General features: G+C 36.5%; 3 protein-coding genes and 1 long non-coding RNA gene across 13 annotated transcripts; 2 read left to right on the top strand and 2 right to left on the bottom strand.

Annotated features, from left to right (window-relative positions):
- Positions 1-19003: 19003 nt before the first annotated feature.
- LOC131438599 (negative elongation factor E) lies at positions 19004-20313 on the top strand. Of its 2 annotated transcripts, none has more exons than XM_058608719.1 (5): positions 19004-19190; positions 19243-19423; positions 19475-19926; positions 19980-20064; positions 20156-20313. In XM_058608719.1, the coding sequence occupies exons 1-5, from the start codon at positions 19110-19112 to the stop codon at positions 20230-20232; spliced, it is 876 nt and encodes a 291-aa protein (XP_058464702.1). In that variant the 5' UTR covers positions 19004-19109; the 3' UTR covers positions 20233-20313. The 2 variants fall into 2 exon arrangements, with proteins under 2 accessions (XP_058464702.1, XP_058464701.1); XM_058608718.1 differs by having other exon boundaries at positions 19005-19190; positions 19980-20091.
- A 29280-nt stretch (positions 20314-49593) lies between these two features.
- Positions 49594-54951, bottom strand: LOC131439472 (uncharacterized). The gene is made up of 3 exons (XR_009231131.1): positions 54775-54951; positions 54640-54716; positions 49594-49728 (listed from the first exon to the last, which is right to left on the bottom strand). It is a non-coding gene; the product is annotated as an uncharacterized LOC131439472 (long non-coding RNA).
- Positions 54952-61298: 6347 nt separating this feature from the next.
- LOC131439583 (semaphorin-1A) lies at positions 61299-186815 on the bottom strand. 8 transcript variants are annotated; one of them, XR_009231147.1, is made up of 11 exons: positions 185978-186815; positions 130030-130355; positions 120083-120197; positions 95785-95849; positions 75748-76321; positions 66709-67116; positions 66313-66648; positions 65012-66061; positions 63629-63803; positions 63098-63567; positions 61299-62869 (listed from the first exon to the last, which is right to left on the bottom strand). XR_009231147.1 is itself a non-coding variant. In XM_058610770.1 (11 exons), exons 5-11 carry the CDS (start codon positions 75890-75892, stop codon positions 62840-62842), a joined length of 2388 nt encoding a protein of 795 aa, XP_058466753.1. In that variant the 5' UTR covers positions 75893-76321; positions 95785-95849; positions 120083-120197; positions 130030-130355; positions 185978-186815; the 3' UTR covers positions 61299-62839. The 8 variants fall into 8 exon arrangements, 7 of the variants coding, with proteins under 7 accessions (XP_058466753.1, XP_058466755.1, XP_058466756.1 ...); XM_058610770.1 differs by having other exon boundaries at positions 63324-63567; XM_058610772.1 differs by having other exon boundaries at positions 63324-63567; positions 95798-95849.
- Positions 186816-194657: 7842 nt separating this feature from the next.
- Positions 194658-197257, top strand: LOC131437645 (pseudouridylate synthase 7 homolog). Of its 2 annotated transcripts, none has more exons than XM_058607123.1 (3): positions 194658-195028; positions 195078-196693; positions 196785-197257. In XM_058607123.1, exons 1-3 carry the CDS (start codon positions 194775-194777, stop codon positions 197099-197101), a joined length of 2187 nt encoding a protein of 728 aa, XP_058463106.1. In that variant the 5' UTR covers positions 194658-194774; the 3' UTR covers positions 197102-197257. The 2 variants fall into 2 exon arrangements, with proteins under 2 accessions (XP_058463106.1, XP_058463105.1); XM_058607122.1 differs by having other exon boundaries at positions 194661-195028; positions 196782-197257.
- Positions 197258-210182: the final 12925 nt, after the last annotated feature.

The following is a 210182-nucleotide window of genomic DNA, read 5'->3' as shown; positions in this document are numbered from 1 at the left end:
AGAATTTGTACGCTGCGTAGGATCAAAAGAGACGGCATATATCGCGAGGTGCTACACTGCAAGCATCGCATTTGATCGCCACCAAGAGCAAAAGCACTGTACCTGGGGTCAGGTACAGGCAGCACAGCAAGTGCAGTGGTGTTCACAACGACGGCAGAGCAACTGAGATAGCAGTAAACGACAGAAGACTGCCAATTGGAAACAGCAGAAGACTGCCAATTGGAAATCGTTGGAAGAGCTTCACGTCGTTCTTCACGATAAAGGAACAGAGACATCAGCTACAAGGTAGATTTAATTTAATTTATTTTTTATTTCTTATATCTGAAATTTTACTAAACATAAGTTTTTATTTTGGTATTATTAATTTACAAAAAAATTTAATGTAATGGATGATCTTATGGAAGATCATCCGAATCATATTCCGGATACTAGTAAGAGTTTAAATACTCCGAGGGCTAAACATTATCCACAGGGTACCACTGGGCCATGGATAGTCTATCTTCGAAAAAAAGAAAAGATTTTAAATTTGATGCAAATTACCAAGGATTTGACATCACATTTCTCTGAAGTTAAAGAAATATGTAAAGTTAATAGAGATAAAATTCGAGTTGTTGTCAATGACTTGAAACAGGCGAACGAAATTGTAACCTGTAAATTATTTTCTGTTGAATATCGAGTTTACATTCCATCGAAGGAGGTGGAAATTGACGGTGTCGTGACTGAAGCAAGTCTGACGGCCGATGATTTACTTAAAAATGGAGTTGGTCGTTTTAAAAACTCCATGCTTGAGGGAGTTAAGATACTCGAGTGCAAGCAATTGTACTCAGCATCTATTGTCGATGGAAAAAAGTCGTATCGTCCCTCAGATTCGTTTCGTGTAACATTTGCCGGATCTGCGTTGCCTAGCCATGTCTATATCGATAAAATTCGTCTTCCTGTTCGGCTTTTCGTACCGCATGTTATGAATTGCACGAACTGTAAAAAATTCGGGCATACAGCTACTTACTGTAGTAATAAGTCCAAATGTATCAAATGTCAAGGGCCTCATAAGGATAATCTTTGCGATAAAAATGTTGAAAAATGTGTTTATTGTGGGGAGAGACCTCATGATGATCTTTCAGTATGCGCTGCATTTAAGTTGCGTAAAGACAAAATGAAGCTTTCTTTAAAAGCACGGTCTAAGCGCACATATGCAGAAATGCTTAAAACGGTCATACATGTCTCCCCCTTGGAAACCGAAAACGGTTTTTCAAATCTTATGGAGCCAGAGGAATCTGACTCCGACGGAAATAGTGAAGATACCTCGTTTGTCACTCCTCAAGGGTCTGTTAAGAGGAGATTAACAAACCACAAAATACCTAAAAAGACACCTAAAATTACATCTTCAAAAAAAGATCCCCGTGTTAAAGCTAAAAAGCCAAATTTAAAACCAAAAACTGTGCCTCCTGGTTTGTCAAATTCACAAACCAATCCAGAAACTAGCTCAAGGAAAGACAATAATCCAGTGGGCTCCGTTTCACATTCACCAACAGGATTACTTAAGTTTTCGGAAATTGTAGAATGGATTTTCGCAGCATTCAATATTTCTGAACCTCTAAAGACTATCATAACGGCATTCCTTCCAATAGCTAGAACTTTTTTGAAACAGTTATCAGCTCAATGGCCAGTTCTTTCAGGTTTTGTATCATTTGATGGATAATTTATCATCCGCCGCAAATGATTCAATCACTGTCCTGTAGTGGAATTGTCGAAGCATCATGCCAAAACTTGATTCATTTAAAGTTTTGTTGCATAGTCAAAAATGTGATGTATTTACTTTGTGCGAAACATGGCTTACATCAAACATAGCCTTAAGTTTTAATGACTTTAACATTATACGTCTCGATAGAGACTCTCCGTATGGTGGAGTGCTTTTAGGAATTAAGAAATGTTATTCCTTTTATAGATTAAATATTCCTTCGACTTCTAGTATAGAAGTTGTTGCTTGTCAAATAAACATTAAAGGAAAGGACATTTGCATTGCTTCAGTATATATTCCTCCAAGAGCTCAAGTTGGACAACGACAGCTTAATGAAATTGTCGAAGCCCTTCCTGCTCCACGTTTGATTTTAGGAGATTTCAATTCGCACGGAATGATGTGGGGTTCCGTTTACAATGATAGCAGATCATCCTTAATATATAATATTTGCGACAATTTTAGCATGACGGTACTAAATATGGGTAGCATGACACGGATCCCAAGACCTCCTGCACGTCCAAGTGCATTAGATTTATCTCTTTGCTCGACTTCAATTCGACTAGATTGCACCTGGAAAGTATTTCCTGATTTACACGGTAGCGATCATTTACCAATCATCATCTCAATTAGCAGTAACAAAGGCATTGCTAATTCAGTTAATATTCCATATGATTTGACAAAAAATATTGACTGGATTAAATACCAAAGTAATATTTCAAGTGCCTTAACTTCAATGGAAGAGCTCCCCCCACTTGAAGAATATGACTTCCTCGTTTGTTCGATTCTGGAGGCCGCAGAACAAGCCCAAACCAAACGATTTCTTGGTCCATCGTCTAACAGAAGGCCTCCAAACCCTTGGTGGGACAAAGAGTGCTCAGATGCTAAGCACGCGAAACAAAATGCCTTCAAGATGTTTTTAAAACGAGGAGGAGGAACTCCTCAGAATTTTGAAAAATTCTTGACTTTAGAAACCAAGTACAAGAGCATACTTCGGGCCAAGAAATGTAGCTATTGGAGACATTTTGTCGAAGGTTTGTCAAGAGAAACCTCAATGAGCACTCTTTGGAATACGGCCAGACGAATGAGGAATCGTAACGTAGGAAATGAGAGTGAGGAATACTCGAACCGATGGATATTTGATTTTGCGAGGAAAGTTTGTCCAGATTCTGTTCCTACGCATAGCATTATTAGGGAATCTTTTTCAAATAATGGTTCCATTGATAGCCCCTTTTCTATGATGGAATTTTCCATAGCACTCATGTCTTGTAACAATAACGCTCCTGGGTTGGACAGAATTAAATTCAACTTGGTGAAGAATCTGCCCGACCTCGCAAAAAGACGTTTGTTGGAATTGTTCAACAAGCTTCTTGAGCAAAATATTGTTCCACCTGACTGGAGGCAAGTGAAAGTTATCGCCATTCAAAAGCCGGGGAAACCAGCTTCCAATCACAACTCATATAGACCCATCGCGATGTTGTCCTGCATCAGAAAATTGTTCGAAAAAATTATTCTACGACGTCTCGACACTTGGGTCGAGACGAACGGTTTGTTGTCAGATACTCAGTTTGGCTTCCGTAGAAATAAAGGGACGAATGATTGCCTTGCATTACTTTCGTCTGACATCCAAATTGCCTTCGCTCAAAAGCAACAAATGGCATCTGTATTTTTAGACATTAAAGGAGCATTTGATTCAGTTTCCATTGATGTTCTTTCAGACAAGCTTCACCAACATGGACTCCCAGCGGTTATAAATAATTATTTGCACAACCTTTTGTCAGAGAAACGCATGCATTTTTCACATGGCGATTTGGTAACATTCAGAATTAGCTACATGGGTCTACCGCAAGGCTCTTGCCTCAGTCCGCTCCTCTATAATTTTTACGTAAATGACATTGACAGCTGTCTAGTATCCCCATGTACACTAAGACAATTGGCAGATGATGGCGTAGTTTCAGTTACTGGACCCAAAGCTATTGATCTGCATAAACCATTGCAAGATACCTTAGATAACTTGTCCGATTGGGCTGTTCATCTTGGTATCGAATTCTCTGCGGAGAAAACAGAGTTAGTCGTCTTTTCAAGAAAGCATGATCCCGCGCAGCTTCAGCTCCATATGATGGGAAGAATGATCCAACAGGTTTTGACTTTCAAATACCTCGGGGAGTGGTTTGATTCCAAATGCACGTGGGGAGGACACATTAGGTTTCTGATAACAAAATGCCAACAAAGAGTAAATTTTCTTCGAACAATAACCGGATCTTGGTGGGGTGCTCATCCGGAAGATCTAATAAAATTGTATCAGACAACGATACTTTCAGTGATGGAATATGGATGCGTTTGCTTTCGTTCCGCTGCAAACTCTCATATTATCAAATTAGAGCGAATTCAATATCGTTGTTTGCGAATTGCTTTAGGCTGCATGCATTCGACACATACAATGAGTCTTGAAGTTCTGGCGGGAGTTCTTCCATTGAAGGATCGTTTTTGGGAGCTTTCGTCGCGACTGCTAATAAGATGCGAGGTACTGAATCCCCTAGTTATTAATAACTTCGAAAGGCTAGTTGAGCTTCAATCTCAAACAAGATTCATGACTGTATATTTTAACCATATGTCACAGGAAATCAACCCTTCAAGATATATTCCTATCCGTGTCAGCCTCCTAAATGTCCCTGACTCAACTTTATTTTTCGACACATCCATGCAGCGCGAAGTGCGTGGAATTCCGGAACACCTACGCTCGTTGGAAATCCCAAAAATATTTACAAGTAAGTTCAGGCATATCGACTCTGAGAAAATGTTTTACACGGACGGATCGCGAATTGAAGAAGCGACAGGGTTTGGTATGTTCAACAATAATGTTTCGGTCTCCTTTAGGCTTCAAGAACCTGCATCTGTTTATATAGCAGAGTTAGCAGCAGTTCATTATAGTTTGAGTATAATCGTCACATTATCTCCAAACCATTATTTTCTTTTCACAGATAGTCTGAGTGCAATTGAAGCCATTCGCTCAAAGGCTGCTGGCAAAAATGAACCTTTTTTCTTGGGCAAAATAAAACAGTGCCTGAACGTCATATTGAATAATAATTATCAAATCACAATAGTTTGGGTTCCGGCTCATTGCTCCATTCCAGGCAATGAAAGAGCCGATATTTTAGCCAAACGTGGTGCTATTGAGGGTGAAATTTATGAGAGACCAATTGCTTTCAATGAATTCTATAGCGCGTCTCGCCAAAGAACACTTGCCAGCTGGCAAGCTTCTTGGGATAAAGATGATCTGGGTCGGTGGATGCACTCAATTATTCCTAAAATATCGACAAAGGCATGGTTCAGGGGACTGGATGTGAGTAGAGATTTCATTCGTGTGATGTCCAGACTCATGTCCAATCACTACACGTTAGATGCACATCTCCTTCGAATTGGACTTTCCGAGACTAATCATTGTGCTTGTGGCGAAGGTTACCGCGATATTGACCATGTTGTTTGGACATGCGTGGAGTATCGTGATGTCAGATCTCAACTAATAAATTCCTTGCGTACCCAAGGTAGACTATCCAATGTCCCAGTTCGCGACATTCTTGCTTGTCGTGACGTTCCTTACATGAAACTTCTTTATTATTTCATTAAGTCCATTGGAGTTCCAATTTAAATTTTATTTTATGTTAGATTGTTTTCTCTTCCATGAGCTCAACCAATAGCCAGCTATCTTATATTAAATAAAAGTGATGAACTGATACAAACAAACCTGAAATAGTTATAAGATCATGTACAAAATAAATGTATTTCATTTAATGTAATTTATAATAGCAACTCGCTTGATAAAAACAGTGTTTAGATTAACTAATGAATACCAACATACTAATAGGATATTCGAAATGTATTAGGTTTAAAGTACTATGTATTGTAGATGCCACGGCGAAGAAAAACTTATGTATATTGCCTATGAAATAAACGTATTTATGAAAAAAAAAAAAAAAGTCTGAGCTGCCTTGTGTTAAATCTAAAGAGAAAAACGAAAGAAATAGAATTGTAGGTGAGTAGATTCAGCAAGTCAACACCCTCCGGATGAATCACCTTGTAGTAAAAATAAAACGTTTCTTTTTCATTCAGTGTAACTGAGTCTGCAAAATTAAATACACATATTACGTTGTTTTTTTTTCTCTAATCAAAATTAAATCGTGTTGTTTAGTTGAATATTCGAACGATTCCCAAAACCAACAGGTTATGGACCCGCACAAAAATGTCTGAAGAAAACAGTGAAAAAACTGGTATTAGACAGTTCTGTGGAACTGGATACGCCGAGTGGAGTTACCGGATGGAGGTTATGCTCGACGAGAAAGATTTACTTGAGCACGTGAACGGTGGGGAGCAGCCGGAGGACCAGGAAGATGAGTGGAAACGGGATGATAAGAAAGCAAAAGGCTTGATCATACGGTGTATTCATGACAATCTTCTGGATATGACTCGCGACTGTACCACGGCCTTTGATGTGTGGAGTGTTTTGAAAAACACTTTCAATCGATTGAGTGTAGCTAAAAGGTTATTATTAGAAACAGAGCTACATAACCTGAAACTCTACGAAGGCGAGACACTGCAGACATTCTTCATGCGCTTCGATAAAATTATCCGAGAACTTCGTGACGTTGGCAAGCAGTTTGACGAGATCGATAGAGTAGTACGACTGATGATGCTAATGCCAGAACAATATCGACCTGTGATTGCTGCGTTGCAAACCATGGATGAAGCGGATTTAACATTGACAAAAGTAAAATCGATTCTACTGGAAGAGGAACTACGCATGAACGGCAAGGCTTCAGAGGAGGTGTCACTTGAAGTGCTTTCATCGGCAATGAGTTTACAAGGAGGAAAACAAAAACAGGTGAAACAAAAGCTGAAGTGCTTCGTATGCGGATCTGATCAGCATCTCCAGGCAGCTTGTCCCAAAAATCTTAAAAATAACACGGACGGCAAAGCTTCAGTCGTAAAAAGTGAAACAATAGCATATGCTATGTCAGCTCAGAATAATGCTTCATCACAGGTGAGTGAGATATGGTTTATTCTCGATTCGGGATGCTCAGAGCACTTGGTTAACGACATTTCGGTGCTCTCTAGTGTGACAAAATTGACGTCACCATTTCAAATTGCCATTGCTATGGATGGTGTTAAAATGTGCGGCACAATGGGTGGACACATATCAGGACACATCATAGCGAACGGAGAGGAGGAAATAAAGGTGATAGTAAACGACGTTATTTACGTTCCGGAATGCAGAGATAATCTTTTATCGGTGCGAAAATTAGTAGAATGCGGAAACGAAGTCCTCTTTAATAAGCGAGGTGCTAGCATTTCGAGAGACGGAAAAGTATTTGCACGAGCTTCTGTGAAAAACGGTATCTACTGGCTTAAAATCAACGGGCGATGGTCATCGTTGGCTAAAGCGACTGTTGCCAAAACTAATGGTAATTCGTTATGGCATCGCCGTTTAGGTCATTTAAACATGAAAAGCGTTTGTTCGTTAGTATCGAATAATATGGTCACAGGTATTGAAGCCTTGTTGACGGATGAGTTGGATTTTTGTGAGAATTGCGCACGTGCCAAACAAACGAGGGCACATTTTGGCGGTACACGAAAAAGAGCTACAAAACCGCTTGAGCTAGTTCACAGTGACGTTTGCGGTCCAATCACGCCCACGACGGATATAAGTATTTCATCACCTTTCTGGACGATTGGACGCATATGATAGTCATATATCTTATGAAAACGAAAGATGAAGTAATTTCGAAATTCAAGCAATTTCATGCGATGGCGACGACGCATTTTGAGATTAGAATGAAACGACTTAGGTGTGACAACGGCGGAGAGTACCGCAGTGAAGAAATGAAGACTTTTTGTGACAGTGAGGGAATCAGGTTGGAGTTTGTGCCACCTTATACACCAGAATTGAATGGTGTGGCCGAACGAGTTAATCGCACACTGTGCGATAAGACTCGTGCTATGTTAATTGATGCTGACCTTGAAAAAAAATTGTGGGGTGAGGCCATTAACACTGCTGTGTATCTCACCAACCGTAGTCCGACTCGTGCTGTAGAGAAGAAAACACCCTACGAAGCGTGGTTCTCGAGAAAGCCGGATATTTCTAATCTTCGAATCTTTGGCTGTCAAGCATTTGTGACAGTACCGATGAATCAAAGAAAAAAACTTGACGATCGGTCAACAGAATGTAGATTGATCGGTTATGGAATTAACTGTTATAGAATGTGGGATCCTGTTAAGCGGAAGGTTGTGTGTTCGCGGAATGTTAGATTCAACGAGTTTAAGGATAGTGCCCCTACGGAAGAAGTTACCAAAAGCTTGCCCCTTGTGATAGATGGTACGAGCGACAATGAAACTCTCAAGATTAATAATGAGTATCAAGATTCGGAAGAATTTCTATCTGTCGAGAATCAGTCGGATGATAATGAAGATAATGTATCTGAAGGCGATTCAGCAGACGATCCACTAGAATGTCATCCGATTTCAGAACGACATCGTCGACAACCAACTTGGATGAGAACAGGCGAGTATGATCTTTCTTCGAACGTTGCAATGGCTCTTGAATGTTTTATGTCAGATGCTCCAGAATCGTACAAGGATATACATGGCAGAGAGGATGAACATCAGTGGATGCAAGCAGTTGAAACTGAAATGGAAGCATTGAAACTGAATAGAACATGGACGATAGTAAAAAATCCAGGATGTGTGAAAGTTATAAGCTCCAAGTGGATTTTTAAACGCAAAGATACAGACGATGGAAAGTTGACACAGTTTAAAGCGAGACTGGTGGCGCGCGGTTTTCTGCAAAAGCGTGGAATAGATTTCGTGGAATCATATGCACCAGTGGCACGTCTACCTACGATTCGTTTTGTTTTGGCTCTTGGCATACAAAACGGTTATCATTTTCGACATCTTGATGTTAAAACCGCTTTTTTAAATGGAGTACTCAAAGAAGATGTTTATATGATGCCTCCGGAAGGGATGACGTTGAAAACTGGATACATTCTAAAATTAAACCGATCTCTGTATGGTCTAAAACAAAGTCCAAAATGTTGGAATGATCGTTTTCACAATTTTATTACCAGATGTTTGTCTCTACTACAGGTTCATTGGAAACACTGTACTATACTTAGTAATATACGTAGATGATATATTGCTATGCGGCAGTACTACAGAAGTGGTTGATGAAGTACGCGACTATCTAGCAAAGGAATTTCGCATGACGGATCTTGGAATACTACGAACATTCATGGGATGGCCGATGATGGCGTGTTGCAAATTGACCAGGCAGCGTATATTGAGCGGTTGTTGGATAAATTCGGAATGGCTAGATGTAATCCCGCTGTTACCCCGATGGAACAGAATCTAAAGCTAAAACCTGGAGTAAAGGCAGAGAAAGTCAATGAACCATATCTTGAACTCATAGGCAGTCTGATGTATCTCATGGCAGGCACTAGACCGGACATATGTTTTGCTTTGACGTATCTTGCACGTTTTCAAGAAAACCCCACACAAGAACACTGACAGTGTTTGAAAAGAGTTTTGCGTTATCTGAGTGGTACAAAAAATGTTGGGTTGCTCTATGCTAAACACAAAGATGATCCTGGACTTAGTTGTTACGTTGATTCAGATTGGGCGAATGATCAAGCGGATCGGAAAACCACTACTGGATTTCTCATCAAAGTCTATGGAAATGTTGTGCAGTGGTGTAGCCGTAAACAAGCTATTGTTGCTCTATCAAGTTGTGAAGCTGAATATGTAGCAGCATGTGATGCCGCTAAGGAAATGCTGTGGTTATTGAAGGTCATGAATGATTTGAATCTGAAAGTGCAGTTACCGTTAACAATTTTTGAGGACAATTCTGGTTGTATTAGCGTCTCGGAGAACCCTGAGACACGTCGATCGAAGCATTACGATGTTCGATACCATTTTCTTCGAGAAAAAGTAAGAGATAAATTGTTTAAGCTAGAGCGAATTCCCTCAGAGAATCAAGTTGCTGATACTCTAACTAAACCATTGGGTAAAATTTTGTTTGTTCGTCATTGAGAAAATTTGGGATTAGCTGACTTGAGAGGAGGTGTAGGTGAGTAGATTCAGCAAGTCAACACCCTCCGGATGAATCACCTTGTAGTAAAAATAAAACGTTTCGTTTTCATTCAGTGTAACTGAGTCTGCAAAATTAAATACACACATTACGTTGTTTTTTTTCTCTAATCAAAATTAAATCGTGTTGTTTAGTTGAATATTCGAACGATTCCCAAAACCAACAAGAATCGATATATAAATCTCAAACATTTTTTTGTTGAGTAATTTGTTGCTATAAACACATTATCACAAACATTAATTTGATTTACCTATAGATTCTCCAGAATCATTGGGAACGGAACACAATATTATCTCCTCAGATTTAGATGACACCAAATTGTTCAAATCAGCCATCAATTTTTCATCTGCTGAAAATTATACGCAATTTATTACGGAAACCAATATTGAAACAAATATGCACCTTTAGAAAAAAAAGCATCAATAGTCCTATTTGCCATTCAATTAATTATACATTAATAACTTACGGTGACACAGGAATCACAACAAATGACTGAAAAATTCGGCAAAACCTTGGATTTGATTTAGATGATAAAACATGAGTAAATAGACTAGTCATAAACTTTTTGATCATAATTTATCAATTAATCTCAAAATCCAACCCAAAAAACAAAGAATATCCCAGATATGAAAACAGTACCCAACCTCACTTCTTCGAATTTGGTATTTCATGTTACGATTTCTCAATAAATATCAATCAAACATACCACGGAAAGTTACTGAATCATTAATGATCGATTTTTTTTACCAAATTTTCACACGTTTTTGTATGTTAGTATTCGATTCATAAGAAAAAATAATAAAAACCCTGCATTTTGTTCGAATCTTCAAGCAAAATCTTAAAATTATCACCATCGTTTTGTTCAAAGCTCGCCACTCGGGCAGCGCAACGATCGCAAAAGAGTTGGTTGGATTCTTCAATACAGCAAAGCGGCGACTTTTCGAGAAAGTGTTAAAGTACAATTTGTTTATCAAAGACTTTTAACCATTTGTAAACTTAGATATCTTTCCGTGTTCATATCCCTCTCAAAGAGTGTTTGCATAGCTTGAACTAATACATAGAACCAAGTGGTAGACCATAGAGAGATTAGAACAATATGCATCGCTATTGAAACAGAGCAGTAATAATAGTCTTGTGAGTGATAATTTGATTGATGTATTATGAAAACCTTACATGATTGTTATTCTTAATAAATACGATTAAGATAATACGATCTATTTTTGATTGTTGGGTGGTGGACTTCACCTCCAACGTAAGTAAAGAAAAGGGTTTTGGAAAGTATTTCTTGGAGAAGGTTTTCTCAAGAAATACTTCTCTTCGCTTGTTTGGTCGGTGGTGAGAATTCTTGGAGAGAGTTTTCTCTCACGAATTCATCCCATTCCTTTTATATTGTGCGCTTACTTCAACAGGTTATGGGCCCAGGCACGATTGAAATCTAAAATTATTCAGACAGAGTTTTCTATTGAATAATTTTACGTTTTAGTCTATGCAAAATGAAAGTTGCAAATATTCCGAATAGAGCCTTCTATTGAAAATTTGTATAATTTCATTTTGACAGCAATTTTAACAAATATTTCTTTGTTCAGACGGAGTTTTCTGTGGAACAGAGATTGTGATAAGTAGAAATTGATTTCCTACAGGCAAAATGGAAAATCGAATGAGACGTATTGCAGTTCCCATGTTCAAGGGAGACGAAAAATCATTCCCGTTTTGGAAAAGGCGAATTGAGCAGCACCTTAAACAAGAAGGCCTTCTGCACACTCTTGAGAAAACACCTGAAGAGGAAGATTTTGCCAATCCGGTTGCTGGTGCAACACCTGAAGTAGAAGAAGAAAGGCAGACAAAATTTGCTAATCGTCTAAAGGAAGATGATAGGGCGATAAATGAGCTTTGGATGGCTCTCGAAGATGAGGCAATGGCACATGTTTTGTCGTGTGAGTATGCGAAACAAATAATGTGTAAACTGCAAAACATATACCAACCCAGAGGCACGGTGGCAATGCTCGGATTTAGAAAACAACTCTATAATCTAGGTAGCAAGCCAAACAAATATAAATCGCTAAAGGAACTTTTTGATGCACATGATCCGACAGCTTGAAGGTATGGGTGAACATATTTCAAAGATGGAGAAAGTTAACACCTTACTTGTGGCCATTCCAGCGGAGTTCAAACACATCATCGGAGCACTATCAGTCGTAAGGAAGGAAGAGCTGGAGGCAATGACGATCGAGCAGGTGAAGCGGTTATTCCTGGACGAGGAAGCATCCACAGCGAAGACATCAGTTCCCTCTTCGGTTGCACTGATAGGAGTTAAAAAGAACATTCAGTGTTTCGATTGTGGGAAGATGGGCCATAAACGGCGAAACTGCTTCAAGCTAAAACGGCAAAAAAGGATGGAACAACAGAAGGAGGAAAACGATTCGGCCTTGAGTGTTGCAATGCTTGCACGACAAGAGGGAGCGTTTATGGTTCGTGTACCATTAGGTAGGCTCGACTTGTCACGTATAGCAGGAATCAGCAAAACTCAAACGAAGCCGATGAGGACTGCAAGTTCAGTTAATTTAATGAAAGCCATTGATGATCAGCAAGACCAGAAAATTCGACAGCTGGACCTATCGAAAATGCCAGTGCGATTTCCATGCTGTCTTGATTCCGGAGCTACCCAACATATGATAAAGGACCTTAGAGCATTTTCGGATCGATGGGAGATAGAGAGATTAAAAATTTCTACCGCGAAAAATGGAACCGAAATTTCTTGTGGACAGGCCGGTAACGTTTTCTTAAGAAACAATACAAACAAAAGAGTGCGTTTAGAGCTCTACAATGTTCTTTTCATTCCTGATTTGCATACTAATCTTATTTCGGTTTCAAAAATTGAGTCTGCTGGATTTTCCATTTTGTTCGAAAATGGTGGCGTTTCAATTAAAGACAAACACGGTAGGTTAATTGTGCAAGGAAAGAAAATAGATGGATTATATCAATTAGATGTAGTTCTGGAAAGAGATGATCGAGTTTTTATTGGCAAAGTGAATAGTTCGCTGCTGCTGTGGCACAGACGGTTAAGTCATTTGGGTAACATAAATTTGAGAAGGTTAGTATCCGAACGAATGGTTGAGGGGTTGGATTTACAACCATCATCTTTCGTTGGAGAACCAACTGTATGCGATTCTTGCATAGCTGGTAAACAAACAAGAAACCCTTTCAATACAGTATGTGAAAAACGTTCAAGAAAACCACTTGAAATCATTCATTCAGATGTATGTGGTCAATTGCCAGTGGAAACGTATGATGGATTCAAATACTTTGTAAGTTTTATTGATGACTTTACTCATTTTGTCGTCATTTATCTTATAACAAGCAAAAGCGACGTATTCCAAAAGTTCTAAGAATTTGAAGCATTGGCAACAAATCATTTTTCTATGTCAATCTGTAATTTGCGAACAGATAATGGGACTGAATATTACAATCATAATTTAATCACTTTTTGCAAGGAAAAAGGCATATGTATGCAACCTACAGTGCCTTACACCCCCCAACAAAATGGGGTTAGTGAGCGTATGAATCGTACGCTACTAGAAAAAGTTAGGTCTATGCTACACGAGAGTCATGCTCCCTATTACTTGTGGGGGGAGGCATTATACGTAGCTACGTATACAACCAATCGAAGCCCAACAAATAGTTTGGATTGTTCAAAGACACCTTATGAGATGTGGTTCAATTCCAAACCGAACTTAAATAAATTAAAGGTTTTCGGATGTATTGCTTATTCACATATATTCAAAACTAGACAAAAGGAGCCAAACACTTGCTTTCATTGGATATGCTCCTAATGGTTTTCGATTATGGGATTCTGATCGAAAGATAACAATTATTAGCAGGGATGTAATCTTTAATGAATCACAGTTTTTTTTTTTGATCATGAGAAAAATGTGGCACCTGAAAAGAATTCGGAAAATTATTTTGAAGTAGACTTACCTACAACTGAGTCTAACAAGACGTGTGGTGAGCTGGAACTTGATGTAGTTCTTAATGAATCTTCGGAGAGTAGTCATGATGAATACGCTGAAGCCGTTTCTGGAGACGATTCTGACCTTGAAACTGGCGGAAGACCACAAAGGATGATCAGGCGTCCAGAATGGTTAAATGATTTTGAAACAAGTTTCATGATGTTTGGATTAGCAATGTTTGGGGATATTTCACAAAATATAAAATACCTGAAAACGCGAGCAGATTGGCAATTATGGAAACATGCTATTGATGATGAACTAAAATCTTTGATTGAAAACAACACATGGACATTGGTTAGCGATCTTCCTCCTGGAAGGAAAGCTATCAATTCAATGTGGGTGTTTAATATCAAAGACGAAGAAGGCATTCCTGGATACAAAGCTAGACTAGTGGCAAAAGGTTGCTCCCAACGACCAGGTGTAGATTATAGTGAAACTTTTGCTCCAGTTGCTAAAATGACGACAATAAGAATCATGCTGTCTATAGCAGTCAAACAAAATTTGATAATACATCAGATGGATGTAAAAACGGCCTTTTTAAATGGGAAATTGGATGAAGAAATTTTTATGAAATTACCTCTAGATGAAATAACTGAATTAGGATTTAAAAGACTTAACAGTGGCACATGCTTGTACATTTCTACTGGAAAAGAATTGTACGTAATTCTTTACGTTGATGATATTTTAATATTGAGTAAAACGTTAGATAACATAAATTGGATAAAAGAAAAACTCTCGGAACATTTTAAGATGAAGGATTTAGGAGAAGTGAAGCATTTTCTCGGCCTAGATATCCTTCATGATCTAAAAAGAGGAGTCATAGAGATATCTCAAGAATCATATATTTTGAAAGTATTAAAAAAATTTGGCATGAAGGATTGTAAACCCATATCAACTCCAATGGATGCCGGTTCAAAATGGAAAAAGGCATCGAAAATATCTGAAGAAAAATTCAAACAGTTACTCGGATGTTTGCAATATATGGCCCTTATTTCAAGACCAGATATAGCCGTATCAGTTAATGTATTAAGTCAATTTCAAAGTTTTTCAGGGGACGAACATTGGACAGGATTAAAAAGAATTCTAAGGTATCTACAAGGAACTAAGAAAGCACGGCTGGTGTACTACAGGGACAAACTTGACGTACCATTGGAAGGATATGCAGACGCAGACTTTGCAAATGATAGTGAGGAGCGCAAGTCTATTTCTGGTAACATATTTACAGTTTTTGGCAACGCAGTATCTTGGAGCAGTAAGCGGCAGCAGATTGTTAGTCTGTCAACAACGGAAGCTGAATTGGTATCTCTTTGTCATGCAACTAAAGAAGGGATCTGGTTATCTCAGATATTGAGTGAGATTGGAATTGATTCGATTCCATTCACAATATATGAGGATAATATTCCCTGTATTAGGATTGCTGAGGAGCCTAGAGAACACCAAAGGACTAAATACATCGACGTTAAATATATGTTCATAAGAGATTTATTGAAGACAAACAAATTAAACTTAAAATATTTAGAAAGTGAAAATCAACTTGCTGATTTACTTACAAAAGCTCTTCCAAAAATAAAATTTCAAAAATTTTTCAGTTTGATAGGAATGACAAATTGAGGGGAGGTGTTAAAGTACAATTTGTTTATCAAAGACTTTTAACCATTTGTAAACTTAGATATCTTTCCGTGTTTATATCCCTCTCAAAGTGTGTTTGCATAGCTTGAACTAATACATAGAACCCAGTGGTAGACCATAGAGAGATTAGAACAATATGCATCGCTATTGAAACAGAGCAGCAATAATAGTCTTGTGAGTGATAATTTGATTGATGTATTATGAAAACCTTACATGATTGTTATTCTTAATAAATACGATTAAGATAATACGATCTATTTTTGATTGTTGGGTGGTGGACTTCACCTCCAACGTAAGTAAAGAAAGGGGTTTTGGAAAGTATTTCTTGGAGAAGGTTTTCTCAAGAAATACTTCTCTTCGCTTGTTTGGTCGGTGGTGAGAATTCTTGGAGAGAGTTTTCTCTCACGAATTCATCCCATTCCTTCTATTAGGTTTTGCACGATGACGACACAAATGAACTGCCGATGAATCAAGTTCATCTTTGACAGTTGCCGTGTACTTGTTTTGTTTTGCGACTGCAAGTTAAAAATTGAAAAATGACGAAAAAGTTCCTGTTAAAAACGTATTCCACAGTGAAAATAACTAAAAAGATTGCCCTGTATGTGTTTCCAGCAGCAAGAAGCGATATATGTATGAATTTGTTGAGTGTGAGGCGACTTGCAATTTTTACATTCGAACGATGAACTTCTGATGAACTTTTAAACTGTAAACAAGTACACGTCGACTGTCAAAATAAGTTCGTTCTGTTCATTTTGTGAGGTTATCGCATGTTCGTGCAAAACCTAATATTAGGTTTTTTACCGTCACTGCTAACCTCAATCGGATGAACACATTTTGACAGTTCAGCAGTACTGTTTGTAAACAGAAATTTCTTTTGTTTGTTTATTGACAAATTGGATCAGACCATTTACGGTCCGTATCGCCTAAATAAAGTTTTAAAACATTTGTTCACGATTGAATACGGTTCGTTTTTGATATTTATTTGATAAAAGTGACTAGTTGCAAAGTGTAAAAATGATAGTTTTAGATGTGCTCTTCGATTTTTGTTTAAGCTTGTTTGTAAACAGTACCGCTGAACTGTCAAGGATGAATACTTGTTCATTTGTGTCGTCACGATAAAAAACCTAATTGTGCGCTTACTTCAACAGAAAGACTATGCAATAGGGCGTGAACAACTAGTAAGGTAAAAAACGCTACTGAACTGATACGCTAGCGGTGTGCAATTCTGCATATCTTCAACGAAGATTTAGGTTTGTAAATTCTAAACTGTTTTTTATTTGAATGAGGTCAAAAACCTGTAAAATCTGTATTTTTGGCCAAAATCTGTAAATCTGCACACTAAGATTTAATTCCTTTGTTCGGCAATATTTTTGACGAGAAATTTCGGTAATCTATAGGAATGACCGATATTTCGGTACATGAGTTTTCTTTTACAATAATTATGCAAATTTTTACCGGACGATCAGTCTTACGTAAATTTTCATTACAGGATTTTGTAAATAGATATACAATTCATACGGTAAATCTGAATAGTTGCCGAGTACGGTAAAAACCATACTGTCCGTATGATAAAATTATCTTCCAATAACCGAACTTCTGTGAAAACTGATTGTCATGAAACTAACTGTCAAACAGTTTTTAGTAAGTGTCTTTTTATTAACCAAACAAAACAATCTTGAAGAGTTAATCGAATGGATTGAGGTACATGTGCAAAAGTTTTTAAAACATTTGAACCACTAAAAGCTTTTTGTTTACTTATAGGCAGAAAATAAATTTGTATCACATGTCCACTTGCTGCCTACACAAATTCGAGGGTAATTTCTGGTGGAGTCGACGGATTGTGCAGTGTTTTGGAAGGCGCTCATAGTTACGGTCAGCCGGAACATTTAACCTTTTTTGTGGAATAAAACCATAGCCACAACAGGTTGGGATTTCCTTCATTCGTTTTTTGTGAATTTGTGTTGTTTTTTGAAATCCGAAAATCCAAAATTTTAACCAAAGGAAAACAAACAAATAATAAATTACCGAACAATCAGTTAGATCCAATTGGTTTACAGTGTACGGTAGTTGTTTGACAGTTCAGCAATTACCGAACGATCGGTAATCAATTTAACTACCGAACTGATTACCGAAGGTTCAGCTGTTGAAAATTCGGTAAAAAATTACCGAATTCTGCGAGATTTTCTATGTGTGTGTATATACAGATTCTTGGTCGAAAACAGCGCTGCCAACTATACCGATTTCTCGGTATTTATACCGATTTTTGGACTCGATACAGGAATACAGAAATGCTCTCTCAAAATACCGATATTTCAATTTTCATACAGATAAATACCGATTTTCAGTTTTTGTGTTGGATTCCATAGGGTTAAACCAGGTCGAGCCACCTTTTTTTTGGTCGCAAAATCAGTTTCCGTACTAAATCGATGTTTGATTTTTCGAGAAAGATATTGTACAGATAGATTTTTTCGCCAAATACAGATTTTTGGAAAAAACAGTTGACAGCACTGGTCGAAAATCAAGTACAAAAATCTGTATAATACAGATTAATCTGCATATGTGGCAACCCTGGGCATAAGATCTGGTTAGTTAGAGCATAAATCAAATAAACATAGATTTCTGACTATACGGTGACACTAACAGCACCCCTAGTGAGAAACGGGTGTACTTTTTTCCATTGGCTATTGTGATTTTGTTAAATGCGCAGGCAACTTTATGCATACATTTTAGGAGCATTTACGCACCCATTCTCCACCAGACGGTGCTTTTGCTGTCACGGGTTGCTCAACTACATTAGTATTGCACTGGGAAATCTATGTTTATTTGATTTATGGTTAGAGTCTGTTAGAGTGTCTGGCGCAGAGATGCCATTTATACGGATTTATCTGTATTATACTGATTTTTACATACGCATACAGAATACAGATTTCCTAAATTTAATACGAATCTCCCAAGAAGCAAAATAAAAACTTTTTCGTATGAGCAATCTATTAGTATTTGATTGCAGTGACGAAGAGCAAAGTCTTGGTCTCATTGAATCTACCATTCTACAGCCATAATGTGTTGGAATAACATCATTTAACATCATTTAATTGATGAAATTTAATTTTGTTAGTGATTACAGATATATACAGATTTTTTATAGAGTAATACAGATTTCTTATGAAAATACCTGGCATCTCTGGTCTGGCGAAGCGAGAAAATCTGGCATTTCGGTACTAACATGTGATTAGGGCATATCGTGCGATATGCCCTTATGAAAGTTACGAAAAATAATGCTCATTACTCAAGTTTTAAACATGAAATTCAAGCATATGGCGCACAATTTCGTAGATTGGGCTTCTATCTACGAGATTATATCGATTATTGTGTCAATGAAGGTTGTGGAGCCGAGCAATGAGCATTATATTTTGTAACATTCGCAAGGGCCTATCGTGCGATATGCCCTAATCACATGTTACTACCGATTTGTCAGATAAATCTGGCAACCTGGCAACGCTGAACGGAATAACATTTTTTTTCCTGGGATAAAAAACCTAGTTGTCAGGTTTTGTTTTGTCCTAATAATACAACAGTAATAATTCAATAACTTGTGTCTAAAATGGTCTACATACATTTTCCTTCAAATTTAACCGAGGAAGAACTCATGCTACAAGCAAAATATGCCAAATTGAAGAAAAAGGTAAAATGCTATTGTTTTGCTAAGAAATTGTTAAATTTTGAATACTACACAGAAAAAAGCGTTACAAGCATTAAAGGCACCAAAACAAGAACCCGAAAAAAGTCTTATACCCAAACGTCCTGCAGATGCTCGCGACGCTCGTGAAGTGGCACGTAAATTATTGAAGAGCGGTGCTATTCAAGCTATCCAGAAACCACAATTGAAACAGGAAAGCTCTTTCAAACGTCCCAAAGGTTGTTATATTTTTATTTTTTGGTATCTCCATAGTAAACTTTCATATACAGGTCAAGAACGCAAACGATCGCAGCAGGAATCGAGTCCTGGTGCTCAGTATCAATCATATTCTTCAGTTGAAACACCAATTTCCAACCCATCGGCCAGTCCAGATCCACCAGTTATTGCAAACCCAACGATCACGGCGGCCGTAACCACGACGACGACAGCTGTGACTCCTGCACAAGAAAAGGAACCGAACAGGGTTCCAAATCTGTACCAACAATTTGCGAACGAACGTGATAAAGAAGAACAAGCAACTGTCAAAGCAGGCGACTCCCCAAGAGACAGACCGCGATCTGGTAACACAGTTTATGTTTCAGGCAATAAAGTAACTGAAGATTTTCTTAAAAAACATTTCCACGACTTCGGAGAGATTTTAAACATTTCAATGGAAATCGAAAAAGGTCGAGGATTTATTACATTTTCAAAAACAGAATCAGCAGATCGTGCTATTATTGAGGTATGATTTAACTGATTTTTGTAATAAGAAATGCTAATCTCTGTATATCGCAGCTACACAGTAAAACTGTTGGGGGAATCCAACTTCAAGTTCAATTAGCTAGACGACAACCGCAGATCAATCCTATAAATGACGCAGGTTCGTCAGCAGCTTGGTCAGCTCTTGGTAGGTTTGAAACCCTACTTCAAGAGTAATTTCGCAAGAACTCATTTTACGATTTTCATTACAGCAACCAATCGTTCCCAAAAAGGAAAACATAAGGACAATCGGGAGCTTGTGTGCTACGATCATGATGATATTTTCTAATTAGTTTTATAGTATCCTGCTGAATGTCGTTGACCCAAACATTACGTTTTACTCTGGTAGAATATAAGAGATAAAAACAGAGTCGCTTGGAACTTTTTGAAATATATCACCAAACATTTTTTAACTTATCTGTCAAGCCTAACTTTGAAAGGGGATTTCACAAATCTCACACAGGGGAACGTCACTAATAGTACTGTTCGTTGTACCGTTTAATTCTACTATGTCACGTCATTACACTCTCACAAAGTCACTGCTTTCACAAAAGTGTATCAAACGTCTAATACAGATATGTATTTCGGAATGTTATTTACATCCTTTTTCGGTGTATCGGTTTTATAAGTTTATTGCCAAATTCGTTTTGATTCTGATTCCTACGTCCTTCCATAAGTAGGTCAAGCACCATCAGTTCATATCGGAGATAGTGATAGCATGCAATTGTGTATATCGTGCTGTTAACATGATTAAACTGAAATTGAATGTTATGTTCAAAATACCATTTCCTAAGCAACTCTTAATGATCCAGCAAAATGTTTCAACGAATCGGAGGGGCTGAGGTTCACTAGGAGATTGATAGTACCTATCAGCTCTCTCCGGACAGTACCAGCCTAGATACCGTGTGGAATCCGGCGGAAAAAAATGAACCAAGTATAGATTCACTGGGTTCCTGCTTCCATGTCGTAAAAAACGACAATCGCAGGAGTTTCCTTTTCCTTTCAGTTATCAGATATTTTCAATGTTTCACTTCTGATTACTCTATTTTACTAAATTATCTCTTCATTCAACCTATAAATTTATGTCTAGGTTGGGAGAAAAGTTTTATTTGGAATGTTTTCTTCTTCCGTGTTATTGATTGTCTTTCAGGATTATAAATTGAATGATAAAAATCAACTATTGCGCAAATCCGTTGATATTACAAAGTTAATAACAGAGATAACATATATCGGTATATTGAATACATAGTAAAAAACACTTGATATTAATATTTAAAACAATAAATTAATATTTTTCTCGGTAGCCGGCTGACCAGATCAACCATTATAACCAATTAATAATTTTAATAATCAAAATAATAAAACGGAAATAATACAAAATCAAGACGCGCGTAAAATCTGTTGACCTTTATTTGGTGATTTATAATAATTTTATAACATCTGTTTAGAATATGTCAATGCAATAAATCAACTATATTGTGTAAATCCTATTCACTCGTTTATTATTATTTATTTTATTTTATTTAAAATAGAGCAGTTTTTATTATTTACGCGATAGTATTGCAAATTTTTCTTCAGTTTACTCGAATAAGAGCTGTGAATCAAAACTTCCCGGGACTTCAATATAGAACATTGTTGAAACGTTCACTCGGGAAGTCAGTGAGTTTAGTAGTGCATCCGAGCATCTTGAAACCGGAACATACTGAATCGCGCGCGAATAATACCAACACTGAAATTTTCACTAACAAATATCCTTCTCCCGTGACAATTGTGGAGTGCGCAGTAGCATAAACGGCTTCTAGTAACAAGTGTTGGACTAACATCCCTTCCCATTCCTTAGACGATCTACGTTCGGGCCTGGCCGGCGCCGGTACTGATCAATGAATTCTGGGATTACCAGAAGATGTACATTGAAGGATGATTTACCAGTCCCAGATTGGATCCTCTAGAAATTCCCTGTACAATTTCAGCTTTTCCCGATCAGTAACGGAGTAGCAACCAGGGGTGGTCGCTCAAGCTCAGCGAAATGTTTCAACGAGTCGGTTTTAGAATGAAAATTTAGAAACATGACTTCAATGTATCTGGAATGTTAAGGATGGAAGTTCCGAAATAGATTACACATCCTCCCAAAAATATTTGTTTCTAAATAAAGAGAATAGCTGCCCTTAAGCGGCCCTTACACGAGACAATATTATTGTCAATACAAGGAGTATTGACAATACTTTTGATCGTGTAGTGGAAACTTCATTGGATTGACGAAAATATTGTCAAGAAATCAAAACTGCTCATCAATCCGACAATACTTTCTCTCCAGAGAGGAAACTGCCAAATATGTGCAATGAACTCATCTCTCAATATTCCAATGTTCATTTGCAATCAGGCCTTATGCACGCGCGCTCTTTATTTTGCGCTGAGACAAATAAATTCTCATTCTCATAAGACAACCACGCGCATGCGACGTACTTTTGCCGCTCTCAAGAGAACTCTTTGGCACATTTACGTACCGCACCAGAAACTGATGCACGCTTCGTTGTAAAGTCTCATCGCATTCTGCCAAGAGCGAGGCTCAAGCGCTTTCGTCGCATGAGATAGCGCGGCGCGCTCGCTTCATGCGATCTACGAGTGGTTTGTACGTTATTTTCATCCTCTTCATCTCTTCCTTTAGGATAGGACACAAGTCGCACGAACCGCTCTAGACACGAACAAATAATAATAACAGCAGCTTTTACTGTGGCTCACATAGCACACAAGCTGCGCTCATAAAAAATCTCGTGCGCTGTCTCTTGAGACCAAAGCGCACGAGTCGCGCGCAGAAGAAAATGCGATGCTCTGAAATTTCAAGCAGCACATCCCGTTTCTATGTGCCCGCTACGCGTCTCTTACTTGCTTTTGGTTTGCTCTTTGAGTCGGTGCTCACGCTCACAGGATAAATATGCGACACACACATTTTCGGTGCGCTCTCGCTGTCGCATTTTTGCACGCATGAGCATTCGGAAGGCCTGTTTGCAATATTTGATTTTCTCGAAAAATGCGGACTCAAGTTACCAAGTCAATTGGATTGACGGTATTGACAATACTTTGGATTGACAATAATATTGTCACGTGTAAGGGTTGCTTTACACGAGACAATATTATTGTCAATACAAGGAGTATTGACAATAGTTTTGATCGTGTAATGGAAACTTCATTGGATTGACGAAAATATTGTCAAAAAATCAAAACTGCTCATCAATCCGACAATACTTTCTCTCTAGAGAGGAAACTGGCAAATATGTGCAATGAACTCATCTCTCAATATTTCAATGTTCATTTGCAATATTTGAAGCTCCAAACGCTTGATTTTCTCGAAAAAATGCGGACCCAAGTTACCAAGTCAATTGCACACTCGTTCAATGTTACTCTAAAGTGAGTACAATTTCACTCACTTTCGTTAAAAGTGGAACTACTCTATAGCCCACATTATCAGATCCGAATGGATTCCGAATCAATTCCGAATAGGCGAGAAATTTTCATTCGGAATTTCATGTGGAAATCATAATGGATTCCGAATCAATTCCAACTCCAGTGCAACAACCGATTCCGAATGAACCGGTTCGCCGACAACCGGTTGATTCGGAAATCATTCGGAATTGAGTGAGAAGATGCGGACTGAATTGTCAATTCGTCTTCTTCTTCTTCTTTCCTGATTTTGCACGTTGATGCAAATTATTGAAATTCGCTGGAAATTAACGAAATGGCCTACCTTAGTCAGCATCATCCATTCCTCTAGCTGGAGTGTAGTGAAATGGCTTAAGTCGCTTAAATTTCACACTAACACATTCATAAAATGAGCGAATATTCAATGACATTTTTAATGTCACTGTCAATCAGGTTGATCGAGCAGCCAACTCAGGCGAAAATTCTAGCACTGAACCGATCGAGCACTAAAAAATCATACAGTCGAGTAAGAATTCATTGCTCATTCCGTCATTTCGATAATGTGGGAGTGAGCAGAGCTTGTTTACTCACTTTTGAGTAAATATGGTATTTGTCAAATTCTGAGTAACATTTATTCAGTGCTACAAATGGTAAAATTAGCTCGAGTGAGTAAACATTACTCAATCATTCGAATTGAATAAGGGATTGGAATAAGGAATTCTTTGCTTTAAACAAATAAGTATGTCAGTAATTGTTTAAAGCAAAGAATGAAGGAAGCCGCTACCTGTTCATCGGTCATTGGAAATGATCCTTCTGCCTTCCTCCGTTCCGTCTCCGACAAAGGGAAAAGTTTAGTGAACGTAAATTCACAGACTAACAGACATGACAGTATGAGTAAATTCTTATAAAAATAATTTTTCGTAATGCACTAGTTCCACCTATATTGTACTGCCCGAACTATTTACTATCGGTACACCCCTTGTGTTACGTAAAAATTTTTTTACTAGTTGGTTTCCCCTCGTTTGTCAACACCGATCAGCTGCTTGCAGGGATGCCTGATTTCATCAAAATTTTTGAAAATGAATCGTCACAATAAATTATTGGATTACGTTGATAATATATTTATTTTTCGCGATGTTGGAAGGTAACCATTTATTTGACTCAACGTTGTTCATCTAGACTATTTTTTAATGTGTTGGTAGTTTTCGCCCGAAATTAAGTGGCGGCAGACCAGAAGCAAGTAAATATTGTAACAAAACGGGTTCGATTTTGTATTGCGTTGGAGGATGAGAAGTAGGCACAATTATGTATATAGTTTTGGCAATATGTATTAAATCTGTATCCTGCATGAAATTCGCATGGACGTATACAAATCAATACATTACAGGTAATTCTGCATGAATGGCAACTCTGTTGGTAAATGAAAAAAATAAACACAGTATAGATGACAGACAGGATGTTTTTGATAGGGTAACGTGGCGCCATCATGACACATGTGAGTACTGTCCCAAATAAAGGAATATTCGAAATGACCGTTAAAATGATTGAAGAATCTAATTTGAGTGTCCTGTCTGTTAGTCTGTGGTAAATTTTCACATAACGTTTTCAAAGCTCTGTGAGTAAAACTTGTTGTCAATTTAGAAACTGAGTCGAAGTTACTCATTCTTCTAAATCAATATTACTCACTTTTTGACATTTGAACTAAATGAGCAAAAGTGAGTACAAATTACTCACTTTAGAGTAACATTGAATGAGCGTGTGGACTGACGGTATTGACAATACTTTGGATTGACAATAATCAGAGATGCCAGGCAGTGCTGTAGTTGCGGTTAGTCACAGTTAGTCAGTGACTAACCAGCTCTTGAAACTGCAACCGAAAAAATTTTGTTTGAAAATTTTGTAATGACTGATTCAAGTTACCTGAATGGTGCAAAAGAAATAATAATACAATAGAAAAAGGTGATTGCTCCCAGGGCGCAGGGTGAAAGTAATCTTGATTGTAGTGAAATATCCTTCTGAGGGCGCAAAACATTATTTATTTTCAATCTAAATAAATAACATCTTGTATGGATAGTTTGGAAGGGCGCCTTGGAAATGATTCCAGGGCGCAGACTCACGGTAGGAGAATTGATAAAAGGCTCCCACATAATTTCTTCCAGGGCGCAGGATGAAAGTAATCTTGATTATAGTAAAATATCCTTCTGAGGGCGCAAATCAATATTTATTTTCAATCTAAATAAATAACATCTTGTATGGATAATTTGGAAGGGCGTTTTGGGAATGATTCCAGGGCGCAGACTCACGGTAGGAGAATTGGAAAAGGCGCCCACATAATTGCTTCCAGGGCGCAGGATAAAAGTAATCTTGATTATAGTAAAATATCCTTCTGAGGGCGCAAATCAATATTTATTTTCAATCTAAATAAATAACATCTTGTATGGATAATTTGGAAGGGCGTTTTGGGAATAATTCCAGGGCGCAGACTCACGGTAGGAGAATTGGAAAAGGCGCCCACATAATTGCTTCCAGGACGCAGGATGAAAGTAATCTTGATTATAGTGAAATATCCTTCTGAGGGCGCAAATCAATATTTATTTTCAATCTAAATAAATAACACCTTGTATGGATAATTTGGAAGAATGCCTTGGAAATTATTCCAGGGCGCAGACTCATGGTAGGAGAATTGAAAAAGGCGCCCACATTATTGCTTCCAGGGCGCAAGATGAAAGTAATCTTGATTATAGTGAAATATCCTTCTGAGGGCGCAAAACATTATTTATTTTCAATCTAAATAAATAACATCTTGTATGGATAATTTGGAAGGGCGCCTTGGAAATGATTCCAGGGCGCAGACTCACGGTAGGAGATTTGATAAAAGGCTCCCACATAATTTCTTCCAGGGCGCAGGATGAAAGTAATCTTGATTATAGTAAAATATCCTTCTGAGGGCGCAAATCAATATTTATTTTCAATCTAAATAAATAACATCTTGTATGGATAATTTGGAAGGGCGTTTTGGGAATGATTCTAGGGCGCAGACTCACGGTAGGAGAATTGGAAAAGGCGCCCACATAATTGCTTCCAGGGCGCAGGATAAAGGTAATCTTGATTATAGTAAAATATCCTTCTGAGGGCGCAAATCAATATTTATTTTCAATCTAAATAAATAACATCTTGTATGGATAATTTGGAAGGGCGTTTTGGGAATAATTCCAGGGCGCAGACTCACGGTAGGAGAATTGGAAAAGGCGCCCACATAATTGCTTCCAGGACGCAGGATGAAAGTAATCTTGATTATAGTGAAATATCCTTCTGAGGGCGCAAATCAATATTTATTTTCAATCTAAATAAATAACACCTTGTATGGATAATTTGGAAGAATGCCTTGGAAATTATTCCAGGGCGCAGACTCACGGTAGGAGAATTGGAAAAGGCGCCCACATAATTGCTTCCAGGGCGCAGGATAAAAGTAATCTTGATTATAGTAAAATATCCTTCTGAGGGCGCAAATCAATATTAATTTTCAATCTAAATAAATAACACCTTGTATGGATAATTTGGAAGAATGCCTTGGAAATTATTCCAGGACGCAGACTCATGGTAGGAGAATTGAAAAAGGCGCCCACATTATTGCTTCCAGGGCGCAAGATGAAAGTAATCTTGATTATAGTAAAATATCCTTCTGAGGGCGCAAATCAATATTTATTTTCAATCTAAATAGATATCATCTTGTAAGGATAATTTGGAAGGGCGCCTTGGAAAAGATTCCAGGGCGCAGGATGAAAGTAATCTTGATTATAGTAAAATATCCTACTGAGGGCGCAAATCATTATTTTTTTTCAATCTAAATAAATAACATCTTGTATGGATAATTTGGAAGGGCGTTTTGGAAATGATTCCAAAGCGCAGATTCACGGTATGAGAAATGGAAAAGGCGCCCACATAATTGCTTCCAGGGCGCAGGATGAAAGTAATCTTGATTATAGTAAAATATCCTTCTGAGGGCGCAAATCAGTATTTATTTTCAATCTAAATAAGTAACATCTTGTATGGATAATTTGGAAGGGCGTTTTGGGAATGATTCCAGGGCGCAGACTCACGGTAGGAGAATTGGAAAAGGCGCCCACATAATTGCTTCCAGGGCGCAGGATGAAAGTAATCTTGATTATAGTAAAATATCTATCTGAGGGCGCAAATCATTATTTATTTTCAATCTAAATAAATAACATCTTGTATGGATAATTTGGAAGGGCGTTTTGGGAATGATTCCAGGGCGCAGATTCACAGTAGGAGAATTGGAAAAGGCGCCCATATAATTGCTTCCAGGGCGCAGGATGAAAGTAATCTTGATTATAGTAAAATATCCTTCTGAGGGCGCAAATCAATATTTATTTTCAATCTAAATAAATAACATCTTGTATGGATAATTTGGAAGAATGCCTTGGAAATTATTCCAGGGCGCAGACTCATGGTAGGAGAATTGAACAAGGCGCCCACATTATTGCTTCCAGGGCGCAAGATGAAAGTAATCTTGATTATAGTAAAATATCCTTCTGAGGGCGCAAATCATTATTTATTTTCAATCTAAATAAATAACATCTTGTATGGATAATTTGGAAGGGCGTTTTGGGAATGATTCCAGGGCGCAGACTCACAGTAGGAGAATTGGAAAAGGCGCCCATATAATTGCTTCCAGGGCGCAGGATGAAAGTAATCTTGATTATAGTAAAATATCCTTCTGAGGGCGCAAATCAATATTTATTTTCAATCTAAATAAATAACATCTTGTATGGATAATTTGGAAGAATGCCTTGGAAATTATTCCTGGGCGCAGACTCATGGTAGGAGAATTGAAAAAGGCGCCCACATTATTGCTTCCAGGGCGCAAGATGAAAGTAATCTTGATTATAGTAAAATATCCTTCTGAGGGCGCAAATCATTATTTATTTTCAATCTAAATAAATAACATCTTGTATGGATAATTTGGAAGGGCGTTTTGGGAATGATTCCAGGGCGCAGACTCACAGTAGGAAAATTGGAAAAGGCGCCCACATAATTGCTTCCAGGGCGCAGGATGAAAGTAATCTTGATTATAGTAAAATATCCTTCTGAGGGCGCAAATCATTATTTATTTTCAATCTAAATAAATAACATCTTGTAAGGATAATTTGGAAGGGCGTTTTGGAAATGATTCCAGGGCGCAGACTCACAGTAGGAGAATTGGAAAAGGCGCCCATATAATTGCTTCCAGGGCGCAGGATGAAAGTAATCTTGATTATAGTAAAATATCCTTCTGAGGGCGCAAATCAATATTTATTTTCAATCTAAATAAATAACATCTTGTATGGATAATTTGGAAGGGCGTTTTGGGAATGATTCCAGGGCGCAGACTCACGGTAGGAGAATTGGAAAAGGCGCCCACATAATTGCTTCCAGGGCGCAGGATGAAAGTAATCTTGATTATAGTAAAATATCCTTCTTAGGGCGCAAATCAATATTTATTTTCAATCTAAATAAATAACATCTTGTATGGATAATTTGGAAGGGCGTTTTGGGAATGATTCCAGGGCGCAGACTCACGGTAGGAGAATTGAAAAAGGCGCCAACATAATTGCTTCCAGGGCGCAGGACGAAAGTAATCTTCAATCCAAATAAATAACATCTTGTAATGATAATTTGGAAGAGCGCAATAGGAATTATTCTAGGGCGCAGAATCACGGTAAGAGAATTGAAAAGGGATCCCATATTATTAATTCCAGGGCGCAGGATTAAAGTATTTTAAATACATTAAATAATTGTAGTGAGGGGGCAAATTATAACTTATTTTCCAGCTAAAAAAATCTTGTAAGGGTAATTTGGATGGGCGCCTTAGGAATAGTTCCAGGGCACAGAATCACGGGAGGAAAATGGAAATAGATTTCAGGGCGCATAATGAGAGTATTTTTGTATACATAAAATGATCCCAGTGAGAGCGAAAGATTTTATTTCTTTTCAAGGTTAATAAATAACATCTTGTAAGGACAATTTGGAAGGGCGCACTAGGAATGATTCTAGGGCGCAAAATCACGGTAAGAGAATTGAAAAAGGCGCCCACATAATTAATTCCAGGGCGCAGGATGAAAGTAGTTTAAATACATTAAATAATCGTAAGAAGGGGGCACAAATTATTACTTATTTTCAAGCTAAAAAATAACATATCGAAGGATAATTTGGAAGATTGCCTTAGTAATAGTTCCAGGGCGCAGGAAATGGGAAAAGGGCGACCTATACAATAGATTACAGGGCGCAGAATGAAAGTATTTTTGAAAACATTAATTGATCCAACTGAGGGCGCAACTTATTACTTTTTTTCAAGCTTAATACATAACATCTTGTAAAGATAATTTGGAAGGGCACCTCAGGAATTATTCCAAGGCGCAGAATCACGATAGGGAAATGAAGGAGTGAAGGATGAAAGTATTTTTAAATACATTAAATAATCCTAGTGAGGGCGCAAGTTTTTATTTGTTTTCACGCTAAATAAATAACATCTTGTAAAGATAATTTGGAAAGACGCTTTAGGAATGATTCCAGGGTGCAGGGTGGAAGTATTTTAAAATACATCAAATGATCCAACTGAGGGCACAAATCACTATCTATTTTCAAGCAAAAAAAATCTTGTACGCCTAATTTGGAAGGATGCCTTAGGAATGTTTTAAGGGCGCAGAATCACGGTAGGAGAATTAAAAAGGGTGCTCTTAAAACTTATTCCGGGCGTATGGTGGAAATCTACTTTATATAATTCTACTGAGGGCGCAAATCATTATTTATTTTCAAACTAAATATATAGCATAAGTAAGGAGTGCCTCAGGATTGACATCAGGGTGCAGAACGAATTTTTTTACCTAATACTACAAAGCTTTCGAAAGCATAAATGGAGCGCAAATTTTTTCTTTGTTTGTGAGTTCTATAAATAGAATCTCGGGAGGAAGCAATGCACAAGTCAGCTTTTGAGAAGTGCTGCCTTAACAACAATTTTTCTAACAGTTATTGTATTCAAACATAAAATATACTAGCATTTATAACTGTTTGTAATCTTCATTAACAGCTTTTAATAGTTTTAAGTTGACTTTATAGAAAAATTTGACAATAATGAAGTTTTGATTAAGAAATGATGAATTTCAATAATTTTGAACGAGATGAATTAATATAAATACTGGCATCTTTTCTTAAAACTCAGCCTTGTATAGTGGAAGGTCGGTATAGTAGAATTAATTACCACATGAATTCAACTGATGGGGGTTTCATTAGTATTTTCCAATTTCTTATATGCTTCTGAGATAAGACTTTATGAAATTTTATCATTTTGATTAAAGACCTACTCAATACATAGTGAGGTAGTTCACCATTCGATAACATGAACAAAAGCATTAAATTCACTTGTGAAGAAGCAAATAACAGCAGACTTCTTTGCCATTTTCATCACGAGGAAGACGGAAAACTTATCCTTTTTTATATATAGAAAGCTAACTAATACGGAAAGTATTATACGTTATACTTCTAATCTTTCTCATCAGCATAAAATGGCAGCTTTTCACCATGATTCATTGAATGCATAGCTTAGCTCATGGAGAAAATGCGGTAAGAAACGAGAAAAAATACATTCTCGATATTGGAAAGCTCAATTAATATTCGAAGCAATTAATTCAAAAAAATTTTGATAAAAAGAAATACTGTTGAAAAACAATCACTTCCTACTTCAACCCAACCATCAGAAAAATTAAAAATAGTTTTAATAGATTTCAGCCATGATATCAAACATCTGCCCAAAACAAAACTAAAAAGTTTTGGTCTGGATTTGGTATTCCGTAAGAATAATACTAGGATCTACATAAGACCATAGAGATACTTTGAAAAAATCCGGATCATATAAACAAAGTGCACTTCGGAGAAATTAGATAAAGTTATCATTCCATTAAAATTATATGTTAAACATCTAACCGATGGAAACTAAACGTAGCTGAAAGTTTAAGAATATATGTAAATATAAACATTCCAATCTTCCATTTATTTAAATGTAACTTATCAAAATGAGTTATCTGTAAGATGTAAAATGATTCACCTGTACTAGTACAACAGAGATAGCACCGCATTTTCCTCCCACTATTAGTATCTGTGTCTATTACTATTTCGTGACATTAGTGGGAAATAGTTAGGAAATTTTTAATATAGTAGAAAAAAATGGAATTTATTTTCTTAAAAAGCTATCCACTAAGCGCTAAAATAAACATTTTCTTCTGAATTTGATGTGATATTCGTATTTATCGGTTACTCAATTTGCTTAGTATTGGTCGCCTTAAAAGTTAAAAATCAAAATCGAAAGCAGATAAATATTCCTATAATATCGAAAAACATACTGAAATCGAAAAGAGATATGGAATTTCTCTAGTTGATAACAAAACTTATTCTCAGTTTAAATTTACTGCCAAATAACAAAAACAAAATTGAAAAACATAATCAGTTATTGATCTGCTCTGACATTACTGAAAACACCGCGAACAAAGGCTTAAAAATAGAATGAGCAAAAAAAATACAATCTCCATCCGGGGGGAATTTACATTTTAGTGATTTTATTCGCAACAACGAAAAAGAATTCTGTGATGGGGATTGATTCATAAACTGGTTTCGAACTTCGGATCTCCCGATTTCAGAATATCTAACTCATTTAACGCTATAGACTATGATAGCCACTTGAAGACATCTTGATTTTTTTCAATGATATGACAAGCTGTATTAATTCGAAAAGCTGTTTGCTGGTATTTTCTGTCAATGTATACTCGTTTGTGTGCAAGACGCGTAGTACGAAATTGCATACATTTAGGCAATTTGACTAAAATGGAAAATAATCAATCGCCAAAATATTGATAATGAACTAGAGTAGACTGGATTATAATATTGTGCCGCGTATACGTTAGCTGTACCCAGCATGTATTATATGACATTTTTATGAATAAAGTTGTCAGTAGATAGATTCTACCGGCATGAGCTCCATTCGTCGTTGCCATTAGGGTATGAATATATACTGTATTTCATGGATAGTGAGACGTGCTTTTTGTTTTTCTCATTTTAAGAACTATGCAATAATTGCATCAACCATCTTTTAAAACGAGGTTGAGTTTCCTAGGGTATCTGTACCCTAGATCATCTCAGGTTTACCACTAATTTAACATTTTAGGATCATTACTAATAATGATATCTGCTGTCTTTGATTAATACATTGCACTGTGGGGAAAAAGGATGAAAAACTCGACTTTACTCAATAATTTCATAGAAATCTTTGAAAATATTTTCAAAGTAGGTTTATCTTATGTAGAATTGACCGTAGAATCGATTGATGACAATTAGAATAGCCACAAAATTCACTACCATGGCCGTTTAGCCCCAAATTTTTCTTTTTTCCTACCTCACTAACTGTAAAACCCTGAAAAATGTATTCGACTAATGACTCCTGACATTTTTATTAGTTTTATAAATAGATTGCTGTTTGTCAGAACGATTGCAAAAAACTGTTTTCTGTCTTACTCCAAATCATTTTCTTCAATCAATTATGTTAAACCAAGATAGTTCGATGTTACGCACAAAGCCCTACAAATTAATTAACAGGTAGTTTCCATGATCCCATGAATCGTGCAACATCGTTCTACCCCAATTTTCCTTCAAACTTAATTTTAAGTTCAATTCTGATTTACGATCCTGAAGCAGAATCAATGCGACCTAGCCATAGTGGTCCATATTACTTGGAAAACTTCAGTGATCCAAGTACATACAATGGGAATAACAATACTAGTTCGTTTAACCCGTTTTACTCCAATTAATTCCATAAATCGTACCATTAATTAAACTTTCTTTCACATTTCAAAAGAAGGCTTACTGCGGTTGATCAAAACCTACTATTGAAAACAAAATATCAATAGCAACTGCGCGAGACTTGAACAAAGAAACATCAGATCTCAAAGCGCTCCAGTTAATCGACTGAGCCACAGAAGCACATATCTGCATAATGAATAATTGATACCTCTAAACGCATACAGCGTCACTTGGTAGCCAAGTGCAAATTACAATAGGAGCCAGTAAAATTCTGCACGAGTGGAATATTGCGTCAATTGACATATTAAGTTGTTATGAATCGTATCGTTTGTAGAATTGTGTCACCTGTAAAATCTACAATTTTTTTCTGTGTTAATAAAATGGAATCTTAATGCTTACAAAAACAGTGAAAACGGAAATCTGCATTAGACACAATTTTCCATTAAATGTAACATAAATTTCAAAAAATCTACACAGAAACAAATAATGAAATTTACACGAGATGTAAATCAATAGTAACATGGAATAGACATGGGTTGAAACGAAATTTTGATTGAAAACCTTCATCGATGCAAAACTAAATTGAATTGCATTGGATTTTCAATGAATATAACTGTATCTTTCAATTAACGCTTATTTTGCGATTAAATTGTATGGAAACGTACAGAATTGTAAAGTAATTTTATGTTTAATTACCTGCTCCAAATATGTGCATGAAAATAGATGTAAATTCACAAAATATTTTTATCTGTGTATTCACATATTAATATTAAATTTGTTGCCGTTAAAGTTTTTATGCAGAGTAAACTTTGAAATAGATAATTCTCCATTTTCTTTCTATCAGTTGTATTTTCCATCATGATTGATTGAAATTAACATGTTTAGCGCGTAAACTTCACTTACTTACACTTACTTACTTTTTGCCTTTCTCATATAGAAAGGTTATGCAATCACTGTGAAAACCGACTTTTGAACCGAGGCCCGGAGGGCCGAGTGTCATATACCATTCGATTCAGTTCGTCAAGTACGCAAAATGTCTGTGTGTGTGTATGTGTGTATGTGTGTATGTGCGTATGTGTGTATGTAACGTTTTTTTGCACTAACTTTTCTCGGAGATGGCTGAACCGATTTTCACAAACTTAGATTCAAATGAAAGGTCTTATGGTCCCATACGTAATTCCTGAATTTCATCAGGATCTGACATAGACATAGGGTAAAGTGTGTTAAAAATTTTATACCATCACTGAAAAGAGCGAAAAACCGTAAAAAGTTTTCTAAATCGACCTCAAATCTTTTCCAATTGATAGTTTTTATCAGTAGACAGTCAATCAAATCTGTTTCGGTTATTCTTTTAAGAATCGAAGAAAAATAATTTTGAAGAATACCGCATTATTATATATGATAGTATGATTGATATGAGAAAGGCATCATTACACCACTAGGTGGATTAAAACAGGTTTTGTTACATCTGATTCAATTCAATTTTACAGGTTTCTTCCAAACTGCGAAGTGGTATCGGTGCAAAAAGTGTAGCACAGGTTTAGTGCAATTGGCAATTGGTTTCAGTACATCCTCCACTACACACGGGGTCTTTGACGTTATCGATGAGTTCTACATCAGTTTAGGTTGCACGTTAGGCATGATCTAATATTCTCAAGTATTATGCATTTGGTGCAATATGCAATTTCAAATGGTTTTTGATGATAGACGGAAACATTAGATCACAAAGCACACCAGATAGTCGACTGAGCCACAGAAGCACATATCTGCTTGGCTGTAAATTAGTAAGAATTATGTCACCAGTAAAATTCATAATTTCTTTCTGTGCAGTTTTGAAGAAGTAGATTTTGAACTCTATCTCAAAATCACACAATCGGAACTATTATTTGAAAGAATAATAAATACAGAAAGTGGAAATCTCAACACCTGGGTACTTAGAAACATTAACATTCAGATTATGATAACACTTATGTCTGTTGCAAATGAGTCTTCATGGTTGATTTGTGTGGCAATTGTAGAGCTTCAGGAAACTTACAAAAGAGTTAAAAATGAGTTGTTGAGGAAAATACGGCGCCTCGCTCGCAACAAATAAGTCTGATAATAGAACTATATAACTGTTGTATACAAAAATACGAAGATGAAGAAACAGCAAACCCCGTTAAAAAATCTAACTTCAGTCAATTGCAATGCGCCCCTGTACCACGGAAATCCAGGCGCCCCATCAACAAAGTCAACGACTAACCTATTAAATTTGAACAACTACAGCACTGATGCCAGGTAAAAATTTCAAATATCTGCAGACAGGGTCTGTAAATCTGAAAAAAAAATCTGCAGTCAGCAAGTATGTCTTGCTGGCAGCAATTTCTCTATAAAGTATGACACGCAAAACTAATTTGGCGAGCAAAAAAAAAAAAGATCGCGGAAATTTCAAAAGTCTGTAAAGATAGACGAAAGTCTGCGAGAATTTCAAAAGTCTGCACAACAAAAAATGTCTGCAGCACTATACCCCAAATCTGCAAATTTACAGACAAATCTGCAGACCTGGCATCTCTGACAATAATATTGTCACGTGCAGAGATGCCAGACATTTTCATAGAAAATCTGTATCTCCTTCTATTCAAAATCTGTATTTATCTGCATTCACAACTAAAACGAAATTTTCGCAATAATAACAACATTTCACGATTGAAGATGAATATTAGTAGATATCTGCAATCTTTTTGGATATTTTCTCCTTCAATTATTACTATCAGCAATCCCTTCCTTTAAGGCTTTGAACAGTATAATGAGCTTTGCGCATAATTCTTTGAGTTATTAACATAAGTCGACATGGCATTTCAGTGCTTAATTTGCGAATTCAAGTCAGGTCATAGTTTCTCAGTTTGGTAATGAGGTTTCATTCAATCATTGCATCGATTTGCAGTTCAAATCTAAGTTCCAAGTCTTGATATACCAGATGTGTAAGTTCAAAGTGTCGTTTTGTTGTCAACATATAGCGGATAAAATCTGTTCGTTTTTTTTGCTTGGACCAAATGCGTGTTTTTTTTTGTTGACGTTTACGAAAAAAATTGCTTTTATTTTGTGTTAACCATGTCGAATTTCGAGTAAAACAAAAGCATTTGTGTGGCAAGATATGATTTAATGTTCAATGATGTGAAAAAGGTACCGAGTTCTTGTTGAGACTTATGGGGATCTTGTTGAAACTGTCAAAACTTATGAGCTCTGGTTTCAACGATTCAAAACAGGTTATTTTTTTATTGATATATAACTTTAAAATCGACCACAAATATATGTAGATGACGAGCTACAATTATTATTGGACTAAAATGTTACAAAAATAAAAAAAAAACTATGGTCGAGCATTTAAATTTCATCCGACAAGCTATTTCTGATAGTCTAAGAGCCTTGGGAAAACTTTAAAATGGTTTGTAAATGGGTTCCACACAAACAGAATGAACATGCAAAAAAACCAGAGCGAAATGCTCCTTTCACGCTTTGAAAGAAAACTGCATCGGATTGTAACTGTCGACGAAAAATAAGTATATTTGGGAAACCGAAACGCAGAAATCATGGATAACGCCAGGACAAACATTAACTTCGAGTTAATGATCGAAAAGTTTTGAGAAAAAGACAATATGAAGTGTCTGAACAATTAATACCGTCCGCTACAGGTAAAATGAAAATTCCGGTTCTTTTTTGATCATAAGGTACTTCAAATAAAAAACAATTCGCCATCGTTTTTGAAAAACTCGATTATTTCTTAAAGAAAAAGACGTTTCAATTTCCGCAACTTAGTAATTAAATCAAATTTATTTCTTTGGTCACGAAACTTTTATCTTATCTAAAGAAAAAAATCGTACTCTTTATGAAATCTGTATAAATCTGTATTGAACATACGAAATGTGTACAAAATCTGTATTCTGTATAAAATCTGTATGTGTAAGTAAAAATCTGTATAATACAGATAAATCTGTATAAATGGCATCTCTGGTCACGTGTAAGGGCCGCTAATAATTCAGTTGAATTCACTACACGACGTAAAATACACTGGTGGCGTGATAAGACAGTTTTTGTTGTGTTGGTAATTTTCTCACGAAATTAAGTATGGCGCGCCGGGATTCAAGCATGTAAACATAAACAAACGACCATTTCAGATCGGGATTTCACTTCTAAGTTACTCCAGTTGTCGCGCAGCCTGGCGAATCTTTGGCACTAATTGAAAATCTGGACATTTTTTCTTCAAGGGCTTGCAAGGTAACGTCGAAATATAGAAAATTTTACACACATCCGATTCTGTTCATTTCGTTGGGGGAAGGATTTGGTGGATCGCACTGTGGTATCTGTCGCGATTTTCACGCGATGTCGCTCCAAGAGACTCCATGGCACTGATTTGATCGCAACGTCTGAATATCGAAATGGAATAACAGCCTGAGCGTTTGAGACTTTATAGTCACGCAGAAGGCTTGCTGCTGTTGCTGTTGCTGGGAGAGAACTGCTCACCACCACGTCCGAATATCGAATGAACTAATAGCCTGAGCGTTTGAGACTTTATAGTCACGCAGAAGGCTTGCTACTATTGCTGTTGCTGGGAGAGAACTGCTCACCACCACGTCCGAATATCGAATGAACTAATAGCCTGAGCGTTTGAGACTTTATAGTCACGCAGAAGGCTTGCTGCTGTTGCAGTTGCTGGGAGAGAACTGCTCGCCACCACGTCCGAATATCGAATGAACTAATAGCCTGAGCGTTTGAGACTTTATAGTCACGCAGAAGGCTTGCTACTATTGCTGTTGCTGGGAGAGAACTGCTCACCACCACGTCCGAATATAGAATGAACTAATAGCCTGAGCGTTTGAGACTTTATAGTCACGCAGAAGGCTTGCTGCTGTTGCAGTTGCTGGGAGAGAACTGCTCGCCACCACGTCCGAATATCGAATGAACTAATAGTCTGAGCGTTTAAGATTTTTATAGCGACGTTGGGTAATACTACTTTGTTTACTATATAGGGGGAGCAGTGCTGCTGGAGAAGAAAAAGAAAGGTTTCTTTTCTATTTGAGTAAGGAACGCGTGTGCCTATATTTTTGTTCAATGGTATTTTATTTTATATTATTTTTTTGCTTTTGTTACATAACTTGATATTATTATTTGACTCTGAACTCTACAATACTGATTACCTCTACTCTTCATTCATAAATTGAAAATAATACCATATCTTTGAGTCGATCGGGTTTCCTGATTGATCGTTTTGGCCGAGGTGCGAAGTTTTCTCGATCTTGGTCTTCCATCTGCGTATCCAATGAAGCGTTGGCAACTTCATTATCGTCTTCGTCGTTGGAAAACTCTTCTTTTTCTAGCTGGGTTGGTATTTTCTTGACGTCCTGAATATTGCGTGAGTACTGCACACCGCGACTACTTTGGATAACCACCTTAGCACCGTCTCTGGCAATAACAGTGAATCTATTTGCTGCAAACGTCGGATCCGATTTACATCGCTTAGGCTGAGCCATCAAAACTTTATCGCCCACCGTTATGTCCGAGTGCTTCGCTCCTCGCCGTGCATCTCCGTACAATTTGCTCTCGAGCTTTGAAAGCGTATCTTTCTCTCTTATATCTATTCTATCCATTGGTTCCGGTGATTTATTGCTCCAGAGGCACGGGAACGTGCCTCTAAATCTCCAACCCACAAGCAACTCAAATGGTGTAACGCCTAATCTCGAAAGCGGACGAACTTTATTGTGCATGTGTAGATAATTATCGAGCGCCTTTCTCCAATTTGTATTGTCCAGTCTTGCTGCTGCTAAAGCATCCTTTATACCTTTATTTTGCCTTTCTACAGACCCATTAGATTGGGCACTTAAGGGGATAGATTTATAAATTTTCACTCCTCTTTCTTCCCATGATCTGATGAACTTGTCACTTTGGTGGTCCATTGTCGCTCTGTATAGCCAATGGGAAACCCCAAACTTGAAAAATTTTCAGAAGCGCTTGATTAGTAGCTTCGGCATCTGTATTCTGCATCTCGATCACATGTAGAAAGCGAGAGTAAGTATCTACAACCACTAAAAATTCACCATAGCCAAAATCTCTATCTGTGAAAAAATCGATTTGTAAAATTTCCCACGGGCCATCTGGGAGTTTTCTGCTTGTCAACGGTAATGGTGCATTTTTCTTTGATAATCTTAAGCATGTTTCACACCGATTGACAAAGTTTTCTGTATCCTTGCTTAATTTGGGCCACCAAAAATAAATTCGCAAAATTCTTTTCATGGATGCTGCTCCCATGTGGCCTTGGTGTGCAGATTGTAGGGCTTTTTCTCTTAGTTGGAGCGGTAATACTACTTGATTCTGTTTAAATATTAAATCACCTAGAGTGTGCATATGCTTAGCTTCCGATTCATAGCAACGGAGATTCTTACCCCAAATTCCTGTTACCAACGATTCTCTCACTTCTGTTAGCTCTTCATCAACCTCGGCAAATTTTTCGATTTCCTGCCACGATAAATCCATCGCTCCAGCGTCTAATAGGTATAGGAGATGGTGATCAGCTGAATCGTCGAATGGTTCTGTTGGCTGTATGCTCCTCACCAGTCTTGATAAGGGATCGGCGATATTTTCAGTTCCTGGTATACGTTTTACTATAAAACTATACGGCTGCAATCTAAGAGCCCAAGCTTCTGCACGCGAAACCGCTCTCTTGCCAATACGATGCATACCACCAAAAATGAATTCATTTGATTCCGCGTCTGACCAAATAGTGAAATGAATGCTCATCAAATAAGTTTTGAATCTTTCTACACCCCAAACTATTGCTAATGCTTCTTTTTGTGTATGAGGGTATTTCATTTCAGTGGTTGACAGGGTTTTAGAAGCGCATGCAATAATTCTTGGCTTTAAATTAGAGTCGGTCTGCACGAGTATAGCTCCAAGTCCGTATGGTGACGCATCTACAAACAGTTCCGTTACGTCTTCTCTATTGTAGTATCCTAATGTTTGAATCGTTTTCCAAGCACTCTGTGTGAGGTTTTTGAATTCTAGGTCCTGTTCAGAATTCCAATAGAAGTGGTCAGCTTTAGCGACCTCTCTGAGATGTCGTGTTTTATCTGCCCTTGAAGGTATGAACTTCTCTATAAAATTTATGAGCCCCAAAAAACTTTTTACTTCGTTTTGATTTTCCGGTTTTCGAAACTGTTTTATGGCCTGTATCTTTTCATTTTCTACACTCCATCCTTCATCTGATAATTTAAAACCCAGAAATTTAACTTCTTGTTGATTAATCGAGCATTTGTCCTTATTTATTTCAACGTTATGATCCTGCAGTCGCGCCAATACATTTTTTAAATTGTTGTCATGTTCTTCTTGCGTTTTTCCAGTAACCAAAATATCATCTAGATAGTTCACAACACCTGTACACCCCACAAGGATGACTGATTGCATTATTTCCTGAAATATATCAGGGGCGTTGCAAAGCCCGAACGGGAGTCGACAACATCTAAACATAGTTTCGCCCGAAAAAAAATTTGTGAGGTGACGACAACTCTCGTCTAGAACTATATGAAAAAACGCGCTTTTGAGGTCGATGGTTGAAAATCGCTTAGCTCCATGAAGCTTCATTAATATTTCTTCGAATGTTGGCATTTTGAATGGCGTTCTGTGTATGCTTTTATTCGGGCCACGCAGGTCGATAACTAACCTTATATCGTCGCGTCCTTTTGGTACGACCAAAAGTGAGGAGCAAAAAGAGCGGTCCATATCATCGGTCACAATTTCTATGATTCCGGATGCAAGCAAATCCTCTAACTTTCGCTTTGTAAGGTCTTTATATGCGGCTGGTATGTGCGTATATACATTCCTCGCCGGTGGCATACTTTTATCGTAGTACAGTTTTACTGGAGGTACATTAAACTTTGGAAATTGTTGTCGTGATATATCAGAAACTGTATTAACGGACGCAAGTTCGCATGACCAATAGCTGTTGTCTTGGAAATGACCGACTGGTATTTGCATACCTACTGCGAGCACACTGTAACGTATCGCTGTATTGAACCCTAACAGGGCTCTTTTCTCTTCCACTACGTAAAATTTCTCGACATAGATCGGTCGGTCTTTGGATATATATAGCTCTGCTGAAAATGTTGCAATAATTTTAATGTTGGTTGAGGCTGCATAAGCCCTTAATGGTTTGTCGGAGATGTAGCTCAATTCAATCAATTTGTCACTGTACATTTTGTTTTTGAGTATTTTGTCAAAACTTGCTTTAGTTATTGTGTTGACTTGCGCCCCTGAATCAACAAAAAATATTACTCGTATACCAGCCACACGACCAACAACGAAAGCGTCTTCTTCCGTTTGGAAATTTTGAAAAGGAGATTCGACTTTATCAATGTTTACAGGAACAGTGGAGGATACCTGGAATGGTGATATATTTTTTTTTTTTTAGTAGGTGCACTTAATTATGATTTCTTTTTGTTTTTAAATGACTACATTTATTTATTTCTTATCTCTTAATACAGTAGAAATTTTATAAGAATTATTTGTACTCTGTCTTTTCTTTTTTTTTTTTTTTTTTTCTTTCTTTTTTTTTTTTAATCAATTTCACTTACTTCAACTGCTGAGCTATCTTCTTTTTCTTCTTCCGCTTTAATAGCTGCAATTTTTCGATGAGGGGCTCCGTCTTCATTATCGGCTCTTCGTTTTATTGGTGCTCCAATCTGCTTACGATCAAGGCAGCATCGAGCGAGATGTCCACGTTTATTGCAGTTGTGACAAACTTTTGTTATGCAGGGACATTGAACTGGATCATGATAAGCACTGGCACAACGCCAGCAGGCTCTTCGCGGTTGCTCTCTCTTGTACGTTGGGTGACGGAACGAACCTCTGCCCCGATTTCCATAGTGGAATTTATTTAAATCACTTCTGTGGTATCCCCGTTCCGCACCATCTTCGCTTATCGCTGCTATCGTGGCTGTTTTACGCGTTTTCTGGAATTCCTCTTCATTAGCCAATTCCGTCTCATAGTCCCGGATAACATCAATTAGGTCATTCAAGGAACCGTGTTTGACCCAATTTCGATGCGCAAGAGTTCGTACACGCTTGTCGGTTGAATTTTTTATCATCGTTCTAGCTATCGCCTCCATTTCGTCGTCCTCCTTGTCGTACCCGCAGAGTTTCGCTGAAGCAGCCACGCGACGGACAAATTGAACATTTGATTCTCCGACTTGTTGCATCATGTTTAACAGTTTGCTTCGTTGGGAGAGTATGTAAGCTCTTGATCCAAAATACCCATCCAATCGAGCGAGTGCATTGGAAAATGGATATGTCTTCTCATCAGGCATCTCTTCTGCCGATTTGATTCCTTCCAGAAGTTCTAAAAGCTTTGGGCCTGCTTTAATTTTGAAAACGTCCATCCTGGTACTTTCATCTGTAGTCTGAATCAAGTTTAATGAGGCAACAAGTATGTTTTTCCAGTATTCGTAACCTTTTTTGTCAATGTCAGTTTCTCCGTCGGAAGGTTTGCATTCCGATATGTTCATAGTACTAAGCGACATATTATTCATGCTCGTAAGAAGCGTACCTTCCGCTGGACCGGCTGATTCTTCATTCATAGTACTAAACCGAATAGGATCAAACGAATTAGTACCGTTCGAGTTGGATAATGTGCGCAATAAGTTCTCTTTTTCTTTCCGGGCTCGAGCGAGCTCTAGTCTAACGGATGTCAGTTCCTCCAATAACATCTTTTTTGTGCCTCCTTTCTTGGACTTCCTGTACAACGAAATGTAATTAACTGTTAATTTGTGGCATACACAGTTTTGACCATACTCATAATTATTCTGATGGGGCTGGGATCAATGCTCACATCTCCAGCTACCCCTTGGAGATGTTTTCAATAGTCATTCATTTTTTTTTGACTTTATACTCCGTCTACCCACCGGAGATATGTGACTTCTACCTTCTCATCAGAAGCCTTATTAGTGTACACTTGTATGCATTCTGCCTTCCCATCAGAAGCATTATGAGTATATATTAATAGCTGTTCAAATAATGAGAAATGTACCTTTTCGGTTCTTTGTTTACAGTACCGACTGCGCCATTGTCGCGATTTTCACGCGATGTCGCTCCAAGAGACTCCATGGCACTGATTTGATCGCAACGTCTGAATATCGAAATGGAATAACAGCCTGAGCGTTTGAGACTTTATAGTCACGCAGAAGGCTTGCTGCTGTTGCTGTTGCTGGGAGAGAACTGCTCACCACCACGTCCGAATATCGAATGAACTAATAGCCTGAGCGTTTGAGACTTTATAGTCACGCAGAAGGCTTGCTACTATTGCTGTTGCTGGGAGAGAACTGCTCACCACCACGTCCGAATATCGAATGAACTAATAGCCTGAGCGTTTGAGACTTTATAGTCACGCAGAAGGCTTGCTGCTGTTGCAGTTGCTGGGAGAGAACTGCTCGCCACCACGTCCGAATATCGAATGAACTAATAGTCTGAGCGTTTAAGATTTTTATAGCGACGTTGGGTAATACTACTTTGTTTACTATATAGGGGGAGCAGTGCTGCTGGAGAAGAAAAAGAAAGGTTTCTTTTCTATTTGAGTAAGGAACGCGTGTGCCTATATTTTTGTTCAATGGTATTTTATTTTATATTATTTTTTTGCTTTTGTTACATAACTTGATATTATTATTTGACTCTGAACTCTACAGTATCTATTACAGTTATTATGGATAATGGAGTGATTGTGCTGTGGGTGGCATTTCAAATGCAGGTGATGAAAACGATTAAAACATCCCGGAACAAAACACCGCATTTAACTGTCAATATTTTCGCAAACAGAACCAACTCTAAATATTTTCATAAAAGCAACTCCCGGAACGTCATTTGTTTAGTACGCTCAACAAAGTGATGTCAATCCTACGGATTTCTAACTTTTCTACGGATAAAACATATGAAATCTACGGATTTAGCATTATTTTACCAGAAATCTCCTGATCTAGCATTACATCTCTTGATATATAAGGAAAATAATTGAATATTGTTACATCGTCTGCATTTTTTTTTTTGATTGTGCAATTAAAATTGTAATCATGCATCTATTTGCCATCGATCTGTCATTATTGGAAGCCTACCTTTGTGGATTAGAGCTTAAGGAGCGTTCTAGTTCTGGATGCATAATTTATGTCAGTTTTAAAATTTAAATCTAGAAATTATAACAAAATAAACTGGCAGCCCCAGCAGCGTTTTATCTGTGTTTCAAATATAGAAAAAATAGAACGGCAGTATATACCAGTTTTAAATTTGACAGTAGAACTGGTCGAATAAATAAAACTAAAACGGGTTGCTGGGGATACGTTTGTTTCAGTTTCATTTACATAATAGACCACTCATATGAATCTTGCAGCTGTTAAGTTTATGTAAATGACTAGTATAAACAGCGTTGCCAGGTTGCCAGATTTGTCTGGCAAATGCCAGATTTTCCTCGTTTCGCCAGACACTCAAACTAACCAGATCTTTTGCCAGATTTTCCAATTTTTTCCAGACTTTTCATTTTTTCCTAGATTTTGTCTGATCTTACTAGATCTTTACGGTTTTGGCCTCTATACGATAGGTGGGGAGACCTTTTTTTTTTGCTCACTGAAAATGAAGCTCGGCAAAAATTTCCTTGTATATAGTAGACCCAGACAAATCCAGATAAATTTTTGAGTTTTGGCAGATATTTGAAAAAATAACCTGGCAACTCTGAGTATAAGTACACTTGAAACCTAGGACAGGACCAGACAACTGGCTTCTTTTTCCAGAAAAATATTTCTCTTCTTATTCCGGTTGCTCCCTGCTGTAAATAATAAATGCCTCGCGATCACTGTTGCCAGTAGAGATAATTGTTCATTCTAAAAACTTTCTCCCCTTATAACATGTATTTATTTATCATTTGAAAACACTTAGACAAATGTTATATCGGTCAAAAATATAGCTCTGGATTCATTTTGATCAGATGTTTTTTTAGAAGAAAACGTTTTGTTGAAACAGCTTAATAAAATTTTTCTAAAACACTCAATTTTGAGTAATTAATTCTTGCAGCTTTATTAACTAAAGTATTCAACATATTCTATTTGAGAAAAATAATAACATACAGAAGTATCCAAAGATTGGGTGCTATTCTCAACCAACATAATCAATATTCTCGTCCATATAACACTTCGTGATTTCAGGCTTTCTCTTTGTATCATCCAGTGATTGTTAAATGTACTCGTATACTTTCCGCATTGACAGAATTTAAAAACAAATTGAACTTAAATCCTTTTGAAATCAATAATTTTGAAAAGATGACCCGAAAAGTAAAATATCCAATATCAAGCTACATTGTTACCGACGATACTGACAACACTTTTTCTACCACCCTGCAGTAATCTTGATTTCAACAACTTGTACTTGCTTATGTCAGTTTCAACCAATCACGAGCTGGTCCGAAATTGGTCCTAAAAGTGGATTAACAATTGTCAGGTCCTGTCCTAGCTTGAAACCTAAGACAAGACCTGACAACTGGCTTCTTATTTTTCCTTCCGAATCATCCTTCTCGTCATTTTCGCCCTGTGGAATAAATACCAACGTATCGGCTACAGTGTAGCCATATCTACAGATTTTTTAATAACTATGCTAGGAAAAAATCGAATCCATTGTTGACGTATTACCGGATCTTTTGGAAACCGGAAAAAGTCAGGTTTGGATAGAAATGCTTAATGCGACCACAGTGTGGAACACAACAGTTCATTTTTCTCGTAAAACTAAACACACTTTCGTGTTTACACTAATTTAACAAATCTTTTTTGGTTACACTTTAATTCACTGAAAAGAAAAACGGCTTGATGCCAATTTTAATTACACAGTCCTGCCACTATAAACATTTATTACCAATGAGATTGAAAAAAAGTGAAACATTCTCCGAAAATTTTCATTTTCATTGGTGAGCTAAAATTATACATTTTAATAAATTTGTTTTCTGATTTTCTATATACTTGGCATCATTGCTCGCGTACCCTGCAAAAGTTTTTTTCTTTTCACAACAACATCAAAATCAGCCAATCAGAAACTGGTCCATTTTGGAAGAAAAGCAGCCCCCCCAGATGTCAGGTCTTGTCTTAGCTTGAAACCAAATCTACGGATTTGACTTCAACGAAAAGTGGCATCACTGGCTCTACAGCAATCAAGAAAATTACATACAGTTAGGCTATTGTTCGCCCGATTATATACAGTGTCTAAGGTTCGAGTATATGTTAGTTTTTGCACGTTACACGTTTGTGCCCTGTAAGAACAAAATTAAAGGGTTGTATGCAAGACACGACCGAGCACAATTCTCGGTTAATTTTTCAAAAGGGCGTATAAGCAAGTGACAGTTTCTCTTTGTTTACTTTCTCTTCTATCAATTACCAAGCGGTTTTTAAGTTTATCACTCAACTCTTTGCATGAAATGAAACCCGAAACTTTCGACTTTCAAACAGAATAACGATATCAAAGAAAATCTTTTAAATCACATCACAATAATCGAAAGAGAGAGTGATTAAAGAGAAGCTGTCACTTGCTTATACGCCCTTTTGAAAAATTAACCGAGAATTAGGTTTTTTACCGTCACTGCTAACCTCAATCGGATGAACACATTTTGATAGTCTAGCAGAACTGCTAGTAAACAGAGATTTTTTTGTTTGTCTGTTAACAATTTGGATGAGTACATTTACGGTCCTTATCGCCTAAATAGAGTTTTAAAACATTTGTTCACGATTGGATACGTTTTTTTTGTTTAAGCTTGTTTGTGAACAGTACCGCTGAACTGTCAAGGATGAATGCTTGTTCATTCGTGACGTCACGATAAAAAATCTAATTAGATCGAATCGAATCGAAGAACACATCTTAAACAATATTCATTACACTTTGCAACTAGTCGTAATAATCGTTTATAAATCTCAAAAACAAACCGTATCCAATCGTGAACAAATGTTTTAAAACTCTATTTAGGCGATATGGACCGTAAATGGTCTCATCTAATTTGTCAACAGACAAACAAAAAATTCTGCACTGTCAAAATGTGTTCATCCGATTGAGGTTAGCAGTGACGGTAAAAACACTAATTAAAAATGAGATTCCCATAATAAATACAAAACTAAAGATGATAATGGATACACTGAACTGAAAACTTATTCAAGTGACTAATTGCAAACTTTCTTTAGTTTAAGAGCTTAGATCAGGGGTTCCCAAACTATTTTGGGTCATGGACCCCTTTAATAAAATTAACTTAGGCCAAAGACCCCCATCAACAAATTGCCTTGCTAATTCAATTTCTTGCTTTTTTAATATTGATGTAAAATACTTACCAATTTCTGCGTATGGTCAAATAAACACAACTTTTTAGCGAAAATATTTCAAATAACAACGTATATCAAACAATAGGGGATCGATTTCTAGACCTCGTCGACCCCCATAGTCTCTTTTCGTTTACGCCCGCCAATGGGATATCGACCCCAAGGGGTCTATATCGACCACTTTGGGAACCCCTGGCTTAGATTGTATGCGAATGATAAAATTGCCAATTAGATTCTTTCATAATTGACTCGATTTTATCACAGATAATAGATATACAGGCTCGAACTAAATTCTTCAAATTCCTGTGTAAATTTCAAATTTGCTATAAGTTGGAAACACTACTGCCACCACTCGACTATTCGTCGCGATCTTTCAAAACGTTCCACTACGTTCCGGAACGATAATAATATTCTCCTGCCTATTATATAAATATTACAACTACAACAATTTTAACACTTTTCGCACGATTTCACAAGTGTTAAAGACAATTTTATTTCCATGTCGCATAAATCCCACAAGAATTCAATCGGAATAAAACAAAAATAAACTTGCCATTTTAACTAACAGCAAAACAAAAATCTAGCGTGATGTGAATGTCGCTCCCAAAATGGTGGCTCATGTGAAAGCAGTACCCAAATCGTGGTGACATCTGTAAGTGTTCGCACCGCTGATTGAGCAAATTTTACACACAGTTCATATGTGAGCCTGTATATCTGTTATTTGTGAGTCTTTTCTGATTCCTTCCCACAAATTTTCACACTGTTTAGTTTTTGAAAAACGTCCTTTAACTGGAAGTCAATTATGATGACCTCAAAGTTATTTGAAAGCTTAATTTTAGATACGAACAAACACAAGATTCAAACATGTACCTATGAATTATTAATTTTATAATCAGTGAATCGATTCAAAAAAAAATTTATGTAATTTAACGAAAAATGTTCTACCAGTGAACTCAGTAATAGTGTAATAAAATGTAATAAATCCTTCTTTCAAAGCGTCGATAATCTTCGTAAAGTGTCGGTAAATAATATGGAGGCCGTTTTAAGATACTTTTCAGATTTTTTTTAATTCTTTGAAGCGTGAACAACTACTTATTCAAATTGATACTGCATAACGATTCGCATTGCATTGCTTTGTTTTTTTACTCTTTGTATGGATTGTGTCTATGTGGTTCTTAGAGCAATATTAGACCACAATATTATGCTTCATAAGACTATATCATTGTCTAACCATTGCACGATTATTGTTTGGTTCAATAATAGGTTCTGAGGGCTTATACTGCGAGATAGTTCATTGTGTTTATACACATTTAATGAAAAAGAATGATTATCATCATAACACAACTTTGAACTGAGTTTTCTTTGCGAGCCACCGTTTTTCTCGTATGTAAATGGAGATTCCAGTATGCACACTACCCTGTTTTGAAGCGTACAATATTGAAGTGATGCTTTCGAATCAAGTTGAATTAATCAACAAACATCGAGATACAAGCGCTTCAATTTAGGTCCGAAAATCTATAGCCTGCTAGCTACCGGAGAATCAATATCAACAGCTAATTGGTATTCAATATACTCAAGTGAATACACAGCATATATACAAAAACGACTATCCATCGAGCGAATGGATGTAACTTTCAGTTTTGTCATCAACTCACCAGCCGAACTACTTGCTTCGCTCACAGCCATATATTTAAAGATTCCTTTTGTGCGATAGCTCGTACTGCAAATCGGACGAGTGGATGACATAATTATGACAAGCTATGATTAGCTCGGGAAAGCATAGGTCAACTCGAACCGTTTTTTCAACGGTGTGCTATTGAAATACTTAAACGGCGTTATCTCATAAGTTTAAGTTAAATGTTTCCGCATCGATTGGTAGTTAAATTATACAAATCCCTCAACTGAGTTATAAGTATACAAAATGATGATAAAAACCCTTCTTAATCCACCTAGTGGTGTGATAATGCCTTTCTCTTCTTTCATAACAGTCTCATGAAAATATGTTTCATACTTTTATTAGATAATTTTGGACACTAATTTTGACAACAATTGATTCAGATTGATTCGAGTAGTTCACAAAAGCATGCTTCAGGGTTTATGTCACACAGTCAGCATCATTTTTCCAAACTAGTGCTTGACATTTGCGTTGCCTATTTGTAATCAGTGATGCTAATCTAAAATAAAAAATAGAGGTGATCCTAAAATTTTGGCACCCATATATATATATATATATATATATATATATATATATATATATATATATATATATATATATATATATATATATATATATATATATATATATATATATATATATATATATATATATATATATATATATATATATATATATATATATATATATATATATATAAGAGCGGTAAAAATCATCGTGTTTTGTCGGTTACGTCACTTATGCTATCATATATCTGGAACCAAAAGTCACAACCATTTGATCTTCGAACTTGATCAATGGCCCGATATTAGCTTTCAAACGAGCCCAAGTTTGTTAAAATCGGAACAGTCATCTCTGAGAAAATTGAGCGCGTTCAAATACAACGCTTTTTGTCGGTTACGTCACTTATACAATCATATCTCCGGAACCAAAAGTCACAGCCATTTGATCTTCGAACTTGATCAATGGCCCGACAGTAGCTTTCAAATGAGCCCGAGTTTATTCAAATCGGTTCAGCCATCTCTGAGAAAATTGAGCGCGTTCAAATATCTTCGAAAAGTGCACACACACACACATACACACACACATACACACAGACATTTTCCGATCTCGTCGAACTGAGTCGAATGGTATATAACACTATGGGTCTCCGAGGCTCCGTTCGAAAGTCGGTTTTTCCAGCAATTCTAATACCTTTCTATAGAGAAAGGCAAAAACCCTTCTTAGTCCACTTAGTGGAATTTTCATATATCTTGAAAAATCACCATAGGGGGGAGTACATGAAATTTTCGAAATCGAAAAAAAATTTTTGATGCCAAAAGGCTTAGAATTGCATGAAACGTCGAGATTTAGTGTCATCTCGAAAAAAATTTTTTTTGAAAAAGTCGACTTTTTGGGACTTAGAAAAAATATGAAAATTTCCAGAAAGTAGATTTTTTCAAAAAAAATTTTTTTCGAGATAACACTAAATTTCGATGTTTCATGCAGTTTTAAGAGTTTCGGCATCAAAAAAAATTTCGATTTTGGAAATTTCATGTACTCCTCCCTATGGTGCTTTTTCAAGGTCGAAAATTGTCAAACCTTTACCACCGGGCAGCACCCCTTACGCATGTCCGATTTAGGTCAAATTTTGCATGAAGGCTTTTTTCGAGGTGCTTAAACTTTTGAGCACTAGAACTTAACGAAAATAGAGGTGATCCTAAAATTTTGGCACCCATATATATATAAGAGCGGTAAAAATCAATGTGTTTTGTCGGTTACGTCACTTATACCATCATATATCTGGAACCAAAAGTCACAACCATTTGATCTTCGAACTTGATCAATGGCCCGACAGTAGCTTTCAAACGAGCCCAAGTTTGTTAAAATCGGTTCAGTTATCTCTGAGAAAATTGAGCGCGTTCAAATACAACGCTTTTTGTCGGTTACGTCACTTATATAATCATATCTCCGGAACCAAAAGTCACAGCCATTTGATCTTCGAACTTGATCAATGGCCCGATAGTACCTTTCAAACGAGCCCAAGTTTGTTAAAATCGGTTCAGTTATCTCTGAGAAAATTGAGCGCGTTCAAATACAACGCTTTTTGTCGGTTACGTCACTTATATAATCATATCTCCGAAACCAAAAGTCACAGCCATTTGATCTTCGAACTTGATCAATGGCCCGACAGTAGCTTTCAAACGAGCCCAAGTTTGTTAAAATCGGTTCAGCCATCTCTGAGAAAATTGAGCGCGTTCAAATATCTTCTAAAAGTGCACACACACACATACACACACACACACACACACATACACACAGACATTTTCCGATCTCGTCGAACTGAGTCGAATGGTATATAACACTATGGGTCTCCGAGGCTCCGTTCGAAAGTGGGTTTTTCCAGCAATTCTAATACCTTTCTATAGAGAAAGGCAAAAACCCTTCTTAGTCCACTTAGTGGAATTTTCATATATCTTTAAAAATCACCATAGGGGGAAGTACATGAAATTTTCGAAATCGGAAAAAAAATTTTGATGCCAAAAGGCTTAGAATTGCATGAAACGTCGAGATTTGGTGTCATCTCTAAAAAAATTTTTTTTGAAAAAATCGACTTTTTGGGACTTAGGAAAAATATGAAAATTTTTCTAAGTCCCAGAAAGTTGATTTTTTCAAAAAAAATATTTTTTGAGATGACACTAAATTTCGATGTTTTTTGCAGTTTTAAGAGTTTTGGCATCAAAAAAAATTTTCGATTTTGGAAATTTCATGTACTCCCCCCTATGGTGCTTTTTCAAGATCGAAAATTGTCAAACCTTTACCACCGGGCAGCACCCCTTAAGCATGTCCGATTTAGGTCAAATTTTGCATGAAGGCTTTTTTCGAGGTGCTTAAGCTTTTGAGCACTAGAACTTTACGAAAAAAGAGTTGATCCCAAAATTTTGGCACCATAATATATATATAAGAGCGGTAAAAATCAACGTGTTTTGTCGGTTACGTCACTTATACCATCATATATCTGGAACCAAAAGTCACAACCATTTGATCTTCGAACCTGATCAACGGCTCGACAGTAGCTTTCAAACGAGCCCAAGTTTGTTAAAATCGGTTCAGCCATCTCTGAGAAAATCGAGCGCGTTCAAATAGCACGATTTTTGTCGGTTACGTCACTTATACCATCATATATCTGGAACCAAAAGTCACAACCATTTGATCTTCGAACCTGATCAACGGCTCGACAGTAGCTTTCAAACGAGCCCAAGTTTGTTAAAATCGGTTCAGCCATCTCTGAGAAAATTGAGCGCGTTCAAATAGCACGATTTTTGTCGGTTACGTCACTTATACAATCATATCTCCGGAACCAAAAGTCACAGCCATTTGATCTTTGAACTTGATCAATGGCCCGACAGTAGCTTTCAAACGAGCCCAAGTTTGTTAAAATCGGTTCAGCCATCTCTGAGAAAATTGAGCGCGTTCAAATAGCACGATTTTTGTCGGTTACGTCACTTATACAATCATATCTCCGGAACCAAAAGTCACAGCCATTTGATCTTCGAACTTGATCAATGGCCCGACAGTAGCTTTCAAACGAGCCCAAGTTTGTTAAAATCGGTTGAGCCATCTCTGAGAAAATTGAGCGCGTTCAAATATCTTCGAAAAGAGCACATACATACACACACATACACACACACACACATACATTTTCCGATCTCGTCGAGCTGAGTCGAATGGTATATAACACTATGGGTCTCCGAGGCTCCGTTCGAAAGTCGGTTTTTCCAGCAATTCTAATACCTTTCTATAGAGAAAGGCAAAACCCTTCTTAGTCCACTTAGTGGAATTTTCATATATCTTTAAAAATCACCATAGGGGGGAGTACATGAAATTTTCGAAATCGAAAAAAAAATTTTGATGCCAAAAGGCTTAGAATTGCATGAAACGTCGAGATTTAGTGTCATCTCTAAAAAAATTTTTTTTGAAAAAATCGACTTTTTGGGACTTAGGAAAAATATGAAAATTTTTCTAAGTCCCAGAAAGTTGATTTTTTCAAAAAAAATATTTTTTGAGATGACACTAAATTTCGATGTTTTATGCAGTTTTAAGAGTTTTGGCATCAAAAAAAATTTTCGATTTTGGAAATTTCATGTACTCCCCCCTATGGTGCTTTTTCAAGATTGAAAATTGTCAAACCTTTACCACCGGGCAGCACCCCTTAAGCATGTCCGATTTTGGTCAAATTTTGCATGAAGGCTTTTTTCGAGGTGCTTAAACTTTTGAGCACTAGAACTTTACGAAAATAGAGTTGATCCCAAAATTTTGGCACCCTTATATATATAAGAGCGGTAAAAATCAACGTGTTTTGTCGGTTACGTCACTTATACCATCATATATCTGGAACCAAAAGTCACAACCATTTGATCTTCGAACCTGATCAACGGCTCGACAGTAGCTTTCAAACGAGCCCAAGTTTGTTAAAATCGGTTCAGCCATCTCTGAGAAAATTGAGCGCGTTCAAATAGCATGATTTTTGTCGGTTACGTCACTTATACAATCATATCTCCGGAACCAAAAGTCACAGCCATTTGATCTTTGAACTTGATCAATGGCCCGACAGTAGCTTTCAAACGAGCCCAAGTTTGTTAAAATCGGTTCAGCCATCTCTGAGAAAATTGAGCGCGTTCAAATAGCACGATTTTTGTCGGTTACGTCACTTATACAATCATATCTCCGGAACCAAAAGTCACAGCCATTTGATCTTCGAACTTGATCAATGGCCCGACAGTAGCTTTCAAACGAGCCCAAGTTTGTTAAAATCGGTTGAGCCATCTCTGAGAAAATTGAGCGCGTTCAAATATCTTCGAAAAGTGCACATACATACACACACACATACACACACACATACACACACACACAGACATTTTCCGATCTCGTCGAGCTGAGTCGAATGGTATATAACACTATGGGTCTCCGAGGCTCCGTTCGAAAGTCGGTTTTTCCAGCAATTCTAATACCTTTCTATAGAGAAAGGCAAAAAGGTTACGCGTTTTGCATTTTTTTAATTGACCCCTAGCCCCGTATATTAAAGAGAATACACTTAGATTTTTTTCCCTAATCTTGGCAAAAATTTGCCGTGATTTGAACAGCCGAGGGTTCGTCAAACATTAAAACAACTGAAATTCTCGGTATTTTTCATTTGACAGATAATTAGTTTTACCGAGATTTTCGGTTTCGAGAAAACTATAAGTTACCGAGATCTTTGTCGCTTTTGACAACAAATTGCCGAAGCAATTAATTAAAATAAAATTTTAAATATAAAATAAACATTCCAGTTCAAATCATTATCATTGATTTTTTTATATTTACATTATGTTGGCTGTTGAACTAGTAGGCTGGGAAATGTAAAATTTAAAAAATATTGCCAAACACATACGGTGTAGAATGGATGCACTTCGATGTTATTTACAGCAGAGAACACAATTCGATTTTCCACAGAAAGTAAGATTCCGACTACAACGAAAGTAATGGCTCAAACAAAACATTGAATATTTAAAGAAATATGTCATACCGGAGTCCAATAAATTTCATGTAGTAGATTAGCGTTGCGAGGATTTTTATCCCGTAAGAATGCTCTGGGGGTTTTCTTGTCACGAATAATCGTCGAACATTTAACAAATTTGTTCTTAATATCACGAAACATATCGCTATATTCGGATACAATTTTTATTTGCTACTAATTCCACGTATGAACACATGCACTTACAACTCAGTTTTACACTGAAGAAAAATGTCTACTTTGATGAATCACCGAATTTCGGTTGTCTAAAAGTTGTTTACCGAAATGAAATTCATAAATGTTTTCTCGTCAGTGTAAGATGGAATACGAATGTGTACGACGTTTCGTGTTAGTGCGGTAAAAATTCGAGTATTTAGCGGCCCTTACACGAGTCATTAAAAATGTCATTACTAAAAAATAATATCATTTTAATTAACGTGTAATGTAATGCAGTAATGACGAGATTTCTATCAAATTTGAAATACATCATTACTTAGTCATCATTAAAAATGACAAAAATAATGCTCGTGTAAAGGCCGCTTTTAACGAAAAAGAAATAATTTTTATCCGAACTATTGACAAAAAATAAACTGAGTAACTTCTACTCTGCTTCTGAATTGCCAATGAATTTTTTTCACAGTGCTTTGAAAATTTTGTTCTATAAAATCGACAGTCCCACGACAAAAAGGCCTAACTGCAAATGAGAACCTCCCTTTGTATATTATTACGGAGCCATTACTGCAATTTCTTGAAAGTTTCCAATATAAATCGAAAGCTTGTAGTTTTAACTTGAAAGTTTTGCGAAGAGTAAGGCGTCAAATATAAAATCAATCCGGTAAATCGTGAAAGAAAAAGAGACAAAGAGAAACTGTCATTTGCAGTTAGGCGTTTTTGTTACAGACTAACAGACATGACAGTATGAGTAAATTCTTATAGAAATTTTTTTTTGTGATGCCCTAGTTCCACCTATATTGTACTGCGCGAACTATTTACTATTGGCACACCCCTTGTGTTACGTAAAAGTTTTTTTACTAGTTGGTTCCCCCTCGTTTGTCAACACCGATCAGCTGCTCGCAGGGATGCCTGATTTCATCAGAATATTTGAAAATGAATCGTCACAATAAATTATTGGATTACGTTGATAATATATTTAACATTTTTAGCGATGTTGGAAGGTAACCATTTATTTTTCTCAACTTTGTTCATCTAGACTATTTTTGATTGTGTTGGTAATTTTCACCCGAAATTAAGTGGCGGCAGACCAGAAGTAAGTAAATATTGTAACAAAACGGGTTCGATTTTGTATTGCGTTGAAGAATGAGAAGTAGGCACAATTCTGTACACGCTTAAAACTAGTTACTCAAAAATGAGTAAGATCTCACTCATGTACAGAAAAAGTGGAACAACTCTAATTTAGAGTAACTCCGAAGTTACTCAAATTTGAGTTCTTCCACTGGAAACGATATTTGGGTAAAATCTACTCATTTACTGAGTAATACTTTATTCGTACATGTACAAAAATAGAGTAACTATCACTCAAATTTTGTGTGAAATTTTATTTCACATATACCAAATTTGCAAAAATTTGTATTGTATTAAAATGTTAAATAATTGAACTCAATACTATATCAAGTGGTGGTCGCTTGGAGTAGTGTGTTATGCTCAGGCACCAATCATACACTTATTCCTCATAAATGACATTTGAGCATATTCGTTTCCATTCTAAAGCACAACACGAAGCTGATCATTCCGGTTTTTGCAGACACAACACCGTTTGTGTTGATCGACTCACCCTCGAAATACGCGTCTCACTAACAAAAAATACATCCTGTTGCTACAAATGGTTATTACAACTTTTAGACTTATCGCGAATGCGAATAGTAACTATAAAACGAGATTTTGCGTTAAACTCAAATTTAGAGTAGGAGTTACTCAATATCATTGATGATAACTACTCAATTTTTGACGTTTCCATGTAACATTTGAAAATGAGTAACTAGTACTCAAACTTTGAGTAACTTTTTCTAAGCGTGTATATAGTTTTGGCAATATGTATTAAATCTGTATCCTGCATGAAATTCGCATGGACGTATACAAATCAATACTCTACAGGTAATTCTGTATGAATGGCAACTCTGTTGGTAAATGAAAATGAAATGAACACAGTCTAGATGACAGACAGGATGTTTTTCACGCTTAAAAATAGTTACTCAAAAATGAGTAAGATCTCACTCATCTACAGAAAAAGTGGAACAACTCTAATTTAGAGTAACTCCAAAGTTACTCAAATTTGAGTTCTTCCACTGGAAACGATATTTGGGTAAAATCAACTCATTTACTGAGTAATACTTAATTTGTACGTGTACCAAAAATAGAGTAACTATCACTCAAATTTTGAGTGAAATTTTATTTCACATATACCAAATTTGCAAAAAAAATTGCTCCTTTTCTGAGTGTATTGTATTAAAATATTAAGTAATTGAACTCAATACTATATCAAGTGGTGGTCGCTTGGAGTTGTGTGTCAATCGCCAATTAACATACATGTCAGTTATGCTCAGGCACCAATCATACACTTATTCCTCATAAATGACATTTGAGCATATTCGTTTCCATTCTAAAGCAAAACACGGAGTTTATCATTCCGGTTTTTGCAGACACAACACCGTTTGTGTTAAGCGACTCACCCTCGAAACACGCTATCTCACTAACAAAAAATACAACCTGTTGCTACAAATGGTTATTACAACTTTTAGACTGATCTTGCGAATAGTGACAAAAAAACGAGTTCTTGCGTTAAACTCAAATTTAGAGTAGAAGTTACTCAATATCATTGATGATAACTACTCAATTTTTGACGTTTCCATGTATCATTTGAAAATGAGTAACTAGTACTCAAACTCTGAGTAACTTTTTCTAAGCGTGTTGATAGGGTAACTGACGCCATCATGCCATATGCGTGTACTGTTCCAACTAAAGGAATATTCGATATGACCGTTAAAATGATTGAAGAATCTAATTTGAGTGTCCTGTCTGTTAGTCTGTGTTTTTGTCGTGGGACTGTCGAAATGTTGGAGAACGATCGTACCCAGTGAATTTTGTCGTGCTTTGTCGGACCGATTGAGCCCAATACGGCGTTTTTCTGACCCGGAGAGACAAATTACCTTAAGGTTGAAACTTCTATAATCTAAACACGGCCTATCGTATGATAGGCCCTTGCGAAATAATGTTCATTATTCGTGTTTTGTACGCAAGCATATTGTACATAATTTCGTAGATTGGGCTACCGTCTACAAAACTATGTCGATTAATGTGTAAATGAAAGTTTTAGAACCGAGAAATGCATTATATTTAGTAACATTCGCAATGGTCTATCGTACGATATGCCCAAATCACATGTCCATCCAGTCGTAGCGCTGCGATCGGACTGACTTCGAGTAATTCTGCAACATGTGCATCAACCGCGTCAACCTAAAAGCTTTTAAGTTTACATAGTATATTGCTAGCGCGAAAGAGTGCAGAGATACTAAAACTATACACTGGGGTCTTTTTTTACGCAGATTTCCGAAGTTCCGCGGTTTTTTTAACGCAATGTTCCGAAGTTACGCGGTTTTATTACGCGGATTTCCAAAATTACGCGGATTTTCCAAGTTACGCGGTTTTCTTGTTTTGTCTTAGAAATGCATGAAGCTTCGAGATCCGTTGTTATCCCAAATTTTTTTTTGAAGTCAACTCTTTGACATTTAGAAAATTTTCGATTAAAAAAAAAATTCAGATTACACTAGATCTGGACTTTCTTGCATTTCTGAGACATTTGGCATAATTATTTTTTGCATTTTGCGGTTTCTTTCTACGCGGATTTCCAAAGTTACGCCGTCTTAAAAGTCGATTTAAAAAAATGTTTAAACCCCCGCCCACTGCTCACAAAGTCTTTGTAGACGTTTCATTTCCACAAACATTATGGAAATTTTGTTAAATCTATTTTAGATGACAAATAGTGTTATCATGTCAACAACTTAGCCGATTGTCAACAACTTTCCTTTCGAATGGGAAGGTGATTTGCAATGAAATGATAAATTTGTTTTTTGACCATTCGAATATATGCGCAGTTCTTTGTTTTCACGCATCCAATTTTACCATATCGATTAGGTACTTTATGAAAAATAGTCGATGGGTAAACATGCTTTATTTTGTCTTAAATGTATGAATTTATCAATGTAATAAATAGGTTTACTATCGAAACATGACAAGATTGTAAGAAAAATGCAACTTATTTTTCGCAGATACTACTAACCGGACAGCTATTTTCAATGCGTTTTGCCTTTCTCTATAGAAAGGCAGTAGAATTGCTGGAAAAATCCACCAATCGACTCAGCTCGACGAGATCGGAACATGTCTGTTTGTATGTGTGTGTATGTGCGTGCACGTTTTATCGATTTTTTTTTACCGCGCTATTTTTTTCAGAGATGACAGAACCGATTTGAACAAGCTTAGGCTTGTTTGAAAGCTACACTTGAGCCATTGATCTAGTTCAATGATCAAAAGCCCGTGACTTCTGGTTCTGGAAATATAACGGTATAAGTGACTTAACCGACAAAACGAATGTTTTCTATCGAGCAGTTTTCTCGGAGATGACTAAACCGAATTTAACAAGGATTTGGATCGTTTGAAAGCTACTGTTGGGCCATTGTTCAAGTTTGAAGATCAAATGGCTTTGACTTCTATTTCCGGAGATATGATGTTATAAATGACGTAACCGACGAACGCATTGTCTATTTTATTCCTCAGAGATGGTTGAACCGATTTCAACAAGCTTAAGCTACTATTTAGCCATTGATCAATTTCAATTATCAAATAGCTGTGACTTCTAGTTCCGGAGATTTATTTATTTATTTATTCCGTTTATTCATTTAACAATATAATAAGTCCTCATGGATATATCAGTCAAGTTATAAAAAATTCGATCGTAACACTTTTTGAATAAACTTATATGACGGTTCATTAAGATCGAAAAGATTTTCAAAAGTGGAAAATGTTTTTATACATGTAGTTATCATTTCATGGAATCCGAAAGTCGTTCGATAATATCTCGGTTGAAGTAGACTAGTAGAAGGCAGCGATCGTTGCGTGAAACAAGTGATTGTCTATCCCGTTTTCAAGAGGGACGAAAGGACTTGGAAGACGACGAACGTTGGGGCCGAGTGCGTGAATTCATTAAAAACGAGGCGCAATCATCGCTTAGATATATGGAATCGGAATCATCAATATCCGCAGCGTCGATTTATCCTATTTTGACAGAAAATTTGGGTCTCAAAAAGGTTTGTGCTCGAATTGTTCCGCACACTTTGAAACAACACGAAAAAGACCTCAGAATTTATCATTCAAGAGGCCAAAAGGACCCAATCTTTTTGTATTCGATTGTGACTGTTGACGAAACATGGTGCTTTGAATATGAGCCCGAAACCAAGTGTCAAAGTGCGAAGTGGCAGTCTTTAGAGGAGCCGAGGTCGAAAAAAACGCATCAAGAGAAATTAAAAATCAAGTCAATGTCGATTTTTTTTTATGATTCCAAGGGCATTATTCATAAAGAATTTGGACCAACTGTGTTTTATGTTGCTGTTTTGAAGCGTTTGGTAGCACGTATTAGTCTTATTCGGTCGGAATATCGTGAAGAAGGAAGCTGGCGATTATTGCAAAAAGAAGTTTCGCCATCGCAGGATGGCTTGTTCGTAAACAAGAATGATGATACAAAATCAGCGAAAAAAACAAGCCAAATAACAAATTAGATCGAACATTTTTCATTACAACTTAGGTCTGTACCAGAACTGATGTTTTAGTTAGATTGACGTTGTTCCTATAAATGTGCGATATTTAAAAGTGTGATTGATTCGAACGTAAACAGTAATACGAATTTGACGTACTTTCGAACGTATCGCATACGGCCGTGAATTTAGTTATATCGTTTTTTTTTGCCCATCGTCAATCGGGTGGTTCCATGAATTCTCAGTTATTACAGATACACATGCAGCAATGATATACAATGATTTCCAAGCGTTTTTACCGGATAAACTATGGGAAAGAAAATAATTTGCATGCTCGAGCTCTGCCTCTAAGGTTTTTTGCCAACTTTTACTTCCGCAATCGTGGACATTGATTGGGTTGATGAAATTTGGCAGTTATTTTTATTTTTTTTAAATGCGTATACTTTGAACTATTTACTATTTACCCACCCTTCTTCCCCCTCGTAGAACGTAGACTTTTATGAAAACCCTCCCACCTCCCTCCGAGAGTCTACGTGGTTTGTGAATGGCACCTTAGAAAAGTTTATGAAGTGAGTTTGGACTTACTCCATCCGCTTCAAATGTAAAACAGTCCAATTCTAGCTCATTAGAAACGGTTCAATCGCACGACCGAGTTTAAGATTGCTACAGTATTTTACACGTAATAATCATTTCTTTTGTTCTAGTTAGTCGTATAAAATTCTCTTTGTTTTTGTTATATTTATTATTCTGTAAATGTGTTTAATTCAAATATATACAAAATAAAACATACTTTTGTCATCCTGAAAACTACGTCATTTTATTCTAAAATTATTCTAGAACATGAAATTAACTTCTACACGTAAATTAATTACAATTTTCGTCCACGATTTAACGAGTTACAATGTCTCGAAGTATTTATTACAAACTCTCAACGAATTATTCATTCATTCTTCTATTTAAATAAAAATATTCTACAAGTAAGGTTGTCCATTTGTGGGTTTATACTTAATCCCCTTACAGATAAAAACCTAGTGCGATCTACAATACAAAATAAAAAATACTCAAGTTTATCACATTTTTTGTTCGTATTTAACTAAGCATAAATATATAAAAAAATCTATTCTCATGGTTTTGTTTTGTTCACAATTACATAGCCTAACTTTTCAAAAGATGATCTCATCAACGAACCACTCGATCTAACCCAAAAAATGCGTTATATTCGGTCTTAATGGATGGATGTCGACGTTCACAACATGTATTGCTTTTCAAACAAGGTTGGAGATGCTTACACTAAACAAACGAAACTTATTAAAAAAATGTTTATAGAAAATACTTGCGTTGTTGCTTAGCGTTTCGCGTTTAGTTTACATTCCGGAGTATTTTCGATTGAGATTCTTGAGCAATTAACATAAAATGTTCATAATAATTACATATAAAAATTCATAATAGTTCTCTATGATGGAAAATGAGTGCCCTTTTCTAAATTCTCTGTCATGAATATCGATTCCCGGTGGCAATTTTTTGTGTGATACTTGCGCGCTAACAGAATAATTATTGTGAATTAAAGACTTGCTAAAACTAAGGGCTATTAGCTAAATCATTAATGTAATGAAAAAACAAAGAGTGCATTTACAGTAAGAACCAGGGTCAAATTTGGTGTCACACATGGCAAATAATCGCATCATATACCTAGACATGGTATGAACATCACTTTTAGCAACTTGGCGTAGTAGCTTTAAATGATAGATATTCTTGTTTTAGCAAGAACTTGATAGTATGCCGAATATTAGAATACGTATACAATTTGACGCCCGTTCTACTGCACCACTCGTAATTATGAATTGAATTGCTTCCCTATCCAAAACGGAAATTTGGTCACTTGTTCATCCGTTTATGGTAAGCCCGTTTCCTTAAGCAAGGGTATACCTAGGTATTATAGTTCATTCATCGGGGGATGGACGCATATCAAAGATTGTGAGTAATGTTCGCGAATGGTTGTCGGCCTAATAGTAGGGTTTACCATTGATCACAAGCATCACAAGGATCACAAAAGGCATTTCCTGTTTTTTTGCGCACATTTCAGTGCATAATGGGCACGTGGTTTTATTCTACTGTAAGGCCTCCATTTCTGAATAGACCAACTACGGTTGGCTAGACAGGGAATGGGTTGTGCTAGGCACGCAGTCTCTCACTATAATATTGGTCCTGTACACATATTTTCCGTCCTGTTGCTTCTATCAGTATCAGCTCAAGGCAATGAATGGTGAGAAAGTTACAAATTACATTTGTAACTTTTTGAATCACTTACAATTCTTCTAAGGTTTGAATGTCTTCAACTGTCGAGTCTGTTGGAAAAAGAAATTCTTATTGTATGTTACGTTTCCACTTCGGGAGGGTTATTTTCTGCTATCGTTATCGAATCAGTGTAATTTCTTCTTTCGGTTTTGATGTTGTTGGAAACATGTATGGTATTTAAGTTACACAGATGAAATTTGCCCAACATAGTGCGTTACGGTTGATTATTTTAGTTAAAGAATTATTACAAATCAAAAGAAGAACTGTTCTACCAGTACCTTAATATGCTTTAGATGAAAAAGAAGAAACAATCCACAGGCAGAAGAAGGAGAGATAATTTTGACGACTCCAACTGGTGAAGAACTTGAGTGGCGGTCGAAATATCTAAAAAGTGTGTGTGTATGTATGGGTTGCGGGAGGGTTTGCGCAGTAGCACAGCGAGCGGTTATTTGTCCCAATCACCGAAAGCAGTCAGTCTTACTATCAAATATACGTCTTCTTCACCTTCTGCAGGGTGCCCATTCCTTTGCTGATGTCCTTTTCCAAGTTTTCCGTGGAATTTTTGCATTCAACACTTCGATCCTTGAAGTCGAAGTCAATATTGTCTTTCATGTTATTTTGCTGTTGCTGTAGTTGTTGAACAATTGCTTGATGTTGCGTGTGATACTGATTGGTGTTCATCAGTAGATTGACATCTTTCCCACTTGTTCGGTTCTGTGATAACATGCTCAAATTCTTGGCGTGGTGCCTGTCGGATGAAGAGTAAGATATTATTTGTTTTCTAAGTTCGGAAGTACTGAAACTCTTACCAATTTAACTGATTTCGATGCTCACTGCTGCCGGGAAAGGACGGCTTTCTGATAAGAAAACGACGTGTAATCAGACCACCGAGTAAAATTCCAATTACAAACGAGAACGCCACCAAAATACCGTAGAATTTCCATCCTAATGACGCAACGGAAATGTCTTCTTTTGCGATGGAATCTGAAATTTACATTTGAATGTAAGTTTGGAAAAAAAACTTCTTGGTACATCCTAAATCATTATAACAAAAGTCTCCCGCATGTATTACTCGAAACGAAAAATTAATAATTTTGCTCTTTGCATTCAATACTGAATATAAAATATAATTATCTGCTGGGATGTAGCTCACCAAAAATTTATTCACGAATTCAAATTATAGACTTCTACGGCATACTCACGTACCCAGAGTGGGGGCTCAAGGGGCCCTGGCCCCCCCCGAAATCAGAATAGTAATGAATGATGCGAAGCGAACAGTGTCAAAACTGAAGGAAATTGAGGTTAAATCCAGGGCACAATAAAGGACAATAATAAAAAAGACACTAAATTATACTGGATGGATGATCGGAAAAAGAAAGTGCGCGAGCTTATCATAGTTGGGCAAGATTCTGCAGATAAGGTAATTATCATGCTGCTGGATCCCGCATATACTTATTTAGGACTAAAAAGACGAACGCAAGTGCACTTCGAGTACATGTTTGGAGGGATTCATTATTATACGCTAGAGAACAAAATGATTACTCGACAAAAGACTGAAGTCGTGCTTCGAAGCGGCACGAGTGCATGGAAGGCTGGGTTTCTGGGATTGTCATGGTATACTTTTCGAGGATTACCTCAATGCAAGTATTAGCGTGCATTGATGGAGCGATTAAAGACCGGCTCCAGTTACTTGCCCATCCACCTTGTTCACCTGATTTGGCCACTTATCTAACTATTATCTGTTTCCAAACATCTCTGAGAAATCGATGTGCCTTTCGTGTTGAAATTTAGAACCGCTACTTCCGGGACCTGAATTAAGAACATGGGACCTGAAATTTAGAGCATGTTTTCCGTTCTACACGAATCGGAGTTAGGGAGCTATCTCGGAGCACTTGAATGATTGAATTTTGTGCACAAACCCTATGAGCGAAAGCAGATCATACAATGTGAAATTTAAACAATAACAAATTCGACCTCAAGCCAAACACGCTGTAAGGTTGTGAGTCTCATATTTTTGGTTTATTTATATTGTCATTCACTATGGTTACAAATGTTTATTTGATTGAGTTTAATTCGATACAATAGCGAAACTTTGTACTACAGAAACAATCATAATTGCGCAACCAGTGCCACTGCGGGAGTCTTGACACGTGTTATGCATACCTAAGTAGGCTGTCCTTGCTAAAACTTACCTGTCTTATGATGATACTGGTGGGAGCTGATTTTGTTCGTCAACTCACTTCCTTCGATTGAGGTCATTGATATTTCATTATCTATATCAATCGGACCAACGGCGGACACGGTTCCCCGAGTGGACTGAATGATGACGACGTTTTTCGTATCGCTGGGCTTCTCCTTTTCAGCACTACCTGAGCCATCGACCCGTGTGTACACATCGTTGTCCTCAGTTTTGTGCTGGCGTTGATCACGTTGATCATACTTTTTGCAGATTTCGTTTACTTTTAAACCATCCAACCGTTGGTACAAATTCTCAATCGAATAACTGTTGGTGGGTATATCTTCCACGGCACGACATTCTCGGTTCACGTCATCCCAAGCACAATAAGGGTCTTGCAGTTCCAAACATTTACGACAAGATTTGAACTCGTGTTCGTTGCAATTGCTCAACGGAAGCGATATGATTTTTCCATTGCTTATCACAATAAGCTTTTTATTCTTTTTGGAAATAGTCAACTCGTTGACTTTGTTTCCTAGTGGGAAGGCCTGCGTTTCACTAATAACGACTGTTCTGATATCACCGGTTGTGTTGGATGATAAAATGTTAACAAATTTGATAACCTTTCCATCGTTAGTGCCTACAAATATAATGTCATACGTTTTCCCATCGAGAGCTTTCACCTGTGGATCAACTGTGATTGCCGATAGACGGTAGAGTAAACTAACTCGCGTAAAAACTGGTCGCGAATGAAGGGAATTCACTGCAGAATCCATTAAAGTGTTCATTTTAACAAAATTCACCGAAGCTTTCGGCAACGTTCGACTGTCATCAACACACTTTCCTGGGCGAGGCTCGGGAACTTGGCTCTGAGGAACCTGCAACCAATTAGAGTGGCTATCACGTTGCGATTTGAAAGGACCTTCGAACGTGTCAAGAATATCCTGAATCGAGAAAGCACAAACGGCCGATCCTCCGATCGCATTCTTGGGAGTAGTCATGATTGCGTAGATAATCTGATTCGAACTACCTCCATAAATGCCGTTTATTGTTTTTGTAGTGGATTCTGAGGGAGTGAAATTAAACAACATTAGTTTGATGAATCTTTGTAGCGTGAATGTGCCTTTTACAGACGACTTTATTACGTGCTAGTTAATGCAAACAAGAATCTACGTTCAGGAAATATACTATTCTTCTTATTATTATACATTTTAATGTTTGCCTAAATGCACATATATTTATCTATTTGTCGTCCAGTAAAAAACATCCCCAATTTTCAATAAAAAAAGTCAGCCAATGTTAAAAAAGTGTACTCACGAATTTCATCAAAGTAGAAAGGATACTCTCCAGGAATGGAACAATTCAGTCGCGCTTTCAGAAACGACGTCCACTTGTCGTTCAGCGGATGTGGCCCTCCTTTGTCGTTTTTGCACACGCGGCTAACGCGGGAATAGATCGCTTTGCCACAGTTCATGTACTCGACGGCCACCTCGCGGAAAAAGAATAACACGTATCCGTTGTGTTCAATCGCACTTACGAATGCCGGCTGATTAAGCTGCTTGCTGTCATACTGTTCCGTTCTTTGAGGTTCTCGGTAAATCAACGGGTCTGCACCGGAAAAATCGGCCACCGTCGCTGAGTATAAATGACCATCTAGATAAAAATGTATGTAATTTAAAATTTGCTATATATAACTGATATAACTACATCTACCTGTATAAACATAAGTGCTGTTATGAAGCGGATTATACGGACATCGTCCGAGTGCTTCCATTTCGTTGCTATCATAGGCTATGGTCCCATCGCTGGGAAGTACGTTATAGTAACGACACAGCGGTTTGTACGAGTTCGTCCCGCACAGCATAATCCTATTGGCCCCGACCCGTGCATATACGCGGATATAATTTTGGCAATCCTGATCCAGCTTGCCCTTAAGCGTACACAGTTCTCGGTGTGCATCCGACGAGCTCCATGTCACTCGTTGGTTCGCATTCTCAATCAGACGGTCGAGACTGATGTTGTAAAGTGCATTCCGTGCTCCGATCAGTATCGAAGCGTCGTCCTGATCGAGCAGCTTAAAATAGTCAGTGCTGTTGCCGAAAAAGGCTGGTATCGTGTTATCTGCGAAAGAAAGAAGAGAATGAAGATGACCGTGGATTGGAAAACACAACACGATGAATATTAAAAAAGTTCTCGCCGAAAAGAGACAAATAGCAACAGGAGTCAAACGTGAAAGAATTCATGTAACGTGTGTAAAACTGGTATCCGATTTGTTCATATCGATAAAATATAATTCAATAAACTCGTTCATATAATAGATGGGTTCGATTAGATATGTTGGTGTTAGCTGAAACGCAACGGCGTATAAGATTCCTCCGAAAATGGAATATCATGCTTCAAACAAAGACACAGAATTACAATTTCTTATTGTAATATCTTTGTTCATGCTCTTTGATCAATAATTACTTTAAACGAAAATGCATCGTATTAAGCAACACTTACACGAGACAAGAATTACAATCAAGCATATTATTGTTAGCACAAGAAGTATTGATAATACATTTGATCGTGTATGCTCATCAATCCGATAATACTTTCTCTCCAGAGAGGAAATTGTTAAGTATGTGCAATGAACTCTTCTCTCGATTTTTCCGTATTCAGTTGCAATATTTTACAATTTTACAATGGGAGGTTAAAGATTCGCAACTAAATAAATGCAAAAATTTTAATTTTCTTTGACTGAGTTACTGTTTAAAGTACGATTTAGACGATCCGGCTCCTTCCGTCACAGTCAACCTCCATCACCGTCACCGTCAACATTAATTACATGCATTCTTATGGAGCCATTCACACGTAACGTCACCGTCACGGAACGTCTTGACAAACGGAGCGTGTGAACGTTTCGGTAAAGAAAGTATTAACCTAATTTTGACGGAAGCTGACGTTCCGGTGACGGTTACGGAAGAAAGCGAACCGTCTGAATCATACACAACTCGGACTCGCTAATTAGGCTACGGACCAGATTAAAACGCAGTTACAAATTAGAAATTAACGTCAAACACGCGAAAATGTGACAAAAGAAAATCTGGTATGATATAGCAAACATTGTTGCTTGAAACTACAAAACAAGATAACTAATTTTTCTTAGTGAGTTAGTCTGTTCCAATCAATATTTTAATAAAAAATAACAAACAATGTGCGTTTCTTTCAATTTCACAGTAAATTTAAATTGAAAAATCAGTTTCAAATAAATGAAGTTTTGATTAAATTAAAATTTGTAGTGCTTTAGGTTTACAAATTTTTTATTTGAAATAAATGGACTTAAAAGAATTGATTATTTCAACGAACGTTTCTGTTTGTTAAAATCATACATTTATGTTGGTTTTACGGAATAAATTTTCTTTCAAACTAATATTTAACGATTTTATTTCTGATACTACTTTTATTTCGAAATATATTTATTTTCAAATTTTTAAAAACCAAACTTGATATTGGAAATTTTAAAGAAATCTCTTTTGTGGCTCCGGTTTTAATAATATTATAAATTATCAATACATATGTATAAATTCTTGAACAGCTCCTAGAAATTCCTACATTGGAATTCGATCAACATCATTCATAATTTGATACTATTTAACGTGCAATGCACCATTTTACAGACGAAAAAAATTGTGCAGCTTTACGCGGGTGCCGGACGAGTAGGAGAAAGGTGCTTAGCAATGGTACAAAAATAACACGCTGCTGTATGATCAAATCTTGTGGAAGAAGTCTCTTGAATTATTCTGCTGGTATCAGAATATCGATTCCATTAATTCATCTGACTCTAAAACGAAGTAAATTAGGTATTTATATCAGCAGTTATCTATTTAGTCCAGTCTCATTCGCGAACATGAATAGAAATCATTGCAAAAGTTTACCATTTTTCGAAGCAAGATTTGTTTTCCACGTTTTACTCAAATGTGAATAGAAATGATGATGACATCGCAGCAAACATGGATTGTTTCTTGTTTGATGTTTGCAGCAGTAAATAAAAGGCTGCACACCTTGAATGAATGAATCGATTGATAGTAGTTCATACCATAGATAAACAATTCAGTTCCTGTGTGGTATTTGTTCGAATCTACAATCAAGTGCGCCTTGAAGGTTGTTCGCTTTTTATTCTGTTTCGACGCAATTGGCCTCTCAAGTGGTAGTCTTTCCGTTCGGAGAATAAACTGCAATGTTGGGTTATCGGTTTGCGAAAGTCAGGTGTGAAAGATAAACACTTGATTGTACGAAGACCCTTGGTTGATAGCTGTATGAGTTACGAGGGTGGAAATACGTAACGCTTCTTGTTCCATCATGCATTTTGAAGAGCATGAAGGACTGTACGAATTATTTGGCATTGTACCAATGACATAAGCACACATATTTAATTTCCTTCAGTGGCACGGGATAAAACCTTGAGTCACAGTTGAAGTATGAATCGAAAAGTATTGAATATTTAAGCAACCATTCTTATAGATAGCTTCTAGGAATATCAAGTCGTTAGGTTAGGCTATCGATACTATCGATCGACAATAGATTACTACATTACCTCACTGTTTGCTATTAGCTCCGGAATTCATCAGAGTAGTCATCTCTGAGTAATTTATAATTTTGCTATCCCTAGCCGAATTTGTTTAAAAACGGGAATTATTTTTATTTATTATTATTACTATTCTTATTGAACACCTTAATGAATTGATGCAAAGCTAAGACAAGATAAGATAATGCGTGATGCAATTTGGAGATACAAAGATCCGGTGTTCAAGGTAACTTTTTAATGTTGATCAGTTCCGATCCGAAATCAATTTCGATATTCGCAGTCATTGTTTGGAAGCCAAATGCCTTCCGCTATAATCAATTTTGGCTACAATGAGCGATTCTTCAACAAGTGCCGACTATTTAATCATTGTTCGAATGAACTGAACTTTCATTCAACCCGTAATACTATCAGGAAATCTTTACTTTAAACTTTAAACACTTTGTTATTAACATTAGTTTTATCTATCAGTTCAATCCTGTTAGAAATGATTAATCCAATCGATGAAATAACATATTTCTCTTGGATATTCATGATCTGTTGGTACAACAGATGAAAGTGTTTTATGTCAGTTTAAGATGTGTTAAAAGTTGTACAAATTTCCAAAGGGTCTAAAACCTTCCAAACGGTCTAGAAGCTCATGACAGACTCTCTTCGTTTACTTTCTGTTTCACTTATTTCTGCGTCGAAATGAGACTAATACACAAATGTTCGTTACCTAACATATCATACTTATAGAAAAATAAAAAAATGCGGTGTCACTTTACACGAATATTTAATGAATAGACTTGAAAATAAATGAGTTATTACTAGAAGCAAAAGTGAAAAAAGAGAAAGTCTCATTTCGACGTGAACATTTCAAAAGGGCCTTAAAACAATTGACAGATTCTCTTTTTTTACTTTCTCTTTCGATTATACCTGCGTTATTACGTAATTGTTCGTTACATATATGATACTATTACAAAGCTGGAGATATTTTCTTTCATTCTATATGCAAATTTCGTAATTGAACGTGAAAATTTAGGTGTTATTAACAGAAGAGAAAGTAAACAAAGAGAATCTCTCATTGGTGTATGTGCCCTTATGAAATGTTCATGTCGATTTGTTTGTGTGACCTTATCTTACCCCAATGCACAGTGGTTCAAAAGCGCAGTTTCACGCTCATAATTGATAACTCATAGAAACGTGATTTTTGAGGTACAATATCTTCAGCAAAATTGCTCAGAATGATAGACGCCATCTTTTGGCAAATTTTATTGTTGTGATTAATCCCCCTAAACTTGAGAAAAACGTATTATTTTAGCTCAGGGCCAACATAGGGACTAAATTACTTCGACAAAATTGTGCAGAAAGTTATTTAAAAAAAATTGCTGAATGTACTATTCCCGTAACTTGAGTGTAATTCATGATATCATGTATTTTCTGAAAAGGGTTTTTATAAGAAAATACATATATTTTCAATTTATATGAGTTTTTCAAGTTTAACAAAGTTTTTTATCATTAAAAACTACACCACTTTCTCAAGCATTTTTCATATTTTTTTACAAAATTCCAACTTGTCTATCATCGAAAAGCGCAGAAAGGTGCAGATGAGACTACTTATATATCAAACTACTTCAAAAGAGCTTTCATACCGTGGTTGAATTACTCGTCTTCAGGCGAGATATGTTCTTTTCAAATATTCTTGCCTTTGTCATTTGCAATGATAAGGTTCATTGTATATTAGATTTCAGTATATATTCGTTACCATTATAAACGTTCTTCTAAAGTAACTGGCAGACGTTTTTTTAAGTGAGATAAGAAGCCACGACTTTGAAAAACGGCAACTATCATGTCGAATTACGTTGTCATTTTTTGGTAAGTTTTTCTATAGAAAAGCTGTGCGGATAAATGTCCTCTATTCATCAATTAAAGTGGAGATCGATGAACGCTTGCTATATTGTACTGTTCATAATAAATAAGAACTTTCTTTTATACAGATGTCGGGAGTGTTGTGAATGTCAAGGACAAGGATACTTGAAAAGAACATATCTCGCCTGCAGACTTTTGATGATAAACAAGTTGGAATTTTGTAAAAAAAACATGAAAAATGGCTCTACTTTATTAAACTGAAATGATAGCAGCATAGTATGCTTGAGAAACGATTTATTAATTTCAGTTGTTTGACGTAAAGCCGCCATGACTAAGTTCAGTTTTTGCAATGACTGAGCGGAAACATAAATTGGAGAAGCCAAATGAATGAAAAACTAACAGAAAAGATAAATTTTTGTAAAAATATACGCTCAGAGACAGGACTCGAATCTGCGTTCTTATGCATTCCGTGCATACGCGCTACCATTTCGCCACTCTGAATCTTGTTTTAGTCACTCTAAAACGCCAGACAGACATAGTAGAACGTACATAGAACATGGTCTACATCCTGGTCGTCACCCGACCCGATATCTTTATGAAATTAATAAATCGTTAAAAACAATTGCGGTTTGATTTTCCGTAGCAATCTGCTTCTGGTAGGAAAGGGTAAGGTATCGGTCGGGTGACGGCCAGGATGTAGACCATGTTCGAAGTACGTTCTACTTTGTCTGTCTGGCGTTTTAGAGTGACTAAAACAAGATTCAAAGTGGCGAAATGGTAGCGCGTATGCACGGAATGCATAAGAATGCAGGTTCGAGTCCTGTCTCTGAGCGTATCTTTTTCCAAAAAATCATCTTTTCTGTTAGTTTTTCATTCATTTGGCTTCTCCAATATATGTTTCCGCTCAGTCATTGCAAAAACTGATGCTTGAGAAAGTTGTGTAGTTTTTAATTATGAAAAACTTTGTTGAAAATATTTGTGTTTTCTTACAAAAACTGGTTTAAGGACACCCTTTTAAAAAAAAATACATTTTATCATGAATTACACTCAAGTTACGGAAATAGTACCTTTAGCAAAATTGTTTGAAATAACTTTCTGAACAACTTTGCTGAAGTTACTTAGCCCCTAAGTTGACCCTGAGCTAAAACAATATTATTATCTCACTTTTAGAGGGATTAATCACAAGAATAAAATTTGCCCAGAGATGGCGTCTATCATTCTGAGCAACTTTGCTGAAGATACTGTACCTCGAAAACCACGTTTTCAATGAGCTATCAATTAAGAGCGTGAAATTGCGCTTTTGAACAACTGTGCAATGCAATGAAAAGTGATAGTCGATCTCACCTTACCTGAGGGGAGCTGAGATGAGTAAGCTTTTATTTTATGGTATCTAGAAAACATGAATTAAACTTATCTTTTTGCTCCGGCATTACAATGACACTTTGAAAACGATTCAAATACTAGGTTCCCAACAGCGCATATGGGGTCAAAACATTTTTCAGAGCGTTTAAAACTCTCTTTTTTTACGTTTTGAACTGTTAATTTTTGCACATTTCTCGTGTCAAAAAAAATCATATATCTGAGGTACACCATGTTTTCAAGTAAATCGTAGTAACCAACTATTTTTAGTTAGATTGCGAAGTCCAACATTAAAAATTTGCGACCACCATTATAAATTAATTTCAAATCGAGTATTGATGGCTTGCTTGTGCAATTTAGTACTAGATAAGATTGCACTAGAGCTCGCAGTGCCAACTACGATTCAAATAGGGTGGAGCCTCCACGTGTGACACATAATACGGAACCAGCAGATTAGCACCGTTCCTGGAAGACGTTCGTGACAATTCGAAGCTTGAGCGGTAGGTATGTATGTATAATGTGGTCGATCACGTCGATACTTTAATGCTTCGTCGGCCAATGGCGTTGTGCAATATTTATCTTTCTGGGCGATAAATTCTGACAAACTGCCTTCTGCCAGTGATCGAACCGACGGAGGTGCTAAATGAATCCCGGTATAGAGGTGTATCGTCGATAACACGCGCGATAATGATAGCCATTTGAATATTCAAACGTGGTTTTGTGATGGTCGGTGAGAGCTTGTATTTTCTTCTCTTTGGTTCAGAACGTCTTCTGCAGGTGCGCTGGAAAAAAATATACGAAAATTTGCATGTTTTCACACTTGGCAGGTAAACTGAGATTTTTATTTGCCTGCCAAGCGAGTTTCTCGCACGTTTTATGTTGCTTGGAGTTCAATGAGTTTGTGGAGGTTGTGCTCAATAAGTAAATAAAATAAATTGCAGAAATTGGCAACAATTAGGATATTACATGAAAATTAGTCACAGTAGGCGGCTTTGATCAAATTCAGTGTTGGTATAATAACCCAGTGGGATAGTTACTCCAATGCTCATCACATTAGCCGGAGCCCCACAGCAATCAACGAATTGCGATGTAATCAGTGTCAATATCTTTTTTTCGACCCTACGATAGTCCAAAGTTTGGGCTTTTACCCTAGGAGAGGAGCTTGAATAAACCAAATTTGCAAAATATTTACATTATAAATAGCAATATTCGATGGTATGCTGCACAAAGAGCCAATGTTTTGTATTAGAAACAGACGAATACATAAGGAATGTGATGTCCTATAGTATTCTAAGAAATTCAAAACTTTTCGAAAAGTCTGCATTACTGATTATTTTGTATCACTCTGGATACATTGATGATTTTTTGCAGATTTTAATATGAAAGCAGTTTTTGTGAAATTTGACTAGCGATCGTTTGCTTTTGAATTTTACTGAATCAAAACAGTTTTATTGCTTGTCATCAAGCATGTCGGGAGGTAAATAACGACCACTTTAATCGATTATACCGAGCATAAAATATGTTAATGATGATAAACTTCAACCAATCGTACAGAAAGTTTTCGTTCCATAGGCAAACATTCACTCAGTACGTAGAAGGGGTCAGCCATACGCTGGCCGAAGCACCTCTCTGATGGCTGACGGGAGATGTAAAGTGATTTTTTTCACAAATCATAACTCTTACTACTTTCGATGCATGCTGAGTTTACAATAGACCGACCAAACTCAAACGACGGCCAGACTTGTTTCAACAACAACCAGAAAACAGATGAACTGTCAAAACACATAAATCCTTCACTCGTTGCGCCTGAATGATGCGATGGATGTCAGGAAAGGTGCTAAAAACAAACTGCGATGCTCAATTCAGAGGTCGTGTGGTTTGGCCGTTGTAATCATTTGACCGGATTTTTTTTCTCAGCCGCCAAACGAACTGTTTGCTACGAAGCGATCGATCGGCAGACAGGGCCACCGAAAGCTGAATGCCGGTATTATCATCCGTTGTAAGCGGGCGATTGTGAAATTGACGACCACATTTGATGCAATCAAGTGGAAAACATTAGCTTCGAGAACCGACAGGATCAAGTGGTTTTCTCTAAGGGTGCTTCATGTATACAACACACATCGTAGAATCCACTAGCTGGCGGCCTTTGTTTACATGAGTGTTGATCTTTACTTTTGTAGTCGATTCAACCATCGCAAGGGTTGATGATGAGTATGCTTGAGAGGTCACCGAATCTTAGCGATGACTGCAGCGCGATGTTTGATGCGCCTTTAAGTGATAATTGAGTAATCGATCGCATGCTGGATACAAACATCGAAAAAAAATTCTTGTGAAATTTTCTCAAGACATTTCAAACGGATAATTAGTATGTTTAAACTGAAAATTATCCTCTTGGGTAGTGACAGGCGCGTACCCAGAAAAAAATTTCGGGGGGTGTTTCAGAACATGTTGATCAATTTCCATACAAATGGAACTTTTTATATAATTATTTGAAATTTTTTTATTGTGGAATCGTTTGTTGAAAATTATTCATTTTATTTTTTACTTATTTGAAAAAAAGAGTTTACATAATATCATACTTTTTTGAGTTTCGGAGGGGGTTTGAACCCCTAAAACACCCCCCTGTATACGCGCCTGGGTAGTGATGATCAATTTTCTAAAACTAAATACATTTTTTGTTGGAAATTGACTCATCCGCCGGAAGCCAGACGTTACCAGCTAAAATAATACCATTCAAAACAACCAGTGCGGAAAATTATTGGCTTCCTGATTAGGTTCCAAAAAAAAACAGTAGATAAATAAGCGGAAGTCAGTTGAGTCACATAGCTGCAAGTAATAAAAATTAAAGAAGAATATCAAATGTCATCAAGCACTATCGGCCACGAGCCCATTTTTTAAGGTAAATTTTAAGGATACCATCCTGGTAGATATAAGAATGAGGGAGAAACATCCCAAAAAGAAACAGCAAAACTACTCACCATACGTAATGTACGACTTGGTTAGGACATCTGGCGTCCAACTTTCAATCCTATCTAAAGAGCAGCTAACTATTACTATCAACATGATCACGAATCGATGCAGGTGCCTTCTTAGCGTTGCTACTGTTGTGTTACACGATTGCATCTTGCTGATTGCTTATTTTGTGACAAGAAATTCGTATTCAATTTTCCGATGATTTTATGTTCGCTTGGCGACCGACTTCACCTTAGGTGAATGCACTTAATATCACACTCGGTACATTCTCATTAGTTTGTCAACCGTGATGGTGTTTGGTTAACTACCTTATTATATATGATTGCACTTGTTGTTAGAAAGTGTGCTATTTCAACACCCAACGAGCCAACAGTTGTCGACGAGGACATCTCGTGTACGGCGCCGGGTGATCCAGTTTTGCTCGTGTTTCGGATGCTCGATTGATACGAAATAATTACTATTTATTACTATCGATTTGATCGCGTGGCTACTGGTTTATTGCTTTTGAGAACACTGTTTTCTAGAGACTGTGAGTTTTGATTATCGCTTCTGTCTCTTCCATAACATGCTGAGTGTGATCTGCAAATAAAAAAAAATGTTTTGAATTATTAAACTGTTCTATTTAACAGTTGTTTTAGTTACAGGTTGGTTTAATTAAATACTGTGTAAGATAAAATACGTATAATTGTGCCATGAGTCTTGTGTTTAATGAATTCTTCTTAAACATTGTAAACCATTGAAACAACAACAATCTTATTAGACCCAAAGTTACGAAGTTTTTTTTGTAGTAATTATTATGATGCCGTATGTAAATCCAGATTCAAGCTAAATGTTCTAAAAACATCGGTAGATTATGTTGATTCTGAGCTTTGAAAATCATGATTAGCATTATTTTCACCAAAATCGCTTTTCCCATCTCTTAACACTAATCGCTTTTATATACTTTACACATTTTCGCGAATACCGACTTTTTAACCAAGACCAGGTGTGTACGTAACAAAAATATGCACTCAGTTTATCGGAAATGGCTGAATCGATTTTCACGAATTAAAGCCTTGCAATCCCATAGAACCGCTTTGAATGTTATCCGGATAAGTATATAAATTTTTAGCAGTTAATCGTTTGGTTCAAATAATATGATATTTAAAAAATAAGAGGAATATGTTTTATTCAATTCAAATCGTTGTGAGTATATAAGAATTATATTGGGATGAGAATTCTTTGTAAAAAGTGATGCTACGGCCAAGAAAAACTTATGTAAATTGCTTTAAGAAATAAACGTATTTATGGAAAAAAGTATATAAAATTAAATTTCAAGACTGTATTTTTATATATGACACTGAAAAATCAAAACAAATGGTAGTGAGAATACCAGATCTCGTTTTCCGATTCCGGAAGCACCAAAAACAGCCATTGCATACTCCCAAACTTAAATTTCTAAGATTTCTTAGACACAGTTGGACAGATTTTCACGAACTTAGATTAAAATGGAAGGTATTGAGATTCCTTAAGTTGATGTATTCAGCTTTCGGTTCCAGAATTACAGGCTGAAGTGAATTTTAAATTTCAAATTGTTATTAAGAGCAACGATGAGAAAAAATAACGTAATATATCATTTAAATGTGATTCAAAAAAATCTTTCTGAAGTTTATTCTGGTTGATTTTAAAACGATCAAACTGAAGCTCAAATGAAAAATCGCAAGGTCTCAGAGGTTACGTTAATTTTTATACAAATCTGACCTCCGGAACCTACAGATTGTGGCTGTTGGGCCACTAAAACATAAAACTTACCCAATTTAGCAACATTCAAAGCAAATATTCTACAGTTTTAGAAGTGCACATAACAGACAGTTAACAAAAGAGGGCGTTTTTTACTCGCTAGATCTACAATTCTACATACATTTGAAAATTTGACTTGGTACATCTGCAAGCAGTCGTTGCGTTTGCGTGTCGTGTTCAACCAATAATGCTTGTGAGTAGACATCATCAAATAATTTACGCTTGCTGGTGCGTTCGGCGTCGTTAAGGTTCTATTTACAATCTCAGGAAAACAGTAATTTTTGAAAAACGATGAAGCAGTTTCCTCCGCTACTGCTTGATGAATCTTCAAGAAAAAAAAAACAAACTGATACTTCCCTTTTGCGTTTTGCAACAATGGTTCTTTTTAGGATTCTACCTTAGCACTCCATTAGGTACGAAATTTCTAGAGCAAATTATCAAATGTTGTTTTTTTGTATCCTATTAAAATTGAAACCCTGTCAACACGTTTGAGTTCAGACAGGTGAAAACAATCTTCTGCTTGACAGAATATAATAGTGTAATGTTTCAATGCTAGTTTCATTGTGAAACACTCTAACCCCAACATTATTTGTTCGGCCATCAGAAAAGGGTTAAATCCTCATCAAATTTACATACAATGTTTCGAACCATTGCATTTTTTCTTCTCTGTACACCAGTGCTGACCTCAACCTGTCCCATTTCTAGTGCAGCCGTTGCAAAGGCCTAGTTCCCAAACGCATCACATCGCAAGTGCAGGCAAAGCTAATTCCCCTTTTTCTGAACCTACGGTTTATTATTGAATTTTACATTCTAATTAACAACCGGTGAACCCCGATCACACTGGCAATTTTAGCTACTTACCATCATATGCATTAAGAACACTGTAGGATCAGGTTCCATTCAATTGTAGCACATCAGGAAGACCCCTTCACTGAGAAGGCAAGTATAGCGCCTTCAATTACATATTCACCCTTTCTTCCTTGCTTCTTACATGTTATTTATGTCTATACGATCGACAATGCAGTACTTTACATATTCGTTGTTTTTTCACGTTCCCCTCATAATGAATTAGAACGGGGAATAAATCGGTTCTGTAGTTAAATGCGGGTTGATGCCGTTCCCGTTCGTTTTGGCCTCTGACATATTCAAAAACTGTCGTCCAAAACTTTTGGGGGGAATTGTAAATAGCTTAAAGTTGAACAAATACAGCATGCATAATTTTTCCATCTTGAAAAATGGCCTGGTTTTTCTTTCCATACTTTTTTTTGTTTCGTTCTAATGTTGCTTTGAAAACAATCAATTGAACTATAATCGAGAATGAGTTTATTACAATCAAATCGTTTCCATGCACATGCTAAGGTTACAGCCATTTATAGTTTTTAGAACAAAAGCACAAAAGTTGGCCATTCTGTTAACTAAACTACGCGCAAACGTGAAACAATCCTCAAAGTCCTACCATTGATGAGATGTGCCCATGTGGCTCGATTGCATAACTAGCATGACTTATACCGCATTTATTTAGTGTGGTAATCTAATCATGATTACACGTTGTGAAATTATACCTACATATACGGTTTCATGGTCAAAGTTGCACGTAAGTCTGACACGAATGGCATTCTTAACACACCAGCCACAAATCTAGTCCGTCCCTGTGACAACAGTTTGTTGGAAACGACCGAAGTTGAAGCCATGAACGACCCAAAATCGACCGAACAACAGGTTGATTCCAATTTGCCAAAGGTCGAATAAGCTTATGACATCGATATAACTACAGGAAGGAAGCAAATATGAGCTTAAATTGTAGTCTTTTACCATACTGCAGTGATTTTCCATCGCTAGTCGAGGCAAACGAGTTCACCTATTGGCACGTAGCAGCAATTCCTCTGACCCATTTCCACGTGTTTGCAAATGCTCCCTACCGTCTACGAGGAAAGTCGCCAGTGAACCGTTAATACCACAAACTCGTTCCGCAGACGACACATGCAGAGTGCATGTGGAACTCTCACGGTGAATATACTTTATCCTGTTTTGTGTACATCCGTGCCTATTTCTACAAAACATCCCGTTCACTTTGCTATGGTAGCAAATTTCTAGCCGTAAATATATACAGACACTAGCAGTGCGTAACGGATTTTTAGAATAAGAAATTCCATATGAGCTCAACAATTTCAAAATTCGGGTAAGGTCATCAGCAACGGCTTTAAATGTCGACGCCCTTGGGTGGGTTTCATACACACACACGAGTAAACGCTGTACTCAGAACATTTCATTCCGCTATAGCGGTCCCAAAGAAATTTCGAACGCAATCAGATAAGACGCTGAACTTCTTTGTGACCCATGACCAATAATAATGTTGAATGAATAAGATACTTATGAAAAAAAATTACAATAATTCTACCATACATCGTGAAGCACACCTAAAGTTGGTTGGAAGAACAGTGAATTTCAAATATCTTGTCCCAATTAACTTTCTTGTGACTGCACCTATTTGAGCTTCAATATCACATTAGTATGGTGCGGTTGCGAGTGGGTTGAATTGATTTTACTTTTATTATTATTTGGTTTGAGAGCAAGCCATACTAAATTAATTATATTGGTTTAATGTTTATACTTGGAAATTCGAAGCGCGAAAATGCTTCTATTAAATGGAACAAATTTGTTCCGGACCGTTTCGCGCACCGGTAGACGTCCGAATAGAATCCATTCGAATTGCTGGAATTGATTTTAACGCACCTACACGGGCGTCAGCTACGGACATCATCCGGTTGTGTTCAATAACGGATGTAAACATCATAATCTACGGCAAGACGATTTAATACATCAGGTAGCTTTATTGCTGTTAAATTCAGTTACACACGGCTGAACCAGAACCATTTCATACATTCAATTTAAAGAACTAAAATTGCTTTTGATTAGGACTTCTGAGATTAAGTTTGGAATGGTAGTTTTTTTCGGTTGAGTGATTGAGTAGAATGTTTTGGAAAGAACTATAATTCACTCTTTCAATTGGAACATAAACGTTTTTCATCCAATACAAATTGATTTCTTCGGTTATTGATTCTCTCTGGTTTAAACATTGCCTACAAGTGATGAACAAAACAGATACATATCAGAATAAGAGTGAACAATGAAGCAGAATTGAGAGGTGTGGATGCGAAACCTAAACACAGAACATCACTGCGAAACGTGAAACCCTAGTGGTGTAATGATGCCTTTCTCATATCTCACATATTCTCATATATAAATGTGTGGTATTTCTCAAAATATTTTTTTTATTCTTAAAAAAACAAAAAGGTTTGTTCATAAACTAGTATAACCTACAGAGTGGAACAGTACTCAGGTCAGTTAGGCCATCTCTGAGAAACGAAAAGAGGTATTTCCGAAACCGCAATCTAGGAACCGGTATAATCGAAGTTGGTTCGAGAAAGGTGACTGGAATCCATTTTTGAGTCTATGGCTACAATCATCGGTCATTCATCAAAAACCCAAGAACAGGGAAAGCCAAATCAATAGTTCCGAGGCAAAGTTTTGAAATTATTTTACTTTTTAATTCCGGTGCTTCCGGAATCTGAAACCAAGAACCAGTATAACCCGAATCGGGTTGTTTTGTTGTCTATTGACAATGGCTACCGACTGGAATAGTTTCGAGGCAAGTGAAGCAATTTTTTACGTGTTCTGTTTCGCCGCTTCAAGTGACGGTATCCAATTTTTAACACACTTCACCCTATAATTCCGGAACCGGAAGTCGGATCCGGATGAAATTCGGAAGTTTTGTATAAGACCTTTCATTTGGATCTAAATTTGTTGAAATTGGTCACGCCATCTCTGAGAAAAGTGAGGAAGTAACTTGAAATACGAATTTTTTCAATCGTATCAAAATAAAATTCAAAAACTTTGTATAGGATAATTGTACCTTTCGTTTGAATCTAAGTTTGTAAGAATCTGTTCAGCCGTCTCTGAGAAAAGTAAGTGCACTTATATTCTTTTTTTTTGTTCACATCACCCTGTAATTCTGGAATCGGAAGTCGGTTTCTTTATTCGAATCCGACTTCCGGTTCTAGAATTCAGGAACTTTGTGTGCGGTTACAAGATCTTCCATTTAAATCTGAATTCATGAAAGTTCAGCCATCTCTGAGCAAAGTGAGTGCAAAAAAATGTTACTTCGACGAACTGAGTCGAATGGTATATGACACTCGGTCCTCCGGACCTCGGTTAATAAGTCGGTTTTCACAGTGATTGCAAAACCTTTCTATATGAGAAAAGCGAAAACGATCTTCAAATTGAGTCTTTTTCCAAAAATCGTATATTTTATCTATTGCTTACATCTAAAAAAATTGTGTAAAACTAGCAACATTTTATTTGACTTTTACAAATATTATATTTTCAAATTTAGACAGTGACTGCAACTAAGTAAGTAAAAAGAAACACTGAGCTAATATAAATTATCCATTCAATGTAACATATCAGGTGTACAACTTTACTCCCGCCGTTTTTGTTCTTGATTTCGTACTATTTACGCTCGAAAATGTCTGTTTATGTGCCCAATTCTCGCCAATTCTAAATGCATTGCTTGATGAAGATTCGTGCCAAACCATCACAGGAGATCGCTACCGAACGCAACTGATGCACCTTAGTCGTGCGCTAAAAGAAAAGCGGCCACAATATCAAGAGCGACATGACAAAGTCAGCCTCCAACACGACAATGCTCGGCCTCACGTCGCAAAAGTGGTCCAAAAGTACCTCGAAACGCTGAAATGAGAAGTCTTGCCCCACACGCCGTATTCCCCAGATGGTGCCCCTTCTGACTTCCACCTATTCCGTTCGATGGCACACGACCTGGCACTCCAAAAGTACACTCCAGTGGTCCAAAAGTACCTCGAAACGCTGAAATGAGAAGTCTTGCCCCACACGCCGTATTCCCCAGATGGTGCCCCTTCTGACTTCCACCTATTCCGTTCGATGGCACACGACCTGGCACTCCTTTTTTCGAGCCGGGATCCGAAAGTTTCCGGAAAGATGGGAGAAAGTTGTCGCTAGCGACGGACAATACTTTGAATAATACATCTGTAAGCACTTTTTCGTAATAAAGCTTTTAATTTTGGAAAAAAACGGCGGGAGCAAAGTTGTACACCTGATAAATATCCGAATATTTATTTACATAATTATTAAAATAAATAAAACGCAAAACAATCGAACAGTTTGTAGATAAATGGGCGTTTCAAAGAGCTTGAGCTTGAGCTTGATAGACTACCCCTGTTTGCCACTCCGTTACTAATCGGGATCAGCGGGAATAGTACAGAGGATTATTAGGTAATCAGTTCAGGGATTGGTGAATCATCCTTCAATTTACATCTTCTGGTAACCTCAGAATAGAATGATCACTACCGGCGCCGGCCAGGTCCGAAAGGTGGACCGAAATTTTATTAACGAGGAATCTAGAGCGAGTTTTTTTCAATTTAAATAAACAAAATATAAACTCGCTTAGGGTTCAATTTGCATGGGTTATCAAAATTTAACGTGATTTCTGAACTCCCGACATATGTTAAGCGTCAGTATTGGTTGTAAACGTGATGCAATGCAAAAATGCATGTTTATGAGAGCAAATGTCACGACCATTGAACGCATTATTATAATCACACCGCGCCATGACATACTATGCCACTGCTTCATCAGCTATATTTTACTGAATATCGATATGAATGAGTTGCTGCGTGTGAAACATCGGCGGACATCGATCGCCGCTGCTGGATGTTCAGCGTTTGCGTCAAGTTAGCAGAAGCCCTCAATTTATGGCAAACTGTGTTTTATCCCTGGGCCGAGTATATCATTATTAAATTATTAAGCAAATGACATCGCATCAGCGTTGTTTGTATGCAAATGCGATGAGTTTTGTAAATCGCCAAGATAGTGAAAAAAAAGCATTATTTGTTGCCTTTTGTTTTATTTTCATTGGCTTGTGTTCCTTTTTTTTGCTTTATTCAGTAGGCTGTGTTTTGTATTTTGACGAGCGATTGCATTAGCATAAAGACAGGGTGAGGCTTAAGGTGCGAGGTGAATATCTAACAAAGTGCGGTGGTATTTTATTTTAAATGTAAATCCTCTGTCGCTAAATCTATGCTACGATAGCAGCCTATACGCAGTGTCTCGTCAAGATGGGTCTTTGGTGAACCATTTATCATGCTATCTACAATGTGCACATGTAAATAGAGACTCAAAATCAAGGTGAACTTGCTAGTTTGTTGTAAACTGACAGGTTTGAGTTGTAAAACCGCTAATGAGCCGGTGAATCAGCTCAAACAACATGGCTTCCATGTTAGAGTAGACTATTATTGAATTATGATATTCCTTTTTCTTTCTTTCGAAAACTAATTTCAATTGTATTGGATAAATAATTAATATAGTGAATTAAATAGTAAAAAGATTCCTCATATGCTTACATTGCTCCCAATATAAAACTATTTGTGTCTGCATTAGAAGAAACATTGAATAAAAATGATGCGCTCTCACAACTGTATATTGGAATATGCTGATGTATATGACTATAAACAGAAGCCTCACCGACATTTTCAAGCACATTATTCTTCTTACGATCAACAAGAAGTATCTAGGAAAAAGACAACGAAACGTATAATGTCTCTACGATTGTCTTCAATATCACCAAAGGGAGGAGAAAGACTACTATATTTTCTTTTACGCCTTTCGAACAGCTTCTAATAACAATGAAGATAATCATGCGGTAAATACCGAAACAATCTTTCGCCACTGATTGAGTTTTCATGTTGTTCACTCAATTCGTAAGAGTTCGACAACTTGAATGAAGTGAGCATTGAACGAACAAACACATTCTTGAATATCATGTTCTAAGCGCTGCTAGTTGATTTACTGCATACAAAAAATATTACAGTACAATTAAATCGAATTATCGTATTGACTACGGTGGTAAGCAAAAAATGCTTTCGGCAAATGCAAGTAATAAAGCGAATTTTGTTACCATCGATAATTAGCACGAAGAAATTAACCCATCGCTTTATTAGCACACCCCCTAATTATATAATTAAATTCGAAAAAGGCGGCATAAGCTAAGACCCTCACCGTGGTAGTTGAAAATACGCAATTCGTCTCCGTTGATGTAATGAATCCGTGGTTCAATCAAACATTCACCAATCTGGGTCGAACACACTTCTCGACTAAATCTAACAGTGAATCGATATCTTAATTGACCTCCACAAGATGTTTGCTTGCGTATCTCCATCTTACTGATCTTAGAATAGCTCCAATCTTGCACTTGAAATACGAAGAATTGTGGAGTAGTGCAATGAAAGATTAAATATGACCCATATATAAAGCGCGATTTTGCTATCGTATATGTTGAAGTCACTTGAAATAAATGTATGAGAAGTCGAAACCGGAAAGAGATGCTGGAGAGAAATATATATTGCTGGATTCTAGTGGGTTGGAACGATCCAAGCTTCACCTCAAATATTTGTACAAGGTGGATTAAAAGGAAATCGTGTCAAAGCCAAATGTGAGCAATTTAAAACCGAGACCGTGAATGCTATTATATGTGGAGGGGACAAACCATGCTGCTAATGATTAGTTCTCTCGAAAAATCCATTCTTCCTGTAGAATTTTCATACGTTTCTTTTCCTTGATTCTACATTTGACACGTTTCTTGTCCGTGTTTCTACGCAGCGTGTAAGGATAAACGACGAAGAACTACATGGTACATCCCTCCGTATAATGGTCCACCTAACGACGTAGGCTGTATTTTTTTTGTCAGAGACACCTGGATCGTAACAAGCAGGTGATTCCACATTGATCCAGACAGACTACTGTTTCCTGTTGATTCTGGAAGAATTTACAGTCAAGCACATATCAGCGAAAATAATATCAATTTTCTGGAAGTCAACTAGACATGTTTTCCTACGATTAGATGTGATATTCAACAAATTCTGTCCCAAAATGGCAGTCATCGAGTGAACCTACTACACTTGCACGATATCAGAAAAAATTCTTACTCTTATTAAGAGTTCTTGCACTTTGTAAAAATTACAGTAATTCCACATGCTCAACGTCTGTCGAGACCTGGAGGTCATAATGCAGCCTATAAAGTCAAGCAAAAATAATACCCAACTTGACACACGGCACACGCCATGCTTCGCCGAATTTTGCACATTTTAAGTAACAGTCTGACATCTGCTTCATTCCTTGCCGGAGTTGTTTCGATCATTCCCGAAAAGCTGCACCCATCGCTGATGAGTGTGTTTCGTTGCAGCACCCAATCGGAGGGGAATGAATGATGGGATGTTTATCTGAACATAAGCACATTCGAGATCACCAAGGTGTGGCCGAATAACATGCGCGCTGCTCTGCGTCAACGTGCGTATGTAATTCAATATTTTGGTCGCGTGCTTGCACTTATCTGATCATTGATTTTTGCCCTTACCATAACAATGGCAGGAGGGAACATTCTCCATCACCATCGATGGAATAGTTCGACACTCATTCTCCGACAAATTCACATCACTCGGAAGTTAAGTAGGATTGTGGTGTGATCACATCTGTCTCATATCTTGCACCCATCAGGCCTCTTGAGGAGACACTCGTCTCACAGCATGCAATCGGTCGGGATTGTTTAGATACCACTCGAATGTAGTGTGCAATGCATGCCAGCAAATGAGAACTAGTTTAATTACAAATTTAACAGTAGTAACGATCACATTCCAACGCATCAATTATTTCTTTTAAATTGATAGAATTAGCCAATGTTTGGAAAATTCAATGAAGGAGTTGAAATGTTTGCTTCTGCAGGCTTTCTGATTAGTTCACGATTCTTCCCAGAATTTTGAAAACACCATTTAGATACGTATCGCCAGCGCATCTCTTATCTATACTTATCCAGCAAAAGATTCAAAAAGTTAAATAAGTGATGCTGTATTTCACTTAGGCAGGACTGAAACCTGCAACCTTACAATATTGAGCCACAAAAGTAAACATTGAAAATACTAATTGATATATTGAGTATCATTTCATTGGCTTTAAAATGTACTAGATATGCCACCAATACAAGTATTAGAAATATAATGAAAAATTATCGATCATACATACATAATACTATTCTCATATCAAGTTTTTTTTAATATGTAATTCTACGCAAAGCTACATTCAAAACATGTAGAATTGTGCGATTTGAAAACTACATGGTTTCATGAAAATATATAAAAAATATAGAAATATAAAAATATTGATAGCTTGAACCGAGAATCATCCATAATTCAACTGAGTCACCGAAGCACATATTTGCTTGACATGTAAATTAATACCTTAGTTACCCTTACTAGCCCAGTTCAAATTACAGTCGCAGTTTATAAATTTCATGCAAATGCTACATGAAATGTTGACGAATGTAATTTCTAGTCATTCGACAAGTTCGATTATTATGAATTGCAAAGTTAATTCAACAGTAAGTCTTAATTTATTTCAGTGAACGATATAAAGATATTCTACATATGTGCCGCCTATTCGCTAAATCATTACCCTGAAATCATTATTTCATTTTCACTTCAGTTTCAAAGCAAATGTAGCTGTTGAATAATTAAAAATCGAAAATCATGAATCGTTGTTTTAGCAAACATCAGAAAAACATTCAGTGTTTTTAATTTTTTTTTTTCGTTTTCGACTCTTCAGGGCATAGTAGTTCATATCGAACTGCCACGCCACTCATCAGTTCAACAAAAACCGCTAAGCAGACGTATAGTTATCTCTGCTTTTCACAACTGATTTTTTGCCATGTGAAATCAGTTTTAGTACTGAATTTTCTTTAATCAGAAAATCACTGAGAATTTCAGTGGCAGAAATATTAATTTTTTTCAAACTGGTTGGCATTCAACATCTTTAAAACAGGATTCATTACACTTTTACTGATAATATCTTCTAAGTCGAAGTACGAGGTTAGGGAACGCGTCGATGATCTTACACATCATGATGTGCCCGCCCTATTTCGAAATAAAGTTTGCTTAGACAGCATGACAACAAATGAAGCGATGATAGTACGAAGGTCGCAAATATTCTTCAACAGGTCTAGAACTGATTTTATTGTCACATTTATTATTTATACAGTAATGGAAACAAGACTTTACTTTACTTACCCGGTCCTCGTCCTAGATCTGGTCAAGCACCGGGTCAACGATTCAAAACGAAATTCAATCGACAAATATGGCCGATCCTGCTCATGTGGGATTTTTATGTCTAAGATAAACATGTAAGTTTCTATGTTTGGTTAATGTAAATTTTCTTTCATTTGATAGAACAATAACTTGCCAAATACGTTTTGTAACTAGATTACGATTTCACGAAAAATAAATGGCATACTATTTAACCAAGAAAATGAACACTGTTTTATGAATCATATTCATTCCTCGTTTAAATTCTTCTGTGCTAAGACGAGAATTTTATAGAAAAATTGGGTGTCTTTGCTTAGGATAGGAGCTGGCGATATGAAAAATCACTTTATCTTACAGAATGATCATGAGATATATTGTTTCACAGAAATACATATTAATCAAAATTATGGAGAATTATCTCCATTGACAACAAAAGCTACGGTTTCCGCATTCCAAAAAAGTGATCTTAATTAATTTGAAGAAAGTAAATTTTATGTTTTATTAAATTCCGTTATCAAATTTGGATAGTAATGGCCTGATAAAAAATACTTTCAGCTTCATTTAAAAAAAAACAAAATTGGTGATATTTCGGTATCTTTTTAGTATCATTTCACCAATTGAGCATATGTTCGAATAAATATATCAAAACAACAAGCTGCATTAAGGAAGGGGTTCGAGTTCAAAAAAATGTTTATACTCAAAAATTAAAGCGATTGTTAAAAACAGTAAATCAAATTCAAGTGCTTGTCAAATCTCACGAATTCATATTGAGTACAGAATACTTAAATAAACAGTTCGTTCAATCTTACAACATAAAGAATTACATTAGATTACACCAATACTTCAATTTGAATATATCAACTGGGTTTATGTATGTAGTGGATAGGTATTTTCATAATAATTTCAACTAAGTTTTGGTTGAGAAAAAACTCTCCCTACCTGTTATTTTAAGCTTCTCAATGGTGCCAAATTTTGAATGTATTCCTTTATCCAGTACATTTTATAAAAACACAATACAAAGTCATTCGTTTGAGTTCAGCGCAACACGTTCATCGCCAATGTAAACGAACAGATTTATTATCACAAATTGGATTAAGACCCCATTATCACTTACGCACCGACAGTCACTTATGAACGTACGTACAGATTGAATTATCCCCTGAAAATTCACTTTTGCACTCACTACTGTTACACGAACGATAATTTGATGATCAGTGCTTGCCACATGACCATTCCCAGTCGAAACCGCCCGTCATCGCCATCTTCGTTCTGGTTTGCTACTCAAACCAACATCATCAGTCAGCCAGTCTGGCGGCAGCAGGCGGTTCAAGCTAAGGTCACTTGAATGAATTGATGATGCTTACCACTAGGGTTAAAGCACCGTCGTTTGATCAATCAGGTGCTTATGGCAGGTGAATTTTCGGTGGTCACCTTGAAAATGATTCGCTTGATTCAAAACAGATTAAATCAATCAACACTTCACCATAAACTCCATACAAACAGATATCGTGAGATCGCGGGAAAAAACAACGCCGCCGTGTCTATTGTCACCTCGCCAAGTAAGCACTGATTCGTTGGAGCGACCCGTTTTCTGCTGATTGCTATGTTACGACAGGGCGAAGTGGTTGTTCGAAAACCTGCTTTTGCTGCGGACTGATATCGAAGTAATAAAAATGGCGAATTTGCCGCATGAGGTTGCAGGTGGCGGAGGCGGAGTTTCTTGTTTATATGCGCACGATCTTGAACATTGTCAAGAACTTAGAACGTTCAAGATCACACATACGAGCACTGTCACGATTCGTATGGAAATATTCGCCCGAGTAAATCAGAATAAAACTTCAACCTTACGCCTTCCATCACTTGACTTATCTCATCGAACAACTATTTCATGCGAACGGTATTGCTGCGCTAAGTCGGATTGATTATTTTTGCCGCGTATCCAATGAACAGTAGAGCATATAATTTTTATAACCTGTAAAATAGACCACTTCAAGTTACAGTCATTACCACCACAGAAACGAACAATCATTCATCCAGTCCCGGTTTCGAATCGCCTGTTATAAGTCGCAGAATTGGTACTGCGCAGAGTTTGCAACTTGAAACGCTCGACACGAACTGAAAAGTGTTGGGACGGAATATTAAACACCATTTATGCCAGTTAGGACAAAACGTAATGCTACATCATGTATGTTATCATGTGACTATTATTACATATAATTGATGCCGTTAATTAAGGGGTGCATATGCATTCACTCCAATGATCGGTTATGAAAAATTAAAGATATACACAGAATTAACATAAAATATATGTTGAAGAAAAACACTTGAGTTCATTTGGTTCAAAAATAAAACTATCATTTTTCGTAAAGTAATAATACCACGAAATTCAAAAATACATTTTATTGTCGGAAATAACTGAGGTCCTAGCTAGACACATTGTCACCATCACTTGACTACCTTTCAGTTAGAATCAAAATATCTTGCCAAACCAGTCCATTCTATTGATAAATAACAAAGCGAAACTTGCGCGAGATCGAACGATACCTCATAGGTGATTGTGGTGTGATTTTGCATAAATGCACCTTCTGAAGTAATTAGCTGAAATCTGTTACAAGCCCTCGAGCGTGAGCCATAGTTCCAATCACATGACACGCGTAAAAGTCAAGCACGAATAAATTCGAACACTATTCAAATTTTGTTGTTTTTCTTAATATATTCTAAACACTACACTGCTCACAATCTCGGCACATATTTTTTTCACACACGGTAAAGCCCGCGATCGCAAAACAATTAAAATGCATTTGCTTACAGGTTCCACATATTTGTGCATGATATTGGCCCAAACGCATGCCGGTCATAAATGGCGAAAACGCCAGTTATTTCGTGAAACCACTCACGATATTTGATATGAAAAATTAAATTAAATTCTCGAATATTGAGTTGCCTGGATGGTATTGTATGTGTGAAGCCACTAGGGATGGTGCTCGGAAGGTAAAGTATCGATACCAGCGAAATCGGGATACCGAAATTTCGGGTATCGATACAAGGTATCAAAAGGCAATAAAGTATCGATACTTGTAAGTATCAATTGATACTTGAGCAGCAATCGTTTCAACAAACAAAAAGAAATTATGAATTTTACAGGCGATAAACTTTTACAATCGATGCAATTTATAGCTACTTAACGTATCAAATGACGTAATATTCCATTAAGACAGAATTTTACAGGTTCCAAGTGTAATTTGTACTCGGCTACCAAGTGCCGCTGTCTGAATTTAAATGTATCAATTATACATTCGGCAGATATGTGCTTCTGTGGCTGAGTTGATTAAATGACAAGCTTTGTGATCTAATGTTTCTCGGTTCAAGTCGCGCTATTGCCAATCATTTTGTTTTTGTTTTTATCACATTATAATACTTTGCATTACATTACATTTGACTTCAAGTCATGTAATTTTCAAACCACAAAATTATACATGTTCTTGAATATAAATTTGTGTGGAATATGACGCTCCAATTATGTGCATCTCATAAGATGTAAAATCACAAGAATTTTTTGAACTGTGAAATAAAATATGATTGTCGACTGTGGCGTTTTTTTATGATGTACAAAAAGGTGTTGCCACACAGCAAAAAAAGTATTGTAACGATCTCACTGGGATTATCAATCGAGGTGAAAAAAAATTAAATGTACTTAACATCGAATGTAATAATTTTCTGAATTAAGTAGATTACATCGTATTAACTGAATACTTGGACGATTCTGATAGGAAAATACGCATCTTTTGGTGTAATATTACAACCTTTAGAACGACACCAACTTATTTGTGATATTACATTAAAATTGGAGCACATCACTGCTCACTACTGATGTGCAGCGATTACGATATAATATCACAACAATCTTGATGTCGTTCTAAAGGTTGTAATATTACACGAAAAGATGCATAATTCCATATCAGAATAATACACAGTATTCAGTTAAGGTGATGTAATAAACTCAATACGGTATTGCGATTTTTATTGAAAACAGAAATTTTTTGCATTTGATGTTCAGTACGTCTAGAGTTTTCCACATCAATTGATAATCCCATCCAGATTGTTACAATTCTTTTTTTGCTCTGCATAAATTGGTTGTGCCACCCGTATATGCATATTTATCGTCACATAGATTGCACTTCGCCTTTTGCGACTTTTGGTCCACGTCAAAGAATTTCCATTCCGTCAAAGAATTTCCATTTGTGTTGATTACACATTTCACTTAATTTCTCAACAATTTTCATGTCATAACCTTTATGTTGATAGACGAATACTACACTAAAAGCCAATTCATATTGCTATTATTCCATCGCTATTAGGCACACTGAAGGAGGGTTCCTTCAGCGTGAACAATTTAAATGATTGAATCCTCTGAGAGTATGACCTTTATGTGCATGTTTCAGCGCACCTATGGGATGAAGCGAGAACGAATTTCAACGACGGCTAGTTCACGTCATACCAACATATGCGCGAGCTTAGCGCTTCGTCGAAGCCGAAGAAATAAATATGTTCCATTGGAGGCGGGTATAGCGTAAAGTCTTGGTTCGACTCCCAACCCCACACATACGGTTGGAAAGTTTTTCTGACCTGAAGAGGCAAATGACCTTAAAGTTAAAGCCTCTATACATGAAAAACAAAAAAAAGTTCCTTCGTGATGGGATTTGACTTCAATCTGTTGCGATACTGTAAGTATCGAAACCAAAAGTATCGATACTAACAGTATCGCTTTGATGCGATATCGATACCAAAAATACCCGATTCTTAAAAGAAAGTATCGATACCTCAAAGTATCGACTCGGTATCGGACATCCCTAGAAGCCACCATCAGTTCAAGACATTACCAGTGTATGCGGGTAGACTTACAGTAGATCCGAATTTGATTATCAGATAGCTTTCATATAACTGCTGTTAAGAAGGCCGAAATGGGTTCTGAGGACCCGGTGCCTTCCAGCCAAAACAAAAAGTAAAAAAAACTTACTTCTAAAAAGTAAGTAAATAAATGAATTTCATTTTGTAGTTCTTGAATATTGGGATGAATTTCAATGCAATTTTTTTGAGTACACGAAAGTCTTTTTATGCGGTTTTATGCGATTCTTATGCGAATTTTCAAAGTTATACTTTCACATAAAAGACCTAAATGTGATTGAAATTTTTAATACAGTACCTTATAGTATGGAACAATTTAATTTAATTGTAATTGAAATTTTGATTACAGTACTTTTTCACCTTAAACAACTTTTGGCAACATTATTTACGTGATAATTATACACAGGTTAGGTACAACATGTGCCTCGAAACTGCGCAAATCCATGTTCCTGTCATTTTCATTGCAGATGTTCTAAAAATTCAAAACAAAAAAAGGCCTACTTTAGTTCTAAACAGTCGTATAAAACTATTTGATTGCGTTCTGTTTTAAAGAAGGTCATATCATTAGTGACAGCATTCTGTTAGTGTCTGGATTTTTACGTGTACAACCATCATGCGGTATTAGCTAAACTTAGCTTTGTTATCGGAAACGACCAGGCGATTGTCGGTAAGGGGTCCTTTAATAATACCTATTAAGATTCATGCGAACCTGCTGTAAAGTAAAAGAATGAACCCAGTTTTGGTCAGATGACAAAAGTGTTAGCAACGAAATTGTACAAGTCCCTCGCAAAGATTTTGTTTGTACGTGTGGGAAGCTCCACCTCGGTTCTGCCATATCGTAAACCAATCATATCTTTAAATGAAGTTTTGTCACTGTTCTGGTTGCCGTGGGAATGGGAGACCAGAAACGGTTAATTACTAATCTTCGTCGAACTGGCTTCTCTGATCAGAAAGCCCTACAAACAAGTTTTACACAATCACTCTGTTTTCCGCCCATAGTTTTTTCGCACTGCTGGAGACACCGTGTCTCGTACCACTCAACGAATGTGTGGGACCGGATGACGTTATTTATTCGTTTCTAGGATTAGTTGTTTAATCTAACTGCGCAAAAAGTGTCAATTGATAAATGAAAGCTTTTTGCGACTTGCAAATGACGTGAGCTGATTCTGTATCTCGTATCGTGCGAGCCCCAGGCTGAAGCCAAATCTAGCGTGGACATGAGTGGACCGGTTTCTGACGAACCCAGGAGAGATCTCGATAAACAAGTACTAATAAGTGGAGATGCTGAAAATCCATCACTGACCAGAGTGTCGGCAGTAATTTCTACTAGAAGTTTAATTTTTCGTTTCCCGCAAACTTGGATTCCCCCTAATCGATGATGAATAATTCATGAAACTCCCCCCACATCACCTATGTGGTGCTAACCAAGACATCGGAGGTGTTCCATCTCAACAACAGGTTGATGGATTGTTGATCTACGACTCATAGCAGCCCGCGCGTGAGAGACATAGTGAGATTCAAGTTTTCAATTGCGAGATTACATGGAGTGTGTATATTAAGTTTTAAATACTTCCTCATTCGTTCGGAGGTCCAGCAATCAAATTTAGTGGAATCAGCGCGCTTGATTGATTACTGGCAGTTTTGTTAATACACTGTTAGTTTACGATGCTACGGCATATATCTCGAGTGATTTTTATTCTCCATTCTGACATCCTGATGAATGTCAACACGAAATACTTTGAATAGATTCATTGCACTAGAATGGTAGATGATACGTCACGAATTATTTCATGTAGCGTTTTTCTGGATTTATTTCCGAGTTTTTAAGATTGTTCTATTTTGTTTGTTTTTATTACATTGGATGGAACCATAACAAACAAAGTTTTCATACAATATCAATGTTGCATACAATTTTAATATATGCATACACAAATTTTATTTTCATGCCTACGATTCTACTTACACAAAGAATCCGTTTTATTCGAAACTTGAGCATACGACAATTGACTTGCATTGACCTTCCATTCCGGAATACCGACGTATTACAAACAATATGAAATATGAAAACTCGGTTAAGAGAGCGGTCCTGTACCAGAACGTGGAATTTATGAAATGACATGAAATTCGCCGTTTTAATGATTAATTAAATGATTAAATCAAAGTCATTTTAAAATTCGATCGGAAAAGATTTGCTTGAGGGGGTCGATTGAAATACGAATCACCAAGCATGTTCGAGAAACAAGTATAGCAGATAAATAAGTACATTTCAAAAAACCGCTCAGAACTCCATAGTTCTGCCGAAGGAGTCAGTTCTTCCGAAGTGATTCTTTTCTTTTTGTGTATTTTTCCAAGAAGAATTAACGAAAGCAAAGCAAAGTCTTGGAATTTCATTCCAACTTTTTGTATATTGGTGTAAAAAAATTCCAGTGATGGTAATTATAGTACCTTTTTATTATGGTTTTTAATAATTTATTTTGTGAACTTTTCAAAGGTTAGAACGCGTAGAACTCATACTAAAAACTCTGATCGATACGAAATAAAGTTTATTGGTATAATTGAATACAAAAAAAAACATTCAATTCACAACCTTTGAAAAGTGTAGACAATAATCCTTCTCTAAAACAAAAGTCCAATTCACTACAGGTCCGAACTAGGTCAACCCTACCGATCCGACCGACCCGACTCCGACTTTAGTTAGGGTAGTCCTTATTTTTTTAGAGAAATTTGGGCAAAACCGTTTGCAAATGGATTGCCCATCTCTGCATTCTTCACTACCCCATGCCACCGATGTCGGCAGTATAATTTTCAATGCTAAGAACTGTAATTTCGACAATATGTTTCTCGTTTTGTATAGTTACTTCAAACATGTAGTTGATTCTGTCCAGTAAGCATTCCAGTTGACTTGCTACCTTTTTTATTGTAATATGAATTAAATTTAAATTGTTAAGATTGATGTTGGGTGGTTCTGTCACAAGTGGCGTTCAGCGTTCAGTTTCAGTTCAGCACTATTACACATGATTTAGTTATTACCATTAAACATCTTTTGCTTCAGAAATTCTGTGATTTTTGTATAAAAGACTGTGAACCAACTTGTAATTTGTAACGGGGGAATGGAACTTATAAACTAACTAACTAATACAAAGAACGAATCGATTCAATTGAAGATTGCATCGATTTTTGTGAGAATTATAATACCTTGTGACATTACATCAAATGATTCTCAGTTGATTTGCCTTTGGAATATTTGTTCCATAGTTTACCTGAAAAAATAATGCAAATAAATATGATTAGTTTTAATGACACTACAAGTTATACGTATGGTGCATTGATTCGTAAATATACTAGAAATAATTTTCAAGCCTTTTGTATTTTATGTTTGAGTAAATACAGATAATAGGATTTATTCAAGAGGTGTCTCTGCAAACAGAGAATAGTTCACCGTCGAAGCTATAGTGTAATTTTCTATTGTAATATCATGTTTCAAAAAGTGATGTTTTTTTGTCAATGGCAAGTTAGTGTTAATGCATTTAGTGAAGTGAACATGTCGAAATTCTTGCCAAGTAAAGTGCATTTGCATGTAATGCTAATTCATTACTTTGTATTCAAAAAAGTGCTGCTTAATCGCATCGAATTTTTGTCGAAGCTTACGGAGAACATGTTCTATCGATTGCGGCTCAAGAACGTTTGTTCAAACGAGTTAAAAGTAAGAACTGCAGTGTAAAGGATAAATTTATGATGGCGAATTAAAAAAATTTTTGAATGAAAACAATATCCAAACTCAAAATCAAGTAACGGAGAGGTTAAACGTTACTCGCCACGTCTTGAGCAATTTTTAAAAGGTAGAAAATGGGTTCCCAAGGAGCTAAACGATACACAACAGCTTTCTCGGCATGAAACAAACGATTGTCTGCAACGGATCCGAACAGGAAATGCGAATTAGATTTATATTGGAAATTTCAAGCTAAGACGATCATGGGTCAACCCTGCCAAAGCATCAACATCAATTGTAAAACTTAATCGCTTCGGAAAGAAAACGATACTGTGTTTTTGGTGGGATCAATAAGATGTGTTCTACTACGAGCTTCCAAAACTAGAGGAAATTGTAAATACTGATCGCTACCGACAGCAGAAGATGAAATTGAATCAAGCTCGAAAAACGACTAGAATGCTTCACAAGACACGAGAAAGTCGTTTTGTATCACTAAAACGTAAAAAACGTAATTTTTAATTTCGGATGGAAACTTTTGCCTATCCGCCATATTTTTCATCCAAATCATAATTTTGAAAGATGAGTAATAACAAAAAAAAGAATTTCCTTATAAAATCATAATAGAAAACTTGAAGAAATAGATAAAAAAATCTCTTGAACAATTGAGAATTTGAATCTTCAAGAAAACTGTTTAATCAATGTAAACTGCTTTATGTAGAATAGTCTAGTAACTGATAGTAAGAGAAAAATTCCTGCAATTATGACCTTTTACTACATTGAACGCATTGAATCTATTCTCGCATATTTTTATTTTCAGCGGATGCCACACAGCTGACCTAGTCGGGAGAAAAATTTGCGGTACCATCTATTTACAAACATAAAACCACGATGAGATAAACGATTATTTGTCGTAGTCTGTTAGATAATGTTATTAAGAAGTTTGCGCACTGTTAATAAATTACAATCATCGAATAAGATTGATGTCATCACTGACAAAACCTTCTGCTACCAAAAAGCAGATTTACGATAGCTAATCACATAACATCCTGCCAAATTTCAAAAGCAATTTATGCGGAAATATAACGCGGTTGTGTAAGAAATCTGCAGAAATAATCCTGTTATTGAAGCCCATTGAAAAAACCGCACAGAATACAGTTCCAATTTCTGGCCAGTAAACTCATAATAGGGGAGATATAATAATTTCTTTCAATTAACTTCCGCTATATCGATATACAACCTCCCAACCACAATCCATTGCCTACCGGAGTCCGTGCACAAAGAAAGAAAAACTGGAAGATCGCATCCCAAACGAGAGCTGGTTGCGCCAATTGCGCGCAAATATTATCGATTTAATAATAGGAAAATTGCCTGAAACCTAGATTTGTAGTCTACAAAACTGGCGTGGTAATAGAGTGTGATGTGGCGGGTCGTTCTATGCAATTCGTTGTTACCGGCCACTGGTGGGTAGCTTATGGTTTCGTGACCCTAATCCCCCGCTGTTCTTCAACCGACGTATAAGAAATTTGGCGAACACGTGATCACCGTTGTGTACACAACGAGGAGCACAGTGGGAACGATGTGACCAAAAATGTCATCACTGTCAACGAAATAATTTGTAAATTCTGAACTTCTAGCATTTCTATTAAATCAACTTTTTTCTAGTCTCTTTATGAGTCGGTGAAATTGTCCGAACCTATCGGTTATGTATCTCGTTGTCACTTTTGTACAACTTGAATAAACAATAATTTAGCAACGAGAACCGGGTGCAGAAATGAATTCGCCGGATTTTGAAATTTCCTCGGTTGTTTTCCTTGAAATGTGTTTACCTGAGTTGGAGTGCTTCAGGAACAGTTTGCCTATGCAGTTGTCTCGTACAACAGCACTCGGTAAAAGCATTAAAAAAAACTACTGCACAAATATCATACACAGAGGAGCAACCACAACGCTGCTCGTTATGAAGGTTCAATTATTTAGCTCAATTAAGACCGTAGTCATACACAATAAATGGAAATTCGATCGAGTGGAGAAGCATGTGAAAGAACAGGGTAAATATCGCTTTCGTGCAATCAAAAGAATATCAGATTGCGCTGAATGGGACTGTACCTTTTTCAGTGTTTCGTCAGCTAGGGTAAGCATATGGTTTTGAAAAGGACAGCGTTTTATTCATCCATCACCTGTGTGCAGCGTTTTGTTATGCCACTGAAAATTATTGAAAACATTTCAATGTCTTATACCTCATAATGTGCATTAGACGTTATAATTACTGTTGTTTTCTTGTCAAATAAGTAATGAAATAGAACAATAAAATTGGACATTTCTTCTAATTATGTTATATAATAAATAAATAATACCTTGTCAAGATCGACTTCCTAAATCATGTTCCCAACTTTTTGCGAAGGTCACGTCATGTATTTTATCCGCTGACATTTCTAAGCACATTTAGCCAAATTAACAAAATCGGGTTATTTTAGTCGGCACTAGGTTTTGATTACAATGCAACAGTTCAACATGTAACTGCAGAATATATTGGTATAAGGTAAACGAGAGTCACCACTTGAAAGTGTGGGAAATTATCAGGGCCATGGTAGGTGGCACCATCAGTCGAACTAGTTTTTAGTTTCCCATCAGCATCACTGCTGTTCAGCCTCAGGCAGACGTACACGATCCATTGACCGCTGGAGAAGCGCCAATGAATGAACAAAAAAACCCGTTATGCGAAGACCAAACTGTCCCCAATCGGTAACGTTATAATTACGCGTCTTTCCCTCCATCCCCTGAATGGAGGAGAGCAGCAATGCTGCACATCGATGCATTTTCCGCAGAAGCTACCCTCTCGTTGCATGCATGAGATGCGAATCAACTTCAGCAGAAAGACGCATCTTGGACTGTTTAATTTTCGTGGTACCGCACGAAGGAACCGTTTGATGTCCTACTACCGACCAAGCAGTAACTGCCGGAGCACCATCTCAGAAGCGGGGCTATGTAAGCGTGTCATGTGAAAGATTGCAAGTTTTGTTCCCACTCGCTATTTGTGATAACGTAGGGGAGAAAGACTACAACTGGTTCCGAATTCTACTATAGCTTACATTTGTATACGGAGTTGTGTTTCTTTTACCGGCCGGTAAAATAAAGCAGTACAGCAAAAAATTAAAAGAATACGAAAAACATCGGTAATAACGATTTTTAATTATCCAACAATATTCCATATTTGGTATTATATCGCGATCGATAAACGTTGAAATAAAAAAAAATAAAAAAAGGATCTGAAAAGAAGGATCTTGAATGTTCAAATCATTAGAAAATATTTGTTTGTTTGTTTTGATTAAATGCATCTAGTATTACAGTAATGTACAATTCACCTTAACTATGCCATGAGACTTATTTTTATCAATTATAATAAAATGGGAAGGAAATCTAATAATATTACAATCTCCTACACACCAAATTAACCAGTGAGCTCGGAAATATTTTCTACAGAAAATATGATACTTTACTGCTTAACTGGACGAATAATATTTTTTCATGTACTTTCTTGAAATCATCGTAACTGAACAAAAATGTTACCCAAGAAGTGGTCTTAGGGAATCGATTGAATAATTTAATAAAATATATACCGAAAAACAAGTTGAATGCTTTTACAAGAATTCACCGAATTAACCGAAAACTTATCCTATAATATGATAATTTGGGTGTTAAAAATATCAGTTCGTTTGCAGTTTATGTTGAACTATTAACGCCACCTAACGGAACAACGGAAATCGCTAAGCAGACGTGCTATTTTCAATACACTTTGCACATTTGAACCGGGGAGCAATGCCTATGCAGACGTCTCGGACAAAACAAGTTTCGGCTTACCGGCCGTATAGATTGTGGTAATTTGAGGGTTGAAAATAATCCCCAAAGTTTGTGTTAGGTGCACATACCAAACTTTACTTGTTTTTACCTACTGAGTTTAATGGCGGACTTTTACTAAAGTGGAAGAAAGTCTTAAAACCAAACTTTGATACCAGTCAAGCTAAAATCTACCTTAAGGCAGCAATATGAGCCCACATTTGTTCGCCCTGTTTTTTAATGCTACTTTGAAGCTCGGAGTTGGCTTATGATTTGAGACTGTACCTTTGGATTCTATCTAACTACGACTGCGTTCGGTTTCAAACGCTTCTTTATCAATTCATTATCTGGATTCGTAAAAAACTGGCTTATTGTCAGTATTGCAAAAAGGGAGGTTATAACACTCCACTGAATACTGTTTTCAATACGTTTTGATAGAAAGCTCACGGAAAAACTTTTCAAAAAGTTGATCATGTTAATAACTGGTGTTTTGTTGGATACCAAATTGGCTTGAAATCTACATCAATCATCTTTTATTTCAAAGGTGATACGACAGCATGATTTAAAAAAATCCACATACTTTAATTGAGAATGTTTAGCTTGAAGCCCGTGTCAGCTTGTGTGGAGTTTACGAGTTGAACGCATGTAGAAAGGATTTATTCGACGTACTCTTAGATACTCTCACTGTCGAAACCAGCTAGATTTTCCACCGTATCCCATTCACTGTCGTCTATTCGGTCTGGATTTAATTATAACGGCTTTACGTCAAACTAACTAAAATTTGATAAATCGTCAAAAATAAACAGCAAATAAGGAGTATATCGAAAATAAGCTATCCACATACATTCGTGTTGTACGCATGTGTTTGTGATGTATTTTTATGTTCAGATCACAGCATGCTGTGTGTTTGGCTATTAGCTTTCGTATGTTTACTTGTTTGTGCGGTTGAAATTCCGCGTTTACAAAATGTCGCGTATTGAAAAGGAAGTGAAAATTAAGGTTCTGGACACATGACTAAGTGAGAAGGGTATTACTATGCGAAAATTGGCAAAGCGGTTTGGAATTCATCATGCCAGTGGTAAAACCATCATTAATAAGTTTGGAGAACACTATTCGTCGGTTGAGCTACCAGGAAGAGGCAGAAAACCCGGTTTTTCCAACCCGAAACTAGTAGAGAACGTGGTATCTCTAGTCTTGAAGAAAAAATCAATGTCAATACGTGATTTGGCCAAAAAAGCAGGAACGAGTGTCGGAATGATCCAGTATATCAAGAGGCGAAATCACCTGAAGACCTACAAGAAGCAGAAAACCTCGAAACAAAGTGTAGAACAGAAGAAGCGAGCAGCAATAAGGGCCCGGAAATTGTATTCACGTCTTTTGCAGTGTCCGGATGCATGCGTTTTGATAGACGATGGGACTTATGTAAAGGAGGACTCAAAAATCCTTTCAGGTCCACAATGCTTAACTGTCGTTGTTGGGGAGGATGTGAGCGATGCGGACAGGTCGATTTAAGTAGAGAAACTCGGTCGAAAGATACTGGTATGGCAAGCAATAACATATGTTCCTGTGGTTTGAAGTCAACCATTTTTTACACTACCGGAGCTATAAAAGCAGAAATCTATCGATCTGAGTGTCTCCAGGAGAGATTGCTGACTTTATATAAGAAGCATAGTACACCTCCACTGTTTTGGCAGGATTTAGCGTCGGTTCACTATGCCAAAACCACTCTCAATTGGCTTGCGGAAAAGGGTATAAATTTCGTTGAAAAAAATATCAATCCACCAAATTGCCCTCAGCTTCTACCCATCGAACGTTACTGGGCAATCGTGAAGCCTCTTCTCTTCAAGAAGACTGGTAAGGCAGCTGGGAACATGCAGGAGTTCAAAAAAATTTGGTCTCAAGCGTCCAAAAAATGCGATGCAACACTTGTCCGGAACTTGATGAAGAGCGTTTGATCAACAGTTCGAAAATTCGTGAAGGAATAACTTAAATTTCATTCGGTTTTCATTATACTCAAGTTTAACCTCGTACAACAACGGATCAATTTTTAGTTTGAATAAAATATCGTTTTTTATCATAATTTAAAAGAAAAATTTGTGGATAGTTTATTTTCGATACACTCCTTATTTATTGAGAGGACAATCGATCCTGTAAGTTGTTTTTGCTAACAATCTGACTCGAGCCAGAGAAATAATGAATGGTCCTTTGCATGGAATGAAGGATTTCGCATAAGTCAGTGAAAAATCCGGTTCTGAAATTTACAACTTAGGTACCATTTAAAGAATATACGGACATGGATACAAAAATCTGACTCTGTGGTACTCAGTTTGGAAACCGTTACTAACAAAATCCTACCACACGCAAACAGAACCGTAACAAAACCATTACCGAACATGCATTCCGCATTAAATTAATAAAAAAGTAGAACTATGAGTTTAATGAGTTTATTTAGCTCGGTTGAAGTAATCGAAACTATGTGAATGTGCTGGACACACATGCATAGGAAAGTAGAACATTCTATGCAATGTGCCAAAGGCGAACTCGCTACGAGAAAACTACGGCGGATTAACCTGTTGTAAAACTGAAGACTGTGGTGGATCGCGGAACATGTTATGCTGCGATTCGGCACACACTTGAAGCATAAATCAACTAGTTTATATCCCACTATATCGAGAAAATACCGTTGCTGTATCAAATGAACATTCCCAGTAGGATTTTACTCCTTAATTCCACAAAATTACCATTAGAATCGGTAGAGTCTTAAAATATTCATCAATTAGTTTTGGTGGCTTGAAATCCAAGCCATTTTATTTTCAATAGAGCAAGTATCAATCTTACTCATTTTTAATAAACCCATCATCCAACCAAATGCATTATAATCTTGCTTAAGATAAACCAGACAGACATCAACGTATGATTTAAAATCAATTACTAAAACTTTATTTCTTAAACCCTCCCATCATTTGACCAATTTGATGCCTAATTTCGTAAGACAAGCATCTATCGGAATCTGATGGACCAACGACGATGCCAACGACGGTGGCTAGTTTTTGTAACCGGAGGCACCATCGTCGATTTCAGCTATTTCTTTCGATTCACGAACCTGTTTTGTAGGTTGGACAGGAGTAAAACAACCCAAACTACAACAAGCCATTAGGACGCAAATATCTGTGCTGGGCAGCTATTTTATGGCCACCTGTCTTGCTGTAGTGAAACTCGATATTTGACTGGACTTGTGCATGTTCGTACTGAATGACGATGTTTTCCCTATAATTAAGATAAATGTTATCTGTGTGCTGCGAAGTTGCTCGCCAACCAGAACAGAGTTGCATCTTACCGGTTATGGTTGCGCTAATAAAGCTAATCCTAAGTACGTCTCTTGCATCCAAATTATCGCGATGCGGTGGTGCATTCAAATGTAGAGCACATCTCGAGTGATCTGGCCACGGTAAGTCTGGCACGATCGTATCGCAACAAGCGGTCATGTAGCAAACAGGAAAGATATCCTCGATTAAAATGTTGTCGGACCGGCTTTGTATTTGGCACGCTCGCTGGTACACTTGTGGCAAGCCAATCGAAGACCAATTACGTTGTTCAGCGCGATTCAGCGGTTCCTCAATGGTGGACTAATAAATATTTATACAATTTATTAGTTATCTCGGTGGATTCTCGGTGTGGGCACGATTACGAATTCATGAGAATCTATCATCTCTGTAGGCACGAGCTCAGAAGATTTAGAGGCTCGATTTACGGGTCGAAACGCAAACCAACGAGGAAAACAATTAAGGTCTGTACATTCTAAACCAGCTATGTCTAACAATTATGAATAATTCTGTTCATTAGCACTAGGTAAACTGCCGCCGCCTTGGCTGCCACGTCGATCTCGAGTTTTTCACATATTGCAGCAATCGGAGTCAAGTGAACATACAGCGACTATTCACGAAAGCAGAAAAACATTTACACGTTATCCAAGTGCTGTCTGAAACATACGAACACATATCAAGAATCTCAAATTGCCGTGCTGACATATATTTCCTTTTGTCGAAGATTGCACCGACGCGACACTAACCTTTTGAGATTTCCGAGACAGAGGGGCGACTGTAGACTAGCGCTCTGAGTGTATACAATGCACCAACAATTTCCACAATCAATGAACGCTCTGTTTTCCCACTCGACTGTGGGACTAACGTAAATTGCAGCATTAGGTATGGCCGACCGATGACAATGCGTGGTTGACCTCCTACCGATGATGTGTTGGCGAACCCGAGGCTACCGCTACCCATGTGTGTAATTACAACCGCTCAAAGTTCCATGCTTTGTTTACAATCGATATTTATATACTCATTCACAGATGATTATGATCCAGCTGTACAAAATGAATTATGATTCATAATTGAAGTCAGTGCTTGACTAACTAATCGTCTATTTGCCGTTAGCTAGAACGTCACTAAATCGAATTTATCATATTCTTTTTATCGTGATATTGAAATTGTGATCGGAACAAATTGGGATTCTTCAGTTGCCTATGTGGTAAAATAATGCCCAAAGTATTCGCTAGGTGCATACACCCAGTTTTACTTGTTTTTACGTTTCGACTCATCAGCGCGTTAGTAGTTTATGTTGAACTGCTAACATATTTTTGTGATTTTATTTAGGAGCAGAATAGAAACACCTCATCCTTTGCGTCAATATTACATAGCCTTTTACATACATGTACTAAGGACTTTAGGGGAGTGGGATAGGGTCTAAACGATGAAAAAAATCATCATTTTTGCGATTTTTTTAGAATTATCGTTCAACAAAATAAATTCAAATGTTTTGCATGATAAAAAGCATAAGGGGCTGTCCATAAAAGACGTCACGCTTTTTTGGCGATTTTTGACTCCCCATCCCCCCTTTGTCACAAATTGTCACAGAAGCAAAGACCCCCCATCCCCCCTATGTCACGTGACACGAATTCAAAATAAATAAAATTCATCTCAATAAATTCTCAATATGTATGACAAACCATACAAATATGAGGGAAAAATCGATTTATTACATGCTGTCATTAGATTAAAAAATATCCATAAATCTACAAAATCATCGGAATTATTTTATTAATATCAATTATATAAATTAACAAAAGTATTTGGTTGGAATTGATGAAACATTTAAATCATCTGTTTTAGTCCTCCTAGGGCTACATAGATATATTATTGTTTTAGGTAAAGAATAATATTTCCGTAGTGTAGCTTACACGGCTGAGAAAAGAAAGACCAAAACCTCATCAAAACGAGATCACTGCCGGAGAATGTTTTCATTATTAGTTGATCAGTAAAGTTCAATCATTGGATGATTCGATAAGCTTTTATGTTGGTGGAGTAAAATCACATATGATCAGGATAAGACATGACATGATCTACGTCTGAAATCTTTGATCTCCCGCCCTTTTTCAAATGGAGTACAATTGAATAAACTGCATCAGAATCAGATAAGAGAAATTCTTATGATATACTATTATCATTGCTAGAAAATCAAATTACTGAAAAAATTGTCAGTGCACATCTTAAGTTAAACTGTTTGAAGGCATCTTTTTCTTTTTCACTCATATTAGGCAAAATTTATTAATTTCGCTAATTTACTCGCTCCTCCGTGCACTTTTGCTGATCACAACAGAAATGATTTCCTGCATCACTCATTTCCGAATTTACAAGAAAAAGCTTTTATATCTACAAATACACGTTTTCCTATAGAATGTAAACGTTTATTGTGGAGATTTTTTTCAGGAAATAGGGCAAAGCAGTAATATAATTAGGTATTTCAAAAATGCGCTCATTGAAAATATTGGACGTCACATTCCAAAAACCTCCCCCCCCCCCCCTTCCCACTGTCACAAAAGGTCACGTTTTATGAAACACCCCCCTCCCTCTTGCGGCGTGACGTCTTTTATGGACAGCCCCTAATTCGAACAACATTTTGTAATTTTTTCGTGGAAAAATATTGAGAAATAAGTCGGCGAACAGGTATTTTTAGGACGCTTCCTAAAAATCATGATTTGCGGTGTCCACTTTATCTCAGCGCAGGCTAAACAGAAGTGAACAAAAAAACGCTGCGTAGTTAGAGTAGAACTTTTTCTAGACCCCAACGTTTCTGTTTGATTTTTTTAAATTTTTTTAATTTTTGGTGGTTGTTCAAAGTACGATTTTTCACGAAAAAATCCGCCATTTTGTAGCTGTTAAACCTTCCCAAAGTAACAAACAACGAAAAGGAAAACGTTGGGGTCTGGTATTTTATATGTAGAAAGTGTGTGCAAAATATGAAAAAAGTGGTGAAGTAGTTTTTGAATTACGATGGACACGGATTTTCCAAACCTGCTTTGGAGGAAAACGCGTTTAAAGATTTTTGTCTATAAAATCAATGAAAATAATTTATTACTCCAGGGAGCCCGTAGGGTCTAACATTTTCAAAAAATCATACTTTTTCTTTTATAATTTATTATAACGAAACATTTCAAGAATGTTTTGTCAAGTTTTGAAGTCAACCGAAGTAGAAATCTTGGGCCTGTGCGCCGAGCTCTTGCTTCTTAGTAGAATTAGATAGCCATAGATAAAGGTCCATAACTTCCAGAGTTTCGTTCCAATAGGCTTGAAAATTTCACAGAAAATTCTCAAATGTTTTACTATAAGAAAATATAAAGAAAATAATAAACGATTTTTCAAAAGTGTTAGACCCTATCCGCCCCTTAATACCAACAATCAATTCAGTTGTGCGGATTGAATTCACAGAAATGTATGGGATCGGAAATTTCTATAATAAACAACACACAAACATACCTTAGAGCGTCGATTCTCAAAATGATCTCTCTAGCTCACGAGCGGACGCAAGCTTGTTTTTAGTAAACAGTAAACTCAAAATGCCCAGTTTCTCAGCGAGGATCCTTGGCTTGCAATCTATTCGAATCCGGGGAAATAGTATTATCAATTGAACTACTTTGTCTGTCAGAAAAAGAACTTATGCCGTTTTTTGTTATTTTTTTCGTTTGCTGCACTGGTGTAGCATCATCTATACTCGCTTCATTTTGGGATGTAGTACCACCGTTAAAAACGAAAACGCTGCACGGCCTGTGTGGTTCAAATTTTAGACTAACCTCTCCAAACCATAATAAGCCTTCTCTTGCTGGGCAATGATATGCGAGATTTTGTCATATTTCTATCGCTGTCTATTTGTCCAAACAAATATTATGATAGTAGACGGTTGCTCGATGGGATTTAACATTTCATTTTAATTTTTAAACACGCCTATCAATATGTTCCTGGTATGACAGACAGATGGCGTCGCTATTCAAAAACCGTCTAGCGTTTTATAGAGACAGCCATTAAAAGTCAACGGTCGAAGTTTCAAATTCAAAATTTTTCTCTTCGATTTTTGAAAGAAACAAAGGGATTGTTTGTGCATTACCTAGTATAACATAGAGAATGAAACAGTTCTCTGATCGGTTAGGCCATCCATTAGAAAAAGAAGTGGGTTCACTATTATATGTACTTCCAGCACCGGAACCCGGGAACCGGTATAATCGAACCGACTTTGCCACTAACTAACATGACGTACAAAGTCTACTAGTTTGTATTCAAATTTTTAAGATTTTATACGATTTTGTGAAATTTTGCTATTTAAATTTTTGTTGTAACCGAAAATATACAGTAATTTTTGGTAGGACCTTAAGAGCTTTCATTTGACCCTAAGATTGGGAATAATGATTTTGAGTCCAGTTTAGAAATTTTTTACGGTTTTTGTTTCGCCGGTGTGACGGTAAACAATAATGAACACACTTTACCCTATAACTCGGATCCGGATGAAATTCAGGAATTCCGTATGGGACCGGTGGAAATCGGTCTAACCATCGCTGAGAAAAGCGAGTGAGATCCATTTTGGAATATACGACCACTATTTCCGGTGCTTCCGGAACCGGATACCGGGAACCAGGATAGCCGGAATCGGTTTGTTTGATTGCCTACTTATAATGGCTATCAATTTGTGTAGTTTTGAGAACAGTTTAGAAAATTTTTACGTGTTTTGTTTCGCCGGTTTAAGTGACGGTGTACAATATTGAACAGACTTTACCCTTTAACTCCGAAACCGGAAGTCGGATCCGGATGAAATTTCACAGTAGCTTCAAAGATAATATGAGCTTTAATTCAAATCAAGATTTGTGAAAATCGGTTCAAGCATCGCAGAGAAATCGAAGTAAATTCTATTTTTGGAGTTTATCATCACCACTTTCGGTGCTTCCAGAACTGGAAAAGGGATGACCAGTTGTGCCGAATTAACTTTCTATGCCCACAAACAAACAAGCTCTGCAAACTAGAAGAATTAATCAGACAGTTTTATGGGATTTTTTACCTGTTTTAATCATCGTTCGTGAAAAAATACTAATGAAATTGGTAATTTTCCACTTATCACTCTTTAGTTCCGGTACCGAAAGTCGTATACAGATAAAATGTTTTCAATTTTTAAGAAAACTATAAAACCTTTCATTTGAATCTTAGTTTGCGAAAATCGGTTGAGTTGTGTTAGAGATAATTGAGTGCAAACTTTTTTTCAAATTTTCATATATTGCCATATAACTCCGGAACCGAAAGTCGGATCCAAATGAAATTCGATAGCAGGCTATGGAACCATAATACCTTCTATTTGAATCTTGATTTGTGAAAAACGGTTCTGCCATCTCTGAAAAAAGTGAGTGCATATTTTTTCCAATTTTTGGTACATATGATCCTATATCTCCGGAACCAGAAGTCGGATCTTTCATTTGAATCTTAGTTTGTGAAAATCGGTACAGTCATCTCCGAGAAACGTGAGTGCATGTTTTTGTTACATACATACACACATACACACACGGACGGACGGACACACACAAACATTTGCTCAGTTCGTCGAGCTGAGTCGACATATATGACATTCGGCCCTCCGGGCCTCGGTTAAAAAAGTCGGTTTTCACAGTGATTGCATAGCCTTTCTATATGAGTTCTATATGAGAAAAACAAAAATAGACAATCTAAGTAAGGAATTGGCTTGTCCGGACCCTACTTCCAGCAAATCAATCATAATTATTATTATTATATGCTGAATTTAAACGTGATCATGCTAACAGCACCACACTTTGGTCGTCCAAATAAAGCTGTTGTTCCGGAAATCGTCTCAAAAGTTCATTTCATCGTTATGAAAAATCGAAAAGTGAAGTGGCAGGAGAGAGCTGGCATCGTAAAGATATCAAAAGATTTTTTTGGGGATTTTTTGACCGACGGGACTTAACATTTCAAAACAGGATAACTACAAAACAGTTACAGAAGTTGACAATTGAAATTAAAGTTTTTCTTTAAACATAATAATATATCCAAAATGAACATTCGACTAAAACAATTAACATAATAACATAACGTAACTGTTTAAAAGGAAATGATATGCATACATTTACTATGTGCCCAAACTACACTTTTCAGTTATGAGAAACGAATTCTGATGTGTAAAATACGAATAGAGATAAATAGAATTTAACAACTCGAGAGATATACATGCATGTGACAGAACTAAATTGATTGCCTCAGCTTTTTTCAACAAAAAGCCTGTATAACTTTGAAAAATTTCAATAAACAAACATTCTATGAATTTTTTTATTTATAAACAAAACAAAATTAATTGTCAAATTCTCAAACACCACTTCTTTCATTATCAACCATTATAATCGTTGTTGTAACAAAAAAGTAATATTAATACAAGTCTCATTAAAAACATGTCCAATTTCCATATGTTATTTCCAAGAAGCAATCAGCTTGTATAATATACCAATCAATTAAATGATTGATTATGAGTAAACATTAAACAAAATGAAATAAGAAAGCCACCCAATACAGAACAGATGCCTGTTCAGGTGATTCTAGTATGGATCACCACACCATCAGTTAGATGATCTCTCATCAAACGCAAATGTACCCAACCCATCTTTTTCGCAAAGTGTGCTGTTCCCGGTTGCGCGAGACTTTCTTCGCTTTCTCCCTCCGAAGCCTATCAGTGTATAAAATTAAACATATTCAAATGTCATACCATCCAAGAAATGCTGTGATTTAGTGCCTCATTTACACCCCTTGTCACAGTTTCCATCCTCTCTGCGAGGCAGGTCCAGCAAACTCAAGCGAACGTTAAGTTTACTTATTTCTTTGGTTGTCCTCCTGCTCTGGTGTTTACTCTAGCATACCTGTTTTTGCTGTTGACCTGTTTGGCATTTCCTTCGCGCAGTGAAATCGTGGGTTTTTTTCGTTGATGTCGCCATTCCCTCGAGCTGCTGTTATCATGCAGTGGTCAAGTGGCATTGGATCCGACCACCGACTGTACTCGATGTGGTCAACCAGAAGGAGAGATTGGCCGATTTTTTATGAAACCAACTTTAAAAAAAAATAAAGAGCTACCCAAATTAGGTGAAATGAAGTAACATTGAATAAAACGAAACATGGTCACCAATACAAGTGACGACGACTTCTTCTTTTTGACATTTACTAAGTGGAATCCGTTTCGGGGGAGAAATCGCTTATGCTTTTTTTTGAGGCGTCAAAACAAGAATTCAAACAACTTTTCGTTTCGGCACATCTTGCTTATATGGATAGTGGTAGCCTAATTTATGGAGGAAAAAACATGATGGAGAGTGACAGTAACTCCGAAATTAGTGCTCCACGGTATAGCTTCGAGCCAATCAGTCAATAATTGCATCATCGCTATCGAACCAGATTTATGCAGCTCTCAGCGTCAGTTACAGCGGATCGAAAGTTTTAATGAACATTGCTGACCGCCTGTTTTATGTGTGCACGGAGGAACTATGTAAAAAGAAGGCAGACAACGTCTACCGCGTAGTGGAACACCCTTACTACGTGCATCATTTGGTACATAGGTTTGTCCGGGATGAAGAAACACCGCTGTACCGATCAGTTGATCGACTTAAGTTGGCCAAACCTAGATTTTTCAATCAATCAACTTTCTAAATCCTGCTCGTAAGCCATTTTCCAAGTACAAGCGAAAACCGGTGGACTTTGGTGCGATGCAGAAAGCGGGAACTGATGGTATGTCGTATCAGGGGTTGAAACTGAAATACTCATCGTGATTCATTCATGATTGATCGATTTTATCTCTATGCGGCACAACTAATGACACCGCTTCATCATGGTGAGCTTCAATTGTATAGAATGACGATTTTGTCATTCAGGTTAGAGATTACACATAGCAAAACATCTCTATGTCATCAATGTACTGTCTGCTATCAATGTATTGTAAGTGAAATCTACTCAATTGAATTGCAAACGTTGATTCATGACTTCAATCGATCTAGACAGTTGGCGGGTAAAGGGTTTTATGGGTTGATCTTAGAAACCTGGAGATTTCTTCTCAAAACTTTCAAATAATGCATTTTCAAGCCAATTTTTCACGCAATCTCTATTATGTTTAATTCTTAGCATTGTAAAAAAACTATGCACGCTATTGCGCTATTTCCTCCCCTTTCAAAATATTATCAGGATACATTTCCACATAGTTTACCGGGATACTACTACGGCTCGAGAAACGAAGCTTACATCTTTCGATTAATTTAGGTAATGTAAATAATTTGGGCAATGTAAAACATCGTTTTCTTCTAGTCTGATTACGAGCAATCTCACAAATGCTTAGAAAGGCTTTCAGTCCTCATGTTCTATCGGAAGCAAATTGCAATATATGGTTTCAACACTTCAAAAGTGATTATTCTGATGTAAAAAAACGTTGAAAAATATTGTCGAAAAAAAAATTGAAGACACCGAATTATTGAACGAAGAACGAACGAAGCCCGGGTTGGCGGTTCAAGCCATACGACGCTAGTCTTACAAGAAAGTTATCATATGTTCGAGCCCCAACTTGGAAGGATTCATAGTGTCAGTAGGATCGTAGTACTAGCCATGCAATGATTCTTTGCGCAAAGAATCGGCTGCGAAAGGCCAAATTCCACAAAAGGAATGTAATGCCAAGACTTTGCTTGAACGAAGATTACACACAAGCTGCAAAACAATTGGCTGGGGCATTTAATGTATCACAAATAATCAATTACGAACAAATGAGATTGTGACAAAAGTTGGTAAGATGGAAAATTGGGTACCACATTAATTACATAAAAGATGGCGATATCTTTGGATTTCTTTGAGAATACAAAGTGGGACATTTTGGTTTAATGATTGTCTTCACTATTGAAATGATATATTTATCGTGTATAAAAATTTGCACTGTCTTTAATGACTAATAGCCCGATTAAAAGCTATTTTTATCTTAATTATCCGTTACGTTAGGTAATTGTTTAGAACGATTCAAACAAAATTTTTTTGCTCCGCTTTGACCCATGTAGGAGGCAAATTGGGATAATTTATAAAAATTCGTAATAATGCCGTTTACCTCAACTAATATTTATTAAGTCAATATACCGTCAACAATCGATGATTAGAAGATCGTTTATTTTATTTTTACAGAAAAACGGTTCAATTACATGGTAGAAAAAATAAATAGATAAAAAAAGATTACTTCGAATACAATGGAAATTAAGTACTTTTTTTGCGCGTCAGTAAATTGTTTACAGAGTTTGTTGTCACTCGGGTAAAACGTTGCTGAGCGCTATTCAATAGCACCCTTTGCCCTATCCCCCGCTTTGCTACGAGAATACATTTTTTTTCTTTCTGACTCCTGGGAAACACAATTAAGGTTGGACACGAAAAATTTCGATTCCCAACCCCGCACATAGGGTCAGAAAGGTTTTCTGGTCGCCTGACCTAAAGATTAAAACCTCTTGAAATAAAGCTCTATGAAATGCTACGAAACTACTTTTTACCTTTCTCATATAGAAAGGTTATGCAATCACTGTGAAAACCGACTTTTGAACTGAGGCCCGGAGGGTCGAGTTTCATATATCATTCGACTCAGTTCGTCGAATACGCAAAATGTCTCTGCATTTGTATGTGTGTGTATGTGCGTATGTCTGTATGTCACGCACTACCTTTTCTCGGAGATGGCTGAACCGATTTTCACAAACTTAGATTCAAGTGAAAGGTCTTGTGGTCCCGTACAAAATTTATGAATATTATTTGGATCCGACTTCCGGTTCCGGAATTATGGGGTAAAATGTGCAAAAAAATGTGAAAATAAATGCACTAACTTTTCTCAGAGATGGCTGATCCGATTTTCACAAACTTAGATTCAAATGAAAGGTCTTGTGGTCCCATAAAAAATTCCTGAATATTATATTAATATATATCCGACTTCCGGTTCCGGAGTTATGAAGTAAAATGTGCAAAAAATTAAAATGTGTGTTCTACTTATTCTCATAGATGGCGCGACCGATTTTCACAAACGTAGCTTCAAATGAAAGGTCATGTGGTCCCATACGTAATCCCTGAATTTCATCCGGATCCGGAAATTACCCTATATTTGGTATAAAAATTGTATACCATCACTGAAAAGGGCGAAAACCGTAAAAAGTAAATTGACCTCAAATTTTCCGTAATTGATAGTTTTTATCAGTAGACGGTCAAACAAACCGATTTCGGTTATTCTATCAAGAATCGAAGAAAAATATTTTTTCAAATATGGATTGAGATAACTCATGTGCGATTGGAAATTTCGTACGATTATTATAACGCATCGAAACAAAAGACTCGAGTCATAAATATAATATTTCTACCAGAGGGCGTTTCAAAACGAAATTACAATCTTTTTCGGTAGCATTTTGAGAAAATAAGAACATCCCAATGTCTACTGAGCAATTTCAGAAATTAACAAGACAGATCGATCAAAGACGTTGAAACTCATTCACGACTATGCATTTTCGTTGTTGAGTGTTACAATAAGAATACGAATGGGGTGCGACCGAGTAGAGTAGCGTTTTTTTTTTTCTAAATACCGAAGCTTTACTGATAAACACTATTCTTTCGTTCCAATTTTCGAATGAAGATGCCCTTTGTATTTATACGATCTTCAAAATTGTAAAATCTCAAATATCTTAAAGAATTATTCATATATGTAATAGTTGGTTATAGGGTATAACGAGCAAATAAAAAAAATAAAAAACTTACAAAATATACATAAAAATGTCATGTCATAGTACTACATTTCGATGCTGTAATTGACTTTCTATTACAATAGATTTCGCAACCAATTCAAAGCGTACATGATCATTGCATGGCTAGGTGCTACGGTCCTACTACCACTAATAATACATATCCATTCTTTCAATAACTAACAGTATGCCTTATTAAATTATATACTTCATTTAGAATCACTGTTTTCATATGTTTAGAATAACGTTTGACTTGTTTAAACGACGCAAATCAACAGAAAATCCAGTTCATTGATTTTCATGTTTAAATTTCTGGAATTATATGCATATAGGCGATGTAAGTATGCATATAAGTGATATAAGATTGCATTTCAAATCTCATTCAAATCAATGAAGAAGATCTCGATTTTTGATAGGCTAAATTGCATAAAATAGAAAATTTTTGATAAGCAGTAAAAATTGATGTAACAGTTTGATTTACATAAATTCATATATCATTTCCATTGTTACATTTTATCTCATGTTAATTAACAATATTGATGCATCACTTTTAGTCTTAAATAGCAGTCAACTTATTTAAAAAATCTCATAAAATACGTTTTAGATTTCCGAGATATGATATGGTCGATAAATCATGGCTACCTACGCACCTTCTGGATCACCTTTACTAAGTCAATCGAACATCCTAGAGCCGTGATATTTGTTCTCGCCATATCACGTATTCAGTTCGACTGAATAATGAATGAAAAAGAACATTCCGCAGCATTGGTTTCGCATATGTAAATTGTTAGAATTCCATCGACTACTGCCGTTCGAATAGTATAAAGATTGGACCCGTGCTAATGATGATCTTCTCAGCTAATAGAATTTAACCTTGTTAACGTTGCTGCCGTTAACAACCTCCATCATCAGGAATGAACCGCCCTGCAAGAGGAGATAGGTGCAGCGCTAAGCACGCATTTTTTACATACCAAACATTTCGGCAACGTCACACAAATTTCGCCCTAACCATCCATTTGCATCGTTCGCAGGCCAAACGGTGAGGAAGGCCCTGAGAAAACTTGTTTCGGAACGGGTCAAGTGAGGGCAGGAGTTTTGTTTCGTGTTAGACCAGTAGAGTAAAAAAATTGCCGTGTTGGAAAATGACACAAATACAAGTGAGACTATAATATTTTTCGACATCCTGGCAATGCTTGCGTTTGAAGCTAAACGTTCACAGTCATTAAAATATACTATTGCTCTGACAGAGATTGATTATGAACACTTAGCTGTTTCTTTGTTAATATTGAATTCTTTCCTCGTTGTGGGGGAAGAAATTGAGTAACTTGATGTAATACTAATCATTGAAGATTATCCATTGATGAAAGAATGTGTTGAGAAGACAATACCTATAAAATTCACGAAGATTTTCAATCTGACGCACAATTATTTGACGAGGTTGGTGTGGCAAATGGTTAACTTTTTGATAACTTCCGCTTTGTCCGTAGACAAGGCAAGGTACGTGCTTGGATGCTGTTGAATAGCATCTATGGTTGGCTTGATTTTACACCTATTATAAAGCAATTACTAACACATACAAAACACGTAGATAGGTACCTAATCTCGCGATTAATGACTAATGTCGGCCGATTACGAGCTGCCAACAACGGGTTGAGGAGCAAAGAGACTAAATCATTACACACGAAAAAAGTGTGAAAGAGGTGTTTCTGTAAAGATGTTGACGTGCTTCTAGGTGATGCCGACAGTTTATGAGCTGTTGATGAAATATCGGAACACTTTAGTACGTTGATGAGATTTTTTGGGTGTTCCGTCATTACACTTTTTTTCAAATAGGTATATGGACCGATTTCGACACGCTATGAATAAGAAAAAATATACAGGTAGAAATGAATGTTTGACTAGATACTCATACTTGGTGGGTTGGAACCATTTAATAAACCACGAAGACCGAAATTCGGTGTTTTATAACCATCGTCACTTATTGTAGACACATGGAAACTAGGCTACGTAGATTTCACTGAAATGGGGGTAAAAATCTGTAGTGTCCAAGTCGGTTCGAGAAAAATATAACTCCGTGGTCAAGTTGCGTAAATTTAAAATAAAACTTATGCTCAGAAATTAAACTTATTTTCTAACATCTTCATTTTCTTAACATCTGAGAATTCCAATATCGTGTCCAATTATAAGTGTCCAACTAACATTCCTAAAGTTCTGATTTTTTTTCAAATTCTATATGATAAAATAATCTACATAAGTTATATTATGTAGAAAAAACGGAATAATAGCAAAACAAAATATAATATCAAATTGAAGAAGTATTTTGAAATTTCAATAATAAAATAAAAATAATGCCTGGGGGATCGGGTATAGCGTGATGTATCCCAACTGGGTTCGATTCCCAACCCCGCACATAGGGTCAAAAAACTTTTCTGGTCCGAAGAGGTGAATGACCACAATGTTAAACCTCTATAATGGAAACAAAAAAAAATGCCTTAACAAGCAATTATAGTAAAAAGAGCTATTACTTTGATATTAGTTTTCTATCGTTTTATATTCGGGCTACTTTCCTATATTTTTATTTGATCGAGTTACATCAAACTGTTAAAAAATTACTTTTTTGTTTGCTACGGTTTGGCGCTTAAGAGTTAATTGATTTTTCGTAAGGCTTTTTTCAATGAGTTACAAAAATAATCCCATCTCAGATTTTTCATATAACTTTCCTTACTTTATGATTTTTCCTTCGATTTGGCCTCTATTGAACATTAATATGAGAAAGTTAACTAGTTTTTGATTAAAAAAACAATCATAACTTTTTTTTTGGTCTTCAAATGGTGAGATAACTAAGTCCTCACAAGTTCCTATCTCATGCCTCCCCGAGCGTCTGATAATCAAATTCGGATCTACTGTAAGTCTACCCGCATACACTGGTAATGCCTTGAACTGATGGTGGCTTCAGTATGTCTGAAGCCACCATCAGTTCAAGGCATTACCAGTGTATGCGGGTAGACTTACAGTAGATCCGAATTTGATTATCAGACGCTCGGGGAGGCATGAGATAGGAACTTGTGAGGACTTAGTTATCTCACCATTTGAAGACCAAAAAAAAAGTTATGATTGTTTTTTTAATCAAAAACTAGTTAACTTTCTCATATTAATGTTCAATAGAGGCCAAATCGAAGGAAAAATCATAAAGTAAGGGAAGTTATATGAAAAATCTGAGATGGGATTATTTTTGTAACTCATTGAAAAAAGCCTTACGAAAAATCAATTAACTCTTAAGCGCCAAACCGTAGCAAACAAAAAACATACATACATACATACATACATACATACATACATACATACATACAAAAAAACAATCATAACTTTTTAATAGCAGATAATATTTAAAAAAATAAGCAGCAAAATTGTGGGCAATAATTAGCTTGAAACTCTTCGGAAGACAATTTTCTCGTAGAACTGCTCACAAAAAAGCAAAGTCGTTCCGTGGAATTCGATCTTCTGTTTCAACACTTCGAAGCCGATGCATAGCTTACAGAACCATTGCATGGCTGGTAATACGATCCTAGTGACACTAAGAATCCTTTCCTTACAATTTTCTCGTAGAACTGCTCACAAAAGTTAGAACGAAAAACGTGCTTAATCCACCTAGCAGTGAGATGATACCTTTTTTATCAATCCGCATGTGCTTTTTGCATGAATATTCTTCGGTGTTTCAGTTTTCATGACATTATTCTAATGTCCGTCGTTTTAAGTGGCAATTTGAGATTTTAATCACTCATTACTTTGTAATGTCGAAACTGCAAATCGAATCGAATTTGAATCTAAAAGTGTAACAATCGATTAAACATTCCATGATATGTCGAAGCAATTTTCACTTTAGAGTTTAGGGTAATTTAAGGTACATCCAGAGCCGGTATTCAGGAACCAGTATAACCCAAACCGATTCGTATGGCTATATGACGAATAAATTGCAATATTTTTGAGTCCAACTTTAAAGCTTTTCCAGATTGTCATCTTCCCACAATTCCAGAATCAGAAGTCAGAATTGGATAAAATTGGATTTATTTTAATTTGAACTTTTGTTTCTGAAATTCGATTTGGCTTTTTTGAGAAAACGATTGAGCTTTGAGAAACGATTGGATACTGGAAATTCGGTGTAGCCGAAGCCACACAAATTCACCTGAGTAGCTGTATAGTTTACATTTGTTTCAAAATGTTCGAAAATCAATGTAGACATTTTTGAGGAACCGTAGTGCGAATTAAATTTTTGAGTGCCTTCCGAAACGAATACTGAATACAACCAAAAATGAAATAAGTTTATTTGGTTATCGACTATCCAAATCTGCTAACCCGATAAACCTGATTAATTTATGTGAAATAGACATTTATATACTAATCACCCTGTATCTCCGAAACCGGAAGTTGAATCTGACTACGGTATTCTCAGCAATCCTTCTCTCCAATTATTGAACGATAATAATAACCAAAGCTATTATCTTTCAATCTGCACTGAAGAAATTATTGAAAACTGCAGGAATATTTCGCAATAATCGAAAGAGAAAGTAAACAAAGAGAATCTCTAATTGTTACATTCGTCGTTTTGCACATTTTATACAGAATTGGTCGCATCCGCATCAAAGTAATTTTTTAACAGCCATCCTACTTTTACTCCGAAAAATAGATATAACTCAATCAAATGAAGAGATAAAACCTGTTTCAATCCACCTAGTGGTGTAATGATGGCTTTGTCATATCAATCATACTATCATATATAATACTGTGGTATTCTTCAAAATAATTTTCTTCGATTCTTGAAGGAATAATCGAAATCGATTTGTTTGACCGTCTACTGATAAAAACTATCAATTGAAAAGATTTTTGTATGGGACCACAGGACCTTTCATTTGAACTTAAGTTTGTGAAAATCGGTTCAGCCATCTCCGAGAAAAGTTAGTGCAAGAAAACGTTACATACACACAGACATTTTGCGTACTCGACGAACTGAGTCAAATGGTATATGACAGACGGTTTTCCGGGCCTCGGTTCAAAAGTCGGTATTCACAGTGATTGCATAACCTTTCTATATGAGAAAGGCAAAAAGTAACTTCTTCAGCAAAGTTGCTCAAAATACAATTTCCTAAAACTTTGTTGTAAAGTTCAATAATTTTAAAATTCAATTAAGTTAAATTCCAGATTTCAATCCAAGCATGGACAACACTGATGACCTATTACATAAAAAAGACGTCCGTTGACTGTAAACAACTTTTGTGAAGACACAAACTATTAAATAATAATATTTAATAGCAAAATATTTCCGTCGCGCTAGTTTCCCGTTTCGGATCACTAACAATGCATTTATGAAAGCTAAGTGAATACTCCATAATTTCCACTAAACTAGTTCAAGTTCAACCTTAATTGAACGGAATACAGTAATAATAACAGTTCCTTTTTTCTATCGTATCAGTAATAATTTCTAAATACTCAACGACGACAATCGCAGTTGGAATTGAATGGTTTTTTATAATTCTACTTTCATTCATGCAATGAGAGACACAAAAAGTGTAAATGCTCAAGCTAGTCTAGTGGTATACGGTCTCGTAAACCCGACGTTCGAGCTGACCATGAAAGTGATCCAAGTTCGTAAAAAAACTTCAAACTATGCAGAGGATAATTAGTAGTAAAAGAGAAATCCCATTGTGGACAGCATTTGGAATCCCTTCTAACCCCGTCAGCCAAAACCGAAATTAGGTTAGTAGTGGTTCATCAGCACTGGTCAAAATCGGTTTCCGTCGACCTTTTGATCAATTGTTTTCAATTGGTGGGTGAAAACGGTACAAATTGAATCCGATACGTACGTGTTCGACTTGGCGATTCGAGTGATGAACGAATGGCCGTCAAAAGATGAGACAATGACCCATTGTATTCAGCGACCGTGAATAAATATCATTACCGATTAGTAGCAGTTATTACCTGGAACAAGAAATAGAGAAAAATAGTGAATATAGATTTGGACGGCAGTTAACATAATATATGCGACTGTTGAATGAGTTGTACATCTTCAATCGAAAGGGTAATTAATATGTGACACTCGACGAAATGGGAAAAGCGATTGTATGGCTTTTAATTTGACAAAAACATATCATGCTTTTCTACTTCGGTTTCGTCTCGACTGGTTAGTACATAGCAATTAGAAAAGAACCACTTGGCAAACGTACAGTTTAACTGTGCTTAGATAACACTTATATTATTCAACTTGGTTGAAACTAAAGGAAAAGAGAAAATTACAAGATGAAAATAGGTGCATTTGCTTCGAGTCTTCGCGTCGCTTTGACAGAAGTGACACAAAATTTTCGAACTATTTTTTTTATTTTTAGACGTTTTGTTTCCTAGAGCAGTAGCAAAGATATTGTATTCGATTTTATCACAATTCTCATTGATTGAAAGTCGAGTAATCAGCAAAACAACATGGCGACTCGACTAATGAGATGACTATTGGTACAATAGCCCTTTATTTTGAAATAGTAGATAGTAAAAATGTTTGGAGCAAAACTATCAGAATATAATTTAAAAGTGACTGATGGTAATTGACAGAGAACGAGAATTATGGTGAGATGCGATACAGTTCGTTCATTTGTTCACAGGGAATTTTTTGTCATTTCATAAGTTACGTCTTCATAGAATTATAAATTGCATCGTATGCAGTAATAGGTCACCTGTAAAATTCACATTCGTTTTGTGTGTTTACAAAAATTAGAAAAAACCCATCAGAATGTTTAGAAAAATAGAGCCGATAGTGAATTTTATAAATATCACTAAATGAAAGCCGAACGAGTTAGTTTCTCAGAATCGTTGCATGACCAAAAACAAAAGTTGTCGTCTCAAATCCAATTAAAGTTCGTGTTAAAATGCTACAGAAATTAGATCGCGCGTTGACATCGTCCCATATTAGTGTTATATCAACAGCTAAGGGGACCTTCAATGTAACAGCATTCGTTAAAAAAGACACACGCCGTTATGGTTTGTCTATTGATTATAGCCAAGAATTAGTTCGACTGGAAAGAATCTGTGATTCTTTCCGGCCAAGTGGGTTAATCAATTGCTTAGCATAATATTTATGATTTTATTATACATGCGAAGTCGCTCTGATATCAGGTGAATCACCAAGATTTACCTATTTAGGAGAACACCCAGAACGAAGTTTACCTAAAAGCAAAATAATCAAAAATGGTAATTTCAACAAGCTTAGCAGAAAAAAAAACATCCTTTTCTAGCACTGACCGCGGACGCAAACGACAGCGCTGCTAGGCAGTTAAGACGAACAATTTATCGGCGATTTTATCGTATCTAAATTAGTCGACTTTATTGGGATGATGAAGCCTCTGTCCCTCGGCGATATGAAAATGAGGTGGTCAAGCTAAAACTTTCAGAGAGCTATTTTAATCATTGATACGCTCCGTTATTCACTGTTACCAAGCCTCAAGCGTTGAGAAGAAACAGTGAACATAGGCATTTACATGCATAATGTGACAGTAGAATGAAGCGTTAGAAAGGGCGCTTAGTATGTGAAGATTCGCCACCAAGCTCCGACTGATCCGGTTAGACCTCTGCGATCTTCGAATTGAACAAACCGCTCGACCGAACCGGCTATACAACTCAAAGAAGAACAGAAAATACAAGTAGGGTAATTGTACCAACAGTCGCCACATTAGTCGATCCACCACATATTTTTGTGGATTACTCGGTCCAGTAATATTACCGTCAAGCAAAAACGAATGCACCAAACTTATCCTATGGTCCAATATATTGAACTGGTATACCAGATCAAGCAAATAACGGTTTCAATATATGATGAAGGACGTAGCTGAGATGAATAGAGGTACGCTGACCTTAGCTACACACACCCATTTTCATTACACTGGACCGTTGCAAAGATTATCAACCTTTTGCGTGCGATGCAGCATCTGTTGTCTGACAATCTTCCTGCGGATATTGAACTTTGAATTATTGAGGTGCAAAAGGTATCTTCTGTGCCAAATTATTCCTATTAGTTTATTTAAAGTAAATTAGAACTGTTCATTGCTTATTATAATCATGCATCTCTGTCCTGTTTAACATCACGCTCTTCTCGGCTAAACCGGAAAGCAAATGCTCTTCGTCGAAATGGTTCTTGGAATCCAGTAGCTTCAATCAACCACAAGTGTGACAGCATCTTATTAAATACTTCCACCAAGTGGCGTGAATGCAAATTTTAGCGAAAGCACTATTTACCTACTTGTGTACCAAGCGGGTGGAAATAACTACACATGATGGTATCTTTTCGAAACGGTGGGTGGTGAATATGCAGATCGAGCTCATCAACTGCGATTTAAATGCGGTTCGTTAAAAACTCATACCATTGATGCTTGCTTCAATCAGAAACAAGAAGACTGAGTAATTTATTTAGTTATAAGTAACAGGAAGAATCTTGTTTATTTTTTTAAATAATATAAATCTAATGCCACACTGCTTAAGCTCTAGGATGCCGAGGGTAGAATCTCGTTTAGTCTAATAAAATAGAGGTAATAGTAGTGTTTTTTGTTTAGTTCAAAGAAAAAATAAATGGGAGTTTATACCTTTTTTATAAATATAAAAAACTAGCTGACCCGTCGAACTTCGTCTCGTCTGAAATTATTTTTTTAAATTTATGTTTTCGGACAGTAAAATTGTCTAACGTTAATGTTTTATGTCAATTTTAAGCTTTTGTAACGAAAAAATTTAACAAATGCACCATCTCATCCTTTGAATCTTAATTGTAGACTGAAGACGTTTAAAAATTTAATGGCAAATCCTTGGGATTATAGGAGGGAATCAAATTATTTTGAGCAGTTTTCCATAAATTGGTTCACCGCTAGTCTGGTGATAATACTTAGTTGTGTTTCATCAATGTTCATAGAAAGGCAATCACAGGATCAATTTTCGATTGACAATTTAGCAATAAAATAAGACATTCATCTTGGACACTCGAAAGGTTAAATTACTTTTTTATTGCATATTGTGTCCATTAACTTTTACAGGAACGCTAAATTTGTTTAATAATTGTATCAATAGCGGTCTCTTTAGTCGAACCAAAACATAATTTTGCTTAATATTTGATCTAAAATTAACGAATGGCATTGAGTTCGGTCCTGAGAATCAATATCAGAATGAATTATTTAGAAAAATGAGAAATTCTTCTGTTCTAGCGGAGTGAAAATGAAGAGTGATTCTACCATTATTCTTCTTATCGTTCAAACTAATGCATAAAATAATAGATCACACAACTAATGGTTCTTACATACCACAACTTCTCCTCCATGTATGATATTCATATTAGCATTTGGTAACTTGATAATTCGTTAGGAGAATGGAATGATTTGGCTCAAGCCGCTTACAAATGTCATGAATAGCACCCTAAGCAGTTTTTAAGTAATCCATTCTTGAAAATTTACCCGAAATGGAACTTCAGCATGCTAAATACAAGGAAAATCTCTTCTTTTGTTTCGATTATAGAGGTTTCAAACTTAAGATCATTTACCTCTTCGAGCCAGGAAAATTTTATGACCCTATGTTCGGGTTGGGAATCGAACCCAGATGGACTGCGTGAAAGGCATCGACTTACCCATCACGCTATACCCGTCCCTGTATTTGACCTCATTATTTTAACAGCAGAATCCTATTATTGAGTTATTCAACTCACGTCCATGATGGCCAACATTATTCATCTAACTGATTACATTGCACACACTGCATCTACTAGTAAACGAAATCAGAACTTTTGATCCTGCTTACGGTATAGCTAGAATAGCCATATGCGTTCCACTATTAAGACATTTGGCATAAACTATGAAGCACGTGCTTCAAAATGACGAATCTTATGGATCAAGCACACATGTAAAAACTACTCGTTGCGCGCCGAACGTTTTTACAACGATCTTGTATTCTTTCCTCCAACGGCGAAATACTGAGCATCTCGTTGCGCGCCAAACATCAATCGTAGATCTAGTAATCATTTTCGATATTTTTCAATGGAAAATTCCATTGTCCATACAAAACAACTTTATGGATTTTCCCACTTTTCCGGTGAATTTCTCAAATTTTTTTGATGTACGAACCCGGTGGGGATAGAAACTGATCGAACAAAAAAAGAATCATGTGAATCCGTTCTCCCGTTCTTACGTGATGCAATTACAAAGAATGATCTCTGCATTTATATATATATAGATAGGTATAGAATTCGCTCAAACTTTGGAAAATTTTTCCGAGGCCCGGAGGACCGAGTGTCATATACCAATCAATTCAGCTCGACGAACTGAGCAAATGTCCGTTTGTGTGTATGTGTGTGTGTCTGTATGTGTGTGTCTGTATGTGTCTGTGTCTGTATGTGTGTTGTCAACTAAGAGGTCGAGATCTCAGAGATGGCTGGACCGATTTTGATCAAACTAGTCGCAAATGAAAGGTCTCTCCGTCATCCAGAACGCTATTGAATGGTTTTGAGATCGGATGTTTACTTTTTGAGTTATACGAAGTTTTATGTCAAAATTTTGAGTTTTTTGACAGTATCTGTCACATTTGACCTTGAAAACAGAATATGTTTCCAGACTTAGATTCCGCACGGTAATAGCTATCCAACAAGCCATAGATTGGTAAAATCCGTCCATTTTTAACGGAGATATCGATATTTTTGTGTAAGCGACTTTTCCAGCAGTAGGAGTTTTGAGCGCTGTATGACAAAGCAATGCTTGGGAGCAACGTAAAACATGATTTTTTAATACTGTTACATACAATTGTTTCTAAGTACCAAAAAGACTGTGTACAGCATCCTATTTCATGACATTTTGCCTCGGACCGATTTTAGCACGGTTCGTTTTTGGCAACATAATTGTTCGAATATGACATATGTAAACCAAATGATGGCAGCATTTTCCAGTTGAAAGAAATTCCATAATTATATTGATTTAAACTACTTACAGCAATAAATGCTGGAAGAACATAACAACCATATACCATTCGAATCAGTTCATCGAGATCGGCAAATGGGTGTGTGACAAATAATTTCACTCAATTTTTTTCGGAGATGACTCAACCGTTTTCTACAAACTCAGATTCATATGAAAAGTCGTATGCTCCTAAACAATGTTTCTGAATTATGTTTGGATCCGATTTCTGGTTCCGGAACTACAGGATGATATGTGAAACGAAATTAAAATTGTGTAACTCATTTTCCTCGTAGAAGGCTAAACCGATCTAAGATTCAAATGAAATCTAAGAAACATCTAAGATTCAAATGAAAAGTTCTAAGATCCTATAAAACATCTTGCTTTTCAGTCAGATCCAACTTCCGGTTTAGGGGATATTGGATGATTAGTATAAAAATGTCTATTTCACATAAATTAATCACCATAACCAAATTAACTTATTTCAGTTTTAGCGGTATTCAGTTTTCGATTCGGATTTAATTCGCACTACGATTTCTCAAAGATGTTTATACTGATTTTCAAACATTTTGAAACAAATGTAAACTAAACAGCTACTCAGGTGAATTTATCTGACTTCGGCTACACCAATTTTCGAATTCCGGTTCCAGTATCGAATCGTTTCTCAATGCTGAATCGTTTTGTAAAAAAAGCCAGATCTACAAAGACAAAATTAATTAATATTATCCAATTCTAACTTCCGATTCTGGAATTACAGGATGATGATTTTTTTAAATTCAAACCGGTATAGAAAATGACAATCCCGAAAAGCTTAAAAGTTGGACTCAGAACTATTGCAATTTATTCGTCATATGGATATACGAATCGGTTTGGGTTATACTGGTTCTCGAATACCGGCTCTGGAAGTACCTTAAATTCAAATTATTAGATTAGATTCAAATTCGTTCCGATTTGCATTTTCGACATTACAGAGTAATGAGTGATTAAAATCTAAAATTGCTGCTTAGAACGACGGTCATTAAAATAATGTCATGAGAACTAAAACACCGAAGAATATTCATGCAAAAAAGGAAAGATTTCAAAACAACCTGTTGTCAAAAAATTTCAGATGCGATAACTAGAAGCGTTGTAGAAAAATAAACAATGTGTCCAAATATTAAATGGGGGTGGTGTTTCCGTAAACAATTTAATATTGGAAGATATTGGGTTATGCTACGTTTGAGTCAACACCATTTTTATGACATGAGTAGAGTAGACTCATTTTAGTACACTAAAACTCAAAACTTGTTCCGGTCAACTAAGTCAACATCAATCACAAACTATTCGAGCTGTTCCCATCCATAGCACAGCCATATTGTAAACATATAGCAAGCGCAAATATAGCAATCAGACAATCATAGCATGGGTAAAGTACTCGCCATTGTGTCATAAAGCATCAAGACAAACCACTAAAGAGCAACACGTGAACACTTTTACTTTTGTTTAAAGTCAAATTGTATGCCCAACATTAAAAGCACACAACTTTTGCGTCGACGCTGCGGGCATCACAAAAGCGTATTATTAACCGCATAAACAGCAGAAAATTATGGAAATACGAAACGTTTCGTTTAAATGGAAATCTGGCCGATGCAAAAACAGTCTGTTACTGTTTATTTAAGTTGTATCACGTAAGACACCGGTTGGTATCGGCTATATTTATACACCTCGTTGCCAATGGGATCACATCTATTCATTTAATTCGACCGAACAATTTAATATGGTGTATTATTGATGCCCACAGCAGTACATTAATGCACGATACTTGCAAAGTACATATGGACATTTTTCTGCCTGATTTGGACTAGTTGACAGCATACTCGAGGTCACTACCTCGAGTCGGACAAATTGGAGGAATGAATGAATGAAAAAAAAAACATATAAATGAACGCAATAAATGAAGCTGTAGACATTGCCGGCAACAAAATACGACATGTGAATGAAGTCTGCCAATCTGTAAAAGCTCTAATACATCCAGCGGTTTTCGTAATAATATAACTAGACATTGCATACCCGTCGATATGTATCGTTAACATGTATGAAAATGGCATTCATAGCTGACGAACTGGTAGGCCTCGAGCTGGTCCAAAAACGAGCTGTTCGCATGCATTGCGATGCATGGTAATCGTTGCGAATATTCAGATAGCGCCGATACTTAAATTAAAACTCATTATTGTGTGTGTCAACTTTCACGGCGTCACGGCTGGTAGGAACTTATGAATGAAAGGACTACAGCATAATTGTTAAAAAGGGGGCTTCCTTTTATGGAAAGTGGCTGAATATTCCAAGTGGACAGGTTTTAAGATTGCTCTCTACTGGAGATGTAAACTAGCCCAAGGTAGTACGGAACTTGAAGGTCTGATGGTTGCGGGAAAAACTGCGCATGTAATTTTCAGAATATGCGAGAAAGTAACGCTTAAATTATTCCGGTCATCCCATCTCCGCTTATTACCCAGAGTGGAAATAAGCAATGTGCCATTTTTCGTTGTACATACATAGTTTCTACATTTGAAAGACCTACTAATTTGACTCAATCTACGCAGTGTCGCCACCGCATGACATAAACATACCTAATAGTCGCAGTAGGGAAGGAGACAGAAATGTATAGTGAAATGTTGCATAAGATCCAACTGTCTCATTCCACTCCGTTACAATCTTCTGTAGAATTTTAATTGGGACCATGAATGAGCCAAGCTGAGAAAATATACTGTATGCTGAGATCATTTAATGTACGGTAGATAAACAATATATCAGTTTATAGCGCCGTGTAAAAGCAGGAACGTTTAAGAGCGTTGAAAGTATGCACAGAAATATTGCACTGACTTTGGCATATCTGTTGCAAGATCCGGAACATCAATTTAATTTTAAGTAGATATTTCAAAAGTAATTATCTTCAAATCATTACGCAAAACATGGGATAACAGAAATCATAGCATAAAAACTAGAACGGAGATGTTCGATTAACTGGAACGCGATTCGACTGAAAATGATGACCGTGAAGCTGCACTATCGTGAACTGCACGTCAGTTTCTCCTGCGAAGAAATGAAAATGAAAAAATCTATTTGCAACAATTTTACTTGCATCGTTTGCTAAGGTAGATGATTACCTTCTGTGTCGATAACATTTTCATAATCATAATTATCAAGGCTCAATGTCGCACTAATACTTTGTGATATTCTTAGATGAACTACACAGATGAAAAGGTTTTGTAAATATATATCTTGCAACATGTACATATATATTTGGAGACTAATTGAGTCTTACATGCTTTCCACACAATTTTCAATTCCCTGGTACTCAGCTGTCTAATGTCAATTTACAATCTTGGGAAAATATCCATAGTAGCGAAACACGAAAGCAGTTTTCTCCGCTGTCGCTGAGCGGAAGTACACGAAAATTCATTTAGCATGTTTTACTGAACAGTATGACACTTTTTCCGAATATTAACCCAGCGGTAGCGGAGTCAACAGCTTTTGTGTTTTTCTACATTGGCTTTTTACCTAAGATTGTTTATGTGTATTCCCGAAGCTATGCGGTTCTTTCAGGGACAATTGCTTATATTGTGCGTTTTTTTTCAGAGTACAACGTTTTCTAAGCGTTTTTCCTATTGTGGTGCCGATAGACAGTTTACGCAAAAGTCCCAACTAAATCTTCCGGAAAGGAAATTGTAATTACATGAATGGCTAGAAATCGACTTTTTTATTGCTATAACCGATAGATACATTGGATGAGAACATAACTGCAGTTTCAAAGTCAAACTTTGAACTTCGGACATATAGTTCTTGTAATTTACTTACACTCTGCAATGCATTTGAAGTGCGTTTCCATGATACCAGGCATTCACACTATAAAAAGAGAACTATTGAACCCATGAAATTATACTCATTATGTGAGATTATGTGGTCTTTCGTGTTTGCTATTCAACATTGCTTTGGAGGGTGTGATAAGAAGAGCGAGGATAGACACGAGTGGCACGATTTTCAGAAAGTCCGTCCAGCTACTAGGTTTCGCTGATGATGTTGACATTATAGCACGCAACTTTGAGAAGATGGAAGATACGTACATCGGACTAAAAGTTGAGGCCAAGCGAGTCAGACTAGACATCAATGTGTCAAAGACAAAGTACATGAAAGGCAGGGGCTCGAAAGAAGATAATATCAGCCACCCATTACGAGTTCTTATTTGCGGTTATGAAATCGAAATGGTCGACGAGTTCGTGTACTTGGACTCACTGGTGACTGCCGAGAATGACACCAGCAGAGAAATTCAGAGACGCATATTGTCAGGAAATCGTGGTTATTTTGGACTACAAAACGCTGACTGTACGTGGAGAAGGCGAATGAACCATGAACTGCACCAGTTGCTGAGAGGACTAACCCTCGTCCAAACGGCCAAGGTCGGGCGGTTACGGTGAGCCGGGTATGTTGTTAGAAGATGGACAAGATGGATCGATCAAATTGAGGACGACCTGCGGACCCTTCTCAGCTATCGAGGCTGGCGGCGAATAATCATGAATCGAGAGGAATGGGGACGCCTCCTGTATACAGCAGAGATCCGCGTGGTCTACGACTGAAAGAATAAGAGTAGAGTACGTGTAAGCGCAGAAATGCATAAATCTTAAAATTATATGGAAACTATTTTTCGTCGATTTTTCACTTTCTCATCAAAAAGGTTATACAATTACTGTGATCGCCAATAAAATATGTGATATGTGCAAAACAGATTTGCTAGATTTCGATTTCATTTATGTGCACAGATTTGCTAGATTTCGATTTCACTTATGTGCAAAACAGATGAAAAAATATGCACTCACATTCTCGGGAACGACTAAACCGATGTTGACGACATATTGTCAGGAAATCGTGGTTACTTTGGACTACAAAACGCTGACTGTACGTGGAGAAGGCGAATGAACCATGAACTGCACCAGTTGCTGAGAGGACTAACCCTCGTCCAAACGGCCAAGGTCGGGCGGTTACGGTGAGCCGGGTATGTTGTTAGAAGATGGACAAGATGGATCGATCAAATTGAGGACGACCTGCGGACCCTTCTCAGCTATCGAGGCTGGCGGCGAATAATCATGAATCGAGAGGAATGGGGACGCCTCCTGTATACAGCAGAGATCCGCGTGGTCTACGACTGAAAGAATAAGAGTAGAGTACGTGTGAGCGCAGAAATGCATAAATCTTAAAATTATATGGAAACTATTTTTCGTCGATTTTTCACTTTCTCATCAGAAAGGTTATACAATTACTGTGATCGCCAATAAAATATGTGATATGTGCAAAACAGATTTGCTAGATTTCGATTTCATTTATGTGCACAGATTTGCTAGATTTCGATTTCACTTATGTGCAAAACAGATGAAAAAATATGCACTCACATTCTCGGGAACGACTAAACCGATGTTGACGAACTCAAATGCAACTGAGAGGTCTTGAAACCTCATAGAAAATGCATGTTTTCCATTCAACTTCCGGATCCGTAATTATAGGGTGATTGGTGTTAAAGTTTAAGAATGTAGTTTCATGAGCGACCATGTCAACAGAAACTAATGACAGAAATTAGTTCAAATAAACTCACTTCATTTTTCCGGAGGTTCCAAAAATATTCTTCTACATCTATACAATGAAACTATCTCATGTTGCCTCACTGTCGATTTTCACAAACTAGCATTTAAATTCACGGTTCTATAGTTACATAGGTGCCTGCTAAATTCAATCCGGATCCGACTGCCAGGTTTGGTAGTGTAGTGGAAAGTGTGTACCTAAAAATACTTTGAATTGTGGTAAAACATATTCCATTTTGTAAATCTTGTTAGTTGATAGTCAAAAGAACTGACGTTGGTTATTCCAGAACGGTTCCGAAAGTAATCGTCGAATATTCTAAACAACTCACTTCGAGAGATGGCGCAACCGGTTTTCATAAACTGAGATTTAAAGACTCCATAGCTGACTGCTTAATTTATCCAGATCTGACTTCCGGTTCCAGTATTATAGGATGAAGAGTATTAAAAAATACAAATCGCTGCTTAAAATAATGTCGCTAAGAACTTGAACACTCTTCGAAACTGTGCTAAAATCTGATCCTTTTTGTGAATCTGGTTAGTTAATGGCCATACAAACCGGTTTTTACTAAACCAGTCTCCAGTTTTCGATTCTGAAAGTTCTGAAATTAGTTATCAAATATACAAAAACGGAGCTCATTTCGATTTCTCTGAGAGTTAGATTCAAATATAAAGTCATATGGCTGCCAAATTTTATATAGAATCAGTTTTCATTTAGTGTGAATATGCAAACACGTAAAAAATCTACTATCTGAATTCAACATTGTTCCAGTTTTTAGGTTATGTGAGTTGCTGGGTACTCTAACCGACTTCGGCTATACCAGACTCCAGATTTCGGAACGAACTTAATGTTTCGGAATTATAGGATGCAATGTGTTTAACATTTCAAACCATCATTTAGAGAGACGATACAAATCGTACTATTTCGTAATCGGGCTCAAAACTGCTTCAATTTGTAGGTCCTATTAGATAATATCCAAACAAACTTTTTTGTTTTTTTTCGATAGTGAAAAAATTGTTTTGGCATTTTGAATTTATTTTATTTATCAATCAAGAAAATACTCTTTATGAAAAAAAGAACTTAATGAAATAACAATCTTTTAACTGCATTGAGTTCGAATTATATCTTAGAAAATCATTCAATACTATTACAACATTGCCAGACAAATGCCCACGAGAAGATACTATCTACCATACAATATGCTGTGTATTGACCAACGTAAAGTGAAATTCCTAATTGACATACTTTCAACATCGTGACTTTGCTCTATTCCAATACATGCGATAATTGGCAGCACAGTACTTTCATGTGTGGTTATCGTAACCGAATAGATGTTGTCTGCATCCAGTTTCTACATCTTCACACTTCTACACGAATGGGGCACTGTAATTAATGTCAAAGGTGGCTGAGCATTAATAAAATTACCTCGTGTCCGTTGATTCAAGTATTGCCTTCAAGTGTAGCATAAGCAATAACTTTAGCGTCTCCGTCAGCCGATAAACTGTTGGAATGCATAATAGTCCAATATCATAGCCCCGAGTGATAGATATCCACCATTTGAAAATGACAGGGGACAAATTGATTCATCTCTACATGGTAGGAAAGAAACGTCGAAAATTGAATAGCTCCATTTAAATCTTTCATATACACACGACCTTCTGCGTATTTTTCCTACACGGTTCAAAATTGATTGCATTTTTTACCAAAATTTTTACATATCAACAAACGCCAAGTCAAGTACGAGTTTGTACGAGATCACGCATCAAGCAAAGATGCGCCCAACAATCATCGAAGCAGGCCATCATCGTTGAGAGTTTTATGCAATCTGCATGCCAATCTGATGGCACACAAATGTCAACGGGTCTTTTTGCATGATCCCACCGAGCTGGTAGTGGTGTTGTGTACGAAGTGCGAGCGAAACAACTCTCCCCAGATTATTGCATTATATTGCCAAACAGCAACCTGAACTATCTTATGTTCAGACGTAATGGAAGTGTTGCAATCGGATTCTTACTATTGTATAACATTCCGATGACCTGGATCTAGGCACATAACTTTGTATTGTTAGTGGACATTTAGATCTTTGTGTTCAGCGCGATTCTAGCTGAATCACTTCACAATAGACTAATTTACGTCAATCGGCTAACCCAAAGCAATGTATACGGCATTTGTTGGTTCGCTTTGAATGAATCTCGCTTTTGTATGCGTGTCTAATACCGGGTGCTAATCAAAGTAGATTGGACAAAGATTAATCTGTTGCTTCCTGTGATGGTAATCGTAGGTCGTAGTCAATAAATCGATCGGTACCAATACATAGCAGGTCATTGATCGAAGTAGTCCGTCACAGTAGCTGTTTACCGCATCTGATACGCTTCGGAGAACGTCCTTTATGCTGCTATCGCCGGCTACACTTATGCCTGCGGTCAACGCCGTCCATCAAAACGAACAATATACGAACACAAGCAGCGCTTCAGACGCACCGCGGCGCCGCAGCCAACCATGCATGAATAACGACTATTTAATGCCTTTTGAATTCCATTTCTTCATGCATCTAAAATAGTTTTCACCTTTTCCTATGTGATTACGTTTAGACTGTGTATCGCGCGGTTCAAATTGTTTGCAGCACAGCAAACACGGAAGTGAGTGGCTTAATGCATAGATTCTTTTAAGGGCCAATACGTCTCGGACTTTTACTGCTCGTTCATGATGAGCGTTTCTCCACATTAGATATATTTTGCTACATAAAGTCTAATTAAGTTCAAAGGGATGAAACAGCAGTTTTTTAAGCCATTGCAAACTTTGCTAAGCGAGCAGCACTTTGAGTTGGTCAGTGACTTGGCCATCTGTTTGTTGTGCTCCGCAATGCATGGTTTTGTGCAATGTTCCACTGCATGTTAAGAAATGCAACATTTACAAAATTTAGTAAATATTCCAGGAACACCCCACTTTTGACTGTAAAAACACAGTTGCTGGGCACTGGGCGAGCAAAACCTCGCCGTATTGACTATGAATGACAAAAATGATTTTTTCGTAGTATTTTCCCTTCAGTTGGTTTCCAGCATGTTAATGAACCTACCTCAACCTTCTTTAGAGTTGAGACTGGTAAAAACCGTTTGTCGTTCGGTAACAAAGCAAACATATAAACATGGTAGTGAATGGTGGAAAACCGCCTCTTAGGTTAACGCAGCGGACAACAAAAAGACTAATGTTTCCAACTTCAACTTCGTAGGACCGCAGCCAGCATGCACCTACTTTGGGATTGGTTTGCCATTCTGCAGTAGTAATAACTCTTGCTGCCCGCTTGCAAAACCACAAAAAGTGCTCGAGGCTCACCGGACGCCTTCTCTGCTTTTGCTGAGCTTTGAACAACCAGAAAGAGCCATTACCCGACAGTCCAGCGGTGTCCATTGCCGCATTAAGAAATGAAAGTGAATCGATTGATGGAAAACCGCGTGCGGTGACTCATATTTTGCGAGTTACGTCAAAAACAGCAAAATTGTATCCGAAACATGTTATCGAAGTTTCGCGCACACAAGGATCCACGGACTGCCGGCTGATTATTGCCATCAAATGCTTTTAAACTAATGAATGACATTGGGATTGGCACACCGTGGCAACCATCGGTGGAGAAATTGAGGCATCTCGGCACAGCTCTAATGGTTACTTTATTATGGCGCAATCGGGGTGGTTTCACAGAAAGTGCACTGACTCTGTTACATTTTGTTCATCAATTCGAGCAGTGTGGGTTAATTATGCTGAATCTATAGACTGTTTTATAACTTCACTGAGATATTAGTTATACAATTGCTGATGCAGTGATCAGATATCCCGATGACGAAGTGGTCATTTGAATGCGTTTTGATTTGTAGTTTATCAGTAAGTCTTCAAATTAAGATATATTCACAGATAAATTGAAACGGTCGACCAAATATCATCAGCTTTTCGATTCTTATATCTTAACTTTTTCCATATTTTATACTATATTATATAGCATACTAGTAATAACCCGGGGAAATACTTTTCTACTAAGCGACACAAGATCGGGTAAGGTTTCATTTTTCCTAAAAGAATGTATGAGTGTAGTTTACAAGAGTAGTAAGTCATGTTTTGCCTTTATCACTGTAAAATAATTCATCTTTAAATATTATTTGTAACATTGCAGATTAAAGCAAATACTTGAATTTTCTGGGTATCAAAAATCATAACATTCCTCGAAAACCTTTTAATATGAACATTCGAGTCCAATAAAATCAATAAATTCAATTTGAAAAAAACATGATATGCCTACTAAAATATAGCATCTACAGATAATCTAGATGACTGTTTCTTTGCCTAAATACTGTAACTAACATGCAGGATTGAAAACACCATGGAAAGCTAATAGAACTATGAACACCACGGATGATTAAAAAACCGTAATGTAGTCCAACAAAATTTTTCAATTTTATAACACTATATTTTAAAAACCCGGGCAAAAGTTGTGACTATTTTTCACCTGGAGCTGTTAGCGGAATATATTCAACAGTTGCACTATTTATGTACCATTTAATTCCACTATTTCACTGTCACGTTATTACACTTTCACAAAGTCACTATACTTTAATGAAGCATAACAAACGTTACAATACAATAATGTATTGTAACGTTTGTTATGCTTCATTAAAGTATAGTGACAATACAATAATGTATTGTAACGTTTGTTATGCTTCATTAAAGTATAGTGACTTTGTGAAAGTGTAATAACGTGACAGTGAAATAGTGGAATTAAATGGTACATAAATAGTGCAACTGTTGAAAAGTTGTTATGTTATCTGTGTCGATCGCGAACTAGAACTAGTGGCACTTAAAAAAAAACAATTAGTCGTTAGGTGGTTTCCAGCAAATCGACATGACATTAGTGTTTTCTTTGAGCCGATTCGATGCGATTACGGTAAATTTTAAACTAACACGTTCGACCTGAAATTGACCTTATATAAACATACAGTTACAGGCAAAAGATAGGTCGCAATTTTTAACATCTAAGGCTTGTTCGTGACAAAATCTGGACACTCCCAATTACGTATATCTTGGAAATCACTTTATAAACGAATGGAATATCACGTAGACTAGATGAACGTAGATGACCTACAAGCTTTAAGATCGCAGATGGCGTCGAAAGATAAGCAAATGCGAAAAATAATTGTGTGCGGTGTTAATGAAAATCCGTATCTGGCAGTAATAATATACATAATGTGAGTTTTTCTGCATGATAATGGAATTTATTTGCTGGAAAACTTTAATCAGCTTCCCGAAATGTATTTTTTGACTGTCATGCATAGGAACGGCGTGAAATAGCATTTCAGGGCGAAGAAAAAGGTTAAGATTCTCAAAAATATTTAGTTTGGCAGGCAATATGCAGCTGTGGTCGAACAAGCAAGGCAAAGCTCAACACTACCGTAACGATAAACAATGGAATATACCGTGAAGAGTGCCTAAAGGAGCGATTGTTACAATTTTTATACCGTCTTGACACTCCCTCGCTATTCTGGCACGATTTGGCCTCTTTTCACGACGCCAAAGATGTTTTGGACTGGTATAAAGCGAATGGAGTCCATGTTGTACCGAATAAATCGAACTCAACTAACTGTCCGGCGTTTCGACCTATCGAGCTGTATTGGGATCTCGTGAAGAGAGAACTCTCAGTATAAACAATAATATACAACTATAGACAAATTTCGAAAATCTTTGATAAACGCAGCAAAATCACTTTCAGAGGAGTTTGTACAGACTCTAATGACTTAAGTAAACTCAGAAGTTCGTAGTTTCTTTTTGCAGCCAAATTAAGTAACTGTAATTAGTTTTAAGATAGCAATTAAATTAATAAAAATGCATCTTTGATTGTACTAACAGCAAACTGGTTTCATCCCAAATTTAATCTGTTCAGATTTTGTCGCGAATATTAGACCGTTCATGTTATCGGTCGTTAAGCACGGTTTGCTGAATTCGGTGTAATCACAGATCGCCTGCCACAGAAAGTCCTCTTGGCAAATTTGTCAACCGTTTTCATCCGGCACTTCTCTTGAACATCCAGACGGGACTTTCCAATCAAAAATTTCTGGTCGCCGATCAGTTTGGCGTTCGTTTTCATGTACGTCTCGTCGTCCGTTACCATGAATTTCGGCCGCACCAATTACTCGAGGTTTGGCCACCGTGTTTTGTTTACCGATTCGGTTATGCTTGAAGACTTGCTGCCCGACCTGCTTTGTTGCTTACTGGACGAACCACGTGGAAGAATTATTTGGCCACGTCCCGAATCGAAAGAATGGGATAGCGCTTAATGTAATCCCTCACCATCCGTGAATGATTTTACCATATGGGACGCAGTCGAATTGTCGACTTCAAACTGTTTAGCAATTCATCAGTCGGACTAGCCTGTATTTTAGACGACCGCACACGTTTCTTTGTCGAAGGATTCTATAACCACTGCACTGATTGTGACGTAATTTTGCGAAATTTCATTAGTTAAAAACTGCAACAAAAAGTTATACACAAAAGAAAGTGTTGTTTTTTCGAGCACAGTCTTTATTGCAAATGAAGTCTCCAATATACGTTTCTATCACTTTCGAATAAATACGAGAAAATTTGTCTGGGCATCAACTTACAGCCCAATTTAGTTTTGAGCCCATTATAAAATTTTTTTCAACGGATTTCAATCGGATTCAACAGCAACCTGTAGAACCGTGAAACCATTTATTTGAATCTAACATCGGTGATGCCGTCTCTGAGAAAACGATGGAAGTTCTATTTAGGAATTTTTGACCATTATTTCCTGTACTTCTGAAACCGTGTACGATATAGTAGAAATAGATTCGTTTGGGCATCGAATAACATAACCAACTAAATGAAATAGGTTTGAGCCAGATTGATGTTTTTACGTGTATAGCAATTTCAAATATTCATCAACCGGTAAATCCGGAACTGGAAGTGGGATCGGGATACAATTCAACCGCATTCTATGGGACCATGAGACCATTCAGTTGAGCATGTAGAGCTGTTGTTGTCCGCAAAACGTATTCACTCTGGTGGCAACCTTAGGTGTTTCCTCGTGCACGGAAAAGCCAGCGATCGCTAAACAACTAAAATATTAGTTGTTTTTCTGATTTTGATTGGTTAAAATTTGGTAAAACTAATCGACTGTTGTTTAAACTAATCTGTCATTTTTTATTTATCGTGCTGGCAGCTTAGCAACGACACCCAACAAAGACAAGCACCACAAACAAGTAATGAAACGTTTCAGTTGAGCAATGCCAAACACACTGAGCGAACAATGAAACGTTTCAATGAGATGTCACTCGTGCAATTGAGCAAAGACACAATCCCCGCAAAGTTACTTGTATGCATGAAAGGAAAAAAATGTCTCAGTTGTTTCAACCAATTATTCAGTTATTTGAACTTAAGACACCAATTGCAATAAATATTTTTTACTGTTAGCCTCTTCGGGGGGCAGCTAATCGTTCACTGCTTGAACAACGAAATTTTACCTAATTAACTAAACTCACAAAGGATATAGAAATGAACCAAAAGATTACAATTCTCAAAAGGGAACTCACCATAAAAATGGTCACAGTGAATAAGGATTTTTTCCTTCACTTGCAGAATGGCTCGCTGGTAAACCTAATGCTACAGATACACTTTCAAGAAAATACAAATAGTACCACTTCACTTTAGCAGCAAATTTTTAAACGTTAAGCGGTTTTAATAACATTGACATGAACTGTTCTAGAATACATTACTCTCAGATGAAATTCAAACATTTATAAAGTAGGAATATCTATTTAACACATGGAGAACTTGTTTTACAAATAACTGTTATATTCTTCTGCATACTTTCACTTACATAAAACGACCACTACGTAACTAACATAAATGACGTTCATTTACCATTGAAAATTTTCAATATGGAACGCTTCTGGTGAAATGAAGAGGTGTTTTTTTCTGCGTTTTGCTGTCTTCGTTCTCCGCCAAGTGACAGCATTTGAATACAACAATTTCGGTTACCTGAATGGTTATGACAAAATCAACAGATATGTTAGTTAAATCAACAACATTTTAGTTGAAACAACCAGGGCGTGGAACAACAATTGCAATATTGTAATTTTGTGATCTGCGGGTTCTCCGTGTGATTCTCGGAACAACTGACACTTCAATATTTACGTACAATGTGGTTCACAAACCGATTTATTTTGTGTGAAACAATATCAATTAGAATTTTATATTTCGATAAATTGTGGACCCTCGAATTTTCCATTTCGTTCACAACACCGTAATACAAAACGCAACACCATACATCGGTGGAACATAACACGATTTTACCTCAACAATACGTAAATCCAGCTGCTACCTTAATGAGCTTAGAGACACTCAGTTCAAATTGGAATGAATGAATTGCCAATTGTTATTGCTTTTAAACACAAGACTTATAACAAATTAACCACCAGATAAAGATCACTTCATCCTTGAAAAACTACGGCTACTCCCTCTCGAACTGTGTTTCTGCTTTGTTATGGTGGGTAATTGAAATTGTCTGCACTGCAATCAGCGTCTCAATAAAACATCGAACCTTTCAACTCGAACAGCTAGTTAATAGGAAATCTCGAATGCAGATCTTTGGATGTGTTTGAATAATTGATCCAGGTTGTCCACAGATGGCGAATGGTTTGCATCAATTGCTCCAATTTAATTATATAATGCCCTTATTCGAGCCTTGCTTAGCAAAACTAGCACCGAGCCGAACGAAGTCGTTTTTTTTAATAATATCATGAGCTGTTCCGCGTCCGTTCTTATTTTCCTCTCTCGTCGCTGTAGATCTGAGTGATCGCAGCAGCAATTTCCAAGCTGCTTATTTATTTTTTGTGAGGCTGGCATTGAACTGAGACTTTCGGCGGAGCCCAACAGCTCGTGCAACCAGGTAAGGCCGCCTCTACTTCGATTATTACCTCTAAGAAGATGTATAAGCTTTAACAGTTTATGGAAATGCTCAAACACTATTGTGTTCCATCGTAGTTTGGTTCTTCAACACAAAACGATCCGCATTTCACGTCACGCACGCGCGCCGTAATTTATATATTAACTCTCGGTACCAATGATTTAAGCAGCATACTCACAGTTTGAATTTCTCTAGTAACAAATTGCAATGGCACTCTAACAGGTTTAACTGAGGATTAATATATGCCAAACCTGCTAACCAAAATGGTTTTCGTGCATTTTAGGTTTGAACATAGATGTCCGTTATTATTACTAATAACAAAAATGTAATCAGCGTATATTACAGTTATTTTATAAATATTCCAAACTAAAATGGCCACATTTAAAGTAAGTTTCCTAATTTAAATCCTAATGAGTATAACGCAAACTCATTCGAGTTCTGTTAGTAATCAAATCAGCTGATGTTTACAAGAAACCAGGTGACAGTGTGCTTACCGTTGCATGATTCAAAAATGTTAACTTATGCATAATAACATAATTATTTTCGTTTCCATATATGACTAACTGCAGGGAAGTGGAATTTTAGTTTGTGCTGTGTGTTGCAGTTTATGTTTTGCTATGGAGTCATTGGAAGTATACTAAACACGGTACGGTACAGGTAGGGAAAAAAAATAAACGGAAGTGTTATAAATCACGCAAGCTACCATTCCACTCCAAGCAAGGGAAAATACACAAACTAAATGAGCCCCATCTCAGCTGTGATTTCGGTGGAAATAAAACTGTGACGGTTAAGTGATTGGATATAACTTGATCATGTTACCTGGAAAAGGTATCGAGTTCCCATGACTCACCTTGATGAATAATCTTGACACCGTTGCTATATTTCGTTCGTGTTTCAGGGTGATTCAGATTATACCCAGGCCTGGAGAACTGTGTTTTTTCGTTGGTTAGACTAATTGCACGATTTTTTTCCATTTGATCAATTCGCATAATCTAACACTTACTAGATACTAATAAACCTCTAACAATTGTTATTTGTAACGGGAGTCTTTTTCAACTGCAGAGTGATACAAATAAAATCTCAAAATCAACTTCTACTATCACACATATTTATAAAACATTCCCACATTCACCAGATTCTGTCAAAAATTGTCCATTTCCCATGCTTTGAACAGCGGACGCACGAATTAGCGACGGCGGAGGATTAATCTCCGATTTCGTTGCAGGCATCCAAGTACCACCCGGTACGGACGGAAGGGCATTACGTGGGGTGGTAAACGGTTTAATTATTTTTCTGCAGCCCGAAAATTCATTCACGCATCGTCACTACGTGCTTGTTGGCTAAGGTAGGCCCTACATTTGCTGGAAAGGTTCTGAACGGACAACAAAATCACTGTTATGCTTTGTTGTTGTCGTTTTCGAAGCAACCAATCAATTCCATTCCATTCAACCTATGGATGTGTGTAGAGAAGTGGATATGTTAGTTGGTTCGGAAAGGTGAAAGCAGCACGTATTTATATCTATTCGAACTTTTTGCGTACCTGGTCTGGCTAGTGCAAGAGTCGAGAACTGATCAATTCTTTACGCATTCTTAAGATCTTGCAGTAGCTACCTTTCTGTCGCACACGTAGGAACGAAAGAAAATCGAAGAACATGGTACTGAAGCTTATAAATCATGCTTCGTCTTTTAAATTGCAGTTCCGGAGGTAATTTGGTCAGTCAACGCTATAAACACGAATACATGGTTCAACATGAGCCACTTTCCCACGTTCATCGATTCGGTCGTAAGCACGAACTTTAGTTTTAACAAATTTTCAGCAAAGAGGCGAAATACTATGTTCCAAATAAAGGACTCAATGACGTGTTCCTTTTCGTCTCCCATGGTGGAGACGATAAGACATGAGATGATTGTATGCCGTCCCAAATGAAGTGTTATAACTTGGAAGGAAGAGAGGAAAAACAAAAGAAAAATTCAATATCTTTATGCATCGGAACTACATCACTTTGTGTTTATGTTGAGCACAGTAAATGTACTTAGCAGGGCAACTATTTCCGGTTTTGAACATTAAGAAGGGATCAGATTTAATTCTTCTCGCTGCTCCGTCTGCGAGTAGTCCGCCTATTCAGTTCGTGGGGACAAGTTAGTCGATAATAACGAGGTTGGACGGAAGTCATAAAGACAGTGTTTATATAAAGCATAAAGTTGTACCGCCAAATGAAGGAGGAAGCGGACTATTTCTCGACAACGCACATAACCACTAGTGGTAACGTAGACCAGTAAACTGAGAGAGGAGGTAATCTTTCTCTCCGGGATAAAACGATCCCACGACCTACGTTGATAGTTGCAATACAGGTCCAAACTAATCGTTTTTGCATAAACTGGGAACATTTTTTTTGATAAAATCTCTTGTAAATAGTTCTAGAATGACAATATATTTTATAAAAACCTTTAGCTGATGATTTGTGATAATGACATGATTTCTTTATGACATCACTATTTTAAAATGTAGAAATTTTAGTGAAATATAGACTATGTATAAGGTCTGTGTTTTCGATTATGTCCTTATCCTTTTTTATTGTGACTCACAGCGTTATCAGTAAGATTCGAATGGCATTGTTTTAAAATTACTTAGACCTGGAATAACTGCATACATACTAAAAATACAGTAATTTCGGAACTCTTAAGTCGGATCTGAATAAAAATTTGCAATCGTTAAGGTGACCAGTATACCTTTTATATGAACCTAAGTTGATTGAAATCAGTGCACGGAACGACCGAAATCAGCATTTTCGCGAAAAATTTAGTTGATTTGCTGATTTTAGTTAGTTATTTTTTGAGACAACTAAAACAATCTTACTTTTGCTAATTTAGATTTTTTATTCTCATTCCCTTAATAATAATAAAATATTTGTTGAAATGACTATTTTTTTTAGTTGAATTCACAAACTAAACGTGCTGTCATTTCTTAGCTAAGGCTCATTTCATTTCCATTCAACTAATTTTTTAGTTGAATTAAAGAAATAAAATGTTGTTTTCAACCAATATGAATGGTTGAATTGGCTTCTGCAATCTGCAGCTATATGGCGCCCTGTCACCGAAACGCTAACACCGTTATGACTACTAGCCACTAGATGGCACACTACTGCCGAAAAAATTTCAGACGCGGTTGTCTTTTCTATATTGGCAGGTATAAATACGATGTTGTATTGGAGAAAAAGACATAAACGAAACATAAACATCTTTTTGAATTTTTTTCTTCTAAATCACTGTTTTCTTCATTCTCACTGAAAACTTTGAGCACTCGGAAAACAAAAACCGAATACAAGTAGTACACCGGACGGCGCAGCTCGGAAGGTTTGAAGATACAAAAAAACTTCATCACAATTAGAGTGCAACATTCGAAATTCACTTCACTGTTCCGCGTAAAAACATTATTACGCAGAATCGCTTCAAGTGCGCACAAATTCTGAATAAATACGATTTCCACTAACAGTTTACGACATTTTTACATATCGGTTTAGAAATTTAAATAAAGATATATCGAACACATGCGAAAAACATCAAAACAATTTTCAAGCAGTTTCAATAAGACTGTCCTTTTTAGCTTTTTATTGGATTGTTTTGCTTTGACACTTCTCATGAGTTTTTGGCTAATAAAGTTGTTAATAATACCCATTTCAATTTTGTTTTCTTTGTGCTGTCCTTCAGTAATGATAGTGATAGATAAATAGAAACAAATTTTCTGATTTTAATAACAAAATTAGTTGTCAATGAGAATTTCGTGTTGGATTGAAATATTGCTGGTTTGTGCCCAGGATATCCACCAACTAAACACATTCTCTAAAAATAAGAGTTTTTTCAGCAAAGTAAATTCTCAATTTTAACTAATTTTATAGTTATTTTGGAAATTCTGTTGTTAAAATCAACTAATTCAAAAACAGTAATACGAATTAGGCGCAGAGCTAATTTCGGTCGTTCCGTGTGTAGTTATTTCTGAAACATCGATGTAAGTTTCATTTCGAAGTCTTTCTGGTCTCTACATTTGGGGCTTCCGGAACCGGGTATCGGCCATGTTCTAATAGAACCAGAAATCAGGTGTACAACTTTGCTTCCGCCGTTTTCCGATAGGTGGCTGTACCGGCTGAGGCCGGTCAAAATACATAGATGATAATGTCTTTAAAGTGAGTGTGTACAGTGCCTAACGAATTGTCATCGCCGTTTCATTGACAGTTGTTCTTGTTTTCGTATTATTCACGCTCGAAAATGTCTGTTTATGTGCCCAATTCTCGCCATTTGCGGGGAGTTTTACTTTTCTGTTACAATTCGAAAAAATGCATCTGAAGCGCATCGAATGCTCTCAGAAACTTTCGGTGATGCTGCTCTGAATAAAAGAACGTGTCGTAAGTGGTTTCTACGTTTTAAAAATGGTGATTTCGATGTCGAAGACAAACATGGTGGTGGAAGAGAAAAAACCTTCAAAGATGAACAACTAGAAGCATTGATTGATGAAAATTCGTGTCAAACCCAAGAAGAGCTTGCCGAATCGTTCAGCAAGCCATTTCAAAACGTCTCAAGGCCCTGGGCATGATTCAGAAAGAAGGAAACTGGGTGCCGTACGAGTTGGAACCGAGGGACATCGAGTGCCGTCTATTTGTATGTGAGCAACTGCTTCAAAGACAAAATCGTAAGAGATTTTTACATCGAATCGTAACCGGTGATAAAAATTGGGTTCAATACGATAATCTTAAACGCAGAAAATCATGGAGAAAGCCCGGGCATGCTACTTCGTCGAAAGCAAAACCGAATATTCACGGCGCCGAGGTTATGATTTGTATTTGGTGGGATCAGCTCGGTGTGATTTACTACGAGCTCTTAAAACCGGGTGAAACCATCACAGGAAATCGCTACCGAACGCAACTGATGCGCCTTAGTCGCGCGCTAAAAGGAAAGCGGCCACAATATCAAGAGCGACATGACAAAGTCATCCTCCAACACGACAATGCTCGGCCTCACGTCGCAAAAATGGTAAAAAAGTATCTGGAAACGCTGAAATGGGAAGTCTTACCCAACCCGCCGTATTCCCCAGATATCGCCCCTTCTGATTTCCACCAATTCCGTTCGATGACACACGGCCTGGCAGATCAACATTTTCAATCCTTCGAAGAGTTGGAAAAATTAATTGCTTCATGGATAGCGTCAAAAGAGGACTCCTTTTTTCGAGCCGAGTTCCGAAAATTGCCGGAAAGATGGGAGAAAGTTGTCGCTAGCGACGGACAATACTTTGAATAATACATCTGTAAGCACATTTTCGCAATAAAGCTTTTAATTTTGGAAAAAAACGGCGGAAGCAAAGTTGTACACCTGATATAAGAATTTACTATTTATATAGCATCCTATAAATTCGTAAGACTTTTCATGTGAAAATGGTTTAATCATCATTAATTTTATTCGAATCCGACTTCCGGTTCCGAAATTACAGGGTGATGCATGCATGTACAATTGTCCTTTACAAAGTTACTAAGTTTTATTTTGATCCAACTTCCGGTACCGGAGTGACAGTGTGATTAGGTAAAAAAAATTTTCTTATTACTCCCTCACTTTTCTCAGAGATGGTGTGTCTGATTTTAACAAACTTATATTCAAACGAAAGGTCTGATGGTCTCATACAAAACTTCCAAATTTCACCCGGATCCAACTTCCGATTCCGGAATTATAGGAGGAAGTGTGTTAAAAATTGGATACCGTCACTTGAAGCGGCAAATCAAAACACTTAAAAAAAATTCTAAACTGGCCTCGAAACTATTGCCATCGGTAGCCAAGTAACATAATGATGCTTTGATTTTCAATCCACTTTAAAAGAGATATGATATGATGATTTACAAACAATTGATCAATAGTTTTATCTATAAACTAAATTTTTTAGGCAAAACATTGCTACTTGCCGAACAGTCATGAAGCTCAGCACAGCTTTCAACAAAGTTTACTTGTTTAATAAAAATTGGATTGTTTGAACATATTCCGTTGTATCTGTGATAGCTTTTCCGTAACGGTAGAGACATGAATCCCAGCGAAACTAAATAACAATCGCAAGGTCAGCATTCGTCATACCATGCCATTGAAATGAAACCACCGACACGCTCCAATTACTTCATTCACCTGTAAATCCATTCCGTCGTTTTAAAATTGACAAAAGGCATTCAAATTGTTGAACATTGTAAACGCTGTTGCCTTCCGCTGTAACAAAAAAAGCAACAACCACAATTAGTCACACCTTGCTTTGTGTCGAATTGCGTTTTCAAAGCCGCGTGCGACCGCTGATTTAAACAACCCAAAAGTAGTGAATTTGTTGCAAAAAAAAAAAAACACAAAAAATAACGGATTAACTGACCACCAAGGTAACTTTAACCTGAACTCTAGCAATTCTCGTGAATCAAACAGAAATTTTTAGAATAGTTTAATGCATTACTAACGCGGGTTATTCGGCACGTCAAAATTTGCCGATTCCAAGAACTTTCTTCACTGACTCATCGATCGATGTTTTGATCCTAAACCTTAATAATCCTGCCAACATTTTACACAACCGCAAACTCAGTTGGGAACGAGCAGTTTGAAACCACAAGCAGTTTGTAGAGACTGTTTTGAGTAACGCCACACAAAAGGGGAGCCAACGGTCATTGGGAAGCCAAATGGTTTACAGTTCAAATTGTTCCAAAATTTCACAGGGAGATTACTTCTGAAATTATATACTGGTAGGAAGTATCTAGACCTTCTGGAGTTTGCAATTAAATGAAAATGAAGTAATAATTAAAACCATAATTACTATATATACTATGGTTGTCCCGATTGTCGTACAAACATACATTTTCGAACTTGGGAAGCTACCAATTTGAAAAAAAACATCGAGTCGATTGTTCCGCCTTTCAATGTGAGAACAACAAAACCGTATTCCGTAATCAAAAAGGTAAAACCAAATCCTCCATTTCAGCCTCAACAAAGCGCCACAGTGAGCGATAAACAAATAGTTTAAACACATGGATTAACCGCTTTGTAACTCACCTTTCACCACACGGAAAAAAAATTCCTGAGAACTGTTAGACACGCTCTCCGTTAACCATCATTCATATCGACAATGAACAGAAACGGTTGGAATTACAAACCAACCCGTTTCTTCGGAGTGCTTGTTCCGAATCGTTTACTGCAGTTTGTAGACACGCAAAATCAACAGAGCATGTGCTCAAATTATAATGACTCATTAGATATGTTTTCATCGGAAATACTCCTCTTTTTTTCTGTTCCATACCATTCATGAGTACCACCGACGGAAAAAGTCCAGACGTGGAAAATTGCACCCTACTTCCGTCGACGATTGTGGTAGTGAGAAAAGCGCTAATTCAAGCAGAAAAAATTGGTGAATGAGAATAATAAACTATGAATGAAATTAAAGATTCACATTGATGAGGAGAATGCTGGTCCGACAAACGGCGTGGAAATTTAAATACGTGGTCTACTACTGATCCGCGGTTTTGAGTGGGTTTCATTGTGTCCGAGCTCATCTAGACAACATTATTTTATGAAGGCAGCAGGAATCGACAGACTCGTTTGAGTGGGTCGATGAATAGTTTTGCCCTGTATCGCAGAGAAACACACCAGCTCTATCATACCGGGAAGATTTATGGCGTTGGTAAAACAAAATTCCTGATTAATCGTCCACATTTGCTCTATCTGAGGATTCAGGCGGATGTAATCGAAATTTCAAAGCAATGATTAGACTTCTTTTAATATGACAATTAACATCGAATTTTCATCTGAGATGTTACTAAAAACGTTGCACTTGGGTGCAAAGTTAGTGATTGTAAGCATACTTTATGTATGCTTAGCGGTTTATGTTGAACCGCGAAGTGGCATCAGCAGTTTAACATAGATTGCTAATGCACTAAATAGTAGATAACGAAACGTAAACAAAAATCGAAAAGACGTTTTCGGTTATGCTCTGGATGTTCCAAACGTTGTTGAAGAAAGAAATTTTAAATTGTATATTTAAATAGAATTGCTTTTTATTAGACGGTTTTGCATGGTTTGCCATTCGAATTGGAAGGTAGTTGTTTTTTTTTAATTCGACTTTATATAAGCATTCTTCATTATCGAAGAGGACAATTTGCATCATCAGTGCACAATTTTGGTTCTAGCCTTGCTTTTGAGAAGGGCTCAGGCAGAAAATCCTTTCAAATTTTTAATAAACACATATCTCAAAACCGCTTGATTAGATTAATTTGATGTTTTAGGTATTACGTAACTGTTCAGGCTATATGGAGAAAGTAACAAAAAACTTTTGTAATTTTATGTTATTTCGAGAATAAAACTTTAAAACTGATTACCTCAAAAAAGTTAATTTTGACATGTTGTAGCTGATAATGGAAGTTTATATCACTCTATGTCAAGATGGAGAAATAATGGACGAGACAGTTATAGTCTTCAAAAAATAGGAGGATTTTTGAAAATCATTGAAATTCTTTTTTTAAATAATTTTCGACCCAGCTTTATTAAAGTACGAAACATTCCTTATAAAAAAAAGCGCTAATAAAAATTTTGCAAAATAATACTGGTGACAAGATACGGTTTTTGAAAGCTGTTTTATTTCTAAACTGAAACTCGAACATCAGTTATCTCATAAAATATACTTTTGATTATTTTTGTTTTATTATATGCTGTAGCTAATGATAAAAGAAGTTGATTGCACTTTAGGTCAAGATGGAGAAATAATTGACAAAAACAGTTATGCTATATAGAAAATCCCATAAAATATGGGACAAAACGGCTTAGAACGGCAGTATAATAACGTGTGACGATTGGTATTCAAGTAACAGCAAAATTCAAAATGAGATGACTATAAAAATGTATGCTTTATACAATAATGAGAAATAAGTAACAAATACTATTCTCCAACAATGTATAAAAACTTAAAATGAAGTTCTTCTAATTTCTAATTGGAACAAACTCGAAATGTCTGAAAGCTACAGGAAAATCAAAGTTTGTGCAAATTTTATTTCGAAGCCGCTTTATTCTAGGAACGATAACATTTAGCAATATATCAGAATATTTCAGATTTCAACAGTTTTCTCATATAGAAAGGTTATGCAATCACCTGAAAATCGACTAGTGTCATATACCATTCGACTCAGTTCATCGAGCTGAGCAATGTCTGTGTGTGTGTGTGTGTATGTGTGTGTGTATGTGTCAAATAATCTCACTAGGTTTTCTCGGAGATGGCTGAACCGATTTTGACAAACTTAAATTCAAATGAAAGGTCCCATACGGAATTCCTGAATTTCATCCAGATCCGACTTCCGGTTCCGGAGTTATATGGTAGAGTGTGTTCAATATTGTACTCCGCTACTTAAACCGGCGAAACAAAACACGTAAAAAAATTTCTAAACTGGTCTCAAAATCACACAAATCGATAGTCATGATCAGTAGTATCCGGTACTTCCGGAAATAGTGGTAATGTATATCAAAATGGATCTCACTCACTTTTCTCAGCAATGGTTTGTCCGATTTCCACAAACTTAGATTCAAATTAAAGGTCTTCCGGTCATATATGGAATACCTGAATTTCATCCGGATCTGACTTCCGGTTCCGGAGTTATAGGGTAAAGTGTGTTCAATATTGTACACCATCATTTAAACCGGCGAAACAAAGAACGTAAAAAAAAATCTAAACTGGTCTCAAAACCACACAAATCGATAGTCATTATAAGTAGGCAACTAAACAAACCGATTTCGGCTATCCTGGTTCCCGGTATCCGGTTCCGGAAGTACCGGAAATAGTGGTCATATATACCAAAATGGATCTCACTCAATTTTCTCAGCGATGGTTTACCGATTTCCACAAACTTAGATTCAAATGAAAGGTTAATTTCATCCAGATCCGACTTCCGGTTCCGGAGTTATAGGGTAAAGTGTGTGCAATATTGTACATCGTCACTTAAACCGGCGGAACAAAAACCGTAAAAAATGTTATAAACTGGAGTCTAAACCGTTATTCCCAATCTTAGGGTCAATTGCAAGGTCTTATGGTTCTACCAAATATTACTGCATATTTTCGGATGCAACAAACATTTAAATCGTAATTTATAGTGCGTACTAGTAGAGTTTGTACGTCACGTTAGTTGGTGGCCGTACGAACCGACTTTGCTTATACCGGTTCTCGGGTTCCGGTGCCGAAAGTACATATAATAGTGAACCCACTTCGTTTTTTTAAGGATGACCTACGCAATCAAAGCACTGTTTTGTTCTGTATGTTATACACAAACAATCTCTTTGTTTCTTTCAAAAATCGAAGAGAAAAAATTTGAATAGAATACCACAATATTCTATGTACATGAGAAAGGCATCATTACACCAATAGGTGGATTAAAACAGGTTTTTTTATATTTTTTTGTCCATATTTCATTATCTTGACCTAGAGCGCAAAAAACTTCTTCTATTATCAGCTACAACATTTCAGAAAATAGACAAAAAAAGAGATACCTTTTTTGAGATAACCGATTTCTATATGAACACGTTTTTGAAAGTTTCCTGATTTTTTTCTTATGCCCTTCTACAAAACAAAGCTAAAGCAAAATTCTGAATTGATGATACAACCTGAAGATAATTGCTGCAGAAAACGAATTTTGATCGTTGTTCCGGAGATCCCTAGTGTTATATACCATTCGACTCAACTCGATGAGATCGGAAAATGTCTGTTTGTGTACATATGTGCACCTTTTCTTGCCGCTCAATTTTCGCTGAGATGGTTGAACCGATTTCAAAAAGCTTAGGCTCGTTTGAAAGCTACGTTCGAAGTGATGACACTTCTGGTTCTAGAGATACAATGGTTTAAGTAACGTATGCGATTTACCGCCTTTTTTGCCTGTTTTTCTCCTGTTGGTTGAACCGATTTTAACAAAATTAAACTCGTTTAGAGATACTGTTGAGTCGTGGATCATATTCGAAGATCATTTTTGTCATTTACGGTTCTGGTCATATAATGGTATTCTATCATTTTGGGCTCGATAATAATATTGGTTTGTGGATCGTGTTCGAAGGTCAAATGGTTGTTTATTCTAGGTCCGGAGATATAATCGCACAAGGTACGACACCTAGAACTAAATTTTTTTCTATTCGCAATATTATTTCCCAGTGTGACTAATGATTAAGATCAAATATATTATTACTGATAAATTTGTTTTGGAGAATGTTGCCGAATATGTGACATAAGCACTGAAGAACGCTTTGTGAACTACTCGAATCAATCTACACAGATAAAAATATTTTGTGAATTTACATCTATTTTCATGCACATATTTGGAGCACGTAATTAAATATAAAATTACTTTACAATTCTGCACGTTTCAATCCAATTTAATTGCAAAATAAGCGTTAATTGAAAGATACAGTTATATTCATTGAAAATTCAATGCAATTCAATTTAGTTTTGCATCGATGAAGGTTTTCAATCAAAATTTCGATTCAACCCATGTCTATTCCATGTTACTATTGATTTACATCTCGTGTAAATTTCATTATTTCTTTCTGTGTAAATTAATTTGTATAAAGAATGAGCCCGTGTCAGAAATTATCGTGCTCACCGCAAAATAAAAGCGTTATCGACAATCTAGAATCTTGCACATATAATGATAATTTTTTTTACAAACATAAAACATGTACTATTTGATGCTTTTTAATTCATTGAAATAAAAACATTTTCACACTACAGTAATCAAAAGATTGGGCTTCGTTTCTCGAGCCGGAAGGTATGGTACCCTTTAGTAAAAAGGCAAGACATATTTTAATGAGACAGTGTCAATGACAAGAGGAAAGCATTATCACACCACTAGGTGGATTAAGAATAGGTTTTTACCCGTTCTATTTGACCGAAATATCACCCACAATAGCATGTGGAGGAATAATCCAAAGAACTAATCTAGAACCGATAAAAGCTTAAGTTTCATACATTATGCATTATGTATCGTGCTGCTTGATTTATCTTTATGATAGACATTCCCTGCGAAGAATTTACACAGTCCTTGAAAAAAATACAATAACAGTTTTGTTTGACTGTTTTTATTTATTCTTCCGCTCATCCTTTTCGAATGAAGTACATACTGACATACGGTAGCTGAACTACTCTGGTCTCTCGTATACAACGGATGACTTCACCGGTTTTATGGAGAGACAACGATCAGCTCTAGGGACAGGATACTGTAAATTATGTCAAATTGGAACGTGTTTGCTGCAATTACAAACAGGGCCTGGTGTACGTTCTTTGCCCATGTGAAGGAAGGCACCGGAGAAAATAATCGTGCGGCTCTAGGTTCGACGATCAAACAATAAAAGATAGAGCATAATAATAATATTTATCTCCGATTTTTGCCATTTCTTCGCTCGTCGGTCTACCTTATCTTGAACAGGGTCATGCCGACAAAAGGGCTCTGATTTGAGTCAGCGTCCTGGGCGGTTTCGGTTTCATTGTTTCTATATTCTGGTTACTTCCGCAAACAACAGTAGGCAGTACCTTCTTCGGTTCCTAATAAGGACACTGTCGGCATATCTCAGATTAGTATACTTCCACTTACTCAGATTAGATCGCTTTGTGACGTCAATAACCATTCATCTTATCACATTTGCTCTTCTCTTTGGCGAATAAATTCTTGATATCTCCCAAATCAGAGTCTAATTCAGTGTTTTTATGTGACAGTTACAAACAAGGAACTCAGTCGCGCTGGATAAATCCTAATCATCCAACGTCGCTAATACACCCTGGCTGAGTCAGTTTCATTTATAAGCCGGTGTTAATCGTGGGTGTAGCAACAAAAGATGCCCAACGAGAAACGTTGGCGCCGACGCCATCGGTAACCGACATGGCTTCACGAGGATGTCGTAAATTCAGTAGGCGAGAATGGTGAGCGCCAAGTCCAATTCATTCATTTACGCACGTATAACTGCACATTTTCAAGAACACATTTGCATTTGATACGATACGAAACCAAATGTTAGTCTTTCTTCAAATCAAGAACTAACGTTACAACAAAAACTTAAATCAATACTAGTAGACAAGTGTCTGATGCCCCTGATGACAAGGAAGATGATGAAATTATGTATATATGCACTTATTTGATTGGTCAAACGGTTTTAACGATACGATAACTTCCGATCGAAACCGAACGTTTAATTATGCTGAAGGTTTTATTGGGTTCAACTCTTAAAACATCCAATGCAGTCAGTATGTAAATTTCCAATCCTACACTCTCAAAAAAAATGCGGTTCCTAGATATGTTTGTCGGGTCGAATTTCAATCGAAATATTCATAGTTTCGTTAATTATCTGGGCCATTAATTATTAACCTACGCTACATGTTGTTTGTCTACCCGATTAAGTTTGTTGTGCTAGTCTTGTTGGGCCTTGAAAGAACTGCATCAACCCACTTGAACACCCTACAGTTGATTAGATAAGTGCCAATACCGAAATTATGTTTTACCTTCACCAATTGACAGACTCTCAGAAATTCGATTATATCTACTAATAACGTTTTCACTAGATATGCCATTTGGCTCCACTTGGTAGGTCACTGTCGAAGCCGTAAAAATCACACATGCTTTATCACTTATCCGGTCATATGTTGTACCATGCATAATATTACATCACTGCCAGGTTTCGTGACCCGTTGTGGTTGTTTGTATTGACGCCAGAGAGAAGCCAAAGTGACCCGGCCTCGGTTGCATCGGATTGTGGTTGGCTGATTCAACGTTGACCAAAGGCTTTCGAGGGCTTAGGGGAACCATGTCTCATTATGCGTAACATACGGTCATACCAACCGCTCGGGTCGACATATGCAAGTGCAGGTCGTAACTATCACGTTGCCAAACATTGTTGTAGTTGAGAGTGTACAGCAATTTTGGCAGCTTTTTGTGTTCTGTGTCTATCGAGGATGACATGATGGTAAATGTACGAAGCGGAGCAGAGTAGGAACAAGACAATATTTTTTTACGAGCTGATGTGTCCCCGAGCAGTGAAGCTGGTCAATGAGACTTGGGAGTGGAATGTTTTGTTCCTCTAGTTTTTATTTTTATTCCATTACTTCAAGACACCGTGTGCTGAAGCAAGAGACCAATGGATGGTCCGGACAGATGTCTCCAGTTTAAAACTAGTACTGAAGATACAAGCGAGAGCAGTTTTTGACAGAATGACGAAGAGATGATAGAAACGAAAAATTATCAACATTTGAAATCTATTAAGGTTTATTTATGAAGTGGGTACATATATATGTGACCGATGACCACTGTGATTAGTGGCGACCGAGCACATCATGACTAGAGGAATTAGTTTTCAATCATATTTCAAGAAACATTCGGTGGTAAATGGTTGTCATTAAGTTTTTATATTACTGAAGTAGTATTCGAGGTTTCAGAATTTGCTTTAAGCCTTTATTTATTCATAGATAAGGTAAAGCATCGACAATGGTTTGTCAACGGGCATCACCTTGGATGTGTTTGAAAATGTGTCACCATGACAATTCGAATTTGTTTCGAAGGATTATTCCGTTTCCCAAGTGTAGTTCAAAATTCGTCAATTCGTTGTCACATGTAATATTGATAAACGAGCAGCCTATTTCAAATAAAAACTCACATAGCTCATTGAGCCGTTTTATGAACACTTCGTGTGTTTATCTTCGATTCTTTTGAAATATTACCCGATAGTGCTACAAAAAATTTGAATCACATTGATTTAACAAGAAAATTGACAGAGAGAATAATAAAATTTCTGTTGAAAACTACGCTAACCTTTACGTTATTTTACTATGTTTTGCCTTTCTTATATAGAAAGGTTATGCAATGATTTGAAAAATCAACTTGCAGGGTTGTTACGAAAAATTTCAAAATCAAAACGCGCGAAGTCGAAAACTAAAATGCGCGAAATCCGCGCGAAGTTGAAAACTAAAACGCGCGATATTCGAGTGAAGCGTTAGACAACTATTTTTATGCAGGTGATACTTGACGCAGTACTTGAAAATTCTCTTAAATATAATTTAAAAATTTGCATAAGTTTGTCATATGAACACAATAAATAAGTCCGCATACAGCACGTCACTTCAAGAAACCCCATGAAAACGATTTCATTTTTATTCTCCATCTTTTTCGATGCCCTTAGTTAAGGAGCAAACTTTTTGCAAGCGTATGAGTAATGTCAACAATATGTGCGTAAAAACAAATTCCGAATCTTCTTTTCCTGATTTTAATCAATAAATCTTCCATATGGTTGAAAAATAAACCAATCAGTTCATTCTGCTTAAAATTGCAATTCAAGAAAAGTGTCTTAGTCTAGAACTATTCGGTTTTCCTTAAAACTGCTCGAGAACAATAATCTCAGTTTCAGCTTACAAACACATTCCTATATGGATTTCCTCTTGCAGAATTTTTTTTCGTAGCTTCTATAAGTAAACCCGCAAATTAGGAACCTTTAATTTAACACGCGAAAGGCAATGGAAATGGCATGTTGTCGTAAATCTATTTATTTTTCCGGGAAACTACTTTTGTAACAGTAAATATTTAGTTTTACCAATAAAAATACATTGAAGCAGTGTTGCTAACTTTTTTTATTGGGCAATTAAAATGTTAAGGAATTTTCCATCAAATATTGGTGAAAAATTGTTCAACACTGATGTTTCATACAAAATGTCAGGCTAAACATTCATTTAAGAATAAATTATTGTTAAAAAAGATTGTTTGAAACTCAATCCTGCAAGTCACTTTAATAAACTTGTTGCACTGCATATATCAATCTATGACATACGTACTGAATAAAATGTATGTAATACACAAATTACCAACACAAGTTAACTTGGTTTACTATTGATCCTTAATTAATACTCTGATGTACGGAAAATGTTACAGTAAAAATAAAAATGCTTACAATTGTGATTTTGAAAGAAGTTAAACAGATTTCATCGAAGATATTTTTTTTGCTTCGACATCTTTTTACTCGGCTAACATTTCGCTCTTGGTAAGAAGAATTTTAAGGTAGACCACATCAGGATGATCTGATTCACTCTTTTTAATTTCAACACATCAAGTGTCATATACTATTCGACTCAGTTCGTCGAACTGAGCAATGTCTGTATGAGTGTGTATGTGTCAAATAATCTCACTAGGTTTTCTCAGATATTGTTGAACCTATTGTAACAAACTTAGATTCAAATGAAAGGCCTTGTGGCCCCATACGGAATTCCTGAATTTCATCCGGATCCGACTTCCGGTTCCGGGATTATAGGGTAAAGTGTGTTAAAGATTTTGTATCCTCTCTTAAAGCGGCGAAACAAAAAACGTGAAAAGTAATCTTAATTGGCCTCATAACTACTCCAATCGATAGTTATAATCAGTAGCCAGCCAAAGAAACCAATTCCGACTATCCTGGTTCCCGGTTTTTGATTAACGACGAGAGATAATATTCATATGGCCAAAAATGGAGGTAACTCATTTTGCTCAGAGATTGCAATCTTAGGGTCGAGTGAAAGGTTTTATGGTCCTTCCACAAATTACTGCATATTTCCGATTTCAACAAAAATTTACACCGATGTCAAATTCGATCAAATTTTCAAAATTTGAAAAAAAACTAGTAGATTTAGAGTTTGTATGTCATGTTAGTTGATGGCTATACAAACTGATATTGAACCTACCTAGAATAGTGGAACTCAATTCGTTTTCTCAGAAAAAGCTGAACTGATCTGAGAACTGTTTCATTCTGTAGGTTATACTAGCTAATGCACAAAAAATCTCCTTCGTTTCTCTCACGAATCGAAGGGAAACATTTTGAATAGAATACCACAGTATCATAAATGAGAATATGATTGATATGAAAAAGGCATCAGTACACCACTAGGTGGATTAAAACGTTTTTATTTGTCATTTTAATACTGTTTGTAAATATGTAAAACCAAATTTGGCCTTTCTGTTACAACAGGTTTCGCAGCCAATTCATAGCGTACATAATCAATGCATGGCTAGTACTACGTCCTAATGACACTAATAATCCTTCCATGTTGGGACTTGAACATACGACAACTGGATTGTAAGACCAGCGCCCTATGCATTGAACCGCCAACCCGGACTTAGTGAAAATGTGTTGTCTTACACAGATAAAAATATTTTGTAAACTTACATCTATTTTCATACACATATTTGAAGCAGGGAATTGAATATAAACATCACAGTTTTTCATTTTGCAATATTCTTTACAGGCAAAACTATGCAATAGTTTGATTCTACAGTATTAATCATTGAAGAATCAATGTATTCCAATATAGTTTCACATTGATGATGGTTTTCAATCAAGTTTTCGATTCAACTATTCTATTTCAAATCAGTATTGATTTACATGTCGTTTAAATTTCATTATTTTTTCTGTGTTTCTGTGTTCTCTTTGTTTAGTTATTGTGCCTCGATATTTTATTTGTATTCAGCTTTATTTGCGTCTTTATTTTTTCCTTTATCGTATAGAAAGGCTATGCTATCACTATATGTCATACATCATTCGACACAGCTCGTTGAGATCACAAAATGTCTGTGTGTGTATGTAACGGTGATAGCTGGACCGATTTTCAAAAACACAGATAAGAATAATTTGTGAATAGACCTATATTTTCATGCACATATTTTGGGCAGGAAATTAAACATAAAGTTACATTACAATTGTGTACGGTTCAATACAATACAATACATGTACAAATCAATCCAATCCAATTAGGTTTTTCATCGATGACGGTTTTCAACTTTCGATTCAACTGATGTTTATTCCACATTACTATTGATTTACCACGGATGAGGTAAGGATACTAGTTTCAAAATTGCGGAAACTCGTATTATCTATGCTCAGACACAGTATTGGATAAGTTTCAACTATCGGAATATCCATCAATAGCTAGTGTTTCTACACTTGTATAACTGATTAATCATTCCATTTTAAGTAGCGCTGCTAATTATACAAATTATGCAACTCACTTTAAAAAAAATCCTGCTTGAAACTAACCATCTATCTTATCCGGAAACAATTGAACCCTGCAACAACCGGTAGCAGTGAGTAAATCACACGGGTTGAAGGTCCGAAATTATCAAAAATTATCATCACTTTCTTCCTTTTCCTTCTTAACGCTCCTACCAAAGATCACATCTACCTCTACAAACGTTGTTGATCGAAGCTCACGGACATAAGCAACACGAAACCTTCGAGTCATCCCACTTAGTTCCAGCAACGACGGTGAGTTACGTATCATAACAATCAACGAGGTAAAGTGATACGGCATGCAAATGCTCACATCGCGGACGAACGCGTTGTTTAATGAATCAACTTCCGATATCGTGATAACAAGCAAGTGTCGAAAGAGGTGTAAACTAGATACCGGACCGTTAATCAAAAATTAAGCAACAATAGTGCAAAGCGGAACAAAAGAACCGAACTGCGTACAGCTGGTTATGGTCACGATCACCCGAAAATAGCATCTACTACCTGTTGTAGTTCCTTCGAATTGTGTTAGTCTAGGCCAACAGAAAAAAATGAATAAAACACCGAACGGACGTAAAAACCTGATTCGCCATGGTCCACGGCTTGATCGAGAGAGCAAAAAAGTCACTTTTATCCCACGCGTACACTGCTTCTTATTTGCAAATTGTATTCTCATACCATTGAAGGAACCTGCCAACGCGATTTTTCGCGTGACCATCGAACAGTACGTCATCATAATCTTCCGATTGGTCAGTCCTTGGACCTACCTGTAGAAGAAAAGAAAAAATAGCACATTAATGCCTAATATTCTGTTTTTGTTTATTGTTCAATTTTATACAGTATATTGCAATCTATGTCAGGTTTGATCGAGCAAGTCGTTTAAGAAAAAGCAACAGTTGACTAAGTGCGGAACTATCGAACGTGTCTACAACGAAACTTCAAGGGAAGAGAAAGCAGTTCTCGAGCTCTGGAGACGTGACTAGTTTGGAAAAGTTCAGCAGCTTCCACTGATCACCTTTTATGGATCCCTCTTCTAAAAGTCAATGGAACTTCTCTCACGATCAAGAGCACCCCCGCGTTATAATATATTTGCATACAGTCCATACGGGCACGTTTTAGCGGGTTTACTCATCCACCAAAGCTAAGTTGTGCGCGGAGTGTTTGAGGTATGCTCGCGTCCAGAAGTGCTCCGATTTAAGTGCTTTTCAATCGAAGTGCATGCGAAACAAAGCTCAAAGGAAGCGTGTGCTCTCTATCTGGGCCCGCGGCTACCGACCAGAACAGGAAACTAGAAAGCATTAGTCATACTAATCGCCTGCATCGTTGATTGTTCGGTAGCTTCGCGGAATAAAAGAAAAACTCATCGATAAAAATGATGAATTAATGAAAGATAAATTGTTTTTATCCTAATGAAAATATACGAAAATATATCCAATATTGGTACGTTTCGAACAATAAATTTTCGTTCAGAATGAAACCATCTTTTTTTGAAATCCGATTTGCATCGGATCTAACAGTAACTTCGCGGCCATCATCATTATATAACTTGCGTTAGGTATTACTCTGAGTTCGACAAACATGTGGCTACACATATTTTACTAAGCCGACTACAGTGAACAACTCAAAGTACAAGAGTTTGCACAACAACAGACGGAATAAAACTACAAGTGCAATTCAGCAGTTTATTATAAACCATCAAGCACATCAAGTAAAGGATAAGTCTAATTGAGTCCCCCAGTTATAACAATTTCGGCAAAACACATTTCCGTTTCTGATCATTAAGATGTTTTTGGTTCCAATTTTACGGTTTGTGCAATAAGTCCATATTTCAGTTCCTTTTTTCCACGTTTCGCCGTTTTCGCAGTTCAACATAAACCACTAAACAAACGCAAAATTTGCACTACTTATATAACACTTTTAAGATATTGCACCGAGGTTCTATAAAGCCATTATTCGAGGTGATGTTCCTAACAAATTCGTCTTACCGATAAATTCTCAAGAAAGCCTACGATCTGGCAAGGTGTTTGCAGATGCGGATAGAAAAACAGGTTCTCTTGATAAGTCAGACTATCGATTCCAAAAAGTACAAGCGAGAGTGTCTGAAAAGGGTAATCTTTCGTACATTAGTGCTTATAATGGACCTGCAAATTTTTGAAGAAGTACTATAGTTTATTCGAAAAGAATACCAATCCAATTGCCCTCAAAGAAGTGGATGAATAATATAGTTGCTCAAATCAACCAACATAGTGTGAAATAACATATTTTTGTTTAAACTGCAATAAATGACCTTCATTTTGATTACTCAATTTTGCTATTTGATCAATACGGTGACGAGACAATTTGGCAGTTTTTTCTGCATCCAGATATTATTTACGCAAGCTATCTATAATGTTTGTATTTATGCTTTTTTGTCATTCTATATAAACAATAACTATCAAATTAAAAAAAAAACATGATTACACTGACAGATTAGCAATTATTTGGTGGGAAGAAAATTCTTAGTGAGATGTAAACGTACAAAATGAATCGAACTTAACGACGATGTAATACTGTCGAAAAGTCCGTAAAACACTTTGAAAAACAAAACACTTCCGGTTTATTGAAACAGTAATTAAAATCATAAAACAGCTCGAGTCTTGTGACGACAGCTGAATGTTTCAACACTACCGATTAGCAATTTTAAAATAGAGCAGAAAGATATCGACAAAAAGTATCTTTTATCAGAATTCCGTTTAATGGGACCATGTGAAGAATAAATGTTGATTCCGCTAATTTTCGGTTACTCACAGAAACTTTTGTTTTTTTTTTGCGAAATATCAGCAAATATTTGTATACGATACTGGAATCGCAGTATTTGATATTTGCACCCGAAACCCAACTGCAACCTGAACACGACTGGTACGGGTCGGATTCACAATGAAAATGTTGGTGGGATTCGGGTACAGGTTAGAGATAGTCGGGTAAGCAATTTTCCGGAATTCAAATTGGTCACTTTAATTGTTGGAAGATGAAATGTATTTTAGAAATGAGTTGATACACTGGATTCCTAATTCTGTCTCGAGTGATAGATTGAAACGGTTTCTGTCCAGTAGGATGATCTTTATTTTATCAATGGTTGTTGTGACTCTTTCGTTTTTCGTTTTTCGTTTTACGTTACAACGCTTCCTGCGAGAGCTCATAACCGTCAAAATCACCAACTCCGAAATATTAAAGAATTTGATGAGTCGTCGTCCTTCTGTAATGTTTGTTAAGCATCTACATTTCCTCTCTTTCTTATCATGTATCCTTCCAAATATCATCAATGTTTCGTATTCTAAAATCAGCTTTATCGGAAACTACCCATTTATACAATGTCGTCGAAAAGTTATGCAATCTTAATATTTGTATCTGTACTGGAACAGATTTTCATTCGTTATCTCTTATTATTTTATACAAAACTTTTCTGTGAGAAATATACAAATATTGATCTCGATTTTGGAATACTTTAATTAAATCGCGTCTCACCGTAGCTATCCCGTGATTTACAAACCTGTATACACGCGGATGCGTTTAATTTTATTGATTCAGTTCAATGAAGCTGGCTGCACGCGTTATTCTCTAGCGTGTTTATTATTACTTTCAAGCATATTTTCTTCATCTTTACAGCATCCCGCCTGAGCACATCGAGACCGAGCGAATGGGAAATCGGATCATAATGGGTGTGTAGTATGCTTCATTCCGACCATAAGTGCTCTGCTTAGATCACAACGTATAGAGCAAATGGCGAAGAACGAACGTGTGTCTATTCAAACAGATAAAACGTGTTTTCCACGGCTAAAGAGAAGCCAAGACCGGAAAAACTTCATGAATATTGAAATTAAGTACTCGTTTGTGTGTGTGCTCAATCTACAAAGTAGTACTGGGTAAAATCGTTTTAAACTACTTTTAGTCGGGCTGGATCGATGAGAGGATTCGAGGAATCAAAGAGATTACAGTTGAAAGAGGTTACAATAAGGATGAGATGTTGTATAAGAATAACATTGCGTTGTATGGAAAAGCACGAGGAGCCATCCAAGCTACGTTAGAGGGGCGATAATTGCGTTAAGATCAAAACCCTAGAAAATCATTCAGTAATAGCCGTTCAACCGAGAAGGTTGTGTATAGAAGCGTACAGTTTAATAACGCTGGTTGGTTTACACGCGTTAAATACGACAACGGTTGAACTACAGGTAGAAACCTGTTGGCAGCAGCCGTTAAAACGTATAGTCGTGCTGCATAAGAGAGCCCTAGTGCTGGGCCAAGCTGGTGAAGGAAACAACAAAGGGCGTTTCCCAAACTCTACCCAGGCCGCAATATACAGCCACAAGTGCTGAGCAGGAGAGTGCAAAGGCACATCGAAGAGGAAGAGTGCAAAGGCACATAGAAGCAGGAGAGTGCAAAGGCACACCGGTGCGAAGGCACTTCGGTGCAGAAGCATATCGGTGCGGAGCACTAGGAAGAAGGAGACAAGACAACTCGGTCTTTCCACTGCCATACAACACGCAGGTATACACCGGTGACCTGCGCTGGTTACAGCTGGCGAAGACGAAAGTAAATCGGAATTCGAGTGGTGCTGGATGTCAGGTAGCAGTAGCATCACATCATATTCTATCGCTACAGTGAGCTTCAGCATTGTATCAACGTCCAGATACATCCAACAAGAACATCTAGAGCAACGAGGATCTACACGGCAGTGCAACGGAGATAGACAACAATTTCAAGGTAGAAGTTTTTTCTTTTCCTTTTGATTGAGTACTGTGTAGTGTTGGTTTCCAATTTTATTTTAAAGTTTAGTTAAAAATTTTAATGTAATGGATGAATCCATGGACGTAAATCCTAGCATGAATCCGATACCCCCACGAACGAAAAAATATCAGGAGAGCTCTTCTGGGCCTTGGATAGTCTTTTTTAGACGTATATCAAAGCCATTAAACATTTTTCAAATTAATAAAGGTTTGACATCACGATACTCTTCAATCAAAGAGATCATAAAAGTAAATAACGATAAAATTCGTGTTGTGGTAAATAATTTGAAACACGCGAATGATATTGTCTCTTCGGAACATTTCAATAAAGAGTATAAAGTTTACATACCCTCCAAAGATGTCGAAATTGACGGTGTTGTTACCGAAGCGAGTCTTTCGGTAGATGATTTACTCAAGCATGGTGTTGGTCGTTTCAAGAACTCTATGCTTGAGGGTGTGAAAATACTGGAGTGCAAACAACTGTACTCAGTAGTTCATGAAGAGGGAAAGAAAGTTTATCGCCCATCAGACTCGTTTCGAGTGACATTTGCCGGGTCTGCGTTGCCGTCCCATGTCTATGTCGATAAAATTCGCCTCCCTGTTCGGCTTTTTGTTCCAAATGTAATGAATTGTACGAACTGCAAAAAATTCGGCCACACAGCTACTTACTGTAGTAATAAACCAAAATGTATTAAGTGTGAAGGGCCTCATAAAGATAATGATTGCAACAAGGAAATTGAAAAATGTATTTATTGTGGGAATAGTCCTCATGATGATATTTCAGTATGCACTGCATTTAAAGTGCACAAAGACAAAATTAAGCTTTCTTTAAAAGCACGGTCTAAGCGCACATATGCAGAAATGCTTAAAACGGTCATTGATGTCCCCCCTTTGGAAACCGAAAACGGGTTTTCAAATCTAGAGGAACCAGAGGACTCTGACTCTGACGAAAATAGTGAAGGTAATTCGTTTATCACTACCCAAGGGTCAGTTAAGAGAAAGAAGTCTTCCTCCAAATTACCAAAAAAGACACCTAAAATTTCATCTTCAAAAAAAGATCCCCGTGTTAAACAAAAAAAGTCAAAACCAAAGACTGTGCCTCCTGGTTTGTCAAATTCACAAACCAATCCAGGATCTAGTACAGAAAAAGATAATAATCCAGTGGGTTCCATTTCACAGCCACCAACAGGATTACTGAAGTTTTCGGAAATTGTTGAATGGATTTTCTCAGCATTCAATATATCTGAACCCTTAAAGACCCTCATAATGGCATTCCTTCCAATAGCTAGAACCTTTTTGAAGCAGTTATCAGCTCAATGGCCAATTGTCTCAGGTTTTGTATCTTTTGATGGATAATTTATCACCCGTCGCAAATGATACAATCACTGTCCTGCAGTGGAATTGTCGAAGCATCATGCCAAAACTTGATTCATTTAAAATATTATTGCATAGTCAAAAATGTGATGTATTTGCTTTACGCGAAACATGGCTTACTTCAAACATAGCTTTAAATTTTAATGATTTTAACATTATACGTCTCGATAGAGACTCTCCGTATGGTGGAGTGCTTTTGGGAATTAAGAAATGCTATTCCTTTTATAGATTAAACATCCCTTCAACTTCTAGTATAGAAGTTGTTGCTTGCCAAATAAACATTAAAGGCAAAGATATTTGCATAGCTTCGGTTTATATTCCTCCAAAAGCACAAGTTGGACAGCAACAGCTTAATGAAATGGTTGAAGCCCTTCCTGCACCACGATTGATTCTGGGGGATTTAAATTCGCACGGTATTATGTGGGGTTCCGTTTACAATGATAGCAGATCATCTTTAATACAAAACATTTGTGACAATTTTAGCATGACGGTATTAAATATGGGTAGCATGACACGGATCCCAAGACCTCCGGCACGCCCAAGTGCATTAGATCTATCTCTTTGCTCAACATCAATTCGACTAGATTGCACCTGGAAAATACTGCCTGATTTACACGGTAGCGATCATTTACCAATTATCATCTCAATTAGCAGTAGCAATTGCATTGCTACTTCCGCTAGTATTCCATATGATTTGACAAAAAATATCGACTGGATTAAATACCAAAGTAGTATCTCTAGTATTTTGAATTCAATGGAAGAGCTCCCTCCACTTGAAGAATATGACTTCCTCATTTGTTCGATTCTGGAGGCAGCAGAACAATCCCAAACTAAACGCTTTCCTGGGCCAACGACTAACAGAAGGCCTCCCAACCCCTGGTGGGACAAAGAGTGCTCAGAGGCTAAACTCGCAAAACAAAATGCTTGCAAGACGTTTCTAAAACGGGGAGGAGGAACTCCTCAGAATTTTGAAAAACTTATGGTTTTAGAAACCAAGTACAAGAGCATACTTCGAGCCAAAAAATGTAGCTATTGGAGACATTTTGTCGAAGGTTTGTCAAGAGATACCTCAATGAGCACTCTTTGGAACACGGCCAGACGAATGAGGAATCGTACCGTGGGCAATGAGAGTGATGAATACTCGAACCGATGGATATTTGACTTTGCTAGGAAAGTTTGCCCAGATTCTGTTCCTACGCAGAGCATTATACGGGAATCTCCTCCAAATAATGGTTTTATTAATAACCCATTTTCAATGATGGAATTTTCTATAGCACTCTTGTCTTGTAACAATAACGCTCCAGGGTTGGACAGAATTGAATTCAACTTGGTGAAGAATCTGCCCAACCTCGCAAAAAGACGTTTGTTGGAATTGTTCAACAAGTTTCTTGAGCAAAATATTGTTCCACCTGACTGGAGACAAGTGAAAGTTATCGCCATTCAAAAACCGGGGAAACCAGCTTCCAATCACAACTCATATAGACCCATTGCGATGTTGTCCTGCATCAGAAAATTGTTCGAAAAAATTATTCTACGACGTCTCGACACTTGGGTCGAGACGAACGGTTTGTTGTCAGATACTCAGTTTGGCTTCCGTAGAAATAAAGGGACGAATGATTGCCTTGCATTACTTTCGTCTGACATCCATATTGCCTTCGCTCAAAAGCAACAAATGGCATCTGTATTTTTAGACATTAAAGGAGCATTTGATTCAGTTTCCATTGATGTTCTTTCAGACAAGCTTCACCAAAATGGACTCCCAGCGGTTATAAATAATTATTTGCACAACCTTTTGTCAGAGAAACACATGCATTTTTCACATGGCGATTTGGCAACACTCAGAAATAGTTACATGGGTCTCCCGCAAGGCTCATGCCTCAGTCCGCTCCTCTATAATTTTTACGTAAATGACATTGACAGCTGTCTAGTAACCCCATGTACACTAAGACAATTGGCAGATGATGGCGTGGTTTCAGTTACTGGACCCAAAGCTATTGATCTGCATAAACCATTGCAAGATACCTTAGATAACTTGTCCGATTGGGCTGTTCATCTTGGTATCGAATTCTCTGCGGAGAAAACAGAGTTAGTCGTCTTTTCAAGAAAGCATGATCCCGCGCAGCTTCAGCTCCATATGATGGGAAGAATGATCCAACAGGTTTTAACTTTTAAATACCTCGGGGTGTGGTTCGATTCCAAATGCACGTGGGGAGGACACATTAGGTTTCTGATAACAAAATGCCAACAAAGAGTAAATTTTCTTCGAACAATAACAGGATCTTGGTGGGGTGCTCATCCGGAAGATCTAATAAAATTGTATCAGACAACGATACTTTCAGTGATGGAATATGGATGCGTTTGCTTTCGTTCCGCTGCAAACTCTCATATTATCAAACTGGAGCGAATTCAGTATCGTTGTTTGCGAATTGCTTTAGGGTGCATGCATTCGACACATACAATGAGTCTTGAAGTTCTGGCGGGAGTTCTTCCATTAAAAGATCGATTTTGGGAGCTTTCATCACGCCTGCTAATAAGATGTGAGGTGCTGAATCCCATGGTAATTAATAATTTCGAACGACTAGTCGAGCTTCGATCTCAAACAAAATTCATGACAGTATATTTTAACCATATGTCACAGGAAATCAACCCTTCAAGATATATTCCTATCCGTGTCAGCCTCCTAAATGTCCCTGACTCAACTTTATTTTTCGATACATCCAGGCAGCGCGAAGTGCGTGGAATCCCGGATCATCTACGTTCGACGGAAATCCCAAAAATATTTTCAAGTAAGTTCAGGCATATTGACTCTGAGAAAATGTTTTACACGGACGGATCGCGAATTGAAGAAGCGACAGGGTTTGGTATGTTCAACAATAATGTTTCGGCCTCATTTAGGCTTCAAGAACCTGCATCTGTTTATATAGCAGAGCTAGCAGCAGTTCAATATAGTTTGAGTGTAATCGTCACATTAATTCCAAACCATTATTTCCTCTTCACAGATAGTCTGAGTGCAATTGAAGCCATTCGCTCAAACATGACTGGCAAGACTGAACCGTTTTTCCTGGGCAAAATAAAACAGTGCCTGAACGACATATTGAACAATAATTATCTAATCACTATAGTCTGGGTCCCGGCTCATTGCTCCATTCCTGGCAATGAAAGAGCCGATATTTTAGCCAAACGTGGTGCTATTGAGGGTGAAATTTATGAGAGACCAATTGCTTTCAACGAATTCTATAGCTCGTCTCGCCGAAGAACACTTGCCAGCTGGCAAGCTTCTTGGGATAAAGATGATCTGGGTCGGTGGATGCACTCAATTATTCCGAAAATATCGACAAAGGCATGGTTCAGGGGACTGGATGTGAGTAGAGATTTCATTCGTGTGATGTCTAGACTCATGTCCAATCACTACACGTTAGATGCACATCTCCTTCGAATTGGGCTCTCCGAGACTAATCATTGTGCTTGTGGCGAAGGTTATCGAGATATTGATCATGTCGTTTGGACATGCGTGGAGTATCGTGATGTCAGATCTCAACTAATAAATTCTTTGCGTACCCAAGGTAGACTATCCAATATCCCAGTTCGAGACATTCTTGCTTGTCGTGACCTTTCATACATGAAACTTATTTATCATTTCATAAAGAAAACTGGAGTTTCAATTTAATAAAGGCCCCTTTCAAGACTTAGTTCTGATCCCAGCTGCGTCGATGAGTTCAACCAATAGCTAAATTAGAATAAAAATAATGTAATGATACAAACAAACTCGAAACAGTTTATGAAATTATTAACAAAATGTCTGAAAATAACAGCTTATTTTATAATTTATAGAAGTTAATCGTTTGGTTCAAATAATATTTCCGAGTAGATTTCATAATTAATGACGAGTTACCTAAGATGATATTTAAGTAATAAGAGAATATGTTTTAATAAATGCAAAACGTTGTGACTATGTTAGAATTAAATTAGGATAAGAATATTATGTAAAAGTGATGCTACGGCGAAGAAAAACTTATGTAAACTGCCTTAAGAAATAAACGTATTTATGAAAAAAAAAAACCCTAGAAAAATTCCTCAAATATGGAAATTGCCAATAATAATTGGAATCATTCAAAAAAACCATCAACATTTTGTAACAACGATATCGACTTTATTATTGTTTTCTTTTTTACAATGAATAACATCGTTAGAGGTGAAGTTTTGGTGTGATTTTGCAATAAACTAACTAACAAAATGGAGAGCACATGAAGGATGGTGACAAAAAATAGTTTGATTTTCCGATAAAATTCTCCTACAGTTAATATTTAAAAAGAACTGATCACTTTAAACTGTTCAATTTAGAACGGTCAAATGTTCAGACTAAAATATAACTCAAAACCAGTTCAGTGACCTTGTTCCGGTCCGTTCTTCGATCACTTGCTGGCAGGCACAGTGGCGATCCCCTCGGTGTTATTTATCTTGCTGATGCTCATTGTTTGGCTCTTCGACCAGCCAATCTCCCAAGCGTATCGTGATAGTCGTTGTAAAGGAAAGTTGCCACCGACAGCCACCCAGCAGGAACAAGTGTCTGTTTCTGATATAAAAATAAAGAACAACAACAAGAACGGGAAGTACAACCGCCAAATGGATTTATTGCCGAGTGTTGCTCACAATTCCTGCCTCTTGTGGTGGGAACTTTGCAGCTCAGCAGGTAAATGCGCTCAGCTTAAGTCACATGCAATTTGATATCATCTGGTTTAGCTATCGAAACGAGATACAAAGAAAAGGCTCCCATCCCATGGCATGGAACAACGATTTGCGAAAAACGATATATCGATAGCCGTCAAACGCAAGGAAACCGCGAAATGAGTTGTTATAAACCACAACGGATGGGAATTTTATTCTTAATAAAAAGTATCCGATTACATTCATTGCGTCGTCGGTGGTGACGTTCAATTTGGAACCATGGTAACCAGGTGCGCCTCAAGCCTGAAATCAGGTCATACACATTCAACGCGTGTTTCACAATTCTACTAAACTTCGTCAAATGTCTGCCCCTAAATCAAACACATGCAAACCATTTGGGTGTTGGAGCTCGACATGCCATTCACCTGTGGTAGATCTACAATATTGTATGTAAAACGTTTGGGGCACAACTCTACAGCAATCCCAGAAGGCGTTGATGATGGCGAATACCGTTCACCTTGATTCAACGGCATGCCTTCACCTTTATGTCCACGTCCAGATCAAGATCAACAAACTATTCCCATTCCCGTCCCATATCTAAGTAGGCCTTTGGCTATACAAGCGAGAGATACCAGACCGAAACCGAGAAGCCGCTGAATCTGTTCGAGAGCAAAATCTCCGATTTGGACTTTTTAAAATACTTGCTCGTTGTTCTGCTGCATGCTACCGTCCAGAGGCGTACGCATTGGATGGGATTTGACCAGCGGCACCAACTGTACGTCGTCTATGATTAACCCAATGCCTATGTCTGTCATTTTCTTGCGTACGTTGCCATGTACTTTGGTAAATTGAAAAATCAATTATTTTTTTTGAAGTCAAAAATCGACCCCTCTTTTTTTTTTGCTTTGTACACACGCTACCAATGTGACCGCAAATGTTGACCCAGCACCGTGGCCAGTTTTTCCAGAAGTAATCTGCTCCAGCGATACAGCGGATAGGTACGAGTATCAAGTTTATTATGTCAGACGGAAAATGTATGTGTACGAGCAACCAAGAGGCAGAAGAAAGAGCAAGAAAACGGACAGAAAAACAAAATGAAATAACCGGTTTTAAACCTTTTCTTCTTCCTCTCTACTGACTTGTTTCTTTGCATCTTGATCTTTGTCTCCTTTTTTACTGGTTTAGCTTTTAGTTTCGTTTCATGCTAGCCAACGTTGTTGCGCACGGCCAAGGAGTTGGAAAGAGAAAACATGCAACTTAAGCCCACAATGTTCTGTTATACATGCGAGGGGTTTATTTAAACGCGAGATGTTCAAAATCTAAAATGTAACTTTTTTCATTCGAATTATTCGCTATTCAATATGTCATATTTAAGCAAAACAAATATGGAACTTCAAATAAAAGTGATTGTAGCATCCCTAATTACCAAGCAGTATACCAAGTGTTAAAATTCTTTCCTTTTCTGTCACACATAACCACCGAGACTTGTCTCTGTCTCGGTAAATCTTTAATGGTACGGAGCTTTGTTACACTGTTGTAACCACAAAGCCTGATGGACACCTCGCAGGGAATTTTTTTCTAGCTAGACATGACTACTGGTAACTGAAAATGAAGAACTGTGTTCTATGCATTGGTACGTAATACGCTAAAAAATTCCCAAAAATATCCAAGCCGCTCAGTTATCAAATACATAAATTTTGCTGTAATTCAAACGATTGATCACAGAAGTCTCAAATCCAACCGATAAGTCTTGAAAATGTTATTTCGAGTTGCCGGGTAGATAGATTGTTTAGTCGTGATCTTTTCTAAAGAATTGGGATTTGAAATTACGCCCTAAACGAGAAGCCAAGCCCTTCTGATCAAGTAAGCAAAGAGCAGGAAGTCAAGCCCTTTCTTCAATTCGGTGTGTTTTCCCTAATAATTCATGGGATTAATATTGGTTGTTGGTTGTTGATCTAAGAAACAATTTTTTACTTCGATATTTGGTTTTGGCTGCTTTTCTCCTACCTACATGGTGGCGGGGTGTTATACGATTGTTTACTTTGGTTATTGATCATTAGTCGAATAAACTGAGGTGACCGAATTGAAAAACTCAAAATGAAAGCCGTATTATTGATACGCAGTTTTAGGGTAGAGTAATTATAAAAATCGAACGAAAAGATTTCATATTGGCTAACTATCGAATAACTATAACAAACACCCCTTATAAGAATTAAAACGCTAAGGCAAGCATCAATCGCGTACGAATGACTCATGAATACACTGGAAAAAATAACAAAGAAAACAATAGGTTTGTTTCTAATTTTAACATTAAAAAACCTGTTTTAATCCACCTAGTGGTGTGATAATGCCTTTCTCTTTTTCATAACAATCTCATGAAAATATATTTAATACTTTTATTATATAATTTCAGATACTAATTTTGACACCAATTGATTCAGATTGATTCAAGTAGTTCACAAAAGCATGCTTCAGTGTTTATGTCACACAGTAAGCATCATTTTTCCAAACTAGTGCTTGACATTTGCGTTGCCTATTTGTATGAGAACAGTGATGCTAATCTAAAAAAAGATCGAAAATTGTCAAACTTTTACCACCGGGCAGCACCCCTTACGCATGTCCGATTTAGCTCAAATTTTGCATGAAGGCTTTTTTCGAGGTGCTTAAACTTTTGAGCACTGGAGCTCAACGAAAATAGAGGTGATCCCAAAATTTCAATATATATATATATATATATATATATATATATATATATATATATATATATATATATATATATATATATATATATATATATATATATATATATATATATATATATAAGAGCGGTAAAAATCAACGTGTTTTGTCGGTTACGCCACATATACCATCATATATCTGGAACCAAAAGTCACAACCATTTGATTTTCGAACTTGATCAATGGCCCGACAGTAGCTTTCAAACGAGCCCAAGTTTGTCAAAATCGGTTCAGCCATCTCCGAGAAAATTGCGCGTAAAAATACAACGCTTTTTGTCGGTTACGTCACTTATACAATCATATCTCCGGAGCCAATAGTCACAGCCATTTGATCTTCGAACTTGATCAATGTCCCGACAGTAGCTTTCAAACGAGCCCAAGTTTGTTAAAATCGGTTCAGGCATCTCTGAGAAAATTGAGCGCGTTAAAATAGAACGCTTTTTGTCGGTTACGTCACTTATACAATCATATCTCCGGAACCAAAAGTCACAGCCATTTGATCTTCGAACTTGATCAATGGCCCGACAGTAGCTTTCAAACGAGCCCAAGTTTGTTAAAATCGGTTTAGGCATCTCTGAGAAAATTGAGCGCGTTAAAATAGAACGCTTTTTGTCGGTTACGTCACTTATACAATCATATCTCCGGAACCAAAAGTCACAGCCATTTGATCTTCGAACTTGATCAATGGCCCGACAGTAGCTTTCAAACGAGCCCAAGTTTGTTGAAATCGATTCAGCCATCTCTGAGAAACACACACAAAGACATTTTCCGATCTCGTCGAACTGAGTCGAAAATCTAATAACCTACAAACAATGAAAATTTGCATATTGAAAGCTGTGTATGAAAAGAGCGTCTCACTGGTAGCGCGCATCTCTGGATTCAACCCAAGTCAACATAGAAACAGGCTCAATATTTAATTCTGAGTATGTAAGTCCTACAGTTAGAAAAATATTCCACACTCAGACAAAAATAAATGTAGGAAATAAATGTGAATGTGTATAGTACTATATGAACTCAATGGTGCTAAAATATTATTCTAATGAAATCATTCAAGTAACAAATTAGTTAAGAAATTATGTTTTAATGACTTTTGATGCATCACAAATTATGATTTTTACTACTCATTTTGCCTGAGTGTAGATTCGATATCTGTTTGAGTTGGGATATCTACATGGAACCGGAGAACTACTTTTGAGTATTGTGCTCGAAAAAAAATATTTTTGGATACCATCAAAATCTAAGAACAAAGACCCAAAGATATTATTTCCTTCGAAAATCCATTAAAATACGTGTCCCCGACGGTGACATTTATTAAATCACGTTATACAGGATGCGCCTTCTGGATGTATTCTATTTCAACATTAAACAGCCGATTTTGACAGATAAACACAATTCATTCAGTGCCATTTCAGCTATGATTCGATACACAAAAGACCAAAAAAAAAACACGCTTAGATCGTAACGTATCGAAAACGACAGTTCGATTGTGAAAGCAAACCGAAGAACATTGACGAACTCAAACCTAGTATACGAACTGAAATAGCTGCGATGAAACCGTAAATGATGGCCATTGTAATGCAAAGCTCCCGCAAAAGAGCTGCATTTTGTGTATCTAACATTGTTTTCTAAACTTAGTTCAAAATAAAATACATAGAATATCCTTTTAAAAAACTTGTTTATATATAAACATCCTGCTTGTACTCCCTATAGTTAAAATCGCAGCGAAGATATTCACACTTATTCTGAATAACGACGTATAGATTTTTCGATCGTATTCCCCGCTATGACTATTTACATCATTTTCCTAAATATTATTCGATATATTCCACATTTGCGACTGAAACTGCGAGTCTACAAAGAACATGTGATGATGTGAGCTAAGTTTCTCGATTGTGTAGTAAGGATTGGAAATAACTCAGCTTACTGGCAATTGACAGAAAACGGATTCGTGTACTGCTTGAGCTCAAGTATTCTAATAATTTTTGGGAAACAGTTACTTTTTCGCTTTCAATTATAAAATAAAACAAACTATTTGTTCCAATGTCTGAATAAAAACTACACTATATTCTTTTTCTCCATTATAAATAGAGATATAATAAAATAATAAAAAATAATTTAAAAAATTAAAGGATTGTTAAATCAAAGAAATTGAAACGAAGACAATGCAATGTCACAATCATTCGCAACACTCACTTTAGAACAGCTCTTTGACATCATATACGAACATATGACACGAAATCATCAGCTGAATTTTGTTCGATCCCTCGAATGAGTAATACGAATTATATTATAAAATCAGACACAAACAATGCAATTGTCGTATCACAATTTATCAACATGACATAACTTCGACTCATTTTCATTTTTTTTTTCAAACCACCGTCTTGCATTTCTACTTAACAATAAAAATCACCAGAATACATAGTTAACATGCAAGCCCGTTCATCAACGACTTCTGACATTACGGAGATGTGATGATGTGACCAATAAAAATGCCATAGAACCTAATCGACCAACCAGCTCTTGCAAATCACAACCTGGGTAAATGCATTACGCATTCGGAATAAAACCGTTTTCATTACTTAATCGTTCGAGTAATTAGTAAACAATGCAACATAAAAGGGTGCGCTAGCTCACAATAGTACGTGAAAGACAAACGTCGAGACGATGCTACACCGTGTTTGATGGCTGAATGTGGTCAAAGGGCTTAATTGCTCTGACAGTTTCGTTTGATCATTCACATTATTGTTTGGGCAGACTCAAATCTTGAAAAGAGGAACTGTACCTTCATCACAACACTGTGTTCATAAATATTTACAGCTTTAATTAATAAGGCATTTTAATGGGCATTGTGATAAAGGAATCGAACCTGTTACTTTGTGTTGACGAAAGCAGCTCTAGCGCACTTCAGCACCACGGGAAATCCGATCAAACAGTGTTCCATACATAGCTGGTATTGGCTAATTAAACGTTTATTTATTTTTTCATCGCGTCTGTTCTGTTTGATACCATTCGTACCGACAAGCGACTAGAATGTCCCATTACCATACAAAGGGAATGTTCTTGAACAGTAAAACATATTCTTATAAGCACACTGGATTGTAAAGATACGGGGGTAATAAAAAGTTGAGGTTTCTTAGATGTAACTTCATACGTTAATACAGTTTCAATTTTTTTTGAAAAATTAAGAAAGTGTTGGTCTGTTATTTCACGATGTCGCTTTACACCACTTGTGGTGTAATCAATGAATATTAAAAAGATACATTTGGATTATTTACTGCTTCATCTTATCAACTATTGCTAATGCACAGAGATACTTTATAAACCCAACGAAAAAATCATGTAAATTCACATACCAGTAGATAGCACATAAAAGGGGCTTCTCAATTCACTTACATTTGCAACTCAAAACATGTTTAAATGATTCATTCCTTCAACTGCAAAACTAGTTGAGATTAAATTTGGCACAAAATTTAATTTTACAAATTAACAGATGTAATATTCTGCTTTTACACAAGAAAATGCGACATACTTAGATTTATGTCACGAGTAGGTTTAGTTTTTTCTTCGAGTTGTGAGCTGAAATTAAGGAAGTTTGATTGGTACAAAATATAATTAGACTTTTGAACAATCATGTCATCGCTATTCGAGAGTAGAATAAAACGTTAAATGTTTTCAAAGCGAAGCAAAACATGATTATTCAAATCTTAGGAAGAGAAAGGTTTACCCAAACGAGAAGCAAGCACCCAGCGGGACGCTCAACTCGAAATCTACACTTGTGCTGGTATGCCAAGAACCGGTTACGCGGATTAAGTTGAATAAAGATACACACACTACTCACGCCTTGCAAAGCCATTTATTGAGGAGTCCGAGCTACCAACATCAACCGAATAATTAACCAGAGATCATGGCAGATTCAGTGCAAAAGCCACTTTTGGGACAAACCTGGCCTAAAGCAAAGTATCAAACAGAGGATCCGATAAAGAAAACAAAAAAAAGTCCTTTTGTAGTTTAATCACTAAGCCAAGTCCGTTAAGCTCAGGTACTATCAACCGTGCCAATAAAAACTCGCAAGAGATGCTGCCACTGATTATACCAAATGTTGATAATGGCGACGTTAGCTCCAGGGTCAAATCACGCCAGTGGATTTCCAATATTATTTTTTCTTGTTTAGCGAAGAAGCGCATTTTCACATTTGATTTTGTGTGGCTTTTATAGGATCACGAAAGCAGTTTTAAATATTCATAAACTGAAGAACAAGATTCCCATCAACGTTGCTGATGATGACGGGGAAGCAATGGAAAAGAAAAGCTTTTATCTTGCGACTTACATCTGAGAAACTTTTAGGCTTTTAAGCCTAGTTCGTTGCTCCACTTAATCGAACTGGTCATAAAAAAATGTTAATCTCAGTTTTACGACGGCTGCGATTTGGACGTTTAAGGGTGTGTGTGCGACACTCCCAGGCTTTAGATACACTGGATGGACTGTGAATCTAGAGCAAAATTGCCAGAGACATTGGCACCAAGATGTCAGAGCTGGCCTGAGCGCGCCAAGTTTTCTTTGGTTGTGAGCTCAATGCAAAATAGGCTTAGGTATGTACCTACGTAAAATACATATTCCAGTTCCTTTAACAAGCAGTGCGGTCGAGACAGCAACATGCAATGATGACGTAAGCTCACGTATACCAGTTTCGCCTTGTTGCAACCAAGGCGGTTTTAATCTTTGGCATTCGCGTTGATATGGAAAGATACCTGTTTACACTGAACCTCTCGCTTGTTTCACTTCCAAGCCGGTGTTTTCTTGCTCAGTACACTTACAGTCAAGTGCACAAAAAGACGAAGAAGTATGAACGCCCAAAGTAAATATTTCGTAATTATCGTAATTGTTCATTTTCTAATTGAAAACATCAACAAATCATGTTTATTATAGCTGCATAATTCCTTTTAGTAGCCACCCGGAAATGAAGATGCTGCAATCATCTTTTCAGTTTTTTTTTCGACACATATATCTACATGCTTTATTTGCATATCTATATACAACTTAGCTATCTCCTTTGGGTCAGAGATAAGACACGACCGGTCGAAACAAAACTCATCAGTCAAAGTTTTCATTAGGGCCTTTGTGTTAATCAAAAGCACTTAACTTTGTGAGAAACTCTCAGATATCTGTCACAATGGGACAGATGTACTCTCACACCATGCTACCCAATTTCTCAGCTCATCGTATTATGCCTCACGTTCAACTTGGTAAACTAAAAGAAGCACGTCTGTTCCGTCCACTAGAGCAAATGGAAAAGAGAGAAAAACCATTTATCTTATTTTTTCTTTTCAGCCTTCTTCACTATCGGTGAGGGTACCTGTGGCTGTTATTAAAATTCTACTCTTCCGCAAGACATAAATAAACAAACAAAAAGTCTACGAGAAATGCATACATCTTCTTCGGAATCATCACTGTCGACCGGCAAAGTCTGTCAGCAAGCTAAGTGGGTGGATTTCAACGTAGACTGGCCTCAGCTAAAGATTTGACGAAAAAAAAATTGAAACAAATTAAGAATACCATATGCAACAGGTAGGTAGGTAAGGTAACGAGCTTTATAAACCGGGACACTGTTTTGATCATCGGAAATTTTTATCTAGCAATGTTATATTGATCACGCCGATGTGAGCTCTTACAGTTAGATGTCGCCGATCAGAAAATAACAAATGTGAGATCCGGTTATCTGTGGAGCTACCTCCGTCAACTGTTATGCTCGGTCTGTGATTTTATTCTAAGCCTTAACGTGTTGCTTAACGCTGATAATTTATTCCAATACTCTATTTGCCAGTTCGAACACGTAACTAGCTGGTACCGCTGAAATGGTCACACTTTGCATAATTATCAGAGAACCTTGTTTTTATGCGGCAGCGATTGACGACGTTTAGGAATCGGTTCCAACAAAATCGAAAACTGGACTTGTCAATTTTGTATCATATTTATTATACCGATTGTATGTCAAGTATAATTAGGAAAACATTGTAAAAAGCTTGCCCGGTTTGTTTGACCTTTGTTTAAACACGCTATCAGTAGGAATTACTTTTTGTGATTTTTTCGATAAGGTTGACTTACTGTACATGACTCACCGAATATCGATCACATCAGTCAACTCATTTCCGACTAAGGATACAAATGAGTATAGCGTCAAACAAAGTTACACGTAATTACTAAGGTATGCGAATGTGAGCAGCATTTAATGTGATGCTGGATATTACAGAGGAACTAAAACTTCCCGAGAACTCAGCGCTCGGTTTAAGTGTGTTAAATAAAACCTTTGCAATCTGGAAAGATCTGTCGCAATGACGTTACCTTTAATGCAAATTGAGATAGTGAGGAATCGTTATGCTTGTCAGAATGCGATCGATACAAGGCAATAAAATGACATTCTTGGGTAGTTTTGTAGGAATCTTTTACTATTAGGGTTTTATTTGGTTGGGTGACATAGCAGCCTTACGTTCTAAGAATCTGCCATCCGAATGTTCGTTTGTGGCAGTGAAATGAAATCTTTTCAACAAAAATGATTTGTCTACCAAAACTGTGCCTAATTTCATTCAACTAAGCAAGCATCATACTATTTCACATCCATTGCTCGAATTGGTATCAAAGTCTCTGTTCCGGTCGATGTTGGAATCGGCAAAATGAACAAAGAAGTACGGTTGCCATATTTAAAATAGCATCCATGCTGTTCAAGAAGTAGCATCTTGTTACGCAAGTTGCGCTCTTGAGAATTCGAGAGTCAGTTCGACAATAAATACTTGATCATCGTTCACTTCTGACGAAATTTAGCGATGAACCATTATCAACCTGCATCTGTTTTGAGGAACCGAACTTTTTCTCTCGATTGGACGTTCAAAAGCCAGAACAGAGATCTATCATTAGACGAATCTACTACATAACTGTCACTAGGAGAGAGCAGAAAATATCGCGATGCTGAAACTCGTTGCTTTAGTTTACTTATTCAGTGTTCTGAACGGCAAAGAAAGAGAAATTATTCGAATGCACAAAAGCATGAAAACATCCAGTGTGATAAAATGCCACATGGTTCTCATTCAAATAGGGAATTAATTTTGTCTACAATTTTTCCTTTCCCTTTTTGAATCGTGTTCCCAACAGACGCGCACTGTCGCGATTTCCATTCGGATCCGAAAAACCTCAAAGATTTATTTTTACTCGTAAACATTTTTTCAACCCATTCTATTTTTCATTGCGACCACGTCTCATCTCGACTCGTTCATCAGTTTCTAAAAATTGCTGACGTGTGCGCGTCATGAGATTGTATAGTATAATTTAGGATAGCTTCGATGCTCCCTGCAAGACGCCACTCGAACGCTGTTTTACTAGATAGTAAAAACAGCAGACCTTGCAAACACTTGAGCTAGACGAAGTCGAGACATGTTGGTTGAATCGTGAAGAAAAATTGCAAACGGATGCGGCGAAAGTTCAACCAAAACGTTACCACGGAATTGTGGTGTCTTTTCCCGTAATGTCGTTTACTAATGTTGTTTTCCATTGAAAAACACCGGCTTCGTGGATTTTTGCTCTTGCGATCAGAAGTGCAATCTTCTGGCGATGTTTCATTGCCACTGCAGCTCGAGAGTGTCTCTACAATCCCCGACCCCGATGTTTTTCAATGAAAATCGACATGAGATTTCTCTGTACTGTCATACCATTTGCGAGAAAAAAAAGTGCTATCGAGCTGCAAAACAAACGACACGAGTAAGTATAATGAACCGTGCGTGGCGTTTATGTTTCACTGTTATTTTGGGATGCAGATTTTGTTTTTGCGCAGCAACCCAACTTAATCTTCCTAAGATCATGAGACAAATTTTATTGTGTGCATTAGGGTGGTACGAGCAACGCATCAAAATTTTGCTCGCTCGTCGCTAAAATCCGAACTAATCGCACACCGAAGTTAATGAACGTGACCAAATCAACTATCTTTTTTTTATTCTGTAAAAAGCATTCAAGCAAACAGATTGTGCTTTGTTATTACTGGCTCGTGAGGTAACGGCTGCTACCGAGACGAAGACAACTCTACCTAGAGGTAAAAAACCTGTTGGTGCCATTCGCAAAACGCTGACACAGAGGTGCTACGGCACATAAGTGCTGAGCCGCAGAGAAATCCACCAGATATCAGATATTGTACGGTGTTCAGTACCTGTTGTGTTGTTTCAGAAGAGACAACACATATCGCGTGGTGCTACACAAGAAGCATCCCAGCATTAATCGCCACCAAGAGCTATACCTACGGCCAGATACAGGCAGCACACAAATCAAGTTCAACGAAGACGGCAGAGCAACGGAGATTGCAGAAAGCGATTACCAGGTAGATCAGTGTTTTTTTTTTATTTCAAATCTACGCATTTTATATTATTTAGTTGAGACCAATTTAAGCATATTTATGTAATGGAAAAATCCATCTTTGCCTCCAAGCGAAAATTTTACAACAGTTCCTAATTCGCATATAACGTAGTGGTGCAATGAAACTTCTGCGAGTCCATGGATAATCTATTTTCGGCCGTTCTATTTGAAGCCATTAAATTTATTTCAGATTTCTAGAGCGTGATCGTGCATTATTTTTGGATTTTTTGACTATAACCAATGTTTCAAAAGCTTTTTTGTTTTTGAATAACCAAATGGTGAATAGCAGATTCCTTGTTCGTAGTCTAAAAATTGTGTTTTTGCAGAACGACTCCCAAAACAACGCGTTCTCTAAACAGTTTTGTGCTCATTGTGCCATTGAAACAAATTTAATATTTAAAACTAGCATATGTTTTTGCCTTTGTTGTCAGTTCAATGGATAGGGCGCTGGTCTTACAAGCAAATTGTCGTATGTTCGAGTCCCGATCTGGAAGAATTCTTAGTATCAGCAGGACGCATGATTCTGTACGCTATGAATCGGCTGCGAAGTTTGTTGAAATAGAAAGATCAAGATCCACAAAAGGAATAAAATGCCAAGACTTTTATATATTTTTGCTATGAACCGCGGAATAATTTATAATTTTTTTCACAAATTCTCCTTTTACAAATTGTCTGATTTAAAACAAAATATCTGGATGGAGACAGGAAAAGAAACAGGTGAAGAGGTATTTTTGAGGACATTTATTAAAAATCATGATTTGCGATGTCCACTGTATCTCAGCGCAGACTAATCAGAAGTGAACAAATCAAAGCAGCAAAGTTAGAGTAGAAGTTTTTCTAGACCCCAAAGTTTCAGTTTGATTTATTTTTAATTTTTAAAATTTTGAATGGTTGTTCAAAGTGAAATTCGTAGATCGTAGATTTTTCACAAAAAAATCCGCCATTTTGTAGCTGTACAATCTCCCCAAAGTAACAAACAACGAAAAGGAAAACGTTGGGGCTGGTTTTTTATATGTAGAAAGTGTGTGCAAAATTTGAACAAAATTGGTGCAGTAGTTTGTTAATGACGATGGACGCGGATTTTCAATGCCAGCTTTCGAGAAAAACGCGTTCAATGTTTTTTTGTCTATAAAATCAATGGAAACGATTTACTACTCAAGGGAGCCCGTAGGGTCTAATATTTTCGAAAAAATATATTTTTTCTTTTATAATTTGTTCTAATGAAACATTTCAAGAATGTTTTGTCAAGTTTTTAAGTCAATCAAAGCAGAAGTCTTGGGTCTATGCGCCGAGTTCTTATTTCTTCGCAGTATGATATAACAGAAGATAAAGGCTCATAACTTGCTGAGTTTTGTTCCGATAAGCTTGTAATTTTCACAGAATATTCTTGAAATGTTTTACTATAAGAAAATACAAAGAAAAAAATAAATGATTTTTCAAGTGTTAGATCCTACCCGCCCCTTAAGGGTGTCAATTATCTATTAGTCAGCAACTAAAAAAATAATTTTCATTTAATAAATGAACTTTACTCAGAATCAAGTAAACCACGTTACGCCATTATCACTTGATTAAGAAAATTGGAGTTATGTATTTCGAATGAAATACACTCTGGAATTAGTCCATTTTCCAACCATATTAAGTTTTCTTAGTATAAAATTTATTGCTCAGGATTTGGATTTTTTATCATAAAACCATGAATAATTGTCATGACCTCACAAAAGTTTTAAATGGTTTATTCCAAGAATTTTTAATCATTACAACGGTAACGGGTTTCTATCCGTGAAGGAGTGACCTATCGATCAAAACAACAGGTTTATTATGTTTTAAAACTCGCCAAACTGTTTCATGTAAGTGAATTTCATAGACACAAGAATGGATTTCTAAATGCTCATCGATCATCGATTGCGTTCACAAACACATTCAAACCATTCCAAAATCAATCCATACGATTTTAAGTAAACAAAGATCTTATCAACCAACAGGTTGCGGATTGTTATACAGAACCCTATTCGCGTGAAGACTGATAAACTACGCCAGTTGGAATAGGATAGAATGAAGCAAGCAGAACCCGTTGTACGACTCTGGTGTGGTCGTCGGGTTTAGCGGTGGAAGTGGGGCGGAATGCGACGAAAACCGGTCGTTTGCCCTCTGATTGTTTGTTGATTCTTCTGCCGTATCTTGCACTCTTTCGCGCGGTCATATTTTATTGAAAGAACAGGATTGGACAGATTTATTTTCATGTCGTCAACACCAGAATATCCTCCCTCAGAGCCCAGAGAGCTTGAATATTGATTACCGTTCGTTCACTTAATGTTTCCAAGATGCAGAAGGAATCGACTGTAGTAAATTTATCAGTGAAAAGCGAAACAGTAGTTCAAAATACAAACCGCTGAGAGTTATAAATTAAAAATAAATACAAATAAGGCTACATTAGTTTCATAAAAGATACATTTGAACGGTCAAGTAGGCTGTATTTCTGCAAATCATTTCATTTGATGGGTCGTATCTGTGCAAACCCAGTGATCAAGATGGGCGCGAGCGCTCTCCGGTAGCGGCAGTAGAGTTCAACGCCTATTCTGATAGTTCTATAGATTTGCCCACTCTTTTGTGGTGTCTACACATATAAACGTTATGCTGGCGAGAAAGCACCAGTTGGTGGAGTAGTCTTATAATGACTGGCGTGAAGCAGGATGATGGTGGGCCGTGCTATGAAAAGAAGAATCGAAGGCCCAACTCTTTTTTCACTTGATCGTTCCCCGTTTCCTCGTTATAGTAATTATCTCTTACATTAAATCAGAGAACATGATTATTATAAAATAAAAAAACGATATAAATTATTATAAAAGCGTAGCCTGGATGGATCCAAATAGCTTGTCCCGTACAAAGAAATCAGACCAGATCAATCGAGGCGGCTTCCACCAGAGCCAAAATAGATTCCGTGAATGTTATTGGAATAGTTGACGGGATATTCCATTTGAACGCGTTTTCCTAGCGCGGAGAAATGAAAGTGGATAAAGCCCGTAGGCTTTAGATTTGGAACTAAGAGATGTTTCGTTCGGTAGCCATCCGGTGTGCTGATGGTAGCACCGGAATGGTCTTTGGGATGGATGAGCCTATTAAAAGCGGGGCTGTCACATATACACCGTTCATGTGAAAGTTCCTTTGCAGGACTGAAAAGCCCGAAGCGAGCGAGAAAGAAAGAGCGGGGTAACAGCACAAGCATGTTTTCTAGTTTCTCTTTTTTCTCTATCGTTGAACCACGCTTTAATCGATGTTCTTGAATCGTATTAAAACTTATACTGTCGTTGTTAACGTCAACTGCTGCTCCATTGTATGTTATGTTGTTAATATATGAATAAATAGTAGCTTGCACGGCACAGAATTCAAGTTTTCAAACTGTCTCCTCCTCGATGTAGATTTCTACGTCCCATTATATTCATGTTTCAATTTATACACCGACCGATGCCGAAGTATGTTGTAATCTCGGAAATGCCGGCAGGCAAGATTTCTTTATCTAGACGATGACAACTCGACAGGGTTGCCGCAAATAAAAACAAAGAAGGCCAGCGCATGGAGCAATGAACTGAGCATAGATTGTTTCGTTCGTATAACTTGGTACCGCCATTTTCCCGATACAGGCATCATATCTACCGTATAGTTTTTCGATTACCATTACTCTGTTTTACGAAAGATATTTGCCTTAATTTAAAACTTCGTACCGATATTCACACTACCATAGTGGAACCAAGTAGGAGTTTTGAATGATTCGTTCAGTTTAAGGCCCTATAATAATCGGGGCTTTCAATAAAATTTAAAATTTTAATCGGAACTTATTTCATTCACATGAACAAATAAAGTTAATATTTTCCTTTTAATTTTTGTTGAACGTATCGGTCATCTTTGTGTCTACTCCTTGAACGCTAGACGTGCGTCGAACGAATTTTCAAACTATCGTTTATTGATTCAATGAGCAGACACGCTCATTTAAACGAATCTATATCTCGACTAACAGCGAAGACTGGACCATTTTGCATCAGAAAAAATCGGGCAATGATTATCTAAAATGCTGTTGTTGCTTGCATGTCGAACGCACGCTTCATTCACGAATCTCTTAGTCTTGGTGGTTTATAGTCAGGCGGACGCCACAGACACAAGACTGGAGGATTTACAATCTAAATATTCACCATTCGCCAAACGTAAGTCGGATATCTCACCCAACTTTCCCGGTATTAGGCGAAAACCCACGCGCGCTAAAAGTAAACAATTCCCGCCATACCAGCAGCACTCGGCAAGTGGCCTATTTCTTCTATCAGAGCAAGGGAGAAAGGTTCTCATATTACCCCAGCCCGTCTAGGAGGTTTTATAAATATAAACATGCAAGATTTACTTTGTGGAAAGTTTGTATGTTCATGCATGCGCATTTCTTTATTTTGGTTCGCTTGTTATTTTCTTTCTCGGCGACTGGTGGACTCACGTCGAGACGAAAACTCTGAGCCATTTGTAAAATTTTGCACTTTCAGACGCGCACGTTGCGACGATCATAACAAAAACATTTTTTCCGCCGACACGGCTCCCAGCAACGTCATTTAGAAGAACAATCGACCACGGCTTAGTGTTTTTCAATTGTAACATGAATGTGATGTGCTCCATTTAGTTTTAGTAGTTCCATAACTTTTAAGGTACATTCATTAAAATATTATATATATATATATATATATATATATATATATATACATATATATATATATATATATATATATATATATATATATATATATATATATATATATATATATATATATATATATCCACACTGAAGTCTTTTTTTATGCGAATTTACGTACCGCATAAAAAATACCGCATAACTCTGAAAATTCGCATAAAAAAAACCGCATAACTCTGAAAATTCGCATAAAAAAAAACCGCATAACTCTGAAACTTCGCATAAAAAAAGACCTCAGTATATATATATATATATATATATATATATATATATATATATATATATATATATATATATATATATATATATATATATATATATATATATATATATATATATATATATATATATATATATATATATATATATATATATATACTCTTCTTGCTACAAATACTGTTGAGTGAATTATCTTCATTCATTGAACAGATTACACTGGCATTCTGCGCATAATTGTCCCATATTCTATGAGATTTGCTATACTTATATTTGGAACGTATATAGTACTATAGTATTCTTGAATTGACTGAACATCATTCAAGACGCGCATCTGGTGTTTTAAACTGAGACAGTTAAATTGATATAAAAGTAATAACTCGCTTTGCAAACCGTACAGGACTGTTTTAATATATGTCCGAAATGGATAGTTCGTTTGATAGAAAACGACTTCACACATTTGAATTACCAACATTTGCGAAGTATTTCATTTCGTTAAACGTTGTGAAAATGTGCGTTGAAAAATATTCATCATTTTTATCTTTCTTTGAGAAAATACAACAGCAAATTCTTTCGAAGTTTTTCATGCAGAATTTTTTTCAGCAAAAATTCAACTCATTGATGTTAGTGCTATTTGATAAAGGCAGGATTGAATGGTTTCAATTAGTGTTAATGTAAGGTGATTAACGCTAGCTGCCCGTTTGGAAGAAATATTTGCTGTCAGTTTCATTCCAAACAAACAAATGACTTGTCAAATCCACTAATTTTTTGAATTGTAGTTAGCATTACGGATAAAATGCCAACACTGTCTTTATATCCATTCTTGTTGCAATCCTAAACGCTTAAAAAATTTAAATAACAATCTCGTTTAAAAACAACTAGAAATGTTTTACCAATAGCCATCTCATCCGTACAACGTTACTTTTTTTACTTTTAGCTAAGACCATGGTTTGGTCAATCTTGCCACAACGTTACATTGTAGATCCCTCAACATCCAATCAACGATTTGTTAAAAATCGAACACAATATCTTCGCTTCGGTTTTAAGAAAGAACAGTACTGGTAAATTATTATTTATTTCAACAAATTGAAGCGAACATTTCAAAAGGACATAGAAGCAAAGAGAGCAAGAGAACATAAGAGAGGCTCTCATTTCCAGTTAGACCCTTCTGTCGTGGGACTATCGTAATGTTCGTTAACTATTCTCGATGAACATTAGAAAAGATCACAAGTTGATTTTAGTATATGAGAAGAATCGAGCGCCGTTATCCTGCCGCTGCATACAAAATTTCAATCAGCAATAGCTCTAAACATTTAGACCTACCTGTTAATGAAAATTATCAGCTGGATTACATCCGAAAGATTCACCGAGAATTGGCACTGGCAATTACTATTATTATTATTATTACAAACAATAATATGATCAACGAAACATCCAAAACACTCGAGTTTATTGAACAAACTTCAACTTTTATAATTCATGGGCATATTTTCGTCGTTTTCTTTCAATAGAATATAAGCCACGTAATTATGGTTTAGTTCTTAAGGCACGAATAGGAGAAATCGCATAATAACCTCTTCCGCATTAGGTGAGGAAATTGATTTGTTATTTATATGAATAATTAGAAAGAATCTAAACATTCACTACTTCTTTCCGCCATTCAGTCAAAATGCGCATACTATTTCAACTTTCGACATTTTTTTTGTTTAACATGCGCATGTTTGAATCGATTTCATACTTTCATAGCATCTTCTTACGCTTAGTCGTACCAACACTAACTTCACCAATTTCGATGCCCTTTGATTTTTTTTCATTCTACGCTAACCATATCGTTTTCCATAATTTTATTTCTTCACAAGAACACAGTGTAGCCAGCATATGTGAGGGTTGTTTTCCTTCTCTTTTACGATATCCTTCGTTGTTTATTCCTTTCAGTTGCATTTACTAAACATTGAAGAATCACGAAAAATCACAATCACAACAGCGTTTTCTGCATTAAAAATCCACAACAAATCTTAAATAATGTGTTACTATTGGGAATTGTTTTAGTATGTCAACAACAATGCGACACTGTTATGGATAAACTGAAATGCTTTATCCAAACACCGACCGGCAGGAATATAAGATACAACCCACATAAAGCGCTAACTCGATACTGACTGACTCACACTCAGCAGCATAGCTGAGACTAGCCAAGCAAAGCATCTCGGTTTATTCTCTCTTCGAACAATTGAGTTCGTTTGACTGCAGTTCATGACAGCGAGAAGAGAGAAAGAGCATAGAATGTAAATATTTTTATGTTGTTTTCGTGTCCACACGATCTTTTATACAAAGGCGAGAAAGATTCAACATATACATCTATCATTGCGTGTTGGTTGGCACGATATACTTTTTTGAGTAGAACAGGTTTTCGAATAGGTAGTAGTGATTTATGTTTATTTCTTAAATGTATGCGTGATGTAAACAAAAACCGGTTTTCTTGATCGTTATTTTTTATGCTTGAATTCGCTTCGTTGCAGTGCAGAACGACATAGACCAAATTCATTCTAATACAAATCTGTTGTAATATGAAATAAGCGTGTCTAGCAATGTTTTTCATTTGTAAATGAAAATATTATATTGAATATAAATATTTCGAAACTTTGGGCATAAAATAATAAATTAAAGAGAAAAAATACACGGAGATATTCAACGAAATCCCACTTGTACGCGGCAGGTAGATTTCCCCCCAGACTGCTGGCTATGTCTGCCAGCCATTTTTGCCGGAATTCTGCCAGAATTCCGGCAAAAGTCTGGCAACAATGCAACAACCGTATCCGGCAGAGAATTTCGCCTAGCGGTTATTAACGGTTCTGTTTCTGTCGGATTCTTGCCATATAATATTGGCAGTACTGTTTTGAATCGGTTCTACATTTTAAGCGTCTTGGTTTTATTTTTTCAATAAAAGATACATATGAAAGGCAATAAGTTATTGCCCTTCATATATACTAATCATGGAAAATGTTATTGTCAATAACATTGCTTTCTCACTACCAAACATATCCATATTTCAATCTCATTTAGCTCGTCTCAAGATTCGTTTTTTTTACGTACATGCGGGATTGACGAATATCAAATGAAGTCGAATAAAAACAGAAAAAGGAGGGAAATAAACAAGACACGCACGGCGAGATAATTACGCAATTTCGCCTGGACAATTTTGACAGCAGCCGGAATGCAGCCAGCCTTCTGGTTTCCAGAATTCCTCACAAGCGGGAGCTAGAGCCCACATTATCAGATTCGAATCGGCGAAAAAATTTCATTCGGAATTCCATGTGGAATTCATGTGGAATTCCGAATAAATTCCACCTCCAGTGCAACAACCGATTTCGAATGAATTTCGCCTACAACCGGTTGATTCGGAAATCTGTCGGAATTGAATGAGAAGATACGGACTGCATTGTGAAATCGTTTTCTTTTTGTTCTTTCCCGTTTTGCCTTTCTCTAAAGAAAGGTATTAGAATTGCTGGAAAACCCGACTTTCGAACGGAGCATCGGAGACCCGTAGTGTTATATACCATTCGACTCAGTTCGACGAGATCGGAAAATGTGTGTGTGTGTGTGTGTGTGTGTGTGTATGTGTGTGTATGTGTATGTGTGTATGTGTATGTGCGTATGTGTGTGTGCGCACTTTTCGAAGCTATTTCAGCGCTCTTAATTTTCTCAGAGATGGCTGAACCGATTTTAACAAACTTTCAAAGATCAAATGGCTGTGAATTTTGGTTCCGGAGATATGATTGTATAGGTGACGTAACCGACAAAACGCGTTGTATTTTTACGCGCACAATTTTCACCGAGATGGCTAAACCGATTTTAACATACTTATGCTCGTTTGAAAGCTACTGTCGGGCCATTGACCAAGTTCAAAGATCAATTGGCTGTGACTTTTGGTTCCGGAGATATGATGGTATAAGTGACGTAACCAACAAAAAACGTTTTTTACCGCTCTAATATTATATATATATATATATATATATATATATATATATATATATATATATATATATATATATATATATATATATATATATATATATATATATATATATATATATATATATATTTTTTTTTTTGGATCCCGACGGTTAAGGATTGAAAATTTTCAATCTTGAAAAATTACCATAAGTACATGAAATTTCGTCGAGATTTAGTCCCAGAAAATCGATATTTTCAAAAAAAAAAAATGTTTCGAGATGACACTATATCTCGAGGTTTCATGCAATTCTAAGACTTTTGGCATCAATTTTTTTTTTCGATCTCGAAAATTTCATGTAGTTCATATATTGCATCAGCTCTTTTTTTTGAATTCCAGCATAAATTGTTGAAATTCGCTGCACTCTTACCAGCCGCTACCTAATTTTGTGTTGAAACATACCCTAAGTCAACTAAAGTGCATCTCCCCAATTTTGGGTAACGAGTGAAAACCTCAAAATTTAGGTATCTGTAAGTTTAGTACAAGTGTTATGCCATAACAAAGCACACTACCTATTTTTACTCATCAACTCAAAGTTTGAGAAAATAACGACCTAATTTTGGATAGCTTATAGAAGAGCTCGACAATCTGAATCGATCGAGCACTGAAAAATCGAGTAAGAACCCGATCAGATGGTAATAACAGAATTATATTAACTGGAGTAATGTATTTCAGAAATATTTTGAAACAAATTTAGAAATATTTTTGTATGGTAAGCTGTTAAAATAACAAAACTCATAACAAAAATGACCCTAGAGAGAACAAAATCGTTACAGATTTTGAAACGTTTGTATCACAATTATTACTGAATTTGATATAACTACAGTAGTCTAAAAGCAGGAATTTGGAAATTGTTGAATGATTTTTTTGTTTAATGAATAATTTGTTTAGTAATCTGGTTTCTTAGTTTAGTTTTTTGAAATTCGATATAAAGCAACGGAAGAACTCATTTTTTTCAATTAATGAACGTTATCATTGTGAAGCTTAGCATTTATCCGGGAGAAATCACCCATCACGATTATGTCTTACCTCTTCAGCGGTCGCTGTGGGAAAAGGCCGAGCGAACGACCTGCTCGTCAGTCATACTCTCCTACTCGCAAGCTCATAGTTTGTTTACGTACAGGTGTAACTATATGTATTAACCTTGGAGTCGTACTATCTGTTCAACGAGGGGCATAAGGTGGGTTACTCATAACATAGACGTATCCCACAATCATGAGTCTTGCAAATGAAAATAAAACATCATAAATGATTTTGTTATTATATTGTTATCATAAGTTTCAACTTTCAACCGTTTTCATTTGTTAAATATTTCAAAATAACACAAATTGTTATACATATCAACTATTGATATACTTGTGTTATGATTTAGTTATGTACATCTGTTCGGGAATTTATTACTCATTCCGTCATTTCGATAATGTGGGAGGAATGTATAAACTGAAACAAGGATCATGGTATTCGATATCATATTGAAGGGTTAAGTTGAAAAGAGTGTACCAATGAGTTTTAGCTGAAAATATATCATGTTTATCTAGAGAATGATTCCAGTTACTACTACCATGTCCATGTACATGGTAATTTTTAAAATTCCGTTGTACAATGGTTGTACATTTTACCATCAGTCTCTATTGTAGCTAAGGGTTGATATTACAATGCGCATAGTTGTATATAATATTTACAACTGGTTTAAACATACTGTCGAATTTTACCATAAGGTAGTAGAGGACATAGTATAAAATAGTTCATCAGTTGAAACTGAATCTAATTTCGATTCGATTCTAACTATTGCTGAGCACAATGCTTTGTTCGTAGTTAGAATCGATTCTCAAGAATTTTTCGCTTATTTTTTACTGAAACAATTGATTTCGGCATCACGTTTTTTATATATTTCCACGAATTAGAAAAAAATGTATATACCTGTTTCTTTTCATTTTAAAATATTGTCGAACGTTATTGTGGTTGGCACCGGCCTATGTTTCGATGTTCCTGTTATCATGTCGTTTTTTTGCAGTTAAGAGAAAAAAAACACGAAATTTGTGAAACAGTTTTGGTGTAGCTTGTTTAAAGTAATAAAACAGTCAGTTGATTTTTAAATTTGATTTCTGTTCATTTCAAGATAGAGTATGATTGTATTGAATCAATTTCTTCTTACTACATCAACAATTATATCTGTTTGTTTTAAACCAAATAATGATTTGTTTCAGCTGATTTTATTGTTTAAATAAATTAATCATTTATTGCATGTCAACAAAAGTTGAGTTGGTGTTTTTGGCAATGTATTCGTTTATTCAATCATGCACTAATTTACAATAGGAAAAAAATTGGTTCATTTTATCTATAATTTTATTTGTGTAAAGATACAACTAAGTTTATTGTTTGAATAAACCGTGTCAGTTTTATCACTTATGCACGCAGTTAAATTGAGCGTGTTTATAATAACAAAACAGTCAGTAGATTTTAAAATATGATTTCTGTTGATTTCCAGCTAGAATGTAATTGTTTTGAACCAATTTCTCCCTTCTACATAAACAATTTCTCATTCTGGTAAATGAAAAACTGGTTTGTTTCGGCATATTGTATCGTTGAAATAAATCAGTCTTTTATTACATGTCAACAAAAGTTGAGTTGAAGTTATTGGCAACATATTTGCCATACATTTCTATCAAGAAAAAAATTGGTTCATTTTATCTATGATCTTATTTGTGTAATGACAACTAAGTTTATTGTTTGAATTATCCGTATCAGTTTATTTTTCTTATAAACTAGAGAATTTTTCTCCCGTGGATAATCAAAAAAGTTTGCACGTGATTTATAAGGAAAATCTAAATGTTTCTTTCGTTTCTTTAGGGTCTGTTAACAGTTCAAGTGTATGTATGGATAATTCAAAATATTACTAAACTTGCATTACATTACATAACACTTTTTTTCAGAAAATATTCGATGCAGGAATTCTATCTTGACCAGATTAATCGAGCACCGAATCATTGATTGTGGTACGTGAAAAATTTTATAGTCCCACGGTAAAAGGGCCTAACTGTTATTGAAAGCAATTATCAATTTAAAAATGGATAAAAATCGAAATAAAATTTGTTTAAAGATTAGTTTAAACTTAATTTGAAAGAAATCTCTTTTTAAGAATAATGGCAAACAAAAATGTATGATTTTAACAATTTATTTTATGCATGAATCTTATCATTCATTTCAATTGCCAAGTCAATGCACTAAAAATATTACATTTATCTAAAGTAAATTCGTTTTAAGCTTATCTTGTAAGTTAAATTCACCATGAAATTGTTTATCAAGAAACTGACAGGAACGCGCAAATACAATATTTGTTGCTTTTAACACAATATTTATTGAAACAAACTAATTCACTGAGCAATATCAAATATCTTGTTTTGTAGCTTTAAGCAAACCAAATTTTTTTTATCGCTATTTCGATAAAATAAATCGTGGCGTGAAACCAAAATTTACTTACTAGCGGCCCTTACACGATCATTAAAAGTGTCATTACTAAAAAGTAATGACACTTTTAATGATCGTGTAAGGTCTACGAGTTCAGTAATAGCGGCCCTTACACGAGCATTAAAAATGTCATATTAAATGATGACTAACTAATAGCGGCCCTTACACGAGTCATTAAAAATGTCATTAGTAAAAAAAATATCATTTTAAAATGACATTTTTAATGCTCGTGTAAGGGCCGCTAATGATGTAATTCAAATTTGTTAGAAATTTCGTCATTAGTGCACCACTACACGTTCATTAAAATGATATTTTTTTTACTAATGACATTTTTAATGACTCGTGTAAGGGCCGCTAATGACACGAGTAATGATGGAACCATCAATCCTGCTGTTTCGTCAATCCGCGGAACTTGTTCTGTGCTTCGAACTATCAAAATTTACCACGTGTTTTCTTAGGCAGCGAGAAAGTTCACGCGGAACTTGTTCTGTACTTTCAATTGAAATGTCAATACAGCAAGGTGTTCACGTTATTTGTTTTTATCCTGCTAAATTCTCAATTTCCAAGTGTAAAAACTAAATCAATTTGTTGTTCATGAGGTGTGTTCATTTTGTTCGTGCGCGTCTGATTAGTTTCAGCTTACTTAGCGCTATAAATCGCGTTAAATATTTCTATTTCGGTACGTGCTCCGGTGAACAAAATCTATTGCAAGCAGTGCTGTTTGATGTTCTTACCATTGAGTCCCATACCGCATCAGTACAAGAGCTATGCAACACATTCCATTCCTACTTCCGATACGGCTTTGGTCTGCGAAGATTACAACCAACCGCGGTTAAATTGGGTATTTATTGATAATAACATCCGTGTTGAAAATTTATCTCAACCCATACACAACCTGACAGAAATGAGCCTGTTTCATATGTGTTCTACTGAATTCAAGACGGCGCTAGTGTACCTAAACAATACGGGTGCAATGAATTACGAAACAAAAAGTTTACAAGAGAAACCAGTACTTCATTACGTTATTTACGGTTACTGTGTATGGTTTCAGCAATATATTTAAAAGGAGCGTAATTTTCATATTGTGACTCACGCAAGAACTCCTCCTTGCTACAAACTCATCCATAACAACCGGCATAAATCTACAAACATGCGTATTTTGTAATTTTTCTATCTTTTAATTCACTCTGCACAACGTTTTCTCTTTGTTCTAAAAAGATAACTATTAATAGTAATTGATAGAGTTCGAAATGAAGTGTTTTTTGAAATGTGGTGTGTGACTTAGGGGTACCTAAAGTATTTAGTCCTATCAATGAACACGCAAAGAATTAGTAGTAATTACAAAGTGAATGTTGATGGATGGCTTATTGGCCGTTATAATAAAAAAAATGCGTGAATTCTTTATACAAATTGGGAATGTCATTACTAAGTAATCATTGAATATGACATCAATAATTCTCGTGTTAAGGCCGCTATTCACTTCAATGCTTGAAATTATTTCGACAGTCCAACGACAAAAGGACCTAACTGCAAATGAGATCCTCTCTTTGTTTACTTTCTCTTTTGATTATCATCGAGGCATATCTGGCAACTGGGAAATTCTGGTAGCCAGCAGAAGCCTGATAAGATTCTAGTAGCTGTCAAAATTTTGCAAGCAAAATTGTATCATTCTCTCGCCATGTCACGTCTTGCAAAATCGCTCTCCCTCCTTTTTTCTGTGTTCAACCATCAATCCTGCTGTTTCGTCAATCCTGTGTACATCCAAATGTAGAAACAATTCTTGAGAACAGATAAATAAAATGAAAATACTGGTATATTGAGAGAAGAAGCTTTGCATATCATGTTTGATAGTGCAAAAGCTATGTTATTGTCGTCTTGCCAGTCTTGTATCACAAAAATCCGACAGAAAAAAAAACCATTAATAACCGCTAGGCGAAATTATCTGTCGGAAACGGTTGTTGCATTGTTGCCAGACTCTTACGACGCTGTCATCTTAGGAAAAATCTGGCAGGCACATGTAAGAGAGTGACAGTTTATCTTTGTTTACTTGCTCTTCTTTTAATTACCAAGCGGGTTTCACGTTTATCACTTAACTCGTTGTATGAAATGATTCCCGAAACCTTCTACTTTCAAACAGAGTTGTAAAATCCAAGAAAAATTTTATAATCACGTTACAATAATCGAACGAGAAAGTGAAAGACATTTAATGAGAACTTATTTCAGTTTTATCTAATTTGGGTTAAACCAATATTTTGCAAAACTTAGCAACAATAAATAAGCGTGTAACCTGCCTTGATTATTACAGACAAACATTAATAAAGGTCCTATCAGCAAAGCAAATGACAGCACATTTCAGTTTATTATCGCCATGAAATGTTCAAATGCTCACGTCGATATAATGACAAAAATCGTCACATGTTGATATGTCCAAAAAAATATCACTCAACAATGTTTTATTCTACCCTAATAATTGATAGAAAAACGAAACAGACCTATCGTTTATGGATAGGACCATTTGTAATGCTCTTCGTATGTTGGACTTGCATTCTAAATCGTTTGAAACTTTCACGTGTAGTTTTGTTTTGATCGGAAACGTTTTTTTTTATATTCTATGCAATCGAGAAATACTTGTCCATCGATATGACTTCCAAGATTTTTCAAAGTGAAGCAAAACAGCATATTATGTGGAAAAATTCCTGTGATGATAAAGAGAAACGTAAAAGCGGAAGAGGAGGCCAATCTTCGAAATTCCGTGGCTCAAAATTGCAAACTAATAGTTGGCAGAAGACTCCCAATTCCAGTGATGCCGCACTTTCTGATTTACAAGAGTCGCAGGTTTTTATTACTGAATACGTATCTTCTGGAGGAGGATTCAAAGGGATTCTGAAATCTAGGTAAAATACATTCGTTGTAGAATATCCATTATTTACACTATTTCGATAGATTCTCGGACTTCCATGTTAACGAAATTGATGTTGATGGGAATGAGGCAGTCATCACCGATTTATCGGTACCAGAATCGCCAAAGGATGAGATGGAGGAGAAACCTAACGCCGAGGTGGAGTCGATGTTGACACAAATAATAACGGCAGAACAACTAGAACAAATTCGTGAGGTAGCACAAGGAAAAAGTAAATGCTCCGATGTCGTTGAAATCGACGTAACGGAATTGACAAAGGAAGAACGTGGAAAGATCCACAATGGTATAAAATCCATTTTCGGTAAAACTATTGTCGGATCAACGATTAACAAAAATGAACGGAAATACATCACTGTTACTGCATATAATTTTACAAGTCATGTGGATCGTCGAAAGAAGTGGTTGTGGCCACATAACTACACATACTTTCTACTTTATAAGGAGAATGTTGACACAATCCAAGCTGCTAGTCAAATGGCTGATTTTCTCAAATGTTCTACCTCTGCGTTTGCCTATGCGGGAACTAAAGATCGTAGAGCAAAAACAACTCAGTGGTTTTGTTTGAAACAATTCGATCCGAATAGAATAGCTTCGGCGGCTAGAAAACTGCAAAACCTAAAAATCGGCAATTTTTGCTTTAAACCGAATACTCTAAAGCTAGGACAATTACGCGGTAATCGATTCCGAATAGCATTGAGACAGGTATTTGCTGATGAGTGTGTGATTCGAGAATCATTAGATGGGTTTCGAGAAAAAGGATTTATCAACTATTTTGGTTTACAGAGGTTTGGAAATAGTGCTGAAGTACCTACCTACAAGGTTGGCATTGAAATACTGAAAGGTAATTGGAAAGAGGCGTGCGATTGGATACTGAAACCCCGAAATGGCGATCCTTGGTTTATGAGAGAAATGCGTAAAACGTGGGAAAAAACGGGCGATGCTAAGAAAGCGTTAAGTAAACTAGCTTCTCGCAATCGAAGTATTGAAAAGCAAATACTGTCGTGGCTAGCGTCTCATAATCGCGATTATAAAGGAGCTGTTTTATGTCTAGCTAGAAATCTACGTCAGTTATACTGCCATTCATATCAAAGTTTGATATGGAACAGAGTTGCTTCTCGCCGACTTCGAGAGCTAGGTTATCGTTTGACACCGGGTGATTTGGTTTTTGTTGATAAAGTGGTAGATGAATCAATGAATCAAGTTACCCTGGATGCAGATACTTCACTACAACAACTTGAATTAGACCAAAAAGAAGAAGCAGACGACTCCGAATCGGAGGAACATAAGACTAAATGTTCTGTTTTCAAGAGTTTGGTGAAACCTTTGACCAGCGAAGATATCGAATCTTCTCAATACACAATTTTTGACATTGTTCTACCTCTGCCTGGTCATGATATAACTTATCCAGTAAATGATAGTGGGAAATGGTACGAAGAATTTCTTGCAGAAGATGAATTGTCTTCGGATAAGCTTCTGCGAAAAGTAAAAAAAGAGTCTCTTCCTGGAGCTTATCGAAAGGTCTTTGTGAAACCTGAAAATCTTAATTGGAATCTGGTTTCTTATGAAAAACCTACCGACACTCTCATTCTATCGGATTTAGAAAAATTGAATGGAGTCCAGGAACCAGAATACAAAAACGGTAAGTTTGATGAGCCATATCTTACAGAATAATTTTATGAATAGTTTATGTATCGATCGTTGAGTATCTAAAAGAAATATTTTTATAGAAGCTCCTCATAAGGCTCTGCTTTTGGATTTTATTCTACCGGCGAGCACTTATGCTACAATGGCCCTGAGAGAAATTCTCAAAATCGATACTTCTGCGATGATCCAACGCAAATTGGAAAAGAAGCAAAACGAATTAGTACTTGATGGTAAAATTGAAGAAAAGGAATCACAATTCAAATCTCAAAATGAAGATGAAAGACAGCTAGATACTAACGAGGACGAGATAGAAAAAAATTTAACCCAGGAAGATAATGGAAATGATATGGAACCTGCAAAAAAGAAATATAAATTACAAGACGAAATGACATCCAGTCAATAAAAGATATCGAAAGTATGTATGCGGTAGGGATATACTGTCAGTTAAAGGCATTTCATGCAGATATGATGTTTGTAAAAATCAAATTCAGATTAATTTCTACGCTAAATTATGTTAATTTGTGTGTGACAATAAAATATCGAATTTGGTTCTACAAAAGTTTTTTTGAAACGGCCATCATCATCAGTTTCAGAATCCAAATTACTTCCTGATTTTAAGATATAGCACTCCGCCGTACTAGAGATTGTAAATAGAATGAATACTTTCCCTTGGCGAATGACCAATTGGTTAAAGACGGGGCTAAATAAAAAAACCTGTTTTAATCCACCTAGTGGTGTAATGATGCCTTTCTCATATCAATCATACTATCATATATAATAGTGTGATATTCTTCAAAATAATTTTCTTCGATTCTTAAAAGAATAACCGAAATCGGTTTGTTTGACCGTCTACTGATAAAAACTATCAATTGGAAAAGATTTGAGGTCGATTTAGAATTTTTTTAAAATTTTTTTCCCATTTTAAGTGATGGTATACAATTTTTAACCCACTTTACCCTATATTTCCGTATCCGGAAGTCGGATCCGCATGGAATTCAGGAAATACGCATGGCAGCACAGGACCTTTCACCGCCATCTATGAGAAAAGTTATAACACATATTTTCTTTTTTTGCACATTTTACCCCATAACTCCCGAACCGGAAGTCGGATCCAAATAATATTCAGGAATTTTGTATGAGACTTTTGCAATCGCGGCGCTTTTGCAGCTCCTGTCGAAATGCGAACGCTTTATCTGTGTTAGCACTTTCGGCCATGAGTTAAATGTATATTTGATATTCTCGTTGATTTGAAAGTAGTCTATTTGGTTTTCAGTGTGTTGGTCAGGTTATCTACAGGTTGCTTTCCTTGGGAGCTCTGCCATATATTTTCATAGAAAATCTGTATTCTTTGTATAAAAAATTTGTATTAATCTGTATTCAGTAATAAAATGAAATTCTTACAACAAAATGATGATAAAAGATTTTATTCCAATAGATTGTGGTTGTAGGATGGTAGATTCAATCAGTCAATTCAACGACGAACTTTCATAGTTTTTTTTCTATCTAGTTTGAAATTGATGACTTTATAATTTGACATGGAATTTCAACGCCCAATATGCAACGTCAAGTCGGTTCATACAACTATCAGTTTGACAGTAAAGTTTCATGATGCCATTACTTCCTTAAATAAAGTACTGTCTCTGAGCGTATCCAAAAAATCATCTTTTCTGTTAGTTTTTCATTCATTTGGCTTCTCCAATATATGTTTTCACTTAGTCATTGAAAAAATTGAATATCAGTTCAAATTGGGTTCAAATTATAATATAAATGGATTTCACAGATTTTCATATTAATTTGTGATTTGTCCGTTGATTGATAGACTTTTATATCGTCACTGGAATCAAATACTGAAAGATAGCTAATACAGAAAAGTTAAATTTGTTCTTTCTTACTTTTTGTGACATCTGTATAAATCTGTATAAAATTTAAAAAAATCTGTATAAATAACAAAACAGTTAGTAGTTTTTTTAATTTGATTTATATTCATTTCAAGCTAGAATATGATTGTTTCAAACCAATTTCTCCCTTCAACAAAAACAATGATCTCTGTTTGATTTGAATCAAAATTATGGTCCAACCAAACCAAAAATATAATTGTTCCGAATGAGTTTATTGTTGAAATAAACTAACAATTTTTTACATGTCAACCAAAGTTCAGTGTTCTCGTTGACTCAATCCTGCTATACCTTCACATCTAGAAAAAACTTGGTTCAATTTATCTATGGTATTATTTGTGTAATGATACAACTAAGTTTACTGTTTAAATGAACCGTGTTAGTTTTATTACATGTAAACCAGAACAATTTTTTCTCGCGCGTATACACCATTATTGACATTATTGTCTCCCACGGAAGAAGTTTGTACGCGTTTCATAAGTAAAAATTGATCTGCTTCTTTCATGGCCTAAGGGTACAAGTGTATGTATTGACGATAAAGTATATTTTAAAAATATGTATAACATTACATAACACATTTTCTTTACCAAAAATATTTGATGCAGGTTCTCTATATTGGTCGGACTGATAGAGCACCGAATCGTTTGGATGCTATAAAAATTAAGAAACAGGGCTTTACAATTACATACAATGGTATGTGAATAATTCGATCGTGTAGCAACGGGAATGACGAAGCGTCTTAAAAAATTTCAAAATTAAAAATAATTGTTTTCTAGAAATTTTTAAACCAATATAAATCGAAATAAAAGAAGTTTTAAATATAACCTTGTAAATTAGTTTGAAAGAAATCATTTTATTTTTAAAAACAAACAAAAATGTATGATTTCAACAAACAAAAGCGTTAGTTGAAATAGCTAAATTTAAGGTAATTTATTTCAACTAAAAAGTTTGTAAATTTAAAGCGCAACAATTCTTAACTTTATCTAAGGTTCGTTCATTCGTAACAAATTTTTCAAATTGAATTCACTGTGAAATTGTTTGTCAAGAAATTGACTGGAACGCACAAGTGAAATATTTGTTGTTTTTATCAAATTGTCGTTTGAAACAAACTAACACACTGAGTAAAATTGATTATCATGTTTTGTAGTTTCAAGCAGCAATATTATTTATATCAAACCAGATTTTCTTTTGTCACTATTTTAACAAAAAAAAATCGTTGCGTGAAACCCAAATTTGGTTATATTTACAATTTTTTTCTCTGCGTGTAGTTACCAAGAAGCATCAGAATAAATAAACAAACAGTTTGGAATAGTTGTGGAATAATTCCACCGTTTTGAATTTTTGTGTCTTTTCCTCTTATTTAGTGAATTCCGGAGAGCTATTAAATAATGTGGATAATCATCAATGCAAATTATGATAAAGCTGAGTGCAGGTGAGTGCTTGAATTTTATTTTTAAATATTATTTTTCTATTGCAGTTAACATTCTTGCGCCGCCTTCGAAAATGCTTCTGAGAAGGGAGATATAGTATCACAGACTAACAGACAGGACACTCAAATTAGATTCTTCAATCATTTTAACGGTCATTTCGAATATTCCTTTATTTGGGACAGTACTCACATATGTCATGATGGCGCCACGTTACCCTATCAAAAACATCCTATCTGTCATCTAGACTGTGTTTATTTTTTTCATTTATCAACAGAGTTGCCATTCATACAGAATTACCTGTAATGTATTGATTTGTATACGTCCATGCGAATTTCATGCAGGATACAGATTTAATACATATTGCCAAAACTATATACATAAATGTGCCTACTTCTCATCCTCCAACGCAAAACAAAATCGAACCCGTTTTGTTACAATGTTTACTTGCTTCTGGTCTGCCGCCACTTAATTTCGGGTGAAAATTACCAACACAATCAAAAATAGTCTAGATGAGCAACGTTGAGAAAAATAAATGGTTACCTTCTAACATCGCGAAAAAGTTAAATATATTATCAACGTAATCCAATAATTTATTGTGACGATTCATTTTCAAATATTTTGATGAAATCAGGCATCCCTGTAAGCAGCTGATCGGTGTTGACAAACGAGGGGAAACCAACTAGTAAAAAAACTTTTAAGTAACACAAGGGGTGTACAGATAGTAAATAGTTCGCGCAGTACAATATAGGTGGAACTAGTGCATCACGAAAAATTATTTATATAAGAATTTACTCATACTGTCATGTCTGTTAGTCTGTGATAGTATCTTTCTATTCGTTTCCTACGAACAGTTATATGTAAATTTAAAAGAGATGGTAGATAAATAGTTTAGATATACATAATTTAGTTAATTTCAGATTAATTCAATGGAATCTTTTGTGCGATCACTGAACCTCATATCAAACGGATTTGTTCACCTCATTTCTGCCGGAATTACTTTAGGGATCCATTAAACACTTCTAAAGGGTGAGAAGCTGGAAAATCTGAAAACAAATCATACACTCTTGCTTATGTGCATTATTAAATAAAACAGTTGGCATATTAAAAAATAAACAGTTGGCATATACGAACAACATGAGTCTGAAGTTAACTGTATCATCCGAACGGAAAATAAGATCGCTCCGTTTATTGAGTAGAATTTGTCGTAGTAGTCGGTAATAACGCGTCGCTAAGAACTTTGTTATTTTCAATAAACAATCATTCCACTGTTATATTTCAAACCAACCAGGCGGTTTTACTTATAACTCTGCAATTGGTTATGGGCCCAGAAGGCCTAACCTGAAGAAAAGATAAAAATGTCCTTTGCAAGAAGTCCTGTTCGGCAAGGAGATGGAAATTCAACCGGCGTTAGGGGTGAAGCAGGAAATGCTCGAGTCACCAGAAGTTCCGTCGCGCTGCCAGCCATTGAAAAGCTGAAAGGACGGGAAAATTATGCGACATGGGCATTTGCGATGGCGGATTCGAATCCAGTTGCGACTCCCGCTGACCCAAGTATGCGACTGGACAAATCAATGGGACCAAGAAATCAAGAGCAAATCGATGAAATGAAGAAGATACCGTTCAAAGAAGCTGTTGGGTGTCTCTCTTTCGCAGCTCAAGTTACTCGTCCGGATATTGCTTATGCGGTAAATGCTGTAAGTCAATTCAATGCTAATCCCGGACGACAGCACTGGGAAGCGGCCAAGAGGATAATTCGTTACCTGAAAGGAACTACTACGAAGAAGCTGGAATACTGGAACCAAGGATCAACAGAACTAATTGGATTTAGCGATGCCGATTGGGGAGGAGATCCAGACAACCGCAAGTCTACAACTGGGTACGTTTTTACGCTGCAAGGTGGAGCCATTTCATGGAACGTAAAGAAGCAACCCACCGTAGCTTTGTCATCGTGTGAGGCGGAGTACATGGCTTTGTCTCGGACAATTCAAGAAGCTATGTGGTGGAATAGTCTACGATCGCAGTTGTTCGAAGAGCATCCGGTGGTGATAAACTGCGACAACCAATCTGCAATCAGCATCGCAAATAACGGATCGTACAATCCAAGAACGAAGCATATTAGCATAAAGTATCACTTTGTCCATGATCTGTTGAGCCAAGGATTAATCAAATTAAGTTATGTACCAACAACAGAGCAGCCAGCTGATGGACTAACAAAGGCAATGCCAACACAAAAGCAAAAGAAGTTCTGTGAACTTATAGGCGTCGCGGATTAGGGAGGAGTGTCGTAGTAGTCGGTAATAACGCGTCGCTAAGAACTTTGTTATTTTCAATAAACAATCATTCCACTGTTATATTTCAAACCAACCAGGCGGTTTTACTTATAACTCAGCAATTGAATTTAATAAACAATCACATTTAATCTTTATATACTCAAATTTATATACTACATTCACCCGGCTGCGCAGTTGATTATATCGGTTAAATCGAAATCTACAGTAAAAAGTTTATTTAGTACTTTTATTTTATTTTATTTTTATTTTTTTTTCAACTGCATTATTACAGTCATCGTATTTTATAATTATGATGGAATAATTAAAGTCGAAAATTATACTTGAACATTTTTTCTGTCATATATTCAACTTTATTTACACATTCGACAAACTGTTCAATCTGTTGAATATGTATATGAAAAGTATGTGTTAAAAAACTACATGCAAAGTATAACACCATCAATCTTCATAAACAACCACGCGCCACCTTCATTTTGATTACTGCAGAGGCACAAAACAGCTTTGAATGATTGCCAATATCTACACACTTAAATTTTTTAGCTGAGTCTCGGCAAAAAAATGCCGAGATTCGCACAGCCGAGTAATCAGCAATCATCTCGGCAAAAATAAAATAACTGAGCGTCTCGGCACCCTGAAATTTGACAAACGTCAAATATTGCCGAAATCGTCAGCATAAGATTTACTGTTTGCTCAGTGAAACGTTCACTGAATATTCGGCAATCCAATAAAACAAAAAAATGAAAAAAATAAATTACCGAATCATCAGTAATAAAAAATCTAGTCAATTAATTTTGTTTGTAATTTCTCTACATTATAAACACGCTATTCAGGATCAAAAATTCATTTTATTACCACTTAAAGGAGGCTTACAAATTTGTTGCCAGTAGTGCTTAAAGCCTCTACCTGAAAACATGTAGCATAAAAAAGCGGCGTTTCTAGATGCGGCTACCTTGAGTCGAGCTGGAAATATGAAAATAAAAATATACATTGATTTTTGGCTTACAAAAATGTTCAATATTTAATGATGCATAGACGATATTGTTCAAAAAATAAACTTACTTTGATCTATTGAATTATTCCATGCATTGGATTATTTTTTCGCATATCCCCCAAAGTTTTGTCTCGAGGACGCTTTGAGCCCCGTGTTGGGTGTTTTTCCCTTATAATCGCGAGTGCTCTGATAAAGTCGCTTTTTATAAAGCGAAACATGTCACTATATTTATTCAATATTTTTACTTGCAAGTTTTTCCACGCTTCTTCGAAGATTATTCATTTTTTCACTCGAACGCGGCAATAAATGACAGCTGTCGTGCTGAATCTCGGCAACAGCTAGCACATATTCCGAAACCTCGGCAAACGTCTCTGCTGATGTCGGCATATCTGTTGTTTACTGATAAATTCAGCAAGCAATTATGCCAAATTCCGGCAAAGTGAAGCATTTTACCGAAATATCAGTGAATACATTTAACGAAGTTCAGGAACATGCGTATTGATTACTGAGCAATCAGCAAATTTACGTGTTGCTGATCAGTTTCGGCATTTTATTATGCCGAGCTCAAGAAATGGTTTTAAGTGTGTAGAAACGAAGAAAACAAATTAAATCAAAATTGAGCAAAAATGACTCAAAACTCTCTGAAAGAATAAATTTAATACCTGCCAGCGGGCCAACTACATTCAGTGGTTTCGTTTTAAGTGAGAATCTCTTGTTTTTGTTTACATTCCATATTTAGTTACCAAGGATACTGGTAACTGTTTTTCAAAATCAATAATTTTCCAACTTGTGTTGCCAGTTCCAACATTTTTTCAAGCGATTTCGTTTTGACATTACCAGTTACTGAGGGGTAGTTAGATTTGCGATACAGTTTTGATAGTCGAGTGGCAGGTCGTGTCATCGTCTGTACTCTGTATTAAATCTGTATGCGTATGTAAAAATCTGTATAATACAGAATAATCTGTATAAATGGCATCTCTGCTTGGGAGCGAAGAAGGCCTTTTTGACTGTCATCAGAGATGCCAGGTCATTTTTCTAAAAATCTGTGATCAAGCCAAAAACCTGTCTGTGAAAATTTGTGCAAATCTAGCTGATCAGAATTATTTTGGTGAGCAAAAAAAGACCGCTTTGTACCTTTTTACTCAACCGCTCTGTACTTTTTGATGCTAAACTGTAATCGATTTAAAAAATATGTGATTAATTTCAGAATCTGTGAAAATCTGTGATCTTTTTCAGAAATCTGTGAAAATCTGTGCCATTTTTAAAATTTGTGCAGAAAGTTGAAAATCTGTGAAACACAGATTAATCTGTGAACCTGACTGTCATTCCCAGAGATGCCATTTATACAGATTTATCTGTATTATACAGATTTTTACATGCACATACAGATTTCATACAGAATACAGATTTTGTACAGGATTTTTAAACTTAATACAGATTCATACAGATTTTCCAAAAAAAGGAAAGAATAAAATAATTTCGTTCGTCTGAGCTCTCTTTGGTAGTAGTGACGAGATGAGAGTTTTGTAATCAATCGACGAATCACAAATTGATCTAAAAATCTTTAAATGGTGTTGATAGTTTAAGTTGAGCGCTGAGATCCTACATCAACTCATCAAGCCAATATTTTGAAAGTATACGAAATTGAAATTTTGTTTTGTTGATTCCGATTGGTGATGAAAATTTGAAAGCATTTAATGTCGTCGTTGTAGAATGATATGAACATTGAGCACTCATTCAATTTCTCATTATAAAACCATAAATTTTAGGAATAACATTACCTCAACAAATTATAAGTATTTCGATTCTGTAGTGGATACAGATAAATACAGATTTTTCATTTTGGGCAATACAGATTTTCTATGAAAATATCTGGCATCTCTGGTCATTCCTCAAGATTCCCCTTATGGCCCGTTTACACTTCTGCTGGTTGCCAGCATGCTGGTGTCAGTGTACTGCCCTCTTAGGAAAAAACGTTCAACGGTGGTCCAATGATTGAACGTATTGGACCAACGAATGACCACCGTTGAACGTTTTTTTCCTAAGAGGGCAGTACACTGACACCAGCATGCTGGCAGCCAGCAGAAGTGTAAACGCTACATTAACCAATAATGAATACACCTTGGTTTTACAGTTCCTAATCGACCAAACAATATCTGCCTGTAGCTCTTTAGACTCTTAAGGTGAAATGTAGCGTCATAAAATGCGCGCAAAATTTTATCCGCTTCAGTTGAACGAACCGTCGCACAAAGCGTACCAAGAAAAACGGCCACATAGAAACAAGAACTTTTTTCAATGATTGAGCGCAGTGGGTTTACATCTCGTTATATTGGCTTGTAAAAAAGACGGGACGTAATGGATTTTAGAATTCTTCACACTTTGAATATATACTGATTCAATCATCATTGTTAGTGATTACTCTTACACTAGAGCTATAAATCATGAGTAATTATGAATGATCAACATGAGGTTATATGTATATGTATTGACTAACTTGCTAACCATGTATATGCCTGATTTTAGTAGCAAGCATCGATTCTCCTTCAAAAGAACGGTTGAAGACAAGAGAACATTCAAGTATTTTCGATATCTTTGCCAGTCGTTCACCAGGCCCTTCCCGCCGATGAGATAGAATTTACGTAAAAGTATTCACCATTAACTTTTTTTCGGAAGCGACTTTCGGAATTGTATAGCATGATGAGTCTAGAAATGTCTGTTTCAACGATAACGAACCGAAGACCAAACAGCCTCTGGCCTCCGGTGCCAGAAATCATCAATAGTTTAATAATTTCTTAGATTACATTATTGGAATACATTCCAATTATAACTAATAGTTCATCATACCATGCAGTTAAAATTATTTAGTGAATCTTTTCTCAAGCACATATTTGGGGCAAGAAATTGAATATAAAGTTATTTCGTAGTTCCTTATTATTCAATCGATTTTGAAAGCAGAATCAAGCGTTGATTCATTGTATTCATAATAATTGAAAAACCAATGAATTCCAATAAGTTTTCCATGCTGACTGGCTCGAAGCTGGCCCTCAATGTTTATCACATTGTTTGTATAAATGACAGCTACTTAGAAAATAAACGATTTCTTACAATACTCATTTTATTGTATTCAAGTCGTTCTTATTTCAACACAAAACCCAATGCTGCATAAATTCGCGTCATTATTTTATATCTATTTTTTGCTCACGATATAATGCCACCGACGACACGACCTGCCACTCGACTATCAAAACTGTATCGCAAATTTAACTACCCCTCTGTAACTGGTAATGTCAAAATGGAATCGCTTGAAAAAATGTTGGAACTGGCAACACAAGTTGGTGAATTATTGATTTTGAAAAACAGTTACCAGTAGCCTTGGTAACCACAAAAGGAATGTAAACAAAAACAAGAGATTCTCACTCAAAACGAAACCACTGAGTGAAGTGGCCCGCTGGCAGGTATTAAATTTATTCTTTCAGAGATCTGCCATAGCTGCATAATCTGCCATAGCGATTGTATCGTATGCCGCTTTGAAGTCAATAACGTGTTGTATTCTCGACACTTTTGGAATACTTGTCTCATAACAAATATGCAATTCGTAGTGGCGTACCGTACCGGCAACGCAAATTATTCACTACCAAAAATTTGATTTCGGTTGTTTAAGGTAATAAAAAACTTCTCGTGTGTTATCTTCAGGAGGAATATATTCAAAAACTAAGCAAAAAAACTAAAACTAATCCACCAAGCCGATTGAATGTAGATTTTTTGATAACTCGCTTTAGGCGACTTGTAACTTCACTAGTAATGATACTAACCGAATAATCATAATCCATCATGATTTCTTGGTGTAAGGGCAGTTTTGAACGCCATTAATAAGGCGTCGACTTGTACTATCAGGAATTGTATAAATGTTTCCCCAGCTTCATACGATGCCAACTCTTTCTCAGCGAGGTTGTGATTGTGATTGATAAATTGGTCAACCCACGGATGCTAACGAGGTTTAAAAAAATTTTGCACGTGCCTGTTCAACGTCACTCGTTTGCAATCGCCCTTGCTGGATTGAACTTTGAAGTGCCGATTGGGCTAGATCTATGTAACCGGTAGGGTAACCAGATTTCAGAGGTGATTTCAAAGCATTTATGAAGTCTTGTTCCAAGCAACTAGCAGCGTTATTAACAACAGCACACACTCCGTCTAGCGAATGCGTTCCATTTGAACATCGAATGCACTTCCGAATAATGAAAAATACATCATCCAACATGCTGGAGCATTCCATGAAATAACGCTCTAAAAGTAAATATGTCCCAAGAATTTCTTGCATTTGCGTACTTAATCGGGACTTTTCAATCAACTCATTTAAAGTTTTTAGCTTCGCTTCCTAAGTATTTGGTTCCAGAGAACTTTTTTCGAGATCGAACTAAAAACACAAAGCGATTAGAGATTCATTTATTCGAATTAGAATATCATTTACACTCACCAAGCATCGGCGTTTGACAGACTGTATATACAATTCAGCCCTCGAATGAATTATTGTTATTTTTTGCAGTTTTTTGTAAAAGATTTTTAATAACCATGAAATGTGGAATTATTCCACAACTGTTTCAAACTGTTCGTTTATTTATGCTGGTGCTCCTTGGTTACTAGTTCATAGCAACTTAAACAGTGTTGCTCGAATAGTTAGTTTTTGTCATTTCCAAGGGGTCGCTATATTTATGGTAACTGGTGGTAAATCGCTCACGAACACTTTTTATTCCGATTTTTCTTCGGAGTGTCTGGTCGTGTCGTCGATGCCACCGTGCCCACCGTGCATTTCTCACACCACCTCAATACGAAACAGCAGCGCGCAAGCAATAAAAAAAATGCAGAAAAGTTTATGAAAACTTTTTCAATTTTCGGTTGTTTTCGCTAAAATTTTATAATTTTGAGTTGAATTTTCAGATTCTTTGTGAAATTCTGCTACAAATACTACTTTTCAGTTCTAAAATAATCCCCGTGGGACGGAACAGTGACCGTTTATACATTTCAAAAACCAATTACGGCTCGGCAAAGCAAAATTTCAAAATTCTAAGAATACTTAGTTATGATAAATTTGATTTCGAAAACTTAAGTGTTTTTGGTTTTTCGAAAATCGGTCTAGTTTTTGAATAATTGATCAAAAACGCGATTTTCGCATTCCACTACATTTCACCTTAAGTATGGTTTTATTTGACTTATATCTTTTTCTGACAATTTATTGTCATCGGTTCAGCGTTCTCACTAAATAGGTATTTGGAAAAAATGATGTTTTGTCAACACCACAAGGAGACAGGAATCCATCGTGAAACACCGAAGATGACAAAATGAAATCATTCTAGACTTCCGATGTTCATACGGAGGTCGAGTGAATCGATCCATTTGTTCGCTTGAATTACACTGAAATCCATCGGTGGAGAATGTTACCAGCCGAAGTTCTACCAAATACAAATAATAATACCCCTTAGTCCCATACAAACCAACCGCCAATGTTTGGTTCACAGCCTGAACAAGTAAGCCTAGCAAATTACTCCCTTTCATTGCAATAGTTTGAAAATGTGGAAGGAGATCGTTTCTGGCAACGCTTTATGCTAGTTACTACGGTGCAAAACAAACTTGTTTGTTTATGTTTATCGTTGCTGTATTAAACTGCAACAATCAGTCTAAATATCACCGGCACTAGCACAAAAGATGAAAAATGAACACAAACACCCACGAATCTACAAATATCAATACAGCTAGTAGTACATTCATGGTGGCTCAACCATTCTAGATTATTGTTTAACTTACATTTTTCATTATGTAACTATGGTGAACTTGTTCTTACCCTTCAGTGTTGCTAGTTTTATAGAAAACTCGTTAAAGTACATTGTCACATTGTGTATCATGACAATGTACCGCACGATTCAAAATGTGTCGGAGTACTCCGTATTATAATTTGTATTTGGTTCTACTCTGCTGACAGAGTCTGCTCCACTCTACAATACAGGCTGCAGTACGTCCGCTAACTCACACACAGTATGAACGGTTCATTTCAAGTTTCCATACGTAGTGCGTAAGTGCTTTTTTAATGATGGTCGACGTGTTTTCGATCTTGTTAGTTTTTTTTTACAGAAGTAACCCAAGCAACCAGAAGTTCCCCAATTACTTAAAAAGTCCACTTTCTTGCTGCTTAAAAGTACACGCGGAACTTTTGAGAACTTGAAAGTACAGATCAAGTTCCGCGTGAACTTTCTAGCTGCTTAAGTAAAAACGTGGCAATTTTTGACAGTTCGAAGTACAAAACAAGTTCCGCGTGAACTTTCTCGCTGCTTAAGAGTGCACGTGGTACTTTTAGCAACTTGAAAGTACAGAACAAGTTCCGCGTGAACTTTTTCGCTGCATAGAAGCTGAACAATGTATACAATGTCAAGTGTGGATAATTACTTAAAAAATGGGCTGCTTAGAATGCTATTGATTAACATTGAGAGCTGCTTAAGCCAAATCAGTCCCTTTTATCCGAACTTTTGGTTAATTGGGAAGGTGCTGTGACCACTAAGTTTAGCTAGATCAATGCCATTTCCCGCATACGCATGGCTGCCAGACGGCTGACTAAACGCTGCCAGCGGGCAAAATATGGCTGGCAGCCATTCTGGTGACCGACTGACTCACCGCTGCCAGACATACACCTCAAACAATACAACCGTATCCACCAGGTTATTTCCACATCGAAATCTTTGACAATTTCAGCGAAGGTGAAAAGATCAAAACGCTCGGCTAACTAAGATACAGGCGATTATTTTTGGACTAAATTGGATTTGACAGCCGTCACTGAATTAATTTTGGTAGCCGTCTGGTGGCCATGGCTGCCCAGGCAGCCAAAAGGCCG

Source organism: Malaya genurostris, chromosome 3 (assembly GCF_030247185.1).
Source record: "Malaya genurostris strain Urasoe2022 chromosome 3, Malgen_1.1, whole genome shotgun sequence".
NCBI classification, from domain to species: Eukaryota; Metazoa; Arthropoda; class Insecta; order Diptera; family Culicidae; genus Malaya; species Malaya genurostris.
Note: the sequence above shows the minus strand (reverse complement) of the source record. Positions and strands in the feature narration are given on the sequence as shown.

What these genes read in the sequence shown, in the direction of transcription:
- LOC131438599 (XM_058608718.1), top strand. Translation starts at nt 19,110, where the DNA reads ATGGTCTACATACATTTTCCTTCAAATTTAACCGAGGAAGAACTCATG. An exon ending in CAGATCGTGCTATTATTGAG is followed by an intron (nt 19,927 to 19,979) that starts GTATGATTTAAC and finishes TGTATATCGCAG; the next exon opens with CTACACAGTAAAACTGTTGG. An exon ending in AGCAGCTTGGTCAGCTCTTG is followed by an intron (nt 20,092 to 20,155) that starts GTAGGTTTGAAA and finishes TTTTCATTACAG; the next exon opens with CAACCAATCGTTCCCAAAAA.
- LOC131439583 (XM_058610770.1), bottom strand. Translation starts at nt 75,892, where the DNA reads ATGCAATCGTGTAACACAACAGTAGCAACGCTAAGAAGGCACCTGCAT. An exon ending in TTTCTACTTTGATGAAATTC is followed by an intron (nt 66,062 to 66,312) that starts GTGAGTACACTT and finishes TCACTCCCTCAG; the next exon opens with AATCCACTACAAAAACAATA. An exon ending in CCAGTATCATCATAAGACAG is followed by an intron (nt 63,804 to 65,011) that starts GTAAGTTTTAGC and finishes TGTAAATTTCAG; the next exon opens with ATTCCATCGCAAAAGAAGAC.
- LOC131437645 (XM_058607122.1), top strand. Translation starts at nt 194,775, where the DNA reads ATGACTTCCAAGATTTTTCAAAGTGAAGCAAAACAGCATATTATGTGG. An exon ending in AAAGGGATTCTGAAATCTAG is followed by an intron (nt 195,029 to 195,077) that starts GTAAAATACATT and finishes CTATTTCGATAG; the next exon opens with ATTCTCGGACTTCCATGTTA. An exon ending in GGAACCAGAATACAAAAACG is followed by an intron (nt 196,694 to 196,781) that starts GTAAGTTTGATG and finishes ATATTTTTATAG; the next exon opens with AAGCTCCTCATAAGGCTCTG.